This window comes from Sus scrofa, chromosome 13, assembly GCF_000003025.6.
Source record: "Sus scrofa isolate TJ Tabasco breed Duroc chromosome 13, Sscrofa11.1, whole genome shotgun sequence".
Taxonomy (NCBI): domain Eukaryota; kingdom Metazoa; phylum Chordata; class Mammalia; order Artiodactyla; family Suidae; genus Sus; species Sus scrofa.
The window spans coordinates 124687988-124935207 of record NC_010455.5 but is presented as its reverse complement, the minus strand read 5'-3'; the positions used below and the strand labels follow the sequence as shown (position 1 = coordinate 124935207).

General features: G+C 42.7%; 1 protein-coding gene, 2 long non-coding RNA genes and 1 pseudogene across 26 annotated transcripts; 3 read left to right on the top strand and 1 right to left on the bottom strand.

The window, feature by feature from the left end:
- Window positions 33389-110640, top strand: LOC100519216. 4 transcript variants are annotated; one of them, XR_002337792.1, is made up of 5 exons: window positions 33389-34251; window positions 34748-35094; window positions 35216-35302; window positions 35968-36127; window positions 42194-43042. It is a non-coding gene; the product is annotated as an uncharacterized LOC100519216 (long non-coding RNA). The 4 variants fall into 4 exon arrangements; XR_002337793.1 differs by lacking the exon at window positions 42194-43042 and adding an exon at window positions 110357-110640 and having other exon boundaries at window positions 34748-35302; XR_002337791.1 differs by lacking the exon at window positions 42194-43042 and adding an exon at window positions 97097-99002 and having other exon boundaries at window positions 34748-35302.
- ST6GAL1 (ST6 beta-galactoside alpha-2,6-sialyltransferase 1) lies at window positions 97361-235586 on the bottom strand. Of its 20 annotated transcripts, none has more exons than XM_021070032.1 (11): window positions 234466-235586; window positions 205163-205276; window positions 161903-161994; window positions 150215-150277; window positions 140683-140796; window positions 137916-137986; window positions 136119-136776; window positions 127622-127719; window positions 104017-104115; window positions 102416-102590; window positions 97361-100157 (listed from the first exon to the last, which is right to left on the bottom strand). In XM_021070032.1, the coding sequence occupies exons 7-11, from the start codon at window positions 136723-136725 to the stop codon at window positions 99910-99912; spliced, it is 1227 nt and encodes a 408-aa protein (XP_020925691.1). In that variant the 5' UTR covers window positions 136726-136776; window positions 137916-137986; window positions 140683-140796; window positions 150215-150277; window positions 161903-161994; window positions 205163-205276; window positions 234466-235586; the 3' UTR covers window positions 97361-99909. The 20 variants fall into 20 exon arrangements, with proteins under 20 accessions (XP_020925691.1, XP_020925685.1, XP_020925686.1 ...); XM_021070026.1 differs by lacking the exon at window positions 161903-161994 and adding an exon at window positions 147968-148181; XM_021070027.1 differs by lacking the exon at window positions 137916-137986.
- Window positions 213637-214433, top strand: LOC102159106 (annotated as a pseudogene).
- On the top strand, window positions 234209-245078 carry LOC102158991. Of its 2 annotated transcripts, XR_307085.3 has the most exons (4): window positions 234209-234390; window positions 235734-235872; window positions 236692-237257; window positions 243859-245078. It is a non-coding gene; the product is annotated as an uncharacterized LOC102158991 (long non-coding RNA). The 2 variants fall into 2 exon arrangements; XR_307084.3 differs by lacking the exon at window positions 243859-245078 and having other exon boundaries at window positions 235734-235854; window positions 236692-237009.

Below are 247220 nucleotides of genomic sequence, written 5' to 3'. Positions count from 1 at the left end.
ATGTACATATATACATTCTACATACTAGACTGTGATATGTTTTTATTTTCTATTTTATTTATTTATTTATTTATTTATTTTTGGTCTCTTGTCTTTTTAGGGCTGCATCCACAGCATATGGAGGTTCCCAGGCTAGGGGTAGAATCAGAGCTACAGCTGCCAGCCTACACCACAGCCATAGCAACACCAGATCCAAGCTGCATCTGCGACCTACACCACAGCTCACGACAATGCTGGATCCTTAACCCACTGAGCAAGGCCAGGGATTGAACCCACATCCTCATGGATACTAGTTGGGTTTGTTAACCACTAAGCCACCATGGGAACTCCTGTGATCTGTTTTTAAATAACAATGTATCACAAATATTTTTCTAGGTCATTTTCTAGGTCTAAGTAATTAATATTATTACATCTTGAAGGTGGCCTATATGCTGTTTTATGGTTGGGCATAATTTATTTGGCCAACCTTCTATTTGGAAGCATTAATTTTTTTTCAATTTCTCACAGTTGTAATTTTTCTACCTATTTGAATAAAACTTATTGCTGAAGCTCACAACCTGCATTTCAGGCATCTGAGATGATGTTTCCTGCAGTTGGAAAACACATCTCTTGACTCTGTTCCCTTTAGAACCATGGCGTGGCTAGAAGAATCTGAGCAGGCTCTTCAAACAGTATGACTTGTGGATACCCCTGAAGTTTAGGGATGAAAAAGAAGGGCCAGAATCTTCCATCTCCTACCGGAGACCATCTTCCAAGTGCTCCTCCTGCCTCTGCATGAATGCTTGATGCTTTGGCATCCTTTATTTCAGGCTCAGTTTATTCATCTTGGCAATGAGTTATTGAGGAAACAGTGTCTAGTGATTAGAAGCAGGGGTTCTAGAATTACTTGCCTGGGTTCTCCCCCCGGCCCCGCCACCCTCAGAATGCCCTTATAGCCTAATAATTAGCTATTCTAATATATTTAATAGGTAACATTCTGGCAAAACATGTGTTGATGTTTTATGTGAATATATTTTTAATTTGCATAGTAACAGCAATTATTATATAACACTAGGTATCAGGCACTACCCTAAGTGCTTTATACATATTAATTTATTTCATCCTGATAGTAATCTCTGTACATAGGTAATATCAATAGCAGCTCAGTTTTGCAAATGTATAAACTAATCCATAGAGGTTAGATAATTTATCCAAGATCCAACAGCTAATAGTAAGTGGAACTGGGATTTGAACCTATATGACTGTCTCCAAAGCCCTAGCTTAATCATTGCTCTGCCCATCGTAGAACCTAAAACAAAACATTTGCTATGTAAATGTGTCTTTCTGCTGTCTCATCACTGGATGTGGCCATTCCAGACTCAGAGAATTGAAATTCAAATCATTTCAGCAAATGGTTCACTAGGCCACCCTGAGATCCCAGCCCCTAGAAGACAAGGGAGTGTATTTAACCCTCCAGGCTCCCTGTCACCACTACGGATGCCACTTCTGCTGCTGAGCTTCATGGAGAAAGTGTCCACAGACTCCTGATGCCCAGTACAAAGATTTTAGAGCTGAGACAGAAATTCAGCTTGAAACCTTACTAAAGGAAATACACTGCATAAAGCCATCTCTAGCTAGGAACACCATTCTGTGAAGCTGTTAAATCATTTGACAACAGGCACCAGGTTCAGTGGAAAAAGCACTGAACTGACAGGCAGGAGATATCAATATATATCCCAGCCCTGCTACTGGCTGGCTTTGTGACCATGGGCAAGATGCTTCTCTTGGCTTCAGTATGTTCACCTGTTCAATGAAGAGTTAAAGTAGGTGGCAAGGTTAAGGTCCTCTCTGGCTGTAGCCACATATGAGTTCAAAGAACTGTAGACTCAGAAACCTGAATCCTTGGAGGGCAGGAGGTAGAATGGAGGCCACTGGATGGAAGAGGGAAGCTTTTACTGAGACACTGCAGGTAGTGCCTGAAGTTGGAGCTCTCTCTTTGGGGGCTGCTATATAGCTGAAGATCTCTGGCAAGGGATCACTCCACTAGCTTTGTACTGGACACAGTGAGCACAGAAATTAAATAGGAGCCACTGAACATTAACACTGGAAAGAATTTTTAAGTTCATTAAACTTTTTATTCTTCAAGTTGGCATTCTTGCCTCTGAACTAAGGCCATCAATACCCAAAGAAGTAAAATGACTTAACCAGCCTCAGAGGTGTGATGGGAGCTGTCTTATGTTGCAGTTACAGGCAAGGAGAGAAGGGAAGCTGAGCACATTTCCAGAGCATATGTGAAGCTGAGAGAAACTTATAGAATTTGCCCTGGAGCCAAAGATTATTACTTAACACCAGAAATACATTCTCTAGAAGTATTTTGCAGTTGTTGCTACCATAAACATCATGATGAAAAACAAGAACACAGAAGGTAAGAATCACTAGAGTTGTGTGTGTGTGTATGTGTGTCTGTGCTTGTGTCTGCATATGTGTTACCAGCTGATGCAATTCCCATTGGCACAAATTAAGTTTAATTTAGAACCTGAGCTTACTATGCAGAGAGCAATGCAATATATCCTTCTATAGAGAGAGTGTTTTCTCAAATAAAACAGTATTTCTATCAAGACAAATAACCATATGGCATTGCAACTTGCTCTTGAATGAACTCCAAGGCCACGAAATCCACAATTTGGAGATTCCCAGTCTAGACATCTTTAAGGCCAGTGGCCTCACCTCATCCAATTTCTTAAAGTCTGTGATCAAGATTTAAATTCATAAAATGGTTCAAAACTAAATTCCCAACTAGAAAATAGAGTGGTAGGGGAAAAAAGAGAGAGAGAAGAATGAAAACCATGTCACTAATTTGTAATTAGACTCAATACAAAATATTTTATTATGATTATTATTTTATTGCTTATCAAACTGTTACAAAAATACGAATTGTCACTCTTGAAATGATGCATTAATGACAAGTGATTGTCCAGGGATAATTCCATATCCCTAAAGGGCATTTGGGAAGGAGGAGGGGTATACTGAGGGTTGTATCAATGATTGGAAGTTTGTATAACCCAATCACTGTGCTGTATACCTGAAACTAACACAGCTACTGAAGTCCAAGTAATCACAAAAGCCCACTGCAAACACCCCCAGTGCCATGGATTGCGCTCTCTCCAGTGGCAGCAGATTTAGCTAAGCTCTGGCTGTTAGAAAGCTTTTCTTGACTGTATGCCAACATCTCATTTCCTGAGAACCTCAGCTCACTGTACCTTGCAGTACAGAGCACTTCACATGGTCCTAGCCCACAGTAAGCAGTCAATAAATTAACTACTTTTAGGGAAGGGGAGGAATATATTGTAGTTTTTCTATTGGGAGTCTCTACTTAAATAATTTTCAAAATTTTGTAGTGTCAGAGCACCAGTGCTTTTTTATTATATAAACATGAAAGCTTTTCTTAAGAATACCTTATATCTGGAGTTCCCATTGTGATGCAGTGGAAATGAATCAAACTAGGAACCATGAGGTTGTGGGTTTGATCCCTGGCCTCGCTCAGTAGGTTAAGGATCCTCTGTTGCCATGAGCTGTGGTGTAGGTTGCAGTCAAGGCTTGGATCTGGCATTGCTGTGGCTGTGGCGTAGGCCAGTAGCTATAGCTCCGATTAGACCCCTAGCCTGGGAATCTCCATATGTCATGGGTGCAGCCCTCAAAAGACAAAAAGACAAAAAAATAAAATAAGAATACTTTATATCTACTCCCAGAAAGGAGGAGGCAGAAGAGGTGGTCTTTTCTGACCCCCACTCCCCTTGGATGACAAAACTGTATTCCATCTAATCCTCAGGGCAGAGCTACCTTGCCTGCCCACTTGCAGAGCTACCTTGCCTGCCCACTTGCATCTCTCACAAGCGTCCTATCTTAATAAATCTATTTCTTGCCAAAAAAAGAATATCTTTTATAGGAGCTGAAACACAACTTTAGGAGAAAGAGTGTTATTCTATTCTCTGACATAATTTTCTGTAGTGGCAAAAGCAAAAGTTTCTATTTGTTAATCTACATATCATGGAAATTTTCAAACACATATAAAAGTGAGCAACAACCACAACAGAAAACAGTGGAGCTCCATGTACCCATCACCCAGCTTCAACAGCCATCAGGCTTCTGCCCCTCTAAAACATTTTTTGTAACATAATATTTGAGAGTTCCTTCAAAATAATATGGGTGGTGGCATAGATGAAACATGAATAACCATGAGTTCATCATTGTTGACTCTCAGTGAGGGGTACCTGTGCATTAATTACATTATTTTCTCTATTTTTATGCAAAAATTTTTCATAGAAAGTAAAAAAATTAACATACTTACTTTTGCTCATAATCCTCTCCTAATTTTTTGCCTTGGAAACCATGAACTCATGCTTCTTGTAACTTGTTGCTGTAGGCATCTAGTTTAATCCTTTGTGATCTGAATTTTTCTGTATATCTGCCTACCACTGTAATAATAAGCGTATCTATACAAAATAGTCTAAATGTATTCCTTTTATAGCCTCACATGTATTCACCAACAAATGTTTATATTTGATATACACGGTGAACACATAGTATGTAGGTGAATCTGTTATTCAGATGCCTAGCTTCGCAGGCCATAAGGCTTTTATATTAAAGGAATGGACAATCCTGGTGAACCATAAAAATTAGTTTCCTACATTCCATATCCATCCATTGAGTAACTTTATATGCTAGACGCTATGGCAAGTAAATGATGTAGCATGGCTATGGGGACACATAGACAAAGTATTCTTTGTTCTTGCAGGCTGTGTTCAGGTGAATTTTATAGTGTCAATCAAAATAAAAGACCACAGAGGGTTCCCACTGTGGTGCAGCAGAAATGAATCTGACTAGTATCCATGAGGATCTGATCCCTGACCTTGCTCAGTGGTTCAGGATTCTGGCATTGCCATGAGCTGTGGTATAAGTTGCAGACATGGCTCAGATCCTGTGTTGCTGTGATTGTGGTGTAGGTCAGTGGCTACAGCTCCAACTTGAGCCCTAACTTGAGAATCTCCATATGCTGTGGGTATGGCTCCCCCCAAAAAAGGGAAAAAATGAGAGATGACAACAGTTCCCAACATCTAGAGTATGCTCAACATATAGTAAATGTTTGATAAATGTTTGTCATGTATATGATGTGTGAGTGCATTGCTGAATATCACATTATAATCCCAGCTACCAACAATGAATTAATTGTTGAGACGTGACTTGTGAACTCAGTGGGAAAAAAATGGGAGATTTACTCTCCCATATTCATCTTTCTAGGTCCCCAATTTTTGGTTGGCTTTGGCTTGGAGATTCATTTGAAAGTTTAAGTGTAACTTTGGCTGCAATATTTGGTATAGGTGAATGAAATTGGAGAGTTATGCACAGCACACAAACAGGAAAAAAGAACAGTGGGAAAAAAAAATAGGAGCATCCATCACAGCCAGTCACATTGGTTAAGGCAATTGCATTTCCAAAATATGTTCTCACTTTCTCATAGACACTAACTTTGATCTTTCAAGGGCCTAACTTAACTGCTTCATAGGAGCAGAAGAGTAAATGGGTCCTCATTTCTTTTTTTTTTTTTTTTTTTTTCCTTTGTTTAGGGCTGCACCCACAGCATATAGAAGCTCCCAGGCTAGCTGTAGCCGTCAGCCTACACCACAGCCACAGCAATGCCAGATCCGAGCCATGTCTTCGACCTACACCACAGCTCATGGCAACGCCAGATCCTTAACCCACCGAGCGAGGCCAGGGATTGAATCTGCTTCCTCAAGGTTTCTGGTAGAATTCATTTCCGCTGTGCTACAATGGGAACTCCAGGTCCTCACTTCTTAGACAGGTAATATGTTCAGAGTTCTTAGGATAGTATTTGCCACATAGTAAATGTTGAATAATTGTTAGTGTTATATCATCTTTGAGCTGGTATGGGCTTTAAAGTTCATCTAGGTCAACTGTCTATTCCAAGCAAAGAATTTTCTCTCTAATCTTGTTTCCAACCTCTTGAATATCTTCTCCTCTAGTCAACTCACTGCTTCATAACCTGCCTAATTTGAAAAGGCACTGTCTTCCCTTAAACTCTTCATTTCAGTGAGGTGAACCATTTGCTTTCCTGTTTGATCCATATGATGATCTTAGGTTTGCCTTATGAATCCTACTTAATGTGGATTAAGTAAATGATACACACTTCCTCCCCCCAACTTCATGGCACCCTTCAGATATTTAAAGGCAGCAGCTGTTGTGGTTCTTGGGGCTTTCCTAACCCTCACTTCAAGACACAAGCCTCAGGAAATGGCTCTGTGAATAAACTATTAAATACAAGATGCTAAAGTCTTGGGAAACTTCCCTATACCTGTAGCTACCTGCCACCTTTGGAGTATTAATATGTGAAAACATCTCCAAGGAAAGGTCCATTGGGCTTCTCTTCTGTTCCATTCTATCCATTCTATACTTTATCCAAAGTAAAATTCTGTAAAGGACATTTACTTTGAGAAATTGGGTCTTTGTTCATAATAATCTGGGCTTGAAGACCTGCAAAGTCTTAAAGCACTTCCAAATAACTCCCTGTCTGTATTCTTGCTACTACTCCTTATCTCTACTGATCAAAATCTGGCCTTTTCCTCAGGCCCAATTCAATGCTGCCTCCCTCAGGGAGCGTCTCACATCATCCACTAAGGTGATATCTCCCTTTCTTGGTCTTACTCTTTTGTTCTTTTCAGTCATTATCTCTTTGTACCTTGAATGAAGGCCAAATCCATGTCTGATTAGCCTCCGTCTCATTCATCACTGTGGCTGCAGGAGGAGTGAAATGTATGGGTGAAGATGAAATACCCATATTATGTACATGCCCTCGATATCACTCCAGATCTCCACCCCGATTCCCTCCTTTCTGCAGATGGCCCCATCCCTCAGCTAGGAATACTGGAAATGCTGATGGCTCACTGAGAATTGTCCTTCATGGTAGCTTCCCAAGGGCCAATGACTAGCTGATTCAAAAGACTATTTCACTTCCAGAGGCCCCCACGGTATAGACTGAGGCTTAGTTGCAACTGTATTGCATGTTCCTTTCTTGTCTCTCCAGTCCTGCCATCCTCCCCTTCCTACAGGTGTAACTGCCAAGAGCGCTTCCCAGTAAACTCTGGACGGAACTCTCCATTTCTGAGCCTGTTTTCAGGAAACTCAATCTAAGGCACCCTTAGACTGTACATAAGGCATCACCACTGCCACACACCTGGTGCATTTTGCCTTCCTTAACAAGCCTCAGCAAGTGAATGTAGAGCCAAGGGAATCTGATGTAAGACATGAACTTAACCTCTGTAAAGGAGGGAGCCACAGGAAGAGAGCTTCCCCACCCCCTGCCCCGGGCTCTGGCTCAGGGAGAGGACCAGGAACTTCAAATCCCAACCCTTCCTCCATAACACAGGATGGAGGATGAGGGGTAGATTTAGAAATGTCCACCATCTTGTCCTTAGCAGTAACTGTGTCAACTGAAAGGGATAACAGGAAAATAGGGAAAATTAGATGCAGAGGGAGGAAGAAAGGGAAGGAGGGCATGCGGAGAGGAAGAAAGAGAAGAGAAAGAGTATGGAATAATGAAAGCCTGGGGGAAACAAGGGAGCCACAGGAAGGAAGAAGCAGAATTGGAGAAAAAAGAACAAAAGCAGATTACTTTAAAGCATGTTTTTGCTTCCTATAGTAACTTCTTCTAAATTTGTACTTCCTTTATAACTTTAGAGTATGACTGTGCTTTTTGTGCCTTAATGGTTTTTAAAGATTCCATTTGGATTGGGTTTTTTATTTATATTTGGCTTGATTAAGGGGGAGTCAGTTAGTTTGTTTTCCTGTTTGCTCAAATTTGAAAGAAGATCCATGAAGGCTCAGTGTTTTCCAGCAGACAGATGCATCACATCGATTCCTTCCCTAGCCACTGCCTGCCTGGGGTTCCCCTCGTTCAAGTCACACCCTGGAGGGGGATGATCATCCTGTAGACATGCATCAGGAGTGACTCACTCAGACCAAGGAGGACTCTTTCTACCCTTCCCTTGCTCATTTGTACGACTGTGAAAAGGAGATAACTTTAGACCACCTTACAGTCATTCACTGCATAGCACCATAACAAAGAGAAGCACAATCCAAAAAGGCACTATAAATAATTTATATTTTTATTGACATTTCTCAGAGAAGTGCCAGATGGGGAATTCCTTTGTATAACACAAAGGAACCTGTCCTAAACTTTATTTTCACCCATCCATTTCCCATTTACCATAGCATAGCCTTCTAAAATCCTTTTCTTTTTCTTTCTCCAAAGCAACACAGAAATCTATCCCTTACTGGCTCTCCTGGGTGCCTCCCTCAACAAAACTTGTTTACTCACCTCCTCCTCCAGCCTAGACATGTTGTATTCCTTCCCAAATGGCCCTCCCCATCTGTGACTTCTCTTGGCACCAGAAAGCCTTATGGGGAGAGGGAGGAGCAGTGCAATGCTGTCTCAGGAAGTCAAGCCCCCCAAGTGCCCTGCCTCCGAGGCTCTAATTCTCTGCTTGGCTGGGTTTATATCTTGTACCAGGAAGAAACAAACACAGCCACTTCCTCTGTTGTCCTCCCATCGAGGGAATTGCTGTCCAGTGGATGTGGTGACTTAGAGGTGAAGGGATGGCATGGCCTGGAGAGAGGAACTGGGGAGGGGAATGTCAGATCTGCTTTCCGGCCTCATCATGACTAGTCCTGCCCTTCTGTCTCAAAGGTCAAAGTGAAAAGTTTGTCATTTTAAATCATTCCACGTCTTGCTTGGGGAATTTCCCAGATACTAGCCAATGGTCCAAGACCATCCTTGATTTCCAGGGCTGTAGCAATTGTGTTCTTTGTGTTTTTAAACATTTTGGTGGGAAGTAGGGAGATGGCGCATCAAGGATGGTTAGGCTGGCTCTGTCTTAGATAGCCACATTCTAGAAGGGACAGTTGGTTGCCCGTATGAAGGGTGGATTGCCGAGGAAAAACAGCAGAGAGGCTGTTCGAAGGCCATGGTCATAGTCCACCCCTGGGAGGAGTTGGTGGGAAGCACAGAACATGCAATTTGTAGTCAGACAAGGCTGAATTAGGGCTCTGCCACTTACCAGGTGTGTACCTTTGGAGAAATTTATATCCTCCAAAGTCCTGTTTCCTATTTCGGCTGACTTGGGGTAGGGTTGGGGGCAGAATAACGGTTCCTACTTCACAGGGTGCTTGTGAGCATGAATTAAATAATTTTTTATGGAAATTTTAAATTTACTTTTAAAACCTTGAGCTGAAACTAGCAGTGGGCAGAAAATGGGAGAGTTGCCTTCAGGGAAATGCCGTTATCAGTACAATGATCCAGAGTTAAACTTCGAGCAGAAGGAAAGCAGTTATCAACCCAGATTCCCAGATGTAGCCTGGGACAAGGAAAGAAGCTAAAACATCACATCTCTGTGCCTTCCCCAGGCTACTGCAAATAGAAGTTTAAAAGCTCTCTGGGGGAGAGAATCCTGAATTCAGGCCCCAGGTTTTCCACAGGTGGAGATCAACTAAGTAGAGGATTCCTGAGGGTCAAGGCCATCAGGGACAGGCCCAGAAGGCTCCGTTCCCAGGAAAGAATCCTGCACAGGGCAGAGGTGGCTGCTTCTCAAGCGTGGATCATGGGCAACCTGACCTCAGGTTCTTTTTAGGCGACAGTCACACTTGCCAATATTTTGACAACCTGGCCCATTCTGTTTAGTTGATACATTGACTATGCTTAGAGTCAGGCTTTATTTCCTGTTACCCTGTTTTTTTCTTTTTCTTTTAGAAATTTTGTCCTTGATTCATATACAGTTTCATTTCAGAAGACCTGGATTCAAGTATCAGAATGCGAGTGGACTTCCATATCTGATATGACTCAGGCTTGCCCTGTAGGCCTGCTTGTAAAGTAGAAAGAGACATACCTACATTGCAAATGTGTGGATGTGTTTCAGTTGGTACCTAGGGCAGTACATGCATATTGATTCATACATAACTGATTTCACACTGACAGCCAACTTAACTCCTCATCTAGTGTCTTCTGTAGATGCATTGAGTATTTACATTTTGAAGACCTAATGCTCTAGTCCATGAAGGTCCATCACTACTTGGCATCATGGTCAAGTTGCACTATGAGGCCAAACAAGTAATTATAGAAGAATTTTATTCACTGGCTTTTCCAAAAGAAGAAAAAGTAATCAAATTCATAAGCTGTGGCAATATTTCTCATATTCCGTGTTTCTTCCCCTCCATGTATTAACCTTCTGTGTCTCCTACACCTCTCATTTGCTACCCCTATCTTTCCACCACATTGCCTACCTCCAGCCTCTGTGGCCTCAGTTTTCTTGTCTCCTATCCCTTTACCTTTCTCCCTAGGTCATTTCTCTCTGCCATAAAATCCTTGGGCCATCCTCACAAAAGCCTAGAAACTGGACTAGCAGTGACAAGCTTAGAGTACAAGGGATGGGGAAAGCTTGGGGGAGTAGGGAAGGTTTGATCTGGCAATTATGGTGGTGTTTTTTGTGGACTGGGGGCGAGGGAAGTATATGGATAATCCTGCTTAATAGTAATTTTCACAACAGAGTCTTATGTCTATAAATGATAGATATGCATATAATCATACATTCATTCAGTACCTTAAAAAGCATTATTACAATAAAGAAAATAAAAATGAATTCATGTCCTTGCTTGAAAAAGAGTTTAAAAGAGCTTTCAAAGATGTACAAAATATGACAGTAGGCTTTATATTTTGAAGGAGCCAAAAATACTCAACAGAATATGAAATGCATTTCCCTTCAACCTAACAATCCCATGTTTAGAAATCTAGGCCTAAAATATACTGGCAAAAATAGAAAATGATGTGCACAAAAAGTTATTCATTGCAGTGTTTTTTATAGTAGCCAAAGACTGAAAACAATCTAAAGGCTTACCAGAAGGGTACTGGATGAATAAATATGGACTGTCCATCCAATGGAGAACTATGAAGCTAAGCAAAGGAATGAGAGTTGTCTCTATAAACTGTTATACTCTCTAGGATATACTTTTTAACTTTAAAAAAAGGAAAAAGAAAGAGAAAAACAAGGAGCAGAACTGTTTATAGAGATTGCTCTCTTTGGTCTAAGGATGAGAGAGAAATATTTGCATGTATTAAAAATAAATGGAAGAATAAACAAAAACCCAAAGTTCTTGCCTATCAGGGGTAAAGGGAACGGAGTGGCTCAATCATGAAAAGAAAGACAACCAGGTGTCATGTGGCTCCTGATATAATGCTAGAGGAATTGTACAATTAGTCATGAAATATTCATGTCAAAAAATTAAATCTGAATCTAATCAGGCATCTAGGTAGTCTAGAGGAAATGCAGGTATGGGGAAGAATCTCATAAATTACCATGGGGATGCTATCAGCAAAGTCCAAAATGTGAAAAATTTTAAAGACACATAATTTTCCTCCAAATAAATAAATGGCAAAGGAAAAATAAGAGAGGGGGAACTATTATAAATTCGAGGAGAATTGAGATTTACAACCAAATATGATATGTGGACCTTCTTTGGCTACTGATTTAATTAAATAGACGAGTAAACATATTTGAGATAACATGAGAAACTTGATTATGGACTGACTTAGATGATTCTGAGGAATTCTTAATAATTTTGTTAGGAATGCTAATGTCACTGTGGATTTTTGAGAACCTGCCCAAAGTTTTTAGAGGTGTATGCTGACATATAATAAGAGTGAAATGGCATCATACTTGAGACTTGTTTCAAAATTCTCCAGGCATGAATAAAAAAGTAAAGGAACCAAGAATGCAAATGTGGCAAAATCTTGATAACTTGGGGGATGGATATGTGAAGGCTTATTGTACTCTTCTCTTTACTATTAGGTATATTAGGAGATTTCATACCAAAAAAATTTTAAATCACTAGAGACAAAAAAGAGTACACTGTAGGATGGATCCAGGATTGGAGTTGGTGCACAAATGAATTCTGTGCACTCCTATGCACGTGTTACTCGAGTGGCTACATATCTGGCTTAGTGTTTGTAGCCACCAATGTGAGAAAGGAAATAGGAAGAGTGAGCATGTTCTCAGTGTCTACACAGCAAAAACAAACAAGATGTTCAGGCAGAGCACCATTCCCGATGCTGAGTCCCAAGCAAAACCTCTCCTATGGGTCTTCATTAGAGAGCCACTGAGAGGTGCTGTGAAAAGCACCGTCCTCAACAACACATTCAAAACAAACCCAGGCAGCCTTCCCTGGGGCTGTGACTGACCTCCTGGGCGCACTTCACTTCACCATCCTGTTCCCTTAGTTCTGTGAAACTTTGACCCTCAGAAATGCCTAGAGCTCAGGCAAGGGAAGCAGTGTAGATGAATCACCCCTACCCTTTCCCTCTCTTTTCTCTGAAATGCTCTGGACAGAGGATGGCTCTCTGTTCTTCCCCTCTGGGAAGTCTCTGCAGAGCTGGGAGTTGGCCCTCAGTAATACCCACTTAATGAAAAATGAACACCAGGATATTAAGGAGCCTCCTAAGGGCTCATATGCTCCTAGAGATCGATTTTTCAGTGGTTTCCAAACTGAGCATGCTCTTTACCTGAAGTGACATGTCCAGCCATATTTTCTATCTTTAAAAATGAAATTCAGATTCTCTCTCTCACTACAGAATTCAAATCTAAGTGGATGAATTTTCACCAAACTCGGTGTATTTGAAATAGTCTGATTTAAATTAGAGGCTGTGTTGTATATATAGAAATTATGACGGTCCCTGAGTGACAGAGGAAAGAAATAGCCATCCTTCAGGGTGGCTGAAACAAAGGTATAATAAAAACTCATGATGAACACTCATCTGGAGAAGCACTCTATGCATACAAAGATTGTGCAGAGAAAAGAGTACTGTCACTCAGAGATACAGTGGTAATTTGGAAGCAAAGATATGTTTACTTCAGGATGATCGATGATGTTTCCAAGAAGCACTGGCACTGTCAGCCAGATCTAAACTCTTCACTCCCTGAATATGGCTTCCAAGCCCACACCATGTCTTTGATCATGCTCTTCCCTACCCCTGATTTTTCCTTGGATGAGGAAACTGGCATCCTGACAGTGACCATGGCCACAGAGCTACTACAAGGCAGAACCAGGATTCAGACACTAGATTGCCTGACTCTGGGCATGACACTTTGCACAAAACCAAGACAATTCCAGAAAGAGAGGGCTTGAGGGAAAATGAAAAACAGGAGGGCGAGAGATGTACAATGCAGAAGAGGTCGAAGAGAGCATCAAAGAGCATCCAACATTTTGCTGAGTCCTGAGTTATGAAAAAGCCTCAGTGGCATTCCCAAGGAATCAGGATCAGAGATCCAGCAAAGAGGGTTGAAGAGAACAGTAACACAGGGCTACTCCAGCTCCCTAAATTGGTCCCAGTGATGTCACCTCCCTTGTCCATTTTTTCCCACAACAGTTCGGAAGTCCACCTGCCATTGCCATTCTGCTGAGATGGACAGGCTGAGGCACTTGAGGATGAAAGGTTTGGTATAGCTGCCCCCATAGAATTGACCCAGAGCTTTCCTATCATCTGTAGTGGGCTGAGGGACCCAGAGAGTGGAAAGGGGAGAGAGAGGCCTGGGTAAACTCTATTTGTCCTGTCTGCTTTCCAAAAATTACAGCCAGGCCCTTTCTGAGACCAGCCAAGCTTTCTGAGGACTCATACACTGGGACTCTTTCCTTCATGGTTCCCAGACACAATCCCCTGGCTCTTCAGCATCTTGCTCAGTACCTTGTGATCTCTTCCCTGTGGCGGAGCCCCTATTACCAACCAGCTGGACATTCAGCCCTACCTCTGCTTCTAGAATCAATTCTGTGCTCTTTTGGAGGCAGGGCAAGGTTGAGGGGTAGATTTCTAGAGGCTCTACATTATCTCTAGTAATAGAAATTCTAAGCCAATATAGTATAAGCAATTAAGGGAACTTACTTAAAAGTCAACCTTTTAGGCACCCTTAACCATGGATAGGTTGAGTTTCAAGATGGCTTGACCAAGTGGCTCAAGAGAGTCATTAAAGCCATTGTGTTTTGTTTTCTTTTGTTTCTCTTTCTGTTCTATATTTTGGGTCAGGAACTTAAACTAAGTCTGGCTGTCCTGGTAGTTGCAAGATGGCTGCCCACATGAAAGAGACAATACGTGTTTCTTTTTCATATCCAGGAGAAGAAGAAAAGCTTCTTTCTCCCAATCTGAGAATAATGGTCCTGTTCTGCATCCCCCCCCTTTAATTAGACCAACTAAGGCAATCACCCATACATGGTCCAATCACTGAGCAAAGAGGCAAAAATTACACCATTGGTTTGGCCCAACTATGGCCCATCTTTGGAGCTGTGGGATGTAAGAGATGTCCGTGCTACTCAAACAGCCTGACTACTTGCTACCAAAGAGGAGATGGAGGGATGCTAAGAAAGAACCTGACAATATGCAATGGTCTTCACTGCTGGTTGAGCCACAGCCAAGTCTTTCCCTCTTATCTCCAACCCTTTGCTCCATAGCCAACCCCGAGAGATATCTGTTGGTCCTCTGTATGTTCTGGCTGCAGGACAAAAATTCTCCACACTACAGATTTCCTTCAGGCTGAGGTTTGTAGTTCAGTGATGCTGCCAGTAGAGGGTTGGTTCTGCCTTCTTCTCTCTTTGTGTTCCAAAGTTACTCCCTCCCTCCTTGGGGAAGTGCTACAAACATTTCAATAACTACATGGGTCAACTAAGAAATTATTACTTCCCTTATTTCAAAAAAAAAATTAAAGCAGTTTTTAAAATTTGTTTATTATAGTTGTTTACAGTGTTCTGTCAGTTTCTGCTGCATAGCACAGTGACCCAATTATACATATATACACACTCTTCTCACATTATCTTCCATCATGTTCTATCACAAGTGATTGGATATAGTTCTCTGGGCTATACAGCAGTATGTAGTTTTTAAAAAATATTATTAAACAGTAAAAAAAAAAAAGTTACATTAAATAGGTGAGAGGAGTTCCCACTGTGGTACAGCAGGTTAAGGATCTGGCTTTGTCACTGTGACCATGAAGGTTAGATCCCTGGTCCAGCACAGTGGGTTAAGTGTTTTAACCCATGCTGCTGCAGCTGTGGTGTAGGTTGCAGCTCCAGCTCATATTTGATCTCTGGCCCAGAAACTTCCATATGCTGCTGGTACAGCCAAAAAAAGAAAAATAGGTGAGACAATGTTGTCAAAGAGAATTAAGAATGAAAAAAATAAGATGAAACAAATCTATAAGGTTATTAAATTTGTGTTTTAAAGGTGATTGTGTGCAAAATCACAGCCATTGGTTGGTAGGCCCTCCAGAGCCAAGACATCATCATGGTGACCAGAGCAGATGATGTCACATATCCAGTTAGTACTCTGTCTTCTTTTCTTTTTCTTTTTCTTTTTTCTTTTTTGTCTTTTTGCCTTTTCTAGGACCACTTGCTGTGGCATATGGAGGTTCCCAGGCTAGGGGTCTAATCGGAGCTGTAGCCACTGGCCTACACCAGGGCCACAGCAATGCCAGATCCAAGCCACATCTGTGACCTACAACACTGCAATGCCAGATCCTTATCCAACTGAGCAAGGCCAGGGATCGAACCCGCAACCTCATGGTTCCTAGTCAGATTCGTTAACCACTGAGCCACAACGGGGAACTCCAGTACTCTGTCTTCCAGTGACACATAATTTAGGGTGACCTTGCGTTTCCACTTAACTTTTCAACCACCTAGATGGAAAAAGAATTCTTTAAAACTTTCCAGTGGTTTTCCTGCCAGCAAACCAAGGAGGCATTTAAAAATTTTTTTCTTTGCCTACCTGTAGTGTAGCAGATATAAATTCAAAAGACACAGGAGCCCTTTGAAATATTAATGAATCTTTAGTAAGCTCAACTGCTTATAAACATGGATTGCATTTCTTAAAAACTTCTTGAATGTCTTTACTCAGAATCTCTACATATCCCCTTCCTTGTCTTAATTCCATCCCTTCCCAGCCAAGCTTCCATCCCATCACCTCTACTAAACTCATCCCTGCCCAAGTTTTCAATGACTTCCCCCTTGGAAAATCCATTGGTCACTTATCAATTCTCATTTTACTTGATCTCTCAATAGCATTTGAGGGGAGGAGAGAGAGCAGTTCATTACTTTCCTTTTAAAACTACTTTTAAAAATTGGCTTCTAGGACGCTGAACCATCTTGGTTTCCCTCCTGCCTCACCGTTCATTCCTGTTCAGTTGCCTTTGCTGGACCCACATCTCCTCTAGCTGTCTCAGTGTTGAGGGCCCCAGAGTTTGGTCCTCGGCCCTATTTTCTTCTACTCTCACTCATATAATCTCATTCAGTTCCACTTACTCCATGATGACTCCCACGTGTATCCCTCTGCCCTAATCTCTACTCAAGACTTAGGTCCACTGGACATGTCCCCTTGGATGTGTAATAAGTATCTCATACTTCATGCACCCAGTAGAACTTGAGATATGTCCTTTCCCCTGACCACTCTGATCTCCACCTCTCTGCTACCAGCAAAGCCCAAACTGGGAGTCATCCTGAACTCCTATTTCTTCATTCCCCATATCTAATTCATCCGCATCCTGTGGGCTCTGTCTTCAAAATTCACCCTGAATATGACCACTTCTCACAGTCTCCACCATTTCACCCAGTCCAAAGCTATCCCATTTCTGGTCAGGATTGTTGCAGTAATTTTCTCTTTTACCACCCTGCTTCCACTTTTGTCCCCTTAGAACCAATTTTCTATCCGGCAGACAGAGTGATCATTTCAAAATGTAAATTAAATCCTATCACTCCCCACTTAAACGCTCCAGTGGATTCAATGGATTTCCATCATCCTCAGAGTAAAATCCAATTTTCTTACCTCACCTACAGTGTCCTACCTATCTCTCCATCTCATCTCTTGCTGATCTCAGCCTCCCACCTCTGTTCTTATCAAACTGACCTTCTCACTATTCTTCAAACATAACTTTTTTTCGTTACTCAACACGTCTGCCTTGCAGTTCCCTTACCTACACTTTTCCCCTGGACCTTTACTCATCCTGCTCTGTTACCTCATTCACGTGTCTTCATGTCACCTTCTCTGACTGGCTTTCCAAGAACCAGCCCATTACCCTGTATTTCTTTACCATTAATATTTTCTCTTTTTAATACTTGTCACTAACTGGTGATAAAATCACTATTACCTAGGCATTGCCTATTTGTTTACTGTTGAATTTCAGTGCCTAGGACAATGTCTGACACTCAGTAAGCATCAGGTGAATTAAAGAATAAAAAACTTATTAACATGAATTTCCCCAGCCTGCTTTCAGAGTAAATCTTGGTATCTGAGTTAATAACATTGTAAAATGTATCTTTTTTTTCCCCTTTTTTTTTAGGGCTGCAGCCACAGCACATGCAGATTCCCAGGCCAGGGGTCAAATCAGAGCTGCAGCTGCTGGCCTATGTCACAGCCAGAGCAACGCCAGATCTGAGGTGTGTCTGTGACCCACACCACTGCTCACAGCAATGCCAGATGCTTAACCCATTGAACAAGGCCAGGGATCAAACCCGAGTCCTCATGGATACTAGTCGGGTTCATCAACCACTGAGCCACAATGAGAACTCCAAAAAAAAAAAAAAAAAATCTTTCTAAAAAACATTCTTTTAGGTGCCTAAATACCTCCCAGCTGTATTTGGCAAATCTATTTCTGCCAAATTCTCTTTGGTGCTGGTGACTCAAACCACAGTAGAGTCAGCCCTGAGCTTGGTGCTGGTAATAAAAGCCTCCCCCTCCATCTATGCTAAAGAGCTCTAGTTCTTTGCAGCCGAAATGTGTCATTTCCTTGCCTTCAAGATGTAATTTGAGCAAGTCCACCTGGTGAAACTCTAGCTGGGTTTTGGAGCCCTTTGTTGGGCTGTAAGGAAAGGATATATACCATGATGTTGTTATAGTTGCTGAGAGACACAAGGGGGCAGCAAATCTAGCTCTTACTTTTAAAGGCAAACCAAGTATTCTGATAACTACAATTTGATGTCAGATAGTTGGATAAATTTCAGTACGTCCATCCAATGAGTAATAAGCAGCCATGAAAATGAATGAACTATAGCTTCAAGCAGCAGCGTTAATGAATCTTACAAAGCTAACATGAAAGAAGCAAGACACAAAAGAATATATATAGTATGATTCCATGGGCATAACATTCAAAAATAAGCAAAACTAAACTACATTGTTTAGGAAGTCACCATAGGTGGTCAAACTATAAAGAAAAGCAAGGAAATGATAGTCACAAAAGTGAAGCTTGTGAGGATTGAGGTGCTTGTGGTCAGGATGGTACATACTGGAGGCTATGGATCTTGGCATTAATCTATTTTTCACCTCTGTAGAAGTTACATAGTGGCCAAATTTATAACTATTTGCTAAGATTTATATGAATGGTTTTTTCCCTTCTTTGTACATATATTTACATTTCACATTAAGGGTTTTTTTCAGGAAAAGGAAAGAAAAAGATTAAGTGAGCAAGAAGAGAGAAACACAGAGAGACAAGTAGAAAGAAACAGAGATTAAGAAATAAGGTGGCAAAGAGAAGTCTGAAGTTATATAAGAAGAAAAGAGAGATGCCAAGAGAAGGGGTTAAAAAGAGAGAACTAGGAAATTCCAGAAAGAAATTTTTAAAGGAGGATAGTGTGAGGAAGAGTATGTAACAAAGATTGGCAGGAGAGAGGGGAAAAAAAAGAAGGGAGAAAAGATGAAGGGAGAAACAGAAAGAGATTAAGAATGCTGAAGATAAAAAAGAGGAAAACACAGAGTTCCTGGAAAAAAATATCAAACAGAAAATCCAGAAGAACAAGGAGAAGCACCCTTAGCCAGGTGAGAGGTTGGGCAGTCAGCCCCGAGACGTTAGAGGGGCTCAGTCTTTCAGTGGGCTACAGCTGGAATAGATGATGGAAAGGAAAAATACCAAGAAACATTCAATGTCAGGAGAGAGTTTTTTACCTATAGATATTTGGAACTAGGCAGGGATGTGAAAAGGCAGGGCTGAGGCCAAAGCAGGGGTGATGATCCTCATCAGAGGGATGGACTCAAGACTTCACAACTGCCCATCTTATTAGAGACGTTTATGTAAACCTTATTCTCTCTCTCCTTGCCTACTTTCAAATTTAGTCTACAACTTCCCTTTCTCTCCTCCCCCACCATCCCTGTACCCCAGATTACTTGACAGGAATCCTGGGCCTCAGGAATGCTGGACACACTGCCAATACCCTGGAGCCTTCCATGGTCTCCATGCTGGGGAAATAGCTGGAACAATTTAGGGCACAATCCATCCTGTTACCCAGAGAAAGATGCACACTCAAAATGATGCCATGAGCAGGGTAAGTTGATCAATTAAACAGAAACTTGAGTCACCCTTGTTAAAAAACAAAATTCAACTAAATAAAATTGGAGGTCTAATTGGCTTTATTAAATGACTCATGAATTGAGCAGCATCTGGCAAGCAGAAAGATACTCTGAGGAGTTATACAAAATCTGTTTATAGAAAGAAAGGCGGGACAAGGAACTATCAGCAAGAGAAAAATGAAAGTTCATTGGAAGAAAATAAGAGTTCAGGGTAATGACATCTTCTCCTTGGCTAAGCTGAGGTATTTTTCCATTGGCTGAGCTTGTTGCTAGGCGAGAAGAAAATCTTCCTCCCTCCTGCCAGGGAGTAAAGTAATATCACTTCCTGCTGAAGACGCAAATTCCAGTGGGGTGTATAACTGAAGACACGCTGTAAGGCATGAGAGTTCTCTCTATAGGCCTTCCTTACTCCAATTTTAGTTGATATTTCCATTATTAATTCTCACACCCTCCTCAGCACCTTATCACTACTCACTTTCTCAGCCACAAAGGTGGCTATGGTTTGGAAAAATTCCAAGTGTTACTAGGAGCTGGAGTCTTAAAAAATTCCATTTTTATTTCTTATCTAACTCTGCCTCTTTCTCCTGGCCAAACTGTGCCTTCCCCATGTAGAGTATTTATCTCAAGGTACAACTCCAGGGGTCTAAATTCCAACTCTGATTTGTTTTAAGAGGCCTTTTCCTAGAGGAATCTAATAATTAGTCTAGCTGAAATTCAAGCCTTGGATCAAATCATGAAAGATCAGATTGACCAAGGAATGAGGGTACAGGTGCTACAGGAGGGAGACAGCCTATGTGCTCTCTGGGGCCATCCAGAGCTTTGTGAGGGGGTGAGCCAGAGGAGGACGTGCTTCCCTGAGGAGGGAGTAGAGCTTATTGGAGTCGGAATTGTGAGAAACTTAAGCCCAACTGCCATCCACTTGGGCCAGCCCGCAGGCTGGGGATCTGCCAAGGTATCCCTTGCCAAGATGCTCTTTGGAATCCATGCTCTTAGTACCTCTTCCACCCAAATTTCATAAAAACACAGAAAAGGATATAACTATTGAGTGATCATCTGGAACAGCCCTGGACCACAAGGAATAGTGTCATCAATGAACCCAAAACTTGAAGACATTTTTTTGAGAAATGATGCAGATAGGATGAGAATGAGAAACATCATAGTCACATGTGAAAAGAGGGCCTGAGAAAAAAATAAATATGAGTAAGAGCCCTGCCAGAACCTGCAAAAACTACAAAGTGGAGGAGGAGGGCTATGGGTAAGGGCAGATCCTGGGCAGCTTGGCAAGGGGGGCGGGGGGTTGTCCAGCAAAGGAAAGATGGGATAGAAGGGGAGTCATGGTAAACCAATGAAAGTAATCACTGTTAATGTAGCTATGAAACAACGTAAGGTTACAGAATAATCCTTGAGAGATAAGATACACAATGGAAAAATTTAATAATCTGTATAACTTAATTATATTAGATGAGGCTTATTGATTAGTTAATGCACAGACTCTTGACATGCATTATCATTTAATCCTGATATATACCAATATAGTAGAGCCCATAATTATGTCCATTTAAAGGATGAAGAAACCTAGGCTCAAAGAGAACTTGACCAAAACCGCTCATCACCAAAATGTTGCCCATGGTGGTCTGACTCTGAAGCCCAGGCTTTAATCAATCCAGAATGTTTCCTTTCATGCAACTCCAACAAAAACTAAGGTGTTCATGAGATGAGCAGAGAGTTCTGTGTTAGGAAACCTGTCTTTCTGAAACTACTCTGACTCAAATACACCATGTGATATTATTCTCAGTTTTCCCACACAAAGGAAAGTGTGATGTGATTAGAGCATATTCTTTAAAATCCATCTCAACTCAAATTATGAAGTTGACCTCTTGTAGATTTTTTCAGGAGTCTTATTTCCAGATTGTATTGTTTTACTGGGTTTTTTTCTAAAGCTCACACTTGATGGATGACAATAAACAAGTGCTATCAGTTTTAACCACAGATAATTCTCACTTAGTATTTTCCAGGGTCGGGGTGCAAGTATAGTTAAAAAGTGCCCTTGAAAATTGTTGTCCTCTCACATCCAGAAGTTCCAGATAAAGCTCCACTACCCCCTCCTTGGCATCTCCCTGGCATCTTAGTAAGATGGAAGGTGCAAAGATGTGATGCAAGTCAAGTGACAGAACCCTTGGAAAACATGCACCCCAGGACACACAGGGTCTTTGGAGTGTTCTCGATCAGCCCTGCCATTCACATGCCAGTCCCAGTGCTGTGTATTCAAGGCTAGGAGGCAGCTGGAAGCTCAGAGGGCTTATGAACAAGCTATGACCTCACTAGCAAGCAGCAAGCACCAACAGGTTCCTCACTTCAGGTCACAAGCCCAGAGAAACCCTTTGTTCTTTAACCCTTCCTTATTCTGTATACCCATTTTATTTCAGAGACCTAATTTTTTTGTTCCCTCTGAGATCTTTCAAATCCATTTTAAACCCTAGGGTCTACTGATCAGCTTTAAAATAATCTCCAAAGAACTTCACTGCTCCTCTCTCCAGCTCCACCTGTCAAAGCAAATCCACCTTTCAGAGCCTAGCTCAATGCCACCTTTTCTGCAAGCTTTCCTCGATTCTCCTAGTCACAATTTCTTTCTCTCTTCTCTGACCCCAAGGATCATTTTGTGGTTTTCTGAAGTACTATAGTCACTTAATGATTCTTTTTATTTTGCAGATTATACTTACAATGCCAACAATGAACTAAGTTTCAGGAAAACAAGGATCTTGTTTGGTGACATCCAGGCAGCTCAGGTGGGCAGCTTCTGCTCAGCAGTGAAACCTCACAGTATGTGAGCTGCTAGATTGACACTTCTGGATGAGACTCACTAGGATGAGATTTGGAACTGTAATAAGTGATGGGGCAGGAGGAAACTCTGAGGAGGATCACAGAGAAGTGTTGAGGGTTGAAGAGCTCATGACCATCTGCCCCCTTTGGGGATTTAATAAAAAAACTCTTTTGGGCCCAGTCTGACTTCTTCAAGTTTCATCTAGTTTCAGGACCCTATTCCCAGGCAACACTGGTTGTCACAGCCATACCACTATACTGCTGTGGCACTGGAGATCTTAGCCATGGCTACTTTCAGCAAGTTGAGATGTACAAAGTTAGTGAGGGCTCAGGAATCATCACAGTAGATAGAGAAGTTTGCCTCAAGGTACAATAGAAGTGGGTAGGATGAATGAATGCATCAACTAATCAATTCCCTTAATTCACTTTCTACTGCACATCTGGGTATTATCTCTTCCCAAGGGATCTCTTGGGAGTCCACTGCTTAGATGAACTAAAACTGAGGGTTTGGCAACAAAATCTATCTGGATAAATAGTGAATGGGCTAAACTAGCTCATTAAAAGCTGCAAGTATGGAAAATGGGTGGAACATTTGGACAGAATGACTTGATGACCCAGTGACACCAGACAGGGAGAGACAATTTTGAGTATAACTCACTGCTGAGTGGTTTGTCATAGGTCTGGGGAATGGGGGTGGCGTTGAAGGTGGAATGAAAATAAAAGCAATATTTCACTAAGCATCATGTTGAACACTGAGGCATCACATCATGGTTGTAACATCCAATGACCAAAAGGAAAACACATGGGAGAAGGCTGTTCTCCCCCATGAAATGCTGGAGCTTTGACACCTGATAGCCTCACTGCATCATGACCAGCAATCCTAGTTGAAGATCAGAACAGCAGTGACAAAAAGCAAAGAGAACATAGGAAAGAAAAAATAGGGAAATTAGAGCATCAATCCAAGAGTTTCAATTTTTTGAGAAAACTCCATTCTGCTTTTCATAGCAGCTGCACAATTTTGCATTCCCACCAACAGTGTACAAGGATTCCAATTTCTCAACATCCTTCTCAACCCTTTTTTTTCTGATAACCATCCCGACAGGTATGAGATATCACATTGTCATTTTGATTTGCATTTCCCTGATGATGAATCATGTTGAGCACTTTTTAATATATATCTGTTGGCCAGATATATATTATGTGTTCTTTGGCAAAAAATATATATTCACGTCCTTAGCCCATTTTTTAATTGGATTGTGTGTGTGGGGGTTGCTAATTGTGTTGTAGGTATCCCTTATGTACTTTGAAGATTAACCTCTTAGCTACTATGTGGTCCTCCAATCCCACTTTGGGGTATTTATCCACAAAAACTGAAATCAGGATCTCATCAACATTAGCACTTGCATGTTCATGGCTGCACTATTTACAATGGACAAGAGGTGAAAACAACACAAATGTCAATTGATGAATGTATAAAGAAAACGTGGTGTTATGCATACAATAGAATACCATTCATCCCTAAAAAAGAAGGGTATTCTGCAATATGTGGCAACATGGAAGAACCTTGAGAACATTATGCTAATGGAAATAAGCCAGTCACTGAAATGGTGCATTATTTCTACTTTTTTGAGGTATCTTAAATAATCAAATTCATAGAATCAAACAGTAGAATGGCGGTTTCCCGGAACTTGAGAGAATGAAATGGGGAGTTACTAGTCAATGGTTATAAAGTTCTAATTAAGCAAAATGAATAAGCTCTAGAGATTACTCTACAACTTACACCCAGAGTCAGCTGCAGTGAATTACACCCTCAAAAATTTGTCAAAAGAGTAGCTCTCATGTTGTGTCCTGACCACAGCAAAATAAAATTTTTAATTCAAGATTCAACATTTGAATAGTGCAATTTCCAAAAACAGAAAATTATAAAAAGAAATAATTTTTCCAAAACTGAAAAACATGTATTTCTTGTTTTAAGGGAACCAACAGAGATGTGGCAATTAACTATAAAAGGAACCACAATAAGACATGTTTATGAAATTTCAGAATGGTAGCAGTAAAGAAAATATCCTAAAATTTCCCAGAGTAGGGAAAAGGGATTGTATACACAAGTTCAAGAATCAGTTAGGCATTGGATTGTTCCACAATCATAGAAGCTAGCAAATAGAGTAAGACCTCCAACATTCTGAGATAAAATTATATCTCACCCAGAAGTTCATACCCAACCAGTTTTTTAATTAAAATGAGGGAGAAATAAAGATGTTTGACATATGATGTCTCAAAATCGTCTTTTCCTCTCATGCACTCATTCTCAGCAAGCTACTAGAGGAGGTGTTACACAAACAAAAAAAGACAAGTCAAGAAAGAGGAAGATTGGAGTATATAGGAAACAGAGGCTCTATCTCAGGAGAATGAGGAAGGGAATTTTTAGTTCGACAATTTTGGGAAATCTGTTGCCCTAAGAAGCAGCTCAGGAAGGAGAAATCCCTTCACAAGAGTGTTGTAAGGCTTTGCTTCCCATGTCACAATCTAAAGTGTCTTTCTGTGGTTTCCTTCCCAGGAGGCAGGAAACACTGATTGACGCCCATTATTGGAAGAAGACATGAGGTACATCAAGTTGATCTCTGAAGGCAGGGTATTTTCAGGTGGCTTACAAACAAGGTGAGAAGTAAGGAGACAGCAAAGGTTCAGATAACCTGCATCATGCAGGAAACCGGGAACCTTAAAAATCATCCTTTATCTATGTAGGCTATGATCTAGGACCAACTATCTGGCTTAAAAAGGCTCATTACCAAGGCAAAGATCAGGGAAGAGGCACCAGAGAGATATTCAAAAGGAAATATGCAGTAAAATAAATATTCCCCATTGGAAATTCCTCAATGGCCACATTTCCCTCACATACTCCTGTCTCTATATCCATCTAAAAATTCTCCAGCAAGTTATCATGGCTGGAACTTGGAAACTGCAATTGACTAAACTTCAGCCAAGTAGGAATTTAGTTTGAGGCCCTCTGGTTCGAGACAGGGCATAAGATTTCCATTTCCTCCTTTTCGTGGAAATCAACCTAAAGCAGCCAGCAGGATGAGAAGCAGAAATGCAAAATCTTCCTTCAAAGAAAGTAGGAGATTGCTGAAACCTCTAGTCACAAAACTAGAGGAAACCGGAAGAGTTAGGGAGAGTGTTGGAATTCCATGAGGTGTATGTGAGAAAGTGGAAAAGAGGGTACCCATTGCTACAGATCTCAGAAAGAGATCATCGAGTACATAAAGTAACTGAAGGTATATAGTGTACAGACAATGGCAGGTCCTTTGGACCTGGTTTTGATGTAAAAAGTGGAGGAGGCAAGGCTGAATGACACCGACAAAATATAATTCCAGGTAACAATCTAGGAGCAGAGAGAGAGAGACTTATATCGTAAGAAGCCCTAGAGCTGCCTTTTTCCATTATTGGGGAAAACTAAAGGCTGTAAAAACTCCTTAAAACCCAGAATGAAAAGAAAACTTCTGCTTATTTAAAATGTATGCTGGGCCCCACCTCCATGTGAATTTCCTAGATATAAATATCTGATGCAGAAAATAAAAAACATACCTCTGTCAAAAATGAGGTCACCAAAAGGAACTGCAAAAGATCTATGCAAATGTCTCATTAAAAACAAGTGAGTGGAGTTCCCATCGTGGCACAGTGGTTAAGAAATCCGACTAGGAACCATGAGGTTGCGGGTTCAGTCCCTGCCCTTGCTCAGTGGGTTGACGATCCGGCGTTGCCGTGAGCTGTGGTGTAGGTTGTAGACATGGCTTGGATCCCATGTTGCTGTGGCTCTAGTGTAGGGTGGGGGCTACAGCTCCAATTCGACCCCTAGCCTGGGAACCTCCATATGCCACAGGAGCGGCCCAAAGAAATAGCAAAAAGACAAAAAAATAAGGACATTTATCAGGGGAAAAAAGTTGCTTTGGATACCTTGAAAATTTTGACTATTTCACCATGAAATTAAAAAAACAAAAGATTTGATTGCAAAATTGAAAGGACACAAAATGTCCCAGGAAAAAGTGACACAGAGGCATACAGTAAAACAAAGCTACTGAATTTCAAAGACAAAGAATTGTTTGGAGAACTGTGCAAAAGTACTAAGTCATTTACAAAGAAAAATAAGACTGATCTCTATTTCCCAAGAGCAAATTTCCATACCAGAAAATAGTAGAGCAATGCTTATAAATCCTCAAGAGAAATTGTAACCAAAGAATATTTTATACACTCAAAATGTTACTCAAGTGCAAAGACAAGAAGTAAACATTTAGAACATCTAATGAGCCCTTCTTGTAGAAAATACTAGAATATGAACTTCATCTAGCCAGGAGATAAATGAGAAATGGCATTGAGACTGATGTGCTTTACTGTAGGACAAAGATTAAAGCAAATGTGGGGACTATGGTAATACTGCAGAATGTAAATGTAATAATCCTGACAAGATGGAAACAACATATCTAATGATTTGAGTAAGGGTTTGGGAGAATAAGTAGTTGGTAATATTTGCTGATTCACTAATACTTTATAGCAAGGGGTCAAAGATAAATGAAGTAAAAATGCTAGAAGTTTATTTAGCAATACAAAGGTAAATTTTAAGAAAAATGTCAACTAAAATTGATTGAAGGGAGGGAGCAAAAAGAAATACACTCATTTGTGACTCTTCACGGTGTGGAGTTAGATTCTGCCTAAACAGACATAGGATTAAAGGCTTTATTTTAAGTTACAATTATAACAATAACAATAACCTTTAGATCAAAAATAAGTAATTATCAGGAGTTCCCTTCATGGCTCAGCAGTTAACAAACCTGACTAGTATCCATGAGGATGTGGGTTCCATCCCTGGCCTCACTCAGTGGGTTAAGGATCCAGCATTGCCATGAACTGTGGTGCAGGTCAAAGACCAGGCTTGGATCCTACGTGGCTGTGGCCGTGGCATAGGCCAGCAGCTGTAGCTCCGATAGGACCCCTAGCCTGGGAACCTCCATATGCTGTGTGTGTGGCCCTAAAAAAATAGATAAATAAATAAATAAAAATAATTATCAAAGTATTAGAATAAACACACTCAAAAATTACAAAATACATTGCATGGTAGATAAAATATAAAAACATTAAATAATATGACAGAACTAAGCTAAACCATTTGCTCTGTAAAGACTATTAAGAGGATGAAAAGATAAGCTATATAGAATGAGAGGAAAATATTTGCAAAACACATATTGACAAAGAGCTACTATTTAGAATATATTTTTAAAACTCAAAACTCAATAGTAAAATGGGGACAGTTTGGTAAAAGGGAACAAACTTTCAGTTACAAGATGAATAAGGTCTGAGGATCTGATGTCTAATGTGGTACCTATAGTTGATGACACTGTGCTGTATCCTTGATATTTGCTACTAGAGAACTTAAATATTCCTGCCCCTCCCCCCCAAAAAAGGTAAATATGTGGCAGATGTGTTAATTCAGTAAGAAGAAACCTTTCCCAATGTATATGTATATTAAATTATTATGCTGTATACCTTAAATATCTTAGAATTTTATTTGTCAATTACGCCTTAATAATGCCAGGAGGAAAATTCCAACAATTTAAAAACCAAACAATCCAATGAAGAGACATTTTGCTGAAGAGGATAACCAGATTGCAAATCAATATGTGAAAAGATGTTCAACATTAGCTAATTGAAAATTGCAAATTAACTAAAACCACTGCCTATCTAAATAACTAAAATTAAAAACAGTGACAACACCCCCTGCTGGTGAGACTGCAGAGAAATTGGATGACTCATAACTTGGTGGTGGGAATATAAAATGGCACAGCTACTTTGGAAAGCAGTTTGGCAGTTTCTGAAAAATGGAACCTGTGTTTTCTATGCAACTCACCAGTTGTATTTCTGGGCATTTATCATGCAGAAGCCTGTGCTCAACTGTTTGTAGCAATTTCATTTGTAAAGTCCAAAAACTATAAACAGCTTAGATGTCTTTCAACTGCTGAATAGTTAAACAGACTTTGATGTTATTCCTCATGGAATGCTGCTGGGCAACAAGACACAAACTACTGATACAGAAAACAATTGAGATGAATCTCCAGAGAATTATGCTGAGTAAAAAAGTTTATATACTCAGTGTTTCTGTTTATATTACTATCCTGAAATGACATAATTATAGAAATGGTGAACAGATTCATAGTTATCATGGATTAAAGATGGGGTGAAAACAGGTGGAAAGTGGGTGTGGCCATAAAAGAGTAAGAGAAGGCATTCTTCTGGTGATGGAAATGTTCTGTATGTTGACGATGTGAATTTCAATATCCTGATTGTGATATTATACTATATTTTTGTTAAGATGTTACTTTTGGGGAAAACTGGATAAAGGGCACAGAGAATCTCTCTGTATTATTTCTTACAACTAACAGTGAGTAAACGTACATTTATCTCAAAATGTAAAATTTTTAAAAACTCAGTAGAGGATATTTTGGTTTTGGCCTTCAAAATTACTGACAATGGATGTGACAGAGCTGTTAACATTTGAAACACAAGTTATTTCAAGAGAACAATTTTAAAAATCACGTTTTGATGTTATTTGAGTATCAGCTACAGTTGTTTATTAGTATGTAGCATGAACTGGTGGCACTATTCACCAACAACATGGTCACCAAAACTCTTAAAAAAATCATAAGCCATGAGTGTTACAGAATTCGTTACTAAAACTAAGAGGACTACCTGTGTCGCAAGACATGTTTCTTTGAAAACTCCATCTTGTCCTTCTTTACTTTATCCCATCTTCATGCCTTACTTTATCCCATCTTCCTGCTTGAAAAACAGTAAATGACTTAAGCTTAAGAACTGTTATGTGCCTAGAGGTCAGAGTAAGAGCTTAACCTTTTACCCCCAAAGTGGCTTTTAAAATAGTAAAAGAACTTATATAATAGTAAACAAACCCTGCATCATCCACCCATAGCCACTCCTCACTTGATCTCATCTAAAGAGCACAATAAAGGCAGTGTGGTTTCTTGAGGCAGGGCTCTTGGTCCCTGAGACCTTGAGTCCCCCGGTTCCCACCTTTACTTAAGATAAATGTCTCTGTGTCTTGTTTTATGATAACTTTTTTCCTTAAGTTCCACAGCACCCATTCTTCAGCCCCATCCTGCTGAGCTGGCCTCGGCATACATGGAATAGTGTTTTAAAATCTCACCAGCAATCCCACTACTGGGCATATATCCAGACAGAACTTTCATTGAAAAAGATACATGCACCTGTATGTTCATTGTAGAATTATTCACAATAGCCAAGACATGGAAACAACCTAAATGTCCATCAACAGATGAATGGATTAAGAAGATGTGGTACATATACACAATGGAATACTACTCAGCCATAAAAAGAACAAAGTAATGCCATTTGTGGCAACATGGATTGAACAAGAGACCCTCATACTAAGTGAAGTAAGTCAGAAAGAAAAAGACAAATACCATATGATATCGCTTATATTTGGAGTCTGACATATGGCACAAATAAACCTTCCTATAGGAAAGAAACAAAGTCATGGACTTGAATAGACTTGTGGTTGCCAAGGGGGAGGGGGAAGGAGTGGGATGGACTGAGACTTTGGGGTTAGTAGATTCAAACTATTGCCTTTGGAGTGGATAAGCGATGAGATCCTGCTTATAGCACAGGGAACTATATCTAGTCACTTGTGATGGAACATGATGGAGGATAATGTGAGAAAAAGAATATATATATATATATATATATATATATATATGAGACTGGGTCACTTTGATGTACAAGAGAAATTGACAGAACACTGTAATTCAACTATAATAGAAAAATAAACATCTTACAAAAAAATTAAAAAGTAAAAATCTCACATAAACAAATCAGATATTGAATGTCAGCTTGCATCGGGAAATCAGAGCAACATGCTACTAAACAACAAATGGATCACTGAAGAAATCAAAGAGGAAATTAAAAAATACCTAGAAGCAAATGACAACGAAGATACGACACTCAAAACCTATGGGATGCAGCAAAAGCCGCTCTAAGAGGAAAGTTTATAGCAATACAAGCCCACCTCAGGAAACAAGAAAAAGCTCAAATAAACAGGCTAACTTTACATCTAAAGCAGCTTGAGAGAGAAGAACAGACAAGACCTAAAGTTAGCAGAAGGAAAGAAATGATCAGAGCAGAAATCAATGAAATAGAAACAAAGAAAACCATAGAAAAGATCAATGAAACGAAAAGCTGGTTCTTTGAAAAGATCAACAAAATTGATAAACCCCTAGCCAGTCTTAGCAAGCAAAAAAAAAGAGACGACTCAAATCAATAAAATTAGAAATGAAAAAGGAGAAGTAACAACAGATATTGCAGAAATACAAAGGCTCATAAGAGACTATGCAACTATATGCCAATAAAATGGAAAACCTAGAAGAAATGGACAAATTCTTAGAAAAGTACAATCTTCCAAGACTAAACCAAGATGAAATAGAAAAGATGAATGGACCCATCACGAGAACTGAAATTGAAACTGTGAGTAAAAAACTTCCTACAAACAAAAGTCCAGGACCAGATGGCTTCACAGGCGAATTCTATCAAACATTTAGAGAAGAGCTAACACCTCTCCTTCTGAAACTATTTCAAAAAATTGCAGAGGGAGGGATACTCCCAAACTCATTCTATGAGGCCACTGTCACCCTGGTACCAAAACCAGACAAAGATGCCACAAAAAAAGAAAACTACAAGCCAATTTCACTGATGAACATCGATGCAAAAATCCTCAACCAAATCCTAGCAAACCGCATCCAACAATACATTAAAAGGATTGTACATCATGATCAAGTGGGATTTATCCCAGGGATTCAAGGGTTCTTCAATATCCGCAAATCCATCAGTGTGATACACCACATTAACAAACTGAAAAATCAAAACCATATCATCCTCTCAATAGACATGGAAAAGCCTTTGACAAAATCCAACACCCATTTCTGATAAAAACCCTTCAGAAAGTGGGCATAAAGGGAACCTACCTCAACATAATAAAGGCCATATATGACAAACCCACAGCAAACATCATTCTCAATGGTGAAAAGCTGAAGGAATTCCCCCTGAGATCAGGAACAAGACAAGGACGTTCACTCTCACTACTACTCTTCAACATAGTTCTGGAAGTCCTAGCCACAGCAATCAGAGAAGTAAAAGAAATAAAACGAATCCAAATTGGAAAGGAAGAGGTAAAACTATTGCTATTTGCAGATGACATGATACTATACCTAGAGAATCCTAAAGACTCTACCAGAAAACTGTTAGAGCTCATCCACGAATTTGGCAAAGTCGCAGGATACAAAATCAATACACAGAAATCGACGGCATTTCTATACACTAACAATGAAAGAGCAGAAAGAGAAATTAGGGAAGCAATCCCATTTACCATCACATCCAAAAGAATAAAATACCTAGGAGTAAACCTACCTAAAGAGACAAAAGACCTGTACTCTGAAAACTATAAGACACTGATGAAAGAAATCAAAGATGACACAAACAGATGGAAAGACATACCATTCTATTGGATTAGAAGAATCAATATTATCAAAATGACTATACTACCCAAGGCAATCTACACATTCAATGCAATCCCTATCAAATTACCAAGGACATTTTTCACAGAACTTGAACAAAATATTTTAATATTTGTTTGGAAGCACAAAAGACCCAGAATAGCCAAAGACATCCTGAAAAAGAAAAATGGAGCTGGAGGAATCAGGCTCCCAGACTTCAGACTATACTACAAAGCAACAGTCGTCAAAACTGCATGGTACTGGCACAAAGACAGACATATAGATCAGTGGAACAGGATAGAAAGCCCAGAATTAAACCCATGCACTTACAGCCAACTCATCTATGACAACGGAGGCAAGACTATACAATGGAGAAAGGACAGCCTGTTCAGTAAATGGTGCTGGGAAAACTGGACAGCCACATGTAAAAGAATGAAATTAGAACACTCCCTAACACCATACACAAAAATAAACTCCAAATGGATTAACGACCTCGATATAAGACTAGACACTATCAAACTCCTAGAGGAAAGCATAGGCCAAACACTCTCTGACATAAACGACAGCAACATCTTCTCAAATCCACCTATCAGAGTATTGACAATAAAAAGAAAAATAAACAAATGGGACCTACTCAAACTTCAAAGTTTCTGCACAGCAAAGGAAACCCTAAACAACACAAAAAGACAACCCACAGAATCAGACAATGAAATTGCAAATTCGCTTCTTTGCAAGTGAATCGACGGGCAAGGGATTAATCTCCAAAATTTATAAACAACTTCTGCAGCTCCATACCCAAAAAACAGACAACCCCATCCAAAATGGGCAGAAGATCTGAAGAGACAATTCTCCAAAGAAGACACACAGATGGCCGAGAAACACATGAAAAGATGTTCAGCGTCACTCATTATTAGAGAAATGCAAATCAAAACCACGATGAGGTTCCACTTTACACCAGCCAGAATAGCCATCATCCAAAAGTCTACAAACAAGAAGTGCTGGAGAGGGTGTGGAGAAAAAGCAACACTAGTACACTGTTGGTGGGATTGTAAATTGGTGCAACCTCTGTGGAAAGCAGTATGGAGATTCCTCAGAAAACCAAACATAGAACTACCGTTTGATCCAGCAATCCCACTCCTGGGCATCTATCCAGAGAAAACCGCGACTCGCAAAGACACGTACTCTAATGTTCATTGCAGCACTATTTACAATAGCCAAGACATGGAAACAACTTAAATGTCCATCAACAGAGGAGTGGATCAAGAAGAGGTGGTACATATACACAATGGAATATTACTCAGCCATTAAAAAGAATGAAATACCAGCATTTTTAGCAACATGGATGGACCTAGAAACTATCATGCTAAGTGAAGTCACCCATACAATGAGACACCAACATCCAATGCTTTCACTGACATGTGGAATCTGAAAAAAGGACAGACGGAACTTCTTTGCAGAACAGATGCTGACTCACAGACATTGAAAAACTTATGGTCTCTGGAGGAGACAGTTTGGGGGGTGGGGGGATGTGCCTGGGCTATGGGATGGAAATCCTGTGAAATCAGATTGTTATGATCATTGTACAACTACAGATGTGATAAATTCATTTGAGTAATAAAAAAAATGAAAAAATGAAAAAAAAATAAATAAAAAATAAAAAATTTTGTTCACTATTTGAAATGACTGGAATGCTAATCAAAAAAGTGGAAGATTGAAAGTTAAAGTCCTTCTTGAACTGCAAGAAAATAAGATCAACCTTGGAAATTGTAGTGAAATTTATCAACAAATGTATATTAATCTCAGTTACCACCTTCTTTGCATGAGTTAAATAAAGATGGGCTTAAAGACATATTTGGAAATATACTTTGAGTATGATGATTAGATTTAAAGATCTGTATCATTCATACACATGTGATTATGTAAAAATATCAGCCAAAATTTGCAGAATAACATAGGTAGATAAGATGCCTATTTATAAACCATTGTATAATTTGTATCAGTGTGATTTAGGTTTTTCTATCTACAGTTCAAACTTTTATATCCACTTGTTTGGAAAGAAGATATAATTCTTTTAATAGCATCTCCAACTACATATTTGTTTGAAAAAGGTTTTGATGTACCACTGCAGTTACTGCAAAGATGAACAAGAGGTAAACTGCTAACGTGTAAAGGAGATGTGACATTCCTTTAAATTTAGAACTAAATTAGCATAGGCATTGACTTAGCAAGGATCTTAGTTTTGTCATACAATTTTTAAATAAAGTGCCGCTTAAAATTTAGTTGTCTAGGAAATCTGTGATGTGAGCTCCCAGCAGGGAGATGAGCAAATTGTGATCCAGGAAGAGAGGAGCTGAGAGCCTGGCGGTTGCTAAATGGATTGGAAGGCGCTTCATTGAGGCCTGGGGAGGCTTCTTGCTTGTTGAGGGCTTCTGGCCCTCACGTGGGAAGGTATGCGGATCTCTTACAAATTTATCTAATGCATGAGCATGAGTCCTCACTGTGTGCCAAGCCCCTTGCTGGGCTGCAGATGACGCGCTGCGGCCAGACCGAGAATGGATGAAAAATAGACGGCGGCCAACAGCACAGCCAGAATCCCCCACGCTCCGACAGCTCCGTGGAGGGGTGGGGTGTCGGCGAGGGCGCGCTCGCGCGGGGGAGCGGGGCCTTTAGCCTGTGAAACCGCTTGCCCAGCCTCCGCGCGCACTTCAGGCTCCAATTGCGGTTGAACGGCCGCTGGTGGAAGCCTTCGGTAGTTGCTGGCCCAGACGCCAGTTGGGGGAGACGCGTCTCTGAGGCTCAGAGTCACCGAGGCCTCAGCTGCCCTCTGCGACGCCGCAGGGGGCTTCGGAGATGGTAGATGTGGTTTAGGTTGATTGCTTGGGGACTGGGTGTTGCCTCTGGTCCAGGTAGCCTAAGGCCCTGCTCTAATCTCTTAAACCTTCAGGTCTGGTGCCCCTGGTCTGGGAAAAGAAGACCTGCAGACACTGCCCGCTGGAAAGAGCCGCTGCTGGGAGTGGGTAAGAAAGTTCCCTCCCCATTCTGCCTCAGCCTGGACCGCTGGAGCAGGGTCGTTGGCTGCAGACCATGTCACAGCTCAGACTCCCACAGCAGTAGCTTCTGAAGCTCTGCTCTCATTGTCACCACCTGTGTCTGGCTTGGAGAGGCGGAAGGTTGACTATGAAGGAGCTTTGAAGGGATTCCTGCTCAGGCCGGCCAGTTGCCTTTCTTGGTGTCCGTCTGTTGTTGCCCAGCTAGAGACCACAAAAGCTTGACCTTCGGAACACCTGGGATGTGAGTGACACTGATTAATCAGTGGTTTAATCAACAGAGGCAGGTGTCTTACCTACCTACTTCATCCCCTCACTACCTCTTAACCTGGGCTTCTCACCAGCTCAAAGTTTTCTCATTACAGCCGATGTGATTTTGGAGTCTCCTTTAAGGTCCCGTTCCTCAAAGGTGGTCCAGAAAATCGCACCACTTCCCAGCTTCCTGGAAAAACGTAAGTTCCAACCAGGACCAGCTTCATAGAGGGCTACCTGGTGCAGTCACAGGGCTCCACTCTCAGAAGGACACCTTGCTCAGAGCACCCCTGTGCTTGTTTTAATGCTCTGTGGTAGAAATCGTAAAGTTTTTTTGTTTTTTGTTTTTTTCCCTTAAGGCTGCAGGTGAGACATATGGAAGTTCCCAGGCTACAGGTCAATCAGAACTGTGCCATAGCCACCGGCCTCCATAGCAACGCCAGAGCCAAGCCTCATCTGCTTCCTACAGCACAGCTCATGGCAATGCCGGATCTTTAACCCACTGAGCAAGGCCAGGGATTGAGCCCACATCCTCATGGATACTAGTTGGGTTCGGTTCTGATGAGCCACAACGGGAACACCTGAAATCCTAAAGTTCTTAATTTTTGAACAAAGGGCCTCATATTTTCATTTTTCACTGGGCTTGGCAAATTATACACCAACTCTCCTCTTTTCCAAAAGGCTTTCTTTGATGACATTCAGTTATATAAAAATATAATTATGAGTTGTTTTCTAGCCCTCTCAGTAGCTACTAAGATGTCAAGAGACAGAGGAGGAATGATTCTATTGACTAAAGTCAGAGTTGTTGGAATCTTGAGAACTTTGTGATCCAGTGCTCACTCCCTCCTCCTCCTTGTATTTTTAGGGCTTTTGAAGGATGTGCAGAATGTGAATGTGCCAAGCCTCTGAAGGCAGCAATGTTTGGCTCCTTGCCTAAGACGAGAGGAAGATGAGGAATCAGCTAATCCTGTATTAATGGGTGTTCTGGGACAGCTTTTACAGGTGCCCTGGAAGGGCTGATGCAGGTGAGTGGGGGGATGCAGAGAACAGAGGCTGCATTGTTTGACATGATTCAGAGGAAGTAAGAGACTTGGAGAAGGAGGTTCTAAATCTGTCCTGTTCCGTTGTGTAGCCACAAACTACAAGGGGCCATTGAGCACTTGAAGTGTGGCTGTCTGAAATACATGTTCTAAATGTACACACCAGATTTCAGAGACTTACTTTTTAGCGTAAAATGTTCTATTTTTGAAAATTAACTGTGCGTTGAAATATTTTTGATATATTAAGCATTAAAATTCATGTGTTCATTTTTACTTTTTAATATGACTATTGTAGATTTTTAAATTTTATATGTGCTCACATTATGTTTCTAGCCTAAAGATTTGGAGTGTTAGAAACTGCTTATTTTAAAAGTTTAGAAAATGTTGCCTCTCCTCAAAAACTCACATTACCCTTCACCTTCCAGAGAGTAATAGTACCCTTACCCACCATTGCTCTTATCACCCACCTTACTAACCCTGTAACTAAAGGCCCTAACATTTAAAGAAGTTGAGCCTAACCACAAGTGGTCTAGAATTGCAGAATTATAGTCACATTTACAGGAAAGAAAGGCTCAAATTTCTATCAGCTGTTGCCAGTAGAATCAATTCAGGTGATGGTGGAGCTATTTATGCTACTTTGGCTGTTTAATTGTTCAGATTGGCAGAGAGGAACATATTGAGAGACTGCAGAGAAGGTAAGGAAGAAATAAGCAAGGGAGGATGGCCACCTCACCAACCTTGGCTCCAAGTCGTTATATTGTTAATAAGTTGTGAGATTACAGCAGCCATGGCCTAACTTCTTTTGGTCAGTCACACCACCTTAAAAAGTAACTGGCTTCATTTAAGAATTTCCTGGTGCTATAGTCTGAAGCGTAGATAAGAATGGAAAGTAATCTGTAAATTAAGCTCTCACTTGAGCAGCTTCCTCTGGTTATAAAATGTACAACAGGCAGACTCTAGTCAATGTATGAATGGCTCTTAAAAGCAGTGTGGTGTGAGTGAAGATGTTAGCTCTCAACAGATGTGTATGAGATGCTGGTCTTAACCCATTCTTTCTAGAGGTTCTCATTCCCTGGAAAGCAGCTCCAAAGGTGTATGTAAGAGAACTAAGTTAGATGTCTATCAGATAGATGTATACTAAGAAGAGTTAGCTTGTTCTTATCCTGATGTTTGACTTTTGGCAGTGAAGGTATCTTGACCTATAATTTTCTTTGTTATAAATTTTTAACTAAAAATTCAGTATTTTCAGTGGACATAGGATTATTCAGATTATGTGCTTAATTGAGCTTTGGTAGTTTCTGCCTTGTAAGGACTTTATTTCATCTTTTTTTAATTTATGGGATTGTATTGTTTATGATACTGTCTTATCCTTTTAATGTCCTGGGACCTGTAGTGATGTCCCCTTTTTCATTCCACACATTGGTAATTTGTGCCTTCTCTCTCTTATTAGTCAGGCTAGAGCATTCTGATATTATTGACATTGTGGGCTGAATAATCCTTGGTTGTGTGACACTTGCCCTTTTAGGATGTAGGATGTTTAGCAGCATTCCTGGCCACTACTTGCTGATGCCAGTAGCACGGTACTCCCTTCCCTGACCCTACCCATATGGTGACAAACATATCCTGACATTGCCAAATGTCTCCTCAGGGGCAAAATGCCTCTGGTTGAGAACTGCTACTTTAGTGGTTTTTTCAAAGTGATCCAAAAAAGAAAAAAGTATATCTTTAATGTTTTGCTTTAATACAATTAATAATTATAACTATTATGTAACTTATTATAACTATTTTGGGATATCTTCCCTTTTTTGTGTGTGTAGTTGCAAGTTTTGTTTGGTGTCATAGTCTTTCTGTTGGAGGAAAGTTTTTTTAACCTTTGTTATCTGTTGATATTTTCTTCATATCTGACATTCATTTTTACTGGGCATGGTATTCTCAGTTAATAGTATTTTTTCCTTCAGTGTTTTAAAGATGTCAGGCCATTGCATTCTGGGTTGCATGGTTTCTAAGTCCCCCAGTGTAATTCTTAGTTTTGTTCCTCAGTAATGTATCTTTTTTCTATGGCCACCTTTAATATTTTCTTTTTAACTTTGATTTTTCAGCAGTTTGACTATGATGTGTCAGGGTATGTATTTTTTTATATTTATCCTGCGTGAAAATCTTTGATATCCCAGGATCTGTGGTTTGGTATATTTTGTTATTGGGGGAAGATTCAGCCTTTCTTTCTTCAAATATTTCTTCTGCTATTCTCTTCTTCTAAAATTCTAAAGCCCTGCTGAAATTTCCTATCTGTTCAGGTCATGTTTTCCACTAGAACTTTAAGTATGTATGATTAATATAGTAAAGTTATTTTAAATTTCCTCTCTCATTGGTCTAACACTTAGGTTCTCTCTGAGTCTGTCTGTGAATTGCTTTCACTCTTGACATTGTTTTGTTTTGTTTTTCCTATGTCTCATATGCCAGGCATCTTGTGTAGGAAAGTAAAGATTGTGGTAAAGAGAATGTATGCCTCAAAATAAGCAGGTTTCTTCTGCTAGGTCAGTAATGTGGTGTGTTGAATGTGTTGAATTGATCTAACTGGTAGTTAAGTTGGATTTGGATTTTATTGTTCCACCTTCAGTATATGACTACTTTTTATTTTCTCTAGGGTTATTTTATGCTTAGGGTGTTGTTGCCTGGATAATCAGAGGGATTTCCTCAATGTTCCTGTTTCACTCTCAGCTTCTAGCCTTTCCCGTGAACATTCGTCTCAAAGGGATCTCTCTCCATGTTTTTGCTTTTACCTTTGCTGGTTGCCTGGTGCTTGCTAGCTTGGGAGTGGGGGCCAGAGATCTCTTGGTCCTTCTGGTCCAGCCTTTCTTAGGCAAGCCTTGTCTTCTTGGGCCTTGAAAGAGGGGGCTTTCTCAGACCTTTAGTCTCTCTGTGGCAGAGAACATTTCTGCCTTGTGTCTTTGATAGGTCTTGAGAAGACAAGAGTCTCCTGACCCTCTGCCAGTGCAGGAGCCCTCTAATTTTATTGGCATGGGGTCCTGGGCTAAGACCGTTTCCTGTTGTTGCTTACCCAGAGGTAGGAGTTATTTGTCCTCCCCTTCTTCTGCTCTTACTCAGTATCAAAGGTGCTTCATACACACCCTGGAGGAAATAGAGTTTGCTGTCCCTTCTTCCCCAGTGGCTTAAAGCTGTCATTTATAGGTAGAGGAGTGTCTGGGAAGTACTTGTGCCTTCCCCGCAGTGGGAGCTTACTCTTCCTCCAACAGGCCTTCACTTCCAAGAGAGACTCTCTGGTCTCTGGTTTTGCCCTAAATCTTTCTCATCAGGACCCGGTAGAGAAGAGACTGAAATTCTAGCAAACTCACTTTTTGGCTGAAGCTCCCAGGGGTTCTAGATTCTCAAGCTAGTCTACATTTGGCCTTTAGCAATCTATTAACAATTTTAGCTGAATTCTTCTCACCTTGTGTTGTGTTTAATGTCTATTCTTCTGTGCCCACATCCTATTGGTCCTTAGTGGGGGTCAGTCTTTCCCTGAATTTCAGGCTACTGGATTAGTCTTCAGCACTAGCTGGGGCGACCAACCATCCCAGATTGTCTGAGACTGAGGAGTTTCCCAGGACCTGAGACCTTTTAGTACTAAACCCAGAAAAGTCCACTTGGTCATCCTAACCTCAGCTCTCTGATGAGTTCAAGAAAGGTTATTTTGTAGTTTTTCTGGTTGTTAAGGTGAGAGCTTGCTCTTTCTACATCTCTCCATCTTTCACAGAAGCCAAATTTCTGAAATACTGATACATGTTGACTCTAAACAAAAATAGTTCTTGAGAGGGAGTTCCCATCATGGTTCAGCAGTTAACGAACCTGACTAGCATCCTTGAGGATGTGGGTTCAATCTCTGGCCTCCCTCAGTCGGTTAAGGATCCGGTGTTGCCGTGAGCTGTGGTGAAGATCTCAGACACGGCTCGGATCCTGAGTTGCTGTAGTGTAGGCCGTCAGCTACAGCTCTGATTGGACCCCTAGCCTGGTAACCTCCATATGCTACAGGTGTGGCCCTAAAAAAAAAAAAAAACAAAAAGAAAGAAAGAAAGAAAAAAAAAAAAAACTTCTTTGAGGTAGTAAGAAGTCATGTGGGAAACATGTTTCTTACTAAGGCAAAAGGGGTTCTTGTGAAATCTTCCCTAAACTTGAGAATAAGAAAAATGAGTTTAGTCTCTGTGGGTGAGGAAAAAGACTGAAAACAGTGATAAGCTTTCTGCAAGAATACTGACTGTCTTGGGTAAACAGTATGTGTGCATGCACCTGCATATGTAACTTTGCTCTCAGATGTCTGAGGATACATTTAATTTACTTTGCTGTGGGTGGGATGTCTGGTCTTGTATATTTTGTTTCAGGTATTGTGGGAGCCAGGAGTGTTTCTGACCTCTATGGCCAGCATCCATGGTTATGCTGTACATAGCCTCAAGGCAGTGCTCTTTATTTTGTGTAATAAGGAAGGCTCTATCATTTTCTCAATTTCTCTTATCAGTATCCTTAGCTGTTCAGGATAAATAACTCATGCCTCTTGATGAGCTTCAAAGCTGTGTATGTGACATATTCCTATTAAGTGATTGAGATAGTTTGATTCGTCTAGCAAAAACAGCACAGAAATCATAAGACTAGAAGCATGTATAATCTCAACAGTTATGGGGTTTATATGGCTCTAGATACAATAAATAATGGCTAAGACTTGTATAAGTTTATTGTATCTCAGGAATTACTCTAAGAGTTTTACATTAATTAACACACTGAATCCTCATACAGATAAATTTCATAATTATAACTTCATAACTATAATGCCAGCTATTACTTTCCACATATTACACATTAGTAAAATGAGGAACAAGGAGGTTTAATAGTGTTTTCTTTTTTTTTTTTTAATTTTCCCATTGTATAGCAAGGGGATCAAGTTATCCTTACATGTATACATTTTTTTTCCCACCCTTTGTTCTGTTGCAATATAAGTATCTAGACATAGTTCTCAATGCTACTCAGCAGGATCTCACTGTGAATCCATTCCAAGTTGTATCCGATAACCCCAAGCTCCTGATCCCTCCCACTCCCTCCCTCTCCCCCCGGGGGGGGGTCACAACTCTTTTCTCCAAGTTCATGATTTTCTTTTCTGAGGAGATGTTCATTTGTGCTGGATATTAGATTCCAGTTATAAGTGATATCATATGGTATTTGTCTTTGTCTTTCTGGCTCATTTCACTCAGCATGAGAGTCTCTAGTTCCATCCATGTTGCTATAAATGGCATTATGTCATTCTTTTTGATGGCTGAGTAGTATTCCATTGTGTATATATACCACATCTTCCTAATCTGATCATCTGTTGATGGGCATTTGGGTTGTTTCCATGTCTTGGCTATTGTGAATAGTGCTGCAATGAACATGAGGATGCATGTGTCTCTTTTAAGTAGAGTTTTGTCCGGATAGATGCCCAAGAGTGGGATTGCGGGGTCATATGGAAGTTCTATGTATAGATTTCTAAGGTATCTCCAAACTGTTCTCCATGGTGGCTGTACCAGTTTACATTCCCACTTAATAGTGTTTTCAAGGTCACACTGATAGCTAGTGGTGGCATTGGGACTTGAACCCATGCAGTCTGTTTCTAGAGTTCTTTTAACCACGACGACAGTGGTCAAAGACACATAAAAACAAGAAAACAAACAAAACCCACAAACAAATGAACCACACTGAAGAAAAACAAACATGTAGATACAGAGAACAGAGGAGTGGTTACAAGAGAGGTGGGGAAGGGAGGAATGGTGAAATGGGTAAAAGAGGTCAACTGTATGGTGCCAGGTGGGAATTAACTTTTCATGGTGAGCAAGCTGTAGTCTATACAGAAGCTGAAATACAATTTTGTACACATGAAACCTACATTATATTATAAACCAGTGTTACCTCAATCATTGTTTAAGTGATTAAGACACAGAGGAAATAAATATTTCAACCTGCAGGAGGGTATATGGGAGTGGGAGTTGTGTATATGTGAAAAAAGGCTTTTAAATAACATCTTGCTTTTAGGTTATGTACCAAACAGAGATGTGCAGAAAACTAAAAGAGGACGTGCTAAGAAAAAGGATTCAGAAAATGTGCAGTGATGCCTTGGACTCACTACGAGTCACTGGAGTATGAATTACACAGATGTGATCAAATACTGGATGAAAACTTCACGTGACACAGATAACCTGGTAATAGTGGAAATGTGGAAAAAACAGCTTACAGGAAGATTGCTACTTCATTGTCTAGTATTTTCTGTACAAAATACTTGAATACTTTCAGTTTCTAAACTGAAGATGACTCAGAAGCCACTTGCCATACAGAAAAAAAATTGAGGCTGACAAATTATTAGTGTCATTTTATGAGGAAATGTGAATGATATGTATAAAGAACTTTGAAAGTGACAAGGACATTGGCAGCTAACATGAAGCATCATAAGATTCACAAATGACTAGAAAATCCCACAACCTTCCAAAATAGTTCTTGTGACCTAGAGGATGCTTAGGAGAGTAGGACAGTCAGAAGGTATAGCCGTAACTTTGGATGAATCTGTAGCAGAGACCCTGACTTCTTTGCAAGAGTAGGGCGCTTTGAGGACTTGTGATTGGTTTTCAGGCCAAGTGATTATTCCAACAAAATATAGTTTGTAACTATGGATGGGAGGCTTTTCACCTAGCCTGAGAAAATCAGTAATATCCTTTTTATACCTGACTGGGTGACCCAGATGCCTTATATGGCTCTCAAGTGGAACTCATTTATATATGACCCTGACATTCTCACAGAGGCAGAAAGTGATGGTATTTGCGTCTTTACCTCTTGGGAGTAGGAACCTCCCCCTTTCTTTTAACTTAGGGGAAAAAAAAAAAAAAAAAAGCTTTAAGTTTTTATATGGTACATGTTTTCGTTAAAAGTGTTAGTTGTTTTGCAGTTTTGCAGGTATTTTTACATTGGGAATGAAGAATTAAGGCTGTAAATAGAGATAGCATCAAATCTCTGAGGTTTTTTTTTTTTTTTTTTCGTCTTTTGTCTTTTGTCCTTTTAGGGCCGCACCCACAGCATATGGAGGTTCCCAGACTAGGGGTCTAATTGTAACTGTAGCCACAGGCCTCTGCCACAGCCACAGCAACACAGGATCCAAGCCGCATCTGCGACCTACACCACAGCTCATGGCAACGTCAGATCCTTCACCCACTAAGCGAGGCGAGGGATCGAACCCCCCATCTCATGGTTACTAGTCGGATTCGTTTCTGCTGAGCCACGACAGGAGCTCCAAATCTCTGAATTTTAAACAACTTTTTAAATGGAGCTTTCAGAAATGTAGATATTTTTTTTAACTTTGAAAGCTAATTTTGAGGGTTAATTACATTGGGAACTAAAGTTGAAGTTATATCTTACAACTTTAATAACTTTTTACCCTTTCTACTTTGGGAATTGATTTTAAATAAGGGTGGCAGGATGGTGGTGGTGGGTAAGATACATTCAGTGGCATTTGACCTACATGACTGAATGGAAGGACAGCCAGTGATCTCACTGTGCATTCAAATATAAACATATCATTTGATGATTACGCTTGTGTAATCATCACTGAGATCAAGAGGTAGAAAATTGCTTGCATTCCAGGAAGTTTCTGCATGTTGCTTCCAAATTTCAGCCCTTCTCCCTCCCACATGTGACCACTCTCTTGACCTGTATAATAATTCCTTTTTTTAAACTAGCAGTTAAAGTATGGCCTGGCATCAGGATCATCTGGGAATTTGTTAGAAATGCAAATTCTGGGGCCCTTCCCCAGACTTAATGCACTTAAACATTTTCTGTAGGATGCATATTTATGTGATTAAAGTGCAAAGCAGTGTCTTCTCAAACTTTAGCATGTATCATAATAACCCGGGGGCCTATTAATGCACAGGTCCTAAGAGCTACACTTCGAGTTTCTGATGACCTATTTGTCATCTGAAATTTGTTGTCTGTTTTATTCAGTACTTCTTTTTCCTATATGTTGGGCCTGTTTGGCTCTGTGTTAGCATTGCCTTTGAAAGCTTTTTTTGTAGGAATAATTGTGAGGTCTGTAATGAAAATACCTTGCTCCAAGGAGTATTTGGATTTGCTTCTACCAGGCACCTCTGGGCACAGCCAGTCTGGGACCAGCTCTTCAAAGTTTGCTATTTCCTGGATAACTCAAGGGATTGTTATTCTGTTTTAATTCTCTTCAGATTATTCTAATTCTTGTTCACCTTCACTCGGAGATCCTGGAACTGATATTGTTGTAGCAAAGGATCTCCTATCCGACTCCCCAACTTGCATAGACCCAGAATTTTGTTTTCTGTCCCCTTTTGCACCCTGAAAGGCCATCCGTAAGGAGATTCTTATTTTCTGGGATTATCTCCAGGCATGTTGACTTCTCTAGATTCTTGGCTGCACTTTACTTTTGCCTGAGAATTCCTTACTATTTTATCAACTCTTTGATGCTTTTAAAAAGATTACTTCAAATATATTTTATCCAGGTTTTTAGTTGTTTTCAGCAGTAGGACTGATGTGAACAACCTAAGCTACTGTTAGCAGAAATGGGAAATCTGGAAAATGCATTACTAGTGCACAACAGTTTTTCAAAATATTGTGCTTTTTCAAAACATTAAAAATACATGGATGTTGATATCCTTAAGAAAAAAATTCTGTCTTTAGCTTACAACTTTACCCAGACATGGGACCCACAAAAGCACTCCTTGGGAACAGATTGCCAGAGTTGCATATTTGTGACCTTTAACCAGTCCAAGATGTTATATTTTATTAGAGGCTTCCAAGGTACACATTCCACAATTTCAGAAAGCCTCGTAAAATGCAGAGATGTGCCTAGTTCAGGATTCAGTTTGTGACACGTTCTATGATGTTTAATTTTTCTCTAGCTTTAACCAGTTTGGGGACATGAAATTCAAGAAGCATAAATGGTGTACACACCATTTATGCAAATGGTGTACAGGAAGGTTTCTTTCTGGGGTAGCATATAGAGTGCCCTAAACTATTTATGTCAAGTTCTAAGCAGTTGATGGATAATATTTTAACTACCCCCCCCAAAAAAAAAGTATATCACATCATCTTTTTTTCCCATGTCAGGTTGATCCCTTGGAGTAGGCAAGATGCTCAAAAAGAAAATATCCCTTCCCAGCCTGTTCCTGAAGAGTCAGAACACATTCTTTCTGGTCAAGGATGAGTCTGTTTTACTTATCTTTAGTTCTTTTGAAGGGTATTGGAAATGGAAGTACACTACTCCTACACTTCATTTGGAAGATAAACTGGTAGGCTTTTCAGAAGTCAGAGGTTGTTAGGATTTGGTGAGGCACATCCTCTTGAGTACTCTAATGAGGGCTTAACAGTGAGGATTTAAAGCAATCCCTATAGGCTAGGCTTGGGGTAGGAGTGAACAAACTCTGACAGCTATTTCTAGGGTCTCTTAAGGATGCTTGACAGTTACTTGATGAATGCCAGGATTCATGTGAAGGTGGCAAGGGTTGATTGTGTTAGAGCCCATGCTCCCCAGAAGCTCGGGGGTGTAGATAAATGTCAGAATTTAACTCTGATGGTAGCAAGAATTAGCTTATCTCAGATGAAGGCTATTACTCAACTAGTTAGAGCCTTAAGGTAGTAGAGCAGGTGCTGCTTCCCAGTGCCTTTTCTTTTCTCTCCCTGAGATGTGCACTGAATTCGTGCACTTATGGGACTGGAGCAGGATCGGAGTCCCACCAGAGCAGAGGAACACTGAGTCCTCTCAATCTGTGTTTCTCTTTATCAGTTTAGAGGGCAATGTCATTGATAGGTAAACCAATAAACCTGTACTCTAGCTGCCTTGTTACTGGACCTAAAGTTCATGTTTTGAATACAGACTTTCACATTGAACGAAGAATATAGGAAGTCTCCAGCTCAGGGCCACAAATAATATTTCTTTCCAGCCACAGAACTTTTTACATTGCAAGTCATGACCCACCACTATCTACCCCTTAGTTAACTGTTGTCTAGACCAACAGGTTTGACTCCAGACCAATATGATGCCGTCAGTGTTTTCATATAAGTCATCACTGAAAAATAGAAATATTGATTTTACAAATAATAAACTTCTTTAATACAAATTCCCACTTTATACAAGGTATGGAGAACCAGGACCATGTGAAATCCCTTTAGTTTAGCCACTTCCTTATGGATATATCTCATTGAATCCCATGTGTTTTGGGAGTTGTCTAGGATATGGTTATTTTCCCCATTTAATAGCACATGGTCCTTCCTTCCCAGATATAATATAGTATTAAGGACAAATGGTTTTAGACCACTGCTGCTGCATATACAGTAATTGTATCACAGATCACTGAGGTTACGTCATCAATTTGAACTTTGGAGATTATATAGTGAATTCTCTTTCTGAGCCTAATAAGGATTTTGAGGAGACATTTAGTGGCTCCCAGTGCTAGTCTGGTTAGTCGCAAATAGCAACTCCCACTGTATTCCTCAGGCAGCCATTGGTGTGCATGTGGTCCTCATGTCCAGTTAGCTGGGATAGTTAGGAATGGCTCTACACTTTACCAAAACCCTTAATATGGGTGTTATAGGATAGGACCTTTTTAAACATCCTTGATGTTACAAGTACTAGTGCCTATTCTGTTCAGTTCGGCCCCAGGGGAAGCATATATAGATAGGATTGGAGGCTATGCTTAGGACAGGAATGGCAGGGACCAAGAAGTGTCTCAGGGTTTGAGGGAATGGGTCATTTCTCTGATAGCTGCAGTTAAGTGGCAGCTACATCTAACCCTGTTCAGGCTAATAGAGATTTCATAAGTCTAAAGTACCCCCATCCCCATGTATATTTTCTTTCATAACTCCAGTAGGGCCTCTGTTATCACGTTTAAACTTAGCCTTTGCATAAGCTATCCAGGTTCTGAAATTTGCCTGGTTTTACTTGGTACCATGATTTCCTGTCTTCAGTTGTTCTGGAATGAAGTATGTATCTTCACAGTTAGGATCTGTCTTCTATATATGCACCTATTGACTAATTTGGTGACTTGGCAAACAGCCAAATATATATAGTTGAGTCTTTTCTTGAGAAAAGTCAATTATTAAGGGTATTCTCATTTACCTGAGATGTCTGGTGCAATCATTTCAAGGGAGAACTGCTATGTTAACCAGTATTGTTGAACCAGAATGAGGACCTCTAGCTTACTGGCTGTAAAAACTTTGTGTAAATTGATGTCATGGCCAAACCTAAAATTTATCTTCAGTGTGGGTACCAGATATCTCTTTGAATTTCTTCCCAAGTTTCAATGCAGAGTTAGCTCCAGCCCAAAGCTATATGTCATTGGCATTGAGCTTTTGGGCAACCAGAGCCCAAGCCCTAGAGGAAAGGACTCTCCTATTCACTGCCTTTACTGGGAACTGATACCTGGCATAGTACACATGTCTGTCCTGCTGCACACCTTTGTCTTACTACATTAGTTTTCACTGAGAAGACTTTCAAGCAAGAATGACCTCAAGCCAGTGCAGCCATTGTTTCCAAGGAAGGGGATGGTACTCTTATTGGGATTGGCGGCAGCTCAGTTTCTTCCCTTGTATCCTTCCTAGCTTTTTCTGAGTGGTTGGATCCAATTAGCCAGTCATAGGAATTGTGGTAGAAAGAATGGTGAAATCATATGCTAGGAATAGATCACAGTTAGCTAGATGCTTTCTGTAACTAATTGAAATGATTTGGTCAGCCTAGGATGAACTGTGATAGGTAGCTTTTTGTGTGTTTTGTGGGAGAAGAGGGGATGATGGAGCAGAGTTAGTAGTATGTCTTTCCTATCTGTGTTACCCATTCAATATTTCCAGGCCTATCTGCTGTTAGCTCTCTTAGCCTATAGACTGCTGCAGGGGTACCTGTGGCTTGCTTTCCATGAAACTTTTTTTTTAATTTATTTAAAAAAATTTTTTGTCTTCTCTAGGGCCATACCTGCGGCATATGGAAGTTCCCAGGCTAGGGGTCTAATTGGAGCTGTAGCCACAGGCCTATGCCAGAGCCACAGAAACACCAGATCCAAGACACATCTGTGACCTACAACACAGCTCACAGCAACACCAGATCCTTAACCCACTGAGCAAGGCCAGAGATTGAACCCGCAACCTCATGGTTCCTAGTCAGGTTTGTTAACCACTGAGCCATGATGGGAACTCCCTATTTTTTAAATTTTTAAATGATTTTATTTTTTCCATTATGGTTGGTTTACAGTGTTCTGTTTCTGCTGTACAGCAAAGTGACCTAGTCATACACATATACATATATTCTTTTTCTCACATTATCCTCTATCATGTTCCATCACAAATGACTAGATAGAGTTCCCTGTGCTGTATAGCAGGATCTCATTGCTTATCCATTCCAAATGCAATAGTTTGCATCTGCTGTCAGCAGACTCCCAGACCATCACACTCCCTCCCCCTTGACAACCACAAGTCTGTTCTCCAAGTGCATGAGTTTCTTTTCTGTAGAAAGGTTCATTTGTGCCATATGTCACATTTCAGATATAAGTGATATTATATGGTATTTGTCTTTCTGACTGACTTCACTTAGTATGAGAGTCTCTTGTTCCATTCATGTTGCCACAAATGGCATTACTTTGTTCTTTTTATGGCTGAGTAGTATTCCATTGTGGATATGTACCACATCTTCTTAATCCATTCATCTGTTGATGGACATTTAGGTTGTTTCCATGTTTTGGCTATTGTGAATAGGGCTGCAACCAACATAGGGGTACATGTATCTTTTTCAATGGAAGTTTTCTCCAGATATATGTCCAAGAGTGGGATTTCTGGGTCATATGGTACTTCTATATTTAGTTTTCTGAGGTACCTCCACACTGTTTTCCACAGTGATGGTACCAATTTACATTCCCACCAATGGCACAGGAGGGTTCCCTTTTCTCCACACCCTCTCCAGAATTTGTTATTTTTTGACTTATTAATGATGGCTATTCTGACTGGTGTGATGTGGTACCTCATTGTAGTTTTGGTTTTCATTTCTCTTGTAATTAGTGATGTTGAACATTTTTTCATGTGCTTGTTGGCCATCTGTGTATCTTCTTTGGAGAAATGTGTATTCAGGTCTTCTGCCCATTTTCAGTTGGGTTTGTTTTTGTTTTTGTTTTTCTGTTGAGTTATATAAGTTGTTTGCATATTTTAGAGATTAAGCCCTTGTCAGTTGCGTCATTTGAAACTATTTTCTCCCATTATGTAGGTTATCTTTTTTTTATGGTTTCCTTTGCTGTGCAAAAGCTTTTAAGTTTGATTAGGTCCCTTTCGTTTATTTTTGTTTTTATTTCTATTGTCTTGGGAGATTGACCTACAAAAACGTTTGTACAGTTGATGTCAGAAAATGTCTTGCCTATGTTCTCTTCTAGGAGTTTTATGGTATCTTGTCTTATGTTTAAGTTTTTAAGCCATTTTGAGTTTATTTTTGTGCATGGTGTGAGGGTGTGTTCCAGTTTCATTGACTTATATGCAGCTGTCTAGTTTTCCCAGCACCATTTGTTGAGAAAACTTTTCCCATTTTATGTTCTTGCCTCCTTTGTTGAAGATCAATTGACCCTAGGTTTCTGGGTTCTCTATTCTGTTCCATTGGTCTGTATGTCTTTTTTGGTACTAGTACCACACTGTATTGATTACTGTAGCTTTGTAATATTGTCTGAAGTCTTGGCGAGGTATGCCTTCTGCTTGGTTTTTGTTCCTCAGGATTGCTTTGGAAATTCTGGGTCTTTTGTGGTTACATATAAATTTTTGGATTGTTTGTTCTAGTTTTGTGAAAAATGTGGGTAATTTGATAGGGTTTGCATTGAATCTGTAGATTTCTTTGAGTAGTATGACCATTTTAATGATATTAATTTTTCCAATCTAGGAGAATGGAATATCTTTCCATTTCTTTGAATCCTCTCTAATTGCCTTGATTAATGTTTCATAGTTCTAAGCATATAAGTCTTTCACCTCCTTAGTCAGATTTATTCCTAGGTACTTAATTTTTTTGACTGCACTTTTAAAAGGTATATTATTTTTATATTCCTTTTGTAGTAATTCATTGTTTGTATACAGAAATGCAACTTATTTCTGAATATTAATCTTGTATCCTGCTCCTTTGCTGAATTTGTTGATCAGTTTAAGTAGTTTTTGTGTTGCAGTCCTTAGAGTTTTGTCTATAATATCATGTCATCTGCAGAGAGTGACAGTTTTACCTCTTCTCTTCCAATTTTGATACTTTTTATTTCTTTTGTCTGATTGCTGTGGCTAGGGCTTCCAATACTATGTTCAATAAAAGGGTGAGAGTGGGCATCCTTGTCTTGTTCCAAATTTTAGCAGAAAGGCTTTCAGCTTTTCTCCATTGAGTATTTTATTTACTGTGGGTTGGTCATAAATAGCTTTTATTATGTTAAGGTATGTTCCCTCTATACCCACTTTGGTAAGAGTGTTTATCATGAATGGATGTTAGACTTTGTCAAATGCTTTTTCTGCATCTATTGAGATGATCATGTGTTTTTTTATTTTTTTGCTAAAATATAGTATATGACATTGATTAATTTTCATGCATTGAACCATCATTGTGAACCTGGGATGAATCCCACCTGGTTGTGGTGTATGATCTTTTTTATATGTTGTTGGATTCCGTTGGCTAAAATTTTGTTGAGAATTTTTGTGTCTATATTCATCAAAGATATTGGCCTATAATTTTTCGATAGTGTCTTTGTCTAGTTTTGGTATTAGAGTGATGGTGGCTTCATAAAATGTCTTTGGGAGTGTTCCTTCTTCTTCAGCCTTTTGGAAAAGTTTAAGAAGGATAGGTATAAGTTCTTCGTATGTTTGGTAGAATTCACCTGTGAAGCCATCTGGTCCTGAAATTTTGTTTGTAAGGAGTGTTTTTATTAAATATTTATTTTCATTTCTACTGATTGGTCTGTTCAATTGATCTGTTTCATCACAATTCATTTTTGGTGGGCTCTATGTCTTTAGAAAGCCATCCATTTCTTCCAGGTTGTCAAATTTGTTGGCATATAATTGTTCATAGTATTCTTATTTTTTTTTTTTATTTCTGTAGTATCCATTAAGATTTCTCCTTTTTCATTTTTTATTTTGTTTGAGTTCTTTCTTTCCTTGGTGAGTCGGCCAGAGGTTTGTCAGTTTTATTTACCCTTTCAAAAGAACCAGCTCTTGGTTTTATTGATTTTTTTCTATTGTTTTTTGAATCTCTATTTTATTGATTTCTTCTTTGATCTTATTCTTTCTTTCCTTCTGCTGACTTTAGGTTTTATTTGTTTTTCTAATTCTTTTTGGTGGTGGGTTAAGTTGTTGATTTGAGATTTTTCTTCTTTTCTGAGGAAGGCCTGTATCACCATGAACTTCCCTCTAAGTACTGCCTTTGTGGCATCCCATAGATTTTGAATGGTTGTTTTCATTACAATTTGTTTTAAGGTATTTTTTAATTTCAGTTTTGAGTTCCTCATTGACCAGTTGGATTTTTAGTACCATGTTGCTTAGTTTCCATGTAGTTTCATGGCACTGTGGTCAAAGATACTTGAAATAATTTTTATACTCTTAAGTTTGTTGAGGTTAGTTTTGTGCACCAGTATGTGGTCAGTCCTTGAGAATGTTCCATGGGCAGTTGAAAAAAGTGTGTATTCTGATTTTTTTTTGGACATAATGTCCTGAAAAATGTCAAGTAATTCTTAAGCTTTCTATTGTGTCATTTAGGATCTCTGTTGCCTTATTGATTTTTTGTCTAGAGAATCTGTCCATTGATGTGAGTGGGGTGTTAAAGTCTCCTACTATTATTGTATTCTCATTAGTTTCTCCTTTTATGTATGTATTTGTTGTATGTATTTGGGTGCTCCTATAATAGGGGCATATACATTGATAAGTGTAATAACCTCTTCTTGAATTGTTCCTTTTATCATTAAATAGAGTTCTTTATCTTTATGGCCTTCATTTAAAAATTTATTTTGTCTAATATGAATATTGTAACTGCTGCCTTCCTGTCTTTTCCATTGGCATGAAATATCTTTTCCCATCCCCTCACTTTCAGTTTATGTGTCCTTTGCCTTAAGGTGAGTCTCTTGTAGAAAAAGCATATTGTAGGCTCTTGTTTTTTTTATCCAATCTGCCACTCTGTGTTTTTTGATTGGAGCCTTCAGTCCATTGACATTTAGGGAAACTACTCATAAATATGTCTTTGTTGCCATTTTAAACCTTGTTTTCCAGTTGATTCTATGTTTCTCCTATGTTCCTTTCTTTTATTGGTTGGAGGATTTCCTTTTATTTTATGCTTGTGTCCTTTTTCTTTTTTGTGAATATAATGTTTGTTTTTGATTTACGGTTGCCCTGTTTTTCAAGTATGTTAACCCCTTCCTATATCTGCTTGCTTTAGCCTGATAATCATATAAGCTCAAACACATTCTAAAAAAAGTCTAGATTTTCTTACTTTCCTTCCCCACATTTTATGATTTTGAAGTCCTTTTTTTAACATCTTCATCATGTTTGTCCTTTTACTGTTTCTTGTGTTTATCATCACTCTTACTTACAATAGGTTTTTTGGGTTTTTTTTTTTTTTTCCTTTTAGATCTGTATACAGGCTTATTTAAGATATGCTTTCCAATTGTGATTTCCTCCTCTTTATTCTTACTTCTCTTTTATTTAGAGAATCCCTTTCAGTATTTTCTTTTAGAATGGATTTAGTATTGCTGTACTCTTTTAGTTTTTGTTTGTTGGGGAAATTATTTATTTCTCCTTCTATTTTAAATGATATTCTTGCTGGGTAGAGTATTCTAGGCTGCAAATTTTTCCCTTTTAGAACTTTGACTATATCTTGTCACTCTCTTCTGGCCTGTAGTGTTTCTGTAGAGAAATCAGCTGATAGCCTTATGGGGTTCCCTTATAATTAATGCTTTGTTTTTCTCTTGCTGCCTTTAGAATCCTCTCTTTAACTTTGCCATTTTGTTATTATATGTCTTGGTTTGGGCCTGTTTGGGTTCAGCTTGTTTGGGGCCTTCTGTGTTTCCTGTATCTTTAGATTTGAAAGTTTTCAGCCATAATTTCTTCAAATATATTTTCAATCCCTTTTTCTTTTTTTTCTCCTTCTGAAATCCCTATTATGCATAGATTGGTCTGCTTTATATTATCCCATAGATCTCTTATATTGCTTTCATGTTTTTTCATTTGCTTTTCTGTCTGCTGTCTTGATTGGATGACTTCCATTATTCTATTTTCCAAGTCACTAATTTGTTCCTCTGCATTACTCATTTTGCTCGTTAGTGCCTTTAACTCAGCTTCCACCTCTGCAAATGAATTTTCTAGTTTTTCTTGGCTCCTCCTTATATTTTCTAGTTCCTTTCTAAAGTAATCTGCATTACTATTTATATCTACTCTTAATTCCTTCATATTCATCCTTAATTCCTTCAGTATTTTCACTATTTCTTTTTTGAACTCAGTGTGTATTAGACTGCAGAGGTCTGTTTCATTGTTTGCTCCTTCAGGTGAATTCTCCTGTTCTTTTAACGGGGAATGGTTCCTGAGTTTCTTCATTTTGCGTATTTTTTTATTTTTCTGTGGGTTTAGGGAAACCAACTACTGTAATCTTGAAGGGCTGTTTCTATGCAAGAGTGCCCCTTTGTATTTTGTGGGGGCTTACTATTTATTTTTGGTGTGGGAGTTTGGATATTTGCTATCTCTTTCTTCAGTGTGATCAGGCTGTTATCCCACTGATAGGGTGCTGAGTGTGTTTCCAGGGAGAGGGAGGCAATGGGTAGGGCTAGTAGTCAGTGCCTAGTTGCTGGGCTCTTGACAGTAGCAAGGACCTGTGGGAAGGTGGCTAAGGCTACTCCTAGTTGCAAGGCCCTAGGAAGTAATGAGCCTCAGGTAGACATAGACAGTGCTTAGGGTTTTTGGCAGTGGCATCAGCAGGGCATGTGAGTTCCCAGGGGAGTTAGAGCAGCAACGGGTGGTGCTCAGTTGCACTGCCCTCCTCTGTGGTATCCTCTAAGGTGATTGGGACCACAAGTGGTGTCTGTTCATGGACCCCTAGTGGTGGTGGGCCACGCCCACCTCTGGAGTCAGAGGTAACTATGGTGGCCACCTATAGACCACACAAGAAGTTCACTGTCTGCTTAGCCCATGCAGGAGAGGCTGTGCAGGCTGTTCCTAGTTTCAGCGTCCTGGGGAGTGACAGGGATCAGGCTGGTGTAGGTGGTACCTAGAGCATTTGGCAGTGGCAGCAGCTGGGCAGTTACATTTCCAGGGGAGTGAGGGCAACAACGGGTGGTGCTTGGTTGCAGTACCCTCTTCTCTGTCAACCTCTGAGGTGCCTGTGGTTGCTGGTGGTCCCTGTTAACAGACCCATAGTGGTGGTGGGCCCCACCCACCTCTGATGTCTGAGATGACTGCTGTGGTTTACCCCCATCACCTGTGGACCATGCAAGAGGTGTCATGTTATGTTTAGCTACCCCCTGCTCTTGGCCCACACAAGAGTTACCTGACCACCGGTAGCCCACAGAAGAGGCATCCTGTTGCCCATAGCCTGCACAAGTGGCACCTAGTCATCTGCAGCCTGTGCCAGAGGTGCCCTGCCCTCTGCGAGTCCATGTTCACATGCAAGGAACAGATTCTTATGGCGGTCTGCCCCACCTCTCTCGCTCTCTGTAACAATGGCATTTCCCGCAGGTCCAGACCTCTTTCTAGGTTCCCTTGGCTGTGGCACTCAGCTCCCCAGCACCCTGGCACACTGCTACCTAGCCCCTCAGGCTGTCTCCACACAGCCAACACTAGTCCTGTACCCAGAACTGACCTCTGGAGCCTGAGTCTCAGCACCCAGCCCCCGCTTAAGCATCTCAGGCTGTAACCACAGGGCGTGGTGCAGATGATCTGTGCAGCTCTCACTCTGCTTTTCCTTCCTCGGTCCAGCTGCTGCACTTTTCTCTGTGACTTTGAGATCCCTCTCTGTATTGGCTGATCTCCTGGTCAGTTAGGTGGCTTCCCAGGGTGTGGGTTCCTTTCCTTTTTAGCAGCTCCCTCTCAGGAGAGCTAGTCCCATCCAATTCCTTTTCTCTCTTTTTTTTCCTTTGTTCTACCCAGTAACATGGAGGGGTTTTTGCCTTTTTCGGAAGTTTAAGTTCTTCTTTTTTATTTATTTATTTACTCTTTTTTTTTTTTTGGTTTATTTTCTTCTGCCAGCATTCAACAGATGTTCTGTGCAAATTGTTCTACATGTAGATGATTTTTTTGGATGAGTTTGTGGGGGAATGTGAGTGCCACATCTTAGCTTTCACCATCTTGATCCTTCCCCTCCATGAAACATTTCTGTCACAACCACACCCCACTTTGTATCCTACTATACATACCCATTAGTCTGTTACTTGCACATAAAGCCTCCTCATAAATTCTTCCCGGTGGGAAATGTGTCCTAGTCTGAGGACAGTGGCCTCCCCTCTAGGGTATTTGTCTCAGAACTGTCTGAAGTTTGGATGTTAGGGTTGAAGAGTAGATGATGGCTGGCAATCTCTGTTAGTGTTCCTGGTATTTCTTTACCATAACAGTTATGAATTGCCCATCAATTAGGCCTTTTGTACCTCATCTTCTAATAGCCAGAGCAATGAGTCTTTGTACTGAGAACCTCTTCTTTTCTTTTTTACATTTTCCCCCAATTTCCTTTGGTTATTTTGAGAACTTAAATTCCTAAGTCATCTTCCTAAGTCATCTTTTCCAAAACTGCATATAGGAGAGACTGCTAGTTAACTACCCCTTTATTCTTTTTATCTTCTTCATCAATAGAACCGTGAATTTCATGGAGGTAGCAAAGTGCTCAGCCAAAAAACTACACTGTCCATATTCCACTACTGATAAGGATGACAGTGTGACACAGTTCTTGTCAATAAAGTGTAACTAAAGATGTCGAGGGGGGCTTCTACCCCTTAAAAAGGGGTAACCTCAGGGCATGTGCCCTTTTGCCCTAGTTTCTTGTCAATAAAGTATAACTAAAGGTGTTGAGGGGGGCTTCTGCCCCTTAAAAAGGGGTAACCTCAGGGCATGTGCCCTTTTGCCCTAGTTTCTCCCCCTTCTTTCTGTGTTCATCTTAGGAGATGCTAGACATAGAATAGACATGTAGCAACAAGATGACCATTGTGAGAAATGCCAAGAGACTAGCTGGGGTCACATCTGAAAAGGCTAGGTTAACAGGCAGACAGGCCCTCTGTCTATAATTTTTGCACACTCCCACCCTGCCACCCTAGGGCTGGGGGAAAGGTTCATATCTGCAGCTACTGGGTTTTAAAATAATAGTATTATGAATATACCATGAGATCATTTTACAGCACACTACCAATTGAAATGTACACATTTGTATTTAAAGTTTTACGGAGGTGAATTAGTTTTCTTTTTACATTCTTCTTTATTTTCAATCAGCTAATCCTGTTTTGTATTATTTGTAAAAGTGGAACACTGAATCACATTTAAGATCTCCAGATATAAAGGATTATTACAGTAACTTAAATTTCCCAAAAGGTCATGTATTAAGAATTGTGCCTTACGGAGTTTCCGTTGTGGCGCAGTGGTTAACGAATCCGACTGGGAACCATGAGGTTGCGGGTTTGGTCCCTGCCCTTGCTCAGTGGGTTAACGATCTGGCGTTGCCGTGAGCTGTGGTGTAGGTTGCAGACGCGGCTCGGATCCTGCGTTGCTGTGGCTCTGGCATAGGCTGGCGGCTACAGCTCTGATTAGACCCCTAGCCTGGGAACCTCCATATGCTGTGGGAGCAGCCCAAAGAAATAGCAAAAAGACAAAAAAAAAAAAGAAAAAAAAAAAAAGAATTGTGGTTACAAAATTGTATTTATAAATATCTCCATTTATAGAAAGAAAATTTCTGTGTGCACATATGTATTATCTAGAAGAGTATTATATCAGGTTGTTATTTTCTTTCTAGCTAAGTGGGATAATAGATTTTCAGTGTTCTATTTAATTTTTCTGTAATGAGTTTTGTGATAAGAATACTTTTTTAAAGATTAAAAAAACTTCCTCATGATGGATAGCAAGAGAAGCAGAAGAGTGTTATAGAGAAATGAACAGCAGGAACAAGGCAGGGGCTGCAGGAACCAAGGGGAACTACTTTTGTTGCTAAGGCACTGTCATAGCTGCTGGATGACTCAGATAACTGTGGACTCAAGAACTGCTCCTGAGCTGCTGGGGGATCTGAATGGCGATGAGCCCTGGCTTTTATGCTAGGGAGGCTCTTCCCTATTTGCTCTTACTTCTTATTTCCTCATGTTCTCTTTCCCCATGCTATGTTAACATGTCTCTCTGATCCTTAAAAATTGTACTTTTATTTATTCAATAAACATGAGAATCCAGGCGATAGGCCAAATCCATCCATATGTGATGCTGAGGATATACCAGTGAGCCAAACAGACCTTCATGGAATTAGCATCAATAGTAGGGGAGATAGGTTGTAATCACTGGATCATATATATGCATAGATTTGGAGAGAATGGGATAAGGACTGTGAAAGAAAAGAATAGGTTGCTGGGAAGTTGAGTTACTGGACAAAATGGGAAATAGGCATTACACACTCACTCAGTATGCCAATCAGAACTGAGTTTAAGCTAAGGACTGTAGGAGGGGCAAGAGTCAGGTAAGTGGCTGTCATGGTGGGAAAAGTATTTTCAGCAGAGGAAACAGCTTTGTGAAAGCCCTGAGCAGCAGTGAGCCTCATAGACCTAAGGAAGTGGAAGGACGGTAGCCGGAGCATGACTCCAGAGTTTGCAGAGGTAAGTAGAGGCCAAATCACATAGGGCTTTGTAAATTATGATAGAATTTTCTTTTTTTCCTAAGCAATAAAACCACTGAAAGCTTTTGAACTGAAAAATACCTTAATTGGATTAGTTTTGATGCTGGCTGTTGTATGACAAATGGATTGGAGGAAGAGACAAGAATAGGATGAGAAAAAAAACAGCAGATAGATTTTAAGTATCACAGTGGTCCATTAAGGAACAGTCACAGATTCAGTCATTTATGTTGCTACTTGGTTAAATAAGACAGTGTTCAAGAAGCAATTGTAGATGCTAGCCCAGAATTTGTAACCATAGCTAACTATTGTATTTAGCAGTCTCTGCTTTTGAATGGGCTGCCCATCTTCACTCTTCTTACAAGGGTCCCCATGTTTGCCATAGATAAAAATTCTGGACAGTGGTCATGTCTTGAGTTATAAAGTAAACTTTTTGCTTTGCCCAAAGAACTAATGTTATGAAAAGGACTGAACAAATGATGAGTACTTACTATGTACCAGGCGTTATAGTAGGTGCTGGCATAAGGAGTAAAAACAGTTGCTATCCTCAAGGAACTAATTAAATAGACTGGAGCAGATATTAAATCTTTCAGATATAATTACAGCCACTAAACAAAATTTAAAATAATTTTGTCCACGATCCCAGACTGAGGGCTACCTGATATGATTGCGCAATTGAAGTATTACACAAAAATGCCTGGCCAAGGAAGTTAATGGAGACTAAAACTCAGAATTTCCCTTGCCAAGCCATGCCCTTGTGTGGGACTTCATCTTCCCAAAGAAAAAGCATGTTTGTCTTTGTACCGTGTCAGCATCTCTTATTTTCTGACCTCAGAATTGAATGGGAGGCTCTACCTTATAAATGTGTAGCTGCCTTGAGTACAGAAATGTATGTTGAGGTGAATACCAAAGATATGAATGGGTGTAATTGTAGGCTTAGAAAAAAATGGGGGAAAAGGCCTAGGCATTGACATTTTTAGGACATTTAAAAAATGTATATTTCCTACTTCTGCAGGAATTAGAGCAATGTTAATAGACCTAGGACAAAGTAGACAACCCAATGGTGGGACAGTGGAGGAAAGACCTGGTTTGTGCAGTACAGGAGTGGTTGTACTGGGTTGAATGAACTTGTAGGCATCGCATTGGGAAAGCTGTGATGGAGGAAAAGGGTATCCATATATAAAACTATGTATTTTTATATCCCAAGCCTGGCTAATTGAACAAATATATACTCCCCTATCTTAAAATGTCAGACTCAGTTCCAAAAACATGGATTTTCATTTTATGGGAGAGGTCCTGCTTCTAGGAATAATCGTGCTAGAATAAATCCAGAAACAAAAAGCAAAGAACAAGGAGCATAGTATCTTGAAGTCATGGCTCTTCCCAACAGTTGTATTGTGTTGGGCAACTGAAGCAGACCTCTCTGAGTCTTAGTATTCATGAGAAAATTAGAGGCTGCTTCCCTTGGTTGTTATGAATCTTTAAAAGTATTGATTAAAAAACTAAACTGTGAGGCAATGAAAAGGGTAAGTTTTTCCTTAAATGCTGGGTTTGAGTGGCCTAGCTCTGGCTTGACAGAATCTCCACCTTGGAATTGTCTGTTTCTGAGTGGAGGGTTGGGCTTACCTGTCTTCCGGCTGCAGTAAGGGCTTTGGCTATACTCTGGCTTTGACAAAAGAAAAAAATTTAGTCATACAGACCCAAGATAGTAAATTTCCTGATTCAGACAGGTTATGTTCTGAGCCCAGGCCATTTGCCTTCTGATGGAATCTGTGGTCAATTAGGATCTTCTTTCCTTTTGATGAGACCCATGAAATTGAGGTTACTCTCAGGCACCAGCACCTTAACAGATGCGCTAGAGAGCGCCCTCCCCCTGGGCCACTGATTTGTTGGGCATCTGCACCTGCATGGGACAGGCCTACTGCTCCTCAGGCTCAGTGTCTCACTTGCCTTCTTTCTCTGGCATATTTTGAGCTAGTGGGGATCATAGAAAAGAGTGGCAAAGACAAGTAAGAGCATCATTAGCTTTTTCCCCCTCTAGTGGTCATTGATAAGGCCAAAATGAACTTTAATCCCTCTGTAACTTCTGACCAGAGAAGGAACCCTAAAAGGCATTTCAGTGCACCATCCTACATTTATGGGAAGATTGCCTTTCCCCTCTTTCCAGGTTTCTAAGACAAAAGAACGTTGTTTAGTCCATGCCCATTTGAAAGGATATTGAAGTTCAGTTTGTGTGAGGACACTACAAAGGTCAGCAAATTGACAAGGTGGTCCAGGTGATAAAATGTGTCATCCATATTTAAAAATATATAAATATAAATGGATATATTCATGTTTATTCATAAGCATATACAATGTCTTTATGAAGACCCTTGGAGAGATTTCCTTGTCTCCACATTAAATATAATTTTGCTCCTTCTGAATGGAAAAATCCCCTATTTTTTGGAAACCCCCATCTTATAACAGCAAGTTCCTCATTTTCATGGATTGTAATGATGCCCAGAGCACACAGATGACATAAAAATGGACATAAGATTTTAACAGCGCATATATACACACCAAAGATATAAAAATAGCTCTTAAACTTTTAAGAAGATATCTAGCCTTACTTGGAAATGCAAATTAAGATAACAGTGAAATACCATTTCTCATCTCTCAGAGAAAGTTGTATAATGTATCCCTAGAACATTTAGCTCTGGTGACCAGAGGGAAGTGATCTGCTGGGCCCCGTAGGATGTCTCCTACTTAAGCCACTTCCCCAAGATCAGAGAACATAACTGAACTACCTAATACTTAGAAGTAAAACAGAATGAGGCAAAATGAGGAGACAGAAGAATGTTCCAGACAAAGAAGATGAAACCCCAGAGATATAAACAGTCTATTCAGTAAGGGTTCAAAGTAATGTCATAAAGATAACACCAAACTCAGGAGAAGAAAGGATGGACACAAAATTTTTAGGAGTTAGAAAATATAAGAAACAGAGCTGAGGAATACAATAAGTGAAAAAATATACTAGAAAGTATCAACAGTAGATCAGATGGTAACAGAAGAATGCATCAGTGAATTGGAAGACGTAGTAGTCAATAATATCATCCAAGCTTAAGGGATAAAACCACAATGAGATATCACCTTATATCTTTCAAAAGGGCTGTTACCAAAAAGACAAGTGTTGACAGGGATGTGGACAAAAGGTAATCTTCATCCACTGTTGATGGGAATGAAAATTGGTGCAAACACCATGGAAAACAGTGTGGAGTTTCCTCAAAAAATTAAAAATAGAACTACCATATGTTCCAGCAATTTCTGAATATTTATCTGAAGAAAATGAAAATATTAGTTTGAAAAGATAAATGCACCCTAATGTTCATTGCAGCATTATTTAAAATAGCCAAGATATGGAAGTAGTCTAAATGTCCATCAACAGATGAATAGATAAAGAAGGTGTGGTGCATATATACAATGGAATATTACTCAGTCATAAAAAAGAATGAAAGCTTGACATTTGTTACAACATGGATGAACCTAGAGTCTATTATGCAAAGTGCAGTAAGTCAGAGAAAGACTACTGTATTTCACCTACATGTGGAATCTAAGAAACAAAACATAACAAAAGTAAAACAAACTCATAGATAACAGAAGAAAAACAAGTGGTTTATAGAAGGAAGAAGGTAGGGGGCTGAGTGAAATAAATGAGAGAGGTTAGGAGGTGAAATCTCCAGTTATAAGTCAAGGGAATGTAATATACAGCATATGGAATATAGTCAATATTGTAGTAACTTCATATGGTGACAGATGGTAACTAGACTTAGGGTGGTGATCATTTTGTAATGTATAAAATGAGTGAATCACTAAGCTGTACACCTAAAACTAATATTGTAAGTCTGTTATATTTTTTAAATGTTCAATACATAACTGTTTATACTGACATAAGATAAAAACTAGAAATGACATGAATATTCTTCTGTAAAGGTTGGATTGTACAGCCAAACCATAACATTGTGGGGCCATTAAGTTGTATCTGTACCAGCTGACAGAAAATATTTTTCAGAGAGGAGGAAGGCAAGATGGCAGAAGAGTAGGGGGACACACTTGCCCTCTCCCCAAACACAACAACAACAACAAAACCACATCTACAGGTTAAATGACTTGCGCAGAACAGCAATTAATCGCTGGCAGAAGAACCTAAACTCCAATAATGGCAAGAATCTCATGACATAACTGGGTAAAACAAGAGAAAAGAGAGTGAGAGAAGGGGAATCAGGGCTGGATGGGCGCTCCCAAAAAGGAACTGTGGAGGAGAAAGGGATCCCACACCCCAGAAAGTCACCTACTTGACGGAAAGATTAACTGAATCAGAGGGATCTCCAGATGCAGAGAAGAGTGCAGCAGTAAGTCTGAGTTTTGAAGAGCAGAGTGAGAACCAAACAGATCATCTGAACTACTGGCACAGTCACCAAAAACCGAGATGCTTGGGTGGGGGCTGGGCACCAAGACCTCGGTTCCAGAGGTTAGTCCCCAGGAGTGGGCTGGGATGGGTGGTGTGGAGACTGCTGGGGGACTAGGAAGCTGAGAATCACAGGTGGTGGGAGCAATATGCTAAGGGATTGGGGTTGGAAAGCCACATCAGAGGGAACCTGGGAGAAGAGTTGGATCTGCAGGAGAGACAAGACGCCAGTGTTGGGGAGGGGAGAGGAGGAGGGGCGGGCCACCATAGAATACTCCTCACGCCACAGTGAGCTCACTTGCCTGCCAGCTCTCAAAAAGTTGTGTCTCCCAGTGCATCCCCCCTCTGCCTACCCTGTGCACTCACGCCAGACCTGAGGCTGCCTACCATCCTGGAGGGCTGGCCTCACCATTTGCAGGAAGCTGACCACTGCAGGGGCTTTCCCTGCCCTGTCCTGCCTGTCCTCTGGAGGAGCTACACCCCCACAGAGCAACACCCAGCACCACCAGCCCCCTGGAAAAAGCACACAGCCCAGAAAAGCTAGTACAAGCTCAGCCTGGCCGTGCAAAATCTGCCTCCATTGTGGGGTGATCCTGCCAATCCAGGCTACCCTGGGGAAGAGCCCCTTGAGTTCTCAGCAGCCCAGCCAGACGCTCCAGTCCTCAGGAGGTGCTGCACTCCTGTGGAACAGCTGCCCAGGACTGCCAGCCCCCTGCAAGAGCCCCTGCAGCCCAGAAAAGCTAGAACAAGCTCAGACCAGCAGTGAAAAATCTGCCTCCATTGGGGGTGAGCCTGCCAATACCAGCTGCCTGGGGAAGAGCCCCTTGGGTTCTCAGTGGCCCAGCAGGCCATTCCAATCCTCAGGGGGTGCTGTACTCCTATGGAACAGCTGCCCAGCATCACCAGCCCCCTGCAAGAGCCCCTGCAGCCCAGAAAAGCTAGAAGCAGCTCGGCCCAGCCATGAAAAATCTGCCTGTATTGCGGGGTGATCCTACTAATCCTGGTTGCCCTGGGGAAGAGCCCCTTGGGTGCTCAGCAGCACAGCTACCTGCTCCAGTCCTCGGGGGTGGGGGCTGCATTCCTGTGGAACACCTGTCCGGCACTGCCAGCCCCCTGCAAGAGCCCCTGTAGCCCAAAAAAGCTAGAACAAGCTCAACCCAGCTATACAAAAGCTGCCTCCACTGGGGGGTAGTCTGGCCAATCCTGGCTGCCCTGGGCAAGAGCCCCTTGGGTTCTCAGTGGCCCAGGTGGCCGCTCCCGCCCTTGGGGGGGTGCTCCACTCCCGTGGAACAGCTGCCCAGCACTGCCAGCCCCAGAGAAGAGCCCCACAACCCAGAAACACCAGAGCAAGCTCTGCCCAGCCATGTGAAATCTACTTCCATTGCAGTACAGACCTCCCAGTCCTCTCTGCCCTCAGGAAGTCCTTTGCTTCAGAGAGACCCTGTTAGCCCTGCCCACCCCCAAAAAAAGCCATGCTGCCTCAAAGAAGACAGACCAACAATGCCAGCCCACAGAAAACATTCTACAGCAGTGCCAAGGCAAACCCTGCCCAGCCATGGGGAGTACAACTCCACCAAGAAAAAGAAAACAACAAGCAAGATGAAGAAGCTGAGAAACCAACAGGAGAACTCACCTAGAGCAGTCAACAATGAAACAGACCTCTGCAGTCTGACAGACTTGGAGTTCAAAAGGGAAATAGAGAAAATACTGAAGGAATTAAGAGGAGATATGAACAGTAATGCAGATGTCCTCAGAAAGGAACTAGAAAATATAAGGAGGAGCCAAGAAAAACTAGAACATTCATTTGCAGAGATACAAACTGAGCTAAGGGCAGTAAAAACCAGAATGAATAATGCAGAAGAACAAATCAGTGATATGGAAGATAGAATAATGGAATTCACCCAAACAGGACAGCAGACAGGAAGTCAAATGAAAAAACATGAAAGCAGTAGAAGAGACCTATTGGATAATACAAAGTAGGCCAATCTATGCATAATAGGAATTCCAGAAGGAGTAGAAAAAGATAAGGGGATGGAAAATATATTTGAAGAAATTATCGCTGGAAACTTCCCAAATCTAAAGCATACTGATTTCAAGATACAGGAAGCACAGAGGGCGCCAAACAAGTTGAGCCCAAATAGACTCACACCAAGACACATTATAATAAAAATGGCAAAAGTTAGTGATAAAGAGAGGATCCTAAAGGCAGCAAGAGAAAAGCAAAATGTTACCTTTAAGGGAACCCCCATAAGTTTATCAACTGATTTCTCTACAGAAACTCTACAGGCCATGAGGGAATGGCAAGAGATATTTATAGTGCTAAAAGGAAAAAATATGCAACCTAGTATACTCTATCTAGCAAGAATATCATTTAAAATAGAAGGGGAAATAAAAAATTTTTCCAACAAAAGCTAAAAGAATACAGCAATAGAAAACCCAGGCTAAAAGAAATATTGAAAGGGCTTCTCTAAACCAAAAAGAAAGGATCAAGGAAACCAATCAGAGGGAAATCACTCAAATAAGCCAGAATACAGACTTAATCATGAACATATTTAAAACAAAATAAAATTAAAAAGGAAAAAATAGTCGTCAAAATCATAAACTACGGGCAAGGGATCTGAGGAAATAAATAGACTTTTGGGGTTTTTTTCTTTTTTTCATCTGTTTCTTTTCTTATTTTAGTATAGTAATGAAGTGTCTGAACCTACAAGACTATCAGGCTAAAACACATAATTATAGGAAGGGGTTAGCATACTTAAAAAACAGGGCAACCACAAATCAAAACCAAACATGGCATTCACAAAAAATGAAAAGAAAAACACTCAAGCAGAAAATAATTGGAGACCATCCAACCAATAAAAGAAAGGAAGAATGGAGAATCATAGAATCAACTGGAACACGAGGTTAAAAATGGCAATAAATAATCATCTATCAATTGTCACCTTAAATGTCAATGGAAAATGCTCCAGTCAAAAGACACAGAGTGGCAGATTGGATTAAAAAGCAAAAAAACCTTCAATCTGCTGCCTACAAGAAACTCACCTTAGGCCAAAGACACATATAGATTGAAAGTGAAGGGGTGGGAAAAAATATTTCATGCCAATAGACATGACAGGAAAGCAGGAGTTGCAATACTCATATCAGACAAAATAGATTTTAAAACTAAAGACATAAAGACAAGAACACTATTTAATGATTAAGGGATCCATCCAAGAAGAGGATATTACTATCGTCAACATATATGCCCCAAATATAAGAGCACCCAGATACAACAAATATTAACAGACATAAAGGGAGAAATTGTTGGAAATACAATCATCAAAGGAGACTGTAACACCCCGCTCACATCAATGGACAGATGCTCTAGACAGAAAACCAATAAAGCAACAGAGATCCTAAAGGAAACAATAGAAAAGTTAGACTTAATTGACATCTTCAGGACACTACATCCACAAAAATAAGAATACACATTCTTCTCAAGTGCACATGGAACATTCTCAAGAGTCAACCACATATTGGGACACAAAGCTAACCTCAACAAATTTAGAAGCATAGAAATTATTTCAAGTATTTTCTCTGACCACAATGGCGTGAAACTAGAAATCAACCACAGGAAAAGAAATGAGAAAAAACCTACTACATGGAGACTAAACAACATGCTACTAAAAAGCCAATGGGTGAATGAGGAAATCAAGAAGGTAATTAAAAAATACCTGGAGACAAATGATAATGAAGACACAACCTCTCAAAATCTATGGGACACTGCAAAAGCAGTGCTCAGAGGGAAATTCATAGCGATACAGGCCTTTCTCAAAAAAGATGTCAAATTGACAACTTAACCCTCCACCTAAACGAATTAGAAAAAGAAGAACAAAAAAGTCAGCAGAAGGAAGGAAATTATAAAGATCAAAGAGGAAATCAATAAAATAGAGATTCAAAAAACAATAAAGAAAATTAATAAAACCAAGAGCTGGTTCTTTGAAAAGGTAAACAAAATTGACAAACCCCTGGCTAGATTCACTAAGAGGAGGAGAGAAAGAACCCAAATAAAATTAGAAATGAAAAAGGAGAAATCACAATGGATACTGCAGAAATTAAAAACACCATGAGAGAATACTATGAAAAACTATATGCCAACAAATTTGACAATCTGGAAGAAATGTTCAGTTTTCTAGAATCTTACAACCTGCCAAAACTGAATCAAGAAGAAACAGACCAACTGAATAGACCAATCACTAAAAATGAAATTGAATATGTCATAAAAACACTCCCTACAAATAAAAGTCCAGGACCAGATGGCTTCACAGGTGAATTCTACCAAACTTATAAAGAGAATCTGGTGCCCATCCTCCTTAAACTTTTTCAAAAGGTTGAAGAAGAAGGAACCCTCCCAAAGACATTCTATGATGCCACCATCACCCTAATTCCAAAACCAGATAACGATACCACTAAAAAAAACTATCAGCCAATATCTTTGATGAATACAGACGCAAAAATTCTCAACAAAATTTTAGCTAACCAAATCCAACAACATATCAAAAAGATCACACACCATGACCAGGTAGGATTCATCCCAGGTTCACAAGGATGGTTAAATATATGCAAATCAGTCAACATCATATGCCACATTAACAAAAGAAAAGTCAAAAACCATATGATCATCTCAATAAATACAAAGAAAGCATTTGACAAAGTCCAACATCCATTCATGATCAAAACTCTCGCCAAAGTGGGTATAGAGGGAATATTCCTTAACATAAAGGCATTTATGACAAACCCACAGCAAATATAATACTCAATGGAGGAAAAACTGAAAGCCTTCTCACTCAAATCTGGAACAAGACAGGGATGCCCACTCTCACCACTGCTATTCAACATAGTTTTGGATGTCCTAGCTGCAGCAATTAGACAAACAAAAGAAATAAAAGGCATCCAAATAGGAAGAGAAGAGATAAAACTGTCACTGTATGCAGATGACATGATACTATACATAGAAAACCCTAAGGACTCAACCCAAAAACTACTTGAACTGATCAACAAATTCATTATAGTGGAATATAAGATTAACATTCAGAAGTCAGTCGCATTTCTATATACCAACAATGAAACATTAGAAAAGGAATACAAAAATACAATACCTTTTAAAATTGCACCTCACAAAATCAAATACCTCAGAATACACCTGATCAAGGAGGTAAAGGACTTATATGCTGAGAACTATAAAACTTTAATCAAAGAAATTAAAGAAGATGTAAAGAAATGGAAAGATATTCCATGTTCCTGGATTGGAAAAATCAATATTGTAAAAATGGCCATATCACCCAGATCAATCTACAGATGAATGCAATCCCTATCAAATTACCCATGACATTTTTCACAGAACTAGAACAAACAATCCAAAAATTTATATGGAACCACAAATGACCCAGAATTGCCAAAGCAATCCTGAGAAACAAAAATCAAGCAGGAGGCAAAACTCTCCCAGACTTCAAGAAATACTACAAAGCTTCAGTCATCAAAACAGCATGGTATGGTATTAAAACAGACAGACAGTCCAATGGAACAGAATAGAAAACCCAGAAATAAACCCTGACACCTATGGTCAATTAGTCTTTGACAAGGGAGGCAAGAACATAAAGTGGGAAAAAGAAAGTCTATTCAGCAAGCATTGCTGAGAAACCTGGACAGCTGCATGCAAAGCAATGAAATTAGAACAAACCCTCACACCATGCACAAAAATAAACTCAAAATGGCTGAAAGACTTAAACATAAGACAAGACACCATCAAACTCCTGGGAAAGAACATGGGTGAAACATTCTCGGACATCAACCTTACAAATGTTCCCTCGGGTCAGTCTCCCAAAGCAATAGAAATAAGAGCAAAAATAAACAAATAGGACCTAATCAAATTGGCAGGCTTTTGCACAGCAAAGGAAACCAAAAAGAAAACAAAAAGACAACTTACAGAATGGCAGAAAATATTTTCAAATTATGCAACTGGCAAGGGCCTAATCTCTAAAATACACAAACAACTTATACAGCTCAACAATAAAAAAGCCAACAACCCAATTGAAAGATGGGCAAATGACCTGAATAGACATTTCTCCAAGGAAGATAAACAGATGGCCAACAAACACTTGAAACAATGCTCAACATCACTGATTATTAGATAAATGCAAATCAAAACTACCATGAGATACCACCTCACACCAATCAGAATGACCATCATTAATAAGTCCACAAATAACAAGTGCTAGAGGGGATGTGGAGAAAAGGGAACCTTCTTGCACTGTTGGTGGGAATGTAAGTTGGAACAACCACTATGGAGAATAGTAGGGAGGTACCATAGAAAATTACACATAGAACTACCATATGACACAGCAATCCCACTCTTGGCATATATCCGCACAAAACTCTACTTAAAAAAGACACATGCACCTGCATGTTCATTGCAGCACTATGCACAATAGCCAAGACATGGAATCAACCCAAATGTCCACTGATAGATGATTGGATCAGGAAGATGTGGTATATATACACAACGGAATACTACTCAACCATAAAAAGAATGACATAATGCCATTTATAGCAACATGAATGGAACCAGAGACTCTCATACTGAGTGAAATGAACCAGAAAGACAAACACCATATGATATCACTTACAACTGGAATCTAATATCCAGCACAAATGAACATCTCCAGAGAAAAGAAAATCAGGAACTTGGAGAAAAGAGTTGTGGCCCCCCGTGGGAGGGATCAAGAGCTTGGGGTTATCGGATACAACTTGGAATGGATTCACAGTGAGATCCTGCTGAGTAGCATTGAGAACTATGTCTAGATACTTATATTGCAATAGAACAAAGGGTGGAAAAAATGTATACATGTAAGTATAACTTGACCACCATGCTGTACAGCAGAAAAATAGGTAAATTTCAAAAAATAAATAAATAAAAAATAGATATAATTTTAAGGAAAAAAATATTTTTCATTTAATAGGGAAGTTAAGGCATTTATTTATGACTGATATATTCTCTAATTTTTGATGATTATCAAATATATTTTCTGTTTATATGTAATGCATTTTTTATTTAGAAAGAGTTGTATTTTTTCTAGTAGCTACCTCGGTACTTAGATATTTTAATGCCCTTATACACCAGTTTTCTTATTTAACTTTTAAATATTTTTATTGAAGTATATTTGATGGAAATACTGTATCTTACAGGTGTACATTATGGTGATTCACAGTTTTAAAAGTTATACTCCATTTATAGTTATAAGTATTGGCTATATTCCCTGTGTTATACAGTATATCCTTGTGGCTTATTTTATACCTAATAGTTGGTATGTCTTAATCCCCTATACTTATATTGCTTCTCCCCTTTCCCTACTGGTAACCACTAGTTCTCTATATCTGTGAGTCTACTTCTTTTTTTTTATTTTATTCACTAGCTATATGTTTTAGATTCCATTATAACTGATATCGTACTGTATTTGTCTTTCTCTGTCTGATTTATTTTACTTGGCATAACATCCTCCATGTCTATCCATGTTGCTGCAGATGGCAAAATGTTATTCTTTTTATGGATAGTAATATTTGATTGTATGTACATACCATATCTTCTTTATCCATTCATCTGATGATAGACACTTGAGTTGCTTCATATCTTGGCAATTGTAAATAATACTGTTATGAACAATGGGGTACATGTATCCTTTCAAATTAGTGTTCTTATACACACACACACACACGAGTGGAATTTCTAGGTCATGTGGTAATTCCATTTTTAATTTTTTGAGGAATATCCATGCAACTTTCCAAATGGCTGCACCAGTTTACATTCCCACAAACAGCATAGGATGGTTCCCTTTTCTCCACCTCCTCATCAACATTTGTTAATTTGTGTTCTCTATGATCATAGCCATTCTGACAAATGTGAGGTGATATCTCATTGTGGTTTTGATTTGTATGTCCCTGATGATAGGTGATATTGAGCATCTTTTCATGTGCCTATTGGCCATCCGCATTACCTCTTTGGAAACATGTCTATTCAGTTCTTCTGCCTGTTTTCTATTTGAGTTGTTTTTTTTGATGTTGAGTCATATGTTACATTTGTTCGTTTTTGCTTTTATTTCCTGTGCTTTAGGAGACAGATTAAAAAAAAACTGTTACAATTTGTGTCAAAGAGTGTTTTGCCTATGTTTACCTCTAGGAATTTTATGGTTTCCAGTCTTACATGTAGGTCTTTGATCCATTTTATGTTTATTTTTGTATAAAGCGTTAAAGAATGTTCTAATATCATTGTCTTACATGTAGCTGTCCAGTTTTCCTAGCACCATTTATTGAAGAGACTTTTCTCCATTGTGTCTTCTTGCCTCCTTTGTCATAGATTAATTGACCATAAGTATATGGATTTATTTCTGTATTCTGTATTCTGTTCCCTTGATCTATGTGTCTGTTTCGGTGCCAGTACTATACAGTTTTGATTACTGTATCTTTGCAGTACAATCTGAAGTCAAGGAGCATGATTCTTCCAGTTCTGTTCTTCTTTCTCAAGATTGTTTTGGCTGTTCAGGGTCTTTTGTATTTTCCATACAAATTTTAAAATATTTTTTCTAGTTCTGTGAAAAATGACATTGGTATTTTGATAAGAATCTGTAGGTTGCCTTGGGTAGTGTGGTCATTTTAACAATATTACATCTTGCAATCTAAGAATACAGTATATATTTCCATATGTTTGTGTTACCCTCCGTTTCTTTCATCTGCATCTTATAGTTTTACAAGTACAGGTTTTTTACCTCTTAAGGTGAATTTATTCTAGGTATTATATCATTTTTGAATGTGATGATAAATGGAATTGTTTCCTTTCTCTTTGTGATAGCCATTTTTTTGTACATAGAAATGCAACAGATTTCTGCACGTTAATTTTGTATCCTGCAACTTTACCAAATTCATTGATGAGCTCTGGTAGTTTTCTGTTGGCATCTTTATGAGTTTCTGTGTATAGTATCATGTTATCTGCAAACAGTGAAAGCCTTACCTCCTCTGGTCCAATTTGGATTCCTTCTATTTCTTTTTCTTGTCTTATCACTATGGCCAGGACTTCCAATACTATGTTGAAGAGAAGTGGCAAGAGTGGGCATCCCTATCCTGTTCCTTATCCTAGAGGAAATGCTTTCAGCTTTTCATTGTTGAGTACTTTTCAGTAGTACCTCTAAACTCCTGTGTGTTGCCTATGCAATAGATAGGCTCTGCTTTCATCTTTACTGCTTCCTGAACTTTCCATTTTTTTCACTTTCTAAAGTTTTATTACAGTATTGTTGATTTACAATGTTGTGAGAATTCATGATGGACAGCAAAGTGATTTAGTTATACACATATTTATTCTTTCCCAGATTCCTTTCCTATGTAGGTAATCACAGAATATTAAGTGGCATTTCCTATGCCATATACCAGGTCCCCATTGACCATCTGTTCCATATACAATAGCATGCATATGATTTTGGATTGAACTTTCCATTTTTTAATTTGTCAAAACATATTATTATCAACTCAGACTTTAAGTCTTGGATCTATAATGTAATATCTATAATATATTAAAAACTTACAAACTTCTGGTTCCATCTGTGCAGTAAGGAGCTTTGAGGTCACCAGTTCGTCCCAATAATAAGCAAAAAGCTTAACATACTGAAAAATCAACAACTCCTCTTAGACCCATAAGAAAAGGGTGAACATGGAGCAAACAGTTTCTCCCATGATTGGACAGAGAGACAGGTGAATACAGGGAGCCATGGTTTACCTAAGCAGAGACACAAAGGGGAACTAGTGCCAGAGTAGGAAAGTATGAACTGTAATTTGACAAATTACTCAAGGCTTAGTGTGGACAACTCTGAGAATTAAAAACTCCGGAGATACCTAGTCATGGGGAAGGGTAGTGTCAGGGATTGGCACAATTTTTTGAGTTTACCAGATTTTCACCATAAATATTGGAGGAAAATCTCCTTACATTTTCCTCAGAGGGATGGGAAAGAAACCATTTCAGAATATACCAAAGCACTCTATTCTTCTTAACAAGTCCTGCCTGCAGGAGAAACTAGTTAACCAAAACTGCGGGGAGCTGAGAAGATACAAGGAGCCGAGGAAGGGAGCTTGCCTGAACGGTGCAGTTCTGAGGACAAGCTCCTAATCAAGAAAAGGGGCCTATCTGAATGGTGGAATTCCGAGGGAAGATTCCTAAACAAGGAGATGTCTGCCTATACGGCGCAATTCCGAGGACAGGCCCCAGAAGACAATAAGGTTCTCCCGCTGACATAGGTGGAAAACTAAATTTCCCAGAAAATAATTTCCATTTTGTATTGCTGAGTGGGGATTGTACCATGGATGACTTAGTCTTTTCTGTTATTCACTTGTTATTCAGTTTTCCTCAGTCTTTCCTGATTATTTACTTATTATTCTTATTTTCCATTCTTATTTTCCTGTGGTGATTTGTGATTTAACAAAGTTACAACAATAATATAATAAGAATTTCATCCTGAAGTACTTTCCCCTATTTAAATCCAACTTAATTAAAACATAGTGTTTATCTACTAACTAGTTATATAGTAAACTTTAGAGTTAGGATTTTAATGAGGTTCATAGAAGTTGGACATATATTATTCATGACCAAAAGACACCTAGATATGAGTTATAGAAGCTTTTACGTGATAGCTAGTTAAGTTGGTTTATATTTTCTTACACTGTCTCCCTGCCATAACACTTTAAAGATAAGCACTAGTCTAAAAACAAGATTTGTTATGTCTGTGACCTCTTCAACTTGTGGAGACTGACTGTCCATAGGATGATTTGTACTGAGTCTCCTCCTTTCCACATGATGTATTGTACCTAATTGCCCTTAAATTGTACTCACTAAATTTAGTTAAGACAAAGATCTTAGAATGTGATGTATAGCTGCTGTACCATGTAAAAGTTAGCCAGTGTACTTTTAACACTGTGATATAATCTGCAGTGAAAAGCTGTCTATATAATCAACCACTTATGCCAATAAAATTTGAGCAGTCCAGTGCCCTGAAAGAAGGACAAAGAGGCTGTCTCCGTATGTACATTCACCGACACGCGTCCCTCTCCTATCGGGAAAACGTGTACACTCCCTGGCCACCGGAGCTGGCCTCTGGCACAAAACCTAGCCTGCTGGGGTTTCATCAGAGTCTAACTATCACAGGGAAGGGGAAGTATACCATTCCAGCCCACTCTGGCCTTCCTGCTCCACCTAAGAGGGAGAGGAGAAACTACGAAACCCTTGTGAAGGTCATAGTCCATAGTTCATAGCCTATGCCCACTAAACAACTGAGACCTAATCATAGAACTATAGAATGCTTTCCCTCCCCCTGCACCTTATCACCATATTTCTAAAGGCCATCTACAGCAGATACTTTTAACCAGTATATCACATCAGCTATCAGGGAAAAATTACAAAGCATACTGAAAGCAAAAAACAAACAAACAAAAAAACACAATTGGAAGGCACAGAGAAAGCATCATAACCAGTTTCGCAGGAATGTTGGAACTATCAGCCCAGGGAATTTAAAACTATGAATAATATACTAAAGGATCTAATGGATAAAGTAGACAGTGTGCAAGAGGAGATGGACAATGTAACAAAGAGCAATCAGAAACACAGAAATGAAGAATGCTTTTGATGGGCTTATTAGTAAACTGGACAACTAAGGAAAGAAGCTCTGAGCTTGAGAATATATCAAAAGAAAGCAAAACTGAAAAATACAGAGAACAAAGACTAAAAAAACAAAAACAAAAACAAACAAACAAAAAAAAACTAAAACAGAATATACAATGGCTTTGGGATACCCAGAAAAGCTGTACATGTAATGAGAATATCAGAAGGAGAATAGAAAAAAAATATGAAATAATAATGACTGAGAATTAATGCCATGCACCAAACCACAGATCCAAGAAGCCTGGGTAATACCCCCAGGTAGGATAAATGCAAAATTTACCACACCTTGGTGTGTCATTTTCAAACTGTAGAAAATCAAAGATTAAAAAAAAAAAATCCCAAAAGAAGCCAGAGGAAAAAAAACACCTTATTTATAGAGGAATAAAGAATTACATGCCACTTCTCAGAAACCATGCAAGCATGAGAGCAGAGTGAAATATTTAAAGTGTTAAGAAAACTACCACCCTAGAATTTTAACTCAATGTAATTATCCTTGAAAAGTAAAAAAGAAGACTTTGCCAGGGAAACAAAAAATGATGGAATCTATTTCCAGTAGTCCTTCCCTCTAAGAAATGTTAAAGGCAGTTCTTTACAGAGAAGGAAAATATAGGTTAAAAACTTGGATCTACATATAGAAAGTAAGATCATTGAAGAAGTAATAGGTGGAAGTAAAAAACTTTCATTTTTCTTATTCTGAATTGACCTTACACAGAACAGGTTTTAAAATAGTAATCAATTGCATATGTTTATATATCATCTCTCTCTATATATATACACACACATATACATGCTATAAGTGAAATGAATGATACAAACAACAGGAGGGAGGAATTGTTTATTATAAGGTACTCTTTAGTGTTATACTCTTCAAAAGTAAATTTGGATTAGATGTAAATGTATATTGCAAACTCTGGGGCAACCACTTAAAAAATTTTTTTAAAAAAGGATAACCGATATGCTAAGAAAAGAGAGAAAATGTATTAACATAGAATGTGCGATTAAAACCACAAAAGACAGGAAAGAGCAGAAGACAAAAATAGGAACGAAGAGAAGGGCAGCAAATAGGAAACAGTGATAATTTTGGTAGATATTAATCCAGCTATATTAATAATCATTCTGAATGTCTAAATGTAGCAGTTAAAGGAGGTTGCCAGGCTAGATCAAAGAAAAATTCAACCATGTGTTTCCTACAAGAAACCCACTTTGCATACACATATAGAGTAAAAGTAAATGGATAAAGAAAAATATAGCATCAATCAAAAGAAAGCAGGAGAAGCTATATTAATTTCAGACACAGTGGACTTCAAAGCAAAGAAAGTTATCAGAAGTAAAGAAGGGCATTACATATGGATAAAAGAGCCAATTCTCCAAGAAGACATAACAATCCTTAATGCATCTGTACCTAACAACAGAGCACCACACTATGTAAAGTGTGGAGTTTCCTGGTGGCCTGGCAGTTAAGGATCCAGTGTTGTCACTGCTACAGTGCAGATTTAATCCCTGACCCAGGAATTTCTACATGCTGGGCATGTAGCCAAAGAAACTCTATAAGGCAAAAACTGACAGTTGAGAAATAGACGAATCTACTGTTGTAGATGGAGACTTCAACACTCCTTCAGAAATGGATAGATCCATCAGGCAGAAAATCTTTAAGAACATGGTTGAATTCAACAACATCATTAACCAACTAGATATAATGGATCTCTGTAGCCTACTTCATTCAACATCAGCAGAATACACATTCTTCTCAAGCTCACAGGGAACACTCACCAAGATAGACTATATTGTGGACTATAGAACACACTTTAACAAATTTGAAATAATAGAAATCAAACTACAACAGACTTAAACTAAAAATCAGTAATTAGCAGATATCCCAAAATATGTGAAGATTAAACAACACACTTCTAAAAAACACATGGACCAAAAAAGAAATCACAAGAAAAAAATTTAAATATTTGGAACTAAATGAAAACACAATTTAAAAAAAATCAATAAAATTGATAAGCCTCTAGCCAGGCCAACTAATATAGGCTTAGGATATAGAAATCTGAAAAAAAAACAAACCATTTCCATTATAACAATTAGAAAAAGCTAAACAATGTACAGAATTGCAACTATTCTTGAACTCACTAGATAACTAAAGTTATAGAATGACTGGTTATCCTCACTTTAAGGAAATATAGGAGCCTTTAAAGAGAGACAAGACACAACACTAACTCAGTCGTAGCAAAGCACAGGAAGAAGATGGGGCCAGATCACAAGCAGAGAAGAAGAGTCCAGCTAATATGTTTAACTAATTGCTAAAGTCTGAATTTGAATATAGGATAAGCTGAGAGAAAAGGCTCCTTAGGAGCCACAGAAGTAAGTTTATACCTTTTTGCAGGCTTTTCTCAGTGGACCCCCACAAGATATTTATTCACAAAAAAGACTGGCCGGCAGGGCAGGAGACTAGAGGAGAAAGCATCCCTTGAAGTACAAGCCGGCAGGAAGGGAGCAGTCACGACTGCAGGAAAGGTAGATGGTGCTGCCTTGAAACTTCCCCCTTTCAGAACAAGAGAGTTAAACTGCTGGGCTACGTAAGGGCCGGAAAACCGATTGTGGTGGGAGGAAGGGAAAGAGAAAATAATCCTGGGCTCAGAGTACTAGAAGTCCTCTACTGCTGGAAGAGGCAGGGTCTAACCCCCAAAACCCAGCGATATAAGGTAGGGCCTACCTAAGACTGAGGTGGGGCAAGGCAGGAGCAAATCATCCTGCCCCAGCCAGGCCACGGAGCCCTGGTGTGAGTAAGGAGCAGTGCAGTCTACCGCTAGGTGAAGGGTAGGAGGGTGGAGAGACAGCCTCTCTGAAACACAGGCAAACAGCAAAGGCCGAAAGCTCAGAGTGGAGCCGGGATATTGAAGAAAGCTGCCAGATATACACCTTGATTACAGACTCTGGCCTCCAGAACAGGGAGCGAACCAATTTCTATTGTTTTAAGTCACCCAGTTGGTGGTAATTTGTTAAGGCAGCCCTAGGAAACAAATAGTTACTTTCTTAAAATTTATTTTTCAATTCTGAGAATTTTTCTTTTTGTTTTATTTATTTCTTAAGTTCAAGCAACTCTTTTCAAAATATCTTTTTTTCTAAATCCATTGATGTTTTTAATTTCTGATTGAAGATAATTTTTCATATGTCCAAATACTTGTGAGTTTATTTAGTTCAGTCTGAAATGTTGTGTTGCAGTTTTCTGTCACTTCATGGTTGTTTGGGGGTTTTGTGTGTGAGTATATATTTATATATATATATTTTATATATGTTATATAGTATATATATTATATATATATATAAAATATCCCTTGGAATGATGGAGGATTTTCATCACTTGAAATGTTTTATTCTCTTTCTCTTTCCCCTCACCACCCCCAAACTTATTCCACTTTCTTCATTTCTTTTTGTGGATTTGCAAGTAACATTTGTATAGCCAAAGGTTCACCAGATTCTTAGTTTAATGGTGCCCTCTTCTGTCAGTGTGGCAAAATACAGCTTTTTTTTAATGCTTGTGTTTTGTGTTTCTATGTTTAAGCTCTAAGCCTGTTGTGTGTATAGAACAATATAAAGATTATCTAAGATAAAATATCTAAGATAATTGGCCCTCACCTTCCCAATTCAGAATGACTGAAGAGCTTCCAAAAGCACATGTATTCTCCCATGACCCCAGAGTGATCTCAGCATGTTTCCTTATAGGGAGGCTTTCTCTGAGCCCTCCCCACTCAACTCCTTGCCTCCCTTTCTCCTTCCACATGCCTCCTCTCTCTGGACACCACTGTTTAGGTATATCTTACAAAAACAAGGAGGTTGAAACCAATAGTAAAGCAGTTTTAGGGAGAAAAGGGAACAGAATTAATAGAGGAGAGGGGCAGAGGGAAATTCCTGAGATGATGATGATAAAATGAAGTTCTGTGATGCTTGCTTACTGTAAGATTAGAGATGACCAGCTCAGGGGACTAGCTCCTCATATCCCGCTTCAAAACATGAAAGTAATAGAGTATCTAATATTTATAAGTAAATATGCTGAGAAGAGCTCTACGGTCCTGTCAGAATTGGGGGATAAACTGGTTATATTACCAAAACAAAACCCCATTGAGCAAAGCAAAATGTAATCATGAACTCTTTGTCAGGGGCAGGGTTTAAAGAAGGGACATGAAACCATGAACTATAGGTCTGCTGCAAGTAACATTTATATAGCCAAAGGTAATCATTGCATATTGATTTAACCAAGTATGATACAATTAAGACTACATTAGAAGTAGGGTATAGGGTAAGTGTGTAGGGGTGAGGGGTGAATTGTAAGATAACTCAATTATCATTTTCCATTGTGGCAAATAATAATTTCTAAAACTGAAAAACTTCAAAGTAGCTATATAGTCAGATTTTTAGAAAAAAAAATGGAAATGAATACCATAATAAATGCCTGGAAATCAGGAATGGAGAGGTGGGATGGAAGGAAATACATGGAGAATGAGTGCTTTTGTTATGATACTGATGTGGTGATCTGAGGATCAAGCTTAAAAAGCACTGATGTAGCCTTCTCCTGTCTCTTTCCTCCACACCAGGTACTTCACACATGCTTTGGCTACTTAGGAGGCAATTCCCCTCCACCTTCTCTACAGCTTATCATAGTCTAAGACTCAGATCAAGTCCCATATTCCTCTGAAGGTCTTCCCTGTTTGCTTGAACAAAATTGGTCTCTGAACTCTCATATTCATTGTCTAGTACACTTTTATGGCTTCTCATCATATTTTGTTTTATATTATTAGATAGCAGTGATTTGAAACTTGCAGCAAATGCTGAGCCCTCAGAGGAAGCAGGGGGATAATAGATGTTAAACTGATATAGATACATCTCAAGAGAGGATGCAGTGTCTTACTTCAAAACCCTTAGCTGGGTGACCAGCACCCAGTGCATAGAGGAGAGTGAGGATGGAAAAGACAAGGGGCTGGGAGTGGGATGGAGAGCAGGGGAATTAGGCAAGGTGCTCAGCACGTACTCAGCCGAAAGATAGTTCCTAGAAGAGGCCCTGAAAGAGATGTGAAGGAGAGATTAGTGAGAAAAGGTGGATGTTTGAGATGGTTGTGGTTTTGTTCTTGTTTTTTCTTCCAGCCTAAAGAATCTAGAGAAAGTGTTAGAAATCTCAACCATAACTACCATGGTCATCTGACCCCTTCCTTCAGATGCTTTTGTGTCCATTCACTACTGACAGCCCCACTGAAAGTAACTGTGATGCCCTTGTTAATACAATTGAAGTCTCATGTCCACCATCTCTCAGTAAATCTACCTGAAGTTGTACCTTGTCCAGGGAGCCTTCTCTGAGCATTCCATCTCCTGCATGATCTCTTGATTCTTTGAACTCAGAGTAGTTCTTCCTGTATCACTTTGGGGCAGGCATAAGGGTGCCCTGCCCAGATCCCCTTAACCAGCCCAAGCCTTCATTTCCCACTTTCTCCGTGCTTTGCAGCTAACAGCCAAACACATGTGACCTTCAGATGCTTTCCCTCCTAGGCAGTGGGACCGCCTCCCCTTCCTGAGAGCAGTAAGTGCCTGGGTGTTTTACATCTACCTTCTCCTCCTCCTGCACATCTCCTTGGCTGTGACACAGACAATGAGGAGTCCCTTACTCTCCACAAGTCTCTACAAATTGTGGATGAAGCTGACACTTCCTCAGAAAGTGCAGCCTTGCTCACTTATCCTGCTCTTTCTCTATCCTGCTCCTCCCACGTCCTTACTAGTTTCTTCCTTAAAAAGTCACAAGGTCCTGAATCCTTGATTCAGGATATGATTCTGGGAGAAACCAAATTTAAGACAGTTAGTGTCAGAAATGGCCCTAGGAAGCACTCTAAGATGAGATACCGGAGTGGGATCATACACTGGAAGACAGAAATGACTCCGTGACTGGTGTTTATAGGCCCTGGCGTGCTGTCGCATTGCAGTTACCAAATCTTTCACTCATGGTTAACTGAGACAGGACACAGGTAGAAGGGAATGTGTTAACTTGTCAATATCTTCAGGATTTGAGAGATACAAGGGAAATCATAACTATGATGGTATTTGCTCATTATCACTGAGTGTCCTTGTTACAGTGAAGAAAGAAAGGCCATGCCATCTGCAGTGTAGAGTTATACACTATTCGACAGAACAAAACAAAGAATAGCTCCTGGCATGATACTGAGCTCTGATAGTAATGAACATCTGATTGTAGGAAATCAGGTAACTCTGGGGCAGGTCCAGCAGCAAGCCATCATGTGATAGAAGTACTTTATTCTGGACGCAGCTGGTTCTGGTCCAGAGGGCGCAAGTGATCTACATGAACTGGCAGCCCAGCTCTCACTCATCACCAATACACCATTACTTCTCTGCTAACAACTGTGGCCTCATGGGGAACTTTCCTTTGATAAGCTGACAGAGAAGGAAAATAACCAGACCTGATTCATGGGTTATTGGTTTAAGCCTAAAATCAACCATGTCTACACTCAAGGGTGGCCCTGAAAGATGGTGGCAGAAAATTCTCCAAGTGGACTGATTTTGGACATTGCATCTGGTTATCTACCTTGTGTAGAGAAAGAAGTGGCCTGTGCTAAGGAGATTATTTATAAATATATGAGAGGGAGAGGGGTGGGGAAAGGAGAGAGGAAGGGAGGATCTCATGGTCAGCCGTAAATGATTTGGCTTATTGGTTAGGGACCTAGAAAGAGAAAGATTAGAAAATTGAGAATAATTCAGTCTGGAGATGAAACATGTAAATGAACTTCTGAGAGTAAGCTCAAAATGTAAGCATCTTTGTATCACATGTTTGAGGCTTATCAGTGAGCATCCACGCAAAAGAGTCATCAAGAAACCAGCTCAGGGGAGAGTGACTCTTCCAGTGGATGTCAGCTTGCCTCTGCCTTGGCCATCCCAGGGTTTGTGCCCATGAACAAAGCAACCATGATAACAGAGATGAAGACACTGGTTATTGGCCCATGGCCTCCCTCTCACAAAAGAGCTAACTGGTGGCATTGCTGAATGTCTGACCTGTCAGAAACAGATACCAACACTCTCAAGTAGAACACACACCAGTACACAGCATCAGCTCTCAAGTTGAACATGAAATGAGTTACCAGTCACTTGGTGGGAAGTTGATTACATTGGACCCTGTCCACTCTGTAAAGGGAAGCATTTTCTTCTGATTGGGATTGATGAGTATTCCAGGAATGATTTGCCTTTCCTGCTCACAGGGGCCATATCACTATCCAAGAGCTTTCAAAACATCTGATTACCTGTATGAAATACTGCATAACAGTGCCTTGCACATATGGCCATAGGTACAAGACGGAGGGAGCCACTGGACCTACCACACACTGCATCACCCAGCACTGCTGGATTAACAGAATGTTGAACCAGCCTCTTGAAGACACAGCTGAGATGCTATCTTGAAGGTGATATTCTGCTAGAGTAGGGTCCTGTGTAATCAGCAGGTAGGACATATGAATCTGGCAATCAACTGGTAGAAGTAAGAAGTGGCGCCACTTACCATCACTCCCACTTGAAAAATTTGTTCTTCTTATCCCTGCACACCTAGGTTCTGTGGATCTAAAAGTCCAGAATCTCAGGGAGATGTGCTTCCACCAGTGGACACATAAGAATCCTATTAAACCTAAAGCCATGGCCACTACCTAGTTAGTGTTGGTAGACCAAGAGAGATGAAATAAGTTACCATACAATTGGGGAAATTGGTTCTGGTTATCATAAGGTGGCGGAATTGTGCTATATAATAAAGGTGGGGAGCAATATATTTGGTGCTCAGGAGATTCACAGGGACATTCCTCAGTGTTTTCATGGCATTGTTGTGTCTAATGGGTAGCTACGGAGCCATGGCCTGATGAAGGCATGGTAACCAGGGGCTCAGACCCCCGGGGTTGAAGGTCTGGGTCACTTCACCAGGCTAGTTACCTAGACTAGCAGAAGTGGTAGCCAACTGCAACAGAGTATCTAGAAAGGGTGGTAGAGGAGGAAAACAACAAATATTAGTTACAACCTCAGGTCCAACTGCAGTAGTGAGGGCTAGAGCTTATCTCATTCATATTCCTCTTGTAAATTTTACCTCAGAAACTTTAACCAACAAAATTTGAGGGAAGCTGTGATGGGATGGAATGGATTTAATGACAGAACCAAGCTCTTTTGTGAGGTGCGAGAGGTGGACTCTAGCAGATACTGTGAGTACACCCTCCAGATCCTCTCAGATGGCCTGTGCAGTTCTGTGCACCCACCCCCCAGCTTCTTCATGCTTTGCTGCAAATAGCTTAAACCCTAGACCTCCAGAGATTGATCTTAGGCAATGCAGCTGCCTCATCTGTTCCACTGCTTCTGCACTTGGGTCAGACCTAGAGTGTCTGAAGCTTGAACATTCTCCCAACCACAGGGAACCTCATTAGCAGAAGGCTGACCCCCAGTGGTCAGTTTTTGCTTCTAGATAAGACAAACTTTAAGGTGCAATCTACACTCCAGAAACCTTAGTGGGATCAGACTGAAGCTAGAACTTCACCTGAAAGTGCCCCTTTGCTGACTCCTCACTCTTGCCTGTCTTGCATCCATTCCTTACTGATTCCTTAGACGGCGCTTCCTTAATCACTACCATCTACCTTAATTCAGTGAGGAGAACCTAAGTGACCTAGACACCCCCTTGTCCTATTTGGAACTATCTATGTCATTACTTTTGCAAGCATGTGTTAATGTTTAGGTCAAACAATGTTAATTAACTTCACTCTTTTCTGACCATATAATTTTAACTTCTTAACTACTCTGTAAATACCTCTGAAAGGGGAGATCTTGTCTTACTAATTTTATTTCCCTATTTGTACAATGGGAATAATAATAGTACTTTCTCATAAAGTTGTTGTAAGCATTAACAGTAAAAATGTGAAGTGCGTGGAAGTGTTCCTGGTATGTGACAAATGTTATGCAGAACTTTGTCATTGGTTTTTCTTTGGCTTTATTGAGATATAACTGATATATAACATTGTGTAAATTTAAGATGTACAACGTGTTGATTTGATACATTTATATGTTGCAAAATGATTACCACCATAGCTTTAGCTAAAACCTCCAGTATATCACATAATTATCATTTCTTTTTTTGTAATGAGAACATTTAAGATCTACTCTCTTAGCAACCTTCAAGTATACAATATAGTATTATCAACTGTAATAACCATACTATGCATTAGATCCTCAGAGTATATTTTTGTAACTGCAAGTTTTTATCCTTTGACGAATACCTCCCCATTTCTCCCACCACCACCCCCCTGCCCCTGGTAACCACCACTCTACTCTGTTCTATGAATTTGATGTTTTTAGGTTCCATATATAATTGATACCATACAGTATCTTCCTTTCTCTGACTTATTTCGCTTAGAATAATGCCCTCAAATTTCATCCATGATGGTCACAAATAACAAGGTTTTCTTCTTTCTCATAGACAAATAAGATCCCTGTGTATGTATATTAATATGTTACATATATATTTATATGTTACATTTTTAACCATTCATCTGTTGATGAATACTTGGGTTGTTTCCATGTCTTGGCTTTTATAAATAAGATGCAATGAACACAATGGTGCAAGTGTCTTTTTAAGATCCATTATTTTTTATTCCCAGAAGTGAAATTTTTGGATCAATGGTAGTTATATTTTTAGATTTTTAAGGAACCTCCATACAGTTTTCCAAAATGGCCATACCAATTTACATTCCTACCAAGAGTGTACAAAATTTCCCTTTCTCTATGTCTTTACCAAAACTCGTTGTCTCATCTCTTTGACCATAGCCATTCTAACAGGTGTGAGGTGATGTCTCATTGTGGCTTTGATTTGCATTTCCCTGATGATTAGTGATTCTAAGTACCTTTTCATGTACCTGTTGGCAGTTTGTACGTTTTTATTGGGAAGATGTTGATTCAGTTTTTTCATTCTCTGCCCATTTTTTAATCAGATTGTTTGGTTTTTATTATTAAGTTTTATGAGTCCTTAATATATTTGAGAATATTAACCCCTTACCAGAGATATGATTTGCAAGTATTTTTCACTATTCCATGGTTTCCTTTTCATTTTGTTCATTGTTTCTTTTGCTCTGCAGAAGCTTTTTAGTTTTATGTAGTCCTACTTACTTACTAAGTTTTGCTTTTTTTTTTCTGCTGTACTCATTGGCATGAGGAAATAACCAGGCCAGGGATCAAACCCATGCTACATCAGTGACCAGAGCTGCAATGCCAGATCCTTAACCTGCTCCACAACCAGGGAACTCCAAGTTTTGCTTTTGTTGTTTGTGCTTTTGGTGTCAGATCCAAAAAGTTTTTGCTAAGACCAGTGTCAAGGAGCTTTTTCTATATGTTTTCTTCTCAGAGTTTTATGATTTCAGTTCTCCTGTTTAAATCTGTCATCCATTTCAAGTTAATTTTTGTGAGTGGTGTAAGACAGGGGTCCAGTTTTATTCATCTGCATGAACAGAATAGTTTTCTCAGCATAATTTTTTTGAAGAGACTATCCTTTTCCAATTGATTATCTTATAGGCATCATATAGTTAGTTCTTAATGCTTTTACTCACCCAGCCACTTGATGTCTCAATTGAAGAATTCACCATTTATGTTTAAGTTAATCATTGATCGATAGGTAAGGACTTAATAATGCTGCCTTCCTTTGTGAATTGATGATTCTCCTTGGTGATATGCTTTGATTCTCCTTATCTTTGTGATTCTACTGTAGGTTTTTGCTTTTTGGTTTCTGTGAGGTTTATATACAACATTTATATGTATAAAAGTATTTTATACTGATAAGAATTTTAAGTTCAATAGCATATGAAAACTACCATTTTTAATTTTTTGTTTTTTCATTTTTTAAGTTTTATTGAAATATAGTTGATTTACAATGTTGTGATATTTCTGCTGTTCAGTAAAGTGATTTTGTTATACACATACACACAACCATCCTCTTTCAGATTCTTTTCCCATATGGATTATGAATATTGGATAGAGTTCTCTGTGCTATATAGCAGGTCCTCACTAGCCAATCATTCCATATACTTCAGTGTGCCTATGCCAATCCCAAACAACCAGTCCATCCTTCCCCCTGCCACCTGTTGCCTTTAAGTTTGTTTGCGAAATCTGTGAGTCCATTTTTGTTCTGCAAATAAGTTCATTTGTACCCATTTTTTAGATTCCTCATATAAGTGATATCATATGATGTTTGTCTTTTGCTGACTTCGCTTAGTATGATTAAACTCTAGGTCCATCCATGTTGCTGCAAATGGCATTATTTAGTTCTATTTATGGCTGAATAATATTCCGTTGTATATGGGTTCCACATCTTCTTCATCCATTCTGCTGTCAGTGGACATTTAAGTTGTTTCCATGGCTTGGCTACTGCAAATAATACTGCAGTGAACACTGGGGTAAATGTATCTTTTCAAATTGTGGCTTTCTCTGGATAGATGCCCAGCAGTGGGATTGCTGGATCATGTGATAGTTCTGTTTTTAGTTTTTTTTGAGGGACTTCTATACTGTTTTCCAAGGTGACTGTACCAATTTACATTCCCACCAACATTGTAAGAGGGCTCCCTCTTCTCTGCACCCTCTCTGGTATTTATTTTTTGTAGACTTTTTGATGATGGCAATTTTGGCAGATGTAAGGTACACTTCATTGTAGTTTTCCTCTGCATTTCTCTAATAATTAGCAGTGTTGAGCATCTTTTCATGGTTTTTTTTCCCACCATCTGTATGTTTTCTTTGGAGAAATGTCTGTTTAGATCTTCTCCCCCTTTTTTTTTTGATTTTTTTTTTTATCTCGAGCTGCAGGAGGTGTTTATATATTTGGAGATTAATTCCTTGTCTCTTGTCAGTGGCTTCATTTGTAAGTATTTTCTCCCATTCTGTGGGTTGACTTTTCATTTTGTTTATGGTTTCCTTTTCCATGCAAAAACTTTTAAGTTTAATTAGGTCCTATTTGTTTATTTTTCTTTTTATTTCTCTAGGAAGTAGATCTGAGAAGATATTGCTACAGTTTATGTCAGAGAGTGTTTTGCCTATGTTTTCCTCTAAGAGTTTTATAGTATCTGGTCTTATATCTAGATCTTTAATCCATTTTGAGTTTATTTTTGTGTATAGTGTTAGAGAGTGTTCTAATTTCATTATTTTACATGTAGCTGTCCAGTTTTCCCAGCACCACTTATTGAAGAGATTGTCTTTTCTCCATTATATATTCTTGCCTCCTTTGTCATAGATTAATTGACCTTAGGTGCATAGGTTTATTTCTGGGCTTTCTATCCTGTTTGATCTATCTATAGTTCTGCTTTTGTGCCAGTACCATGCTGTTTTGATGACTGTAACTTTGCAATATAGTCTGAAGTCAGGGAGCCTGATTGCCCCAGCTCCATTTTTCTTTCTCAGGATGACTTAGCTATTTGCAGTTTTTTGTGTTTTCATACAAATTTTAAAATTTGTTGTTCTAGTTCTGTGAAAAATGCCATTAGTAATCTGAAAGAGATTGCATTGAATCTTTAGATTACCTTGGGTATATATAGTCATTTTAATAATATTTATTCTTCCAATTCAAGAGCATGGTATATCTTTCCATCTGTTTTTGTAATCTTTGATTTCTTTCATCAGCATCTTATAGTTTTCAGAGTTTAAGGCTTTTGTCTCTTTAGATAGGTTTATTCCTATGTATTTTATTTTTGATGTGATGGTACATGGGATTGTTTCCCTAATTTCTCTTTCTGATCTTTCATTGTTAGTATATATAAATGCAATCAGTTTCTGTGTGTTAATTTTTGTATCCTTAAACTTTACTGAATTCATTGATGAGTTCTAACAGCTTTCTGGTAGCATCTTTAGGATTTTCTATGTATAGTATCATGTTATTTGCTAACAATGATATTTTTACTTTCTTTCTAATTTGGATTACTACCATTTCTTTTTCTTCTCTGATTGCTGTGGCTAGGACTTCCTACATTCTTGTCTTATTCTGATTTTAGCAGGAATTATTTCAGCTTTCACTGTTGACAATGATGTTAGCTGTGGGTTTGTCATATTGTCATGATACCTTTATTATGTTCAGGTAGGTTCCCTTTATGCCCACTTTCTGGAGGTTTTGTTTTGTTTTTTTTTTTTATCAGAAATGGGTGTTGGATTTTGTCAAAAGCTTTTTCTGCATCTACTGAGATGATCATGTTTTTTATTCCTCAGTGTGTTTATGTGGTATATCAGACTGATTGATTTGTGGATATTGAAAAACCCTGGCACCCCTGGGGTAAATCCTACTTGATTATGGTGTATGATCCTTTTAATGTGTTGCTAGATTCTGTTTGTTAATATTTTGTTGAAAACTTTTGCATATGTGTTTATCAGTGATATTGGCCTGTAATTTTTTTGTGTGTGGTGTTTTTGTCTGGTTTTGGTATCAGGGTGATGGTGTCCTCATAGGATGAGTTTGGGAGGGTTCTATCCTCTGCAATTTTTTGGAAGAGTTTGAACAATAGGTGTTAACTCTTCTCTAAATGTTTAATAGAATTCACCTGTGACGCCAACAGATCCTGGACTTTTGGTTTTTGGAAGTTTTTTAATCACAATATCAATTTCAGTACTTGTGATTGGTCCATTTATCTTTTCTAGTTCTTCCTGGTTTAGTCTTGGAAGATTGTACCTTTCTAAGAATTTGTCCATTTCTTTTAGGTTGTCCATTTTATTGGTATATAATTTCTTATCATAGTCTCTTATGATCCTTTGTATTTCTGTGAAGTCTGTTGTAACTTCTTTTTCATTTATAATTTTATTGATTTGAGTCCTCTTTTTTTCCCTGATGAGTCTGGCTAAGGGTTTATCAATTGTGTTGATCTTTTCAAAGAACCAGCATTTGGTTTCATTGATCATTTCAATTGTTTTCTTCATTTCTATTTCATTCATTTCTGCTCTGATCTTTATGATTTTCTTCTTCTACTAACTTGGGGGGTTGTTTTGTTTTTCTTTCTCTAGTTGTTTTTGATGTAAAGTTAGGTTGTTTATCTGAGATTTTTCATGTTCCTGAAGTAGGCTTGTATTGCTATAAACTTGCTTCTTAGAACTGCTTTTGCTGCATCCCATAGGTTTTGGATCTTCATTGTCACTTGTCTCTAGAAATTTTTAAATTTCCTCTTTGGTTTCTTTAGTTATCCATTGGTGGTTTAGTATCATATTGTTTAGTCTCCAAATTTTTCGTTTTGTTTTGTTTTTTGTCTTTTTATCTTTTCTAGGGCCACACCCATGGCATATGGAGGTTCCCAGGCGAGGGGTCTAATCAGAGCTGTTGCCACCAGCCTACGCCATAACCACAGCAATGCCAGATCTAAGCTGTGTCTGCAACCTACACCACAGCTCACAGCAGTGCTGGATCTTTAACCCACCGAGTGAGGCCAGGGATTGAACCCGCAACCTCATGGTTCCTAGTCAGATTCGTTTCTGCTGTGTCACAACGGGAACTCCAAGTCTCCAAGTTTTTGTCTTTTTTTAGTTTTTTCCTTATTGTTGATTTCCAGTCATATAGTACTGTGATAAGAAAAAATGCTTGGTATGATTTCAGTTTTCTTAAATTTACTGAGGCTTGATTTGTGGCCCAGAATGTGATACATCCTAGAGAATATTTTGTGTGCACTTGAGAAGAATGTGCATTCTGCTGCTTTTGGATGGAATGTCCTATAAATATCTATTAAATCCATCTGGCCTAATGCATCATGTAAGGTTGGACTTCCTTGTTGATCTTCTGTCTGGATTATTTGTCCTTTGCTGTAAGTAGGATGTTAAAGTTCCACACTATTATTGTGTTATTGTTGATTTCTCTTTTTAAGTCTGTTAGCAGTTACCTTTATATATTGAGGTGTTCCTGTGTTGGTTGTATATATATTTACAATTGTTATATCTCCTTCTTGGATTGATTCTTTGATGATTATTTAATGTCCTTCTTTGTCTCTTATAACCATCTTTATTTTAGAGTCTATTTTGTCTGATATGAGTATTGCTACTACAGCTTCCTTTTTATTTATGTTTGGATGGAATATCTTCTTCCATCCTCTTACTTTCAGTTTGTATGGGTCCCTAGAATGGAAGTTGGTCTCTTTTAGATAGCATATATTGGTCTTGTTTTTTGTATCCATTCATCCAGTCTGTGTCTTTTGCTTGGAGCATTTAGTCCATTTATATTTAAGGTAATTACTGATTGTGTATCCTCTTATTGCCATTTTGTTAATTGTTTTGGAATTGTTTTTGTTGGTCTTTTTTCTTCCCTTCTCTTGTTTGTTCTCTTGTGGATGACTGTCTTTACTGTTGTGTTTGGATTGCTTTTTCATGTGTGTACCTACTGTAGATTTTTGGTTTGGCATTACCATGAGGTTTTGATATAGGAGTCTGTATGTATACAAGATTGTTTTAAGTTGCTGGTCTCTTAATTGCAAATGTGTCTCTAGTATCCTGCATTTGTACTCTCCTCTTTTCACAATTGCTGGTTTGGTATCATATTCACATATGAGTGATTTCCTCCCTTTGCTATATGTTTGCCTTTACTGGTGAGTCTTCTCTTTTGTAATTTTATTATATTTAGTTATGACCTTTTCTTTTTCCCCTAGAAAAGTTCCTTTAGTATTTTCTGTAAAGCTGGTTTAGTGGTGCTTAATTCTCTTAGCATTTGCTCGTCTATAAAGCTTTTGATTTCTTCTTCAAATATGAATGACAGCCTTGCTGGGTAGAGTATTCTTGATTGTAGGTTTTTTCCTATTATCACTTTAAGTATGGTGTGCTATTTCCTTCTGGCCTGCAGAGTTTCTGCTGAAAAAGCAGCTGATAATCTTATCAGGCTTCCCTTATCTGTTATATTTTGTTTTTCCTTAGCTGCTTTCAGTATTTTTTCTGTCTTTAATTTTTTGTCAGTTTGATAAATATATGTTGTGGGGTTGTTCCTTCTTGGTTTTATTTTATATGGTATTCGTTGTGCTTCTAGGATTTGAGCGAGTGATTGCTTTCCCATATTAGGAAAGAGTTCAACTATTTACTCTTCAAATATTTTCTCCAGCCCTTTCTTTCTTCTCCTTCTAGCACCCCTATAATGTGAATGTTGGTGCATTTAAATTTGTCCCAGAGATCTCTTAGACTATGCTCATTTCTTTTCATTCTTTTTTCTTTATTCTGTTCCACGTCAGTGATTTCCACCAGTCTGTCTTCTACCTTGCTTATTCATTCTTAGGCCTCCTGTATTCTGCCATTGGTTCCTTCTAGTGAATTTTTTATTTCAGTTATCATATTTTGCATGTCTGCTTGTTTAATCTTTAAATCTTATATTTCTTGGTTCAGTGTTTCTTGTAAGTTATTGATCTTTGTGTCCAGGTTTTTTTTTCTTTTTTTGGGAGATGTATCATTTTTATTATCATTACTCTCAAGTCATTTTCATGGAGGTTGATTATCTCCAGTTCACTCAGCTGTTTTTCTAAGGTCTTATCTTGTTCCTTCATCTGGGTCATTTTCATTTTGTATAAATTTTTGTGTGGGCTATTTTTTGCAGGCTGTAGGCTTATAGCCTCTCTTGTTTCTGGCATCTGCCCCCTTGTGAGTGAAATTGATTCAGGGGCTTGTGGCAGGCTTCCTGGTGGGAGAACTGATGTCTGCCCAATGGTAGGTGGAGCTGAGTCTTATCCCTCTGGTGGGTGAGGCTTTGTCTCTGGGTGTTGTTAGAGGTGGCTGTGTGCCTACAAGGACTTTAGGCAGCCTGTTTGCTGATGGGTGGGGCTGTACTCCCACCCTGTTTGTTTTTTTGACCTGGGGATTCTCAGCCTTGATGGGTAGGGCCAGAGTTTTCCAAAATGGCAGATTCCAGGGGAGCACGCCAATGATTATTCCCACGACTTCCACCACTAATTCTGCCCCCACAGTGAGCCACACCTGCTTCCTGCTTTCCCAGGAGACCCTCTAAGATCCACAGGTAGGTCTGACCCAGATTCTTATGGAGTCCCTGCTTCGCCCTAGGACCCAGTGCACGCAAAACCCTGTGTACACTCTCCAAGAGTAGAGTCTCAATTTCCCCCAGTCCTGTGGAGCTCCTGTGCAGTAGCCCTGCTGGCCTGCAACACCAAATGCTCTGGGACTCCTCCCAATGCAAGACCCACAGGATGGGGAACCTGATGTGGGGTTCAGAACTCTCACCCTTGTGGGAGAGTCTCTGCAATATAGTTATTTCCCAGACTGTGGGTCACCCACCCAGCTGGTATAGGATTGTTTATATCATGAATCCACCACTCCTACCATCTCAATGTGGCTTCTTCCTAGTATTTTTTGGTAGTTTCCTCTTTTTTGTTGACAATTGTTCAGCAGTTAGTTGTAATTTTGGTGTTTTTGTGAGAAGAGGTGAGCTGGAATCTTCAACTCTGACATCTTGTCTCTGAATCCCCAGTCTACCCTTTTACTCTCTCTTTCTGTTTTTGGATATTGTATATCCATTAACAAATTGTTGTAGCTATAAGCTATGGCTATTTTAAAAACTTTTGTCCTTTAACCCTCATACTAGAGTTATATAATTAACACACCACCATATTACAGTATTAGAGTATTTGTAATCTGAGTGTAAGTTTATCTTTACACCAGTGTGTTGTATGCTTTCACATTTTCATGTTACTAATTAGCGTCCTTTCATTTCAGCTTGAAGGACTTCTTTAAGCATTTCTTATAAAGTAGGTTTAGTGGTGATGAATTCCTTCAGTTTTTGTTTATTAAGGAAAGTCATTATCTTGCCTTTATTTCTGAAACAGTTTTGCTGGGTAAATTATTCTAGGCAGTTTCTTTCTATCAACACTTCGAATTATATTATCCCATTCTCTCCCAACCCACAAGATCTCTACTGAGGAAAGTTTTTTTCTCTTGTTCTTTAAAAAAATTCTTTCTTTGTATTTGATTTTAGACAGTTTTGTTACAATGGGTCTTGGAGAAGTGCTCTTTGGATTGAAATTTGGGGTGACCTATTAGCTTCATGAACTTGGATGTGCAGTTCTCCCCCCAGGCTTGGGAAGTTCACAGACCTTATTTCTGCAAATAAGGTTTCTAGTCCTTTTTCCCTCTCTTCTTCTGGGACTCCACTCATTGTGCATTATATCTCTTGAAGGTGTACCATAAGTCCCATAGGCTCTTGTCATTCTTTCGTCTTTTTGCCTCTGTGATTGGATAATTTCAGTTAGTCTGTCTTTACTCACTTATTCTGCCTTCTGCTTGGTCAAGCTGCTTTGGAAACTCTCTCTTGAATCCTGCAGTTCACTTATTGTATTCAACTCCAAAATTTGAGTCTTTTTTTTTTTTTAATGTTTTCTGTCTTTTTGTGGAACTTATTTATTATTGTATTGGTTTCCTGTTATCATTAAAATTTTAATCTGTGTTCTCTTTTGGCTCTCTAAGCATCTTTGGAAAAAAAAATTTGTTGTTGTTTTTGTCTTTTTGTCTTCTTAGGACCGCACATACAGCATATGATCTAGGGGTCGAATCAGAGCTGTAGCCGCCGGCCTATTCCACAGCCACAGCAACACCAGATCTGAACCTCGACTGTGACCTCACCACAGCTCATGGCAATGCCAGATCCTTAACCCACTGAGAGAGGCCAGGGATCAAACCCGCAACCTCATGGTTCCTAGTCAGATGCGTTTCTGCTGTGCCACAACGGGAACTCCAGAAAAAAAATATTTTGAATTCTTCATCAGACAATTCCTGGATCTTCATTTCTTTGGAGCTGGTTACTATAGGTTTATTCCTTTGATGGATTCTTCATGATTCTGGTAGCCTCGTTTACGTGTCTATGCATTTGAAGAAGCAGTTGCCTCTTCCAGACTTTGTAGACTGACTTTGGTAAGGGAAGTCTTTCACCTGTGGTTGAGGGTGCACTGGAGCATGCTGTGATGTCAGGTCTAGTGGTACAGGGTGCCAAGTATGGGAGCATATGGCAACACTAGATGCAGCAGGCGGGGGGCATACTCTCTTCAGCTCAAGCCACTGGGATTCCCAGCATCAACAACTGTATGTCCTTGGAAAGGATTGTGGGGAGTCTGCAGTGATTGCAAGACTTCTGAGGTCTCAGTGGTGCCTCCAGGTTTAGCAGCGAGGAACCAGTTGGCAGTGGTGATATTGTACACATACTCTGCTGCAGGTGCCTGTGTCATGGCAGTGGCCAGTTGCAGGCACACACAGCATGGTAGGAACTGGAGCAGGCAGCAAGGGGTAGGGACAGCTGTAAGCTCACTGGCAGCTACTGGAGCCCCAGCTATCAGCATGTTTTCCCATGGCTGCACAGTCCTCCCCTTGGTATGTAAAATTCAGTGGAGGCCAATGATGGGGATTGGGCTGAGGGTATACAGGCACACAGTTAGAGGAACTAGCTGAACTATGCACAGTGCTTCAGGCCGGTAACATGAGGCAGGGCCTGATCTGGGCCCACAGGTAGTTGTGGGAGCCCTGGCTTTCAGCATGCTCTCCCAGTGGCAGTACAATCTCCCTCTGGGATGGGGACACTGGGTGAAGGCAGTGATGGATGTCAGCCTAGCAGCATAGAAGTGAGCTGGAGGGGCTAGTTCTGAGTATATGCACAGCAGTAGGGGTCATCCACGGGGTCTAAGTAGGTGTTCTGCACTGTTGCAGTCTCAGAGGCCTAAGCCAGGCTCTGGTGGGAGCGAGGGTGCAGGGGATGGGGAAGGTAATGGAGCAGGGAGAGGCTCAGGCAGCTGGCATCAGCAAATACACATACCTAGAGCAAAAGCTTTTTGAGATCTGCAGGGGGTCTGTGGCAGCTGTGTTGGCTGTTGATTCTTCCTCAGTGGCAGAGGCTGCTGGGTTTGTCTGTAGAGTGGGTCACTGTGAACTGTGATCGCTCCTGCTACCTGCTTTTCTTTTTGTTTTGGGCTTTCTCTATACATCTCAGCTTTTCCTCTCTGTGGAGTGAACCTAAGCAGATCCTATGTGTGATACCCCAAAAGGCTGGAGAAGCTGGCCACCCCACTATTTCTTTCCTAGAAAGGGCAATTCTTTCTAGCAGGAAGTTTTGTCTAAGAAGTGCCAGTTTAGAGGGATGGGATGATGCAGACAAAATGAAACTAATTTTCTTCTCTTCTTGTGTATTTATCCTTCCATTTTTTGCTAAGATTTCTTAAATGGAATCCAGAGCTCTCCCAGAGCTATTGTTGTTCATGACTAGCTGTCTAATTGTTGGTCTCTGTGTGGGGATAGAACTTGGGGTCTCCTATGTTGCCATTTTGGTGCCATCATTCTCCTTGTTACTACTGTCATCAGTGTTTTCTCTGTAACTTCATCACAGAACCAGGCATGGTGTATATGCACACCAATATCCATCAGTTGAACTGATGAGTGGCTGGGTCGATGGAGGAATACATTTAATTTTTTTTTACATTCTAAAAGAAAAGGGTGCAGAGATAGCTAGCAGGATTGGTGGGTGCTAGATCCAGAGTTTTAAGTGCACTTTAGCTCTGGACCAGAGAGTCTTCTAAGTGAAGGTTGCTGAGTTAGGCAATAGTAGACACTTCAGTGTAATGATAAATTTAGAAAGTGATACCACTCTTGAGTAGTGGGCTGGCAGTGTTGGTGTTCTTCCAGTTGGTAAACATGAAATACTGCTCTGTGGCTTCTGATGGAATTTACCATTATCTGACAAGAAATAACTCACATGAGTGAAACTGAAGGGAAAAAAGCTGAGGTTACTAACTGCTCGCCAAGTACAGCAGACGGTGAAATCAGCCTGGTCACCACCGGCCAAACCACCAACTCCCTTCTCTTGGTAAGCACTGCCTGGAGCACTGTAAGCTACTACAGTCGGATTATTTTATGGTAAAAGTGGCCACTCAGTGTTTCTCTATGTTTTTACTTTCACCTAGAACTCTCAGTTGAAAATACTTTATTACTCTGCTGCCAGGGCCACCCACTTTCCCTGTGAAATGTGTTCCAAGAATGGAATATTTCCTATTTGGAGAAAAAGGGTTCATGTAAAAACCTAGCAGATATTTCCCTTTTGATCTACTTCCAGAGATTCAAGAAGGTGCACAACCTTTCTTCAGCCTAAGTTGCACAGTATAGCAATCCTTCAGCTATTTTCGTGTTTGTGCCTAAGACTGCTCCTTTTCCATTTTTCTGATCATGTCTCAGGCTAGACCGTTGACAAGTGAATTTCAGGGCTTCTCAATAAAGACCTTTATGGAACTTTTCCCCACCTATTTTAAGATTCTTTCAGTCTTTCTTTGGCAAGAGGTAAAAACAAACATCTGAGAGTGAGAGCTGTGCATGATTCCAGGACAGAGCTTTCAGCCCCGACTCTGTTTGTTCAGCTGGACAGGCACACCTGTAGGCTGCTTGTGGTGGGGGGGCCATTACTGGTATGGGTGGAGCCTACTGCTGGGGTGTGAGGCATTCCCTAGAACAAAGAGCATGGAGCTGTGCTTCAGTCAGTAAGGAGAGCTCTTGATGGGGTGGGTGTGGAGCTTGCAGGTGCACGTCTCTCTCTCTTGACTGGCCTTTCTCTTTGTGGCTTCTGGCTGATGAGGTAAAGAGGAACCAGGATCTCATTTTTCCTCCCTCACGCCTAACATACACATCTTACAATAAGCAGTAGATACAAGGTAAAGGCAGCCTGGGGAGGTTGCAGAAGCTCCCTCCAGACCTGAATAGGAAAGCCCAGGGCCACCCCAAGGCCCAGATCTCCAGCTAAAAGCATCTTACAGAAATTTAGGGCCACTGTAAATTTGGCAAGCACAAATCTCTATTTCCAAACTACTTAACATCTCCTTTTCTGTCACTTCTATTTTGTGCTCCCATTCTCCTGGGACTCAGGCAAAAACCCAATCTCAGCCAAGGTGAAATTACATCTGAGTTCCAGGGAACTTGCAGTGCTAAGGGGTTAGGGTCAGGAAATGCAGTCTTGTATATTATCCGACCTTATAGCACTGCTCAGGCATCCCTCATTTATGATCTGGTCAGGAAGGGGCATTCATTCAGCTGCTTCTCTGCCTCTCCATGCTTGGGATCTCTTCAGAGCTGTCTATGGTCCCACCTGCCTGGACCAGCACCCTGTGATGCTTTGCTCTCCTGGGATTTGCAGGTCCTTCCTTCCTAGAATCTCGGCTAGGGACAGGTACACAGGGCCCTCTCTCCAGGCCCTGAGGCTGCCACCTTCCTCTCACTGTTCTTTCCAGCCTGGGTTCGGGAACTCTGTTGTAGAGGGGGTGGGGAGTTACAAGCCAGGGTGGGGGAATGTTTGTCTGCTAGGGCTGCTGTAACAGTGCCACTGACTGGGAGATTTCAACAGCAGAACTTTATTATCTGACAGTTCCAGAGCCCAGGAGTCTGGGATCAAGTTGCCTGGCTGATCCTTTTGAGGGCCATGAGGGAAAATGTCCTGTGCCTCTTCCCTGGTTTCTGGTGGTCTGCTGGCAGTCTTCAGTTTGTGGAAGCAGCACCCTGATCTCTGCCTTTATCATCACATGGCATTCTCCCTGTGTGTATGTCTGCCTCCAAATTCCCTTTTTATAAGCATACCATTCATGCTGGATTAGGGGCTCATCCTGCTCCAATATGACCTCATCTGAACGAATTACCTCTGCCACAACCCTCTTTCCGAACAAGGTCACATTCTGAGGTACTAGGGGCTAGGACTGCAACATAAGAATTTTAGGGGAACATATTCAAGCCATCACAGGAGGTGGGCAGTTTATGGGGAAAGGAATTATTTTGTTCTCCCCTTGCTCCTGCTCCTCCTCTAGATTTTATCCAAACAATCGGGCTCTTCCCTGAGGACATCATTCCTATAATGGTGTTGGTTAGGCTTTTGGAAACCAAAGTGAGGACCTTCCTTTCATTCTGCTTTCTGCCCTACTGCAGCCCTTCCCTGAGGTGTTGGATGAACAACAGTTTAGTCCTTTGACTCCAAGCAAGAGCAAAAGGAAGAAAAATTAATAAACCAGTCACTCTCTCCAAGATGCTATCCTGCCCCGCGAGTGAGCACTCCTTTTCCTGGAGTATTGAGAAGAGAGGCAGGGTCCAGAGGAGGATTCGGGGATTCAAGATACCAGGTGTGTCTTCTTCAGAGACAAGAATTGACATTGAGCAGTCATTTCCTTAGGAAGAAGTAAAAGAGGGACAAGCTTTTCTAAAAAATATTTATTTAAAACTTTTACATAATCATTTGGTAATTCAGAATTGGTTTAGGCCTTTTGCAGACATTTGAGATGGATGCCTTAACCCCAAACCTGTAGCAATAGCTTATTTGATTGATGGGAGCACTTGAGGGACCCCATGATATAGAAGAAACAGATGGCTAGAAAAGAGAGAGTGTGTTAGAGACAGGAGCTTTCCTGAAGGACTCAGTTGTAATTTTGAAATTATCTGTCACAAACATTCAGCATCTTAACCAGACTAACAACAATAGCCGCAGCTTAATTTGCATTTTACCAGTTGCATATCGAGAAAGCATAGAATTGAAAGTTCTGTAGACCTCAGAATCTGACTTAAATTAATTTAATCCCTTATCTTAATAACAATTAAAAACTAGCATCTACCCAGTGTAGTCTTAGCGTCACCCCAGCACCTGTCTCCTGATGGAATGCCGTCTCCCTTTGTGCTCGGTACTCAGGACCCAAAGGTCACCAGGAGTTCGTGTACCCAGAGATGTGTAAAAGACTCATGCCACACAGCCAACCGTGGCCCAAGTGCTCTGAGCAGATCCGGCCTGAGCTGCAGGTGGCGAGGGGCATGTTCTATACCCTCCACTGCCTCAGATGGTTTCCAGGGTGTTCCAAGTAGGGTAAGTGATGTCTCCCAGTAAGACAATTAATTCCCTGAGGACAAGGCTCTCTCTCCAGCCTCCTTCGGAGCAGGGTCCTGCCAGGTGTGAGCACAGAGCAGGCCTTTAGTAAAGGAAGAGAGGAATCCAGCATGTACTAAGCACCTGTAACATGCCAGGTAACCCTCACGACAGCCCTGTGAGGCAGGTTCATCACCCATTTTACAGATGTGGAAACAGAGGCTCAGGAGAATTTGCCCATGGTGGTGTAGCTAGTAACAGGGAGCATCAGTTTGAAACCCAGGGCTTCTCACTCCAGGGCTCTTCTGCCTATGGAAGCCAATGGTTTGGCACCAATTGAGTACTCCAGCTCCACCACAGCTGGTGTGGAGCTCAGACACACTCAAGACCCTGGAGTGCGTGGGACTAACTTTGGGAGTCCAGAAGCCTGATTCAGTCCAGTGTGGCCCCCCATCAGAGGAGGGGACCTAGCACAATGTTCCAGGGAGCGCGTAGACAGACAACAGCGGGCAGGCCTCTGCCTGGAGACTTGTGTTGCCCCCTTGCAGAGGGGCTGGAGGGCATGGCCATTTGGGACACATGGTGTGAGGGTCAGCTCTGCTCTCCAAGGTCCTGACCTCTGAGAGTGACTTTAATTCCTAGAGAACCACATCCCACTCCCTGAGAGACTTCACAGAAGAAGGTCCACTATGTTCAAAGAAATTGGATGAGGCTATTTTAAGGTGGAAAATGCTTAAAAGTAATTTGAGAGGGGGGAAGACTAAAAACAGACGGCAGGACGAGGTATAGGGCTGGCCATCAAAAAGGAAGATTGGCCATGGTGTGTACATGTATAGGCTAGGCTTAGGCCAAGTGTGCCTGGGGAAATCAAGTTTTTGGCATGTGGCTTGCCTGGCATCTGCCACAGGGCTGCACTTGCTGCCTCAGACATGAGTAGGGCACTTCTTCCAAAGTAGCTTGAGCCTGTGAATTCAGGTAGCTCTTAGAGAATAAATATGGGTAACAAAGAAAGACGGGAAAACACATCTTCAATAACTAATCTTAAAACTCTGCCTCTGTTTTTCCTCTTCTAAAATCCACTCCACCAACCCCAGCTCTGTGAAGCCTTCTATGACCTACACCTGTCCTGGGGGCAGAGGCAGCAGTACAGTAAGCCCACCCCTCCTGCAAGCCCCCAGCACACTGCATCCCACCTGTCACATGCACTGAGCCGTGAGTAACTTGAGGGTGGGGACCATACCTTATTTTCTGTCCTCTCCTTTCACATGGGGAGGGTTGTGGGTTCATCAAGACCCTCTGCTCACAAGCATCCAGGCCAAGGGCCGCCAAGCCACATGGCAGGTTCATCATCCATTTTACAGATGTGGAAACAGAGGCTCAGGAGGAACACTGCCTCTCCCAGGGCATAGGCCTTTGGAACAGCTTTGTTCTGGAGGAACTGAGCATGTTTCCCATGCCCAGTGCCACTTACTTGCCCCCCCCACCCCATCAGAGGCACTGGGCACAATCATAATTTGGGAGTTTCTTTAAAACGTGAAATCAGCATCTAGGTGCAGATCTCAGGCGTTACAAGAGCACTGGTTTGCGAGAATAACAGCACTCCAGTGGGGAAATCAGCCCAGCTTTGGCCACCCTGATGGGGATGGTGGACTTTGCATTTATCTGTGTGGGAGGTGGGGAGGACCCCATCTGGAAGGAATAGGAAGCGTGTATACATGTGTGTAGTGGGAGACGCTGGACTCACACGCCTCTGCAGCACAAGGGTAGGCTAGATCTGCCCTTGGGTCCTGATGCCCCAGGGCCCTTGCTGCCCAGAAGGCAGGCTCTGATTACTGGGACCACTCAGCTGTAAAATACCCAGTGGAGAAGGGCGAGGGGGCTAACAGGAGGCTCATGCTCCACAGTGAATGCTCCGGAAGCCTGGCAGCGTGGCTTTCCCAAGCAGGTAGATGTCCTCGTCTGGGCCCCTGTTGAGGTGCTTCACCATGTTCTTCTCAAAGAGTAGCGGGTGGTAGGCACCCATGGTGCAGGCGCTGTCAAAGAACTTCTGGTAGTAGTAGCACACGTCAGTCTTGCGCTTGGATGGGAGGAACTCATAAACATCCACCTGGTCACACAGCGTCATCATGATGATGATGCCTGGAGAGGGGAGCAAAGGTGAGTCCTGCTCGAGTGAGCCCAGCAGCTCATGCCCTCAAATCTGGGGACATGAATGTCTGGAGTTTCTATCCATGACTGTGATTCTGAGTGGTTCTGGGTGGCTAGTCCAGCAGGCTGTTCCTTGGAGTACAGGGCCCTATGCACCTGCATAGACTCAGCACCCAGGTCAGGGCCCAGTGCATGGCCGATCCTCCCTAAACACTATTGGATCAAAGGGCTGAATCATCAGTCAGTGAGTTGATCACTGTCAATGAGCCACATGAAGAGAGAGGACAAGGCGACTGAGGAGACAGAACCAGCCCAGCAGATCGTGGACGAGGCTCTCAGATGGTGCTCTTTGGAAGACACTAGTACTTCCAGAAATACTAAGCGAAAATAGTAAGGCGTTGTCCCTCAGGTTGGCAAGGAGCATGCCACGCACAGTCTGGGCTGATGGCTCTGCTCAGTTAGGCAGGAGAAGGAGCCGAGAAGGGGTGGCCAGGTGCTGCTCTCAGGTGTATGGGAGAGGTGCAAACCCAAGAGGCAAGAAGACACTTCCCACCACCATGCTTGTCCCAACAGGGCTCAGTCATCTCCTGCAGGACAGGTGCTCGGGTTCCATCTGCCCCAAGGGGACGATCTACCCACTCTTCCCACCACATAGGCTACGGTGAGGGTGTGATAGGGTCAAGGCCCTAAGGCTCCTTTTTGTCAACCATAAATGTAGGTAGTCTTTATGATGAACAGTTCTCACTAACAGCAAATTATAAACTGCTAGCAGCAACTTTGTTCCAGAAGAATCAGACATGAGAAAAGCCCTTCCTCTCCCCTCTGGATGCCTATGGTCCAACAGGGGAGAAAAGACACCTCTGCAACTAACTGACAAAAGCACAGCAGAAGTGCTTCTTGAGACCAGGGAGGGCGCCTTCCCTATGAGGGGGCTCTAGTAAGCCTCCCGGAGCCCTGATGTGGAGTGTAACAGGGGTCCGTCCACGAGGGATGGGCTAGGGGAACAGCCTGGGCAAAGGCAGGAGTAGAGCCATGGGAGGGAGGTCCCAGGACGCTTTGCACCTAGTGCTCAAAGGGCTCCAGGAGAGCCCCAAATGTACCCATAGAAAAGTTGAGGGAAAAGGTGTGAAGACGATGGGGTGCTGAAAGAGCCCCCATCTCTTTCTGTCAGGGGATCCTCTGAGCCCCATGGGAACAAGCATGGTGGTGGGAAGTGTCTTCTTGCCTCTTGGGTTTGCACCTCTATTTGCCATTTACTCAAGGAACATCTACCTCAGGGCTCTCCTGTGCCAGATCCACAAGGATGAGGCAGACCGTCCCTGCCCGAGGGAGTTTGTCATCAGGCAGGGAAGGTGGAAAGCAGCAGTCCAGCACATATGGAGCCTGGAACCTCATGGAACATGCCCGAGGTCCACCCAGACTCAGAGTGAAAAGGAGGAAAGGGCAGACAGGCCACGAGGGCGAGAGATGTGGAAAAAGTCCAAGAAAAGTCTGCAGCAGTCTTCAGGGCCCTCGGACCCCAGCCCAGCCCACACTAACACCCCCAGACCCAGTAAATCTTCACCAAGCTCCATCTCCTTGACTAGGGCAGCCCCAAGAGTAAGCACATTTTTGAAAATCTGAATAAAATACTATTGATTCTTCTTTTTCCTCAGATCCTAGTACGGCTCAGCATGACATTATTATTTGATTTTGTCTTTAAAATTGTCATATTTTGTTTATTGTAAAATTCTGCATTGATTGTGATTTTTTTAAAGATGCAGTATTATGACACCATTTGTTTCTGAATTTTTTGGTATCTCTTTAAATTGTATGCTGAGGCCTTAAGTACCTTGCTCGCCTTATTCAATCCCATCCCTGCTCTTCTTGTTTTCCTGCCTCCTCTGGTCTGTGCTTCCTTTTACTCCACCTCCACCTGCCACATCCTCACCCCTCTCCCCAGCCTACCCAGGTTCTCAGACAGTCCCTCTAGTAGGGGTCCCCTTTCCTATGGCACCGGGATGGTCGCTTCTTCCTGGCACAACTTGAATGTTGCCTCAGACGCCTGACTGAACTCCCCCACTGGACACCCTGAAGGAGAAGGATTCTAACTTACTGATCTCTGTGTCTTAGCTGGCACTTGCCTCACTGTACAAACACAGCAAAAACCTAGCCACTGTTTGGTGAACAATTGAATGAATAAGACCAAAGAGGAAAGCTAATCTCTGCTAGAAACAAGCACGAGTGGTCTTTCCCAGACCTGGACTCACCAAGCATCCCAGAGGATGGGGGGTTGGGCTGGATGGCCTCTGGGGAGATTTCTTGAATGATGTCCCACAGCTCCCAAGGCATCTGGGGCTTCAGGATGTAAAAGGGCTGATCAGGATGCAGCTTACGATAGCTCTTGAAGTTATCGAAGAAACGGTAGTCGGGATTCTTGTACCACTGAAAAAGAAAGAAGAGGTCTTCTCAAGGAGAGCAGCGTGCCAGTGCCTGCTGCCCCTGGGCAGGCATCCTCCTATGAGGACTTGAGGGGAGGTGGGGAAGGACCAAGGCTGAATCCTGAGAACAGCCCCTTCATCAAAGCAAATTCCAGACTTCTCCTCCAGGTCACGGCTCTCGCTGCATAGCACAGGGGACCCAGCACACAGCCTGTGCTCACAGGGAATTTTGAGCATGGGGACCCTGGAACAGCTTCAGACTTAAGATCATAGAATCTAGGAATGATATCAGAGCTGAGAGGGGCCCTTGGCCCCATCTGACCCCACATCTCAACTTTGAAAGAGGAGAAAACCTGGGCACAGCTTGTCACAACTGTGGATTCACAGTCCTTGCGCTGACCCAGGCAAATTTCAGTTCAAAGTGAGATCAGTGAGAAGAGGGTGCCAGAGACCACCAGAGCCCATCAGCCACTGGTGTGGCTGGCTTAAGAATCACGTGTCCCAGAGTTCCTGATGTGGCTCAGCGGTAATGAACCTGATGAGGATCCATGAGGACACAGGTTCGACCCCTGGCCTCGTTCAGTGGGTTAAGGATTGGGTGTTGCTGTGAGCTGTGGCATAGGTCACAGATGCGGCTCAGTTCCCATGTCACTGTGGCGTAGGCTACCAGCTGCAGCTCCTATTTGACCCCTAGCCTGGGAACTTATATATACCACAGTGGTGGCCCTAAAAAGAAAAAGAAAAAAAAATCGCATGTCCCTAGAACAGTGCTTTCCACCCTTCCTCCCCTCAGCCATTCTCCTGCAGCACCTGCAGCCTGTATCAGAGAGAAATCAGTTGATATGCATAAGAAGCAGTAAGAGGGCCATTGTAGAGGAGCTGGAATCCAGCAGGCCTGAGGCTGTCTCCTTCTCTGGAAAAGCTGAGGTTGCAAATCTGGGCCCTCTGCTAAGTAAATCAAGTTCCTGGGCAGGTGGCCCCTCTCCACCTTCCAGTTTCCTCACCTGTAAAGTGGGAACAACCATGCTTCTGTCTGCTTTCTGTGTGATTATGAGAGTGAGTGAGATGTGTCTGGAAATTGGAAATGGGACGAGTGTGGTATTTACATATGGGAGTAATAGTAACCACAGTCTATTCCTGCTGATGCCCATCAGGAATAATTGTATCACATGAACACAATCCACCCCGCATGGTGGCAAGTGCAGCCACTGTTACTCCTGATACAGGCTGTGATTGGGAGACAAATTCCTGGCTGTGTAGGACAGGAATCCTTCTGAACGGCTAGTCCAGATGAAGTGGCAGGCCCCAAAATGGAAATGGCCAGTCCTCGGGCATGGCCCAGGTCAACCAAAACTAAAAACTCAGGATGTTGGGGAAATCTGTAGACAAATAGGTGACCCAATCCCAATTTCACATGGACACCCACTTACCTTTGGGATGTCTGAATGGTAAATAGACGGGTCCCACACAATTAGGATTCCTTCACCGTACAGACTGTCTTTGAGGAAGCGCTGTTCTGTGGTGACCAACTGCAGGAAGAAATAGATAAGTTGTCACCCAGACATTCACATGTGAACACTGGCTTTTAGTAACACCCGACCCATTGTAAGTACCATCTGAAGCCCCGTAAAGTGTGTAAGTTTTGATTGTAGCACTTAACTTCAGTGAGAAGGCGGCAAGGATGCCAGCCAGAACTGTGTGGACCTGAAAGGACATTTCGTCATAATCCATCAGCTATAGAGCAGAAAGGGTTCCACTCAGACTTTGAGATTACTGGGGGGAGGGTACAGTGAAAGTGACCTGGCGTATTGTCCCCTGGAGTCACACCCTGTGTGGGGATCAGGGGTGTGAGGTTTAAAGTCAGAATTTCGAAGTTCCCACTGTGGCTCAGTGATGACCCAACTAGTATCCATGAGGATGCGGGTTTGATTCCTGGCCTTGCTCAGTGGGTTAGGATCCTGCATTGCTGTGGCTGTGGTGTAGGCCAGCAGCTGCAGCTCTGATTTGACCCCTAGCCTGGAAACTTCCATATGGCGCATGTGAGGCCCTAAAGAGCAAAAAAATAGAGTCTCACATAACAAAAGCGATCTCTGGGAAGCCTTTCCATCATTGATAAAGTCCAATATGTGGTTATTACAGAGGATGATGGAAATGGACCTGGAACTCCAGTATGGGCAGTGGTTTCTGTAGCACTGGCACGGATCACACAAAATGAAGCAGCTGGCTCATGTGGAGGGGCCATGGCATATGAAAAAACATGCATCCTCAAATACAACAACCTCACCAGGAGGAGCTATGCTCATGTCCCCCCTGCTGGGATCCAACTACAGTCCCCTTCCTCCCCACACTCCCAGCTCCCTGCCTTTTGGGCTGGCCTGGGCAAAATGTGACTGTGATAAAGACTCAATGGACAACCCTGCTGGATCAATCTTGCAAAGTGCATTATTAACAACCTTAAAAAAGCAATTATACCCTTGACTCAGTAATTTCACATTTTGGCATTTATCTAAGAAAATCTATATTTGGGGGGAAATTATGCACAGAAATGTTCATTATATTACTATCAAAATTAAGAAAAGTGTGGGAGCAGAAGGTGAAAACTACTAGACTTGGCTATCTGAAATAATTTCCCAGCCTCTCTCACCGCTAAGTATGGCTAAATGACAAAATGCTGGCCAATGATGTATAAGCAAGTGTGACTTTCAGAAACGGTTATTAGAGGCAGGGTCATGCCTTTCCTTGTTCCTTCCTCCTTCCTGCTGGTGAAAAGCAGATGTAATGAATGGAGCTTGAGCAGCCATCTTGGACCATGAAGTGGAAGTCACATGATAGAAAGGCAGATGCATGAGACACTAGAAGCCTGAGTTCCTGCCCATACCAGCTTTGGACATTTTTACATGAGAAAAACATTTTTATCTTATTAAGCTAGCTTTGCGATATAGAGGGTTCTGTCACTTGCAGCCAAACCTATTTGAAAAAAGTGAATAGCTTTTTTGGGACTTGCACATTGTCTAGTGTGGCTCAGATACAAAGGGAAAATGAAAGGGGTAGGGGATGGGTAAGCAGAAGCCACACCAGGGAGCTCAGAGTTTCCTCAGTAGATTACAGGGACAGCGAAAGCTTGTAAGTGAGAAGGACCTAAATAGACCACAGTTCTGGACTGGAATTTTTGGAGAGAAGGAGATCATATAGAGAAGCTTCTAGGTGTTGAAAGTGAAGGAAGGGGGACATAATTCATACAAATGTTTTCTTAGGTCAGTCTCCCAAGGCAATAGAAATAAAAACAATAACAAACAAATAGGACTTAATCAAACTTAGAAGATTTTGCACAGCAAAGGAAACAAAACAAAAAGACAACCTACAGAATGGGAGAAAACAGTTGTAAACAACGCAACCGACAAGGGCTTAATCTCCAAAATATGCAAACAACTCATACAACCCAACAACAAAATAACCCAATTGATAAATGGGCAGAAGACCTAAATAGACATTTCTCCAAAGAAGACATAGGGGTGGCCACTAGGTACATGAAAGGATGCTCAACATTACTATTAGAGAAATGCAAATCAAAACTACAATGAAGTACCACCTCACGCCAATCAGAATGGCCATAATAAGTCAACAAATAACAAATGCAGGAGAGGGTGTGGAGAAAAGGGAACCCTCCTGCGCTATTGGTGGGAGTGTAAATTGTTGCAACCACCGTGGAAAACAGTATGGAGGTTCCTCAGAAAACTAAATATAAATCTAATACATGATGCAGCAGTCCTACTCCTAGGCATATATCTGGACAAAACTATAATTCAGAAAGACACATGCACCCCTATGTTCATAGGAGCATTATTCACAATAGCCAAGACATGGAAACAACCTAGCTGTCCATCAACAGATGAATGGATTAAGATGTGGTACAATACACATATACAATGGAATACTACTCAGCCATAAAAAAGAACAAAATAATGCCATTTGCAGCAACATGGATGCAACTAGACATTTTCATAGTAAGCAAAGTTAAAGAAAGACAAATACCATATGATATCTCTTATATGTAGAATCTAAAATATGGGGGAGTTCCTGTCATGACTCATCTGGTTACGAATCTGACTAGCTTCCATGAGGATGCAGGTTCAATCCCTGGCTTTGCTTAGTGGGTTAAGGATCCAGCCTTGCCATGAGCTGTGGTGTAGGTTGCAGACACACCTTGGATCTGGTGTTGCTGTGGCTGTGGTATAGGCCAGCAGCTGTAGCTTCGATTCAACCCCTAGCCTGGGACCATCCATATGCCACAGGTGCAGCCCTAATAAGCAAAAAAAAAAAAAAAAAAAAAAAAAAAAAAAAAAAAAAGTACAAATAAACCTACCTACAAAACAGAAACAGACTTATAGAGAACAGACTTGTGTTTGCCAAGAGAGGGAGTGGGATGGACAGGGAGTTTAGGGTTAGTAGTTGCAAACTATTATATTTAGAATGGATATGCAAGGTCCTACTGTATAGCACAGAGAACTATATCCAATCTCCTGGAATAGACCATGATGGAAAGTAATATAAAAAAAGGATATATATATATATTATATAAATATATGCACACATATATATCTGAATCACTTTGCTGTATAGCAGAAATTGGCACAATGTAAATCAACTATAATTTTAAAAAGTTTTTAAAATAATAAAATTTAAGAAAAAAAGAAAGTGAAGGAAAAGGGGATGGAGGTGACTCCTGGACCTCAGGCCATATCCTAAATAAAAACATGGAAGAAGCAGCTAGTATGTGCTGGGGGCGGGGGGAGGGGGGGATTTGAAGTTCAAGGATGAGGCAGCTGGCCTACAGCCCCCACGTGACAGGTCTTAGAAATTATAAGTGGACCCCACATCTTCCAACGCTAAGTGTGTCCTCTTTCCATGGGGAACACTGTAACTCCCAGCACAGGTATCCAGTGCTATAATCCAAAGGCAGAGTGGGCATCCTGGAAGACAGGGTTTTGCAAGATAGACACAATTGAGTGGGTGAGAAGGAGCCTCCTGGGCAGATATTTGATATTTTATACATGTCTTCAAGACAGAAGTCTACAATTTCACTCCCTATCCCCATCCTACTCCACCCTGGCAAAAACTGCTGGTATACTGAAAGTGTTAGTTCTTTTCTTAAGCTGTGCTTCTTTCTGTGCAGAGGAGTGACAGCAGGAGATTTATCCCTACTCATGAGGGTTAGAGATGACTGGGATTCTTAAAAAATGTCTCCTGTCCCAGGCCCTCTCAAGCAGTTTTCTTAGTATGCAAAGCAGGAGGCCAGGGGCTGCACTTACTGCACCCCGGAACCCTCCCAGGAGCTGTGGTTTTACCGTCCTCTGAAATCCCAAGAGAGATGCACAAAATTTTCCCCTATACAATAAAGGAGAACAACAATGATAACAGATGCTACTTAATAACGTTTATCCCAAGTCAGGTACTTTCATATATTATTTTAGTTCTTCTTTACAATAGCCTTGAGTGGAAAAATGTCAAAACAGCAATTCTTAACAGTGAAAACAAGACTATCACAGAAGTCCATTTTGAAAATTGATTAGTTTCCTTTCATTGGAGTGAAGAAAGCGAAATTATAACGAATTCTGCTTTGGGTATAAAGAAAACATTTCTATTTGAAATAGTATTATGGGAGTTCCCATTGTGGTGCAACAGAAAGAAGAACCCAGCTAGGATCATGAGGATGTGGGTCTGATCCATGGCCTCACTCCATGGGTCAAGGATCCCTCATTTTAGTTAGCTGTGGTGTAGCTCACAGACGCAGCTGGGATCCTGTGTGGCTGTGGCTGTGGCGAAGGCCTGCAGCTGTAGCTCCGATTTGACCCCTAGCCTCAGAATTTCCATATGCTGTGGGTGTGACCCTCAATAAAATAAAATAAAAATAGTGTCGTGAATTTAAAAAAAAATAGCTTTGGGTAGTAATTATTAATATACGCACTTTATAGGTAAGGAAATAGACTCCAGGAGGCTACGCAGCTTGCCCAAAACATAGAGTCAGTAAGTAATGGAGTCTGACCTGGAGCCCTTTTGTCTGGTTCCCAAGTCTAACTTCTAATCTGCACACTTTTACTGCCTCACACAGAGAGGGTCAAATGGGACACCCATGGCAGAAGGTGTCAAAGAGAGCATTTGACGAGAGGTATGGAAGTGTCATGAGGATTTTGCTTCCTGTCTGAGCTGTCATGTGTCACATTTGGAAATCCTCAAGGGACGGGATCCAAACCCATGATTTTCAGATGGGTGAACTGAGATCCAGAGAGAAGTGAGATTTGTCTGAGGCAGAGCCAGGCCCAGATTACAGAGGCGGGCGCTGAAGAGCATTGTCTCTGCTCCCTCAGGGCTGCATTCATAAAGCACGAGACATCTCAATCAGCCAGCACACTCTCAGGATAGAGGCCATCCTCAGTTCTCTCCATACACAACGGGGAAATGGGCATTCACTTGAGCTACTTGAGGCAAGTGAAAAAGTAACCCATGAGACTGAGAAATGGAGACAATAAATGCTACTTTTGTCCAGAGAGAAGGAAAAGAAAGCAGCCAGGACTGGGGCTTGATAGAGGGAAAGGGGGAAAATGAGCAAGCAGCCCTCGGCCTTAGGTGGATATGGCTCTGAGCTTGCTCTTCAATTCTGGCAGCCCTTCATGTGTGATTCAAAGGTTTCCTGAAGGAAGGAAGGAAAAAGGAAAGAAGGGCAGAGAAGAGAAAAGAAAGGAGAAGAGAAGGAAGAGAAGAGAGGCAAGAATGCCTCAGAATGCTTGGGGAATTGGGAAACTGCTTTGTGTCTAATTCGCTCTGGGTCACTGGCCCTCTCCAGACCCCAGGTTGCTTATTTCTAGGGCATCGCCATCCTGTAAGGCCCTGTCAGTCATTCATTTGCCCAACTGCAGCAGAGGGGACTCAGGAGAGGAGAAAGTGCTTCTCCAATGCTCCTGTATTTAGCCATATGCGGAGACTGACCTGAGTTCAGGGATCCCGGGGGAGCCTCATGATGAGGAAAGTAAGTCATTGCCAGAGCAACAGAGCCCCAAGGAGCACCTGCCAGGAAAAGACTACACCAGGGAGATGGATTGTTGCTGTTTAAAGTAACCTTTCCAGTCATAAAGTAAGAAAGTAACCGCTACAGAAAGTTAGAAAATACAAGAATGTGTGTGTGCACACATATCTGTCTACAAACATAAAGAAGAAAATAATAACCATGCATAAGCGTATTACTCAGATACTCCTAGCTGTGAATATGTTAGTCTTTTTTCTCCAAATCTTTCTTCCTCCCTGTTATGGACTGAGTTATGTCTCCCCCAGAATTCATACGCTGAAGCACTAACCCCTGATGTAACTATAGTGGAACAGGGCCTTTGGGAGATAATTAAGGATACATGAGGTCATGTGGATGGAGCCCTAATCTAATAAAACTGATGTCCTTATAAGAAAAGGAAGAGGAGTTCCTGTCATGGCTCAAGGGTTAATGAACCTGACTAGTATCCATGAGGATGAAGGTTCGAACCCTGGCCTTGCTCAGTGGGTTAAGGATCCAGTGTTGCTGTGAGCTATGGTGTAGGTTGCAGACACGGCTTGGATCCTGCGTTGCTGTGGCCGTGGTGTAGGCTGGCAGCTGTAATTCCAGTTTGACCCCTAGCCTGGGAACCTCCATATGTCTCCGGTGCTGCCCTAAAAAAGAAAGAAAGAAAGAAAGAAAAGTCAGAGACAGCAGAGATTGAACTTTCCCTCCCCCTTCTTCCCCCACAGGCACACAGAGGAAAGGCCACATGAAGGCATAGAGAGAATGTGCATCCACAAGCCAGGAAAAGAGCCCTTATCAGAAACCAACCCTGATGGCACCTTGATCTAGTACTTCTGGCCTCCAGAACTATGAGAAAATAAATCTGGGCAGCTTCAGCCACTCTTTGTGGTGTTTTGTTAAGGCAGGCCTAGGTAACTAATACACCATTGTGTGTGTGTGTGTGTGTGTGTGTGTGTGTGTGTGTGTGTTTGTGTGTGTGTGTGTGTGTGTGTGTAGATACTGATATCTCTTAACTCTAGAGTGTATAGACTTGGTGGTTTTGTTAAACTCACACAGTCCAGTTGGATGTCTTCTCATTTACTCCTTACAATATTTCCAAGCCCCAAACAGGGCTTGAAAAGGATGCTCTAACAGGTTTTGGAACTGGCCCAATATCACACAGCTCAGAAGGGATGGAGCTGGGATGCAAATCAGTGCCAGTCTGACCTTTTCCCAATGTACCAGCAACCTCCATTCAGACATGTTAAGTGATGACAAATACGGTGTGTGTGCCAGCTGTCATATTTGCAAATTTGCCGTAGTTGCAAAGCCAGCTAGTACTATAGGAAGACAAAGAGGTGTTAGAGTCTTGAGTAGATCTGAAAAATAACATGGAGTCTCTGTGTCTTAAAGAAAAGCCTGACCATTGTAAACTGGTGTGAGATGCACACTGCAACAGAGAGCAAGGCACCGCAAATTGAAGCCCACCTGTAATTTTACCTAGCATCACAGTAAAAGTCATCAAAAAACTGTCGCGTCTTAGAGGAAGTAAATGTTGGGAAGTACTTAAATCTTAAATGTTCAAGCAGAAGCAATTGATAGAAGAAGCTATGGAACGAACCCCCAAAGGAGTGCTATGCAGCTGCAACAAAGAATGAGGAAGATCTTATGAACTGATATGGAGTGACTTTCAGAAGGCATTGGGGAAAAGCAGTGTGTAAAAAAGCATATATAGTCCACAACGCTTTTGTGAGGAATAAGGGGAATTAAGAAAACATATACATTTATATGTCTTTACACATAGAAACACAGAAGGATAAATTACAGAACCATAAAGTCATTTGTGGTGGTGAAACAGGGTGGGAGAAATGGGGGGTGGGTGAGTAACCCTTCTCTGAGTATACCTTTTTGGATAGTTTTGAATTTTGGAGGCATGTTAATTTTATTTTTAAAGGAAAGAAAAGAGAAACCTGAAATAAACAAAATGGATACATGTAGAAGGACTAATTGAGGTCACCTAGGTACACATCATTTGGTCAAATAACCTCCGTCTTGGTTGGGGTGCAGAGGAGAATTGCAAATAAATCCTGAACTCTCTTTAATAGATTTGTTTTATGTAGAGATATGTAAAGCAGTTTTCAAATTATTTTAGATGCATTATAGATATGAGCAAATAAATCCATGTACTAATATTAGAAGCAGGATTCTCACTGTGAAACAAGCGGAGATACACATGCAGAATGGGGAAGGCAAAGAGTACCTTTATAAGGATTGAGTCTATCATTTCTAACATAGGCATTTTTGCATGTATATTCATATGTCCATGTAGATGTGTACATATAAACACAGGTATGTAAATGAATGAATACATGTATATATGCATCGTGTGTGTACATGCATATATTTCCTAGCCCTGCCTGCTGAAAGGGCCAAGAAACAAAAAACAGGTGTGTTAGGCATAAACATACCTAGTGCCCAGATCTTGATTTCTAATACTGTTTTTTACTTAAAGGAACCAGGCTCTTTGGGGAAAAAAAAAATGGCATATCTCAGAACTCAGGGGTAGGATAGTATAGGGAAATAAAACTTCCCTGGATCTCTCAGTGCTCCGGCAAAAGGCCCTAAACTCCTGAGACTCTTTATAAACCACAAGAATAAAATCTGCACCTGCTTGTCTAGTTAATTACTCTGCTCTGATTCAAAATAAAACTCTGCTTATCTCCCCAAGAAGCTAAATGGTTATAGCTAGGTTAATACAAAGATATTCTAAGAGATCAGGAGGACTGGCGATGAAGCAGAGACCCCAGAATGTAAAGACATCTCTAGGTAAGTTTATTTACATTCCAAAGGGTATGAGTAATAAGGGGACTCTTTCAGGAGGAGAAGAGGACAGCTACTTCCTGCCTTTCATAAGCAGGGAGGGAAACCACTTATTTTTTGCCCCTTGCATATGGGTTCTCTGGCTACTCATGTAGGATAATTGGCCCTGGCTCTTATTGCATTGCCCTAGGTGTAGGAACTTGGGGAGAGAGAGAATAATGTATTTATTTTGTATGGTAAGGTAAGGAGTATCTGATCCAGAACACCTTGTGTGTATATTCAGGATAAAATTAATATAGGTGAACCATTAAAAACCCAACAGATAGGTATCAAATGAACTGGAGCATCTTATTATGCCAGAACATATAGAAGTAATTTTTTAAACGATGAGGGCATGCATATCACAGGGCAACAAGAGCCCGCCTGAAGGCACTCCCACTAGCCAAGTCTGGGGCAAATTGAACATGAAAATAATTCAGAACAGTCATGAATTATAAACCAGTAAAAAATAGAAATCTATGAGTTCTTACCAATAACAAGTACAGAAAGAAAGGAAGGGAGGGAGGGAGGAAGGAAATAAATGAGAAGGGAGACTTCTTGCTTATAATTGAATTCTGAGTGCCAGCTGGATGATGTAGAGAAGGGTGAGGTGGAGTTAAAAAGATTATCATTTTGGAATTCCCGATGTGGTGCAGAGGGTTAAGGATCTGACTGCAGTGGCTCGGGTTGCTGCAGAGGCAAGGGTTCCATCCCCAGCTGGGAACTTCATATGCCACACATGCAGCCAAAAAACAAACAAAAGACTATTATTTTGCAAGCATCATAGTAAATATTGGCTCAAGCAAAAGTGATCAATGACTTAAATATAGGAGGAGATTTTGATAAGGAGCAGCATAACAACACAGTGTTAATTCACTCAGAGATGGCGAGGGAAAATGTAATTGTACAGCAGCCAAATCAGACACCACCACATCCAGGTGACCAAACTTAAAATCAGCCGAGGGGGAGGTAGACACTGGATGCCTCCTGAGGTGATGCTCTTAGGAGGACACAACATCATTTGTGTAGTTTGCCAGCCAGGAATGCAGAAACTGAATTTAATATTGAGAAAGCATCAGATAAATCCTAAATTTAAAAGAAAATTCAGGAGTTCCTATCATGGTGCAGTGGAAACAAATCTGACTAGGAACCATGAGGTTGTGGGTTTGATCCCTGGGATTGCTCAGTGGGTTAAGGATCCGGCATTGCTGTGAGCTGTGGTGTAGGTCACAGACGCAGCTCGGATCTGGCATTGCTGTGGCTATGGCATAGGCTAACGGCTGTAGCTCCGATTCGACTGCTAGCCTGGGAACCTCCATATGCTGTGGGTGTGGCCCTAAAAAGACAAAAGACCAAAAAAAAAGGAAAAGAAAAAGAAAATTCAAAGAAAGGACTTTATTCTTTTTTTTTTTTTTTTTTTTCCTTTTCTAGGGCCTCTCCCACGGCATATGGAGGTTCCCAGGCTAGGGGTCTAATCAGAGCTGTAGCCACTGGCCTACACCACAGCCACAGCAATGCTGGATCCGAGCCACGTCTGCGACCTACACCACAGCTCACGTTAATGCCGCCAGATCCTAACCCACTGAGCAAGGCCAGGGATCAAACCCGCAACCTCATGGTTCCTAGCCAGTTTCGTTAACCACTGCGCCACGATGGGAACGCCAAGAAGGATTTTATTCTTAAAAAATGTCAATGTCTTAAAAGACAAAGACTATGGAAGCATTCTGGGTTAAAGGAGACTAGAGAGGCAAAACAATGAGAGGCAACACCTGATCCTGAACTGTGTCTTGTACTAGAAGAAAAAAAAAAGCCGTAAAAGACATTACTGAGTCAATTAACAAAACTGCCATGCAGCTAGATTAAAGCATGGTATCAATGTAGATGTGTGAAGTTGGTAACTATATCTTGGTTACATAAGACAATATTCTTAGGAAATACACATAAAAGTATTATCTTAGTCCAGGCAACTATAACAAAATACCATACGCTGGGTACCTTAAACAAAAGACACTTATTTCTCACAGCTCTGGAGGTTGTGAGGTCCAAGTTCAAGGTATCAACAGATTCACTTTCCAGGTGAGGGCCCAATTCCTGGCTTGCAGATGGCTGCCCTCTCCTGTGTCCTCACACGGTAGAGAGCAAGCTCTGATGTCTCTCCCTCTTTTTATAAAGACACCAATTCCAATCACGGTATCTCAAGACCTGTCCTCTGCCTAATCATTTTCCCAAATCCCCCACCTCCAAATACTATCACATTGGAGGTTAGGACTTCACCTTATGAATTTGGGGGAGAAACATTCAGTCCATAATGTTCTGCCCCTGGACCCCCCCAAATCACGTCCTTCTCATGCGTGAAATACATAAATTCCACCCCGACACCCCCCAAAGTTTTAACTCATTCTAGCATCAACTCTAAAGTCTGAAGTCCAGAGTCTCACCCAAATATTACCTAAACAAGATAAAGAGTGAAACAGCTCATACTGAAGTAAACCTCATACTGCAAACCTACGAAACTGGATAAATTATGTGCTTCCTAAATGCAATGCTGGAGCAGGCACAGGATAAAGATTCTCATTCCAGGGGGAGGTTTTCTTCCTTCCTTTCTTTCTGGAAGGAAGAAAAAAGTGACAGGTTCCAAGAAAGCCCAAACCTAGCAAAGCAAATACCATTAGATCTTAAGGCTTGAGAATAATCCTCTTTGGTTTGATGCTCTGCCTTCTGGGCATGGTACAGGGGTGGGGGTGGGGGGGCGGCATCAGTCCCACATCCATGGCTCTGCCAGGCAGGAATCACTCCCTGAGGGCCCTGGACAGCTGCCATCTGGCCTAGTGAAGTCAAGGCAATGACTGGCCCTCCCGACTTTGAAACCAAGGAGGCCACCCTGATGATTTCTGAATCCCCATTAGGATCATTCTTCCCTTGTCTTGAAGAATAGCACACGTTTGCAGTCAGAGATCTATGGTTTGGTCCTGTAGAATCTAAGTCTGACAGCCTGTCTTCATCTCATCCTGCATCCGTTTCAGTTCACTAGTTTCAGTTCAAATTAGCAGTGTTTCTGCTGGGGTGGCTGATTAGGTCTGTAGTTCACTCCCACACTGATCTCTTTATCAAATGCTCATTAGCCCACCCACTAAGTGTTTTTCGTTTTTTTTTTTTTTTTTTTTCAGAACAGTCTTTCTCATTTTTTGAAATATAGATAAGCTAAGAACTTTCCAAATGGTTAATTTCTCTTTTCTTTTTGCTAAACAATTCCTCCTCAATTCATTTCTCTCCTCTCACATTTTACTAAAAGCAGTCATGAGGAACCAAGCCACTCCTTCAACACTTTGTTTTAAAATTGCTCAGCTAATTATCCAATTTCTTCACTAGCAAGTTTGACCTTCCATAAAACATTAGGTTGCGGTTCAGCCAAGTTCTTTGCCACTCGGTAACAAGGAGCAATTTTTCTCCATTGTTCAATAACATGTTATTTCCATCAGGGACTGTACCAGAGTGGCCTTTGTCATCCCTATTTCTGCCAACATCCTGTTCATGATTATTTGTCTTCTCTAAAAAGATAGAAGCTTTCTCTCCAGCTCTCCTCTTTTCTGAGTCCTCACCAGAATGTCCCACTATGTCTGTGTTTCTAGCATGCCCTTCAAAACTCCTCCAGCTTCTACTGGTTCCCCAGTTCCAGAACCACTTCCACATTTTTAGGTACTTGTTACAGCAGCACTCTACTTCTCAGTACCAAAAAATATCTCAGTCTGCTCAGGCTGCTATAACAAAATGCCACAGACTGGGTAGCTTACACAACAGATACTGACATCTCATAGTTCTGGAGGCTGGGAAGTCCCAGGTCAAGGTGCCAGCTGTTTTGATTCCTGTTGAGGGCCCTTCTCCTGGCTTGCAGATGGCCACTTTCTCACTGTTCCTCACATGGCAGAGGGAGAGGAAGCTCTGGTCTCTCTTCCTTTTTTTTTCCCCCCTGCTTTTTAGGGCCACACCCGTGGCATATGGAAGTTCCCAGGCTAGGGGTCAAAACAGAGCTGCAGCTGCTGGCCACAGCCACAGCTACAGGCATGCAAAATGCAAGCCACGCCTGTGATCTGCAGCACAGCTCACAGCAATGCCAGATCCCTAACCCACCAAGCAAGGATCAAACACACACCCTCATGGATCCTAGTCAGGTTCTTTAACTGCTGAGCCACAAAGGGAACTCCCAGCATTCTTTGTATTAGTCACATTATTGTCTTTTCTGGAGGTTTTTAGGTATTTCCAGCTAAAAAGTTCTGAAAAATGGAGGAAGTTTGGAGGCAATCCATTGAGTGAGCAGAAGATTCTCTGGACTGTACTTCATTCAGTAAATATTTGTTGCACATCTGCTATGTAATGGGCATTATTCTGGGCATATCATCGAACAGAACAGAAGAACAGACAAGAAATGTCTCCTCTCATAGAAGGAGAGCAAGGCAGAAATTGAGATGGGTAGATAAGATGATGGGAGCAAGAAACACGGACTTGGAGGCAGTCACCAGAGCTGGGGAAGAGCCCCAGGCCAACTGGTAGGAGGGCTGCAGCCTGCACAGCAGCCTTGCAGGTCACCTTCTCTTCTCAGGCCTCAGTTATCTCATTTGCAAAATGAAATGAAAAGGCAAGACGCTGGGCTTCACGAGGGCAGGGAGCACGTCTGTTTCTGTTTTGCTGTTGTTGGCAACTGAGTTCTAGCTCTGCTCACAAAGTCTGGCATGGAGTAGGTGATCAGTAACTTGTTCTGGAGTGAATGAATGGCTAGTGGGTCTCAAGAGCCCTTTTCAGCCCTGGGATTTCCGGGACCATTTGGATCACCTCAGAGGCAAGGCTGTCACATCACCTCAGATATCGCGGCCGATTCCATAGGTATTAGAAGGATAATGAGGGAATGTTATGAACAACTTTATGCTAACAAATCCAATAACTTCAAAGAAATGAACACATTTCTTGAAAGATACAGACCACCAAAGCTCAAGAAGTCAAGAAGAAACAAGTAACACAAATAACTATATCTATTAAAGAAATTGAATTTGTAGCTAAAAACCTTTCCACAGGGTAAATCCTAGGCCCAGATGGCTTTACTGGTGAACTCTACCAAGCATTCTAGAAAAAAGTAATACCAGTTCTACACAGACTCTTCCAAAAGATTTTAGGGGAACAATTCTCAATCACTTGACAATGACAGCATTACTCAGATATCAAAAATTCAGACAGACATTAAGAAAAAGGAAAGTTTCAAACCTATATCCCTCATGAGCATAGATGCAAAAATTCCTAGCAAATCACCTCAAAGTGTAGACATTTTACAGTTGAGTGAGATGCTGATGTAAGCACTGGTTGTGGATGGTGGCTGAGCTATTTTGAAATAGGGTGTAAGATCAGATAAGAGGTTATTTCAAAGATAGCTCTTTTCCACCACCTAAATATAGGATTTGAATGTTCCCTCCTAGAGTCGGTTGTTCCCTCACAGCAAGAACTCCATGCTAAAGATTGCTTTTGCCTGGTCCAAACTTTTAGGTCAGGGGGTACAGCCCCACTCACAGTACACCTTGATTTTTAAAAATTATTTATTTATTTATTTATTTTTTTAGGGCCATACCTGAGGTATGTGGAAGTTCCCAGGCAAGGGGTTGAATCTGAGCTGTAACTGCCAGCCTACACCACAGCCACAGCAATGCCAGATCCAAGCCATGTCTGCAGCCTACACCACAGCTAACAGCAATGCTGGATCCTTAACCTACTGAGTGAGGCCAGGAATCAAACCTGTGTCTTCCTGGATACTAGTCAGATTGGTTTCCGCTGAGCCACAATGGGAACTCCCCGGCTTTTTTTTTTTTTTTTTTTTTGTAATTGCAGTGGGAAATGCTTAACATGAGATCTGCCCTCTTAACAAATTTTTCAGTGTGAAATACGGTACTGGTAACTAGAGGCACAGTGTCATAGAACAGATCTCTAGAACTTCTTCATCCTGTAGAGTTGAAACTTTATACCCATTGGCCAGCAACTCTCCATCTCCCCCTCTACCCCAGGCAACCACCATTCAACAGTCTATCTCTATGAAATATTACCCAGCCTCAAAAAAGTAGGAAATTCTACCAAGTCTGACAACATGGATGAACCTGGAGGACATTATACTAAGTGAAATAAACCAGACCCAGAGCAAATACTGCATGGTTCCACTTGCATGAGGTACCTATAATAGTCAAATCATAGAAAAAAATATACACCCTACTTCTGCACTGCACCTTTACTGGCTGGTGTGTGTGTGTGTGTGTGTGTGTGTGTGTGTGTGTGTGTGCGCGCGCGCACGCGTGCGCAAGCGCGCGCACCTGTGTGTTGTCAAGGGGCTGGGTAGGGGCGTCTTTTTCTTTTCAGCTAAACGGAAGCCCTTATGAGGAGAACACTTCATTCTCCCGCTTTTCCCCATACTAGGCAGGGTCTGGTGGGTGCTTATTTGATTGACTGGATGGAATCTAGGTAGCTGGCTGCACACCAGACAGATGGGCTACACAAGGCAAAGAAGATCAGGAGCAGTTCTGACATATTGAAAACCACTTATGACCAGAGCTTTGGAGTAAGAAGGCACCCTGAGTCCAATATCATCAAGTCAAGCTCCTTCTCTGGTTCTGAAAAATATCAGTTACTTGGAAAAACTTAAAGAAAGCTTAGGGGCATGAAAGTACCACCAGCGAACATACCTAGATCCAAATCCACCTTGACTGCTGGGTTTCTGTGCTACCCTGAGCAACTCACTTAAACACTTTGAGCCTTAGTGTCCTTGAGTGAAATGGTGTTTGGTGTCCACAGCTCACAGGATTGTCATGAAGATCAAATATGATAAGACAGATCTTATCATACATAGATAGTAGAAGTATTTAATAAGTGGTACCAGCTGTTATTTCAGGGTAAGTTCCATTAAGTGATCTGGGAGCCCCCGGGGTGAAGTCCAGTCAGCATGCTCTATCACTCTGCTCAGGATGCAGTTTTTCTCTCCCCATCCTGGACAAGGGCATCTGAGGAAGCCAGCCACCAGGTGCTGCTGGGGCTCAGCATCACCTCGCAAACTTTTTTTTTGTTGTTGTTGTTGTTGTTTTTGTATTTTAAGGGCTGGCATATGGAGGTTCCCAGGCTAGGGGTCCAATTGGAGCTGTAGTCGCCAGCCTACACCACAGCAACGCCAGATCTGAGCTGTGTCTGTGACCTACCCCACAGCTCATAGCAACGGCAGATCCTTAACCCACTGAGCGAGGCCAGGGATCGAAACCTCATGGCTCCTAGTCGGATTTGTTTCCACTGCGCCACTATGGGAACTCCACCTCACAAACCTTCTTACACTTACAAGTCAGAATTGAATTTATTTAAAGACCCAGATTTAGATATACATAGCTTTCCTGTTGAATCTCAAAATAGCACCTGGCCCATACATGCCTAAATAGATCTGCTGAAACTTCACAGTGTGACACTGTCCTCTGTAAAAACCCATCTTCTGGATGAGAAACCACCTCTTTGTTCCCCAGGGCTTTGTCACAGGCCAGATGCATAAAAAAGGCTGTCCTCTGCCTGTGAGGAGGCTGGGAGCTGAACAAACCAACCCAGGCCCAGCTACCGTCAGAAGACAGCTGGTGTCCAGAGGAGTGCTCCATGGGGAAGGGAATGAGCTCCTCGAGGGCACAGCTAGCTGTCCCAACCACAGCCTTTCCTCCAGCGACTCCAGAGTGCTATCTGGGCGTCAGAGTGGGGACTCCGTTTGCTCAGAAACAGACATGAAACAGCTGGGATAGCCGACCAAGACAAAAGAGAAACGAGACAGACCCCCAGCCTCCCAGAGTATCAAGATGAGAAAGGGCAATAATAGAAGAAGGGAGTCAGTCGCAAGTCAGTGTCACCAGGAGCAAGGTCAAGGGGCTGCCCAGGACCAGTGTTAAAGGAACAGGCTGGATGTTTAGTGACACTTACAGAAGGGGAAGAAGGAGAATGGGGAGGGAGGAGTACCCCCCCCAGCCCCCGCCCCGCCCTAGCAGGACAGGGAAGGGCTTTCTTGACAGTGGACAGTATACCCTGGGAAGTCAGCCACTCCCCTCTCAGGCCTGGCAGAGGGAGCACCGGAAAAAATGCCCTACTCAGGAGAAAACTATGCACCTTCTCAGCACACCCTTCCTCTTTATCAGATGCCGATCCCTAGGGAGCTATTTTGCAGCTCTTTGTAAGGCATAGCTGACTACTAACAGGCTTATTCCCTTTTGCCCCATAGTTTCAATTAAATTCCCTCCTCCTGTCCACCTTAGGGAAAAAACAGTTTCATTCCTGTATTCAAATTTTGACTTGTCCTCTTAACTGGTTATCATGTCTGCGTGGTTCTCTCGCATGAATAGAAGAGACTCTATTTGTATGATAGTCATGAGCATACTTTTTCCTGAAAATTATCCTTTCATTTTCTCCCTTCTGCTGGGCAGCTCCAAAGCAGCCCCAGGCTGGTTGCATCGGGCTGGGGCACTGGAGACCTGCCTCCCAGAGATATGGGCAGGCACGGCGACCCCTCTGCAGAGGCAGGCCCTCACGCTGCACTGGTAACCACGGCCACCCTTTACCAGCCCTTGCTGCAGTACACGGGCCTCTGAGAGGCATGCCCACACTCAGCAATCTCAGTGGATCCTACAAAGACCCTACATGGTAAATTTTCTGACTTCCTTTACCGATAAGAGACTTGAGTCTCAGAAAGATAAAGCAGTTTGCTCACTTCACTCACATAGGAAGTGCTAAGGGAGAAAATGATTAAGGTCTGTCTCTTAATTCCCAGTCAACTTTACCTTGGCTTAGTTTCTTTTCTTTTATTGAGATATAGTTGATTTAGAATAATGTATAAATTTCAAGTATACAACATAGTGATTCACAATTTTTAAAGGTTATACTCCATTTATTATAAAGTACTGGTTATATTCTCTGTGCTGTACAGTATTCCTTGTAGCTTATTTATTCTATATATATATATGTGTAGTTTGTATCCTTTTTAATGAATATTATTACATTTATAGTTGTACAACGATCATCACAACCCAATTTTATAGCACTTCCATCCCAAACCCCCAGCACATTCCCCCACCCCCCGAACCTGTCTCCTTTGGAAACCACAAGGTTTTCAAAGACTGGGAGTCAGTATTTATACTACAAAGCTACACTGATCAAAACCATATGGTACTGACACAAAGACAGAAATATAGATCAGTGGAACAGGATAGAAAGCCCAGAATTAAACCCACACACCTACATCAACTTATCTATGACAAAGGAGGCAAAGATGTACAGTGGAGAAAAGACAGCCCCTTCAATAAGTGGTGTTGGGAAAACTAGACAGACACATATAAAAGAATGAAATTAGAACACTCCTAACACCATGCACAAAAATAAATTCAAAATGGACTAAAGACCTAAATATAAGACCAGATACTATAAAACTCTTAGAGGAAAACATAGGACAAATTCTCCAACATAAACCAGAGCATTATCTTCTCAGATCCACCTCCTAGAGTAATGACAATAAAAACAAAAATAATCAAATGGGACTTAATTAAACTTCAAGTGTCTGCACAGCAAAGGAAACCCTAAACAAAATGAAAAGACAACCCACAGAATGGGAGAAAATCTTTGCAAATGAATCAACTGACAAGGGATTGATCTCTAAAACTTATAAACACCTTCTACAGCTCAATACCAAAAAAAACACACAACCCCATAAAAAAAATGGGCAGAAAATCTAAACAGACAATTCTCCAGAGAAGACATACAGGTGGCCAAAAAACACATGAAAAGGTGTTCAACATCACTATTAGAGAAATGCAAATCAAAACCACTATGAGTTTGTATCTCTTAATCCCCTACATTTAACTTGCCCCTCCCCCCAGTCCTTCTCCCCACTGGTAACCACTGGTTTGTTTTCTATATTTGTGAGTCTGTTTCCTTTTCATTATAATCACTAGTTTGTTGTTTTTTAGATTCCACATATAAGTGAGATCATATAGTATTTGTCTTTCTCTGTTATACTAATTTCATTTAGCATAAGACCCTCCTAGTTCATTCATGTTGTTGCAAATGGCAGAGTTTCATTGGCTGAGTAGTGTTCCAGTGTGTACACACCCCACACCTTCTTTATCCATTCATCTGTTAATGGACACTTAGGTTGCTTCCATACTTGGCTATTGTAAATAATGCCATGAACACTGAAGTGCACATAACTTTTCAAAGCAGTGCTTTCGTTTTCTTTGGATATATATGCAGGAGAGTAATTTCTGGACATTACAGTTTCAGACTCTTTGAGGACTGAGGTTCAGTTCTTAACTAAACACCTGAAGAGTTGCCGGGGGTGGGGGTGGGGTCGGGCCTCCGGAATCCAGGAGAGTGTGCAGCCTCCCTGCATGCTTCCGCTGTTTTTTTGTTGTTGTTGTTGTCTTTTTTTTGTCTTTGTTGTTGTTGTTGCTATTTCTTGGGCCACTCCCGCGGCATATGGAGGTTCCCAGGCTAGGGGTCAATCGGAGCTGTAGCCACCGGCTACGCCAGAGCCATAGCAATCAGGATCCAAGCCGCGTCTGCAACCTACACCACAGCTCACGGCAACGCCGGATCCTTAACCCACTGAGCAAGGGCAGGGACCGAACCCACAACCTCATGGTTCCTAGTCGGATTCGTTAACCACTGCGCCACAACAGGAACTCCTGCTTCCGCTCTTGATTGCAGCTGCCAACTGGCTGGTCTGCAGATCATAGGACCCCTGAGCACACAGAACTTGCTTTCTCTCTGCATCCATGCTCCCCAGGCTCAAATTGACCGGGATGGCCTGGAGACCCTAACTCCATTCTCCCTCCTCCACTCTCCTCATTGACAATTTCTTTGTTTTTTTTTTGTTTGTTTGTTTGTTTTGTTTTGTTTTTTCAGGGCCGCACCCGAGGCATATGGAGGTTCCCAGGCCAGGGGTCTAATCAGAGCTGCAGCTGCTGGCCTACACCATAGCCACAGCAACACCAGATTCAAGCCATGTCTTCGACCTACACCACACCTCATGGCAACATGGGATCCTTAACCCACTGAACGAGGCCAGGGATCAAACTCGCAACCTCATGCTTCCTAGTCGGATTTTTTTTTGCTGTGCCACACGGGAACTCCCTCATTGACAATTTCAACCTTTCTTTGCTCAAATCTCCTTTTTGTTAAAATATACTTAAAATATACCATTTTTCCTTTTTTTTTTTTTTTTTTTTTTTTTGGTCTTTTTAGGGCTGCAGCATATGGAGGTTCCCAGGTTAGAGGTCAAATCAGAGCTACAACTGCTGGCCTACAGCACAGCCACAGCAAAGCCAGATCCAAGCCAAGTCTTCGACCTACACCACAGCTCATGGCAATGCAGGATCCTTAACCCATTGAGCAAGGCCAGGGATCGAACCCGCAACCTCGTGGGATACTAGTTGGGTTCGTTAACTGCTGAGCCATGATGGGAACTCTATAACTGTCTTTCCATTGACTTCTAAACATATTCAGTTCTCTCCAACCTAAAAAAGAACAGGAGTTTCCACTGTGGCTCCCCAGTAAGGAACCCAATACGGGTTCGATCCCTGGACTCACTCAGTGGGTTAAGGATCCAGCATTGCTGTGAGCTGTGGTGTAGACTGGCAGCTGCAGTCTCGATTTGACCCCTAACCTGGGAACTTCTATATGCCGCATGTGTGGCCTTAAAAAGAAAAAGGGGGAGAAAAAGAACAGAAATTGGCCCTGGAAGGTCAACTCTCTATAGCTATTGCCCTATTTCTCTCTGCACTTCAGGGTCAGACTTCTTGAAAGAACTTTCAACACTTGCCTTCCTCACTTACTCCTCCCTAAACTCCAGTCTGGCTTCTGGCTTCATCACCCTCCCCTCTACCAGTGGCCTCTGTTTTGCTAAGCAGAGCATGATGCTTTTCAGTCTTCATCTACATGGGTCTCTCAGCAGCACCCAAGCCCCCGCATGGATCCCCTCTCTCCACACTCCCTCTTGTGCTCTCCTCTGGTCCCGCTGTTTCATTGCCACATGGACAATTCACAGTCCTCATCTGCAGCCAAGCCTTTCCACTCAGCTCCAGGCTCATGTGTACAACTGCCTACTTGACCTGTCTTCACAGATACGTAAGAGACAGCTCAGATCAACCATCCCTAGAACCACATTTTTTCTCCCTCCTCCCTGACCCAATGCTGCACAACCCAAAACATCTCCAAGTCCCCCTTCCGGTCTCACTGGCTTCTAGCCGGCCAGTTACACAAGCCAGAACCCCAGGTGCACCTGGGGCCCCTCTCACTTCACCCCTGACACCCAACCCAACACTAGATAGTGCCTGTCGACAGCACATAAAAATAGCCCTGAGATCCGTTCCTTTCTCACAGTCGCTTTCATTTCCACTCGGGTGCAACTGCCAGCGTTCCTAGTCTAGACAATTCCAAGAGCCTCCCAATTGTGTCTCTCCATCCACCGCACCCACTGCACAGATCAGATAAAGCCAATGATGTTTATAAAATGCAAGTCTGGTCATGCCTCTGAGAAGAAAGCAAGGACTGTGGCCTGGCTCCTTCTTACCCCCAGCCTCATCTCTCTACAGCCCCCAGACTCCCACCTCCTCCTAGGTCCTTGCACTCCCTTCCTCCGTGGCCTCCCCCCCAACCCCGCCCCATTCCATGCTGCCGCCCCTTCTGAAGAGCTCTTCTTCACCCTTCTCACCGCCCTTACTCCTCCTACACAGCAAAGAATGACCTCCTTGCTCTTCCTGGCTGCTCTGTCTAGGGAAAGTTCCCCTTTATGGGCTCTGGTAGCATCATGACCTGCTCCTTTGTGGTTGTCTGTTGGACTGGACTATATCTCTAAGTAACACGAGCACAGGCTGAGTCTGTTTTGCTCCCTATTGTACCCTTCACACCCACCTCCATGCTGCCCACATAACTATCAGAGTAGCTAACATTTCTGTGTAAGTACCAGCTACTAAATGCTTTGTATGGATCTTCTCACATATTCCTCATAACAACCCTGTGAGGAGGTACTATTCTTCTCCCCTCTTTACAGAGGCAGAAGTAACTTATCCATGATCGTTTAGCTAATGAGAGGCAGAGCCAGGTTCCAACTGTAGGCAGGCTACCTGCAGAGTCTCTGTAGTGACCAGTGCACTCTACTCAGCACTGTCCATGTCTGGGTTAAGGAGGGAGGGAAGGAAGGAAGGAGGGGAGCAGGGAGGGAAGGAGATGGGGGAAGAGAGAGGGAGAGAGGGGAGGGAGGGAGGAAAAGGATTGGAGGAGGGAGGGAAGGGAGGGAGGAAGGAGGAAGGGAGGGAAGAGATGGAGGGAGGAAAGTGAGGGAGAGAGGAGAGGAGGGAGGGAGGGAGAGAGGGGAGGAGGGAGGGAGAGAGGGGAGAGTAAATAAACACTTCTGCTGGATATTTCGGTGCTATCTTACACAGAAGTAGAAGTCAGGCTTTAACGCTCCCTGAGGAGCCCTCCAGCTCCAGGTGTCTGTGACTGGGGCAAGTGAAGGGAGAGGAGAAAGAAGGAAAACCTCATCCCAACCCCAAGCCTGATGTTCTACATTTGCCCAGATCTGAGCAGCCATGAAGCTCCAGCCTGGTCTCCCTCTCTAGCACAGGGCAAGCCCAGACCCCACCCCCACCCCACCTGCCTGTCCGAATGCCCCTCATTTTCTGAGCATCTCTGTCCTGCCAGTCCCACTGTTTGGACGTCTCCCTATTACTATTTCTCTAGATTCTGCCCATGTTTCAAAGTCTAGTTCCCTTGCTTCAGAGAGTCCTGTGCTGACCAATCTCTTTCTTTTAACCTATCCTCTGATCATTTATCCTAAAAGTAATGTAAAAACCCCAGATACAAGGTTGGACAAAGACAGTAGAAGCACTTAGAGGCTACCGGAGGATATTACAGTGTGAAAATGACACCACCATTAAATAATAATGAAAGTGTTAGAAAAGAAAACAAGATGGTGGCCGCTTGCAAAGAAGTTAAATCCCTCAGAAAAGATTCCTATGATTCTAGGCCTCAAACAGAAAGCAGGCCATGCAGAAGCAGCTCCTGCCCAGCTGCTGGGTTCCTGAAGGCCAGGAAGACAAACATCGGTGGGTGGTGGTGGTGGTGGTGAAGACCAGGCAGGAAAGAGATCACTCAGACAGAGAAACGGAAGTGAGGGCCTGGCGGGGGTGGGGCACGCATGTTCTCCTGGTGCTAAGAGCTGAAACAGCCTAGGGCCCATAGAAAGGGCACGGAGCCTAAGCACTGACACAGACGCACCCAAGGCTTACAGGAATACTCAGAAAAAAAGACAAACGTCAATGGTGGTGAAGGGCATGGGCTTATAGCCCTATCCTGCTATTTTTGATATATGAATGAATTCAGTTTTTTCCACTAATTAAATCTATTAACAGAACTTTGTGGCAAGAGTTATTTCTCAAGTTCCCCTTTGTGCTGAGAAACCAGCATATGCTACCTGAAAATACTTCAGGAAATTAATTGTCTAAGAGTATGCATGAGGTAATACCTGAATTCTAATGCCGTATTACATGTAGGCACATAGTGATGCTATCTTATAGTATTTGCATTACATTTTAAAGCTATAAAGCATGACTGTATTCATGGCTTCATTTACTTTTCACGACACTCCTCTGTCCTGGCTATTCTCTGCTCTGCTGTCCCTCAGGCAACACTCTGGATGTGACCTTGTGGCCACAGGGACAGCAGAACTTGGCTTTCTCTGGGCACTGGACACCTCCATTAATGCAGACTCATGCCACCGAGGCTTTCCCATGACCACGGCACCAGGGTGGGTCATGGAATCACTGTCTCCAACTGAGGAATCCAAGACTCAGGAAAGTGCATGGGATGTAATTAAGCTGATGGCTCGGATGCATTCCTAGGAAATACTTTCTACTTCACACTCAGTGGATTTTCTCACATATCCCTCACAACAACCCAGTGAGGAGGTATTATTATTCTCCCCTCTCTCTGAGACAGAAGTAACTTCACGATCATTTAGCTACCGAGAGGCAGGGTCTCTGCATTCACTCTACCCAGCATTGTCCATGTCTGTGGCAGGAAACTTCTCTCGCTGAGTGTCTGCACAGAAGAAACTTTACCTGAGAGTTCATCAGACGAATGGTGGTCTTCGTGCCCACATCTTGTTGGAAGTTGGCGGTGGGCGCCCCATTAAACCTCAGGACCGCCTCATGATCATCTAGAAACCACAAGGAAAGAGAACACAGGTGATGAGCATCAGTGGGGCATAGAGGGAGAAGTTCTGGCGGGAGGGAGGGCGGGGCAAGAGAATTCTACTTGCCAGTCTTTGTCGCGTCAGGGCACCCAGAGGAAATGACCAGTCTGTATGGGGCAGTCAAGAAAAGTTCACAGACAGAGATGACCTCCTGTCTGCTCAACCATGGCAAAGGCTAAAGAGGACCACCTGGTGGTATTCCTGAAATGCATTCATTGATGCCAGTGTGTCCAGGCACAGGAAAAACAGGCACAGGGCCAGTGCTCTGCTTCTAGTAGAAACACTCTTCCAGTTACCAGAGGAGAAAACCATATATATTCTCTCAATATTACCAGTAGGTCACACTTCTATCCCTGTCAGAACAATGAAGTTACCAATAAGCTTGGTCTATCCCACAGTGCAAAGCACCCCATAGCACTCTGCAAAGCTCGCGGTGCTTGGCCAATGGGAGGGACTCACTGTGGCATCTGAGACAACTCCCCATGTGTTCCATTTAGGAACCTGAGGCCCAGGAAGGGTCACAGACCTGGGTGCTGGTGATGGAATGAGAGGCCATAGAACTAAACTAAACCCCATGTTTTCTATTTTAAAAAAACCCCACAAAACTGGAGTTCCCATCCTGGCTCAGCAGTAATGAACCCAGCTAGTATCCATGAGGCTGTGGGTTCAATCCCTGCCTCGCTCAGTGGATTAAGGATCCAGTGTTGCCATGAGCTGTGGTGTAGGTCATAGATGCATTGCTGTGGTTGTGGCTGTGGCTGGCAGCTACAGTTTCGATTTGACCCCTGTCCTGGGAGTTTCCATATGCCTCAGGTGCAGCTGTAAAAAAAAGCAAGCAAACAAACAACGACAACAACAACAACAAACCTCTTTGTCAGAAACAATGACTTAAGTCCAGCCAAGATCAAACACACCATCTTTTTTCAAAATCTACTCACTCCCCAGCTCTTGGTCCTTATCCTTGTAGCTGTTCAAGCAGAGTTTGGAAGACTTGGAGGTGATTCTCTGCCCAACAGTGACCAATCTGATGAGAGAGGGAAGCAATGACTTCTAAGATCCATCCTAACCCTGAAGCCCTGTGATCCTATGAGAGCTCATCTCAAGCTCTTTGATCAAATAAGCTTTGGCTCAGGGCTGAAATCTGCACAAAATCGGTAGGTCAGCCCAATCCTCTGTTGTTCTAGTTCTCTCTGTGTGGGTTTGTTCTTCAGGCACAAAGGTGGCATCAGGGGAAGGGTAGGGGTGGATTTTGGCCCAATATAAGAGGACCTAAAAGGAGACTCCCCACAGAAGTAAGGAGGAAAGCCCTCCCTTTATCTCAATTCTAATGTATATCCAAAACCTCAGGAATCTAGACATCTGATTCACAAAAACAACCCTGTCCTCAATCCTAGGACAAAATTTTATCAAGATAGTTTGAAAGTTACATGAGACGTGCATAGTTCAAACACTATCAGATTACAGGACAGGCACACAGAACGGCAAATAGAGCTGGAAGTATATCTTTACACAACTCAGATTGCAAAAGTTTTATTGGAATTAGGTTTTTCAAAAGTGACCATGAATCATAAATGAATCAGAAATGATTCATTAGCAGTTTCACTTAGGAGTTTCTGCTGTAGTGCAGAGGGTTAGGAATCTGACCACAGTGGCTCAGGTTGCTGTGGAGGTGTAGGTTCTATCCCCAGCCCAGCTCAGGGGTTAAAGGATCCAGCATTGCTGCAGCTGGGGTGTGGGTCACAGATGCAGCTGGGATTCAATCCCTAGCCCAGGAACTTCCATATGCCATGGATGCATATAAAAAGAAAAGAAACTCACTTAGCCGATGTTCCCATTTAACAGGTGAATAAATGATCAATCTGAGCATCTTAATAGAAAAGAAAGATAAGGAGTTCCCTGGTGGCTCAGTGAGTTAAGGACTGGCATTGTCACCACTGTCAGGTCACTGCTCTGGCATAGGTTTGATCACTGGGCCAGAAACTTCTGCATGGAGTGGTTGTGGTCAAAATAAGAAAAGAAAAGCGTGACAAGCTCCACATTTGATCTTAGCCAAAAGACCAAGAGACAATGACAAGCTCAAATGGAGTAACTGAAAGTAGGAAAAAAGAACTATTTACAAAGTTGTAAGTAGAGTTTAACAAGGTAGAACTCACCAAGGATTGGGACAGTACCCTGGAGTTGGCTCCAGCAGGAAAGCAGTCCCACCTCTACACTTGACACAGCAGGGGGAGCGGAGACCCGAGTGGACGAAGGCCACCCTGGCACGAACCACAGCCTTTAGGAGGATGCAGCTCTAAGAGGGAATCAACACCCCAACCTCTCTTTCTCCTCCCTCTGACTTCCAGGCCTAGAAGGGAAAGGGAGTGAGTAGGGCTCAGGAACAGAGAGGGCTGCTTGAAAAGGGCTGAAACTTTTAGTCAAGGGAGAGAAGCAGCCTGTGGTTACCTGGCAAAGAGAGGGGGGGTTGGGGGGGGCCACAGGCACCCCAGCCTCACTCTCCATCTTCTTCTTCTCAGTGTTATACCATGCTTCTTCTTTTTTATTTTATTTTATTTTTTTTGTACCAGTGCTTCTATTGTCTGGTCCCAAATAAAAGCCAGAGGGCAAGGACACCCAGGTGACACAGTCCAGATTTCAAATTCCTGGGCACAGAGTTGAAGAGTGGATTTAGGGGGGCAGGTGAAGAACACCCCGCATAGGAGACTTAGGATGGGTCCTTGGTATTGACCACGAGAAAGGAGAATGATTTTGTTCCTTCAGTAAATACTGAAAAAGCACCTACTCTCTGCCAGGCACAGTTCTAGGAGTTGGAAACAATGGTTGTGAGCGAGAAAAACAGAGTCCTTGCCCCTCAAGACCTCAAAACATACTGCAAGGAGAGAGGCAATAAATAAGCACAACCACCTATATTCAAGATAATTATAGATTGTGATTATCACCATAGCACAAAATAATAACCTATAATGGAAAAGAATCTGAAAAAGAATACATTACACACACACACACACACACACACACACACATAACTGAATCACTTTACTATACACCTGAAACAGTGTAAATCAACTATACTTCATTAAAAAAAATCTTTTTAAATACCGTGGCACAAATAAATTGAGCTGTGTAACAGAGACCCCAAAGGAATCTCCTTTAAAAAGAGGAATGATTCCGGGGCTGCCTCTGAGCTGAGACCCACGGGGCCTGGGAGGGCCCAGAAAAGTAAATGCTAGCCAGAAGATGCAGCAGTGTCAAGACCCCAAGGAGGGTAAGGATTTGGCTGCACACAAGTGAGAGAAAGGAAAATAAAAGATGTAATGAAATAAGTTGGCAGAAAGCAGATCATATAGTCTATGGAGGCCAGGTATGAAATTGGGATTTTATTCTAAAGATTTTCAAAAAATCAAAGAAGAAAACTTTAAAACAGGTCATCAAATTTGGGCTCATAAGGAGAGGGGACAGGATCCTTGTTTACCAAGCTTCCCTTGCTATCGCTACTGAAAACTAAAAAAAATTTCAAACTCAAAGAGGTCTCTAGCAAAACACCAGGAAAAATCCCCAACAACTGGGATCCCGTCAACAAGCCTTGTAAGGGAGAAGGCTGTAGAAAACAGGGCCCTTCCACTTAGAATTGGAAAGCAGAAAAAGAGGCAAATTAGAAAAGGAAGAACTAAATCACACGATATGACAGCATGCCTAGAAAATTCAATAGAATCAGCTCGTTAACATAATCATAAACACATCAAAATCTACTGCCTCCAGGTGTAACTCTAAATAGCTAGTAATTATGGTGCAAGAAATTTTATCCCTTTTTGAACCAGATATGTTTTATATTTTCTGATTAGATTAATGGATCATATAACATATCATTTCAGATATGTTTTATATTTTCTGATTAGATTAATGGATCATATAACCATTTATAGAAGACTACATTCTGATTCTGGTTAGGAAAACTAGATATGCTACAGCTCAGGGCTGGCAAACTATGGCTTGCAGGCCAAATCTGACCTGTCCCACGCTTGCAGATAAAGTTTTATTGGAACATAGCCAAGTACATTCATTTACTACTGTCTATGGCTGATTTTGCACCAGAATAGGAGAGTTGCATTATTGTGAAAGACACTATTATGTCCTCCGAGCCAAAAATATTCACCATCTGGCCCTTTATGGGAAGTTTGCTGACCCCTGTATCAATCAACCATGCTCTCTAAGCTACTCAATCCAAGGGTGTCTTCCCAGCTCTCCTCTGCCTAAAAACTCCATCTGCCCCCAAATATGCCCAAACTCCATCCCCCATTGCTTTCCATCATATGGTACCACCCACTTCTCTTTCAGCCCTTCTCATTCATTGGACCTTCTGAATTTTATTTTTTGCTCGTCCTTCTTCTTCCCTGTCCTTCAAATGTACATTTTTTCCCAGTTTTCTCATTAGTCCTCTTTCCTGGGCTACAACGCTCTCCTTGATACAATGACTTCTCAATCCAATCTCCCACCCTGACCCTTTCCTGGAAGCCAATGCCCAATCGCACAGATATCTGGCCAGGGAATTCGGCAAACACCTCAGGCTCAGCACGCCTGAGAGGAAGTCTGTCCTGCTGCAGAAGCAGGCTCCCCTGTGACAGGACATAGCCTGTTGGCAGGCCAGAGACCCTGGCTCCTGCCTCTCACTCAAGGTCCTTTCCAGTTAAAACCAAGTCCTGTCTCTTCTACCTCATGATGCCTCTCAGATCAGACCATTGCTCAACAGGCCTGGCCCCTCTCACTTGCATGTGGCAACAGCCTAACAGCAGAGAGACTATACAGCAGTCCCCATAGAGAAGTGGACTCGGAGAAATTAGAAATCTCTACAAAACACACATATCCCATCACTTGCTTACTCAAGAGCATTCTAGGGCTCTCCATGGCTTAAAGAACAAAATCCAAACTCTTCATCATGACCGACCGTCAATGTTCTCTTAAGAACTGATCCCCGGCTACCTTTCTGACCTTATTCCTCAGCCCTCTTCCCCCTACGGGGCCCCACCTCCCAGCCGAATAGGATTATTCATGATGCTTAAACATACTCTGCACTTATTCCCCATGCAGCCTCTGCCGCATCTCAGAATACGCTTCTCCTTTCTTCTAGGTGAGCAAGTCAGCAAGAATACCAAGGGATTATTTTAACCTGGCAAGGGTTTCATCCATTATTATAAAGTTGCAGTTGCCATGAGAAGCAAGAGCAGAAGTTAGGCTAAGCGTGGGGGCCTTGGAGTCAAACACCCCAGTTTCAAGCCCCAGTCTGCTATTACCCAGTTGTGTCACCTCTCTGAGCATCACCACTTAGCTCATCAGTAAAATGGGAACAATAATCATACGACCTCATAGGATTACTGGAAGGATGAAAAGAGCAAGACTTGTCAGGAACACAGCAAGTGCACAACAACTGTTACTCCTATGAGTTATAGAATTTTTAAAATGTTATTGCTTGACATAAATATTCAAACAAATCTGAGATACTTTATACATATACATATCAAAATCAAGTGACAATGACTCTGCCCACCACTGGCTGGTTTGTGGGACCTCTGGAGACATAGCACATTATTATAAACCCTCTGGTAAACAATTTTGTAATGGACCAGGAAAAAAAAAAAAAAAACGAGCCTTAAAACCTGTCTTTCTTTGGTCTTCGAGCCCCTATCCTAGATCCTGAGGATATTTCCCCTTTGGGTGTCAGCAGCAGTCACTTAAGTTACCTTCACAAAAACTTCATTGGCAGTGTTATTTATAAGAGCAAACAATTTGAAACCATCTGATATGTTCAACAGCTGGGAACAAGCTAGGCAAATTCCAGGTGTGGTGGGAAGGCTTTGTGTCTGGCAAGCTCGGAGGCCTTTAACAAAGGGCCTTTCCTTTCACTTTCTTCTTTATAGTCTAAGTTCCTTTTTGGCATTGTTGACGAATCCACGAATGAATAAAAGAATACATGAATGAATTTCTGAAAGTTATCTGCTAGACTTTAAGAAATACCCTATAAAAGGAAGGTAAAAGAAACACCTTATAAAAGGAAGAACATTTGAAGTCTAGCATGCAATTTTCATTAGCTCTCAGGATCAAAGTGCTTCTGTGGAAACATATACTTGAAATTATAACTGCGGTCTATAGAAAAGACTACTTTAATTAATGTTTGGATAAATGGCTCCAAAGTTTTATGATGTGCCCACAAATAAAGATTATAGTTCCAGTTCGTGGAAGTAGTAGGCTCTGCCTGAAACTTCAACACAATCCCCGCCAGGCAGACAGGGATGACTCGAAGAAAGGGATCAGCTAACACCTGGAATATTCTAAACACTCCCATTAAAGAGCAAACATGGGGAAGAAAGAAAGACATTTCACTCCATTATGGATGAACAAAGCCCAATTATATTCTGTTTCCAGAAAACGAAGTCCAAAAGAAACCAAAAAAGCAAAAGCAGAAGTTGGGGTGGGGCTGGTTATCTTGGCAGCTTTTATTCCAAAGTGTTGCCTATTGGGGACATATAAAATGTGATCTCACCACTTCTTTCTGCTCTAGAGGATCCAATTTGGGACTACTTTTCTTCTTTTGAGAGCCTGTGCTTGGTTTCAGACCATTTTTCCTGGCAGTCACACGAAGGAAATAAAAAAGGAGACATATGACCTCACCTGCTCCAGCACCTTCCAGAGCCTGACAGAAGAGCGAGGCTTCCTGTGCTTTGCTTTCTTTAGCCTGATTCATTTCACACTAATGGAAAACACATTCTCTCAAAATACGGGAAATCCTTCAGGAGACTTAAGCAAATCCATAGCACTGTGTGGTATACATGTTTATCAATCTGGATAAACTTCCAGTATTTTTAATTGATTTTTTAAGTTTATTTTTTGAATTGAAGTACAGTTGATTCACAGTGTTGTGTTAGTTTCAGGTGTACAGCACAGTGATGCAGATAAACTGAATTACTTTTAAAAAATGGAATCACTTTTTCCAGTTCTTTTCCCAGATAGGTTATTACGAAGCATTGAATACAGTTCCCTGTGCTGCACAATAGGTCCTTGTTGATTACCTATTTTCAACATAGTAGTGTGTATCTGTTAATCCTAAATGCCTAATTTATCCCTAATATATCTATCTCTATTAACTGCGAAGGATTTCAGAGTTCCTGTCATGGCGCAGTGGAAAGGAATCCAACTAGGAACCATGGTTACGGGTTCGATCCCTGGCCTCGCTCAGTGGGTTAAGGATCTGGTGTTGCCATGAGCTGTGGTGTAGGTCGCAGACGTGGCTGGGATCCTGTGTTGCTGTGGCTGTGGTGTGGGCTGGCAGCTGTAGCTCAGATTCGACCCCTAGCCTGGGAACCTCTAAATGCTGTAGGTATGGCCCTAAGAAGAAAAAAAGAAAGAAAAAAAAAAAAAAAAAAAGCAGAAACTGTGAAGGATTTCAAGAAAAGCAAATTGAGGAGTTCCTGTCACGGCTCAGCGGTAACGAACCTGACTAGTATCTATGAGGATGTGGGTTTGATCCTTGGCCTCGCTCAGTGGGTTAAAGAGCCGGCATTTCTGTGAGCTGTGGTGTAGGTCAAAGACACTGCCCAAATCCTGCGTAGTTGTGGCTGTGGTGTAGGCTGGTAGCTGCAGCTCAGATTCGACCCTCGGCCTGGGAACTTCCATATGCTGTGAGTGTGACCCTTAAAAAAAAAAAAAAAAAAAAAAAAAAGACAAGAAGAAAAGAAAAGCAAACTGATATATTCTGACTATTGATTTTTAACCTTTTGGGGGGGTCACGGCCCCCTCTGAGAAGCAACTGAAAGCTGTGGACTCTATCTTTGGAAAAAAGCAGACTGATTACACATATACACACACATCAAACACACGCCTAATCAGCCCTACTTTTGCACATGATTTTAGGGATTCATGAACCTCCTGAAGTTGGTCTACACTTCCCCGTTTTCAAAAAGAAAAACCAAAAATTACCCAGGTATTGGAGGCCAAAAGAAACAGTTAGTTGCTAATTAATCAGTAGATGTACAGAACTTCAAGACCCGAAGCTAAAGTAGAGACCTATGCTTTAAATATCTTTAAATACCAGTGTAGACTTTTGCTTATTGAGAGCAGTGGAACTTTCTTTTTAAATAAAGTCTTCTGTACAACACCTGGGTTTAAGACAGACAAGAATAAAGCTGTTCTAATTGATCAAGATGCTAGAAGTCTGGCTCCTCATTCTCTCAGTGGTCCCCATGGCACCTCTGACTCTTGAAGGACAGCTGAAAACACTGATCCAGGCCCAATCTGCCCATCCCATGGAGCCACACCCCCAGTCCCCTGGGCTCTGGCTGCTCAGATAACCGTCGTAACACCCCAGAACCCACCTATTTCTCGACCCAGTTGGGAGGACTTGAGAGATCCCGCTGATGAGACGACAGCACACCTGCCCCACGGCCCGGCCTTGGTCCTGATGTTCTCCTTTGGCAGGTAACCCTCCCATTCAGAGGTATTGAAGGGAAAATCTGTGGCTTCTACCATGGAAACGTTCACGTTGTCCCGGAGGTGGCAAAGCAGGGCCTCAGCACTGTACTTAACACCGGGCCCTGGCCCCTTGTAGGACACTTTATACTTGTTCATGCTCAGGTAATTCTTCCAGATCTTTTGCAGCCTAGGGATAAGGTTTTTGGAAGAGCTGTCCTTGTTCCACACCTGGAAGCTGGCCTCTGGCTTGGCCTTGGCTGGGCTACTGGGACTGCCGAGGGCCTGGCTGCCTCTTTGGGCGTTCTGGGTGCCGCTGGAGGATGCAGACTGGGAGCCAGACCCTGGAGTCAGTTTCTCCAGACTCCTCAGCACCTGGAGCTCCTTGGTTTGCAATTTAAGGGATTCATAGTAACTCCCTTTCTTCTTTTCCTTCCACACACAAATGATCGCAAACAGGAGAAAGACCAGCAGGCAGCAGCTGAATTTTTTCTTCAAGCTGGTGTGAATCATAATGAAAGATGTGTTCAAGGAAACCACTCTGTCCTGAGCAGAAAAGCAGGCCTGAAACAAGAGTGAGACAAGGCAAAAAAAAAAAAAAAGATATAAAGAAAATCTGAAAGTAATGATGGACTGAGCAATGGCTTTAGAGTGACAAGCATTGAATTCTAGCCCAGATGTCGCTCCTACCAGGTCCACAATCTGCAGCAACTCTCAAAAAGTCACCCTCAGTTTGGGCTTAAAATGTAGAGAGCTGTCCTCAAACACTGCCGTCTTCCTCCCTGAGCATTTTACAGACCCTCCCACCACCCCTTTGCACACCCTGACTCTTAGTTTCGACGTGTCTTGGTCTAGCTCGCTGGCTGCTCGCTGAGCTTCTTGAGATCTGGAACCACATCTTACACATGCGGTTCCTAGAGTCTTATACTCTTTGTTCCATGAAGGCATAAATAACTTGAGAAACTAAAAGAAAAAGGTAGAAAAAACTGATGGGTCTACATCACAAAAACCCACACTCCCTAAAAAGGGCCAGCACCTTTTTTTAAAAAAAATTTTAATTAAAATATAGTTGATTTACAATGTTTCTTCTATTCCTATTATACAGCAAAGTGACCCAATTACACACAGTTCCCTGTGCTGCACAGAAGGGCCCCACTGCCCAGCCATTCCAGATATAATAGTTAGCATCCAAAAACCCCAACCAGCCCATTGTTTCAAAATGGCCAGAAAGAGACTTCTCGCCACAGTGTCACAGGTTTGTGATGCATCTCTCTAAGGGCTGTGATGCGGGACTTCTGCATGAGAAAAAACCAAGGGTTTGCTTCACAACATAACATTCAGGTTTATGGCGTTCTGCAAGAGTCCTAGCAAACAGCAGGAAACTGATTCACCTCATGGTAGAAAGTAGAACTCTTGGTAAGATAGCAGACATATGACCAATTAAGGAAATGAAATTAAAAATGCATTAGCACAAAAGATGTTATTTCATTTAACTTAATCATAATTCAGGGGCACTGTGGTCTACAACTTCAGTGAACGCCATGTTTATAATAATCTAATACGAAAGGCAGCTTCTTTGCTGTGCAGAAAGGCCCTGTCACCAGCCATGAAGGTGCTATAATCTCCATTTTTATCAATAGCTACCAGAGGCTCTGAGATGTTAAGAGAAATGCCCAGGACCACAGAGCTGAGTAAAACAGTACCGTTAGATTCAAATCCAAGTGCACTTGATTCCATAATCCACAACCCTTTCACAATGCCATGGACAGAACATCTGAAAGTTCCAAAAAACGGATTTCACTAAGCAAATAGAGCCTAAACAGTCCCGTTTGTATCTGGGTAAAGACCTACTTCGTTTTCCCAGAATTTATTGTGAAACTGAACAGAAAATGGAAGCACTTTGAACTCAAACAATGTATTTTTCTGGGAAACATTAAATTCTCCCCGAAGTAACTAAGGTTACTTACCTTAACGAGTCTAAGATAACACCCCCCGGGTTTTGCTAATGGATTAAGAATCTATAGTCCATTTCTACAAAGCCTGCTCCTAAGGATACCCAGGATAAGTAGGAATACTGAACTGGGTATCACAAAACCTGGCTTCTTGTCCCCATGCTAGGTGACCTTAGGCAAGTCTCTTAACCTCTCTGCACCTAGGTTGCTGTGGAGTAATCATCTCTGCCCTGTCTCGTTCACTGAGTGCTGGGAGAGCCAAACAAGAATGGCGTTAGTGGGCTTAGAACTAGGTAAATGTACGGGCACAGAAGGTTAGAGCAGCCTCTGGGCATGAGGGCCATGTGGAGGAAATGTGGGACAGCAAAGGATGGCAGAGTGGAGCACTGGCCATGGCTCGTCAACCTGAACTTCAGGTCCTTCATCAAGTATAAGTGAAGAATAATTGTAATCAAAGCATAGTTCACTTATACTATGATGTATTAGTTGCAGGTGTAAAACACAGTGATTCAATACTTTTATAGATTACACACCATGCAGTTATTACAATATAATCGCCTGTAATCCCTGTGTGCTACATTACATCCTTGTGACTTTTTATTTTATAACTGGCACCTTGTACTTCAAATCCCCTTTACCCATTTCACCCATTCCCCCATCGCCCTTCCTTCTGGCAACCACGAGTTTGTTCTCTGTATCTGTGAGTCTGTTTCTGTTTTGTTATATTTATTTCTTTGTTTTGTTTTTTAGATTCCACATATAATGAAACCATATAGTATTGGTCTTTCTCAGTCTAACTTATTTCACTTAGCATAATACCCTTTTAGGCCCATCCATATCACAAAGTCAAGATTTCATTCTTTTTACGGCTGAGTAACATTCGTGTGTGTGTGTGTGTGTGTGTGTGTGTGTGTGTGTGTGTATCTCATCTTTATCCATTCATCTGTTGATGGACCCTCGGGATGTTTCCATATCTTGGCAATTGTAAATTGTAAATAATTCTGCAATGAACATTGGCGTGCATAAAGTTTTTGAATTAGTGTTTTTGTTTTCTTAGGATAAATACCCATGAGTGGAACTGAAGGATCACATGGTGATCCTATTTTTAATTTTTTAAGGAAACTCAATACTATTTTCCATAGTAGAGGCATCAATGTACATCCCCACCAAAAGTGTACCCTTTCCTCCATATCCTCGACAACACTTGTTATTTCTTGTCTTTTCAATGATAGCCATTCTGACAGGTGTGAGGTGCTATCTCATTGTGGTTTTGACTTGCATTTCTCAGATGATTGGTGATGTTGACCATCTTTTCATTTGCCTGTCAACCATCCGTATGTCTTCTTTGGAAAAATGTCTATTCAGATCCCCTGCCCATTCTTAAATTGGAAAGATTGTTTGTTTGATATTGAATTGTATGAGTTCTTTATCTATTTTGGATATTAACCCCTTATCAGATTATCCTTTGAAAATGTCTTTTGCTATTCAATAATATGCTTTGCATTTTGTTGAGGGTTTCCTTTGCTGCACAAGAGCTTTTTAATTGATGTAGTTCCATTTTTAAATTTTTCTTTTGGTTCCCTCGCCTGGGGAGCCAGATCCAACAAAAATTATCATTAAGACTGAAGTCAGGAATTCCTGTCCTGACACACTGGACATGAATCCAACTAGAAACATGAGGTTTTGTATTTGATTCCTGGCCTCGCTCAGGGGGGTAAGGATCCGGCGTTGCTGTGAGCTGTGGTGTAGGTCGCAGACATGGCTTAGATCTGGTGTTGCTATGGCTGTGGTGTAGCCGGCAGCTGTAGCTCTGATTAGACCCCTAGCCTGGGACTCTCCAAATGCTGAGCGTGTGGCCCTAAAAAGAAAAGAAAAAAAAAAAAAAAAACTGAAGTCGAAGAGCATACTTCCTATATTTCCTTCTAGGAGTTTTATGGTTTCAGGTCTTACATTTAAGTCTTTAATACATTTTGAGTTTATTTTTGTACATGGTATGAGAAATGGTTGCAGCCCTGCATGGGCCAAGACTTCTCCCAGGGCATATGAGGGGCTGCTGCCTTGGCAAAGGGGGACAGTTTGAGAAGCCAGGTACAGGCTGAGGAGGAGGCTAGGGGTGTGCTGGTGAGGCCTTGGTGGGCTGGCTAGAGGGCCGGCTGCTTTTCAGCCCACTGGCTCACACTGAGACTGGGAGCAAGTAAGCTCATGCCCAAGCCCTTCATGAGCATAGTCTCAGTTTCTGACAGCGCTCCAGCTCTCCCGCTCATAACCCCACTGGCTTTCAAAACCAGTTGAAGGAGTCCTTCTGTGGGCACCAGTGGGCCAGCAAACAGCAGCTGGCGCCACCACTGCAGTCACCCCAGTTCTTGCTGCACTGCTGCTATAGCAGCAGTCTGCGCAGCCCGGCACCTAGCCAGCCTAGGGGAGGGAGTGCCGAGCCATGCCCCAGGCTGCTGGCAGCGGCAGTGGCAACCGTGGCAAAAGCTTGATCAACGTGGGCGGCATGTGCCATGACACATACCACTCAATGCTGCGCACTCTGCTGGGGTCGTGGCTGGCTGGCTGGAGGAAGCCCGAGGAGGCCACACACTTCGACTATGACCTGGGTGCCAACCAGTCCTTCTTTGACCGGCATCTGGATGTACAGTACAGAGTGAAGAGACAGCAGATGAATTATTCAGCAAACATAAGCAAGCACTTCCTACATGTCAGGAATTTAATATGACATGTCCATAATCCTCACAACTCCAGCTAACCCCTAACTCCACGCATTCATTCATTCATTCACTCAACAACAAACGATTAAGGGTACAGTTCCAGGCCCTGGAGGTTTGACAGGGCACAAAACAAGAATCTGCCATCACAGAGTTAATACACTAGAGCCTGGGTCAGCATACTACAGCCAAGGACCAAATCTGTCAGCTGGCTGTTTTGTAAACAAAGCTTCATTGGAACACACACACACACACAAACACACACACGTGCACAAAACAGGTTGAGGGGTCTCATCTTCCTGGTGCTAGTCCCCAGGGCTAGGGTCCCCAAGGTGGCTTGAACACTTTGTTAGGAAGGACCTCCAAGTTTGTGATACCCCTTCTGCTGTGGATCACCTGCCAGGTGTGTGGGTCCTGACTCTACCCCCTCCTTGCTGTGTTTTTTTTTTTTTTTCTTTATATCCTTGATTGTAAAACTATTGTAGTCTTCAGGTCCTCCTTAGAAAAAAGTCGTTCTATATGTAGTTATAGTTTTGGCGTGTCCATGGGAAGAAGTGAGCTCAGGGTCTTCCTACTCTACTGTCTTGATCCTACTTCACTGATATTCTTTAAGTGGCATCTGGACCATTCCTGGAATCCACCGAACAGTGGTTACCACCACCCTAGACTTCAGGAACCAGTGGCTCTGGGAAGGATCCTGCCTTGGGTGCTCAAGTTTTGGAAGTGATGAAACGTACACAGAGGGAGAATTCAAACTTAAGATCATGAGATGGGGGAGGGGCTTGTGGCATCATCAGAAACCGAAGCAATTCAATTTCCCCAGACACCTAACACAGCTAATCACAGGACTCTATGACAACGGAAGAAAAACCAGGAGAGAGAGGAAAGTAGGATTTCAGAAGCACCAACTATCTGGTAGGCACTTTACCTGCTTCATTGCACTTAATTCTTACTGTACCACGATGGGCTAGATACTAACAGCAACTCTTAAGAAAATGGAGAAACTGAGGCTCCACACAATTAAGGGCTTCTCCAAAGTCAATAGCTAACTAGTGCTAGAACCAGGATTCCAACCCAGCTCTGTGTGACTAAAAGTGATTGGTCTTTGCACTAAAAGACAGGCATCTGTGAAAAAGCACTGTGAAAAGTCAGTGTGGACCAACCACGACTCAGAAAGCAGAGTCACTGGAGAGGCAACTTAATCTGCCAGACAGTCACAGAAAATCACCCTAACCCTCAGCACTGACATTACTCACGTTGCACTGTTTGACCACTCAGGCAACCCTTTCATGTACTTAGGTTTATGAGACCAAATATAGCCCTGTGAGATGAGCAGAGAAAATTTTACTAGTTCCATTTATAGCTGAAAAAACTAAAGTTTTCCCTTTTTTTTCTTTTTTTTTGGTCTATTTTGTTTATTTGTTTGGTTATTTGGTTTTGGCCACAGGTGTGCAGTGGCTTGATGTTGGATCTCAGTTCCGAGACCAGGGATTGAACCCAGGCCCCAGCAGTAAAAGTGCTGAGTCCTAACTGCCAGACCACCAGGGAAATAAACCTAAAGTTTTGAAAATATAGATAATTTTCAAAGTTGCTAGAGTGATTTGGAAATGGAAGAATTGGGACTTAGATTTTATTTGCCTGGGTGAAATAAGACAGGGGGTAGGGAAGTGGAGCTTGGTTCGCTGGCTCCCTGAGCTGAGACCCAGAAGAGCTTCCTGCTAGCACCTATCCTCCAAGGCTGAGTTTTCCAGGAAGGAAGAGTTCCCCAAACACTCAGCCACAACACAGTCCTACAGCTTTAAGACAGCCTCAGGCCAGTGCTCTGCCATGAGTGCCCCAGGGAACTCATCTGAAAGCTCACATGAAGGCTCCCAGCTCTCTTGACCACCACCCTCTGTTGAGGCTCCAAGCCCACCAGCTGGCATCTAGAGCTTCAAGGGAAACCTCTCCTGGCTCACTTCTGAAACCCCAGTGCTCCACACAGTGCCTGGAACATGGTAGGTATTCAATAAAGGATTATTGAACCGATGGGACTGTCTCAACGAATACTCACAATCCCCACTAGGCTTCCAGAAGAATAAATAACAACTCACTTTATTACCTACAGAGAACAAGCCAACACTGAACCAACAGAAAATCCCAGCCAAAGGATGGTTCCCACCCCGGGGGCTAGTCATCGATACATGCCCAGTACCAAAGGCGGGGCCTAGCACATAGTAGGTTCTTTTAAAAGGTAGACTGATTTACGGAATAACTTCAAGTATTTTATATTTTATAAATACATATATGGTTTATAGAAATAGGCAAACCAGCTGTTGTCACCCCTCATTGACTAAGAACTAAAATAAATAAAGGAAGGAAGGAAGGAAGGAAGGAAGAAAACACCAAAGCTGTGGCCAGACATTGAGACTCTGTGACCCCTGCTGGCACACTTCACTATGTCATTTCTGAATAAAACATAAACTGCCATGTTGCCTCCATACCCCTCTCCTCTAGGTGTTCCTTACCTGCTTCTGGCTCATTCCCCTGGGGCGGCAGGCCCTCCAGGTCCTCAAGAACCAGCACAATTCTCCATGGGAGGGATGTTTGGTTTATTGGGTCTGGTGGCCAAGACTCACTTCTCTCAGAATGATCAAAAATAAGTAAATAAAAGAGGAGGTAAGAGCTGTTTTCCAGCAAGGCAGAGTTAAAGATTAACAAGATAGACAGACACTTCTGCTAGACTCCAGGGTGGCCCCAGTATGGCTCAAGCCAGCAAGCCCTGAGGGCTCAAAAAGAGAGAGAAAAGAGGCAATTACAGGTGCAGGGCTGAGGTCCATGAACAGCACAGAGAGCCTAGAAATAGTCTGATTCTAGATAAGGACATGCTGGAAAGATAAAGCAAGCACCACAGGCCAATCTGGGAAGAAAGAACTGTTTAGTCACTGGTTTGGGCATATGTAATAGCAGTCTGGGGAAAAGGGGATACAGTTCATCCCAAAATGAACTCGAGACAGACTTTTAAAAAATTATTATCAAGAGATATTTGATAATAGGTGAAAGTTCTAGCAGTATAATGTTAACTGAAATTCAGAAAAAAAAATCATTTTTTAGTATTAAATGTGAGGAAGAGAAAGGAGGAAAAAAAACGAACAAAAAACACCCTGGATGGCAGAATAAAGGGTGATGAGTGTTTTCATCTTTTGTAATTTTTTGTATATTCCAAAATTTCTAAAACGGAGTTGGAAAAATAAAAATATTATTTCAAAAAGCTAAAAATAAAATTATATTTGTCAGCATTCTTCTTTCTGATGGAAGGTAGAAAAAAACAAAGGAAAAGTTTTACAGAGTCGTTGCATGAAAATTCTAACTTCTATACAGTAAAAATACTGTAATAAAAAGTAAAACAATACTCAAGGTGTGCAAAGGGTACATACAGTAAAAGCCTCCTGAAATAAACAATCAACATGAACAAACAAATCACAAAATAGGAAATTCAGTTAATGAGCATATGAAATTATGATTACTCTTAAGAGAAATCCAAAAGAGGCAACGGAAACATTAAGGCACTCGTTTATAAAATTTATATTAGCCCACAGTTTTCACAATGATAATCTCATTGCCAGACAGAGTATAATTAAATTGGTATATTTCAAGGGAGCAGTAGAAATTAATTTAACTTTTTTAGAAAGTAATCAGGCCGTAGAATTAAGAGCTCCTGACTACTAACCAAGTTATGTATTTCCAGGAAATAAAATGGAATAAATAATTCAAAGCGAGAAAAGATTATATATTTCAGTTTCCTCACATGTAAAAAAATTCTCTACCTTAGAGAGATGTAGTGAGAGTTAAAAGCAGATTAATGGAATTAAAGAATTAGTTTCAGAAGGCACTACGCATGTGCAAAAAGAAAAATAGCTTTCAGTTTCAAAATTATTTATCTGAAAAATCTAAGGTTAATAATTCACCTTCCAGCAATAGGGAAGTAAAAAATTGTGGTACATTCTCCAGATGGAAAAAAAAAAAAAATATATATATATATATATATAGAGAGAGAGAGAGAGAGAGAGAGAGGTGAACTGAAGTAGCAACAGGGAAGAAAATGCTTAAAATATTACAACACTAAAAAGTGAAACACAAGATGTTACATGGTGCATACAGCATTGTGACTAAAAGTTATGCATGTCCAAATAGCTAGGGAAAATGTACATTGTTGAAACCTGAAAACAGGGGATGAGCAAACTGATAAGAGATTAAACCCTCATCTTTCATTCTGTCTGCTGGATACAATGAGGGACAGGAAATTCACTACCTCCCCAGGGTCACACACACACAGCTGTGTGAACAGCTTTATCTCTTAGAAAGGTCTTAAAATGAAGAGAAAGCAACCTCCCCATAAAAATAAAACCAATGGTTTAATCTCTGTTCTCTGGAGCTACTTAGACTCAGAATGAAAACCAATAAATAACACTTGCTGAGCCTGGGAACTTCACGTGCACTCACTCGTTTCATCCTCGCAGCAACCCTGTGCAGATCGCACTGCCTACTTCCCATCTTGATGCTGTATTTCTCCACCTGGAACACTCTTCTTCATTCCCTGAATGTTAGCTCTTGGCTCACTATAATTCTAACACTATTTCCGTCATCAACATCCATTTACAGAATTACTCTAGCTCCCTGGTCTCTCAGTTCTTTGATCCTCAACTCCAATGATTATAACCTCAGTATCTCCCAGGGTTGTGTCTTTGAACTTGTCATTTCCAAAAAGTTAACTCCCTTCCCAGCCTTGATTTCAAGTATCCCTTCTCTAATCACCACTCCTCCCTCTGCAGCATAGTCCAACCAACACCTACTCCAACAATCTTATGGATTTGACTCTACCACCTTCTCACTGTCTCTCCCTTCCTTGAGGTCCTCCTTCCCTTATCCAGTTTACATTCCATGGTCAATCGTTCAGTTAACCTCTCTCATCATACATGGTTGGATAAACCCCAATCCTGGTTAAATCCAACCAACTCTCTGTCCTGCTCCACACCTGCAAGCATGTCACTGAATATGGCTGGAAACAATCATGCAACGATGCTGATAAATTTCACCCCAAGTTCATGATCATTAACTGCAAGTAGCTCCTTAGTGCTTCTCAGTAATCATATCCTACTTTTTCAGTCAATTCATCTGCCTCTCTCCTAGAGGACATATCACTTCCTCCCCTTGAAAAATCCTCTTACCCTCCCCCTCCCCAATGAACTTGCTGCTTATTCATAGAGCAAAAGAAAACAACCAGAATAGAATTTCTACATGCATGCCTTTGTACCACAGCTACCCACCTTACCTGCACTTATGCCCAGATGATCTCATTACTATGAACACATTGGTTGCATTCAACACTTGCAAAATCCAACATTTTTCCACTAGATCCTACACACTCTTGTCTACTTAAGGACATTCTTTAAAATCTGCCTCCCTTTTCTTGCAGATCCATAGGTAGCCCTCTCTCAAAGGTCATGCTTATCAGCATACAGGAATGCTATTATTTCTCCTATCTTTAAAAAAAGAAAAAATACTTCTCCTGATTGAGGCAGGCACTGCCTGCCCCTGATCAGTCTTAGCATCACTAACAATGGGACACCTAGACAGCATGTGCCTTTTGAAGTCAGACAATATGAAGCACACAGCACCACACATGAAAATTCTTGCCTAAAATATGATTGAGCCTTTATATGCAATTTCAATTTTTAAAATAGACAAGAGAAAGAAGAAGTTAAAAAGACACCCTAGGAGTTCCCTGGTGGCCTAGGGGTTAGGGATCCAATGTTATCACAGCTGTGACTGAGGTTCCATCCCTGGCCTGGGAACTTCCACATGCTGAGGATGTGGCCAAAAAAGGAGGGAAAAAGACGTCCTAAGTTATCAGAGAAATCCAGAAAGTGGGACATTCTACAGAACAATTCAACTAGTTTCATCAACAAGTCAATAGGCATGAAAAATAAATGGCTTAAGACACACAACACTCACATGCAATCTGCAGACCTTTAAAGAAATTAACACTGGTGACAATCAGGGATATTTGAATATAGATTAGGTATTATATTAAGAAATCACTGTTAATTGTGTTAGGTATAATAATAGTACCATTATATTATGTTATATACATGGTTATGTTTTTAACAAAGTCCTATGTATGTGAAGTAGTTAGAAATGAAATCAGCTTTAAATACTTCAGCCAGGGAGTTCCCTTCATGGCTCAGCAGTTAACAAAGCCGACTAGGATCCATGAGGTTGCAGGTTCGATCCCTGGCCTCACTCAGTGGGTTAAGGATCTGGCATTGCCATGAGCTGTGGTGTAGGTCGCAGATGTGGCTAGGATCCTGTGTTGCTGTGGCTGTGGTATAGGCCAGCAGCTGTAGCTCTGATTGGACGCCTAGCCTGGGAACTTCCATATGCCAAGGGTGCAGCCCTTAAAAAAAGAAAAGAAAAGAAAAGAAAAGAAAAGAAAAGAAAAGAAAAGAAAAGAAAAGAAAAGAAAAGAAAAGAAAACTACTTCAGCCAAAAAGTGATAAAGCAAATATGAAAACAATGCAATGTCATTTTCTTCAAATATATTCACATTAAGCTGTGTAAGGAACAAGAGTGATCTGAAGACTCTTCTTTGACAGTAACATCTGGATTAGGGAGAGTTTGAAATAGCTTGAAGAAAAAAGTTATGGGAGACAACATTTCTGTTTCACTGAAGGAATTAAGTGAAAAAGGTATATGGCATTGCAAAAGTCACATACTTGGCCATTGCATGTGTTACAAATAAACTCCATTTCCCTGTCCCTTCTACAAAACCTCTTGATCCCATTTCACTTTCCAGCCCCTGCGCTTTTTCTTTCCTTTATGGTAAAGAACTATCCATAGTCACCTTTTCCAACTTCCCTCTTCCCATTCTCACTTACACTCACTCTGTCAAGGCTCCCTCATCTTGATGAAACTGCTTGTGTCATGTCCCCAAAGCCCTCTATTACCTCCGTGCTATCAATCAAGTGGTCAGTGCTCAGGCTTTATCTTATTCAGCCCATCAGCATATTTTACACACTTGGTCATGTCCCCCTGCTGGCTTCCAAAACTTACAGTTTGGGGGTCTTTCTCCACCTTCCCGGGTGCTCCTCCTCAATAATCTCTAATGCTGGTTCCTCCTCATCTTCCTCACCTCCATACTCCGAAGCGCCCCAGGTTCTGTACTTTGTTCTGTGACACTTGCTCTCTAGTGGGTGCAGGCACCTTGCGGTCTCTTCCACCTCTACCCAGCCTGCAGTCTGCACTCAAAACACGTTTGATGACCACACTAAAATGAGATCAGGAATCAGGCTCTACAGTGAGTCAGTGAGTTTCTACAAAAAGGAAGTCCCTAATAATTTTTGAAAAATAAACAAAAACAAAATAGTGGGGCTGGGGTTGGGAGACAGAGAATAACACCCTGTACTCATGCCACTATTCATTGTCTAGAATCTGCAGAGGGGAGGCTGATTGCAGAGAACAATGATGATCAGATTTAGAACATATTCTTAAAAATATGTGCTAAAATGCACCTTCCTGAAGTCCACCTCGGTCATTTGGATCCAAGTAGTGTGGAATGGGGTTCAGAAAGCACCCCCAGGTGATTCTGAGGCAATCTGAAGTACTAGCCCGAGAAAGCTTTATCAAGATCCAGGATGGGAAAAGTATAGCAATCACACCTAATTGACTTTTATAGTAATTTAAAATAATCGCTGTATGCCTGTTGATTCTAATAATAACTTTAAAAATACAGCTTGTATTTTTAATATCTTTTTCATTCCATTATTCCAATAATTCCTTTTTATTGTATTTTATTTTTTAATTAATTAATTAATTTTTTTTCTTGCTTTTTAGGGGCTGCACCCTCTGCATATGGAAGTTCCCAGGCTAGGGGTCGAATTGGAGCTGTAGATGCCAGCCTACACCACAGTCACAGCAATGCAGATCCCAGCTACATCTGTGACCTACACCACAGCTCATTGCAACACCAGTCCCTTAACCACTGAGCGAGGCCAGGGATGGAACCCACATCCTCATGGATACTAGTTGGGATCTTCCTTATTATATTTTAAAAACTATTAATATACAAGTGGTTGGGGGAAAAACCAGCTCTTCACCAATAATTTGAGAAACTTCAGCATTGGAGAAAGAGCCTAGACTTTGGCATCTCGAAAGCCCAGATTCAAATCCTGGCTTTTTTATCTGTCAGTTATATGATGTCAGGCCAGTTTTATCAACTGCTGTAAGCCTCGTGTCTTCAGCTGTGCTGTATGGATAAGTGTCTTCTAAAAATTGCCTCCACCGTGTTGTGCTGACAATTTAATGATAGACTTTATCACTTTATTTCAGCTAATCATTTATTGCACTTTTACCACATGCTAAGTACTTCACACACGGTAAAGTTCCTGGAGTTGGGTAAAGCTCATTCAATCCCTGCAGCAACAGTAGTTCTTGAGGTAGGTGCTGCTGGCTCAGCTTCCAGGGCCCTGGCAGAGCCAGTCCAGGTTGCTATTGGACACAGCATCCCAGCTCTCAGCCACAGCTCTCCCGATGGGAGCCAGCCTAAGTCACACGTTAAGAGTTGTGGTGAAACATTTCTAACAAATCGCAAGTTTACTCAGAAGAACAGAAGAAGGCAGAAATATGATAAGCAACGGAAACCAACTGATAGCTGGTGAATCTGAGGAGAGAGTGAAAGGAAACCATAAGACACTCACAAAGCACCTGTGTAGCCGTGCTGACAGATATTTTCTGAGGACCAGCCCAGCTGCAGGCTAGTGTGGGGGAAAATAGGAAATCCTCCCCAGATCAGAGCCCTGAGATAAAAGGGTCTTCATTCCTGCCTGTCCCAACTGTTCCAGAGCCAGGCTGCCCCCCAAAAAAGGGGTTCTCAACAGAGATTAGATCTTTTTCCAGCCAGGCAGGCACTGCTAGAGACGGTTGTGAAATGGTTGAGTATATCTCCCTGAGGTTATCTAAAAACGTGTTGAATAGAGCTCTTTCTGTGGAGGGTGCTGAGTCCCCACCACAGAAAGACAGATGCTCCATGGTCTGGGACTCGAACCAGCCATTCAGAGCAGGTAAGGAGAGCTCTGAACTCAGGACGAATGGATCCAGGGCAAAGGAAAATCCCAGGCCATTTGCTATGATCTTCAACCCTGTGCCTGTAGCAGACACATATTTATAGAAATATTTGTCTTCCGATTTGACAGGTGCCTAGGGGAAACTCCCCACCCCATCAGCTCCCTTTCTGTAGGGCACCCACTTCCCAGCACAAGCAGTAGAAACCCTGGCCCCAGCAGGCATCTCGCCCAGTCTTACCAATTGAGACGGCTCCGCTCCACTCCATCAGTCAACGGTCAGCCAGGAAGGAACCAAACAGGCCTATAAGGAGGGTTGAATCAATACCACGCTCCTCCCAAGCAACACACCCACGCCTCTTTCCTCCACACCCAACCCACACCCATAGAGACACAGAGAAAAAAGCAAATAGGCCTCCCTCATCCCCAAGAAGAAGTGTTTCATCTCCCCCTAATATTGAAAAGAGAATTAAGTTTGTATTATGTAAGTTTTACACATACAAAAAGGTACAGAGTATAGCACAATGAACATCCATGTGTTCATAACCCAGCTCCTGAGATTAGCAACAGTTTGCCAATCTTATTTTCTCTATGCCCCAGCCCCCTTTCTTTCCTGGAGTAATTTAAAGCAAGTGCCAGGCTTCATATCACTTCCCCCCACCAGCTCTTCTCAACTGGGGTGCCACAGAAAATTAAACCTTGATGTCTTAAGACATCCATTTATGTCATGAATTAAGTTACCTCCCTGACATCTAGAATAGGATTCGCTATGTAGCATCTTTGGGAGAACTGAGAGTAGAGGCCCTCAAATCACTTTCTGTGGTGTTGAATTGTCTGTAATACTACCCACCCACGCACTGACCCTCACAGAATGGAGTTCACCAGAGAAGACATGCAATATACACACACCTGTGCATGCACACACACACACACACCACACACACACACCACACACACCACACACACACAAGGTCATTATCACCCAATATCCACTCCACCTTCAAACTTTTACCAGTTCCTTCAAAAGTATCTTTTATACTAAATTCCTTGAATGAGGATCCCAACAAGGTGGGCACATTTTGTCCAGATGATATGCCACTCTCAACTCTTTTAGTCTATAACATTTCCCCAGGCCTCTATCTTTTCTTTTTTGTGCTATGTATTTGTTGATTAAAACTAAGTCATTTGTCTTTGGAATGTGCCATGTATGGAATCTGGCTGACGACCTCCCTCTGTGTTTCCTGTGACCTTGCTGTTAGATTTCAAGGTTGCCTGAAATTCAGTGGTTTCAAGTGCAATTGTTCTCTTAACGTTTTCGTATCTAAGAGGAGCTAAGCCCTTGTTACCTAGGGAGTCTGGGATGAGGAAATGAACAGGGAGGTCTGAGCTCCTCCGAGTTGTCTTGGTCCCAGAGCCCATAACAGCAACACACTCCAATACTCACAGTAGGTTCAGTCACTCAGCAAGTGCTTATTTTCTACTGGGAGCCAAAGCAGAGATACGACAGTACAGAAAGCAATCAGAAATCCCTAAGCCCCCAGAACATGCCTTCCAGTGAAAGGGTAAATAAAGACTTTAAAACACACACACACACACACACACACACACACACACACACACACTGCTTCGTAAGGGGATAATTGCTACACAGAAAATTAACACAGGGAAGATAGAGAGGAAAGCAGAATGTTGCAGGGAGACATTATTATTATTATTAATTTTTTTGTCTTTTTAGGGCCACACCCATGACACATGGAGGTTCCCAGGCTAGGGGTCCAATCAGCGCTGCAGCTGCTGGCCCACGCCACAGCCACAGCAACACCAGATCTAAGCTGCATCTGTGACCTACACCACAGCTCACGGCAATGCCTGATCCTTAACCCACTGATCGAGGCCAGGGATAGAACCTGCATCCTCATGGATGCTAGTCAGATTCCTTTCCACTGAACCATGACAGAACTCCAGGAGACTCATTTTAAAATGGAGAGTCAGAGAAAGCCTCACTGAGAGTTCTTGAGCAAAGACTGAAGACCAAGGAGGGATCTTGCAGATTTTTGAGGGAAGAGGATTCGAGGTGGAGGGAACAGCAAAATTCCTAGGCGGGAGCACACCTGACCTGCTTCAAGCACAGCACGGAGGCCTGAAGAAGAAGCATAAGATGAGCACAGGGAAGCGTGAGGTACAGATCACGGAGATCCTTAGACTGCTATAAAACTCTGCCTTTCATTCTAAATCAGACTTGGCTGACTTATGCTGGAAAGGGATCATTCTGGCTGTTGCACTGAGAATCACTGGTAGCAGGTGACAGGTTGGGGAAAGTTTAAAAAAAAAAAAAAAAGGAAGGAGGCCTTTTGAGAAGCTGTTGCAACAATCCAAGTTCGAAGGCCCAGGATCCTGTTTACTGAGCTTTTACTAGATGAGAGCAAAGTAACTTCGTAATGTTACCAAATTTAATTCTTACCACCACTCAGTGAGGTGGGGTGTTAAAACTACTCTTTTAGAAATGAAGAAACTGAGGCTTAGATATTGTAAATCATCAAACTGGGGCATGAGCCAGACTGTTCTAACTTGCAAGCTTGGCTGTGCTATCCAGCTTGGCACCTTTTAAACAGCCTGAGAGTCTCTCTGCTTTAACTGGACAACTATAGTTGCCAGTGACCATCGTGGACCTTCTGGTAACACCTTGTTCTCTGCCCCAACCCCCACCTTCTTAACCTCTCATTGTGCAAACTTCACCTTCATCTATACATTAGGATCCAAACTTTATGTCCCTAGACTAGAGACTTTGGCACCATCTTGCTCCCAGAAGTTACCTTAGTTAATCATAATGCAGTCTGTGTGTCCTGGCCTCCAGAAACCTCCCCGTAATGGCCTCCCATTTCTTTCAGATGACGAATTCTTGAGTTGCCACTTAACTTTGCAATGACCCCTCTTCCTGTTTCCTTGTGTCAGTGATGGCTGGCTGCCCCACCAAAAAACTGTGCTCTTTCCGCCATATAGAATTGTTGCTTAAAGCAGTGGCCCAGCCAGGGATTATATTTTTCAACAAGTGTGCAGGCACGCACATCCTGTATCTAAGTGGAACCGGGACTGTTTGACTAGTTATCAGCAATAGAACATGAGCAAACACAACATGCATCGCTTTTGAGCAAGGTGATTAAGAAGTGAGTCTATTTGTTGTGACAGCTAGCATTATGGTACTAAAGGAGCTACTAAGTAGAGACTTTCCATGTATTTATTTCTACTGGCCTAAGTAGAGTCCTGAGGATTCACCACAGTCCTCAGCTGTAGATTTTTCATCATCCACATAGTTTTCTCTTCACCCCAACATTTAATTAGCACAGTGACATAACAGAAGCTCCCCTTATTTAGTCAAAGCCACTGATTACTAAATTCTTCCATTCTGAGTACCTCTTGTTATTTGTTTCCCCCTGTTATGATTGCCAAGTTTTGAAAGAGGTTGTCATCCAAATTCAATTAACAACTTGCATTCTTATTTGTTATCAAATGGACAAGAATGTTGCTTCCAATAAGAGGTTCTGACCAACATGAGACTGTCATTGTTACCACAATCAGGTGATACAAGTTCAGCCTGATACAAAGAAACTTGATGATTTCCTTGGCCTGTGCAAGTTTGTTGATATAAATGTAATTCCCCCACCTGGTTTTTTTAAAAATACTGAGCATGTCTGATGGGTTTCTGGAAACTCTGGGCAAGGAATTCTTGTTTGTCCATGGCCTGAAACTTACCCCAATAAAAAACTTTCTGATCCCAGCTGGCCTCTAAAACAAACAAACAAAAAAAACTCAAAAACAAAACCCAGGTTCTTCTAGGTGGCTAGATATGGAAGGATACTAAAAATTAAAATAAAATAAATAAAACAAAAACTACTCCCAATACCCACCTAGGCAGAATTAAGTCTTTCTAAGCTTATCTGGAAGAATATGGCTCCTAAGTACTTAAAAATCAGAAGAACAGCAATGTTAAACCAGAATTTTACTGACTGCCAAGTCAGACAGCACAATCCTCTCCTTCCATCATCTCAGTTCTCAGCAGTTGAATGCATAACATCAGTTACATCAGAAAGATGCCCCCTGGGACATAACAGCAGTGCTATGATAGCTGGGCAGGGAATTAGCTGAAGAGCAAGGGAAGACCAAATAGCAACAGCATAGGAGGGAAAGAGTTCTACTGAAAAACCAAAGATTAAGAATTTTCTCTTCTCTTCAATGTAATCCGTATCAAATTACCCATGACATTTTTCACAAAACTAGAACAAACAATCCAAAAATTTATATGGAACCACAAAAGACTCAAAATTGCCAAAGCAGTCCTGAGGAACAAAAACCAAGCAGGAGGCATAACTCTCCCAGACTTCAGGCAGTATTACAAAGCCACAGTAATCAAGACAAGTTTCTGTACTAGTACCAAAACAGACATACAGACCAATGCAACAGAACAGAGAACCCAGAAATAAACCCAGATACCTATGGTCAATTAATCTTCAACAAAGGAGGCAAGAATATAAAATGGGAAAAAGACAGTCTTTTCAGCAAGTGGCACTGGAAAAACTGGACAGCCATATGTCATATCAGTGAAACTGGAACACACCCTTACGCAATACACAAAAATAAACTCAAAATGTCTTAAAGACTTAAACATAAGACAAGACACCATCAAATGCCTAGAAGGGAACATAGGCAAAACATTCTCTGACATCAACCTTACAATCAGTCTCCCAAGGCAACAGAAATAAAAACAAAAATAAACCAATGGGACCTAATCAAACTGACAAGGCTTTGCACAGCAAAGGAAACCATAAAAAAACAAAAAGACAACTTACAAAATGGGAGAAAATAGTTTCAAATGATGCAACTGACAAGTGCTTAATCTCTAAAATATACAAACAACATATTTAACTCAACAGCAAAAAACAAACAACCCAATTGTAAAATGGCCAAAAGACCTGAATAGACATTTCTCCAAAGAAGATATACAGGTGGTCAATAAGCACATGAAAAAATACTCAACATCACTGATTATTAGAGAAATGCAAATCAAAACTACCATGAGGTACTACCTCACACAAAGCAGAATGGCCATCATTAAGAAGTCCACAAGTAACAAATGCTGGAGAGGGTGTGGAGAAAACAGAACCCTTCTACACTGTTGTGGGAATGTAAATTGGTACAACCCACTATGGAAAAGAGTATGGAGGTACCTCAGAAAACTAAATAAAGAACTACCATATGACCCAGCAATCCCACTCTCGGACATACATCCAGACAAAACTTTCTTTGAAAAAGACACATGCACCTGCATGTTCACTGCAGCACTATTCACAATAGCTAAGACATGGAAACAACCTAAATGTGCACCAACAGATGATTGGATTAAGAAGATGTGGTGTATATATACACAATGGACTACTACTCAGCCATAAAGAAGAACAAAATAATGCCATTTGCAGCAACATGGATGGAACTGGAGACTCTCATACTAAGTGAAGTAAATCAGAAAGAGAAAGACAAATACCATATGATATCGCTTATACCTGGAATCTAATATACGGCACAAATGAACCTTCCCACAGAAAAGAAAATCATGGACTTGGAGAACAGACTTGTGAGGAGGAAGGAGTGGGATGGACTGGGAATTTGGGGTTAATAGATGCAAACTATTGCCTTTGGAATGGATAAGCAATGAGATGCTGCTATATAGCACTGGGGATCATATTTAGTACTTATGATGGAGCATGATAATGTGAGAAAAAAAGAATGTATATATGTATGTGTGATTGGGTCACCTTGCTGTACAGTAGAAAATTGACAGAACACTGTAAACCAGCTATAATGGAAAAAATAAAAATCATTTAAAAGAAAAAAAAAGAATATTCTCTTCTCAATGAGATCCTGCTGTATAGCACAGTGAACTATATCTAATCACTTCTGATGGAACATGATGGAAGATAATGTGAGAAAAAGAATGTGTGTATATATACATACATATATATGACATACATATATATGACTGGGTCACTTGGCTGTATAGCCGAAACTGAGAGAACACTGTCAATCAACTATAATAAAAAATAAAAACCTAAAATAAATAAATTTAAACCAGTAAGAATAAAAATTCTATAATTTCCCTACTCATTTAAAAATTCTTCAAAATAAAATTGATTTTTAAAAATCTGCAGTTTATGGAACAGCCTTATCCATGATCATATCAATAGATGCAGCAGAAGCTTTTGACAAAATCATTCCCTGCATTGTTCCTTCTGTCTCAGGTTCCTGTATTCTGGATAACACTCCTAAATAAAGCACTTGAATTAAGAAAAAAAAAAAAAAAGAATTTTCTCTTCACTCTTGGTAACAGTTGTCTGATGATTTACATTTTACTTCAACCCCCAGTTTAACTGTATCTTGAGTGAGAACAATGATGTCTGCTGATGTCTTAAACATAATTTCCTCCAGAAATTCCCAGGCAAAGGACTGCTTCAGGGGCTGTTTCTTGTTTCCTTCCACATAGTTTTATCTGTTGGGCAGGAGGCAGTCAGAGTTCCTTAACATTTCTTAAATGCCAGAATCACTGAAATGATCAGTCTCTCCTTAAGGTCACCAAAGTGACAACTATTTTCCCGTCCCACCTTAGCAAATTGATCTCTTTCCTAGGACCAGCCCAAGGCCAAATGTGCCACCATGCAAAGAGAAAAGGGAAGAAGTGTAGAAGAGAAAGAGTCTGATCAAGTCTGTCCTCAGTCCCATAGCCATGAAGTTCATTGTGGGTAAAGGGAACCACTTAGAACATGGCTTCTCCATCTTGTCTGAGCATTAACAGCATCTGGGAAGCATTTAAAAAATATTGATGTCTTACCCAAGACGTTTTTCACAGAATTAGAATAAATAATCCTAAAATTTATAGGAAACCACAAAAGTCCCAGAATTTCCAAAGAAATCCTGAGGAAAAAGAATAAGCTGGAGGCATAACCACCACCCCAGACTTCAGACAATACCATAAAGCTACAAGTAATCAAAACATCGTGGTATTGGCACAAAAACAGACAGAGGGATCAATGGAATAGAATAGAAAGCCTAGTAATAAACCCAAACACTATGGGTCAATTAACAAAAGAGGCAAGAGTATGTAATGAAGACAGTCTCTTCAGCAAGTGGTGTTGTCTTTCTCTAAGTCAGACAGATAAAGACAAATATTATATGATATCACATATGTGGAATCTAATAGTAAGTCTGTGACGTTAGAACACATCCTTAAACCATGCACAAATATAAACTCAAAATGGTTTAAAGACCTAAACATAAGACGTGACACCATAAAACTCCTAGAAGAGAACATAGGCAAAACATTCTCCGAGTCATAGCAATGTTGTCACGGGTCAATAGAAATAAATGCAAAAATAAACATATGGAACCTAATCAAACTTCTAAGATTTTTCACAGCAAAGGAAACCATAAACAAAACAAAAATAATGTTATGTTTCTCCCATTTCATAGGGAGAAAATATTTGCAGACATGTAAATGACAAGGGCTTAATTTCCAAAATATACAAACAGCTCATACAACTCAATAACAACAACAACAAAAAAAACCCTAACAACCCAATCCAAAAATGAGTATAAGACCTAAATAGACATTTCTCCAAAGACAGAGATGGTCAATAAACCCATGGAAATATGCTCAACTTCGCTAATTATTAGAGAAATTCAAATCAAAACTATAATGAGGTACCACCTCACACCAGTCAGAATGGCCGACATTAAATAGTCTATAACTAATAAATGCTGGAGAGGGTGTGGAGAAAAGGGAATCCTCCTACATGTTGGTGGTAAAGTAAGTTGGTACAGTCATTATGGAAAACAGTATGGAGGTTCTTTAAAAAACTAAAAATCAAGTTGCCATATGGTTTAGCAATCCCACTGCTATGCATACACCAGGAAAGATGAAAACACTAATTCAAAAAGATACATGCACGCCTATGTTTACAGAGGCATTATTTACAATAGCCAAGTCATAGAAGTGGCCTAAATGTCCAGCAACAGATAAACAGACAAAGAAGATACATATACACAATGGAATATTGGCCATAAAAAAGAATGAAATATTGCCATTTGCAGCAACATGGATCGCCTAGAGATTATCATACTAAGCCAGACAGAGAAAGACAAATATTATATGACATCACATATGTGGAATCTAACAAATAGTACAAATGAACTTTTTTACAGAATAGATTCCCCCACAAAACAAACTTATGATTACCAAAGGCGAAAGGTGGCAGTGGGGAGGCAGCCAGGGGAGGGAGTGGAAATAGGAGTATGATATTAACATATGCACACTACCATTTATAAAATAAACAGCAAAGATTTACTGTATAACACAGGGAACTATATTCAATATTTTGTAATAACCTATAATGAAAAACAATCTGAAAATAAAACCTAATCACTTTGTTGCACACATGAAACTAACACATTATTGTAAATCAACTATATTTCAATAACTATACATACATACATATGTATGCATACATATAAATTTATATACATATGTGCCTAACAGTCTCCTCAGTGGATTCTGATTTAATTGGTCTGAACCAATAAACATTAATAGAGGCCTTGAAGAATGTGGCACTCACAGGAGTGTATCCCGAGGTAAAATAGGAGAAGGGTCAGGCTTTTCCTGGGAGGTGAGGGGAGGGGCAAGGCCAGCCCAGGGCAGGTGGACATGGATGTGTCAACACATGGCTTCAGGTATTTCAGTGCCTACTTAGCCAGGCTCCTCCACATTCCCAGGAGCTTGCTGCTCCATGATGGCCCAGAGTTACTGAGATGCGGGGTGGCAGGGCCTCCATTTCAATCCAAGTCTCTTTAAGAATTTCAGGCCAAATGTCATCAACTCTGGGCTCCCCGCCCAAAGGGGAGATGTGATTAATTCCATCTACTGTGAGGCCAGAGGAGTTGATGCTAACCCTTGCATCGAGGTGGACTGTCTACATTTACTTCCTCCCAACTGTGATCTCGAGTGTGGCTACCAGGTTACACAGGCAGCTGGGTAGCTGAAGACTCAGGCCAGGTTGAAAGAGTGTGCTTCTCTCTGCACCGAGATGGGGGCGGGAGCTCTGCTCCTGCTCTTGGCCCACGGGCATTCCCTCCTAGGAGGCAAAGGCTGGTTTTCTGGGTCTTTTCACTTCCACTTCCCTGTCCACCTCCCATACACAGAGACCACTTGATATCTGCACCTATGATGGCAGGTGAAGCTTTGTCTTTAGAGGCCAGATCTCAGTACCTACTGCTTAATCCTACCCCAGCCTCCGTCCCTTCACCGTCCTCTGAGGTTGGCACTACTATATTTCCATTTCACAGGTAAGGAAGCTCAGTCTTAGAGAGGTTAAAAGGCTTTTGCTAGTGAGTGGCAGCACCAAGACTTAATTTCAGAACCATCCGAATCTAAGGCCATGTTCTTGATGGTTGCTCTTGGAAGTTTATCTTGTTTGACTCATGACTCTCAGCCACAGCCCCCTAACCCCAGAAGCAAATGGTTTCAGTTAAAAAGGAAACCCCCGGTCTGAAGTTTTAAGCCCAGGGCACACTGAGGATGCAATAGACACTAGATAGGTCATCTCAGTGAACCCTTCAGCAGCCCTGGATGGTGGTTATCCTTCCAACTGACCTTCAGCATTTAGAGTCAACATTTGAGATTTTGACTATTTGAGAACAGTCCCAAAGGTCAGAGACATAAAAAAGCTGCATTTGGGAGTTCCCATCATGGCTCAGTGGTTAACAAATCCGACTAGGAACCATGAGGTTGCGGATTCGATCCCAGGCCTCGTTCAGTGGGTTAAGGATCCAGTGTTGCCATGAGCTGTGGTGAAGTCGCAGATGTGGCTCGGATCCCGCATTGCTGTGGCTCTGGCGTAGGCTGGTGGCTACAGCTCTGATTAGACCCCTAGCCTGGGAACCTCCACATGCCGTGGGAGTGGACTTAGAAAAGGCAAAAAAGACAAAAAAAAAAAAAAAAAAAAAAAAAAAGCCTGCATTTGCCTAGAAGAGAATATGAAGAATGTGCAGTGGACAGGTGGCAGGAGCCAGTCCCTTAGTCTGTGAGGTCCCGTGCCCCTCATGTATCAGGGTGTGATAGAAATAACTGCTTGCTTATGAACCACTGCTCTCAAAGCCACCGGACTGCTAGGGCATAGTGAGGACAGTTTATACTCCACAATGAATTTCTTTTAATAGATTTATAAATGCCTTCAGCTCTGTAGTTATGAAATCAATAAAGGACAGAAATCACTTAAGTTGCTCAATTGTGCCTGCCTGCATACACAGGGGAAATTCTGTGCTCTGGTAGCATGTGGCTGATGTCCCCATCTGTCAAATGAGAACAAGATGCCTCACCTTAGGGCTGTTGTCAATAAAGGAGAACTTGGTAACGATGATGAAGCCATATGGAGAATTTTAAAGATCTCCAGACAACTGTCATATGAATGTCTAGTCTACGGCTTCAGCATTTTATAGAAGAGGAAACTGAGGCTGGAGGAGGTCATAGGACTTTCCCAGGAAGGTGTGGCTCTAAAGCCAGTGTGTTTCCCTCCCTACAAGTGATCAAAAATGTGCCAACCCTGCATGCTGACTCAATCACAGAATGGGACTTGGGGGAGGAGGGGGAAGGAGGGCCATAGAAGGGAGAGGGCGGCCCTGGGCTCCTCACCCCTCTCTAAACCCCCACTGGGGCTGGCCTGGCAGTGCCAGAGCTGTGAGCTTACCTTCTGACCATATCTATTCATATCAATCAAATCAACCAAGAGGCTGGTAACCATGTGCTCAGAACAGCAGCCCTGGAGGTACTTATTACTTCCTCCGCCCCTTATATGCTAATAGGTCTAACTACCATGAGAAATTAAACAAGGACCAAATACTTAATGCACTATTTACTTTGTTCCCCCACTAGAGAATGAGCACCTGAACCATCGAGTTACCTCTCTGTTCCCAGGACCTGGGTCAATGCCTGTGATTCAGCTTTGTTTGCCAAATAAGTGAATATTTGCTTCTTGCAAAGAAGGTGCTCAAGAATCTCAGCCCAGGAGGAAGGGCCCAAATCTAGCCTAGGATCAAAGAAGCCTGAGGGATGGGAAGGAAATGGCCTGGAGCTGGATGAGGGGGGGCACAGGGAACAGAGAGGGTCAAGTCAGCCCATGCAGGTGCACAAAGCTGGCCTCACCGGGTGGCACCATATCAGGGGGGAGAGCCTGGTCTTCATCAGGTCATTTGGTGGAGAGGCGACCAAAAGCCTGAAGGCAGGGAATGAACTGATGAGCCAGTGGGCAGTTGTGCAAGTTGAGCAGTGGGCGGGGGTGGCAGGCCACAGCCCTGATCGTCACAGCACCCCTTCTCCCCTCCCTGACAGTATGTGACCAACAGCGAACACCTGTCACTGCTTCTCAGGCACCTACTACGGGCCAGTCACCCATTTCATGTTCAAAATAGATCCATAAGGCGGGTAGTTGATGAACTTATTTTACAGGTGAGGAAACAGGCTCAGAGTTGATTTGCCTACAATCACTCCACTGTGAAGAGGCAGACCCAGGATGTCAACTCAGATTTCACCCTAGCCCAGAAGCCAAGAAAATCTAGGTGCATCCTATTCCCTGCCCATTGTCTCCCACCACCACTACTGCTGCCCCCACTGCCCCGTGCTGATGAGGCAAGGACCAGGACTGAGACGAGGACAATGCCCACACAAAGCCCAGTTTGGAAGAGTAGTACTACCTTTCAGGTGGACCCAGCTTTGGAGTCAGATGAATCTAGATTTGGAGCCCAGCCTCATTAGTCATCACCATGTGATCTTAAATAACAGGAGCACTCTGGACATCAGTTGCCTCACCTGTAAAATGTGCACAAAACCACCTACCTCACAGGGCTGCTGGAAGGGCTAGAAGGAGGGATCCTGCCATGCCTGGAACATGGCAGATGCTTAATAAATGGTGCCCAGTAAAGCCGAACCTGCAAGAATAGGGAGGAGGGACAGGAGGTTGGGTTGTGGCTTAGCTGCTGCAGATGAAGGAAGTTTTCATTTCTGTGAGAACAGGACATGAACTTTCCAGGAGTGTATGAGTCAATATTTGTCTGGATAAACATGGGACATTGACGTCCATCTCAACAAAACCAGTATTAGCCACTTTCACTGTTAACCATTTCAAACACTGCTCCATAGCAAAGAGATCTGAAACTTGGTTGGGACTCTCAAAGGAGTTAGAGACAGGGGGTGTTACGGGAAGGGCAGAACTTATGGGAAAACCCAAAACCATTACAGAAACATGAGGTCCCCCAGCCCTCTGGCCAGATCACTCTGTGTCCTCAGAAGTCACTCATCCTCTCGGAGCCTCTGTTTCCTCACGATAAAAGGGACTTAATAATCCTGACTGCACAGGGTTGTGATCGAAACATAAGGGAATTAATAGATGAAAAGGAGCTTTTAAGCTCCAAGATAATGCCATGAGTTCACCACCTCTATAAAGCCATAGGAGGCAGAGCTGCACGTTATCAAGTACCCCTCTGTTCGGAAGAAGAAAAAGAAATTTGTGCTATTTGACAAACTTTACCTAAGACAGACTTTACATAAGACACTAGTGTTTCTTCTACTAAAGGGTCATTCAACTACTCAATGAGATGAATTACAGCTGGTATAAGAATCATGTCTCTATGATAATCAAAAGGAAAACAGAAAACCATTCAATTCTCTCAGAGCGTGGACACCCCTGAGAGCCTTCTGCAGACAGATGCCTGGGGAAGTTCTGCTTTCACCACCACGGACTGGCTTATTGTCTGAGACAGGGAAAGTCAGCAGGCCCAAATTCTCAAAATAAAATCTGCTGAATTGCTTCTGAATTTTCCTGCAATTTAGCAAATAAGCCAAACTCACTTCCCCTCCCAGCCCCACCCTCAGGTCTCCTGCAAGTGGGATGTGTCCAGGGAGGACAACAGGACATTGATGAGGTGCTCCTAGAGCAAAACCAGGGCAGGCTGACAGCCCCGGGCCTGGGCGCCCGACCTTGATTTCAGGAGAAATACTCATCTGTCCAGTCTGCTGCACCCAGGCTCCAAGCAGACTGTGATGGGCTCCCTGGCCTCACCTGTGATCCTGTGTCTGGATGGCCTACTCAGCTGTGTTCAAGAACCTAAGGGGAGCCCCATCTCGATCAATCCAAAGAAGTAAATAGAAAAATACTTTGGGAGTTCCCATTATGGCTCAGCGGTAACGAACCCAACTAGTATCCATGAGGATGCAGGCTTGATCCCAGGGCTCGTTCAGTGGGTTAAGGATCCGGCATTGTCACCAGCTGTACTGTAGGTCACAGATGCGGCTTGAATCTGGCATTGCTGTGGCTGTGGTGTAGGTTGGCAGCTGTAGCTCCAATGAGACCCCTAGCCTGGGAACTTCCATATGCCAGAGGTACAGCCCTAAAATGCAAAAAAAAAGAAAAGAAAAATACTTTGGGTTCTCTCTTAGGCAGTGGCCAGACAAGTTATTTAAAGGCACAGCCCCCTTTTCTGTCTCAGTTGTTCTTAACCTTCAAGAGGTATGTAGCAAGAATGGGTCCAATGTAGGGACTCTGGATAGAGAAGGAGCGTAGAAAGATAAGGGATAATGAATTGAGTCAGAGCCCCCAGCTTGACTGGGCTGTCCTGGAAAGAGCCCATTCCTGTTCTGAATTCACCTCCAAAGATTAAGGGGAGACACTGCCAAACAAACTGACCTGAAGTTCACCCTGATCCTGTGCCAAACTCTGCAGGGGGCATTCCCACAGAATTAGATAAGTCCATTAGTAGTCAGATTTCATTCCCCTAAATCACCCAGTCCCCCAGGATGTGTATCTTGGCTTGGGATAGTTGCCTCATCATCCGCGGGGACTAGAGACTGCTGAACAGGGAGATTGCAAAGAAGGAAAGGTGAAGAGGTGGTGACCCAAACTCGAGCAGCAGCTCCTGCAGGGGCTGTTCCTGGACAGAAAAACCAGCTCTGAGACCCTGGCTGCCTCTGCATCAGGAGGTCCTTTATATCCTGAGCCTCAGTTTCCCAAAGACAAAGGCTACCATCTTCAGATTGACCACCACACACCAGGCTCTTTCCCTATAAATCTCTATGATGTCACCTTCCTGGAAGCCAGTATGACTACTGTTTCTGCAGTGAAAAAATCTGAGGCTCACAAAGGTGAAGGTTGGACAAAGCCAGTAGCTTGGAAGTTGCAGAGATAGGATTTGAACCCAGGGCTCTGTGCCTGATTTTGCTTTTCATCTTCAAAGTGAGGAATGGGGAGGGGGGCAATAAATCTCTTTTCTTCTAATCTTTCCCCTGCTTTTTCCCTAGAAGGGGGGAGGGGGAGACCAATTCAATAGCAGGGTTGGGGATTCAGTGTCACTAGAAATCAAAGAAATATACATTAAAATAATAAGATGGCACCTCCCCTTTTATTAAATTAATCAAAGCTAATAGTTATTATATATAATATATAAAATATATATTATATATAAAATGTATTATACATATAAAATAAAGAGCTGACAAGGACATTCTCATATACCTCTTAGCAAAAGTAACATGGAACATCTCTTCTGAAAGGCCATTTGACAAAATGTATCAAAACATTAAAAATGGCCACTCTCTTTTAACTCAGTAATTACATCTCTGAAAAGGAAATCAACAAAGATGCTGTCAAAGACTTCAGTTCAACCTCAACCCACACATAACCTGAAACAACCTCAATTCACAACAATAGCAGGATAGTCCAACTTTATGGAAGGGCCACAGGACGGGATGTGATTAAAACAATTTAAAAGATCACAAAGCTTTTTAATTAAAAAAAATGCATACAGAAAAACCACAAAAAGTAGTATAAGGAACCATTCTGTACTCATTACCCAGCATCAACAATTACTGATTTATGGTCAATCTTGTTTCTTTGATACAAAAACCCAGCTCTCCATCTTGGGTTTTTTAAGCAAATCTCAGATGTCATATCACTGCATCCATAAATATGTCACTATGGATCACTAAAAAGTGCTCTTTTAAAAAATATTACCAAAACAGCATTATCAAACGCCCAAAATAAGATTTCTTACTGAAATAGGAAAATATTCCTAATATGAATTGATAGAGAATATTATAAAACTGTATAGTCTTAGTTGAAAGAGAGAAAAAAAAGGAGGGGAAGGAAGAGGGGAAAAAACACTTATTGACAAAGAAAAATGACTTGAATACATTAAAAATACTGCCAGTAAGCTATAGTTACTTCTGCGTCATGAGATTAGTTTTCTTACTCTTGTGTTTTTGGTTTTTTTTTTAATTGTCTTTTAAGGGCCACACCCACGGCACATGGAGGTTCCCAGGCCAGGGGTTGACTCAGAGCTGTAGCTGCTGGACTACACCACAGCTCACAGCAACGCTGGATCCTTAACCCGCTGAACGAGGCCAGGGATGGAACCTGTGTCCTCATGGATACTACTCAGATTTGTTTCCACTGCACCATGACCAGAGCTCCCTATTCTTGTGTTCATGTATTAAACTATCGTGGAAGCTACTGTGTTGGATATTTATTATTCCTCTTGCTTTTCTTTCATTCCTCACATTCAAAGTTTCCCTCTGATAGCATTTTCCTTCACCCTGAAAAACTTCTGTTGGCGTTTTAAGAATGGGTCTACTGGAAATGAAGTCTCTTGGATTTCCTTCATCTGAGATTACCTTTTTTTTTAAACTTCACTCCTGAAGGATATTTTTTCTATACATAAAATTCTAGCTTAATACTTCTGTTTTTCTAAGACTTTAAAGATAACGTACTGTCTTTGGCTTACCGAGTTTTAGATGAGAAATCATGCAGTATTTGACTAGGTTTCCTTTTTATATAATGTGTAATATTTTTCCAGCTGTTCATATTTTTAATTTTTGACCTTCAGCAATTTGATTAAGATGTAGCTGAATAGTTGTCATTGAGTTTATTCTGTTTGGGATTCAATAAGATTCAGTACTTTGTAAATTTATGTCTTTCACAAAATTTGGGACCCTGTAAGCCATTCTGTCTTCAAGAATTTTTCTGCACCAATATCTTTCTTTTTACCCTCTGAGATGGGACCCCAGTAACCCAAATTTTCAACTTTTTTTATGTTGGTCTACCATATTCTAAGACACAATCCACTTTTTTTCTGATGAAAAACATATTTACACATATATTTAAAATAGTGCACAATTTCTATTGGTCCATCTTCAAGTTCACTGATTTTCTTCTCTGTCATCTCTATTCTGCCACTGAGCCCATCCAGTGAGTTCATAGTTCAGATGTTGTCTCTTTAGTTCTAAAATTTCCATCTGGTGATTTCGTATAGTTTCCATTTTTCTGTTGAAAACTTCTATCTTTTCATCTCTTTCAAGAGTGGAGAAAGGTTCTAACAGATATTTTAATATTTCTACCACCTGAGACATTCCAGGGTTAGCACCTGTGGATAGGCTTTCCCTTGAGTATTGTTCAGATTTTCCTGGTTCTTTTTCTATTGAGTAAATTTGGATTGCATCCTGGACTTTTGAATATTTATGTAATGAGACTCTGAATTCTGTTAAATTCCTCTGGGAAATGTTGATGGTTTTATTTGTCTTAGCAGATAATTAACTCACGTAGGTTCAAACAGAAAGTTCCATCTCACCCTTTGTGATTTGTAGCTCTAATGTCATGTTCAGTTTTCAAAGCCTTTGCTATACCAATTGGGTCTGCAAGTCACATAGGCCACTCAAGGGCTTATCGGGGACTTAGGTAATGATTAATATCACAGATTGATCTCAAAATCTTTGTGGTGTTTCTTTGGGTCTGTTCCACACAGTGCACCCAGGACTTAGACCAATCCATACACAGAGTTAGGGGGTCCCCTTTTCCAGCTCTTTCCTATTAGGAATTTCTTCTCACTCTCTGACTTCCAGTGGGTCACTTTCCTGGTTCCTCTGGCTAGAAAGATGAGGTTATCTCAGAGTTTTAACCCTTCAAACAATTATGCAAGTCCATGTGACAAGGGCCATCATGGTTTATGATTTGAGTTCTGACTTCAGTATTCTACCCGCCTGCTAGTACTTTTCAAGTTCTGATGGAGTTGGTTTTTGCATTCTGTCCAAGTCTTAGTTATAAACATGGCAGAGAGAAGTTGTAGTTGGATTATTTCATCTTGGCTAGTACCACCACCCTTCATTCTCAGCAATTTTAACTTCTCAAAATTTCATCTGTTTCTCAAAGCTCCATTAAAATGCCACTTCCTTCCAAGATCATCCCAACTAGAAAAACTTTCCCCTACCTCTGAATTAAGGAAGATTCAGATTTAGCTTTATACTGAGATTTAGAAGTTATACTGAGAATCAAGCTGAAAGCCAGGTCTTTTCATGACCATCTTTGTTCAAACATTCAGGTTCAAGGACACAGCTGGAATGAATCAAATGCAACCCAGAAGTATAATGGTGGTTAAGAGAGTGAACTCCACTTAAATCCCAGCTCTGCTAATTGCCAGACGAGACGTGTGACCTCAGGCACATCACTTATTCTATGTACTTCAGTTTCCTCATCTATGAAATGGAAATAATAATAGAAATTACCACATAGAATTATTGGGAATATTGAATTAATAGTTGTAAAGCTCCAAGAGAAATGCCGTCACCTAAATGTGATTATTCTCCACCTCTCACATGTACCATAACTTTACTCTGCAGATGAGACAGCCCAGCAGAGACAAGAGGAAAGAACAGAGAGCAGCTGTAGCCCCACCTCGTACTATGCTCTGAAAGGGACTATAATTTTTGCTTTGGACAACTCTTGGAAGAGCCCAGCTTATGTATCTGTGTGGACCTTTCTGAGAGGCCATGTGGTGGAGTGGGAGGATAATTGCATGAGACAGGTTGGGAGATCTGGCTTCCAGGACCAGGTGTCCTTTGGGTCTGTGTTTTCTGTTGTAAATCATGACTGCCTAGGATAGGCTGGTCTACCTGCATATAGCTGATGGTGGTCTTCATGAAAGGCAAGTGGAATAGAGTCATTTCTGTTTACCATCCAATGCCTTCCTGAAAGACACAGAATAAATTCAATTCCTTAAGCTGTCCCATAGAGCTTTTGCAATTTTTGCTGCTACCTATGAACCTCATCTCCAGCCACTCCTCCACAGCCCCCATATTCTGGCTGCTCTGACCTCAGGCTCACCCATCCCACCTCACCATTTCTCCCTTGTGCCCTCATCCTTGAGCTCCAGTATCTTTCCTTACCATCCTGTCAATATGTACCTGCTTCCTCTCCCATGCATACTGCTCAGGGGCAGATGTGAGCCTCTCCCAGACTCTCTGGCATCCTGTTCAGTCAGTACCTCCTACTGCTTTGTATACATCCTGGGAGCAATTTGAGGTAGATGGTAATCACTTACTATAAAGGTCCTTCTTTTCCTCAAGATACCAGTGTTTTTCAAAATACTTACCTTAGTGGGTCTCAAAATCAGTTAAAGGCATCACTACCAGCTTTTTAAAAACAGAGTAAACTAGTTTTGAAAACATCAGAATTCACTGCATGTAATAACAGTGCTTCAGGAAATTCTGTCTGAAATAGATGATTGGAAAGATATATGACAACAGATAACAAACCTCCATGGGACCAAGACCCAGATTCAATAATCATCAACTATGGGAGTTCCTGCTGTGGCTCAGTGGTAATGAACCCAACTAGGATCCATGAGGATGCAGGTTTGATTCATGGCCTTGCTCAGTGGGTTAAGGATCTGGTGTCACCATGAGCTATGGCCTAGGTCAAAGATGTGGCTTGGATCCCGTGTTGCTGTGGCTATGGCATAGGCTGAAGCTGTATCTCTAATTGAACCCCTAACCTGGGAACTTCCATACGCCATGGGTGCAGCCCTAAAAAGCAAAAAAAAAAAAAAAAAAAAAAAAAAAAAAAATCGACCATAGCCTTTCCAATTTTGTTTCTATTTCAAGTTATCCCTGGACCCCCTAGATTATTTTGAAACAAATAGCAAATAGCATGGCATTCAAGCATAAATATTTCAGTATGTATTTCTAAAACATAAAGACTTAAAAAAAAAAAAAGTAACTGCAGGAGATTCCTGGTGGTTTAGCGGTTAAGGATCCAGCATTGTCACTGCAGTGGCTCAGGTCGCTGCTGCAGGGTAGGTTTGATCCCTGGCCTGGGAACTTCCTCATGCCATGGACACAACCAAAAGGAAAAAAAAAAAAAGTAACCGTATCTCCATAAAATCCTTATTGTTGCTAACAGTCAAAAAAGTTTGTAAGAAAATTCCAGGGAGAGCTACTCGCTCATTTATCTCTGCACATGAAGGGCCTGGTGCTCAGTAATGGAGGGAAGAAGAGGACAGACAAAGGATGGACACTGGAAAGGTTGTAAAAGAAAAAGAAACGGGACAGAATCTCTTCCTTTTTAGTGTTTAATCCTCTTGGAAGTTGGTGAATTTCTCAAAAGAGACAAAATACCCAGTAACTTAGTTTCCTTATCCTTAATTAATTCCTGAATAATTAAGGTTTCTGTGTCTGCTGTTTTCCCTCTGGGAAGCCACACGTGACTGGGCAAGACGTTCGTGGCATACAGGCGTTTGGCCCTGGTGGAATGGCCTTTTCCTAATAGACATGAATGTACCCTACAGGTTGACATTGACCTTGTTCACCCTCCACACTCTAGGAGTTTATATACAGTTACCTTGGTCCACGTTTCTCCCTCTCACATCTTCTTCCCTTCCATCTACAAGGTCACAGGCAGGAGGTTCTCCGTAAAGCCAGGTGCCTTTGTGGTATGTTCTCAGTAATAGCTAGAAAAGGCCACTTTGTATAGAATGACTTTAGTATTGAGAGCAGGATCGCTCTCTTAGGAAAAGTCCTGGGTTCTGGGGCCAGCACTTGCCCATCTCAGGATTTTTAGATAATATCCTTGGGGCCAAATTTTCATATATGAATATAGGAATAGTTCCCGTCTCACTCTCTCTCTCTCTCTCTCTCTCTCTCTCTCTCTCTCTCTGAGAGCTCTTGTGAGGAGAAAAGTAAGGAAACACTTTGGCAATATAAAGTAGCATACACGTGAAAAGGATATTTAAGTGCTGACTTAGGGTTCTGCCCAGAATGGCAGTTCCTAAACATCACTGCTGTCTGACGGATTGGGAATCATGCTTCTCCTAAAAATTCTGTATTCTTTAATAGTACGAGTTCACAAATAATTGGCAAATATAGCTTACGTGCAATCTATAATAAAACATCAAATGCCAAGAAGCAAATTTAATTAAAGATAGACAAGACTTCTTACTGAAAGCTACAAAACCTTACTGAGAGAAATTAAGGTAAGACCTAAATAAACGGGAACATGTACCACATTTATGAATTGGAAGGCTCAGGTTTGTTAAAACGTCAGTTTCCCCCCAAATAGATGGTGATGGTAAATTTTATTTGTCAACTTGACCGGGCCACGGGTGCCCAGATATTTGGTCAAACTTATTCTGGGTCTGGCTGTAAGGGTGTTGATAAGATGAATACTTGCCTATCCTGTTCATTCTGTGTCTCCGGAGAACCCTGACTAGTACATTGATTCATAGCTTCAGTGCATTCTCAGTCAAAATCCCAGCAGGAGTTTTGTAGAAATTAGCAAGCTAACTATAAAATTTTGAAGAAAATACAAAGGACCTAGATAGCAAAAGCAACTGAAAAGAGAACAAGAGTTAAAGGATTTAAATTATTAGACATTATAAAACCAAAAGACCATGGTATAAGGACAAACAGATTAATGAAAAAGAACAGAATCCATAAATAACAGTAACAATTTTTTATAATAGTTTTAATTTTTTACAGTGGTATCAGTGAAATTCAGTGAAGAAAGTCTTCTTAATAAATTACTCTGGAGTGTCTGGACATCTGTATGGGGGAAAAAGGAAGCTTGAACTTGAAGCTTCACTCTATCCATCAATTTAATTTGAAGTGGATCTTAGACCCACATGTGAAAATTCAAACTATAAAATTTCTAGAAGAAAATATAGGAGACTATCTTCATAATCTTGGGGTAGGCAAAGATTTCTCAGACAAGACACAAAGGCACTAATAATAAAAGGAAAAATAATGAATACAAACTTCAACACATTTAAAGTCCAAGTAAATAACTTTTAAATAAAAAGTGACCCTACCAACTAATTTTAGTTTTCAGTGTGAGAAAGACTTAAGATCCAGGCTTAGAGATGACTGTCCCAAAGCGAGTACATGCACCCAAGATGTTTTAGGACCTCACATAGGGTACCAGCCTTGTATCTCGCCAACATGGTAGGCTCAGAATTAGGAAACATTTACAAGAACAAGACAAGGTTTTTGTCACTGGGCCATCAGAGTAGCCCTAGGAGATAGACTCACCTAGACTACTGAGCAATGTAATTCCACCTGCAGTCCTAAAGTCACTCAGGCAAAGAAGAAAGCAGGTTGGGTTAGAGTTGACACACTGAGGGCCAGAAACACAAGAAAATTTTAAAAGCACCTGATCACTCTCCCTCCATTTTTTTTTTTTAATAGCCATACCCACGGCATATGGAAGTTCCCAGGCCAGGGATGGATTTCAAGCCACAGCTGTGACGTACATCACAGCTGTGGCAACACCAGATCCTTTATCCCACTGTGCCAGGCCAGGGAGAACCCGTGCTTCCACAGTGACCCAAGCCACTGCGGTCAGGTTCTTAGCCCACTCCTCCAAAGTGGGAACTCCTCTATTCCATTCTCATAGACGGAAAACTGACGTCCAGTGCAACAGAGAAGGCTACAGCACCAGTTTGTGACAGAGCCAAAATGGAACTCAGATTTCCTGGCTCCCTGTCAAATCCTTCTGTCATCACGTCTGGCTTCAGGGTCTGGCCAGACTTCCCAGAAGATGGAAGGGACTCACACTGGTCCTAAAAATGTGAATACTTGAGCCAGTGTTTGTGAAGTTCTCGGGATACTGTCCAACATACAAGAGGCGCTCAGGAAAGAATACTATTACTAGGTTAGGTTGGACTTGCCAGATAAGCAGTGACAAAGGTGGCCTCAAAGTCAACATTTGAATAGCCAGGCTCATTTCATACCAAGATTATTCCTCTACCTGCCTAGCACCTCACACTACCAGGCACTTCCATCCAAGGAGAGCCAGGGAGGCCTGGGCCTTCTCGAACCCACAGAGTATGAAGACTAAAAAAGGAAATATCTCTCCTTTCTGTTGATATGCTCAGAGTCCATATTTACCCCTGGGGCAGAGGGGGTGGGGACCGGAAAGCTACAGATTGGACATGAACAGACCACAGAACTGTCGTCATCCCAAATGCCTGGCAAGGACGGATGGAACAGATGGGAACTGGCGAACTGTTGAAAGAGAGAAGCTGCTTAGGGGTGAGAAACCATTGGGTTGAGGGAAGACCATTGCCTCCCAGGGTATGTGGAAGTGCAGGCACAGGGAAGTCCTTTCACCTTCCCAGTCAGAAATATGATTGAATTCATTTGCCTCAACCCACTTTGCAGCCCCACCTCCCCCTATGCTACACATACCTTCTAACATCACAGGCAGGTTTTTGCAAGTCTCTCCACTCAGCCAACACCGACTTATGAAGGGCTACACTGGTCAGGCCCGGGGCTGGGCACTGAGAATGCAGGGGTGACTGCAGAGGAGAAAAGGAATCACAGCACAGTGGGTAGCACTTGGAGAAGCTGGTCATCCAGTCTGGATGGTTGGAGAAGCCTGCTGAGGAGGCATCACCACTTGAACATGAAGAGGAGGAAGAGTCGGGACAGACAAGGAGGGGTGGATGGAATGAGTCTGTTCAGGTACCTCCTTGGTCACGTTTTGCTTTTCCCTAAGAATGTGGGTTCACCTTATCAGTTAGACAGTCTTGATTTGTGTTGCTAAGCATAAAGAAACACTTGATACCTTCCATAAACCTGACAGCTGATGCTAACCATAAGTGAGAGCCCTGGAATCAATAAGTATGTGAAGTATCAACCATTGTCTGTGAAATGATGCTCTCGCTAACCTTAAAAACAAGATTTCCTTAAAAACCTGTTCAAAGCTTCAGGGACGTGAAATTGTTGACTCGCCTCCCATTTGTTACAGATTGATCCCAAACCTGCAGTGTGGATAATGAAATACAATGTACCCACACCTATGGTAAGATCTGAGCTAATTATAATAGAACAGCTGCTTAGACCTAGGGGACAAAGCTCTGCCTTTTGAGGAGCAGAAAATAAAAGCAAAGCACAATGCTTTTCTTTTCATTATATTTATGGAGGGCCTTTTATGTGCAAGACGCTGTGCTAAAGGCTACATTATCTCACTAAAACCACCTGAAGTCTCTGTGAGGCATGTGCTATAATCCCATTTTACAGATGAGGAAGCTCAAGGGCAGAAAGGTTATGTAATTTGCCCAAAGACAATACCTAGAATGTTCTGGAACTGAGATTTAAACCCACATTTACATTTGATTGAGTCCGAATTAGGTGTAGGACCCTCTTCTTAGTACTCCTCAAGTCCTGACTCCTTTAAGCCTCCCAGGGTTAAAGGAGCTGCCACTGTCCTCCCCATTTTAGATGAAGAAATGAAGCAAAGAAAGACTAGATAGGGTGCTCAATGTCCCACGTCTTCCTCACTCCAAAGCGCATGATGGAGCCACGTGCCTTTGGGATGTGGAAGGAAATGGGAAGTCATCCCCTCCCCGCAGTCTCTGTGCAGTTCGGAATGGAGCTCCAGCCTGTGGCTTTGGCAGGCTCAGGCTGAACTTCGGGGAAGTGCCCGGTCTAGAACTAAAGGTTTCAAGGATTACGCTTGGCCCTCACCATCAGTCTGAAAAACAAAACAAAACAAAACCAAAAAAACCCATTTAACCAACCTTCCTCCAAGGAAGGTGTCCTGCACTGACGGTGGCCTCACCTGCTCCTCTGGTCAGTTACATCAGGGATGCTCTAAGAAGCACGTGGGGAAGGACATATAAACCCTTGGAACGTTTTGACCCTTGTTTACTTGAGCAAAACTGTGGGTAAATTTTCACACCCAATCCTGGTGATTTTATGACAAAACTGAGGAGCTTATATGTCAACTGCTGCTGAGAAACAAAAGCTTGTGCTGTACGGCTTAAACTTATACAGTGCTGTATGGCAATTACATTTCAATAAAAGTGGAGGGGAAAAAAAAGCCAGAAGCAACACCTTAAGAAAATGGAAGTAATATGCCAGAACAACCAATACATTTTTAAAATGTTTATCAGCTTTCTGACTTAGAATTCAAAGTTTGGGGTATTGCTTATAAAAATATGGTTTTAAATTTATGATTATGACTATCCTTATAAATAATATATAATTACAATTATAAATTGATAATTTTATAATCTAATTATAAAAGATATAAAGGCAAGTAAAGGAATTCCCCGGTGGCCTGATAGTTAAGGATCTAATCTTGCCACAGGATCCTTGGTCCTGGGGAGTTTCCACAGGCTGTAAACATGGCCATAAATAAATAAATAAATAAATACATAAATACATAAATAATAAAATGAAGTTGCAGGCAGTTGCATCAAAAACAATGCCATTTTTTTTCCCTTTTTTTTTGGTTATTATTTTTGGCCACACTCATGGCATGTGGAAGTTCCCAGGCCAGAGGTGGAATCAGAGCTGCATCTGCGATCTATGCCACAGATGAAGCACTGCCGTTTCCTTCACCCACTGCACTGGGCTGGGATCAAACCCGCAACACCACAGAGACAAGCCAAGCCAGATCATTAACCCACTGCACCACAGGGGGACCTCCAAATGTCAAGACATTTTGAAAACAATCCAAACATCTAGCCATAAGAACAGGCAAATTGTGATAGATAGATATATATATAGCACTTAATATTTCCTGAAGCCACAACATACATGCTTATAAAGATAGCAACATTTTTATGATAACAGGAGAAATAAAATAAACTTTGTCCATACTAAAATTATAGTTATATGAAAAACTTTTTTTTTCCACAAAAGAAAATAATTGCAAGAAACCATTGTAAAATGAACAGCAATGTGTCAGGACACCAGGATTTTCAAGAGTGTCTTTACACCTGTTGCCATATTTGTGAATAAAACAAGAAAAACAAACTCAGAACAAATTTGAGCGATGAGCACACGGCCTTCCTAATTCAGTTTCTCCTGCATTAGGATATTGTAATCTTCCTGGAAAGGGATAAAATGGGGTTTCTCCACAGATGCCCTGCTTTATTTAGCCCAGAGAAGGGCAAACACAATTACTTGGCACCTGATAATGCAGCCCTGGCTAGCTGTGTTACAATAGAACCCTCACACAACCTCTAAAAGGAATGTGTCCTTAAGGGCCCCCTGTCCCCAACGTCCAAGAGAGAGAGGTTCTCCATCCACCTAGTGAAAGGACACTCTTAACTTATATGCATTGAAGACAATGGTTCCCTTTTGGAAATGGGCTACCTCTGCTTTGCCCTTAGGCCCCCTTCCCCAACACGCACAATACTATTTACACCTGCAGCAGCTCAGTTACTCAGGGGAAAAATCACAACATCAAGAGCACCACAAGGAGTTTCTGCTGTGGCTCAGCAGAAGGGCATCTGACTAGCATCCATGAACATGCAGGCTTGATCCCTGGCCTCGCTCAGTGGGTTAAGGATCCGGCTTTGCCATGAGCTGTGGTGTGGGTCGCAGATGTGGCTTGGATCCTGCATTGTTGTGGCTGTGGTGTAGGCCAGCAGCTGTAGCTCTGATTGGACCCCTAGCCTGGAACCTCCCTATGCTGCGGGCGTGGCCCTAAAAAGACACACACACACACAAACACACACACACACAAACACACACACACACACACACACACACACAGCACCACTCATTTCCACCTATTCAATCCTGAGGTCCTTGCAGGCGTGATAGAGCAAGTCCTTCTTTCCTCCTTTCCCGAGGGTTGGCAGACCACCAGAGTGGGAAGTGGAAGGGCGGACCTGGGTCAGGGTCCAGCTCTGTCACTCTCTAGCTTTGTGACCCCAGGCAAGCTACCTAACCTCTCCCAGTTTCATTTCCTCGGCTCTGAGGTAGTACCAAAATCAATTCTTCCCATGATTCCTGAAAAGCACGACATATAGAAAAATTACTGCACTGCCCAGTGCAATAGCCACCAACCACATGTGTCTACTGAGCCCCAGAAGTGTGGCTAATCCCAGTTTATAAGAGTTGTAAATGCAAAATACACATGGAGCCTGAAGATTTCATGTAGGAAAAAAATATGCAAGATGTTGGATTCATAATATTTATGTTGATTATGTGATAAAGTAAATACTATTTTGGACATATATTGGGTTATGTAAAATATACTATTAAAAGTAACTTCATCTCTTTATGTTTTTATTATATTATAACATTAAAAACTACCTATGTGGCACATTTGTGACTTGCTTTTATTTTCTTTGAACATAGTAACGGCTCAATGTTCTTTCTCTTCTTTTCCTTCTCCATTCATTGGCCACAAAGAGCACTTGGCATTGCCAGCACTATCTAAAATATATCACATCTGTAGTTCTAGGTGGGTCCCTTCTTCTTGCCAGGCCTCAGGTTACCAATTGAGACTAGTGATGAAGAGTAGAAAGGAAACTAGATTTAGAATCAGAAGACTGGGGCCCAGTCCTGGTTCTACCATTCCTAGTTGGACAGCCATCAGCCATGTCCCTGCATTTCTCTAAGCCACAGTTTTCGTCATTTACGAAACAAGGGGCAATGATATCCTGTTCGTGGCCCAAGAGAACCCAAGTGATAGTGCTGGATAAACTCTAAAGGACTGTATAGGCCAGGATAAAGTAGTATAATTTGCATAGGAAGGAGGTTGAGCAGCCCTGTCTGCCTCCTCTGAGAGTCTCTGCCTTCCATTTTGTACCGTTATTTAACTATTTTCCATGACTCATGTCTCTAAACACAAGTTTCCCCAAGAACGCATTTCCTCTTTCTTACATGCCCCCCAACATAGCCCAATTAGAGTGCTGCAAGCAGCTCCCCCACCCTGCCCTGCCAAACCACCACACAAGATGAGTGTATGCTGTGTACCAGGCAGTCAGCTTAAAGCACTCTCAGTACACTGGTACAGATAGATAGCCTTGCAAAACAGCAAACTGACAATGCACCATGGTGTGTCCTGGGGGAATCAAATCAGTATAAGTGCACCAGGGCCCAAGGGGAGGGTGCGCTTTACTTGGGAGAAGCAGAGAAAGGGGGATCGTGGAAAAGATGTATGAAATGCCAACAGGAAGGGCTCTTGGGCATTTGCAAAACAGAAGGGCATAAAGATATGAATGAACACGGAATGCTGCAGCAGTTAATCTAAAGTAAACAGTAGCACAGGCAGTACAATGGGCCACCTAACAATCCTGGACTTATTGTGAGAGGCCCCTGGCTGAGGTCCCTCCTGCAGATGGAACACCACTCCCCTCCTGAGGTGGCTACTTCAGGTTCAGCCCGTTCCCTGCACAATCCACTCAAGGATGTGTACAGTAAGCCCTTAAGAACAGAAGTTTCTTCACCTGTGGCAACTGCATAAACCTCAGCTATTTGCACAGAGAGACTTGTGAGAACAGGGGCCCTGTCTCAAAACATCCTGTTACTATTTTCACCCAAGAAATACCTCCATATCATCTACACTCCATCTACTTCCAACCGAGGCGTACGAGCAAGAAAAGCACAAAGCCTACACCTAGGGGTGGGTGACAGAGCAGCCTTCTCTATGTCATAACATGCTCCTTCCCAGTTCCCATGTGAGATCCAGATTATTTCTAATTAAGCTAAGGTGCAAACTTTCACTTCATCAAAAACACAATGTCTGGTGTGGCTCAGGAAAAGCAAGGACAACAGAGCTTCTCAGGTGGAGATCTGAGGTTGAGATTTTGGCAGCTGAACTTGCTCTTCAGATTGGTATTCAAATATTTAAAGGAGAATCTCAAAAGATCTGGAAGTAGAGGTTTCCGAAAGGGATGGCTAAGCAGTGGGAGGAACGAGGCACCTAAATAGAGGTGGCCTCTGTGTAAACAAACAGCAGAGCCGCACCTCACCTGGCAGTTAGTGATGAAATCCGTACCAGGGCTCGAAAAATCCCCTCTCTTGGGAAATTTTGATTAAAAGTATTTTAAGAATTTTAAAAGTCAGAGTAACCTCTCTAAAGAAGATATACAGATGGCCAACAAGCACATGAAAAAAAATGTTCAACATCACTGATTATTAGAGAAATGCAAATCAAAACTACCATGAGGTACTACCTCACACAAAGCAGAATGGCCATCATTAAGAAGTCCACAAGTAACAAATGCTGGAAAGGGTGTGGAGAAAACAGAACCCTCCTACACTGTTGTGGGAATGTAAATTGGTACAACCCACTATGGAAAAGAGTATGGAGGTACCTCAGAAAACTAAATATAGAACTACCATATGACCCAGCAATCCCACTCTCGGACATACATCCAGACAAAACTTTCTTTGAAAAAGACACATGCACCCGCATGTTCACTGCAGCACTATTCACAATAGCTAAGACATGGAAACAACCTAAATGTGCACCAACGGATGATTGGATTAAGAAGATGTGGTGTATATATACACAATGGACTACTACTCAGCCATAAAGAAGAACAAAATAATGCCATTTGCAGCAACATGGATGGAACTGGAGACTCTCATACTAAGTGAAGTAAATCAGAAAGAGAAAGACAAATACCATATGATATCGCTTATACCTGGAATCTAATATACGGCACAAATGAACCTTCCCACAGAAAAGAAAATCATGGACTTGGAGAACAGACTTGTGAGGAGGAAGGAGTGGGATGGACTGGGAATTTGGGGTTAATAGATGCAAACTATTGCCTTTGGAATGGATAAGCAATGAGATGCTGCTATATAGCACTGGGGATCATATTTAGTACTTACGATGGAGCATGATAATGTGAGAAAAAAAGAATGTACATATGTATGTGTGATTGGGTCACCTTGCTGTATAGTAGAAAATTGACAGAACACTGTAAACCAGCTATAATAGAAAAAAAAATAATTTAAAATGAAAAAAGTCATAGTAACCTATTGCAATGTAGGGAATTTATTTGGATCCTGATTCGAATAAACACACTGTTTTCAAAATTATATTTATCTTATATACATATATACACACACACGTAAATATACATACATATATGTACACACATGCACATATCCCTATATGACAATTGAGGAAATCTGAATACTGACTCCATATCTGATGGTTCAAAGGAATTATTCATTATTTAAATGTGATAATAGTATATTATAGCTGTTTTTATTTTTGAGTCCTGATCTTTTAGAAATACATACTGAAATATTTACAGATAAATGAAAAACTAAATTTGAATTAATAAATCTGAATTAAAAGTCAGTTAAAATAAGACCTTATTTTGTCAGGACATCCATGTGCAGTAAAGGAAAATGAGACCAAAAGTTCCCCTACCTCATATCACCCATAAAATGCAGAATACACGGTCTGTTTATACGACCCTGGAACACTCATATAAAAGTTCACTCAGCCAACATGCTGGCTTATCCTCTGGCCCTGGAGGAGGTTTTGATTTCTTCTTCTGGGAACCAGAAGAAATAATATCTTGAGTTTAGTACCATGTAGCACAAAAAAAGACAAATATTTCAACCCTGGGATCATATCCAGCACAAGACACGTACCCTGCAGAGGCTGAGGCAACTCTGGATTCATGTCTCCCCATCTGCACTTGTTCAAGTCTTAAATTAAGCTGATGGAGTGGCTATCAGAACTGTGGGCACTACTATTTCCATTGCTCTCTCTTTCCCAATCTCTCCCCTTTCAAAAAATGTGCCAAGGAGTTCCTGCTGTGGTGAAATGGGGTCATTGACATCTCTGGAGTGCTGGGACATAGGTACAGTCTCTCGCTGGGCACAGTGGGTTAAGGATCCAGCACTGCATGGCTCAGATCTGATCCCTGTCCCAGGAACTCCATGTGCCTTGGGGAAGTCAAAGAAGAAAAAAAAAAAAAATGTGCCTAGCAGAATTGACATGCACTCTGTGTACTTGCATGCACCTCCCTGAGATGAGGCTCTTAGAGTGGATATTTAGAAGAAGATAATCACATCTAAACACACAGGAACATATGGATGATAAGGATCAGGCAGGTCCCAGACATGGTCTCTGATGAGGAAGCATCGTCATGGCTACCTACACACATCACCATTATCATAAGTCTCACTGTGTCCCAGTGCCGGGCTGGGTACTCTCTAAGTCTTCTGAATAACTCTGTGGTTAGTTTATAGGTGAGAAGGCTGACATTCAGAATAATTGAATGATTTTCCAAAGGCCACATAGCAAGGAAGGGATGGAACCAAGATTCAAATCTCACATCACGTCTAGCAGGCTGCTACCACTGCTTGCAAATGAGGCCTCTCTGGCACAGTTATTTAACTGTGGCCCCTTTATAAGCCCCCTTTATTTTATAAAACATTTTTAATAACAAATTCACTTTTGAAAAATACCTATTACGTTGCCTGACTAAAAAGCAAACCAAAAACCCCACTCCGTGATCCCACAGGATGACTTCTGCAAGTCTGCAGCCCTATTGAGCTTTACTTCCAGCTTCCCTGGCATGCCCTTTGCTATTCCAGCATCCCTTGGCTCCATCTGACATGCTTGAAAGAGCAGAACAGGAAATGACTTTTTTGATTGGAATGAGAGAAGTCTCAGTGACCTCATACCCCATCCCCCCAAAAATAAAACAGGCCCTGTAAGGCAGTTGTTTTTTTTTTTCCATTTAAATCTCAAGTCCATTGGGTTATTTATGGAAACTTTAATAGTCAGACTGACTGTTCATGAAAGTGAACTAACAAGGATGTGCTCTGTCCAAGGGCCAGGCAGGCAGTGACCACAGGGACCCCACAAGGAATTTGCCCTTGGAATAGATTCCTTTACGAACTTGATACTTCAACTGCTCATGCAGGTGTTGATCAAGCCCCTGCAAAGGAAGCTCCCACCCCAGGCTGGGTGCTGTGGGCACAAGAACACTCAAGTCAAGAGTCCCAGCCCATAAGTAGCTCCAGGCATCGTGGGGAGAGGGTATGGGGGAAGAGCCATCCTCTGTCATCAGGGGGCCAGTAAAGGGTTCATCTCCTAAGTGCCAGCCAGCAGTGGCAACCATCTTACTGAGATGCAGAGTGGGCCATGTGTGCTTTAGGGGCAAAGACCACATCTAATTTGTTTTTGTGTTCCCAGAAGACTAGCCCTGAGATATTTGTTGTGGATATTTTAGATCATGGTCATGTACTATGTTTAGTTTTTAAAGATATTTATGGTCAAATACTGAAACTGTTCTCAGGTGCCACAGCAGAATCTGGAGGGCTCAGTTTGATCAACTGGATTCCTGTCCTCAGAATCATTTTGGTCATATGGGAGGTCAGCTGGAGAGGAGGGAAGATGGCAGAGGGGCACCCAAAAGGCCTCTCAAAGGGTGGGCTCCACTGATATCCCAAAAGATTATGGGCAGATCACCCTGTGCCCCCAGAAGGGATGGAAGGTGGCTGGGGAACAGAAGCCCATGCTGGCTTCTACTGTGGGAAGGTGAGCAGAGGCCAAGCTCTGTGGCTCAGCGGGACTCACCTCTGTCCACAGGCTCAACTCCCCCTGCCCACTCCCCGAGGTGGATTTACAGAAGCAAAGGAAGCAGGATGAATAAGGATCATCATAGAAGGCACCAGGGCAGCTCATACCCCTGCCCCGGGTAGGATGAGACCATCAGGTGACTAATCCTGGCTTCCAAGGAGCCCAGGTCACAGAAGTACCCTCTTTACCCGTGAGACCTGGGGAGGCTGGAGGAGATCCTTGTCAAGTGGAGTGACCATGAAAGGTCTCTATTGGGGCCTTCCAAGGAGAGGCCATGGGCATCCTCTGACTGAACATGTGGGAGGAACCAATGGGTCTGACTGGTTCTTTTTTTTTTTTTTTTTTTTTTTTTTTTTTTTGTCTTTTTAGGGTCACACCATAGCATATGGAGTTTTCCAGACTAGGGGTCGAATCAGAGTTGTAGCCGCTGGCCTACGCCACAATCACAGCAACACTAGATCTGACCCACATATGCAACCTACATCATGGCTCATGACAATGCCAGATCCCTTAACCCACTGAGAGAGGCCAGGGATTGAACCTGCATCCTCATGAATATTAGTCAGATTCACTTCCACTGAGCCACAATGGGAACTCCCTGACTGGTTCTTAACAGCAGGTTGACTAGGAGGTAATTTAGTACAGAAGCCAAAGGCTCCCCAACCCCACCCCACTCTGAGACAGGAGCCCCTCTGCTGTACTCTCATAGCACCCATGCAGACCCCATCCCAGAACCCCTCTCACTGTTTCTAGGTCTGTCTCTACAAGGGTGTGACCTCCAGGAGTGCATGAAGCATTCTAATCCTGTCTGAAGCCTGGGCACCTACCACACCAAAAGGTCTAGACTGGATCCCCAGCAAGGGCTTTTACATGCCCTGAACCAATGACTCATGAATGAGGTGCCAGCACGAGAATCACACTCCACTTCAGAGAAAAAAAAATGCCTGGCATGGCTGGAAAGCTGAGTCCGAGAAAGTCCCAGAGAAAGGAACTGGCTCCTCATACTTGCCTCTCCTGTATTATAAATGAATAGCTTCAATGGAACACTATTTCACACAAAAGAAAAAAAAAGAATTAGTTACTACCAGGCACCCAGAGTAAGAACCTGGCAAGCTGATGCCATTACTGGAAACCCTGCCCACCTATTTGCAGGTGACCTGGAAGTAGAAGTGGAGGAGGTGGGAGACAGGCAACTGTGACAGTCAATGATGGAGAACTCACTGGAACTCGTATCTGAGTTAGCTAGATCTGAGATAAAGCCAGGATCGGGTTTATATTATTTACTGAAAAATTTTAGAGAACATCAGAAAAGACCAGGCTGTGGAAAGGACTGCAATGGATAATGAGAGAGAGACTGGAGAAAGTGATGTTGGCAAACCTCATCTCACTTCCAACAGTTTCTGGCCAGGGAATTCTTCACAGCAGGTAACCATCCTTGGTGTAGGTTGAGTACAGCTGTTAAACCTGATGCCTGTCAATTATCATCATAAATATTAAACATGAACATAAGCTATGTGCTGAGGTTAAGGCTGTGCTAAGCCTTTTGTCTCTCCAATTATAACGACATTGAAAAGTAGATACAGGTCACCTGCATTTTATAGGTAAAGATGCGTATCCTCAGATGAAGAGCTAAGCCCTTTGTTCAAAGTCATTCAGCCAGTACAGCAGCTAGTTAGGCTTCAAACCCTACCCATCTAATTCTCCAATGCCCATGTCTACCAGGCACAAAGGCAAGACTAGTTCTGTACAGATAAGGATGGGTAAGAAAAGGCTTCCTGTGAAGATACAGGATTGGTCCTGGACCAGGTTTGGACCTGCGAGGCTATGTACGATGTGGGCAGCTGAATAGGGCTGGAAGGACATCAGGAGGTCCCAAAGGTCCCTGAGATCCTGTGGGAGAAGAGAATCAAACTCCAGTACCCTGTAGTTATACCGCTATTTTTTCAAATAGTAAATGCTACTTGTGGGTACTTAACAATTCAAATTGTGCATTAATTGCAGAGGAAGTCAAATATAGGAAGATTTCAATCATCAGCTCTTTGTCCAAAGTCCAAGCCTTCCACACTGCCCCCTCCTATCAGATACACTGTTATTCCAGTTCCCCTCTACTTGATGCCTTAAGTGCAGTAACCCCATCACAGTTAGAAATGACCTTAGGACAGTCAGGTGGTTAGCCTACCACCTGCTGAATGAAATCCCCACTCCACAGCAACAAAAAATGGCCAGCCTGCCAGCATCTATTCCACACCTGTAATAATATCAATAGACTTTCTTCCAAGGCAGCCTATCTGCAGACAGCCAAATATTAGTTTATGAACAGCTTTTTACTTATACTAGACTCATCTCCTCCCGGGCCCCTCAGCTTGCACCTGCTGCTTCTATACCCCCCTCTCTAGAGGACAACATACGTCTGCTCTTTCTTCCAGAAAACAACCTTTTAAAATGATATTCCTGAACCTTCTCCTTTTTAAGCTAAACATTCTCATTCTTTGAACCATTCCTTAAATAACATGGTTTCTGAACTCTGTACCAGGTCCAGGTGCGGCCTGACTGGGGTGGAAAAAGACACCCATTACATACCTACCATGCAAATGTGAAGAGTTTCTGGTTAGTTCTTAGCAGTCTCGTGACTCTCAGTTAGCTGAATGTCCACTGAACTCAAGCTCAATGGCCTCTCTTACAAGCCCTACTCCTGCTACCCCTCCTGGCTTGGCGACCTGAGTGGGCTGTTGTATTTGGAGGCCACCTTTTAAGCTCTATTTATCCTGGTGCAGCCTCTCTCTACACTCAGTCCCCCTTCTAGCCTGTGAAGCTTACAGAGAACCCAGACCCCAGCACACACTACATTTGTTCTCCTCCTGGCTTTAAATCATCCATAAATGGGATCAGCAAGCCCTGTCTGTGTACTGCTCTGCATCCCGGGTTAGATAGACACTATCCTCCCAACAGACACAAATTAGTATTCTTTCACGATAGTTCTAGAAGCACTGCGTTTAAGCCCATCGAAACACCGTCTAGTCTACAGTTCCCATCTTGTTGATGAGAATATAAATCCTCAGGTACTGAGGATACAAATACATTCTTTGTCTGATAGAAAAGGTCTAAGTTAATTATCATCATAATCAACGTAGTTTCTCTATGCTTTGGTATCACACAAAAATGTCTGGCCATTGAGGGGATACTTGGGCTGGTCTTTAAAATATAGGTTGTTTAGAATGTGTACATGTATGTGAAACTGGGTCACCATGCTGTACAGTAGAAAAAAAAATTGTATTGGGGAAATAACTATTAAAAAAAAGAATAACAATTAAAAAATAAAATAAAATATAGGTTGTGGGCTAATACCTGAGTTTCCTTGTGAGACATCACAACGAGCCACTAAATTAAGGGGCAAGAGGCTGGGACCACCAACTGGGAAAGGTATTATCTTCCGAACTAAGACACTGTGGATAGATAAAAGCTATGGAGCTTTCCAATATAAGCCCCACATTGAAAGTGTCAGGTCATGGAACTATGTGTCTTCTGTCCCAGGGTGAGGAGAAGTGGCAGGGATGTAGTGATTTAATAATTACCTCAGGCATCAGCTGTCACTTATTGGGTACTCTAATGTGTGTGCATTTTGCAAAGGTCATCATAGTCAGTGCCTGGTGCTGATGGTTTGGAATTACCCCTTTTGAAAATTTAAATGTTTCTCTCTCCCTGGGTTTCTCCCGTTCTCTACAAGATGTTGAAGACCGCCAACAGCATTTGACCAAAATACTTGCACATTTTTTTAGGGCCCCAGTAATTCACTCTAACTATCCCTTTGATGAGTAAACATTTCTCAAGATTTCCCTGAGAATAAAGACAGTGTGCTGGAGGTTAGGGACTCTGGCTGACTTCAAGTAGCTACATTTCTTAGATTCATCTCTCTCTAGCCCCAGGCTTCAGTCTTCTCTCTCCTTAGCTGGCTGGGTGGCACTGGGTAGGCTACACTGAACACTGATACACTGCCCTTGACATAATGAGGATGAGGATACTGTGACAAGCGCCCGGCATTATTCCAGGCACATAGGCTAGTTCATAAATAGTAAGGAGGCTTTCTTTCATTCTTCCCATGCAGGCTGCCAATGTCTTTTCAGAAAATGTAGGAGTAAAATAGGAGTCCAGTTGTTCTGTCTTCTCCCTGGACATCTGTGAACTTTGTGTCATTTGCCACCATCAGGGAATGTAAACTGCTTTCTTTGCCCATCATTTTTTTAGAAAGGAAAAAGATAGGCTTTCGTTGATGCCTTTCGTAAATCATAGTTCCTTTGATTTCTTCCTTTCCTGACACTATTCTATTTATCAAATCCAAAGGAAACAAACTTAGATCATTTCAATCCATCATCTCCCAGAGGTGGTACAACTTGGTGTGAGATGGAGCTTGGTTTAATGCCAGGCTTGGACCGAGTCAAACAGTCTTTCTGCTTCCCTTGCCAACTCTTTTGTTCCCCATGTTCCCTGGATTTACCATTTGCTACAGTCTGAATGTTTGTGTCCCCTGCCAAATCATGTATTGAAATCCTAACCAGAACCGAAGGTGGGGCCTTTAGGACACGATTAGGCCATAAGGGTGGAGTCTTTAATGAATGGGGTTAGTGTTCTTATAAAAAAGACACAGAAGAGTGCCATCACCCCTTCTGCCACATGAGGACACTGCAAGAAGGTGCCAGCTGTGAACTAGGAAATGTGGCGTCACTAGAACACCACCGTGCTGGGGCCATGATCTCAGACTCCCCAGAACTGAGAATTGAATGTCTGCTGTTTATAAACAGTCTGAACAGACTAAGTCACCATCGTATCCCCTATGTCTACACAGGACACTTGGGTGACATGTCATTCTAGTCACTCAAGTGAGTCACCTGCAGATTTATCTCCCCAAAACATACCCATGGTGCAGTAAAGAGGAAACCAAAATAAAACCACATGCAGCTGCTCAAAACACTAAGGAGTGTGTCACGAGAAGGAGAGAAATGTCACTGGCCCACAGTCAGTGTTTCAGAAAGCAATCTCCTTACATCAGACATTCTTGTTATTTTGTTGTTATTGTCGGTATGGTGACCTGTCACTTAATTCTAGAGTGTTTTATATTGTATCCAAAAAATATCCACTGCAGACCCACTAGGTGCCAGGCATTCAGCTAGGGGCTTGGACTCAGTAGCAACTCTTTGGCAAGGACCAGAAATCACTTGCTCTATATCCGTTTGCCAGTCTGGAGGTTCTCAGCTTGCTTATGCTGTCCCTTCCCCACCTCTTCCAGTGTCACTTCCCCAGTCCTCCTCCCCCACCCACACTCCAAAGGTTGTTTTTGTACAGCTAAAAAAAAAAAACCCTTCAAGCAAATCACTTCCTCAAACAACTTAATCTCTCCTTCCTCACAGTAGGGCCTCTTGAGATGCTTATACTTCCCCACTTTCAACATGTTCTTCAAATAACTAGAGTCAGCCCATATCATTCCACTGAAATTGCATTTCTAATTGCAAAATCTGACTCCTCTCCAGCACCAAAGTTCAGTGAGGCCTCTCTGGTTCTTTTTCTTCAAACTCCCTTCCTCTAACAGGTATCCTCGCAGCGTCCCTCCTCCCTCCCCAACCCAGCCTCCTCTGGTGACCGGCATCCTGCCAGTCTTGAAATGCCCACATCCCCAGTGGTCCAGTCTCAGCCCCTCCAGTTCCCCTCACTCTGTACTCCCTTATACAAGAGGAGTCCTGCATCCATGGGCACCTCCTCCACACTCTAGGCCATGTGGGTTTTTTTTCTGTTTTATTTTTTTTTCAACCAGACACCTGTATGGAAACTTTACACCCTATATTTACACATTTTTAAAATTTATTAACCACTAAATTAGGTGCCCAGCATAATTCTTAGGGCTTAAGCAGATAAAGATTGCTGCCCCCAGAGCTTTTCGTTCTAGCAGAATGAGACACAGAAAACCATAAATGTAATAAGCAAATTATGTAGTATCTTAGGGGATGTTAAGTGCTATAGGAAACGAAGCAGAGCATGAGAAGAGGAGAACCAGAAATGCTGGGTTGAGGCAGGTCTCTGTTTTCAAAAGGGCAGAGAAGCCTCATTGAGAAGTGGACACTGAGCCAAGAATCAAAAGTGGCAAAGGAGTGGGCCCTACAATCTTTCAGGAAGGGCACTTAAGGCAGAGGAAGGTCCGTGCAAAGCGGGCAGGGCTGCACTGCTGTATACTGGCTGGAAGGAAAGGAGCAGGGGAGGGACAGAAAAAAGGGATCCTAGTGGAATGGAGGCAACGGGGTGGGGCCTTAAAGGTCAAGATAAGGACTTTGGGTTTTACTCTAGTAAAATGAGAAACCACTGCAAGAGTTTCAGCAGAGGAGCAACCTAATCTGATTCAATGTCGTCAGGATTGCCTGTGTGGATAGGAGAGAGGACAAGGGCAGAAGAAGGCAGACCATCAAGAGCTCACTGGCATGATCCTGGTGAGAGATGCCCTCAGCTTGGACCAGGGACCTGCAGCAGAGGTGGTAAGAAGGGGATATATTTCAGATGTGCTTCAGAAATCAAGCCTGATGTTTGCAGAACACCTGAAACCCTGTCGATCAACTATACTTCAATACAAAAGAGCAGTCAAAATAATAAGTCAAGGCTGATGGACTGCATGAGGCTGTGAGGGAAAAGTTCCAAGGATGATGCCAAGGTTTGGGATCCAAGCAACTGGAAGGATGGCACTGCTTTCAACAGAAGAGAAGAAGGTGAGGGAAATGCAGATTCGGGAAGAGAAGATGAGGAGTTCAGCTCTGGGTATCCTGAATTTGAGATTAGCCCACAAAGGGAGTTTAAACAGGCAGCTTGATAGGAAATTAAAGATGTCAGGAGGAAGGCCCAGGCTGGAGGTGTAAGTGTGGGGTTTATCAGCACCAAGGGCCCTTTGAAGGTTCTTGATCAGCTGACTAAGTTTTTCTACCCAACTACATGGATATTTACTCTGGAGCAAGAGTCCCTGGGTTTAAACCTGACAGTACCACTTCTCAGCTATGTGATCTCAACAACTACTCAACTGCACTGATGCGGTTTCCTCACCTGTAAAATGGAGAAAATAGTACCTACCTCTCAGGGTTACGATGAGGAAAAAATGAGGCAATTCATATTAATTACCCTGCACATGGAAATCAGCATTCAAAATACATTAATAACTGCAAACCTCTCCCTCAGCTTTTCTATCACTTACTATCTTGCTAAGCTTGGTATCTTCATTTTGTCCTTCTTTCTTACCCCAGAGTCAACTCACCCTTCATCTAGGGTACTCCTAGATCATTTGTTCATCCTGGTACTTCATTGCTTCTAGAACAAGCCCTTAAAGGTACTGAATCGATAAGAAACAAAGCTCTATTATTTCTACTCTCAAAACATTTCTCAAATCTGTCTACATCTCTCTTGTCCCATTATTATTTCTTATCTGAGCTACCAATAAATTTTACTTAATCCTCAATTAGAGCTCAGATAAGATCAAAGTATAATTTTAACATGCTTACATGTCTATCATCCCTTAAAACTTCAAGCATTTCAACCAAGTAAACGATTACTTCCGTATCCCCAGTGCCTTTGTTTCCAGTGCCCAAACCGTGGCACGTATCCAGTAAACACCAGTTAAATGAAAAAAACATGTTTATTGGCTACCTATTAGCTGCTAGACACTGAAATTAAAATACAGTCATTACCACCTCCACATAACTACATTCCCTGCCCTTCAAGAGTTTTGAGAGGCCAATGGTGTGCTGGAGGCAGAAAACAAGACAGCTGAATACATGTAATGAGATTACCCTAATGACGGAGCCAGCTATAGGCTCTGGACCATATGTACACGAGGAGCCCAAGAAAAGATACCATCTTGGCTAGAGTGTGAAATGAAGATTGGCATGGTTATTGGGATGACTGTCTATAACCAGAAGCCTTCAAGAAGGAAAAGATGGGGGCAGGACTGCCGCATAGAAGGAAGCCGGGGGCTTCGTCAGCAGTCAGGGATAGCAGAGGAGAGAAATGGTAATGTGTAAGGGTTCCCGGCCCAAACTGGAGCCCAGAGGAGCTGCTGGAAGAAAAGATGGCAGATAGGCAATCAGAAAGGAGGGTGTAGTGGAGAATCCTCCATCCTGAGTGCTCGAACGATGTGAATGGAAAAGCAAAAAAATAAGATCTATTCACAGTTACAGAAAATATAGCTGGAGTCAGAGAAAGCCCTCCAATTCCTTGGTCACTTTTGGATGATTTTTTTTGTTCTAACACAAAAAAAGCTTTGTGTCAGTGGACAGAGATGAAAGCTCAAATGTTCCCCTTATCCAAGTTAACACACACAGGTGCCCTTTGAGCTCAAGCTCAAGGTTGACTAAATGACACACAGCCCATGCTCCTGGCCTTTTATTTCACCTTCCCGCCTGTTTTGACTCCTCATGAACAGTCAAATTCCTGGCCCTCAACATACATGCCGCAGAGTCCAGCTGTCTGCAGACATGCTTTCCCCAACGTGGTGGGCCACCACCCTTAGCACTAATGGACCCTCAGTGAGAGTCACCAGTAACCTGAGATTTCACTCACCAAGAGATAACTTGAGGAAGGTCACGGCTGTTCACATTAATAAAGGTCAGTGATAGCTTCCAATGTGAATATAGGGATCTGCCATCCCTGTGATACGCTCTATACATAGTGTATACACACAGGGTATTCAGAGGAATACGTGCAATGCTATTATTGGAGTTCCCATTGTGGCTCAGCAGGTTAGGAACCCAACTAGTCTCCATAAGGATGAGGGTTTGATCCCTGGCCTCGCTCAGTGGGTTAAGGATCCGGCATTGCCGCCAGCTGCGGCATAGGTCACAGAGGCTGCTCAGATCCTGAGTTGCTGCAGCTGTAGTATAGGCCAGCAGCTGAGGCTCCAATTCAACCCCTAGCCTGGGAATTTCCATGGGCCACAGATGTGGTCCTAAAAAGAAAAAAAAAAAAAAATGAAATGCTATTATTCACTTAGCCCAAGGCCTGTCAATAGCGTCATCGTCATTGATCCTCATGACTTCATAGCACCCCTGTGACTTTTGCTCAGTGCTACACAATTTGTGATTAGAGTACCTGAGATAAAGGTTTAAATTCAGGTCTGCCCATCTCTAAAGTCTAAGTGCACCCAGCAGCAGGGGAAGGAGGAAGACATGGGTGGGAGGCCCAGTGGCATAGAATGACCTACATATGTGGCTGCTAGCTCCAAATTCACACTCGGACTCAGCTCATATTGCCTTCTCAGGAGCTGCCATCACACAGGAGCTCTGGCCAGCAAGATGCCCCCAGAGCCACAGTGAGGAAGGAGAGGGGACCTTGGACTTCCTCCTGCCTCTGCTTCTGTTCTTCTCCCACACACCCCACCCCCACCTTCCCTTCCTTTAGGGACCATCCTGAATGCCCACTCTTTTTCCAGCTCAGGACCCAGCTCTCACCTATGGAGCTCCTGTCCTGGGAGGCAGGCTGGGGTGCCACTGCTAGGCCTCACAGTGTTACTTTATTCCTCTGGGACGCTCTCTCTCTGCTTCGGAGCTCATTTGCAGTAGTGCTCTCAGAACACTGTGGGGCTCACCTATCCATCAGTCAATAGCCCCACATCTTTAGCCTATCACTTCCTTCTCTAAAGTCCCGTGACTTTGCATTTCACTGAAAGTGAGGCCACTTGTGACTCATACTTAATAGTTTAATACGCCCTCATTCATTTGTTCACACTAATAAGCCCCAAGTACAGGTGATATACAAATAAATAGGATCCAGTTCCTTCTACTGAGGCTTTAGAGAAAGGGGAAGACCCATAAATTGGTAGGTGGAAAGGTCATGTAATGACTTAAGAACTAAGGGCTGGGGTGGTGCCAACTCTGCTACAGGAAGTCAGAAAAGGTAATGCTCATCCTAGGCTTTGAAGGATGAATAGGAATTTACCAGGCAGAGAAAGGTATGCCCAACAGAAAAGAAAAGAAAAAGATGATAGAAAGGCTCAGTCATGGAAGCAGGTCTATTGAACTCAAGAAATGGTGAGAAGCTGTGAGGGGTGAGGGTATGAGAGCTGCACTGATGGGAAATGGGGTTTAGCAGGATTATCTGCCCCAGACATAAGTGTACCTACCTAATCTCAGTTTATCCTGGAAGAAACTGGGACTGTTGGAGTTTTTCTAAACAAGCAAATGATGTTAGATTATTTTCTCTAAACTCAGAGTTGAGCTCTTGGCACTAAAAAGGAGCTTTGATGAACCATTTCACTGGACAGAGGAGAAGGTGCCAGAGACCATTTCTCCTCAGCCCTGGGCTGGCCTGCAGCCCCACATCCACACCACCAACCCCTGACCCAACTGATGCTGGGCTGGCCTGCAGCCTCACCATCTGTCCCACCAACCCCTGACCCCACTGATACTCAATTCTAATCAAGTCCCCACTGGAACACCAAGCTCCAGAAGTGTTTACAGAGTGTTGGGAAGAGACCAAGATGAAAGAGATGCTGAGACCAACTTCAGGGATAAACCAGAGGAGGGCAGGGCAATATTTTATATCTGGTGGTTCACAATGTCCTGAAAGGATCATGAGCTTTTGGCCAGACAGACCTGGGTTCGAGTCCCACCTCTAGACTACCCACATGATCTTGTGTAATTCACTTGACCTCTCAGAGGCTTTCTCATCCATTACATGAAGACAACAAACCCCACCTCAAAGTCTTGTTCTGAGAATTAAAACTCCATCACTTATGTCAAGTGGCCAGCCTAGCAGCCACTGAGAGATGGATCTCTAAATATTGCTAAACTGATTTTCATATGCTCATTTTTGTCTTATGGAGGAGGAGACCATCAGACTAAAAGACCTTCAAAAAACTGCGAGTTTCACTGAAGCACCGAGATGGAATCAGCCCCATGAGACAGACAGACACTCAATGGGCAGTTGTGAATTCCTAGATGAGACCCTGATCTATTCCTTCCAAGTTTCTCTCGGCCCTCGTTGGCTGTTTGCGGCTTGTATAGGATAGGATCACATTTCCCACCTGAAGCCCTGGGCCCAAGAGAGCCAGGGCCTTGCAGCCCAGGGCTTTTCAGAGGGCTCACATGACACCCTGGCAGGGGACTGCCGTTCCCGGCAAAGGCATTAATAATGCACGCCTTTTTCCACAAACTCTGGCAAACAGTCTAAAGTGACAAGTGAAAACATTGAGTCCAAATTCTCACCGGGGCTGAGGGCAGAGGAAGCCAAAATAACTTGCTTTTATCAGGGCTAAATCATGGGGCTGGGTCAGAGTTCTGCTCAGAGGTGGTGGCCAAAAGGAAACAGCTGGTGATAAAAAGCTAAGAAACGTAGAGGAAACCATATTCCTTGCAGAACAAACTGCCTATGTTGCCTGTGAGTGGTTTCAGTGGAATGTGTCAGAGACCCAGAGGCACAAACAGGCCTGTGGGACACGCTGGCTGAGGCATGCATTCAGCCATGGATGTCATCTCAGCAAGGGTCCTCAAATGCAGTGGCCACCACCGGTAACTCAGAAGACCTGAGGCAGGGCAGGCCAGACCCCTCACAAGCAGGGGGACAAGCAGAGTAGGTTTCAGCAGGATTTTTGTCTCCTTCGTACTGTATCTGCACCCAAACCAGCAGCCAGCCTCAAGGCACTCAGGCGTATGATTGACAGAAGTGATGGTGGAAGAACAGGGTCTTCGGATCCAGCAGCAAACCTAAGCTGGCCCTTTGTCCTCTCTGAGCCTCAGTCTTCCCATCAGGAAGATGGAACAATGACAAGTACTTCTCATAATGAAATAACAAACAGAAAGCCCCTCAAAGTCTGCTCAGTAGGCAGTAGGCACTCTAGAAACGGCCTTCTCGGAATCAGACCTCAGTCTTCCAGTACAAGCAAGTCTTTGAGTGTCAAGGTTGTCAGTTCTCATAGTTGAAGGAGGGAGGAGATCAGGAGGAACAATGAAAAGAAGGTACAGTGACTGAAGGTGATAAAGGTAAGCGAAGCAAGACCCCTAAGCTCCCCTCTCCCCGTGTGGCTTTGGACAAGTCACAACTTCTCTGGGTCTCAGAATTATCTCCTAAACGGCGGGGTGGGGTGGGGGTGGGGAGAGCAGATTTAATCAGTGTCTTCACACAGTGCTCCAGGAACCCTAGAGGGTCCGTGGAGACCCTGAGGGGCTGTCTTGGGGCAGGGAGGGGGCAGGGTTTCCCATCAGCTTCAGGAAGCTTTCTAGGGAAGAAACAGTTCCACACTCAGTCCTTAAACTTTTTGAAAGCTCATGTTTTCTCCAAAGTCACTGGCATCCTCCGCGTTACCAGTTCTCTCCAGAAAGTGAATCCAAGACACTCGCTTTCCGGGCTGGGCCAGTATAGGCTTGGCACCCATGTGCCTCCTTAAATGTTGCATCCGAGACAGCTCCCTTGCCTCAGGTAGGTACCAGCCCTGAGTTCCCAGCCCTTCTTCTGCACCTGTACTCACTCACCTCTTTAGCACGGGGTACCTCCCTCCCTGGAAATCTCTTGCCACCACCTTCTAGGGCACTATCTTCCAATGAGAACAATGTTACACTTCTTTCTAGCTCCTCTCCTTCCTCCTGGTCAAGAGGGGTGGTTCAGGGAGAGAAGTAGAGAGGAGAGAAAAGCATGCCAGGCAAGGGGAAAGCATGATGTGGAGGAGCTGTTGAGTCTGGCTTTGGGACAGGAGGAATCTGAGGGGTAGTTGGAATGTAAGGGGCAGAAGGGCGAGGCAGGTATGGACCCCCAGAGAAGAGGCTGGGAGAGAGAGATTTCTCCCCTACCCATCTAATTCTTCTTTCCTTGCCCCACTGACCCTGCCCACATCAGATCCACATCACTGAGAATTAGGATGCTCACGATAGCCTCCTAACATGTGCCCACTTCCTGTCTCAGCTCATGAGAGATTAATCCCCCAAGCCCAGCTCTGAATAATCACGCCCCTCCTCAGAAACTTAAAATAGCATCTTCCCTGTTTGCGTCACCAAATCCAAATTCCTCAGTCTAGTGTCCAAACCTTCGGGCAACACCCCACTATACGCAGATGTGCCCCTAAGCTGTAAGCCATCTGATGAGTCACCCCTCCTTGACTTTGCCTGCACCCCTTTCCTCCTTTGGTCCACCTCACCCCAATCCCACCTGTCCAATCTTCACACTGTAAACAACACACACAATCTTCTCTCTTCCTAGATCGTCCGCCCAGGCTTGCCAAAACAGCGCTATTCGCAGATTCCTGTTCCTCTTTCTGTCTGAACAGGAATTTCAGCGCAATAGCAAATATTGCAAAACAAGGCCTTTGCCTCATCAATTAGGAGCCACAAGGTAGAAAACAATCTCCTGCCCTGCACCGGCCACAGGTAACCTGTAACCTGCAGGTAGGTTACATTTACCAGGGCATCTCCAGCAGGAAGCTTGTCAGCCACAGGGAAGCTGCCTTCTCCACTTTGTTATCTCTTTATTCCCTTTTGCACCTAGCCCAACTGTGGGCTCCAGCAGGCTCTCAGCAAATACTAATTGAATTAATTAATGAGAGTCTCCTGCTGGGGAGCCCAGAATTAATTCCGCAAAAAAAGAACGATGAAACTATTTCCATGAAAAATCATTTCTTGCCTTTTCCTTTTTTTTTTTTTTTTTTTTGTCTTTTCGAGGCCTGCACCCTTGGCATATGGAGGTTCCCAGGCTAGGGGTCGAATCAGAGCTGTAGCCGCCAGCCTACGCCAGAGCCACAGCAACACGGGATCCACGTCTGCGACCTACACCACAGCTCACGGCAATGCTGGACCCTTAACCCACTGAGCAAGGCCAGGGATCGAACCCAAAACCTCAGGGTTCCTAGTTGGATTCATTAACCACTGAGCCACTACGGGAACTCCGCTTTTTCCATTTGAAGATGACCCAAGCAATGATGAAAATGTTCTAAACCTGGATTTTGGTGATGGGCGCACGACTCAGCAAATTTTCTAAAAATCCCTGAATTTACACATAAAGTAAGTTAATTCCACAGAATACAGATCATACCTCGATAAAGTTTTTCTTTAAAGATCTATATGATGAATAGCACAGCCATGGAGGCTCACTGTATGCCCTGAGTAATAAGTTGACTGAGTCTTGAGCAAATTCAAAAGTAAAGAAACTACAAAAAAAGATGACCAGCCTCGTGAGGTGTGGCTCTGAGTTCAGTCTTGGTCCCCACAGGGTCAGGAGCAGCTGTGAGTGGTCGAGTTTGGGAAACCTCACGGAACAGCCAGGTCTGTTGGGTGGAGAGAGCACCAGGGCAGCCAGAGGTCAGGTCAGTCTATAGTCAGGATGCAGCAGAAAGTGAACTGATTCTGCAGAACACTCCACATGGGCCTCTGGCAGTAGATCAAAGGCTAAGGAGTCAGACTCCAAGCCAGAATAACATCCCTGAGGAAGCATCCTCCGACCTCAAAATGTGGTTCACTCATACAAGACCAGAGAACTTCCTTCATAGCAATCCCCCAATCCATGGGTTTACACTCAGTTGTGTCATATAATTCATATCTGTCTCTCTCTGTAGACCCCATGCTGCACGAGATCAAGGACTGTAGCTCTGGTGCTCACGGTGCCTGGTGTAGAAGCGAGCACACTGTAGGTCTCGTTCTTCAAGTTGATTGGATGCTGAATGAGTGGATGGACACTCTTCTTTGACTGAAGTGGGACAAGGTACACACACAGTCTGTTTTCTTTCAGTGCCACACTGCCATGCAGCCGGGTGTTCACGATTGTTAAGGGCCCCTGGAGGGGGAGAGGGAACCAGCATTCTCTAGGACAGCTCACCATACCACCCCTACTGAGCCCTCCCAGTCTACACCCTAGGAATTGTTAGTGCCCTGTGTACAGGTGAGAAAACTGAGGCTCTGCACCTGGAATGCAGATCTATCAGGCTAGAAAGCCCTCGGTCTACCCCAGGTATCCCTGGTGGGTGGGGTGGGAGGGAGGGTCCCTAGAGTGCACGGTCAAGGTGACTACTGCACAGGCAGGTGCTTGAGAGTCTAGGAGCCCATGCAGCCACGTGATGTCCCCCAAGGTCAGGGCCTCCGAGGCATCCTCCTCCAGCCTCCTTCCACAGTGTGTGTGGACCCATCCTGAGTACTCAGCAGGCTCAGGGAACAGGACTGTGCCTTCAGAGTCTGAGCCCCACTCCCACCTGGACAGCTCATGCCTAGCACAAGAATTCCCCATTCCCCCTGAGAAAGCACTTCCTACCTATACCGTCTCCCAGCCACACATCACAAAGTGCCAATGCCCCGGAAAATGCCCATGGCGAGCTCTCCTCCTCCTCCTCCCACAGGCTCCTCAGGGGAGAGCCCAAGGCCCTTCAAGTTCACACAGCAGGATATGAACTACACCAGGTTTTACCCACCTAGCTCAGTATAGCATAGTGAGTAAGAAGAGGCTCCTGGGTGTCAGACTGTCTGAATTCAAATACCAGCTTATTCAGCCACTTGCTAGCTGTGAGGCCTCTGTGCCTCAGTCTCTGCTTTTATAAAATGGAGAGATTAATAGTACTTAACTCTTAGGGTTGTTGTGGGGATTAAATGAGTAAATATACATAAAGCACATTGTACCTGGTACCTAATTAAGTCATATATAGTTCTTAGCTGCCATTATTATTTTTTCAGCACATTAAAGCTGCCTCTACATCTATAAGTGAAAAAAAAAAAAAAAAAAAAAAAAGAGAGAGAGAGAATCCTGAGCATAGGCAGGGCCTGAAGCCATGGCAGCTTCCCTTGGTACCTCAGACTTCTAAACACCAAGAAGAATCATCCTGGGAGTTTCTGTCATGGCACAGCAGAAACGAATCCGACTAGGAACCATGAGGTTGCAGGTTTGATACCTGGCCTCACTCAGTGGGTTAAGGATCCGGCATTGCCATGAGTTGTGGTGTAGGTAGAAGATGTGGCTCGGATATAATGTTGCTGTGGCTGTGGTGTAGGCCAGCAGCCATAGCTCTGATCTGACCCCTAGCCTAGGAACCTCCATATGCTGTGAATGCAGCCCTAAAAAGCAAAAAAAAAGAATCATCCTGGATGAGCTCCAGAGACTTCCTCATCTCAGCTGCCAGTGAGCACAGGTACTGGCACATAGAGACCAAAGAAGGATAGGGTAGAGGAGAACTTACCCTACAGCCCAGTAAAAAATCAACACTAAGAGATTATTCGCTCACCTATTGGAGAGGGGAACACCCTCCCTGGAAAAATACTCAGTTCTATAAAATATCACTTTCCTAGAGCCACCCAGGACAGTGAAAAAAGATCCTGTAACCTGCTAACTGGATCCAAAAACAAGGGGAGTCTGACTTTTGGGCAGCCCCAGAAATGGTGGGAGGGGGCTGTCAGCACTAGGTCCTTTTGCTTCTCCCTCTTAAAAAGTCCAGGCTAGGGTCTAGATTCACACAGCTGACCAGAGAGCAGAAAGGCTGAGTCACACAACTCATCCTTAGAGAAATACAGCTGAAGACCACAATGAGATACCACTACCACACAGCCAAACTTAAAATAGGACACCCCGAAACACCGGCGAGGAGGTGGAAAAAGTGGCCCTCTCCTACAGTGCTGGTAGGAATGGAAAACGGTACAGTCACTCTAGAAAATCATTTGGCAGCTCCTTAAAAATGAAAGATACACTTACCATACAACTTAGCCATTGCACTTGTCCTGAAAAAACAAAATTTTATGTTCACACAAAAACCTGCACACAGAGTTGCCATCATGGCTCAGCAGTAACAAACCTGACTAGTATCCATGAGGACAAGGGTCCAATCCCCAGCCCCACTCAGTGGGTTAAGGATCCTGCATTGCTGTGAACTGTGGTGCAGACCGGCAGCTGCAGCTCTGATTAGACCCCTAGCCTGGGAACTTCTGCATGTCATGGGTGCCGCCCTAAAAAGACTCCCCCCCAAAAAAAAATTGTTTGTAGCAGCTTTATTTGTAATAGTCAAAAACTAGAAACAACCAAAATGTCCTTCAATAGATCAAGAGTCAAAGTGTGGTATATCCGTACCATGGAATACCTCTCAGCAGTAAAAAAGGGCAAACTATTAGTAGAGTCAACAACCTAGATGGACCCGAACTGCATTACAGGGAGTGAAAACAAGCCGAAAGGTTGCATGTCGTATGACTCTATTTACAGAGCATTCTCAAATTTACAGAGCATTCTCAAAATGACAAAATTATAGGGATGAGAAAAGGGAGAAAGGGCGAGGTAGGTGTGACGATGAATGGGTGGTGTGATGGAGACTCTGTGGTGATGGAATAGGTCTATACCTGATAGCATGGTGACTCCCCTAATTAAAACGTGAGAAAATGACATAGAATTCTATACATGTTGTACCAACCTCAGATTCCTGGTTTCGATAATGAAACCAGTGGGAGGAACTCAGTGATGGATACACCAGACCTCTCTATACTATCTTTGTAACTCTCCTTGAATTTATAATTCTTGCAAAATAAAAAGTTAAAGATAAATAAATAAAAGAGGTTCACAGCCAGTAAGAGGGCATATCTGGGATTCCAGCCCATATCCTTCTCCCAGGGCGTCAACCAAATGACTTGGAATTTGGCATGTGCCATGACATTCTCTCTTTGTGCCTTTGCACTAGCACATTTCTACCTAAACTGCCCTTCCCCCACCTAACTTAACAATTGCCTTTAAGATCCAATTCACATACCTTCCCCTCCAGGAAGCTTTCTGGACTTCCCATCCTAAGATTACTGTCTTCCTTTGTACTTCCAGTGCATAGCACTTACTAAGCTGAACTATAATTATCAGTTGATGTGTTACTGTCTCCCACCACCATATGCAAGCCTCAGAATTGGAAAATATATTTGCAAAATCTCCAATAAAAACTTGTCTGTAAAATAGATAAAGAATCTTTGCAATCCAATCATAAGACGATCCAGGAGTTCCCTTGTAGCACACTGGGTTAAGGATCCACTGTTGTCACTGTAGCAGCTAGGGTTGCTGCCATGGTGTGGGTTCAGTTCCTGCCCAGGGAACTTCCACATGCTGCAGGTGTGGCCAAAAAAAAAAAAAAAAAAAAAAAAGGACAGTCCAATTTTCCAATTTTTTTTTAATGGACCAAAGATCTGAACAGACATTTCATTGGAGTTTTGCAGATGCCAAGTAAGCACATGAAAAGATGGTCAACATCATTCATCTTTAGGGAAATGCAAATAAATCCATGAGATGTCACCCATTAGAATAGCTAAAATTAAAAAGACTGACCACACCAAGTGTTGACAAGGAAGTGAAGCACTTGGAACGCTCATGTGCTGCTGCTGGGAATACAAACTGGTACAACCTCTCCAGAAAAAAGTTGGGCAGCTTCTTAAGAAGTTAAACATATACCTACCATTCTACTCCTAGGTATTCACCCAAAAAGAATGCATATGCACCCATAAGCATTTTCTCACAAATGCTTATAGTGGTTTTATTTTTTTTCCAAAACAAACAACTTTTTATTGAAGTATAGTTTAGTTGATTTACAATGTTGTATTAGTTTCAAGTGTATAGCAAAGTGATTCAGTTTTATATATATACATAACATATATTACATATATATTCTTTTACAGATTCTTTTCTATTGGAGATAATTGCAAGATATTGAATATAGTTCCCTGTGCTTGTTATCTATTTTTTATATAGTAGCCTATATCTGCTAATCCCAAACTCCTAATTTATCTCTCCCCATACCCTTTCCCCTTTGGTAATCATAAGTTTGTTTTCTGTGTTTGTGAGTCTATTTCTGTTTGTAAATAAGTTTCTATCATTTTTTTAGATTCCACATATTAGTGATATCATATGGTGTTTGTCTTTCTCTTCCGGACTTATTTCACTTACTATGATAGCGTCTAGGTCCATCCACATTGCTGCAAAAATATACATAGTGGCTCTATTCTAACAGAGTTTTGGGAACAACTTCAAAACTCTGTCAACAGATGAATGAATAAATAATCGTGGTATTTTGATGCAATGGGACACTATTCAGCATAAAGGAATGATCTATTGATACACAGATGTGGATGAATATCAAAATCACGACGCTAAATATAAGAAAAGCATATGCTGTATTATGCTATTTATCTAAAGTTCTAGAAAAGGCAAACCAATCTAAAGCAATGAAGTGATTGCCTAGGGATGGGAGGCAGAACACAGAGAGGGAGAGAAGGGAGGGATTTGGTGAAGGAAGAAACTTTGGGGGATAATGGTTATGTTCATGAATTTGACTTGTGCGGAGCATTTCATCATTGTACATGTATCTCAAAGCTCATCAAGTTGTACAATTTAAATGTATGCAGTTTTTCATCTGCCAATTATACCTCAATAGAGTTGTATGAAAAAAAAAATGATGGGTACCATTTAATAGGCATCTACTTGGTAGGAAGAACAGTATATAAATAATTATGAATCCTCATTCAAGGTAGGTATTATTCAGCCCATTTTACATATGAGGAAACTGAGTCAGAAAGCCTAGGTAGTGGTGCAGCTCTGGTCAAGCCAGGCTCAAACTCAGATCAGATGTCTTCAAAGCTGGGGCATTTTTGTCTGCACTGTGATGCCTTCCCACAACAGTAGCTTTCTAGCATGAAGCCATAGGCGACGGCCCTTGGCCTGTGTAAGACATCTAGGCGGGACTGAAAGAGGAAGGTAAAAGGCTGCCATCACTGGGATACCAAGAGATCTCTGGCAGCACTGAAACAACACCCACCCCTTCCGGCTGAAACTGCCACACGTTCCTTCAACAGCCAGACCCAGCCCATCACAGGTACTAGGCCAGACAGGCTAAAGTAGAGAGTGGGCTGCACCCCCTCCCCAGAACACTCTTCCCTCTGCAGCCAGAGGGTTTTGGTGTGAAAGCCCCCACCAGACATTCAGAAGAACAGACGCCTGTTCCACTTCTGTCACAGACAAGGCTCTTCCCCTTTCTGCGTCTCCTTTCCCTCAGACTTAAGACTCAGAGGCCCACCAATCAGCTCTCCCAGGAACTCTCTCAGCCTAGATTCACATTCTGCATGCCCTGCTGAGGTTGGTTTTTCCACCTTCTGAAGCTGATCAGGCTCCACAGAGAAAGAGGATTCTTAATAATCTACAAAATGGTACCCCCATCAATGCCAGCTCCACAAACACCCGGCACATTTCGCCTGCCCACATTGCTCCTCCCACCACTCCTACGCCCTTTCAAGGATCTTGCAAAGACCCTAACCCACCATTTGCTGCTTTATTCCCCAGTTTTCAGGGCTCTGGGACCCCTGGGACACACAGTGAGACATAGTATTTCCCTTTAGAATCCTCGCAAAAGAGGTTGGAGCTGAGCAGTATGTCACACAGTCTTGATGTTGGCAGCCCCTCCCCTTGTCCCTTGTCACATCCATAGCCCCAAGGCTGGGCCCAAATCTCTTGCCTCAACAGGCCAGGATATTTGGCCAGGTACACACTAGGCTTTCAATAAACATCTATAAAACTGAAGTAAATCCCTCTCACCAAAGGAATAATCTCTTACTTCAACATAGCCGAACTCTTTCCCCTGGAAAGAAGGCTGAGTGCGGAGGCTAAGAGAGGCCCCCTTCTCACTGTCTGGGAGGACTGAGGTCACGAGCATCTTCTCCACCACCTGGGGTGTCGAGCCAGTGAGGGCACTAAAGGACTCTACGGAAGCCCCCCCCTCCCCGCTCTGATGCTCTTACTGCACAAGGAACAGCCCTTGGGATTTAAAAGGAACAGTGCAGCCTTTTGAAAAGGTCCAGGCACTTTGAGCTGCAGATGTTCACACAGCCTCAGTGATGGAAGGATGTTTCTGGAGGGAAAGGACCAGGCTTGCTGGAAATGGATTTGGGTACGGCCGCCCTTTACTTGCTGTCAAGAGCCCTCACTAACACTGAGAAGCTACGGAGGGCACAGACAGGCTGAGTTTTACATCCCTGTAGCTTATGAATTGTGGAAGCTTATGCATGTAAGTCTCTTTTACCTCTGAGACTCAATTTCCACATCTGCCATATGGGGATAGTAATACCCACCTTAAAAAAATAATAATAAAAAAGGACCCGCCTTGTTGGGTCATTGGGGAATTAAGTGAGATCAGGGAGAGAGAGTTCAAGCACAATGCCTGGAACTCAACCAATGCCTTTTCCTTTCCTTCCTCATCTGTGGACCTAACATCCTCAGCCAAGATCCCCCCAGCTCTTTCACTGACCTAGAAAGCCAAGCCTCTGATGAGGAAGGAGACTTAACCCCAAGTGAACCAGAGGGACAGGTTCTGAAGTCTGTGGCTGGGGTCCCTGCAGATGCAGGGGCGGGGCTAAGGAGGTGAGGTGGGAAGCTGGGCTGGAGAACACCCCCATGTCCCCTTGCCAGTCCCAGGGTTCAGTGAGCAGGTCGCCTCAGGAGCAGTGCCCATCTCACCAGCCTGTGTCCTTCCCTCCCCTGGAGCACGAGCTTCACCTCAGGCACCAGTAACCACCAGCCATGTGACCTGGCTTCTTTTTTTTTTTCTCAGAGCTGCACCCACAGCATGTGGAAATTCCCTCTAGGGGACATTGCTCTATGCCACAGCCACAGCCACAGCAACCGCATCTGCGACCTACGTCACAGCTCACGGCAACACCTTCAGACCCTTAACCCGCTGAGCAAGGCCAGGGATCATACCTGAGCCCTCATGGATGCTAGTGGGATCCGTTACCACTAAGCCACAACGGGAACTCCTGACCTGGCTTCTTAAAGTAAGAGTGTGGGACCAGACAGCCTCTATGGTCCTTTCCACTGTTACAGTTTTCCAAACTACAATTCTACCCAGCAACCGGCTATGTAACCAGTGGCCTGCCTTCTCCCCCTCCCTTCCTTCAGGACACATAAAGGAGGTGGGGAGAAGGAGCCAGAAGGTTCAGAAAGCAGAGGGCAGAGGCTGGGGCTCCATTATGCTAATTTAATTAGCTCTAATCTGCTGACAGCAGGGCCCTGAAGAAAGAGGATTTTGTTTAAAATTCACATTTGGCAGGAAGTGCCCCTACTCCTCTAACCACCCCATCAGAGCTTGGGAGTGGAAAGCTGGCTCTCACATCCAGCAGCGCTGGGGCTTCCTTTTCACACTCCTCTGACTTCTTGATTTTTCCAGGAAGGAAATTTGCCCCAGATGCCGGTCAGTAAATGGAGTGTTTTCATCTGCCCTTATGAAAGGGTGTCAGTAATTCACAGATTCCCCAGGAAGTAAGAGCCAAAAAGGGGGAAACGCCAGCCAACTTCTCTCTGTCCATCAACCAGAGGCTTACCAATCAATAAAACCCCCTCCCCCCACAGACAGAGAAATCCCAATATGCAAAACATTTCATGCTAATGGGACCCCCACCTTATGGGATAACAAAAACAGATATCTCAGTCTTATTCATTTATTCAGCTAATGCTATTGAGCACCTACAGTTCATAGGAGAAGAAGCGGAGGGATGCACAAGTGAACTGACTTATCTCACGCCTCCCAGCCCTTCTGCTGCAGGTAGAGCAAGCTCTGAAACCAGTGGGGTGCTGGTAGTCTGAATCTCCAAAACAAAAAAGCCCTGGTTTGTAAGCATCCGCTAATTTCTATGGCGTCAATTTTTCCCATCATGGCCAATTTCAACAATTGCTGCCAACAATTTTCAACAACCAGTTTGCAAAATTCCTGCACATTTAAAAATCAGCTCTGGAAAGCCTAGACTACAGGCAAGTTCTCTTGGCCCCTACCTGAGTGTTTTTCCGCCTCCCCTCTCTACCTCCATGCAGGAAGAGTCGACAGGCTGTGGAGGCTTAAAGACTAACTTTGATGAAAACTACCTAAAAGACTGTTAACAGGGGTAGGATTTCAGGTGTGTTTTCTTTTCCTCCTCATCAGTATTTTTGCAAATGTCCTATGAGCACATTTTACTTTTATAATCAGAACATATCAAGGTAATTAAAGTCAGTTTTTAGTGAGCTTAGTGGAATGTTTTGCAATAACCTCACTACATAATTTCTGTCACTGTCTTCCTTGGTGAGAAGAGAGAGAATATGTATGGGTGTTTCCTAAAAGCTCGACTTTCCTTGCAGAACAGAGCAGGTGCACCAACATGTAAAGCATTCATCTGAATCTTGAGCAGTCTTAACTGGAGGATAAATTCATCCTCTTTGGAGTTCAAATTTCACCAGCAATTGAGAAAATACAACTTCCTGTTAGTATTCCAAAAGACCTGCTCTGAAAAATCAAAGCCTCTTTGGCCACCAAGTGACCTTGCCTCTGATTGGGCTGAGGCGGAAGCAGATGGTTTGAACCAGAAACAACTGCCCCTTCTTTTCTGAGCATGGAGAGGAGATTTCCACCCCTGAAAACCCGACAACCAGACAACCAGAGGCATTCTGTGCTCTCTGGCCCCAAGCTGGGATTCAAGGTTTCTTACCTCAGCACCTCAGCGCTGGGACAGAGGACTTACCCCAGGGCTTGGGCGGGCTCAAGTAGGCCAATTCATTTCAGCTGTGGTCCAAGACGCCACTGCTGCTCTCTGGGCTGCTCTCTGCAGGTCTCTGCACAATTCACTCTACTCTGCCTGCAGGGGGGGAAAAAAACAAAGCAAAGTTGGCAGCTGAGCAATGCAGGCACATATGTTAATACACACAGGGGGGTAAACACCCTTGCTCCTCCCACTCCTGGCCCCAGTCACTCCTGCCACTTCAGGACCCCTTCCAGAGCTCCAGCTCCTTGCCAGAGCTCAACCTGGCCATCTGTTCACCCAGACCTACCCCTTCCGAGGCTGAGCAATTTCAGAGTGAGCTGCAGATTAAGCAAAGCAAACTGTACTGCAATCACTTAATCCTTGTGCTACTTGCTATTATTGGTAAGAAAAGCAAGAATAAGAAAAGCAGCAGTTCTGGCCCTAAATCTTGTATTTAGCTAAGGCTTGTGGACAACTGATTTCAATCAACAACTACATCCAACTTGCTCTCAGTCTCCCTTTGACCTATAGTATTTTTTGTTTTTCTGGTTTTTTTTTTGTTTTGTTTTGTTTTGTTTGTCTTTTTTGCTATTTCTTTGGGCCGCTCCTGTGGCATATGGAGGTTCCCAGGCTAGGGGTCGAATCGGAGCTGTAGCTGCCAGCCTACGCTGGAGCCACAGCAACGCGGGATCCGAGCCGCGTCTGCAACCTACACCACAGCTCACGGCAACGCCGGATCGTTAACCCACTGAGCAAGGGCAGGGATCGAACCCGCAACCTCATGGTTCCTAGTTGGATTCGTTAACCACTGCGCCACGACGGGAACTCCCCAGTATTTTTTTTATAATGTTACAAATGTGAATTCAATTTCTAATTTATTTGGGGAGCATTTTTAACTAAACCTAAATTTTCAACCTATACATTATTATTATTGTCTTCTGGGTGGATAGTGTTTGTTTTTTAAAGTAATGGTTTTTCCTGGTGCCAAAGAAATGCATGTTACTCTAGAAACTTCAGAAAATATAACTTTCAAAAGAAGGGGAAAAAAACCACCCACTCTTCTCCACCCAAGATGGCTATAGATAACACAGCCTTCCTGGTTTTATCTTGTTATCCAGATTTTTTACAAAGATCCCATAAAACTAGACATGCTTTAGTAGTCTTCTGCAGCATCATTTTCATGGCTAAATATATGCCCCTGTCCCCAAAGGCTAGCCAAATAAGTCATCCTGAACTTTTTTTGCAAATTACAAAGAGTACTTAAGTCTAAATCTTTGGAGGGAAAACCATGGTTATTTCCTTAAGACACACTCTTAGAAGTCAAATTGTAGGGTCAAAGAGTTTCCAAATTTCTCAGGCTTTTGAAGTGTCTTGGCAAGGTACCTCCAAGGCGTTCTGGATAAATTCCCAGCAGTGGAAAACTGTGCCCATCCACCTAACACTCTTCTCCTCCCCCAGTCCCTCTCTCACCCACACCCCTGCTCACCATATATAACATTTCTAGCGGAAATGAGTCTGGGAGTCTGGGTTTTCATGTTTCACACTTAAACTCAGCCTAGCCCAAAGCTAAGACAAGATCTATGGTGAGAAAATAAGCTTCCCTGATCAAGCTTGGGGAGGAGGTGCATGAGTAAGAATTGATAAAGAGGGAAAAAAGTGAGAAATACACTGAGAAACAGAGAAAAAGTTATAACACAGAAGGATAATGTCCAGGAAAAAGATACCCTGAGATGCTGAGAAACAAGAGCCATCCTATGAGAACACAGACACTGAGGGGAACTGACATCAGATGAAACTGAAGCTGAAGCAAGCCGTTTGAGGAGGTGTAAGTGGCAAGGTCTCACCAAGGTTCAGGGCAGAAAAGAGTAAACAACAAAGGCATCAGGTGAGGTGGAAAAATAAAAAGTCACTTGGGCATCTGGGCATTTTGCTGCTGTCTATAATTAATGCCAACACTGGGTGGGAGCCAGAGTCACAGTGGGGACAGTGGGCAAGGCCAGGAAGAGGTCTCTACCTACAAACACAGCTGAGCTGGTGGCTTACCTGGGAGCCTTCCCCAGGGAGCAGGACCAATGTGCCCACAGGGTGAGGCTGCTAACCCACCTGCCTCCTTAATAGGGGGAAGCCCTCCACTCTCCGTCTCTCACTAGCCAGTCTCTGGTAACCTGTCTTTTGCTCCAGGCCAAACCTTCAGTGAGAAATGGATAATTCACCAAGTAATCTGCCTAAATAGACTGAGTGGCTTTCTGTGGCCCTGTGACCCAGGCAAAGACCCTGGGGACCCAAGTCTCAGGCCCATTCCCAACTGACCAACTTCTCTGCAACTGCACACCATGCACTATGCACTCCGGCCACAGAAATCTGCAAACTAATGAGGAAATGCAGGGGCCCATTAGCGCTTTTTTAATCCTTTGGAAGATGGCTTGCAAACCTCCCATATTACTCAAGTAGGCAAGTCAGTCAACCTGCCTACCCTGCCATGACCCCATCCACTCACACATTTGGGCCTCACTTGAGGGACAAAAGGTGGAACTTTGGCTTAAAAGCAACTCACTATGCAATGGAGAAAAACTCTCTTCAGCAAGTGGTGCTGGGAAACCTGGACAGCTGCAAGTAATCAATGAAGTTAGCCCACACCTTCACAACATATGTAAAAACAAATTCAAAATGGCTTCAAGACTTAAATATAAGACATTGAGACCATAAAACTCCTAGAAGAGAAAACAGGCAAAACATTCTCTGACATAAATTGTAGCAATGCTTTCTTAGTTCAGTGTGCCAGGGCAATAGAAAGAAAAGCAAAAATAAACAAATGGGACCTAATCAAACTTATAAGATTTTTCACAGCAAAGGAAACCATAAACAAAACAAAAAGACAATCTACGAAATGAGAGAAAATATTTGCAAACAATGCGACTGACTTACTTTCCAAACAGCTTGTACAACTCAAAAACAAAAAACAAACAACCCAATCAAGAAATGGGCAAAAGACCTAAATAGACATTTCTCCCAAGAAGATACACAGATGGCCAATAGGCACGTGGAAAGATACTCAACTTTGCTAATTATTAGAGAAAGGCAAATCAAAACTACAATGAGGTATCACCTCACAGCAGTCAAAATGGCCATCAACAAAAGTCTACAAATAATAAATGCTGGAGAGGAGCTGGAGAAAAGGAACCCTGCTACTCACTGAACCTCCTATTACCCTCTGCACTGTGGATGGGAATGTAAACTGGTGTAGCCACTATAGAAAACAGTATGGAGGTTCCTTTTAAAAACTAAAAATAGAGTTGCTATGTGACATTCAGCAATCCCACTTTGGGGTATATACATGGAGAAAACTCTAATTCAAAAAGATATATGCACCCCAATGTTCACTGCAGCACTATTTTCAATAGCCAAGACATGGGAGCACCTAAATGTCCATCAACAGATGAATGGATAAGAAAGCTATGGTACATACATACAATGGAACCATAAAAAAGAATGAAGTGATGTCATTTATAGCAACATGGATAAACCTAGAGATTATCATACTAAGTGAAATAAGCCAGACAAAGGCAAATATCATATCACTTATATAGAGAATCTAAAAAATAATACAAATGAAATTATTTACAAAACAGAAATAGACTCACAGGCATAGAAAACAAATTTATGATTACCAAAGGGGAGAGGGGGGAAGAGGGATAAATTAGGAGTTTGGAATTAGCAGATACGAACTACTTTACATAAAACAGTGAAACAACAATGTACTACTGTAAAGCAGAAGGAACTATATTTGATGTCTTTCACTACACTACAATGGAGAAGCATCTAGAAAAGGATATATATATATATATATATGCTTTCTGCTTTCCTCCAGGGGATGATCCTGTGAGCATCCCCTGAATCCCTTCAACAGATCCTTGAAGAGCTCGGTTTAGAACAGCCCGAGGGCCCAGCTGCCTCCAACTCAAGCCTTTCAGGGCAGTGAGTAAGATCGGAAGGGGCTCTCCCAGGATCCAGTGCACAGTGTTGTGATAGAGCTTTGGCCATCCCTTGCGGCTGCTCAAAAGCCTTCCTTCCAAACGTTGTGGCTGGGCTTTTGATAAATGAGGCAATTGGAAAGGACAGTCCTAGATTGCAAGTGTAACTTGGTACTTTGCAGAAACATGAGAAATAAACAACAGGGCTATAGAGATTTCAGATTTTTCTATTTTAAGAATTATCTATTAAGTGGCTTATATTAACTTTTCCTATCACCCTATGAGTGTTACACATTTAGCTGATCCCAGAGTCTCCTAGCATCTCCCCTTATCCAGGAGCTCCCTGTATACCCATGGGCTTCCCTGAAGTTTTAATACAGCACTCATTTACCTTTTTTTTTTTTTTTTTTTTCTTTCAGGCCCACACCCTCGGCATATGGAGGTTCCCAGGCTAGGGGTTGAATTGGAGCTATAGTTTCTGGCCTACACCACGGCCACAGCAACTCGGAATCCGAGCTGCGTCTGCAACCTACACCACAGCTCACAGCAATGCCAGATCCTTAACCCACTGAGCAAGGCCGGGGATCGAACCTGTGTCCTCAGGGATGCTAGTCAGGTTTGTTCCCGCCAAGCCACAACGGGAACTCCACAGCACTCATCTAATGCACAACAGCACTGGGACCTGTGTGTCTTCTGCTTCCTGACCTCCCTTCTACCACACAAGGGTCACTGGTTGACATCCAGACATAGCTTGGCTACTTTCCCCCAGCCAGAATTTCTCCTTCCTCATAGTCAGGGCCTGTCCTTTGCTTGCTCTCTCCCTGCCATCACTCCTGCCTACATTGTCCCAACACTTCACAGCCCCTGGCAGCTCCCCCGCCAATCCTCGTCCTCCTCTGAGCTCAGTCAGACCCGAAAGCCTCCAAACATGACTCTAAGGAAGAGACTTGACCTCATGAACTCCTTCATGCCTCCAGTGAACAGTTCCTTCCCAGGTACACTGTGTGAGGCTCTGACCCCGGACCCGAGCCAGTGTTTAGAGATCCCACCCAGAACCAAAGAAGTTCATAAAAGGAGCCAAGAACATACACCCTGAGAACTTCACACCCCAGCACGGAAGCTTTCCCCTAGCAAGATCAGTACTGGGGCTCAGTTTTGAGCCAGAGATTAGGTAAGCCTGTCATAGAGTTAGGGTTCTGGCCCCAGGTCCCCTGGCTTAAATAAACAATCGCCACTAGGCACACAGGAGCCTTGGGGTGTAAAATCATCCTGTTAACCCCAGATCCATTGTTCCATGTAATCTGGGATGTGGGCACTTGTGTTTGGACGTGGAAGCTAAGTAACCTAAGAGCTTTTATGGATCCTTGGGCAGAAAACAGACCAAGATCTGGGTCTCTACAAGTTTCCTGAGCCCTACAGTCCAACCAGAAGAGGCTGTACCCAAAATACAGTAAGAATTTCTTCTGGGGAGTCCCTGCTGTGGTTCAGCAGGTTATGAATCCCACTGGTATCCATGAGGTGCAGGTTCACTCCCTGGCCTTGCTCAGTTGGTTAAGGATCCAGCGTTGCCATGAGCTGTGGTGTAGGTTGCAGACGTGGCTCAGATCTGGCATTGCTGTGGTTGTAGTGCAGGCTGACAGCTGTAGCTCCAATTGGACCCCTTGCCTGGTAACCTCCATATGCCACCACAGGTGCACCCCCCCCCAAAAAGAAAAGAATTTCTGCTAAAAATCAGGGCTTTCCTGGATTCTTCCTGCCTCACCATCTCCCTCCCAGAGCTCTTACGCCTTCTGGATGGTTCATATGGGAGGCCAGGCCCCAACATTACAGGGTTCTTGTCCTAGACTAAGGGTTAACCAGTACTCCTTGTTTGTTTTTTTTTTTTTTTTTAATGTAAAATTTTTTAGCAAAAACTGTGCCACTTTATATACTAAATTATTCAGTTTACTCCCCACACACTCCTATGAGGCAAGGAACATTTCTCCATTTTCAAATGAGGAAACAGAGCTTCAGCAGCCTACGCCCAGAGCCGGTGAGTGACTAACCTCAAATTCCACACACTGGCCTGCCTCCTCTCCAGCCTTCGGAGAGAGCTAGGCCGAGCTCATTCAACAAAAGAGCTGAAATTAAAGATGAGTCGAGCATGGAACACACAGGTTCTGACAAAAAGAGAAATGGCCTAAGATGTTATTTTCAGAGAGCCAGAAAAGGGAAGTTCTTCTGCAACTGCCATATGCAAATTACCTAAAGGAGGGTGCTCCTGCTCAGAACATCAACTGTGTGCTTAATTTATTCTCTACAGCAAACAATCTCTACATTTTTTTTTTTTTTTTTTTTTTTTTTGGCCTCGTCCATGTCATGGGAAAGTTTCGGGGTCAGGGACGAAATCAGAGCCATAGCAGTTACAATGCCACATCCTTAACCACTAGGCCACCAGGGAACTCCAATCAATCCATTTTGACTGTGCTCATTTCAGGCACCTGTCTCGATGTAGGAGACACTAAGCCCTCTGCATAGACAATTTCAGAACCTGACTCCACCCCTCCATGCCCCTGATTTCTGCTGCTCAAATGTACTGACTTTCGGCTCTTTTATCTATTTCTGGAGTTACATCTGAGTGTCTGAAGAGTGTGCTCTTATGCTTCTGTTTTTTTCAGTGTTAGATATTATCCACTGAGCTCCTATTACAGAATATGAGGATTTAACTTCCATTTATCACACCCCACATTCTTCTTTTTCCCATTCTCCTAATAGCTTTTTACCATTTTTTATCAAGGCAGCACTAGAAGTCACATTATTATGACCATATAAATTACTGTTCACAGCTGAGACATGGAGCATGTGGCATGTTATGCTTAATTCCTTTTGTGAACATTCCTTAGTTGTCATTGCTAGAGTCCTCTATTGCTTCTTTTCTTAATTTGCTAATTTCCTATGTACCTATCACTAATTCAGCCCTCAACTTTTCAACAATTGTTTTGTTTTGTTTTGCTTTTAATTTCTTGAAGCTCTTCCCTTAGGAAACTTCTGTCCTCCTATTCCATCCTGAGCTGGTTGCTCTCAAAGCTTAAAGGAAGAATCCATTCTTTCTGTCTTAGTTTACTCCCTAATTTTGGAGGAACATATCCATAGTAGCTTCCTGGAAAGGATGCTCAGAAGGGGAGGTAAAATAATTGAGACTTCTCATGTCTGAAAATACCATTCTTCCACCCTTACATTTGATTAATAGTTCGTCTGGATATAAATTCTCAGTTGGAAATAAATTCATCTCAGAATTTTAAAGGCATGACTTCATTCTCTTCTACTAGCTTCTAGCACAGAATCAGATTTCTATTCTTGTATGTAACCAGTTTGGGGTTGGTTTTGTTTTTGCTTTTATTTTACTGTGCCTACAGGTTTTTTTTCTTCTTCTCCTTCTTCTCTTTTTTTTTTTTTTTTTTTTTTTTTTTTTTTGACATATGGAAGTTCCCAGGCTAGGGGTCAAATCAGCACTACAGCTGCCAGCCTACACCACAGATCACAGCAATGCTGGATCCTTAACCCACTGAGCAAGGCCAGGGAACCTGCATCCTCATGGTTCCTAGTTGCATTCATTTCTGCTGAGCCACAACGGAACTCCCTTCTTCTTTTTTCTTTTCCCCACAATAATACGCTTTGATATCAGTCCTTTTTCAGTCATAGCCCTGGGCACTCACATGAGCTTTTCAATCTAAAAGTTTGTATCTTTAGTTCTGGGAATTTTTTTTCCATGGTTTCTTTGATGATTTGTCCCTTCCATTGTCTCTATTCTCTGTGTAAGTCCCCTATTCAGATGTCGAACTTCTTAAAACGATCCTTTCTTATTTTTCACTTCATAGCCTTCTTCTGTTTGACTTCCAAAAAAATTTCTTCAACTTTATATTCCAAACCCTCTCCTGAGTCATTTATTTCTGCCATCATATTTTTAATTTCCAAGAGTTCTTTCTTATTCTCCAAATGTTCCTTTTTTTTTAATCTTACATTTTTATTTTATTTTTATTTTTTTATTTTTTTGTCTTTTTGCATTTGAGGGCTGCTCCCGCGACGGGCATATGGAGGTTCCCACTCTAGGGGTCTAATCAGAGCTGTAGCCGCCAGCCTACACCACAGCCACAGCAACAAGGGATCCAAGCCACGTCTGCAACCTACACCACAGCTCACGGCAACGCCGGATCCTTAATCCACTGAGCAAGGCCAGGGATCGAACCCAGAACCTCATGGTTGCTAGTCAGATTCATTAACCCCGGAGCCACGACGGGAATTCCCAAATGTTCCTGTTATTGTACATTGCCTTTATTTTATTAATGGGATCACTTCACTTACCTCTCTGATACTCATAATCATTTTTGTGACGTTTTCTTCTGCTGTCTGCACTGTCTCTGTTTCTCATGAGCTTCTTTTTATGTTGTTGTTGTTACATGCCTTGTTATTTGTCTCTTGGTTTCTGTTGTTCATTGTTCAAACTTTCTCCTGAGCTGTCTTTTTAAATGAAGCAAGACATTAAAAAGTTGACTAGAAGCTCCATGTGTAAGGACTACTGGACTGGTAGATCTTACCAGTGGGAGATTGAGAATAATCTGTCCATTTTATTTAAAGAACTGCAAATATCGGCACGTGTGCGTGCGTGGCAGGGGGCCAGTGGGGAAGGATAGCCAGCGAGATCCCGAGGTGAGCCTCACATGCCCTCCCCTGCCCTGGCCCCCAACTCCCACCCAGTGGGCCCAGCTCAGCCATGATCAAGGTGATCCTCATCTTTAATAACCAGGGGAGGCAGCAGCTCCCCAAGTTCTACCAGCCCTACAGCAGAGATACACAACAACAAATCATCAGGGAGACATTCCATTTGGTATCTAAGAGAGATGAGAATGTTTGTAATTTCCTAGAAGGGGGATTATTAATTGGAGGATCTGACAACAAACTGATTTATAGACATTATGCAACATTATATTTTGTCTTCCATGTGGACTCTTCCCAAACTGAACTTGGCATTTTAGATCTAATTCAAGTATTTGTGGAAACATTAGAGAAGTGTTTTGAAAACATCTGTGAATTGGATTTAATTTTCCATGTAGATAAGCTTCACAATATTCTTGCAGATATGGTGATGGGAGGAAAGGTATTGGAGGCCAATGGATGAGATTGTTACACAAATTGATGCACAAAATAAACTGGAGAAATCTGGGGCTGGCTTAGCAGGAGCTCCAGCCTGTGCTTTATCAGCTGTAAAGAATATGAACCTTCCTGAGACCCCAAGAAATATTAACACTGCTGACATCAGTATAAAAGTGCCAAACCTGTCCTCTTTTAAATAAAAAATTTAAAAGGCCACTCCCAGGTAAAATCCAGGGGGAAAAAGTTATCTAAGTTTACTATGCAGTTGTTTACCAAAAATAGAGGAGATGAGTCTTAACTTTTGCTCTTAGACTTAAGTCAAGGTACTGTATAAAAGTTATGTAAAATCTGTACAGAAGCTCAACGTTGCTTTTCTTGCTCAGTGATTCTGAAGAAATTCCGAGTGTGATTTTTTTCTTTCAATATAGTTCCAAGTGTGATTTTTTTTTCTTTCTTTTCTAAACTGCATTCCTATGGCCATCTATGGCATGCCTCTATGTATTTACTACTACAGTATTTTTTTTTTTTTTTTTTTTTGTCTTTCTGCCTTTTCTAGGGCCTCTCCTGCAGCATATGGAGGTTCCAAGGCTAGGGGTCTAATCGGAGCTGCAGCTGCCAGCCTACACCACAGCCACAGCAACGCGGGATCTGAGCCGCATCTGCGACCTACACCACAGCTCATGGCAATGCCAGATCCTCCACCCACTGAGCAAGGCCAGGGATCGAACCCGCAACCTCATGGTTCCTAGTCGGATTCACTGTGGCACAACGGGAACTCCTATTTTGGAAAGCATTTGAGACAGTTCTTTAAGTTATGTACAACCCAAAATGTTGGTGTTTTGTATGGATCGCAAGTGCAGCATTCCTTAATTCTTTCTGTTATTTGTCACAACTGCTATTTAAAGAACCAAGTATGTGTTGCATGAAAACATTATCACCCTTTTCTCTTAGTTTAAATAAACTCTAGGGTAACTGACTTTTGAGTACATTTCAATTTGCCTAATATCTACTTTAGCAATAATTTTTATGACCCTCTGACTCAACAAGGTAAATTTTATCACTGTTAAAAAAAAAAAAAAAAAGAACCGCTTTTTCTCTTGGGCTATTAAATTTAACCGGAGAGGCTCCTCTAATCTCATGACTAGGGAAGTCTCATAACCAAAGCTTGCCAGCACTGTGGGAACCAACAAAAAAGGGGGGTGAGAAGGGGTGGTCTCACTGTTCAGTATGTAGACTCTTATTCATTCCCTCTATTTTAGAATGGCATCTCATACATGCCCTCCTCAGCTTGGCTCACTGTGCTTGATCTTAATCAGATCTTAAAATTGAGTCTGTTCCTGGAAAGATTCTTAAAGAAATTATAGTTACTAGGAAAAAAAAAAATTTTTTTTTTTTTTTAGGCACAGTTTCAAATGCTTTAGGAAAGCATTAACATGGGTTCACAACCACATATCAGGAATCTATGGGGCCTGATAAGCGTCAGAATTCAGAATTTTTTATATTTTAGAAAAACAGTATGTTGCCTAAACCGTATATTATATAACACCTGCAGCAGTCAGGGCAACTCTCCATAATTATATGGATTAATGTTTCTGCAGCAAAACAAATAAATATTTTAACTAAGTAGGTTAAACAAGGATTTATAAATAGCCTCACATTAGTCGGGATCAAGTTTTGCCACCAAATGGGTTAAGAATAAAATGCAGTTTTCACAGATCTGGAAGTTTGGGAATTGCAAATAAAGGACTGTGTATGCATTTCCTATACACCTCCTACACCTCCAGACACATTGGGGCATTTTCACAGGGATTTTGTCACTCTGTGGGGCTGCCTGCTTGCAATGAGACGTGGAAAAAATGAGGCAAGTTGAGCTGCAGATGTTGGGGGAAGGCCAAGCTCAACAGGGAGACAGTCTGATGACATAGTCGCTTAGAAGATTTGAGTCTCTATGCTAAAAAGCTGTGTTACTTTGAAAAAGTTACTTAACCTCTCTGAGCCTCAATTTCCTCATCTATAAATTATAGGTTATTCCCACTAATTTTGAAGTGCTGTCATATGGATTCAGTTACATTCAGCCAGCAATTATATATTCTGCCTATCATTCCTAAGGCTTTGCTCTGGGTCCTAGGGAAACAGTCATGAACAAAAGAGATGAAGCCCCTGCCTCATAAAAAACAAATTCCTAGTGAGAAGGGACACAATATAAATAAGTCAGATGACCATCTATGCTAGAGAAGAACCACAAAGCAGGATTAGAGAGAAAGAAAGCCAGGCATGATGGCTGAGGACGGGGGCACCAGACTACGATCTTATGTAAGGTGAACAGAATGACCTTTCTAAGATGCTAACATTTAAATAGTGCCTCAAGGAAGAGATGGAGAAAACAATGGGAATATAGGACGGAAGAATACTCCAACTAGAGGGAACAGCAAGTACCCAGACTCTGAGGTTAAAACGTGCTTATGTTTAAGGAGCAAGGTCAGTGAAGTGAAGCAGAATTAAGATGTAGAAAGAAGTAGGAAATGAAGTCTGGGAGGACCTGAAGGAGGACTCATGTGGAAGCCTGAAGGCCCTTCTAAGAACTTGGGCTTTGCAAAGTCAAACGGGAAGCCTTTTTTGGTTTTAAATGGAAAAATGAGACAATTCCTCTGGCAACTCAGTTCTGAAGCTGTTCCCAAAATTAGAAGTAGAGAATGACTGTCTTGGACCTGTGTGAATTTGGTGGATCAAATAAGCAGTCAGTTTCTTGACATATTGTGCAAGTATGGCTGGTGTGGATTGCCGACAGGCTGGATGCAGCATGAGGGAATTGGAGTCAGGGGCAACTCCAGCGTTTTAAGCCCTAGCAACTGCAAGGATGGAGCTGCCTTTTACTGAAGCAGGGAAGGCTGTTTGAGACAGAAAAGCAGCCATGGACTTGTCATCATCAGGTGTCTGTTAGACTTGTAAGGAGCCTTGTTTAGCAGATGGTTGAATATGAGTGGCAGTCAGGGCAAAGGTCTGGATGGAGTTATCAATTGAGAGTTGTCAGCACTTGGATGGTAGAAGATCCCCAGGAGTGAGGGGACAGAGAAGAGGCCAAGTCCACCCCTTGGGGTGCTCCAACTTGGACATGTGAAGATGAGCCGGCACAAGAAACCGAAAAGGGGAAGCCAGTGACAGAAGAGGAAAACTAAAGAGAGTGATGTTCCAGACCCAAGAGAAGAAACCTCTTCTGGGGGGACGGGGCAGAGGGTGGGGTACAGAGTCATCAACTACATGAAATGCTACTGACAAGTCAAGATGAGGACTGAGATTTGACCACTGGATTTAGCAACCCCAGGTCACTGGTAGATCTGACAGGTATAGTTTTTGTAGTTTTTGTGGAGTGATGGAGGCCAAACACTAGTTAGAATGGGTTTAAATGAAAACGAGAGAAGAGGAACCACAGGGAGCAACCACAGATGACTCTTTCAAGGAGCAGAAAAAGAGGCAGTAACTGGAGGGGCAAATGCAGTCAGAGAGGGTGTGTGTGTGTTTCAGTGGGAGAAACAACCACTGTGGATAGAGAAATGTTGGGGTGGGGGTGGGCAAGTAAGAAAGGTGGATGGTCTATAAAGAGAGGAACATCAGAAAGAGAAGGGAGGGAGTTTCGGTTGTGGCTCAGCAGGTTAAAAACCCAACATAGTGTCTGTGAGGATGCAGTTTTGATCTCTGGCCTCGCTTAGTAGGTTAAGGATCCGGCATTGCTGCAAACTGCAGCATAGGTCACAGATGCAGCTCCTGTTGGATCCCTACCCCAGGAACTTCCATATGTCACAGGTATGAGCATAAAAAGGAAAATAAGGAAGGAAGGAAGGAAAGAGAGAGAGAAGGGAGAACTGCTGGAGTCATATCCTTAACTAAGGAAGAGAAGAGGGGGCGATGCTCAAGTGGAGGGGTCAGTGAGCAGGAATAATTCATCATCCACAGCAATAGGCAGAAAGTAAGACATATGGGCATAGATTGGGTGGTGGAAAGGTGTGAAGGCTCTCCTCTGCCATCATTTTCTCAAGTAAGTGGGAAATAAGTTTCTCCACTGAGAATAAGGATGGGAGAGGAGGTGTTAAGGGTGTAAAGTGAAAGAAAAAGGTGCCAAACAGTGATGGTGATTAGAGAGAATGGCAGTGGTTCTCCATCAAGGCTGCCCATTGGAATGAATGCACAGCTTTCAAAAAGGACACTGATGCCAGATCACCCCCACAAAAATTTAGTTTTCCTTAGTTTGGGGTGGAATTCAGGCAGCAGTATTTTCCATAATCTTCCCCAAGTAATACTAATGGCAGCCAGAGTTGAGAACCATTAGACAAAGGGAACAGAGCAAGATGACCTGACCACACCAATGTTCACTTAAGGGTCATGGTCACGAATTAAAGTGGGATCAGTCAGGATGGCGGTGTGAATTCAGTAAATTAAAGCTGCTATGTTTATTATAATACCAGCTAAGTGAAAAAAACCATGCTTGTGGCAAATATAATTTAGTTTTTATATTATCCAAATGGTTCATCCCATTACTGTATAACCTAATGTTTTGAAGTCATTTACAAATAACAAAAACCACAAATGTATATCCTTGAATCTCAAGGTCCCCTCTGGTTATTTCTCTGTGACACTGACATTGAGCACAGCACTTGGGGTCACCAGGCTTCCTGACAACTGCAGAAATCACAGGTCACACCCCCCCCCAACTCACCCTCCCAGTGTCCCCAGTGTGGACAACAACAGTTTTGTGCCAGTGTTTCATGAAACCCTCTCCAGCCCATGCCTCCCAGAGCCTGTGTTTTAGGAGGTTCCATGTTTGCAATTTCTATCTGGTGTGTTCTGCTCCTCCAGGGAAGTCTACCCTTTATCATAGCCCTGAGTCTGGAGAGATCTCTGTGATGCTTAAGTGCCACCTCAACACTCTCCGCCCCGGTCCAAGCTGGCTGAGTCCCCATCCTTGTTCACCTCATGGAAAAAGACTGCAGACTACCCTGAGCCCAACTGCATGGGCTTGAGCGCCAGCAGAGGGCAGAAGCCCTGGGGGCTCGCCTGCTGGGGGAGCCTCAACTGTCAGCACCTCTCCCCCACCTATGGGTGGACCTACTGCCACATTCCAGGTGTGAACCTCCTTCTATCTGCTGCTGTTCTTCTGGGGAGAACATTCTAATTACCCAGCAAACTCCTCCTGCTGGGGTCTCACTCCTTCCCTGACCCCACCCCTGCTTCCTGCTCCCGTAGCACATTGTGCAACCGCTGTGCATCTGGTCCCTGATCCCACAGGCTTGTCTATCCTGCTAGATGGAGGCTCCTCCAGGGAGAAACTGGTCTCATGTATCCTCATAACTGTAGCAGAGTGCCTAGCAGAGTGTCTGGCCCATTCGGGGACGAGTAACTGAGAATAACCATTAACAAGTGCTGCCATGTTAAAAAAAAGAGCTACCATTTACTCATCACTCATCACAGGCTGCACTACACTAAGCACTACATGGTACTCATACCAAGGCCATGAGGTAGGAATGATTAACACCATTTACAATGAAAAACTGACGGTCAGAAAAATTCCCAAGGTCACACAGCTGAGAAGTGGCACATCCGGAATTAAACCCAAGCCTGTCCAACTGCAAAGCCTATGATTTTTTTCCCCAACATCAGGGCTTGCTGAGAAAGGTGACCCTACAGATAGTGATGGAGTTGCCTCCCAGCCCAGACCTCCCACCACGAGCCCCTCCCCCACTGCCCCTGATGATTGGCTGGGAAAGCAAGGGTGGGACTCTCAGCCCAGAAGCATTTCCCTGGGAGGCAGCTTTCATCCATCTCCTCCCTACCTGTTATTTCCTCTCCTCCAAATGTACAGGCCAGAATAAGCTGTTCATTGTGTAGAGCAAAAAAGGAACCGCCACAAGCCCTCTGGCAGGAAGCATCTTCTGGAGATTTATTCCTAACATCATCATTAACCACCCCCAGCTCCGGCCCTGGGCCAGCAACATCTGCTCAGATACAGGATGATTCAGCCTAACTGCTTTTGTCAGAGCTCCCTCACTGCCTGCCCCTCATCTCTCCTGTAGGACACACTCCTTTGACCCTGGTTTCTGAGCAAGGTTCCAAACTTGACTCCCCGCCAGGGCTCAGCCCCACAGATAAGGCCAGAGAACACTCCCCATTTCATCGTATGCAGCTTATCTCTCACTCCCAAAGCCAGAAGTGACAAGTAGAAAAAGGACGGTGCACTGGGGCAGAAAAGCCCATCGCAGCACAGGGGTGCTCCCCAGCTGGGGCTGGGGTAACGTCCCTGATGAGTTCTCACACCTTGGCCTCAGCCAGAGCACCTGCGCATGCTCGCTGGTGGCTGACCCACACCCTGGCCTCAGAGGCAGGATGGGGCAGAGCTGAGCTCAGTCCAGCAGGCCTCCGACGGGAGGGGCGCTGTGCAGAGAACCTGGTCAGTGTCCCTGCTGTCTAGGAAACATTGTGTAATGTAGCTGGCTGCACAGAACACCGTAAGTACAGTGTGGCAGATAAAAGGTCTTCTCTTGGCTTCGGGTGCCATTAATTTGAGGGACTCCTCCAGCACTGAGGCTGAGCTGAAAGGCCTGTCTGGGCAGAGCAGAGACCAGTGGGTGAGGAAAGAACGGATTGCAGTAATGACCAGCTTGGCTCTCTCTAAAACCACCACCACCTCCAGCCCTTGGGCACACCCCCCGCCCCCCACACACACCCACACCCCCCAGTACTCACACAGCAGGGCTTTTGGACCCCCAGGAGCCTGCCAGGCCTCAGCCCAGACCTTGGAACAATGCTGATCCTTCCTAGAATAGATGTAAGTCACCTTGGGCCACTCTAGCTGGGTGTCCAGGGCTGGCTGCCAGTCCACCCTGATGTGTTGGACCAGAGCACTGTTTCTCTGGGGCCAAGACCCTGCTATGTCTTCATCAGTACTTCTAGAGGATAAAGGCTGCTCCTAATTCCCTGACGGCTGTCCCTTTTCCAGACCACGAGCCTCTACCAGACAGACGTGGCAGGGGCCTGCTCGCCTGGCAGCACAAACATTCCTTCCTGCAGCCTGGCATGTCTGAAACACCCTCTCTTGCCCCGTATAAATCATCAAGCCATGACAGCCATCCCATCCCGACTCTACTCTCCCACCCAGACTTTCCCAGCAACCAGGGAGGGAGGCCAGAGCACTCCCCGACCCAGCAGTCAGGGAGCCAGACAGGCCTTCCTCCTGCCCCTGCTCCTCCCATCGCAGCCCCCAGCTGGTTATCTGAGCCAGGAGAGAGCAGCTTCTGGCCGGTTGATCAAGTTGTTTGTAGCAAGCTTGAGGGACCGTGTCCATGACCATGGGAGTTTTTTACAGACACCTGTGGGTGCTCTAACAGATGTCTGGCCACTCTCAGAAGAGCAAGGGGTGTGTCAGCAATAACAAATCCTTCTGTGTGGCTCTTTTATTCTTTCTCATTTTTTTCACACCTGTGATTTAACTAGAACATAAAAATGAGTCTGAGGGAGTTCCCATCATGGCTTAGTGATTAACAAACCTGCTAGTATCCATGAGGATGAGGGTTCGATCCCTGGCCTCACTCAGTGGGTTGAGGATCCACCCTTGCCGTGAGCTGTGGTATAGGTCGCAGAGGCGGTTTGGATCCCACGTTGCTGTGGCTGTGGTGTAGGCCACCAGCTACAGCCCTGATTTGAGCCCTAGCTTGGGAGCCTCCATATGCTGAGGGTGTGGCCCCAAAAAGACAATAAAATAAAATAAAATAAAATAAAATAAAATAAAATAAAATAAAATAAAATAAAATAAAATAAAATAAAAATCTGAGGATAGGCAGCACCACAATCGTTATCCCCTTGTATAGATAAGGAAATAAGAGTTAGGACTGAGGAAACTGGGGCTACCCAGCTGCTAGACAGAGGAGTCCGAACCACAAAATTTTGGCTTTTATATTTACCTAAAAATTTACCTATAAAATTTACATGTAAAATATATAGATATGTCATGGGTTGATAGAAAGGTAAATATCTAAAACATATTTACCTGTAAAAATATGTTTGGATATTTCTTTGTATTTGTATGTGCTGTGTTTCACAAAGGTGGGGAATGCAGGTCTTCTGTGCACTGCAGGCTACAGCACAGGAGAGAGACTGCAGGCTCTGGAGTACTGAGCTCAGGGCGTTCAATCACAGTCTCCCCACTGTATGACTCTGGGCACATCAATCTCAGCTTCACTTTCCTCATCTGCCCAGTAGGATTAATTATTACCCATTCTGTAGCAGGCCGGGTAGCCTAAGAGATCTGCATGTCATACCCAGAATGCTGTGGGCACTTAATGAACAGGCTACTCTTTCACTCACCCTTTGTTCTCTAATCACAACAGACTACCCAGGGTGACCCAGACACACCACGCACCTGCACTGCTCCCTGCTGATGTTCCTGTTGCCCCTGGGCCAGGAATGCCCCACCTCCCGTCCTCCACCTATGAGGACTCGTCCCATCCCTCAAGGTCCAGTTCAAACTCTATCTCCTTCATGCAACCTTCCCCATTGTCCTTGGGGGCCCAACACCTACCTGTCTGATTTACAAGTGTTTTGGTCTGCCTAGAGTTTTGTGTTCACATAACTGACTCACCAACTTCTCCATGAAAAGACAATGTCTTGTTCATCTACTGTATCTCCTACCCCTCACCCTGAACATTAGTATATAATGATGCCTTTTTTTTCATGGCTACACCCTCAGCAGATGGAAATTCCCAGGCCAGGGGTTGAATCCAAGCAGCAGCTGTAACCTCTGTGCCCCAGCTGTGGCAATGGCAGATCCTTTAACCCATTGCACCAGCCCAGGGATCAAACCCACACCTCCACAGTCACCCAAGCTGCTACAGTTGGATTCTTAACCCACTGTGCCCCACTGATCACTGAGGGAGACCGAATACTATTGCTCACATGCCATGTCTTCCACCTTCCCGATCCTACCCATCCTTCAAGGGACAGCTCAAGGCCCACCTGCTCCAGACTCATCTGCCCTGCACAGATTGCTCCCTCTGCGGTCTCCCAAGGGCTTCTCTGAACTAGAGGATTCACAGGTAATGCCAGGGCTATTTAATGAACTTGGACCTTCAGAGAAAGGGGAGGAAGCTTCTCCTTCTCCCTTGTTATACCTGGTTGGGCAATAAAGGTTTTCTTTGAGCTACTGATTTTCTGAATGAAAAGGGGGACAAAAACTTGAACCAAGACTCAGAAGAGGCCTTCAACATCAGACTCACTAGTCCCAATTTAATTGTAAGTTGGGGAAACCACGAGGCAGGAAGAAGGAAGGGGATTCAGCAAAGGTAGGACCTTTGAAAGATGAATAGAGAGGGACTAGGCACTGTGGTCAGCAAGGCAGACCTTCTCAGCCTGCTTCTGCAGGCACTGTGGTGAGGGCTGAGAAGGGCCACATTCAGGCTCAAGCATCTGCCTCTCAACAAGTCACCAAACCTCCTTCAGCTTTGTTTCTTCACCTATTAATGGAGATGATAATAGCGATATGCCACCATAGGGAGGTTATGAAAACGATATGTGACGATGCATGTAAGGGCTCCAGCTTCAACTCCTAGCATTTCCTGCCTTATGTACTTCCCTCGGGGAACATCAGCTGGCTAGTAGCTCCCCTGCACGTGCAGTAAGCCATACCTCACCCCACACCTTCACCCCTGCACTCTCTTCTCCTTCAAATGCCCTTTTCCCAGAGGCTAACAGCTAAGGGCCAGCTTGGGTAGCACCTCCTCTGGAAAGCTTTCCCAAACTCTCTGTACCTTTTTCCCAACCTCTGCGTACACCTAAATCATAATAGTCATCACACTACATCATTAATATCTGCATATCCACCTCAAACTAAGTTCTCAAAGGAAGAGAACTGTGAGAATATTTAGGTCTAGGCTCTAAAAATGAGCATCGTGGGAGTTCCTGTTGTGGTGCATCGGAAATGAATCCGACTGGGAACCATGAGGTTGTGGGTTCGATCCCTAGCCTTGCTCAGTGGGTTAAGGATCCGGCATTGCTGTGAGCTGTGGTGTAAGTCACAGACGCGGCTGGGATCCCACATTGCTGTGGCTCTGGCGTAGGCCAGTGGCTGCAGCTCCAATTAGACCCCTAGCCTGGGAACCTCCATATGCCATGGGTGCGGCCCTAAAAAGGACAAAAAGACAAAAAAAAAAAAAAATGAGCACTGTGCATGGACTACAGCAGGCGCCTTATGCTGCTTGAAAGGTTTGGAGCGGTTGGGGATTTTTTTATTGGAGAGTAGCTGATTTACAATGCAGTATTAGTTTTTGGGTACAGCAAAGTGGTTCTTTTTTTTTTTTTTTTTTTTTTTGTCTTTTCTAGGGCTGCTCCCACAGCATATGGATGTTCCTAGGTTAGGGGTCTAATCGGAGCTGTAGCCACCAGCCTACACCACAGCCGAGTCTGCAACCTACACCACAGGTCACAGCAAAGCCAGATCCTTAACCCACTGAGCAAGGCCAGGGGTTGAACCCAAAACCTCATCGTTCCTAGTCGGATTTGTTAACCATTGAGCCATGATGGGAACAGATTCTTATGTATATATACATGTATATATTCTCTTTTGTCTTCTTTCCTATTATGATTTATTACAAGATATTGAATACAGTTCCCTGTGCTACAGAGCATGTCCTTGTCATTTATCTATTTTATGTATAGTGGTGTGTCTCTGCTAATCTCAGACTCCTAATTTATCCCTCCTCCACCCCCTTTCCCCTCTGGTAGGCATAAATTTGTTTTCTATGCCTATGAGTCTGTTTCTGTTTTGGAAATAAATTCATTTGTATCATATTTTAGATTCTTAATGTTGGTTGAATAAATGGACAAAGCAAGGCTCTGAGAAAAGAGGAAGAGGGTGATACAGAAAGTTTGTGTGCCACTAACTTGAAAGGCCCCGCTAATTACACAGAATGTGTATTCATATCTATACTGTATTTTCTTTAGATAGATACTCACAGTGCCTACTACACAATAGGCACTCAATAAATATTTGGTGAACAAAATAATGTTGAATAAGCTTTACAAGCAAAGAAACTATTCAAGAGACTACAAGCACAGCTGCAAGATAAGCCCTTAACAATGCCAACATTGAGTCCTCCCTACCACCTAAAGGCCTTGAAGTCGGATAAGCAATGGTACCGATCAAACTGTGGGCATGCTCACTACCAGTGCCTTTATTCCAGTTGTAACCAGATAATGAGACATCATAGCTTTAAAAGGCAGATGGGAAAGAAAGAAGAAAAAAAAAAAAAAGGCAAACAAGGCTTGATGAAAACATCTCTTACCAAAGATGGGAAGAAGCAAATGTATGCTGGATCCAAACATCAAGCTATTCACACATGGCTGTCCCATGAGTTGCTTCATTCATCTGTTCTTAGGGGAATGGTGGAAAGCTTTCATCAGCCCCAGCAGGAGAAATTCAGCCAGGATCCCAATGAAATACAAGGAGGAAGCACTTTGCAGCCCCAAAGGACTGGGAATGATTAGCGGTGGAAAAACCTGTAACATGATATATAGGGAAAGAGCTACACCTGATGCCAGCATCACTATTTAGCAGCAGTGAATCTCAGGGTGATTCTCTACCCCTCTCTGAAGCTCAGCCTTCTCATCTGCAAAATGGAGCTGATGATATTAAGACATCAAGACTATGAGGACTAGATAGAGAAACAAACACAGTGTCTTTTCAGGGCCAAGAGGACAGCAAAAGCCTGGAAGATGGTAAATTTGCCATGTTTCCTTCACCAAGACTTGGCTAAGACTTAAGATCAAGACGTTCTTCCTCATCCACAGGAAAGAACGGGACAAGCATTAAACATGGTGAGTGCTGTCAACTTCAGCTCAGAGGACTTTGTGAGGTTGCAAGGGTAGAGTGTTCCTAAAATTGAAGCTGAGTGATATCTCGGTCCTGTCTAGAGAAACCAAGAGGCGGATGCAAATTTAGAAAGACCATAATAAAAAAATTCTTTTACTGTCATCCTCCTGGGACATGTAGTCCTTTTCTGATGCCAGATTTCCTGGTCATCTAAAGTGTATGTGATATATTTATTCCTGTGGAAATAATTTATGAATACGAAGTCAAGCAGAGCTGAAGCTAAGGACAGAACAGGAGGAGGGCTGCCAGGATGGAAACAATGGTCTAAGCCTCCTTGAAGGCCTCCATTTCAGTCCACATTTTTAGAGCCGATGAGAACGACTTCAGACAGGTTGTCCATAACTTGTCCCACCACCTCCCCTCAGTCCTATTTCTGCATCTTTCTGCTTCTTGCCCCACAGTCATAAACTCTCCAAACTGGAAGAGGCCTTACCAGACATTTCGGTCAAACTGCAAAGCAGGAATCCTTGAACGGCAAATGAGTTTACTTGCGACTTTTGCTTAGATACTCCCATGGCAGGCAGTTCCCTGCCTTGTGACCTAGCCCGTTCCATGGTTGGGCAGTTTTGCTGAGTAAGTTCTTCCTTATCTGTCATTCTGCAACTCTGCATTGGTTTTCCTCTCCCCAACAGCCACTCAGTGGAATTCTAATCATTCTTCCACATGAAGCAAGTGCCCGTCGCAGTTTTCACATATATCCCACCTCCGATACTGTGTCCTAAACCTCCATCTTCCGAGTAGCCCTGTTCCGGCTGTCTCCATTTTATCATGATTGGTATAGGACCCAGGGAATTACAACACTCCAGATGGGCCCGAATACCCCGCTAGAATAGAGAAGACCTGGCACATTCCCTCCTGCAGAGCCTGAGATCAAATCCTCCTCTTCTTCGCTGCTCCCTCCTCCTCCCCATCACTCCAATTCCAGTCCTCCCTTCAGATGCCATGGACCCTGGGAACAGAAACATATTCGAAAGAGCCAGGGATGGTGGAAGGAGGAGGAGGAAGTGATGACGCAGCTCAATTCCTTGCACTTGCAGCCTAGGGCACCGGAGCGTTCAGGCCATCTCCGAAAATAACCTTCCATCCAAATGCTGGCTCTTCCCAGGAGCCCTAGATTCCTTCCAGCTTTCCAGGGCACAGTTCTCAGTGTCCCCGCACCATTCCCTCACTACACTTTCCAGAGCTTGAAGGACTGACACCTTTTAACCATGACATGTACAACCAACATTCTGTATGTCCAAGGTCTGAGTACACCTAGAAATATATTTTTATGGAAATAGATAAATACCCATCAACAGAAGAGGTGATGCCGCTATGAAAAAAAAAAAATCATCTGTATATGTTAGTATGGAAAGACTTCCAATATATCAACACATATGGTAAAGTGAAAAGGGCAGGTTTGTAAAGTTGCAGTTATAATGTCATCCACTGAGTTTTTAAAATGTATCCACCCATAACCATGAATACGTACATATGAGCATCCAAAGGGGGCTGAAGGACCCACAACACACTGCAAGCAGTAGTCCCCTTGCAGAGAAGTGGGACTGTGGAAAAATGACAAAAGGTAAGGGGCTTAATTTGTTACCCTATTTGAACAATCTGTGAGAGATTACGCTTATTATTTGTATGAAGAAGCCCCTAAATTTATGTATAATTTCCACCTTTGTATGTTTTTCCCCATTTGATGACCTCAGAGCAGGAGGTTAGTCCTTGCAGTGGCAAGCCCAGGGTGGCATGTGTCTGCCCAACGCCACACAGCTAGCTGATGACAGCTGGAGACCACGAGTCACAATGCAGGCCCGGACATAATGGGAGTCCCCGTGGATTAAGGAGAGGACTTTAATTCAATTACTAAATGAAATCAGTTCCTCCTTTGAGTCAAACGTTCCTCCTTGGGTACAATAGCGAGTTAGGAGGGACCAAGACTCATCAAAATTGTAAGGGAAAGGGGAGCCCTGAGATGAGGAAAAGAGGCATCACGGAAGGTCTGTCTCTCAGGAACAGCTGGCAGGGCCCTACCTTCTCTGGGCTTCCTTGTGCTCAGCCATAAATCAGAGGGAAGTGGCCAAAGACGGGAGAGTCTAGCAAGCATCAGGGACTCTGTGTGCCAGGCACTCCTCAGACAAACGGCCACAACTTCAGGATGAGAGGGGAAGCAACACTGCTTGAACACATCCCAGTACAGCCAGGTTGTGCGTCTCTGACCGGCATTCCGTATGGAAACTCTGCCTGTCCAGAGGGAAGGCTGGATTCAAGCCCAATTCAGGTCCAACTAATATGGAGCTGCTTGGGCTGTCACATGGATTACCTCATTCACTAGTCACTCAATTTTTATAAATGTGGTCAAAGAAATCACAAAGTCACTTACTTGCCAAAACACAATTGGTAAAGGGTGGGACCCTTATGCAAAACCAGGTTTCCTCACTCTAATTTAGTGCTTCTTTTACCCGTCTCTTTGGGACACAAGACATGACAGGAAAATTCATTTGAGCAGTAAAACTTGAGAAGTTCTCAGGTTGGTGCTCCCTCTCCCCACCTTCCCAACAAACACACACATGGTTCTATAACAGTGACAGCAGAGTTGGACTCCAAGAGCAGTAGTACCCAATGCCTCAAATATGCATCCCTGGACATAGTTATGGCTGAGCTGCAAAGACGTATGGGCTGCACTTCCAAAGTCATGAGAGGTAGGGAGTTCACATCGTGGCGCAGTGGTTAATGAATCTGACTAGGAATTATGAGGTTGCGGGTTCGATCCCTGGCCTTGCTCAGTGGGTTAAGGATCCGGTGTTGCCATGAGCTGTGGTGTATGTCACAGACGTGGCTCGGATCCGGCGTTGCTGTGGCTCTGGCGTAGGCTGGCAGCTACAGCTCCAATTAGACCCCTGTTCTGGGAACCTCAATATGCCGTGGGAGCAGCCCAAGAAATGGCAAAAAAAAAAAAGACGAAGTCATGAGAGGTAGAGTGTGGAGTGATAGACCAGCCATGAGTTTTTCTAACTGTTGAAAGTACCTGAATATAAAGGGGGGGAGGGGGCAATTACACCATTCTTTTTACTTTTGCATGTTTGAAATTTTCCATAACAAAGAGACTTTTGTAATGCATCATGCAATGGATCATTTTTCTCTGTTTGTGAGCTAGTAGGAAGTACCACCTTAAATTAACTTTCTGCCTGCTATCATGGTGAGAAAATATTATTAGGACTGAAAGTTTTTTCAGCTTGTGAAAAATCCCATTTATAACAATAACAGTTATCACTTACAGTGTCTCCTATGTACCTGGCACTGTGCTGGACCCTTCACCTGTGATTTCATTTAATCCTTACAATGGTCAGTGAGGTAAGGGCTATGATGCCCATTTTACAGAGAAGGAAATTGAAGCTTCATGAGCTTAGGTAGCTTGTTGAAGTCTATATTGGTGATACTTGGTGAGCAAGAATTCAAATCCTAAATTACTTGCCCTCTTAATTTCTACTGTTCCCACAATACATAATACTTAGGTACTTTTAGACTTTAGGTGTAACTGAGACTAAATCTACAAAGTTTTTAAAACTGATCATACCCTTTCAAGTATGACCCTAATTCCAACTTTAGGAATGTATCCTATGAGAATTATCTGGAACGTAGACAGAGATTTTTTTCACAAACATGTTAATCATGGTGTCAATTACAACAGCGGAAAATTGGAAGTGGTTTGACTGGCCCACAGTGGCCCTGGTCCAGGAGGCCGTCCCCACTGCTCCTGTCTGGGGAGAGGCCCCTCCTCTGCATTCCCATGCTGCCCTGCACTAGTCTCTTGTTACCCTGCCTCCTCCATTAGACTATGAGCTTCTGAAAAGCTAAGCTCTTCTTATACAGCTTTGGTTTAGAGCGGGCACTCAAATATGCAAGGAATGAATTAATAAACAACCTGGGAGTTGCTTATTTTAACACATACAAAAACTGAAAACCAGGTGTTAAAGTAAGTTGCTGGAAGTCACAAGGGCAGGACAAAAACCCAAGGCCATAGGCAGGGCTCTTCTCTCTCCATTAGACTTTAAGCTTCCACTAACATGAAAAACAAAATTTTTTTTTTTTAAATGGCTGGTGTCTGGATCCTTAAGGCAGGGTTGGGAAAGGGGATGGAAGTTGGAAGCTCCCTCCTCAACAGGCCTTCACTGACGTGATCACTAGACTGATCAGAGCCCATGGGACCACGTGACCCTGGAGATGCTGATATGGTAACGAGTGAAAAGGCCACCTTTAATGAGGATGTAAACTATGACCCATGCAGTATGTTTTCTACCATTTAGAGAAAGGAAATCCACTTAAAAAAAAAAAGACAAGAAGGAAAATTGCCAAATGTTAACAATGGTTGTCTTTGAATAACAGAATTCTTCTTCTGTTTCTCTGTTTTTTTGTACTTTCCAAATCGTCCTCAATGGGCATGTTTTTTTGTTTGTTTGTTTGTTTGTTTGGGGGTTTTTTTGGCTTTTTTGGGCCACATGTGTGGCATATGGAAGTTCCCAGGCTAGGGGTCGAATCAGAACTACAGCTGCCAGCCTGTACCACAGCCACAGCAACATCAGATCTAAGCTCTATCTGGTGTAGGTGCCAGCCTACATCACAGCTCATGGCAACGCTGGATCCTTAACCCACTGAGAGAGGCCAGGGATGGAACCCACAACCTCATGGTACCTAGTCAGATTCCTTTCCACTGCGCCACGACAGGAACTCCCGGAATGCTGTATTTTTATAATCAGAATTTAAATAAAAATTCAAATCACCAAATAGATTTTAAAAGCTAATCTGACCCTTCTAGGAATGACTTAGAAAATCACACCAGTATTTTAATGTGGTGACACTGCATTGCTTACTATGTTACCTTCATATATGAAACTATAAAAAGTACATCTATCTGAGTCAGAATACATACAGTATACATAAAGGCCAGCAAGAAAAATGTATTTTCCCCCAATTCAGTTCTTACTGAATAAATCACTGATACAAAGTCTAAGCAAATTCTCGGGACTCTAATGTTCAAGATTACTGTGAATTTCATTAGTGAACTAGTCCTGCCACGTTTTTTTCTTCTCACAACCTCACCTGTGGCATATGGAAGTTCCCGGGCCAGAGGTCAAATTCGAGCTGCAGCTGCAGGCTACACCACAGCCACAGCAATGCCAGATTTGAGCCGCATCTGTGACAGCAGCTTGCTGTGGCAACGCTGGATCCTTAACCTGCTGAGCGGGGCCAGGGATGGAACCTGCATCTTCATAGAGACAATGTCAGGTCCTTAACCTGCTGAGCCACAATGGGAACCCTCCTGCCACTTTTTAATGCAACCACATGCTATTTACAAAGATCCATATTCTCTTTGAAGCCTTCCCTCTTCCATGTTCTCATTTACCACCTGTTCTTAGTTTGACTCTTGAAGGAAAAGGCCAGTCCTGCTCCCACAGAGGTCAGTTCTATGATAAATTAAATCTATTTTCTGCGGATTCCTGAGGGTAATTTCCAAGGACAGATCCAAGAGTGTTCCAAGCCAGGGTGGTGGAGCAAAGAGTGGGTCTGGTTCTTTGTAATGCCAGGTGGAGCACAGGAACCACCCCACCCACACCCCCACCGGCCTGCTTGTTAGTAAATATGAAATAAATGAATTGAATGACTTTACATTGTACCCACTTGAGCGTGAAATTTCTGGGTTAGTTTTTTGTTGTTGTTTTTACTAGGTTTATTTACCTTAGACACACACACACACACACACACACACACACACTCACTTCACAACCACCCAAAAGCCCCCTTTACAGTCTGGAAGACATTCACCCCTGCTGATGACTAGCTTGGGTCTCCTCCTGTGAGCACAGGGCTTACCCTCTGGGGTTATTCTCCCACCATCATTCTCTACCATTAAAAAGCTGGTAAGTACCCAACCCCTCCAAGAGAGGTGTACTTGGCACGGTTGGGTGCCAACCACACCCTCGGGAGATGTGTACTTGTTCTTCACCTTACGTTATACACTGTGGTTGCAGCCTGCTGGTTCTCAAGGAACACAGGAGAGGCGGGTTGATCCAAACCCAATCCTCTGCCTCTAGACCCAAGCAGTTTCTACTCCACCAGAAACAGCCTGTACAGAAACTGCGCAGAAGGGACTCTTATGTGCAAAGAAGGAAACTGGAGCCCAAGAAGTACACAAAGAACTAAGTGAGATCTCTCTTCTGACTGTTTGCTGCCTTTTGTTTTATGATTAAACTTAAAGCAGCTCCGACCAGGGAATGTACAAGACATCCTCTGCCAGAGGCAACGGCAAGTGTAAAGCGAACCATTTAGTAAATAGTAACCATAATATTCCTCACCATATCTACCAGTGGAATCCACGGCTTTGTTTAATAACCAAAACCTATGAAGTCCTTAAGGAATTCATTCTTTGACTTAAAGGCTGTTGTTATAACAACCATCATAACTTTGACTTTACTCTGGGGTACCAACAAACAACAGTTTCCCTTTCATGCAAAAAGAGGCACTAAAAGCAGATGCCTTGCTCGGTGTCCTTAGGCAAGTAATTTTTCCTCTCTGAGCTTCAGTTTTTCCATTCCGAAAATAATAGGATCTGACCAGTTGAGTTCCTAAGTCCTTAAAGGGCAAGTATCTTGATATGAACTAGACTCCAGTACCAAGTGGAATTACCACAAAAATGAAAACCTTGGAAACCCGTAAGAAAGTAAATAAATGTAGCCAGGAGATAAGAGGGACAGGGTGAAATAACACGTCAGCTCTGGGGAAATCCAGACTCCAAGTGTTTTCTTTGATTTTCCAACTTTTCCTCTGCCAAATACAAAAATAAGTAGCTACTTCCATGAGACTTTCATTTTTAAAGGTTTATTTAAATAAAATCACTGAAAACAATGCTTTGTTCTCCCCCAAGTGGCTCAGGAGTAGCCCCCTAGGAGTCACTTTCTTCTCAGCGTGCTTATGCCCAAACAAAGGCCTCCTGGCACAGGGATGAGAGGCAAAACATCTAAGTCTCCATAGTTGGCCAGGCTCCAACTTGAGGGCAAGGGGCAGCCAGAAGAGAAAACTAACTAAGCTTAGGAAAGGCTAGAGAGGGAGTAAGGAATTACTAAATCTATCTTTTCTCAATGGATAAAGAACTCTTGAAAGGGATAATGGAAGGGTGCAGCTTTCAATCTGAATTACTTGCTTTGTTTAACTCTATTCTGCCTAAGGCCACTGCCTTTTCAGCCAACTACAGAATCCAGATTCTGCCTTTAGTGGTGAGCAAGGCAGTATACCCACGTGGGAGTTGGAGGACCCAGACCCAAGTCCTCTTTCGCTGTCGGATTTCACTAGGTTTAAATTTGGACTAGGAGCTGAATTCTCCCGACTTCCTATTGTTTCCTTGCTTGTACAGAAAAGGTTTCACTGGATGCCCTCTGTCTAGACTCCCAATAACCGCGGTGCAGGGCTGGGGGCTTTCCAGTGCCCACCAACACCCCCCCGCCCGCACCCCTGACAAGTGTAGCTAGGAGACAGGTTAATCTTCAGAGCTGCTGGCCAAGGTGAAACTGCAGCCCGGACCACAAGCACGGTCAGTCGGCGGTGCCTCCGTTCGTGTGCACACCACCCATTACCCAAACCTGACTGGCTTCCTTCACACCATCACCTGAGGGGCAAATGCATGCCCCCCTCCCCCTGCCCAACCATCTCACTGCTGCCTGAACAGGTTTGAGGAACTAAAATCTGCAAAGCTGAGCTGAGCGTACGTAGGCAAAGAAAAAGCAAAACAAGAGGCCTCTCTTTCCAGATCTCGGAATTCCTCTTAAATAAACTCGGATACTCGGATAAATAAACTGAAAATAATAGCGTCCTCACCTAGAACAAGAGGCCTTGGCTGGCCTTGCTTCTAAAAACACAACCACCTCAAAGGGGCCAATGACACCGGGGCTGGCTAGACACACCGACCTACAAGGCAAAGCGCAAGCGAAACCCGGGACTGCGCTGGGCACGGTTTAAATCGGACTGTTCTTTCTCCAGGCTGAGGGGGCGCTCGCCGTCCCCAACAGAGACAGTGCAGGGACAATGGTGCGCTAGGCATGATCTTTTTCTTTGGAAGGAAACCCATAAACCCTTAATTCAACCCCCATCCCTAAGAAACCTTCGTGAGGTGGAAGAGAAGAGTGGTCCAGGTCACATCAGGTTATGCACCGCGGCCGGGGACGCACTCTTGGCCTGGGGTAATCTTTGTGTTTCTTCTCCTTTCGCATTTCCCTTTTTAAGTCTGGCAGTTTGGTCTGATGCCCAAGTAGTACCTTTTAAACGTGTCTGTCGTCCTCCTCCAGCAAGTGGCGTCCCCGGCGCCGCACCCTCCCCAGCAGCTGAGACAACGGCCGGGTTCCGAAGGGTTTGCGGTGCGCGGGGATCCCAGGGCAGGGCGCACGTGCGTTTGTTGTGGTGCCTATGCCCCCACCCCCGCCGCAGCCCTCAGTTTCTCCTTCTGTAAATCTAGTAGGCGAGATCTGAAGCATCCGCTCCCATGTTGACGGTGCAATGGAGAGAGCGGGGTTCCCTGGGGCCGTGCGCACGTGGGTTTGTTGTGGGTCTTCGGGCTCGTGGAGCTGGGGAGAAGCCAGGACGGCCCTCCGGCCCAGATTAATACACAAATGCCCCCAGCCAAAAGGTGGCAGGTCCGCGCGGCGAAGGGGGCTGAGGGGTGCTGGACACGGACACTCTAAGCCCTAGGCGAGCCGGGGGCCCCGCCTCTCCACTCGCGTCTTGCGCCCTTTCGCTCCACTCCTCCCAGGGGGCCCGGGCCACGCCGCCGCCCTCCGCAGCCCTACTCACTCGCTGCGTTCTCGGCTGCCGAAGCTGCGGCTGCTCCGCCCGCTCCGCGCCCCAGCCAGCAGGCAGCCAGTTCCCTTTGTTAGAGCTGGGCTGTGCCCCGGCGTCTTCCCCAGCCCGGCCCAGCCCAGGACTCCCCTCCCCCGGATGTCTCCGGACTCCGCGCTCAGCGGCGGCGGGAGAGCCGGGGAGCTGGGAGCCCCCCCGGGGGAGTCCCAGAAGAAGGGTCTGCTGGGGAGGAGCGGGGAACAGGGGATGAGGCGTGGAGGGGATGCGGGAAGGAGGGAAGAGGAGTGGAGGCGAAGGGGCGGGGGAAACGAGCGGTCTCAGCTATGCAAATAGTCGAGAAGACCGGGTGGATCCCGCGCCCCACCGGCCCCAAACCCGCCCAGCCCTCCAGACGTAGCTAGCAAGGGGGCCTTAGGATTAGGGGTGCCTGGTTAGGAGGCGCGCCTAACCCCCGAGTGAAGCTTGGATCCTACTTCACCGCCCCCTTCCCAGGAGGGCGGGCCGAGGGCCAAGGGGGAGGAGCAAAGTCCCAAAATGCTGCTCCTATCCCAGCCCCACAGGTCCGGGAGGGTGGAATCCAACACTCTCAGGCTTTGGGTCCTAGCAAGCTGGACTATAAATCTTGCCTCTGCTAATGACTGGCTGCGTGATCCTGACCACGCCCCTTAACCTCTCTGAAGCCTCGAAGTCTTCTTATGTAGGATATGAAACAGCAGAATCTATTTCACAGGATAGGGCAAGAACCTCCCAACAACGTTGGGCACACTTGAACACCCCTGATACAGAAGGATCAAGAAGGACCGGCCCGTCCCTACCCATGGAGATTTCCACCCCAAGCTGTCTGCAGGCTGGTGAGCAGGAGGTCTCAGGTGTGGTGGGAAAGGGAGCAAGTTTCCTTTTTTCACGGGGATTAATCTAGAGCTGCTGGGAGAAAGCAAGTGGAAACCACTCATTGAGCAAGTGTCATTGCCACACACTGACCATCCCTGGTGACACAGGGGCCACTTCCCTAAAGCAGAAAACTGTCCTCTAGGAGGGCGAGGAGTGGCCTTTGGCCACCACTGCAGAGCCCTTAGAGGAGATGTGACTACCAGAGGCAATAGTCATCTCCCAGAAGTCTACCGAGGACCCACTTGGCTCCAACTCTGAAGTTGGAGGGAAGGAGTGGGGGGTGGGGGGACAGGGAGAGTGGAAGTTTGTCTGGGCCCTCTAGGAACACCAAGTCTGGTACACACTAGAGTGCTTGAAGCCCAGATACAGAACTTTCCAAATCGAGTTTTCCTCTCCTACCACCATCCTGGAAAAAGGGAGGTGGCATCCTCACCTTATTCCCAACATCCTTCCAAACACTGCTTCCCTTACCCCAGATCCTGGCCCCCTCCAGCTGTTGCTGCTGGTGCTTTTCAACTGCTGAGGATGCTCTGAGCAAAGAGCTCCAGTTGGAGAGGGTGACAAGCAGAGTGAATTCAAATCTCTATGACCAACTAGCTACACTCTCTTGAGTACACTCCTCAGTCTGTATGTCTGGCATAGAGAAGGAGCTCATAACAGTAAGATGTATGAGTTAACGCATGGAAACTGTCGAACTCTTAAGACTATTTCTGGGAGGGTGCTATACTGACTTCCTGCTGAGAAAATTGTGCAGGGGCATGACATAACTCTTTGTTTTACATTGATTTCTCTGACAGCAAGCATCCTGGAAATGGATGGCAGAATCGGAGACGGCAAGTACAGAGCACAGAGACCAGTTTGGAAGCTGACATCAGAGAAGATATAATCGGAGCAGTGGCAATGACAGAGGGAATGGAAAAAGGATGCACAAATGATGGCTACCATCTGGGGAGCAAACGCTCTTTGCTTACTATATTGTCTCTCCTCATCATAAGATAGGTGATGGCCTTTGCCCCATTTTATGGATGAGGAAATTGAAGTCACTTGGAAGTGGAAGAGCCAGAACTGGAACCCTTTTCCACATTCATTAAAAATCCTCATTTCCCTTCTCAGCATCACTCTGTGTCCACCCTACTTAGGAACCAAGAACAAGAAACAGGGGAGAGGCTTCCTAGAAGGTGGTTTAGTCCCCACTCCATAGTTCTCTTCACCGGAAGGACTCCGGCCAGTAATGAAGAAAGCAAGGGACAGGGTCATTCGGGATTCTCGGCTTGCAGGATTGAAATGACTGCAGATGATGTGATAAGCCCAAGAAGTTCCTGGGGCTCCGAGGCAGAAGAGCAGACAAGTTGGGGTGCCCCGGGTGAGTTTCCAGGTTGGAAGCAGCTGTGGGTTATTTCCTTTGGGGTCTGCTCCCTTCAGGTTACTGTGTCTTCCATTGGGAACTTCTCACCTATAAGTGAGAAGCAGGAGGCTGGACCATAGGGTGGGGCTTGGTCCTCTCCTCCCCAGGCCTCCTTTATTTCCAAGGCTTCCTCACCCATTGTCTCTGGGATCCCTGCCTTGACATCGTGTTTTCTTTAGTATAGATACCTACCTTCCCTCTGGACACTATCTCAGCTCCCTGGCCCCCCACTGACCTCAGCCTTTGCCCATGAATAATATTTTAGGTCGTGCCTTTCTCAATCATCATTTCAGGCAGTTTACTGGCTAATACAAATAATGCCCTGCCTTTTGAAGTTCGTTTACAACAGTCCACTTGCAACCATTATTATCATAGCACTCTTGAAGTGGAGGTTAATGTTATTACAAAATATTGCAGCAGGAAAATAGAGATGCAGGCAGTTGGAAATGCCTTTCCAAACACTCATTCCAGAGTTCCTGCCTTGGCTCAGAAGAAGCAAATCTGACTAGTATCCGTGAGGACACAGGTTCAATCCCTCGCCTCACTCATTGGGTTAAGGACCCGGCATTGCCGTGATGTGTGGTGTAGGTCACAGACACAGCTGGGATCTGGCATTGCTGTGGCTGTGGCATAGGGCGGCAGCTATAGCTCTGATTCCACCCCTAGCCTGGGAACCTCCATATGCCATGGGTGCAGCCCTAAAAAGACTAAATAAATAAATAAACCCTCCTTCCTCACCCCACTGTAGATGCTCTTCAAGACCCATCATAGCCCCCCATCCTCTGCACACTTTCAGCATCTTTGTCCAAAATAAAGGTAGCTGGAGGTTAAAAGAACTACTCCGGGTTCTGCCTACACCTCCTACCTTGGGCCTCAGTGCAGCCAGCTTTGGGGTTGAAGATACACAGACACAGCTAAGTCTCTAGAACCCAAATCAGAAAATAGAAATGGAGTAACATCTCCTCTAAATTAAGCATCCAGGGACTGTTCCTGCTGTCCCTACAGGGCTGGGCCAGTGAAGCATGGAGCAGAGCAGGGGAGAACACCAGAAGGCAGAGGCTGGACACCAGAGACCAGCCTCATGGGAGGATTGCAGCCACAAGACAGGGAAATGGGTGGTTCAGCAAACAGTGGCCTGGTGGCTCCAGATGCTCAGCGTGGGAAATGGGGTGGTATGATCAGCATGAGTCAGAGAGATGAACAGACTGTGTGGGCACATGTGTCAGCTCCTGTCCAGCTCTGGCCTAGAAGATACAAGGAGAAACCAGGTCTCTATTCTAAATCACTGACATTTTAGCAAACTAGCTCTTGGTTCATAATAATAATAATTGCCACGTACCAAACATCTGTGTTCGAGGCAGTCTCTGTGCAGACTCTTGTTCAGTCCTCACTTGGGGGAGAGGAATCATTCTAGACCTTAGTGTGCCTAAGTCCTCTTGGGCTCCTTTTCCTATTCTTGCCATAAGGCCAATCTTAGCAAGAGGTTAATGTGGAGGGTGGGGTGGACAAAGGAATGTCTATAAATCTCACTCCAAGAACATTAAAAAGTGACAAATGTCTTCTCAGAAGTTTTCTTAAGAGGACAAACGGGTGCTATACCAAACCACTTGAAGCAAGACTTCCTAGACATCTGCTTACAACATCCTTACCTTCCTGCAATGCTCTTCCAGCTCCCTCCCCTTTCCCACATTCTTCTGTCTAGCCAGCTCCCTTTATTTGAATGTTAATTCACTTGAATTTTAGTTAAATTTTTCTGGCTGTATCAGCAGCATGTGGAAGTTCCCGGCCAGAGATGGAACCTTTGCCACAGCAATTACTACACCAGATCCTTAACCACTAGTCCACAGAACTCCAATTTTAGTTAATTTTAATTGGTCTCTCTCTGACTCCAAAAGGTATGAGAAAGAGAATGGGAAACTACAAAAAGAGGAGTTCCCGTCGTGGCTCAGCAGTTAATGAACACGACTAGCATCCATGAAGATGCAGGTTCAATCCCTGGCCTCGATCAGTGGGTTAAGGATCCAGCGTTGCCATGAGCTGTGGTGTAGGTCGCAGACATGGCTTGGATCCTGCATTGCTGTGGCTGTGGCGTAGGCCGTCAGCTGTCGCTCCAATTAGACCCCTAGCCTGGGAACCTCCATATGCCGCTGGTGCAGCCCTAAAAAGGCAAAAAGACCAAAAAAAACCAAAAAAACAAAAAACAAAACTCTAAAAAGAAAGAAAGGAAGAACAGAAGAAAGAAAAACGAAGAAAGCAGGTGAGAAGGAGGGAGGGGAAAATGAAGGAAAGAAGGAAGAAAAAAATTCACAGTCCTTTATATTTACAAATGGCTTGCATATACATTCTCCCACTTGAGCCTTCTTCAGACTCACAATAACCTATGAGGTGGATTTGCCTCTTTTTCATCCTCATTTACAGATGAGAACACTGAGGCTCAGTGGTAAACTGAGTTGCCAGAGCCCACCACCAAGTGCTGAGCTATGCCTGGAAACCAAGGCCTCTATCCTTCGTACTGTCTTTGTCCTCAAGCCTGTGGAGACTGAACAAGCGCATCACCTCTAGCTGACACCTCACAGGCTACAGCTGCTCAAACTGTTGCCCTGCTGCCCTGGGGGCAAGACCTAAAAGCTATGCCCAGAGACCAGATGTACCAGCAATGGCAGGAAATACAGGGGCAAAGGAGCTCTGGAGGAATCACAGATGCTTGTAATAAATTCCCTCAAAAGATCCAGGAAATTGGCTTTTCTCAAGGGATGTCTGCCAGAACCCAAGTGGAAGCTGCCTCCTTTTTATTCATGACCTGAGGATGACCATCAGAATAACCTGCAAGAAAGTTCAGGCTTTGTGCAAGAGAGCTTGTGAGCTAATGAAACTTCTTTGAAATTAACAAACAGGTTTTTTGGGGAAAAAAAAAAAAGTGTTTGATGCCCACTGATGATTCATCCCAAACCTGCCTCTACACAGCCTCATGTTTTTAAACATCAATTTTTTTTTCTTTGTTAGGGCAACATCCGCAGCATATGGAAGTTCCCAGGCTAGGGGTCAAATCAGAGCTAAGCTGCTGGCCTTCACTACAGTCATAGTAACACCAGGTCCAAGCTAAGTTTTCAACCTATGCCACAGCTCATGGCAATGATATATCCTTAACCCATTGAGTGAGGCCAGGGACTGAACCCACATCCTCATGGATACTAGTTGGATTCGTTTCCGCTGAGCCACGATGGGAACTCCTAAACATCAATTTTTAATAGCTTTTTTTGGTCATCTTACAAAGTTTGCTTTAGGAAATTTAGAAAAATCAGACACATATACAAAGGCAAGGGGCGAAAGTTGTCATCCCATCGGCCACAAGCATAGTCAACCTTTTGGCCTATTCTTTTTCAGTTATTTCCTATACAGTTTTCTTTCCATAATTGAGATCCTAATGTATATAAGGAATATCCTGCTTTTCTACAGGCATGTACATCATAAGTATCGCCTATGTATATTGACCAATAAATGTATTCATTCCCTTCAGCCCTTATGAGGTGCAAGACAAACATTCTTAGGCATGTTATTAGTGGTTTATTGCACTATTTGTTAGCTGTACGAGACACAGTCTAGTTTAGTGGCTAAGGGTACTACTGACTCTGGCATCAGGCTGCCTGAGTTTGAATACTGACTCTGCTACCTCCTTGCTGTGTGATCTTGGACAAATTAATTAACCTCTCTGGCTCTATTTCCAACCTGTAAAATGAGAATCATAGTATCTACCTCAAAAAGTGGTTCTAAAGAAGAAATGAGGAATTCCCGTCATGGCTCAGCAGTTAACAGACCTGACTAGTATCCATGAGGACATGGGTTTGATCCCTGGCCTCGCTCAGTGGGTTAAGGATCCATTGTTGCCGTGAGCTGTGGTGTAGGTCGAAGACATGGCTCAGATCCCTTGTTGCTGTGGCTGTGGCATAGGCTGACAGCTGCAACTCCGATTCAACCCCTAGCCTGGGAACCTCCAAATGCCTCGGGTGCAGCCCTAAAAAGACGACAAAACAAAACAAAACAAAGGACAAAATGAGTTAATTACATGGAAAGTGCTTAGAATAATACATGGCTTGGTAAGCATGTGTGAATGATAATTATTAGCAATATTTGAGAGCATCATACATTATTCAAGCATTCTTCTGCAGCTTGATATTAAAGTCGTTTCCAATTTTTCTATTATAAGTAGTTCAGCGATAAACCACTTACAGCATGCCTAACAGGAGGAAAAGTGGGTTGAAAGTCCATTTCGAAGGGACTTGAATGCCAAGATGAGGCATGAAGCATTAAGAAAGTCAGGATAAATGACCTAGGAGAAGAATGTTTCTCGGGAGATGGCATCTGATTAACTTAAAGAGCTGATATTTAATGCTACTTGACAAACACTTATTGAGCACTATGGGCCAATAAAGGGTCTAGACTAAGTCAAGGAACACCAAGATGAACAAGGGACAGGCTCCACCCTCAAGGAGCTTTAATAGATTTACCACAATTTCACAGGCGTTACCTCCAAGCAGATATTTTCACCGTGATGTATTTCTACTATCACCTATGTGGACAGAAGTCACAGAATGCCCGATTTCAAATGACCAGTGCAGCAGAAGGTACAGGCTCAGTCGGCCCTCTCTAGATGCTTATTGGGGAGGCTTGATCAGTAATGCCTGCTACACAGAAGGGTTGGACCTTGGGAATGGCAGTCATCAAGCTCTTAATACAGTGCTGGCATATGGTGTTTACTCAAAAAATAAAGCTAACAGTTACTGAGCATTCCCCACATGCCAGGTATTCCATCCAGCACGTTTCAGACATTCTGCCATTGAACCCATTAGGTAGATACAATTAATTTTAGTATTCATATTGCATAGATGAGAAAACTAAGAGGTGTGACTTAATCAGGGTCACACAAGAAGTAAGTGGTGAAGCTGGATGCTTAACCAAGACATTTGACTCCTTACAATAAGCTTATGCCTAGTGTTAGGTACTGGTGACTTCGACATTCAAAGGATTATGCCATTATTTACTGTGCTTTGTGCTTGTTTGTTTTACATATCTGTCCCCAAGGCCAGATGAGGTTGTATAAAAGAAGCCACACAACACACAAGATATTTACCTATGAATCGACGGACTGAATTTTACTCCTAATTCTCACATTTCAGCTTTCAGTCCTCAACCAAGACACTTTGCTTTACTAACTTTTATGAAATGAGGGCAGTTAGACTAAATAAGTTGTTTCCAAACCTGGCTGAGCTCTGGAATCACCTACAGAAATCCTTTAAAATACGAGTTTATTCTTCCCCCCATGGATCTGGAGTCAGACCCTGAGTATCTGGAATTGTTAAAATGCTCCCCAGGCAACATTCATGATCAGCAGGATTTGCAGACAAATTATTGGGTTACTTCTAAGGATTCTAGGTTGTCCCAGAGATGTTAATCCAGGTAAAAAGCCACCGCCCATACCTAAGCATTGTGGTACATTGGGAGCCCTCTCTCCTGGCACTGCCTCCAGCAGGGGACCCTTTGATGAGGGATTACGGGTGTGAGACAGCGGAGACACAGCTGCAGCCTCAATCACTATCTCGTTAACCATCACTGCGCAAGAGTTAATTGATCACACCCAGCTGGGCAATAACCTTTACCCAGGCCACATTTCCCCATTGCGGGGATAGTTCCTAAAGTCCAGATGCTTCCTGAGAAGCTACATCAATTTTACAACCCCTCTGTGTACCCGGTACAGCTCAAAATCTTTGGTAACTTCCCATGAGAAACCTGAGTGTAGAGCTGCAGCATTCTCCTACCAGGCACTGGTGGAGAGATGGGTGATTTGCATTAAGCCGTAAGAGCTACCTCTGCTCAGCTCTAAGTGTGTGGGCAATTAGGCATTTTGGGAGCGCTGACACAGTTTATTTCAAGAAGTAGACACTGAGTGATGCAACAGTATCTATTACATGGTACTATCATAAACTGTCTAGTTCAGTTAGCAAGCAGAAAGTCCATACAGCTGATAACATCCTGCACCTCCTTAACCTCAATGGCTCAGAGCATCACAAGGCCGTGACCTGAAGGCCTCAGAATGACTCCACCCAGAAGGCAGGGACACCAGGGCAGGTTCCCTGAGGCAGAAGATTTGTGAGTGTTTGTGAGCCTTTGGGGATGGGGAGTACAGGCACTTGTATTAAATACATGTTATTGCATTTAAAGGGTTGTATCAACATCAAGGGCTTGAGATCCCATCAAATGGGCTATAATTCTAGGCAGCAAGAGATATCATCTGAGTATCTCTTGGGAAGTTCCTCTGGGAAGTTTTTCTCAAACTTACAGGAAGGATGAATACTAGGAAACTCATAGATGCAAAAGTCATAAGTCCACATTCAGGAGGGATTTTTATTTGCAGGATCTGGGACTCATCTGAGAGTTGGGTTGAGGAGAAAGGGGCAGAGAACACCTGCTTGATTTTAACCTCCTCACTTCAATATGCATTATCATTTGGAGAACTTCTAAGGCACTTTCCCAATACATCTTGCAGTTGATGTCTATTTTACAGATAAATCAACTGAAGTCAAGAGTCTTGAATGGCCTGCCAAGGAGCACCTTACTGACAAGTGGCAGAGGCTGGACTGGACTCCTCATCATCTGACTTTGTTGCAAATGATACTAAGGGGCCCCAGAGCAACCCAGACAAGAGAAAGAGAACCAAAGACTTGAGAGAAAGCAGAAATTGCTGTGAGCCAGCCTGCTGTAATGAGGTCCCTGAGAGGGATCTGAACCTGCTCATTATCTTCCGACTTTTCTTAGTGGTCAGGGATGATCAGCCTGTCTCTTCAAAAGGCTAAGAAAAACACAGAAAGTGACAAGCGGGGATTGTAGGCAATGGCTAGAAGCCTGGTGGAATGTTATTGCTGCTTCCGGGAAGAAGGAAATCCTCATCCTTTGTGTGAAGCTTTGTGTGAAGCCAGACCTCTGACAATACATTTCCTTCACCCCAGTGTTTTGGCACCAAGGGGGAGAAGGCTTTACTGCTTCTTAGCTCTCAGGAGAGAGATGAAATTTTAATTCTTAGTTATTGATTGCCAAGGTGAAACAGAGCATGTTAAGATTAGGATCTGCATATTCCAGAATGATTGGAGAGATAATAACTTCCTCAAATTACTGTACCAGGAACTGAAACTATGCGGTAGAAAAACATCACACAGCCCCTATGCAGAGTCTGTCATTAACTGCATTTGGAGATAACTGAGGCTTCAGGAATTTGAATAATTGGCCAAAGACCAATTGCAATTGGCAGAGCTGGGGATTGAACCAAAGTGTGTTTGACTTCAAAGCCACTCATTAACCACTAAGCTCATCAGTTTTTCTTGGAGGCAAAGTGATGTGAGGGTGACCTGATTCATCTCCCCATTATCTTTCCACTAGGACTTGCTTATACTTTTTCATTCCTCTGAAGTGTTCCCTACATCTCATTCTACCTGCATGAACTCAACCCATCCTCTAACATCTAGTTTAACCCTAAGCCTCTCCAGGAAGCCTTGAATCCAAAATGATCTCTTCCTTCTCCAAAGTCTTGTTACAACTGAAGAATTCCCTGGGACTGTACTTTTTTTTTCATTCAGTAAATGTAGAATTGAATACTTTTTCAAATAAAATGCATTAGATACTTCTTAGAAATGCTCTTTGTCTTATGTAAATAAATCCATAAATTTGAACAAATTTTCCTATAACAGATTCAGAGAGATGATTTTGAATCAGGTCAGAAATTTCTCCTCACTTAGCCATTCCCCAAATTTGGACCCAGCCTCACAGGGGTAAAGACATGGACATCAGTCCTCACTCCATCCAGGGCCAGGAAATAAATTTGCTCATATTAGCTGGCATTTTCTTCTGTGGTCCCCACCAAGGTCTTTAGTAAAATTCCAAAGAAGGCTATGCCTCGGGGGTGTGCCTCTTGTGTTGATGACACAGCTCATTGCCTAAATAACTAAGGAAATAGCTAACTCTTATAGTGGGACTTTGGCAAGCTTTGGGACCAAGCAAAAGAGAGTTTGATTGTTGCCTTGCTTTATGCTAGGGCAGGTGGGTTTGAGAGAGGCTATTAAAACTTCTGAGCCTACAAAACGGGGGTGTCATAATCCTTGAAGGATCACAGTTAAGTATCAGCAAACATGCTGTTATGTGCTGTGCCAGGCATCTAATAGGTACTCAAATATGGAAGCTTTTATAACTGTTAGATGTGAACCCAACCCCAAAGAGGTGAAAAACTTTTTTTTTAACCTTAGGGCCAGTTAAAAAACACACAATACTTATGACCTTGCATAAGAAGGGATCTTCTTTTCTTCTTTTAATCCCACTAAAAATTAAATGTTGTAGTTATGGTTATCAACTGTTTTAGACTGAATGCTATGTCTTCCCAAAGTTCATATGTGGGGAAAAAAAAAAAAAAAAACTACTAATACCCAAGGTGTTGGTATTAGGAAGTGGGGTCTTTAGGAGGTGGTTGGGTCATGAAGTAGAGCCCTCAGGAATGGGACTAGTGCTTTTCTAAAAGCTGCCTGAGAAATCTCCCTTACTCCTTCCACCACACAAGGACACAGTGAAAAGATGAACTCAGAAGCAGGCCCTCCTCCAGACCCTGAATCTGCCAGGGTCTTTTTGAGTGTGGACTTCTTAGCCTCAAGAACTATGAGAAATAAGTTTCTGTTCTTAAGAATCCACCTAGCAACAACAACAACAACAACAACAAACAACAACAACAGCAACAACAACAACAACAACAAAAAAAAAGACAAAAAAAAAAAAAAAAAAAAGGAGTTCCCGTCGTGGCGCAGTGGTTAACGAATCCGACTAGGAACCATGAGGTTGCGGGTTCGGTCCCTGCCCTTGCTCAGTGGGTTAACGATCCGGCGTTGCCGTGAGCTGTGGTGTAGGTTGCAGACGCGGCTCGGATCCCGCGTTGCTGTGGCTCTGGCGAAGGCTGGTGGCTACAGCTCTGATTCAACCCCTAGCCTGGGAACCTCCATATGCCGCGGGAGCGGCCCAAGAAATAGCAACAACAACAACAACAAAAAGACAAAAGACAAAAAAAATAAAAAAAATAAAAAAATAAAGATGCTTGCTCACATCTGGACATATTGAAATAGAGGCCACATGGAGGCAACTTACCCATGTTTAACCCTGAAATTATAGATGTTGGGCTAAATCAGAGAGCTAGAGGCCACAGAAGGATTTTGTGCTAGTGGTTGCTCATCACCAAGGGAGAAAAACCTGAGATACTGCTGGGAGACTTTACTATACTCATAGGAGGTCAAAAATGATCTCATTTCCCTTATAAGGAAACAGACTCCAGGGTGGTAGCGGAAACTCCCCTGCAGAATGACAGAGCTCAAAGCAAAACCCGAGCTGTATATACTCAGATCTCTTTCTGCTATCTCCCATTCATCTGTTTAGAGACATTAGTGAGCCACCCTTGGGCCCTAGCTCTGTGCTTCTTGGAAGTGCAAGGCAGGAGGAGACGGGGCCCCAGCCCTGCAGGAATTTACAGGATGCAGAAGCAAGAGTTACCCACAGATAGCCATGAAGGAAGAGCTCAAGACCTTCATGACCCAGAACTCAGTGGGGCCCCCAAGCTCTAAGTAAGCTCTATGCTCCAGGAGGTATACTGGCTTTGTTCATTGTTCCACCTCTAGTTTCTAGAACTTTCCAGCTGAGGCAGCAGGTATAACTGTCAATGCAATTAATGGACTCTGGTACCACACTGAAACTGAATCCTAGGTCACCCAAGAAATAGCTGAGCAACCTAGGGAAAGTTGCTTATTCTTTCTGTGCTTCAACTTTCCCCTAGGTAAAGCATAGATAGTATTATAAAGATGGAATGAGATAAACCAATGTAATTTTTTAAAATGTCAGCACAGA

Bases quoted from the DNA above. Each gene is read 5' to 3' on its own strand.
- ST6GAL1 (XM_021070019.1), bottom strand. The intron at 127,720-136,118 runs GTGGGTTCTGGG...TGTGGTTTCTAG, and splicing joins CCAACTGGGTCGAGAAATAG to ATGATCATGAGGCGGTCCTG. The intron at 100,158-102,415 runs GTGAGTCCAGGT...TCCCCTCTCCAG, and splicing joins CCCATCCTCTGGGATGCTTG to GCATCATCATCATGATGACG.